This window comes from Anolis carolinensis, chromosome 4 (assembly GCF_035594765.1).
Source record: "Anolis carolinensis isolate JA03-04 chromosome 4, rAnoCar3.1.pri, whole genome shotgun sequence".
In the NCBI taxonomy this organism is placed as follows: Eukaryota; Metazoa; Chordata; class Lepidosauria; order Squamata; family Dactyloidae; genus Anolis; species Anolis carolinensis.
Genome location: NC_085844.1, coordinates 161,821,356 through 162,036,520, shown reverse-complemented (window position 1 = coordinate 162,036,520; position 215,165 = coordinate 161,821,356). Strand labels below are relative to the sequence as shown.

The 215,165-nt window shown below is 39.7% G+C and overlaps 2 protein-coding genes across 5 annotated transcripts; one reads left to right on the top strand and one right to left on the bottom strand.

Annotated features, from left to right (window-relative positions):
* The first annotated feature begins 221 nt into the window (after nucleotides 1-221).
* Nucleotides 222-125,428, top strand: ak5 (adenylate kinase 5). The gene is made up of 14 exons (XM_003223051.4): nucleotides 222-487; nucleotides 9,900-10,086; nucleotides 12,157-12,324; nucleotides 15,601-15,770; nucleotides 17,146-17,259; nucleotides 36,290-36,481; nucleotides 68,654-68,744; nucleotides 76,440-76,516; nucleotides 93,746-93,788; nucleotides 96,046-96,090; nucleotides 118,558-118,721; nucleotides 119,700-119,816; nucleotides 122,111-122,302; nucleotides 124,132-125,428. Exons 1-14 carry the CDS (start codon nucleotides 428-430, stop codon nucleotides 124,240-124,242), a joined length of 1,731 nt encoding a protein of 576 aa, XP_003223099.2. The 5' UTR covers nucleotides 222-427; the 3' UTR covers nucleotides 124,243-125,428.
* zzz3 (zinc finger ZZ-type containing 3) lies at nucleotides 123,482-214,772 on the bottom strand. 4 transcript variants are annotated; one of them, XM_008114120.3, is made up of 12 exons: nucleotides 214,608-214,772; nucleotides 171,327-172,879; nucleotides 157,551-157,689; nucleotides 155,899-156,046; nucleotides 155,705-155,820; nucleotides 151,926-152,000; nucleotides 151,676-151,777; nucleotides 150,541-150,636; nucleotides 138,726-138,878; nucleotides 134,190-134,324; nucleotides 131,956-132,056; nucleotides 123,482-129,706 (listed from the first exon to the last, which is right to left on the bottom strand). In XM_008114120.3, the coding sequence occupies exons 2-12, from the start codon at nucleotides 172,826-172,828 to the stop codon at nucleotides 129,562-129,564; spliced, it is 2,712 nt and encodes a 903-aa protein (XP_008112327.2). In that variant the 5' UTR covers nucleotides 172,829-172,879; nucleotides 214,608-214,772; the 3' UTR covers nucleotides 123,482-129,561. The 4 variants fall into 4 exon arrangements, with proteins under 4 accessions (XP_008112327.2, XP_008112325.2, XP_062835634.1 ...); XM_008114118.2 differs by lacking the exon at nucleotides 214,608-214,772 and adding an exon at nucleotides 214,116-214,248; XM_062979564.1 differs by lacking the exon at nucleotides 214,608-214,772 and adding an exon at nucleotides 191,204-191,346.
* Nucleotides 214,773-215,165: the final 393 nt, after the last annotated feature.

Genomic DNA, 215,165 nt, shown 5'->3' with positions numbered 1-215,165 from the left:
TACAAAGGCCAAGGCCTCAACACACAATATAACAATACAAAACAAAAGGCAAATTAAAACAATTAAAACAGTATAAACAACAAGCAATAAACTTGTTTATTGGAGTTGTCCCTGGCATTCGCTGCCCTCCCCCTTTTCCTTCCTTTCCTTTCCGTTCCCTGCCTTCTCCTTTCTGGAGCCTCCCACCTGCTCCCTCCCTCCGTCCCTCCTTCGTTTTCGGCTGCCTTCAGGTTGACTGGGCGGCTCGATGCGGCTCCGGCGGAGGGCGCACAGCTCTTCCTCCTCTCCTTGCCTCCCGGGAGGCGCCAGAGGCTAGAGCCAGAAGGAGAAGGCGAAGCAGCAGCAGCAGAGCGAGGAGCTGCTCCCAGCCCTTCCTCCTCCTCCTCCTCTTCCTCCTCCGCAGCCCCCTGTCCCCTTCTCCGGCGGGATGAGCACCTGTGACGCCAAGGAGTACCTGGCCAAGAGGGAGATCCCGCAGCTTTTCGAGGTAGGACACCCTCGCCGGGACGCCTCTCTCGGGCGGAGCAAGTTCGCCCAAAGTCTGCAGCCTGGGTGGGAAGGGAGCGCAGAGGCGAGGCTCTCTGGAAATGGGGCAAGGCGGGGAATTGGGGCGCTGCTTCCTTGTCCTGGCATCCAGGCGTCTCGGTTGGAGTCCGGCTCGGGGCGCATCTCATTCCACTGCCTTCAGTCGACAAGGCCAGCGTTTCAGGCGCCGCACGCCTCTCTCCTGTCTGGGGAGCCAGGTGTCGCCTTGCATCCCTCGCCCCTTTGACATTCATCCCCCGTTGGAGCCCCGCCCGGAGCCTGGATGCAGGCTGCCCTCTGCAGGCAGGACAGGGAATGGGGGCAGCGGGGACTGTCCTCCTGACACAGGCACTCCCCAAGTTAAGAACAAGATGGGCTTTCTAGGTTGGTTCATAAGTTGTGACTCCAGTCATAGAATCATAGAGTTGGAAGAAACCTAGTAGGCCATCCAGTCCAACCCCCTGCCAAGAAGCGGGAAAATCACATTCAAAGCACCCCCGACAGATGGCCACCCAGCCTCAGCCGCCAAAGAAAGAGCCTCCACCTCATATACAGTAGACTCTCACTTATCCAAGCTAAACGGGCCGGCAGAAGCTTGGATAAGCGAATATCTTGGATAATAAGGAGGGATTAAGGAAAAGCCTATTGAACATCAAATTAGGTTATGATTTTACAAACTAAGCACCAAAACATCATGTTATACAACAAATTTGACAGAAAAGGTAGTTCAATACGCAGTAATGTTATGTTGTAATTACTGTATTTACGAATTTAGCACCAAAATATCACGATATATTGAAAACATTGACTACAAAAATGGCTTGGATTATCCAGAGGCTTGGATAAGCGAGGCTTGGATAAGTGAGACTCTACTGTATACACACACACACACACACATATTATTTATATGGTACTGTTCCATTATCTAGGAGGAGTCCACTAGGAGGCGCTAGAGAAAGAAGGCAAGTTCATTTTATAGGGGTGGAGGATGGGTTGAAGGAGGAAAACCTTTTCCCTCAGTTTTCATGTTATTCCCTCCACCTCTGTCTCCCTCTTGGAAACAACACTCCTTTATGATATGGGAAGTTGGGGGAGGGGGAATAATGAGAGAAAACAAGGAAATTGTTTCCTTCCTTCAATTCCCCCCCCCCCCCAATAAAATGGGCTATCCTTCTCTGTCTAGGCCACTTTTTGGAGTCCGCTCAGATAATGGAACAGTACCATTTGGTGTCTATAAAGTCTCTTTACCATTTAAAGTCTCATTACCATTTAAAACTTTGTGGTTTTTTATACATTATAACTATTCTCAATTTGCTTCTGACACAATAAATAAATACAATTTAAATGGTAAAGAGGCTTTATGGACACCATATATACACATACATACACACACACACACACACACACACACACATATATATATATATAGGAGCCCCTATTGGTGCAGTGGGTTAAACCACTGAGCTGCTGAACTTGCTGACCAGAAGGTTGGCAGTTTGAATCCGGAAAGCAGGGTGACCTCCCACTGTTCGCCCCAGCTTCTGCCAACCAAGCAGTTTGAAAACAAGCAGATGTGAGTAGATCAATAGGAACCGCTTTGGTGGGAAAGTCATGTTTATATAGGGTTAATACCCTTGTGATGTGTCTTTTGGTGTCTGTGCCCCTGTTCAGAAGGTTTCACCTCACTTTCTATCCCTGTGAACATTGGATTTTGAAAAATGTGGCTTGTTGTGGAAACAAGGATTGGTGATAAAGGTTTCAGTGGAAACACCTTTTCCCCATGATAACTCATCCAGGAGTGAATTTCCTTTCCTAGGGGTCGATTTCTCTCACTTCCTGATGTCTCACCCCCGTTTGTAACCATGAGTCTTTGCAAGTCGGATGTTTGCAACTCGGGGGCTGCCTGTACTGTAGAATGAATGCCATTTGCCATTATTTTTACTGCCCTGGCTCAATGTTATGACATCAGGGGAGTTTTAATTGTACAAGATCTTTGGCTTTCTCTGCCAAACACTGTTGATGCCTCACCAAACTCCATAGGATTGAGCCACAGCGGTTAACAAAGCATCAAAATGCATTCGTTCTACAGCAGACATGGGCAAACTCCGGCCCTCCAGGTGTTTTGGACTTCAACTCCCACAATTCCCAACAGCCTACCGGCTGTTGTCCAAATCACCCAGAGGGCCGGAGTTTGCCCATGTCTGTTCTACAGTGTAGCACATCAGCTCACTTTAGCTACCCAAATCCAATACCTTTGCCCCAGGCGAACAGATGGCGTTTCCAGATGCTTTTGCTCCAGTCCTGCCTCTGCTTCTTTCCACTTCCCTTGGCTCTTGTGTGGAGCGTCAGACTCCAGGCTCTACTTTTAATAGGTCTGAGAATGCTCTTCTTTCCTCTGGTGCCTCTGTTTATTTTTTAACTCGGCATTTTCAGGCACCGCGACCTGGAGAATGTGTGTGGAATTGGTGATCAGAAGGGAAGGCACAGGCATGTGCCACTGCATGTGATACAACCTAAAAAAAAAAAATGAATATCCACACCTTTTGCTTCCATGGTGCCTGGGTTGGATAGAGATACTTTGTTATTATGTTCTAGGTTGCATTTCTCATGCATACAGTGGTGTTGAAAAGGGTATATGCCCTCTGGTTGTATTGGTTTCCAGTCGATCAGTGTTGTCTGTTACATTTTAGAGTGACAATGTGAAATCCACTGCTTAGGCTACTTGAAATGAAAAGGTGTTTGGACTGAAACCTGGTGGTCTGAAAGTACTACCTCACTTAAGATCACAGTGTCAATTCCTTTGGTTATTTTTACTGTACTTTGAGTGAAACTGTCGAATGAGGATTTAAAATATGAATTTGTTGTCGATGGCTTTCACGTCCGGAATCACAGAGTTGCTATGTGTTTTCCGGGCTGTATGGCCATGTTCCAGAAGCATTCTCTCTTGACGTTTTGCCCACATCTATGACAGGCATCCTCAGAGGTACCTCACAACCTCTGAAGATGCCTACCATAGATGTGGGCAAAATGTCAGGAGAGAATGCTTCTGGAACATGGCCATACAGCCCGGATAACACACAACAACCCTAAAATATGAATTCCCTGGTATCTTTTGATATTAATAGTATCTCTTGATATCCTTGTGAAACTGCTTTAAAGAGGAATTCCAAGTGACATAGTTTATTAAGTAAGTGCTTCAAAGATATGTTTATAAGGTGAAAGCTTCCTTATGATTTAATTTCTGAGGGAGTAATTGTTTCATTGTAAAATCTCAGGAAATGACAAAAGGTGTGTGAATAGTGCTAAGTATTAGACCAATGTAAGGTTTTACTGCTATTGTTGATGTGATCATAGACAAATATATATTATGTTGAATATATATTTGTCTATGATATATATTATGTTGAATACTGTATGTGTCAATTCTGAAGTAAACCATACTCAATTCATTGGAAGTACTCGGATAATGGTATCTGTGATTTGTAGCCTAATAGTGCAAAGCTAAGCTATACAGTCAACTCTTTGTATCCACGGATTCTGTATTCACAGATCAAACCAGCCAGTGCCATGGCTTGAAAATATTAACCAAACAAAAAACAAATGTTTGTTGTTGTTGTTGTTGTTGTTGTTGTTGTTGTTATTTCTACCCTGATTTAATTTCAAAAAGTGACCCAAAGCTGCTATCAATAAAATCAATACAATATATAATTTAAAACCGAATACAATATAACATTAAAGTAGAATTAAAAATAGATATAAATAAAAATAAAATACATAATTAAAAGCAATAAAACCATTAAACCAATTTGTTAAAATGCATGAAACACAAGACACACACCTTGATTTTGCCATTTTATATAAGGAATACCATTTTACTATGCCACTCTATATAATGGGACTTGGTATCAACATTCAGGAGTCCTGGAACTAAACTCCAGTGAATATCAAGAACCCACTTACAAGTCTCAGGGGGCCCTTCCACACAACCCTATATCCCAGAATAACATGGCAGAAAATCCCACAATATATGCTTTGAACTGGGTTATCTGAATCCACACTGCCATGTATTCCAGTTCAAAGCAGATATTATGGGACTTTCTGCCTTGATATTCTAGGATATAGGGCTGTGTGGAAGGGCTCAGGGACCTTCCACACAACCATATAACCCAGAATATCAAGGCAGAATAACCCACAATATCTGCTTTGAATTGGGTTATCTGCGTCCACACTACCATATATCCCAGTTCAAAGGAGATAATGTGGGATTTTTTTCAGCTGTGTGGAAGGGGCTTAAATAGGAGTTAATCCCAGTACCATATTTGTTTACCCGGGGATAGATCCTATTGAACTCTTTGAAGCTTTATTCTCAATAGACATATATAAGATTGCATCCTTCATAATATTTCAAGAAGTTTGTGATAGGATGCTCTGGTTCTTGTTTTAGGGATGGAAACATAAGGCAACTGGATTACATTAGGTGACGATGGCTTTTAGCAAATTATTTTCCAGAGCAACACAATGTTGGTGGTTTTGTCATTCAAACAAAAACTCTGCTGTGAATTTGAGCAAGATGAACAATTTGTGCAAGATGAACAAATGTATGTATCATTGCTCATTCTCCAAATACACGCTTACGATTTATCCCATTACTAGACATAGATCAGGAAGCCACACTCTTTCCTTTCCATCCTACTGCAACTCTATGAGTGACTTGCAATAAAACCAGGTTAAACAACTGAAAATCATTTACAATGTTCAGCTGTTCAAATGTACAAATTCTACAAGAATATTAGGCAATTTAACAATAATAAATCAATTTAAAACCGTGTGCAGATCTAGGTTTGGATGAAATCAGGAGGGCTCAAATATTGATATAAAAGGGCATGTTAGGGTTTCCCACAATCAGGGCACCATAACAGAGAAGAAGTTGTACATGTTATAAATCTTTATTAACAAATACATGGATTTTAAGCATTGTGATTTTTTCATAGAATCACAGAATACCATATATCTCTCATGAACTCCACTAAGGCCCCTTCCACACAGCTCTATAAAGTCCACATTGAACTGGATTATATGACTGTGTGGACTCAGATAACCTAGTTCAAAGCAGATATTGTGGATTATCTGCCTTGATATTCTGAGTTACATGGTGTAAAAGGGCCCTAAGAGTTACAATAAATGTTAGAAAGGCCTGATTTAATTATGTGAGAAGTTGTATTTCAGCAGCGCTCAGTTCCATCCAGAAAATATATTATTTGTTCTTCAGCATTAATCTGATATTTGAGCTTTGGCTGCCTTATGGTAGAAATCCTATGGCATATATATCATATGTATTTTAGAGAAATGTTAGAGGCAGTAGCAACAACTGAATAGACCAATCTGTGGGCCTAGAAAATCATGATGAATGTTACATGTTATATGTAATAAACATGGTATCTCATACTTTGATTATATTGTATTGGTTACAGGCAACGTTTTGTACACATGATTTTTCGAGGCAACAAAAACCTCTCTTTGAATCTTTCTAGAGAGACGTCTTTACCACATTGTGTATATATTATGCCAGTTCGAGCTTTGTGGGTGAAATAGAGACAAACTGCTAACGTTTTCAAGAGTCAAACAGCAATTATATAAAGTGGTTGTTGTACAAACATTTTCATATTAAAATAGGGCATTTTTCATCCCTTTGTACACAACGTGGATATGAACAGTACGAATTACTACTGTAAAATGCACTTGGATGTTTAAAGCAAGAGCCGATAAGCTCCATTCGTATGCAGTATTTTAAATACAATTTTTGTTGATATTCTCCACCCAAAAAGCAGCTAATAAACTTATTTGTTCACATCTTCATCTTAATTCATGGATTTTCAGTTGTGTTGTATTTAATATGGTCTTCTCAGCATATAATTCCACAGCATATCAAATTATCACGATGATAATGATGACTAAACAGGGTCACCTGTCTGCAAACCACTTGAACTGATCTATACAGGCACCTATTTGATCAGGGAAAACTGACATTGAATGAGAATGTGATATATGGAATGGTTTATGAAAATAGCTATTAATCAATTCTGACTAGGATACATATTAAAGTTTTATCTTCCAAAAACATGCATAGATTTTAATTTTATACAAACGGAACAAGCATTTGCACATCCAGAAAGAGCATGTCTATCTGACTTTCTAGCACTATATCATCTTGGCATGCAAGTGGGAAATCATGTTTTCAAAAGTGTCTGGTTTAGAGTTAAAAACATGCATCTGGGAAGTTTCTGGAGTTCCGTCCCTCTAGTAAACAGATAAAATGTGTGAGGTGTGCATGTCCTGATTTGAAGGAATGTAGTTATGTCCCTCACCCCATCCTGTAGCACAGTGGTTCCCAACCTTTTTTTGACCAGGGCCCACTTGACCAGGGCCCACTTTGACCGGGGACCACTTTGACCAGGGACCACTCTCCAACATTAGTACCAAAAGGGTTACGAATCAGTTTTTGGTCAACTTCAGATTTGGTTTGGTTATTTGGGGTGCTGATTCAGAAAATTGCATTGAATAGACCACATCAGCTCTAGTTTCTGATACAGAACATATGCCATCCAGTAGTTGCCATCTGCTCGCCCACAGAAAACCATATTTAATAATCTAGATCTGATGTCGTCTATCCAATGCAAGAGTCAGCTCTGTGGAAAGGAGCGGTAATAAAATTAATAGAATAATATAAATAAATAAAGAGGAAGGAGGTTCGCAGACCAGATTTTCATTCTCGCGGCCCACTGGTTGAAAACCACTGCTGTAGCAGGATAGGAATGTAAGAAACCGTCTCATGCTGAGTCAGATCGTTGGTCCATCTAGCCCAGTACTGTCAACTTATGGTTGCCAGTACTGGGTTGACAGTTTAGGGTTGCAGGCAAGTCTTTCCTAGCATGATCTGAATATCCATATTCATAGGCAATGTCTCATCCAAACATACCTATCCCGGCTTAGATTCCCAAACCAGATATACTGTATTAACTGGGGCATAAATACAGTAACAATTGCACTTCTGATGTGGCATTTGTGTCTTTGTGCATGTATGCCCAGCGGGTAGGGAAACTCATAGAAAGGGCTAAACTTGCTGGTTGAATTCAGATAGAGGAGGAGAGCTGAAGTTGAAGAGAAATTGAGTTAAGGAGTAGGCACTTTTCACTGTGAAGATGGTTGTGGCATTTTCAGTTGTGTATTTAGGAGAGACCACAAGGATAAATATTTTGTAGTGTAATTTCTATATTGCATTTGTTTCTATTTTGTTTTGTTTTTTAATAGAGAGCTTTTGAGATTATCATTCAAGTGTTGCAATACAAGCAAATGGTGCATGTATACTATAAAATGAATGCAGTTTGACACCACTACAGCTGGCATGGCTCAATGCCATGGAGTCATGGGCGTTGTAGCATTACAAAGCACAAGGTTGTTAGTCTTCTCTGCCAAAGAATACTCTTTGTCTTCTTAGTCTTCTCTTACCAAACAACAAACCCCAGGATTCCATGGCACTGAGCTGTGGCATTTAAAGTGGTGTCAAACTGTATTAAATCTACAATGTAGATGCATTCTAAGTAGCACAGGAAAACGGGTCCTGCAGTCAAATTCTGCAGTGGCACCTTATTGCATACTTTGAACTTTTGGACAGTGTACATGTGTCTAATGTCACATATAAGGAATTTTGGTATCTGCTGGGGTTTGGTTTCAGGACCTCATATGAATAATAAAAATCCATGGATTCTCAAGTTCCATTACATAGTGTAAAAATGGTGCTTAACATATAAAATGGCAAAAGCGTAGTATCCTTTTCAGATTCTTTTTTAAAAAAACAGGCCATTGATGGTTGAATCCCTGTGTACTACAAAGGAGCAACTGTTTAAGATATATATTGTGCTTGGAACTGAGATTGTGTATGCAGTATTTAATTATAGTTGACCCCACAGAACCCAGAAAGACGTACATGCACATATTGCAATCTTGATATATTGTCTGTGAAGAGAAGCTCTATACAATGTATAAATTGTGTCCTTGTTACAATAAAAATGAGCTAAGTTGCATTTTTAATTGATTTATTAAATATTCATGGTTCCAGGCAGGGTCGTTGTGAACTATTCATTAGTCTTTCCCATCTGTGGCTATAGATCAGGGAAGTTTATTTCCAAGTTGCTGCTTGAGACTTATAAAACAGTGAAAGTGAATAAATAAGTAATAAAGGGAAATCACTTAAAACCTGTTAGGTAACAGGAGAGAGGGAGAGATTAATATTTTGTCACCAGAAGGGGTCAACAACAGTAGTGCTTTCAGACCCGAGCGGGTCTGTTAATAACAGGGCCTGACAATTTCAAATGCATATGGTATATATTTTTCACCAGACAGAGATCTATTCTTTTCGTGATTGACGTGCACCAGGATCATGTTTCCAGATCACTTCCCATAACTACCTCCAGTTTGACAATCAGTAGCAGGACCTCTCTTGCAACTCCTTGTTGCAGGCTTAGATTGATGGTGAAAGAGCACTGGAAACATCATTCTCCTATACTTCATTTGCTATCACAACAAATTGAGTTGTTCTATGTTTCTGGAGTTCAGTCAAATGATGATATGTAATTACAGATTTGTAACTTTATCCATGATGTAAGACTTAGCCAGGATCTTTTGCAACTCCCATTTATAGGATCACCATCAAACTGAAGTCAAGCTGATGGCACGCATCAGCAACAAATAACTTAACAATGTTTGCACTGTTTCCCCCTTGCTTTTTATCACAACATACATCAACAATGTTACCAAATATAATATATAATCTGTGAGATATCATGAGTATTATTTGAAATGCAATAAAAGATTTATGTTAGCCCAATCCCAGTAGTTTGCGGTTTTTAAAAGTCCCACTTTTTAGGAAAAGCAGTTTGTTTGCCAAATGTTTGGTGTTATAAAATTCCAGTTGACTTGTTTGCTAAATTTATACACTTGGATTGGCAAGGCATTGGCAGCAATGCGTAGCTGAAGTGAACGCCTGTGAGTGAATGTGAACATGTGCCTGTTTTCATATTTCCTGTTTATTGTATGCCCTTAAGTCATTTCAGGCTTATTTCAACCCTAAAGAGAACTTCGCACATGGCTTTCTTGTCAAGATTTGTTCAACGGGGGGCTGCCTCTGCCTTTCTTGGAGGTTGAGAGTGTGATTTTCCCAAGGTCACGCAGTGCGTTTCCATGGCTAAACAGGGATCTGACCCACTTCCAGAGTTGTAGTCCAACACTCAAGCCACAATACACCCTTAGACTAGTCTAGTTTTCAACCCCAGTAGCCTGTATGTAACATAATATCACTTTTATGTGTTTTGTTTCAGAGTTTGCTGAATGGATTAATGTGCTACAAACCTGATGATCCAGTGGAGTATCTGGAAGGTTGTTTACAGAAAGTGAAGGAACTGGGAGGAGCAGAAAAGGTTAAATGGGACACTTTTGTTAGCCCAGAGAAAAGAACACTACCTCCACTTAATGGCAGCCAGTCAAGGAGAGCATTTTTCAGAAATGGTAAGCTGTATTAATGTTATCATTACATATTTCATTTGCGATTCAGAGGAGAATTGTTGAATGGGGAAGTTACTTCATGGGGTTTGGGAAGCCATGCTGTTTAATGCGGTGGTAGCAGATAGCAAATGTGTGCTGATAGCTAAGTGGCTTGTGGTAGCAATTGACAATGTCATTTAATAAATTTAACTGTATTTCTGTAAATCTTGCTTCAGCTGTTTGATAATTCACCCTGATTTTAAGTTTTATTTCAATTCAGATTTGGTTCTCAATAATGCGTACATGCATAAAACAGGAATTTTGTGCATATTAATTTGGGATTAAGCTCCATTGAACCCACAGGACTTATCTAAACGCAGCTTCAACCTATACAAAATTCACTATATAACATCAGCATCAATAAACACTTTAATTTGACTAAATAAAACTTGTTTTTGTTGTGAAGGAATGTTTCCTTCCCATTTAACAGCAGGAAATGGAGGTCAGCTCTGTATAATAAAGACACAGAGCGTGATCAAATTATTTTTAATTGATTGTCATTAAGCAACATATAGAGTTGTGATGTATTGTAAAGTTTGCCAGAGCTCTATAATAACTTATTTAGGATGGGCAAAAATACAGGGGTGGTAATGCTGTAAACACTAGAGTCAAACAGAATGAGAAATATATTTTCTTAGAAATACGCAGTGCTTAGTCTTTTTATATAATAACCTGATTGGCAGTGCCAGTATAATTAATGTAGATTTGTTAGAAGCCCCAGAAAGCAGTCTTTAATTTAGCTAGTGCTTTAAACCATGCCAAAAAGCTGGTGGCAGTGTACAGTATATGAGAAAAAAGAATACCTACAAGAAGTACCTATTCTTTTGCTATTGTCACTGGGGTTCTATGAAATTCTCAGGGTGTTTTTTCCCTTCTTAGCAATAGAAGTGTTTCATGCTTTCTATGTGCTTTTGGCAGTAATTAGATCTAAGCACACATCTACAGTCTCATAAAATAATTCTGAATGCTGCCTTAAAGCAAATTTAAAATCAAACTTGTAAATAACTGCAAGAAATCTGCTGCTTAGCAAGAGGTCTTAATTTGCTTGGCTGCCTGCATGTATTACATGTCATTCAACAAGTTGAATAATGGGTGAAGTAAATTGTTTGCTCAAGATAGTAACAAAGTTACAAAACTTAACTATGAAATGTTAAAAAAAATCTGTCTTGTCCTAGTGCACAAATAGGCTGGAGAAATGATTCCCATATATACTCATGTATAAGTTGACCTTGTGGATTTTGATGTGACTTCTGAATAAGTCAAGAGTTATTCCTTAGAGAGGGGAAAGTGCCAGTACTGCGTCACTGTTTTCCCACTTAAGAAAGAACAGAGGGAATTTGCACCATAAGGAAAGAATGGTCAATCTGTAACCCTCCAACTGTTGCTGGATTGCACCTCCCATTAGCTTAATGATATACTTTATTTATAGACCACAGAAATCAGAATAATAACATCAAAAACTAATGAAGAAATAAAAATTAGAAAATAATAAAATATAAAGATTTAAAGAAAACATAATTACATTAATATCACATTAATTATGCTAAAACATGTGCACTGTTGCCACTGGTAAGAAATTATGGCAGTTGAAATCCAAAAGCATGTGAACAACTGTCAGTTTCTCACATTTAGGCTTGTTTAAGGTACACCTGTATTGGAGAGGACTTCATTTTAAATGGTATGAAGTTCCTAATTCTCATTCCTAAAATTTATGGAAGCTTTTTTGTGCCTAGACAAAACTCTACCGTCCATTTCTATGGGATTTTTAAAGGGCCATTTTGATTAGCTTTGTTACAACCATAGTATTTGTCAAGTCAGGCAGTATTCCTTTGTCTTCTGGATTCACACAACACAACGAATTGTGTATTGGACTCATATAAACCTGTGCAATGCAGTCAAACTGCATTCTGAAACTGCATTATGTGGCAGTGTAGAAGGGGCCAGAATTTAATACCAATTGCCCTATGTTACTATATTTTATTACTTATGAATGTAAAAAGAGTGTTAGTTTTAATATTTCTTTTCTTACCACAGTGATGCCGGACAATCCCAATTTTCCTTACCGGCGATACGACCGACTTCCTCCAATCCACCAGTTCTCCATAGAAAGCGACACAGATCTCTCAGAAACAGCTGAACTGATTGAAGAATACGATGTGTTTGATCCTGCAAGACCACGGCCCAAAATCATCCTTGTCATAGGTAAGAAGAGAGAGCGGGTTGGTTCTAGCCAACAATAAATATGTTACGATTTTGCAATGTAGCAGTAACATCTTTGTTACTACAGTATTTCAGTTAAGGTTGTGTGAGGCCCCTTCCACACAGCTGTATAAAATCCACATTGTGCTGGCCCTGGAATATAACCTGAATTATGTGATTTTAATTCTTGTTTTAATGATTTAATTGGTTGGTTTTAATGTTGTTGTTTTTTGTTTTTTCATTGATATATGTATACATGCGGAATTGAATTGCTGCCTTTGTAAGGCCACTTTGAGTTGAGAAAGTTTTGGGTTACAAGTATGGCAAATAAATAAATAAATAAATAAAAACTGAAATATATTGCAGTGTGGACTCAGATAATCCAGTTCAAAGCAGATGTTGCGGATTATCTGCCTTGATATGCTGTGTTATATGGCTGTGTGGAAGGGCCATGACTAGTCCCCTTGCATTCTGTTGTTGGAAAAAGAGTGTATACCCCTCACCAAATTCTTGTAACATTGAAATGTGGTGTGTGTGTATGCAAAATGTTAATATTTTTATTTTTTTTACTATTTACAAAAGCAGCTGCTGTTAAAATGTTGTTATGAAACAGTTATGAAGCTATCCTTTTGGACCAAGGAATTGTATAATTAGGGTATTTCAGCAGATGTTAATTTTCACAAAAGCAGGTACCTAGCAACACCTGCTGAAATGGGCAAATGTGGTCCCTATCTTCAAGAAGGGAAAAAAGAACGACCCAAACAATTACCATCCGGTCAGCCTCACGTCGATACCAGGCAAGATTCTGGAAAAGATGATTAAGGAAGTGGTCTGCAAACACTTAGAAACAAATGCAGTTATTGCTAATAGTCAACATGGATTTACCAAAAACAAGTCATGCCAGACTAATCTGATCTCATTTTTCGATAGAGTTACGAGTTGGGTCGATACAGGAAATGCCGTGGATGTAGCCTACCTAGATTTCAGTAAGGCCTTCGACAAAGTCGAAGGGCTCCGTCCTGGGCCCGGTTCTGTTCAACATCTTTATTAATGACTTAGACAAAGGGTTAGAAGGCACGATCATCAAGTTTGCAGATGACACCAAACGGAGGGATAGCTAACACTCCAGAAGAAAGGAGCAGAATTCAAAACGATCTTAACAGACTAGAGAGATGGGCCAAAACTAACAACATGAAGTTCAACAGGGATAAATGCAAGATACTTCACTTCAGCAGAAAAAATGGAATGCAAAGATACAGAATGGGGAAGCCTGGCTAGACAGCAGTACATGTGAAAAAGATCTTGGAGTCCTTGTGGACAACAAGTTAAACATGAGCCAGCAATGTGATGGGCTGCTAAAAAAGCCAACGGGATTCTGGCCTGCATAAATAGGGGAATAGCGTCGAGATACAGGGAAGTCATGCTACCCTTCTATTCTGCCTTGGTCAGACCACACCTGGAGAACAAGCCCTATGAGGAGCGGCTTAAAGAACTGGGCATGTTTAGCCTGCAGAAGAGAAGGCTAAGAGGAGACATGATAGCCATGTACAAATATGTGAGGGGAAGTCATAGGGAGGAGGGAACAAGCTTGTTTTCTGCTGCCCTGCAGACTAGGACACGGAACAGTGGCTTCAAACTACAGGAAAGGAGATTCCACCTGAACATCAGGAAGAACTTCCTTATTGTGAGGGCTGTTCGGCAGTGGAACTCTCTGCCCCGGACTGTGGTGGAGGCTCCTTCTTTGGAGGCTTTTAAGCAGAGGCTGGATGACCATCTGTTGGGGGTGCTTTGAATGCGATTTCCTGCTATAGACAGAGTGCTGTAGGCAACTTAAGTGTGCTGGCTTCAAATCTATTGGCAGAACTCAGCAAGGGAAGAAAGACTCAGACTGCTAACATTGCCTTATCATCATTTTTCTATGCAACACTTGTTTTTTATGTATGTAGAGTGTTAGTTTGGCATTTTAGTAATGCAGAATCTCAATTTTAGCTTGGCTCTGCTTGCCAGACAATCTCTTATCCCTGCCTTTATATTAAACAAAGTGCGACACTGCTGTATTTGAGTAAATTCTTAATATACAGCAAAAATTCTTAAAACTGGATTAGGACAGTTATAGCTGCTAGAAGGATAGCTTACACAGGAACTGGAAAGGCAGCAACAATGGTTTCAGTGTTTAGCATTTAGAATCAAAAATACTATACTAGTTGAGATAGTGCTGGAACCTGCCCTTATGCTGTAGTCTGACAGCTCTCTTCGATTATTTCACAACATTTTTTTTACTATTTGACCATATACTGTGCTTTGGCCTTGATGGGTGTGAATCATTTGGGTTGTAATTCAAGAGATTTTGATACCAAATTAGGGATTTCTATGCTACAACATGGAATAAGGTTATTAGTGATTTGAACAAATTTTATTTATTTATATATTTATATACCGCCTTTCTCACCCGTGGGGGGACATCAAGGCGGTTTACAACATATTAATGGCAAGAATTTAATGCCAACATACACATAATAAAAATTATAATAACTAGACACTGACATATAACTATAAATTAAAATAATTAAAACCATTAAACATAGGCATATACAATATTTAAACACTAAGACAAAGCATTAAAAACATCCTAATATAAATATTAAAATCACATGATCCAAAAAATCGTGCACCATGGCCATTCTGATTGTCATTGCACATGTTTCCTAATTATTCTTTGCACTGTGTTACTGGCCAAATGCCTGGTCCCACAATCACATCTTTGTTTCTGTACTAAGGGCAGGTTTACAGGGAATGTACAGAGAGCATATGTTGTAGTTGGGTGTTCGTAATGCAGCCCAGAAACCAGCAGTGGAAGATCAGAAAATTTTTCAAAGGCAGTGGAATGTGAATGATGAAATCTAGACATCCCACAAACAAGACTGTGGTTTCATAGAAGTCCTCTGTCTTGTGTCATACTCCCAGGACATAGACATTTCTGGTCTACTAAATGTTGTTGGACTGCAGTTCCCACCAGACATAGGCAGCTTAGCCAGTTATGAGGTTTGATGGGAACTGAGTTGAATAATGTAAGATTTTCAGAGCTGCAAACTGTAACCAGATGCTAAATGATGACAGAAGATTTCCAGGAGACCCCCATGGATTTCAACACTCATATCATCATTGTGGCTCTTTCTTGCATAATTTGGGAAAGATTTTGGCATGTGATGGTGAATAATCATTAGTGAATCTTAGAAAAAGTAGGACCTTCATTTTTTTGTTCTTTTTCTTTCATACTAGGTGGTCCAGGGAGTGGAAAGGGAACTCAGAGTTTGAAAATAGCTGAACGCTATGGATTTGAATACATCTCTGTTGGGGAATTGCTAAGAAAAAAAATCCATAACACAAGTAGTAATAGAAAATGGAGCCTGATTGCAAAGATCATTACCACTGGAGAATTAGCCCCACAGGTAAAACATTTTTTCATTATCCTTAATATTATCATTATTTAAGGCATCCTTATACTGACCCTTGTCATAAGATCTCTATGCAGTTTAAGGTAAAACAATTCAGAACCAAAGAAAATACAAAAGAAATTAACATGAACATTTTAGCATATTCACATTGCCATCATTTATTAATATGGGTGTGGCGATTCGTGGTTGCTGGAAATTACACCCACTATATACAAATAAATTAGGGTACTGTTCTATTATCCAGGTGGAGGCCACAAGGGGGGTGCTAGAGAGAGAAGGATAGTCCATTTTACAGGGAGGGAGTTGAAGGAGGAAAGCCATTTCCCCCGTTTTTCCTGGTTATTCTGCCTCTCCACTTCCCATGTCATAAATGGATGTTGTTTCCACAGCGGTGACATGGGTGGGGGGGAATAACATGAAAATAGGGGGAAATGGTTTCCTGCTTCAACTTACCCTCCACCCCCATAAAATGAACTATCCTTCTATCTCTAGCACCCCCTTGAGGCCTCTGCCTGGATAATGAAACAGTACCTAAATTAGATAAGGTCATTATGATTTTAATAAAAAGATAATTTTTAAGTGGGTGCTGGAGTGAAGCCAGTGTAGGAGCAAATAAGATCCTCTCCCATATCCTCACAGAGTGGGACACAAAGGAGCACCATTCTAGCCAACATCAATCCTTAAGCAGGCATATAGTGAGAGAAAGATGCTTCTTCAATTATTGATGTCCCCAATCATTTAGGGCTTTAAATGTCATGATAGGTAGCTTGAATTCGAAATGGAAACATATTGGCAGCAAGTGCAATTCCTTTGGAACTGACAATATGGTTTATGTAAGCTTTTTCTGTCAGTAGTGTAGCTGTTGCATTTTGCACTAGCTGCAGCTTTTGAGTCAACTTCAAGGGCAACCCAACATAGATAGTACATTGCAGTAATCTAACTGAAACTTTCCCAGAGCGTGAATAGCTGTGGTCAGGTTGTTCCTGTCCAGGGAGACCCAAAACTAGAGGATCAGTAGAATATTGTCCCATATACTCCAAGTCAGAAAATGTCCACTTAGGTCTCCAGATCTAGGAGCACTCCCAAGGTATGAGGCTGTTCCTTTGCAAGGATTGCAACCCCATTTAAGGCAGATTGTTTTTCCAGTTTCAGGGTTCAAGACATTATTCTGCAGAGTCTCCATCTTATTATCATTCAGCTTTGGTTTATTGGGCTTCATTCAGTCCATTATAGCCTGCAATAATTGGTGTCCAAGCACTGGGAAAGGTTTGTTATCCTCCTGTCACCAGGAAAGTGTGAATATGCACTGTTAACATCTCCTGCACTACATAAATAGATCAATCTTATTGGAGTTTTTTATCTGTTCAAGGAAACAACTATTACTGAAATAAAGCAGAAATTAATGAAGATTCCTGATGAAGAGGGTATTGTTATTGACGGATTTCCAAGAGATGTTGCCCAAGCTATTTCCTTCGAAGACCAGGCAAGAGATTTTTATTTTTATTTAGAATCTTTCATTATCTTGAATTTGTTACCGTTTTAGTGATAAGAAGCTAAAGTCCAGAAAGAGTAAAGGTAATTGTTGTCTGATCAATGTACATTAACCCTAATGAAAATCAAGAGTAAAGCTTCGTTAGGCATTTATCTTAGTAAATACCTAATTATATATTGATGAAAGGTTTCTTGACATACATTTTGGGAATATAAGGCCTTCATGCTGTCAAAAGCCATTGTAATTTTGTCATGTAGCCAACAATGATAGTACTTACTTGCAAATGTAATTAAATCGCTCCAATGGGAAAGAAAAGATCCAATTTAACGAGTCATACATTGATGATTTTAAAAAAGAAGAGAAAAGGTTATTCCTTAATTGAACATTTTCAGTACTCATTAGGAAGAGCACCATTTCAGCAGCCTATTTTTTCATAATTAGAGAGGACTTCCACAGTTCTTGCAAATCTAGAATACAGCACCGAAACCTCACTTTTGTAAAATGCACAGAGTTGCTAGTGTTGTGCCAGAAAACCTAAAAACATCTCTTCCAAAGCAGTCGTGGCAGATGTCTTTGAACTCATTGACAGTTATTCCAAGCGATGAGAGGCCTTTTGCATCAGGGCCTGTGAAGTGAAATCAAAAATTCATTTGAAGTCCATGGCAGCCAACTTTGCAAGGCATTTTATGAATTATATTTTGTATACCTGTTTTGGCTTGGATTCTACAATGGTTCGAGAATGTTTTGATGTCCTTCTGGCAGCTCCTTGTCAAGTTATTATGGATACTCTTCAGTTTGTGAAGCCTGAGGATGTGGGAGGATAGTCATTTATGTGCTTGATCTTTACTATCCAGATAGATTTTTTTAAAGGAAATGTTTTTTCATGGGAAACCATGATGCTGATGAGTTTGATGGACATAATGGTAATGGTTTTTATTCCGAAAATCTCAATTGAGTTTCCCTTTTTGCATTAGCCCATTTTGAATACAGTGTTCCCTCACTACTTCGTGGTTCGCTTTTTGTGGATTCACTGTTTCACAGTTTTTCAATAAACTCTAAAAGAATATTATAAATCATAAAAAATTACAATTTACAGCCTAAGGAAGGGAGGAAGGAGAAGCCGAAGGAAGAGAAAAGGAGCCCAAGCGGCAACGGGAGGAGAAGGAGACGATTTATCAACACACGATTGGTTGATAAAGACTTAAAATAGTGTATAACTACTAAAATAATGTATAAATATATAGCTTCCGTACTTCACGGATATTCACTGATTGCGGGTGGTCCTGGAACCTAACCCCCGCAATAAGTGAGGGAACACTGTATTCTCTTTAGTGATAAAGTATTTTGAGTAGGTATTGGTGACTCAACTTCTGGCATTCTTAATAACGAATTCTTTCATGTGACTTCAACGCTTAATTGCTCTTATGGAAATATGTCAAAGGAAGCGCTTTAATGAGGCCTTTTGATTTTCTTCTGTAACAAGACTTGGCTTTTGGAAGCCCATTAAATGAAAGAAAATCCAGTTCAAAGAAGTCTATCCCTCCTAATTCTTTTTAGATAAACCTCTGTCTTTTAATGTTATTATATATCTATAACTATCTCTCTATATCTAGGATCCAGTTAGCAATCAATTAGACATGTACTTTAGTTTAATCTAAACATAAAAACATTGGAAATAAATGTAATAATTTTGAATTAACCTTAAGCCAGCTAAACAAAAAATTAGAATACAGATCCCAACGAGAACCATGTTATCCATAGAAGGCAACCTAAACAGTTCTGAAACAAGAGTTGAAATTTTAACCACAAAATAACTAAGTATGACTCAATTAAATTAAAAAAAATGCAGATAAAACATTAACATATTTTTATATCTGTAAAATGGGGGAAATGTTCCAGTATGCATCCAACAAATGTTCCAGTATGCATCCAGCAGTGGATGTGGTGAACGTACTACTCATGCTGCTCTGAAGTCTTTGCTGTATTTTCCAAATGTTGGTCTTCTTGGTGTTTTGGACTTCAGCTGCCAGAATTCCTGCTAATTGGCCAAAATAGCAGAGCCCAAAACATCTGGAGGACTAAAGTTTGGAAATCACTGGTCTAAGGGATTCTCTTTTCACACAATATGAATTGCGGTTTGAGATCCAGGAGGACAGATTTGACTCCCATAATTGTTTATGGTGGATACATTCCTCTTGCCACAACAATTTATTTTTCACATATTTATACTCTACCCTTTAGCAAAATGGCTTCTAGGGAAGTTTCATTCAGTTGGCAATTCCCTGCCTTCATGCTTATAGTCTAAATGACACAGAAGGAAAAGGTGATGGCAGTAGAGGAGCAGATTAAGTACAGGACACGGTGGCTGCTCTTCTCTCCCTCAAAAGCAGCAATGGCATTTGGATTGGAAGGAGGGCCTCTTACCAACTGCTGGGTCAAAGCATGATGGAAATGTTGGTCTGGCCGTTTTTCTCCTTTAAAAAAGGATAGATTTTCTTCTCAACTTCTTCATGAATGTTTGTTGGGTTTAGCATTGTTTTCATAGTTATTATGGATCATTAGAGAATGGTTCTCATGAACTTGGTTCTTTATGAACAAGATTAGCTTCCTCCTCAAATCTTCTTCACTATGTAAGAAATCCAAAGTTCTTCTTCATTTGGCATCATCTCACCTATACATTGAAAGCCCTCTATTCTGTCTCTTTATCTGGGCCTGATTATAGTGAAGAAAGCCCTAGTCCTAAATCCTATTGTTTGTCCCAATAAGAGTAGACCTCTTCATCCAATGATTACACAATATGCCAACATTTATATAAGTTCCATGGATTCAGTGGGCCTATGCTAATTAGGAATGATGGATTCAGCTATGGATTTTGAAGTTTGTATTGGAGACTAAGTCAATATTTTCCCTTAATTAGTTGACTTCTTTCTAGCACTATCCACCTGTTATTTAAACAAAGATGGCACATTCATCTTTTGCACTTGAGATAAATCTTTTATCTCATCTTCGTTACAGAGAAGTCTATTCTAGCATGGTTCTGAGGTTGCTTTGAACTGAATTATATAAGGCCCCATCTACACTGTCATACAAAATCCAGATTTTCTGCTTTGATGATCTGCATTATGTGGCAGTGTACAAGGGGCCTGAGTCTACACTGCCAGACAATCTTGGATAAGCAGATAATCTGGGATCAGATCCTGGGATATAGGGCAGTGTGGAAGGAGCCTGAGGACTCTTCTACCCAGGCCCTAAAATGTGGAAGAAACCAAAATAAAAGGAGTGGTGGTGACTAGACGTCATTTGCTGAAAATGCACACTGGATTGCATCAACAGCTGAAAAACATGTATTAAAAGAGTGCATTTAAAATCTGATTTCAGCCAAAAAAAAGATGCATATTCGCATCACTGTATATCTCTACAATCAAGGAAAACACATGCCTTCCTTGCTATGTGCTTGCTGTAGTGCATGTGCACAATTTAAAATCCTAAAACAGCTGATGAAGGCTGTAAACAAATGGAGCCACAGACACATAGGTGGCTAAATGGAAGCACAATTGGAAAGCAATTCCTACGAGAACTCTCTGCAAGCATTCCTTTGTTCTTATGCTTATGAAGTAGTGCTTGAATTTACACAGCAGGCACCAATATGGCAGGCAAATCTGTTACAACCAAATTTTTCAGGACATTGGGAGAGCATTTACCGGGACTGACAGCTCCATGTCTGAACTCTCCTTAAAGTCCCATGATTTTTAAACGCATTTCTCCCAGATTATGAGGCTGTCTGAGTAATTGAGTAGGGCAAGCCTTTTCAGAGGTAGTGGGTTTTTTTTTGTTTTTGTTTTTTTGCTGTTGCATTCTTATCCAGCTTTTAAACCAGTGGAACTTATAAATATTTGCTAATTAGAAATAACTGATTGCACATAAGATATTAAAACATAAAAGCTACACAGTTGCTTGCTATGCTCAGTATATCATAGGATCACAGTGCATCTATACTGCAGAATTAATGCAGTTTGCTACCACTTTAATTGCTGTGACCCAATGCTATGTAATCCTGGGAGTTGTAGTTTTACAAAAGCTTTATAACTGCCTGCCAAAGAGTGCTGGCCCCTCACCAAACTTCAACTCCCATGACTCCTTAGCATTGAATGATGTCAGTTAAAGTGATGTCAAACTACATTAATTCGAAAACATAGAGCCAGCATTAATTAGTCTCTAAAGTGCTATAAGATCCCTTTGCATATTGGTGGCTACTTCTTTGAATTCTAACAATTGCTCAGTGTTGATTAAATGAAGGTACTGATACACTTTAATATATTGGGTTTATGGTTCCCATCCCCTTGATCAGGTTGTGTAAGTGTTATTTATTGCTATACTAGCTTGGGGACCCGGCGGTGCCCGGGTCATTTGAGAATGGTATTATTTGTCTTTTAATGTTATGTATTCTGTTTGGAGTGGGTGAACTACAATTCCCAGAATTGTGGCTTAATCCTCCCCAAACCCTGCCAGTATGAAAAGTTGGCCATTTTGGGGCCTGTGTAGCAAGTGTGGTCCAGATCTGTCATTGGCTGGTCATCGCCTAGGTGCAGTACTGTCTGGATGGAGGTGAATGACTACAACTCCCAGAGTTCCGGGACAACTTCCCCAAAACATCTGTCAGTATCCACAGCAGGCAATGTTCAGTCTGTGAACTACAACTCCCAGAGCCAAAGGACAATCACCCTGAAGTTTGGTCTAGATCTGTCATTGGCTGGGTTCAGTAGTCTTAGTGTTGTCGACCGCGTTTTAGGGGATCGGGCCCTTAAAGAGAGACCCGACCCGGTCCTGAGGGAACGGACCTTGGCGAAGCCAAAAGGAGAATATAAGCCGCAATACAACCTGAAGCCTGAAATGAAGAAGGTCCGCCAAGGGTGAAGGAAAATCCGCCAAGGAGTCTTTATTGAGCAATTCAGCTGAAAAGGACGCTAATAGTGTGATGACCCATGGGCCTTGTAGTCCTGCTCAGGACATTGTAATTCCTGATGAAGAAGAAAACTTGGGTTTTTTACCTTCCCAGTCAGAACTGGTTTCCCCTCAGCCAGATCTTTCCCAGGCAGATCTGGGAACCTTGCACCTGCAAGAAAGTTGTCTCCCAGAAGTATGTCAAACAACCCCAGAGCCTACTTCTCCCGTGTTCTTGCGCCGGGAGTTTTGTAAACAACAGAGAAGTTTGGAATCAGCTTCGCGCAGGAGTGCGAGGATTGCAGCTAAGAATGTGGCCAATTAAGACTGCTTCTCGTGAGAATCTTTGGGGAGTCTCACATCTGGTCTCAGAGTTTAGCTTTCGGTTCTGATTCCCAGAGAACTGCTTCGGCGGGAAGGTTAGACTCTATTTAGGTGTTTTACCCGCGTAGTAACTTCGCGGAGTCAATTCGTCAGCCTACGGAGCGAGTTGTGTCTGGACAGCGCGCTCCGACTCAAGCCTCGCTCCTGCTCAAGCCTTGCCCTGCTTTCCAGTTTTCGCCTTGCTTCCCAGCCTTGTTTACCTACGGACTTTGCCTTGGTTCCCAGGACCAATCCATGCCTTGTTCCACGGATTTTATCAAGTTATTCCACGGACCTTGTTCTTGTTCCTAGTTACCTTGTTCCACGTTCAAGCCTTGTTTCAAGTATCAAGTTATTTCCTAGCCTCGCTCAAGTTATGGACTAAAGGACCTTGTCAATTCCCCTCACTTTGCTTGGCAAAGTGAGTGTTTCGGTTATTGGATTACAACTTTGGACCATAATATTTCTTATTGGACATTGCTTTTTTGGACTAATTCTGACCTTTCCTGAAAGGTCTGCTTTTGAACTAACTTTTACATTTGTTTTTATTAACTTTATATATTCCCTCAATAAAGATATTAGTTAGATTCTGGCCTCTGTGTTTGGTTATTGGTGCCTTTGCAACCTGGGTCGTGACAAATAGCGATCATTCAATCTACTAGCGTAACATATGTTTCAAATAAAGCCATATTTATACAATGTTTCGGTCTGACAGCCCTTTGAATTTCCCGCCCCGCTTCCCCGCCCATCTGATCGCGGATAGGCTGGGAGGTTGAACGAGGCGGGCTTTCGTTTCCGCCTTGCCTTGCTGGCCCAATGGGGAGCCGCTTTTTGTCCCCACCCGGGCCAATCAGAGAGGAGGAGGCGGGAGCTATTAAAACAATGAAGTGACCGGACAGGAAATATCAGATTAATCCTGGCCCGGCCGATTTCTAAAGGAATTAATGGCACCCATCAAGGATGTCCGGGGTCCTGTCACGTTCACAGATTTTAGATATGTCTTTGGGGTGTCAGACGGGAAGTAAAGAAGGGTGGTGATGAGCCGTCATTGACGGGCTCCACAGGGGTGCCTTCCTGAGGCGTCCTGGCCTGGGATATGACAATGTTTGCCTTGGGGGCGAGTCACCTTTAGGAATTTGGTGACTCAAGCCCTATATTGTCCATGCGATCGGAATGAGATTGGATTAAACGGTGGCAGATTATCCTTTTGTTTTTGGGAAGGGAGGTCTGGGTCATAGGGCTAGAGTTCACGTTGGGGTCATAATATTTCCCATTTGATTTCATGATTTGACAATTATATGGGATAGAATGAAAATTAAAATAAAGTTGGAACATAAACCCTGCTGGGAAAAAATACATATTTTCCGGGGATCCCAAAGAGTACAAATACATATAGGCAGATAGATAGATTTCAAGGAAATAAAGGAGAATCCATAAAGGTGGGTGACATTGCATAAAGGGGAATCATGAATGATATAAACAATAGAAAACATTTGATAAGAACGAAGTTTACAACATCTGGGGAACCCAATATAGAAGTGGAGTTCTAGCAGCATGATTTCACAATTCATGAAGTTAGCCCAACGATTAGAAGTTCATACAACAGTGAGTCATGAGAGTGTCCAAGTACATAGAATATGAAAATTCACAAATACATGAGGAAAAAGAGTTCATAAGGAATTCATAGAGATGGCATGGGGAAGGGGCACATGTGGGTTGTAGTCTTTGGAAGTATAAGATTTCATAAGTCCAGGCATAGGTCTGGGGAAGAGTGTTCTTCTCCTTCATAAAATTATGAAAGTATGAATGAAACGTGGAGGGCACCCGTCCGGGCACCCCCTGGCAGCTGTAGAGAGGGTAAGGGTTCTTGGAGAGCTATGTTTCCCCAGCGAGAGAGCGATCCCCCCATCCCCAGTTCACAGAAAGGGGCTAGGGATCTCTTAAAACCATTCCGCGGGCCGCAGGGAGAGGAAAGTCCGGGATAAGGCAGCAGTTTGGCTTGGAAGGAGCAGTCGGTCCCGTTTGACAGCTGTTGAGGTGCCGAAAACTGGACCGATTCCGGTTCCGCTGGTTGTCTTCGAGTCAGGAGCCTTAGAAAGGGTTAGGACTAAAAGAGGAGCGTTCTAGGGGTAATTTTGATAGAGATATGAGCCAATTTATATCGTCCGCCATGTTAATCTATGGCGGAGAAACCTCAGCCGGAGTTAAAGGGACGAGAGAGAGAGAGAAATTGCATGCAAAGGAAGGAGTCAGAGAAAGATACAAAATAACCAGATAGAGAGTGTTCTTGTTAAAATAAATGCTACTTTTATTGGGGGATTTTGTTACATAGTTCAGGGAAGGGGAAAGTGAAATAAAAAAGATCTCTTAATAATAGTCTGCTGCGGTCCCGTTCCGTTCCTTTGGTGAGCGATCCACGGAACTCTCCGCTGCGTTTTCAAATCAATTTGAAAGCTGGGGTGACGGTCATCATTAGGATGCAGGTGAACTACAACTCCCAAAATAAAGACCCATTCTCAAAAACACCTGCAGTATGTTCAGTTGGTCATGAGGATTCTCTGTGCGAAGTGTGGTCATGGTCCATTGTCAGTGGGGGTCATTGTTTCTCTGGATGCTGGTGAACTATAAGTCCCTTTTCCCCAAACTTGTCCAATATGTTCAATTGGTTATGGGGGTTCTGTGTGCCAAGTTTGGTCCCGGTCCATCATCGGTGCAGTGCTCATTCATTGCAGGAAAACTATAAATCCCAGTACCTACAACTTCCAAATGTCCAGGTCAATTGCCCTCCAAACCCCCCAGTATTGAAATGTGGGCATATCATGGCAAGTTTGGTCCAGACCCACCATTGTTTGGGTTCATAGTGTTCTGGGTGTAGGTGAGCTATAACTCCTTTAAATTCCCCAATAGGAGTCAGAGTGCTCTGACTTGGTGCAGGCTGAACTACAATTTCCACCATGTGGCGTCAATCCCCCAAACTCCTCCAGTAAATGTAGTTGCAGCTCAGTTCTGTTCTGTTTGTTATGCAGACAGATTTGAAAGGAAAGGGCAGTAGGCGGGGACATGCAAACTACACAGAAATGGAGAACCCTGGGATGCCTGCCTGTGGTGCAAGGGCAGTAGGCGGGGTCATGTAAATTTCATAGCAATGGAGAACCCTGGGGTGCCTGCCTGTGGTGGAAGAAAAAGCAAAATCTAGGATGAAACTGTCCCCAAATGAAAGCATTCCTTGCGTGGTGGTTCGTAGTGCTTGAGGAGGACATTGGCAGGGTTTGGGATGCATGTTCATGGTGCTCGCTGTAACCGCAATGTCAGTGCAAAGAAGTGACTTGCTGGTTTCTCCAGATTGAGAAGTATAGCCTGTTTGTGGAGGCCGGAGGCTGTCTGTGTGAGTGGACACCCGTGCCACATACACAGACGGGTTTTTGCTTTTATTATGGATTTAGATAATTGTATTATTTTAGCTTATTACTGTGTTATGTTGCTATGTAATGTATGTGTTATTTTTATGTTTGGAAACCGCCCTGAGTCCCATCCGGGAGATAGGGCGGTATATAAATAAAGTATTATTATTATTATTATTATTATTATTATTATTATTATTATTATTACTGACTGATCATAGCATAGGAGCTGTATTTGCACATAGCACTAAATCGTAGAGATCTAATGTTACTTTTGTAAGCTTTTGTAAGCTAGTATTTGAGCATCCCCTATCGTTTCCTTTTCTTGTTGTCCCTGTGTGGAAGAAATGAGATATTTCCATTTCTATGTCTGATTAACCACAGTTTAGTGTTAACCAGCCACCTGAATCAGAACTATAGTTAACCTGAATTAAGACAAATCAGATTCAGTACCAGATATTTCAAAACACAATTTGAAATTGTGGCTGTAATTCATTGTAGTAAATCAGAGTTAAGACAGTAAGGCCTGGCTTTGGATGTAATGCTGAGCTATGATTATTTTTAAAAAAGGTTTTTCCCCCCTGAAATTGAGCCATGTTGGATGAAAAGGAAAGAATCTTTGAGCTTGGAACATATAGGGATTGATTCTTGTAATGCAAAACAACATTTATAATTACAGTAGAGTCTTACTTATCCAACATTTGCTTATCCAACGTTCTGGATTATCCAACACAGTCTGCCTCCTGCCTGGATCCACAGGTAGCAAGAACTGAACTTTTTATGCATTTAATTTAAACAATGTTGTTACTGTAAGTTCATTTTATGCAATTGTATCTTTATTTGTAGTCAATTTGTTAGTAGCCAATGTTTTTGTAATCAATGTTTTCAATACATTGCCATGTTCTGATGCTAAATTCATAAATACAGTAATTACTACATAATGTTACCATGTATTGAACTGCTTTTTCTGTCGATTTGTTGTAAAACATAATGTTTTGGTGCTTATGTGTTGTTGAAGGCTTTCATGGCCGGGATCACAGGATTGTTGTATGTCTTTCGGGCTGTGTGGCTATGTTCCAGAATATGGCCACACAGCCCGAAAGACATGCAACAAACCTTTTGGTGCTTAATTTGTCAAATCATAATGTAATTTGACGTTTAATAGGCTTTTCCTTAATCCATCCTTATTATCCAACATTTTCACTTATCCAACATTCTGCCGACCCATTAATGTTGGATAAGTGAGACTCTACTGTGCATGTAAATGCAGCAATATGCATCATGATACAACTCTCTGCAGGAGCCTTCAGAGTTGTATCTGCTTATTGTTGGATTTCACTTTTGATGCTTATGTCCTCCTGGGGAAAAATAGCATTCATTTCAACACTGAAGACAGGAAGCTTATTTTAAAACCAGTGACTAAGGGTTTTTTAAAAAAAAGAAAAATAGGGGGTAAAGTGATTCAGTGGCATATTAAACGTTAACTGTGCTGTGTGGATACAAAGAAAATCTAATTTTTGCAGTAAGTCCATTAATGTCACTGTTATGGGTGGAATAGCAATATAAATAATTTGAGTTGTACTTGTTTAAAGAAATGTACCACAGTAGGTAGATTTGCGATTTCTTCTTCAGGAGTAGTCTCAGATGCTCAAGGCCACACATCTTTGGAGCAAGAGGACATAAATTCACTCTATATATAATGTGACCGTGAACAGTTCACTGGTGATATATTTACACAGCTATTTATGGACAATGTTCTGTTGTGTATTTTTGTTTATGTGACAATGTAAAGTGAAGGTGTGGAGCTGCAAGATTTTTTCTTTTCCCTCCCGATTGGCATTGCCTTTGAGCCATTTAAGGAGTGCGACTGCGTATTAAATTTAGCCTTGGCTTGATCCAGAAAGGCATCTTGGAATCATTTCTCTGCCAGCACTTGTTTACTATGTCTCAAGGGCTGGATCTTCACTGCCATGTAGTGCAGTTTGGAACTAAATTATATGATCAATGCAGACCCATAATGCAGTTTAACTGCATTGAACGGCATTATTTGCTTCTAAGACGACAATATAATGCAGTGCTTCTTAAACCATATGATATGGGGGCATGGCTAGGGCCCGGTACAGTATTTATGGGCATTGACTACAATTCTATGTTTGTTTCTTGCAAACTTCTCAGGTGCCAGCAGTTGGTGGCTCATGAATGGGCACCGGATCACAAATTACCAATTTAATTCGTCCCGTTGTAGGAAACTAGACTAGTGCGTTGAAGTGGACATTGACAACTGCATGGTTGTTCTAATTTGCAGTTGCGGCAAGTCTTTCCATTGCATGGTCCTGTGAAAAACAAAGAAAGAGCTGTAACACGGCTCATCTAACCTTATTTCTCAAGGTTTTTAACGATTGAGTGGAATACCATCCACTGGCAATAATTTTATTTGTGATTTTAAATTTGTTGCAATTGTGTATTTGTTGTTGTTGTTGACGTCTTTATTTTTATTATATACTTTATATTCTGCCCATTAACATAAAGATTTCCAGAACAACTAATTGCAACAACAGTGCAATTCTGTGATGTTTGACACGGAACCATTGGATATATCTGATTTCTCGCACCAATGGTAGAAAGTCAAATGCATCCATGGAAGAGGAAAACTGAAATAGGGTTTTCTTCTTCAATGACGATGAAACATCTTTGCCCTTTACCTCTCTCATAGGATTCTAGTGTAAAGGGAAGGGTAAGAATTTTGTTATTGGGAGATATATTTCTCTCTGAACAGAAGGACAAAAAAATGTTGGTTTCAAAACGTGCTTTATTCCACTATCCAGTAAACTGATTGATGGATAGTTTCTGAATAAGATGAGAAGGTAGGAGAAAGAGTCGAGCAGACATTTTTCTTTTGTTGTTTTGGTTTTTTTAAAAAAAAAAAAACTCTGATAAGAAAACAGTACATACTGGGATTTGAAATATATACAGTAGAGTCTCACTAATCCAAGCCTCGCTTATCCAAGCCTCTGGATAATCCAAGCAATTTTTGTAGTCAATGTTTTCAATACATCATGATATTTTGGTGCTAAATTCGTAAATACAGTAATTACAACATAACATTACTGCGTATTGAACTACTTTTTCTGTCAAATTTGTTGTATAACATGAAGTTTTGGTGCTTAATTTGTAAAATTATAACCTAATTTGATGTTTAATAGGCTTTTCCTTAATCCCTCCTTATTATCCATGTTATTCGCTTATCCAAGCTTCTGCCGGCCCGTTTAGCTTGGATAAGTGAGACTCTACTGTGTATATATCTATATATATATATATATATATATATATATATATATATATTCATTTTTAGCTAAATGATGTTGGCCATCTAATACGATTTTGGCTTAGCTGGCTTCTTTGTAATAACGGACAAGCAAACACACCACCCTTCATATTGTTTCCTTTGTGTTAATCTTGTACCCGGTGGCACAGCGGGTTAAACTTCTGAGCTGTTGAACTTGCTGACCGGAAGGTCAGTGGTTCAAATCCGGGTAGTGGGGTGAGTGCCCACTGTTAGCCCCAGCTTCTGCCAATGTAGTAGTTAGAAACCATGCAAATGTGAGTAGATCAATAAGTACTCCTCCATCAGAAGGTAATGGCACTCCATGCAGCCATTCCGGCCACATGAACTTGGAGGTGTCTACGGACAACGCTGACTCTTCAGCTTAGAAATGGAGATGAGCACCAACCCCCAGAGTTGGACATGACTAGACATAATGTCAGGGCAAAACCTTTCCTTTTACCTTAATCTTGTACTATGAATGGTTGGATTCATAAAACATTTTGTATTGCTTACTGATGAATGTCAATTGGTTCTAAAGGGGCTCTAATGTCTATCAGAAAGGCAGTATAACTGACATTGTGCTTCAGAACATATGAAACTGTCTTATATCAGTCAGACAATTGACCTACCTAGCTCAGTATTTGTACTGACAGGCAGAAGCTCTCCAATGAGGAGATTTTCAATGATAGGCCATCACAGTGAAGCTTGTTAGACCTGATTTAAATGGATTTCATGTTGTTCATGCTTTTAAAACAAGTCTTTCATTAAATGCCCTGTGCCGTCCGCCAGACAATAAAAAAAACTATAAAGCTGAAACGTGCCGTCCTTTATCCGGGCGAACTGCAAATCCCTATAAGCTGTCCTAAAATATTGAACGACTGAGTCTGGAGAACTTCAAAAAAGGATGTTTATTCATACAAGGTTGTAAACCTGGCACAGATCTTAAAGTTGCAGAAAATGAAACAAATTTCCATAGGTTTTAGTTGCAGAATTATCCCTGGTTCCAGAAGGCAAAGGTGATTATAAAACCACTATACCCTAATCACGCTGCCTATATTAGAAGGAGAAACTCTTTCCTTCCCTATCTTTACAGCAAAGATTAGTTCTAGAAGCGATGGAATAACCCTGCTCCTCTAACTAGATTTCCTATTCCAGATCAGTATAATTCAATACTTATCTAATTTGGATAGGCTTAGATTGGCCTGGTTTTGAGGATGATTTGTCCCAGTTAGCCTTGCACAGCTCCAGCACGTTGGAAGACTATAGCCAGAATGAAACTCTAAAATGGAGACTAGACCCTGGTAAAAAGGGCGGTCCTAAGATGTTGTACTCTTTGACCAATCATTGCAAAGAAAACTGCAGCCAGCTCTTGCAGACTTCAAGCCACCTTTCCTGGGCTTTTGCAGCCAGAGGCTGGAACAAAATGCAAAGGAGGGAAAACAAACAAACGACCAATAAGTAAGGCAAACCATCGTCCTGGGGGACGGAACATGCCCCCTTATTCCTTAAAAATTATGTTTACAACATTTAGTAGGATGGAAGATCCAGTTACAAATCTCTGTTGTGTCATCTAATTTGGCCCTGAGAGATTTTCAGTGGAAGGATAATAACAACAACAACAACAACAACAACAACAACAACATTTTTATACCCCGCCTCCATCTCCTCGAAGGGACTCAGGGTGACCAAGCCCATGTGGTTACAAACATAATAATAAAACACATCAATATAAAAACAGCTCATTAAACATTATAAGGATGCATTTTCTAAGATGAGATGCTTCTGAACCATTAGCTCATGCATGCATCCCATTAAAAGTGCTATCAACAAATATTAAGCCAGACAGAGAAGACACAGTCACAACGATGTGTCAAGAGAAGGAAGGAGAAAGTGTATGAGGTTTATTAATAACAAAACATCTTTTATTCATCTGAGCTAGTTAAGTCTGAAAATGGGCCACTGTGTTCTACATTCAGCTTTTAAAATAATGCTGGTATGAACCAAACCTAAGTTTCATATGTGTTACGGATATATCTTTAGTGTTTTGTATTTTATTTTTCATATATATTTATTACCTATCACGAGAGGGGAAAACATGGCATGTCTTTGATCGTTAATACTCAACAACTCAACATTTTGCTGCATTTTATGTTATTCTCTCTGCTTGTTTAGAGCAGTTTCCCAGCCTTTTTTTTGACTAGGGGACCACTCCCCCACATTAGTACTGAAAGGGTTACGAATCAGTTTTTGGTCAACTTTAGATTCGGTTTGGTTGTTTGGGGTGTTGATTCAGAAAATTGCATTGGATAAACCACATCAGTTCTATTTACTGATATAGAACATATGCCATCCAGTAGTTGCCATCTGCTCGCCCACAGAAAACCATATTTAATAATCTAGAGTTAATGCAGTCTATCCAATGCCATTTTCTAAATCAGCACCCCAAATAACCCCAGGAACACATCTAAAAACGAAGACACCAAGGCGCCCCCACTTCCGGGAGCCGCATGGAATGTCTCCACTCAGGGGAAGGGAGGAGGAGGAGGAGGCTTGTCGTCGCACCTTTCATGAGTAGTCAGCCTCTCCCCTCCCAACATCCCAATTGCTTCGGCATTATAAGAGGGTTTCACGAGATCAGTTTCTCTCATTGCAACGGTGTAGTAACAGCCAGGTCGCAGACCATATTTTAGTTCTTGGGGACCACTAGTGGTCCACAGACCACAGGTTGGGAACCACTGGTTTAGAGGATAGAGTTGTCAATCAATCAATCAAACTTTATTTATATCCCGTCCCATCTCCCCAACAAATAGCTGTGACTATTTGTTTTACGCAAGTCAAAGTAATTTAAACTCCACTATAATACAGCAGGAGGATTACAACCCATATTTATATTATCAAAATAACATTTAGCTTTACTGGAGAAAGGTTACTAAGAATTCTTACTGCTTTTGCCTACTAAACTGAGAACATAGGGCATGCTTTTAAATGTTATAAAAAGTAGGCAAATTAAATTAAAACAGTTCTTCTTAATGCCCTGTGAATGTTTTATGTGCAATAGAGAACAAATTGATGATACTTTGGAAATATCTAACAAATGTTAATGGATTGGGATGAATCATGAGTCTTGACAGTGTTCTTGCCTGGTTCCATAGGGAATTATTCTTGCTTTCTCAAATGAACAAAATGAAAAGGTGACACAGAATTCAGAGGATGAAAAAAACATGCTTTTGAATATGCTTAGAATTTGCCTTCCTGGGAGAATTAAACTCTCTTGAGCCCAGTCTGCAATTGAGAAGCAATGGGCACATTTGCCCACTATCTGAAGCAGAATTAAAATTGCAGTTATGATTATTTCATAGATATTTGCAGTAATGTCTCAGCACAGGATAGCCTACATTTAATTTTACTTGACAAGGTTCATATTATAAAACATATCCATCTGTGCATTTAGCTGGGTTCCCTTTGTTTCCAGGCAACCACCAGTAACAGTTCTGCTTCACTTATATATAAATGCACCTGAAGAAGAACCATCATAGAAAAATCATAATAATATTAGAACCATAGTATTAGAAGATATCAGGTATGCCATAAATTAAACTAATATATTCGGCTCCAACGGACATAGGCAACTGAGGGCCATCTTAGGCATGCCCCTTTTGCATTGTTCCAAAGCTTGAGTAGAAGTCAATGAGGAACCATTTCTGGCAAGCTCTGCTCCAGGATTGAAGGTCCATGAAAATTGGGCTACTAGGCAAAAGAAAAAGTCTGTGACTTTTCATACAAAGGGTAGCTTAATCTTGGCTGTTCTTCGCTTTGGCTTCCGATCTTTTGAGATTTAACATTTCCTTCTCCCAACCGGTCTCCTCTTTAAATTCTTATATATCCATAGTATATGTAAAAGAGCTGTATAAATTTATGTTACCAGTAGGAGTCTTATATATCAGTGATAGACGGGGGACTAACACTAGACAAGGAGGTAATGCAAATGCGATACCAGTGTCTCTCAGGATAATTGTGCACATTAGTTCTGAATGCACTCCATTTTATAATAAGTAACATTTCTCAGCATTTAATAAGCAGCCCATCCTAATTTTAAATACTTCCTTTCTGATTGCTAATGATATTGATGTTACTCTCCATAGGAGATGACTGTATTCCTTATATACACCTCTTGCCCCAGGAACAATTTGAGGTGAACAAAACATTTTTTCCAGTGCGTTTTAATTATGTAGTTAACTAGGTTGTTTTGTTTCTTTCATGTACGTGCTAATCATCAAACAAATTATTTATGACAACTTAATTTAGCTGCTACTTTAATATTTTCAAAGAATATAATTACTTTCATCACGGATTGTGAAAAGTTAATATCTCCATTAACGCTTTAACATAACAATTACTTTGGTAAAAAAAAGCTCAGATAAATTAGAATTACATATGTCTTCCATAAAAAGGTAAAGGTTTCCCCTGACGTTCAGTCGTGACCGACTCTGGGGGTTGGTGCTCATCTCCATTTCTAAGCCGAAGAGCCAGCGTTGTCCGTAGACCCCTCCAAGGTCATGTGGCCGGCATGACTGCATGGAGCGCCATTACCTTCCCGCCGGAGTGGTACCTATTGATCTACTCACATTGGCATGTTTTCGAACTGCTAGTTTGGCAGGAGCTGGAGCTAACAGCGGCTGCTCCCGCCGCTCCCAGGGTTTGAACCTGGGACCTTTCGGTCTCCAGCTCAGTGCTTTAACGCACTTCGCTACTGGGGCCCCAATAAAATAATCATAATGTCTTCCATACATTATTTTAAAAATCTCTTGTTATCATGTATACACAGTGACAAGGTTTCAGAGTTTCTTTCCACCTCTTCATAGGGTCCAGGACATAGTGAATAGGTCCCATGGCATATCTCTCTGTGCTGGTGGGGTTGCATGCTTCCGTGAAAGCAAGAAATTGTGCTGACAATAGCAGTGTTGCTGGTAGGGTCTTCCACATCAGACAGGCATTGAAATAGATGAGAAATGCATTAAAATATTTCAGGATTTTCCACAGCTTGGCTCACTCATTAATTAGAATGGAAGCTGTAATCAAGAAATCAAAAGACTTGGACCTGAAAGGCAAGGTGTGAAGGAACTAGACCAAACCTTGAAGTGTAAATATATATCATTGAATATTAATCATGCCATCAGATTTTCCATTTCCATGTATGGTTGCAAAAGGTGGACAGTGAAGAAAGATGATAGCAAGGAAATAATCATATTTGAAATGTGTTGTAGAAAGGTTTTACAGATAACACGTACTGCAAAAAAGATCAATAAATCAACCTTAGAGGAAATCAAACCTAAATTCCCCCTAGAAGCCACAATGACTAAACTGAGACTGTCATACTTTGCACGTATCATGAGCAGACATGACTCATTGGAAAACACAATAACACTTAGTAAAGTAGAAGGAGCAGGAAAAGAGGAAGGCAACATTTCAGATGGATTGATTCAATCAAGAAAGCTACAGTCCTGAGTTTGCAGATCTGAGTAGGGCTGTTGATGATAGGATGCTTTGTGACACATCTACACTGTGACACAATGGTTCTTACACATACCGCGAAGGTTGGTTCTGCAATTATCTATAACTTGACAGTGGTGGAGAATGCAATTTTTTTCAACTTTCCTCTGTGGAATGCACATGTAAGAGAGGAAAAAGCAGGATAAAAATAAATATTAATAATAATGCGCAGATCAGCAGAGCACTTTGGGTGTCTGCAAAGCGATTCACATTCTGTGGAGTTGCTTTTATTTTGCAATGTGGAGTATGCTGATGTGTATTAAGGGCTTTCTTTTGGACTTCTCCCTAACTTTGCTTGTCTTGGTTTTAAAGTTCTTCAAGTGTTCTGCAGCATGCTTTTGCAGTGTGTGTTGTAGAGCCACCACATGTCGAAGGTTCATTAAATAGTCATTGTAGATGGGGCCTTGGAGGCCTCTCATTCATAGGGTGACCAAAACTCAAAATCAATTAATGACAGTTAAAACAAATCTCATGCACACGTCTATTGTTCTTATTAATAGTTCATTAAATGCCATAGTTTAAAAATGGAATGGGATATCTGGCATTTCTTGCCAAAAATATAGCAGTTATATCAACTATAGATACAGTGTTCCCTCGTTACTTCGCAGTTCGCTTTTCGTGCCCTCGCTGTTTCGCTGGAGTTTTTTTGTGGTCCAAAGCACTCTCAGACCTTAATGCTATCCAATCAAAAGTGGTATCTATCTATCAAACTAACCAATTAAACAACACAAAGCAACTCATGGAGGACTAGGCTGCGGTGGCATCTGCCTTTTGCACATGTACTTTCGCCCCACTCCCTCTTCCGGGAAAGGCTTCACTGGCTCCCTGGGAGTTGCAGGTTTACAGCCTTCTCTCCCAAATTGATGCCCGCCTCACCAAACTAAAATAACTACAGAGCAAAACGGTCTTGCAAAGGAGAGAAAGGCCACCTAACAACTAAAATAAGCTATACATATAAAAATAAATATTATGTCCCTACTTTGCGGATTTTCACTTATTGCGGGTGGTACTGGAATGTAACCCCCGCGATAAGCCAGGGAACACTGTATTATGTTGTCCTCTGGACTACAGCTCCCATCATTTCTGATAATTGACCATAGCATAGATTCTGCTGCTTAAAACATCTTGGGCATACCAAGTTAGGAAAGGCTATGAACCCATAGCTGTGGAGAAAAAAGACTCATCTTACATTTGTTTGCCTGAATCTAACATCCATCATCATGCATTTATTAACGACCCTTGCATATTATAAATTCCTGAAGTGAAAAGCTAGACTTACAATATTACAAATATTTTCACTTGAGAAAAACTAATGGACTGTAATGTTCACAGCAAACTCTTAAAGGTTCTCGTTGTTCACAAAAGTACAAGCCAGTTCACTGTTATCAGAGATGAGTTAATCCACCAGTTGTAATTTTTTTGTGGTCTATCATCCTTGCAGATCTGTACACCCGATTTGGTGGTGTTTCTGTCTTGCTCAAATCAGCGGCTGAAAGAGCGGCTAATGAAGCGTGCCGAGCAGCAGGGGAGGCCTGATGATAATCTCAAAGCTACACAGAGACGCCTAACAAACTTCAAGCAAAATACTGTTCCACTGGTCAAATATTTCCAGGAAAAAGGACTGATCATGACAGTAAGTTTTCAGTCAGTGTATATGCTATATACAACTGTGGCTGAATTGTTTTACTTATAGATTTATGTTCTAAATCAAATAATATTATTCATACTTGCTTCTGGGCATGTGCACTCATATACATTTGTTTTATATGTAAAGATGAAAAACTGGGATAAGAGGCTTCCTTTTTATTTACCTAAAGAACCTACTGTTTTTCCATCCCATAGTCTGGATTTTGTGATATTCTGGCTATTCTTAATACCTAGTGGGACTCCATATAGTGTAAATTAATTGTGATATTCTGTCTCTTGATACTGATATTTTGTACCATATTGTGTATTATAAATATTATATACTAGACATTGTTCCAAGACAGTGGTTCTCAACCTGTGGGTCCCCAGATGTTTTGGCTTTCAACTTCCAGAAATTCTAACAGCTGGTAAACTGACTGAGATTTCTGGGAGTTGTAGGCCAAAACACCTGGGGACCCATAGGTTGAGAACCATTGTTCTAAGGAAATACTTTTGCAAATTGCTTGGAATTTTCTGTAAGGGACCTCTAATAATGCTGTCGCTCAGATAAACAGATTAAAGCTCTCTAACAGAGAATTCTAATAACCTCTTGACCAGCTGAGACTACAAATCCCAGGATTTCATAGAATAAAACCATTAGTATAATTATGTTATATAGCAATACTTCAGAACTACAAAGGCTGAAACCTGGATTGGGATATATTAGGCCAGGAAAAAAGCAAGAACATGGCAGAAATCTTATTTCACGATCTCTTCGTTTGTCGGGGGAGGCCCTTCTCTCGCTTCCACCTCCGTCACAAGCGCAGTTGGTGGGGACGAGGGAGAGGGCCTTCTCCATGGTGGCCCCTCGGCTCTGGAACGCACTCCCCAGGGAAATTAGACAAGCTGCCACCTTGGAAGTGTTCAGGAAGAGCCTGAAAACCTGGCTCTTCACACAGGCTTTTGAATAAGTACCGTCTATTGTACGCTAACCTTCATACTAGCGGTTACTTCTGATCAGTTGCACCTGTTTGGTTAATTCTTTTGAATATAGCCACAGGGTTCACCCCATTTTAAGGTTCTCTCCATGATCTTTAGCACTTTAACTTCCTTCATGTTTACAAGTCTCACTCAGTGCACTTTTCACCCAGTTCATTTTATGACCTTATCATTGCGTTTCAACTTGCGTTTTACTAATGATTGTGATTTTATTTTATGCCGTTTAATTTTTATTTGCGTATTTTTCGGTATTTGATGTTATTGTATGTTTGTTTTATATTTGTAAGCCGCCCCGAGTCCCTTTGGGGAGATGGAGGCGGGGTATAAAAATAAAATAATATAATTATTATTATTATTATTATTATTATTATTATTATTATTATTATTATTATTATTTGGCTAATTTTAATGGAAATACTTTGTCCAGTTCCAGGCACTGTAGTTCATTGACACGCTAGAACAGACATGGACAAACTTTTGAGCCTGCGGGCTGTGGGCAGAGGTGGACAGACCAAGCTGGCAGGGGCTGGGCAGGCCAGGTGGGAGGGACCGGGGGCGGGGGAAGGCACAATGGGGGGCAGGGCAGTTGGCTGAGATGGTGGGCAAGGGGGGGAGTGTTTAGTGTGCAGCTGGAGAAGAAAGGAAGGTGTGGGGCTGATAGAAGCCCTGCAAAGGGCTTCTATCAACTGCACACCTTCCTGACAAGCCAGGCCTGTCCTCTCCTCTTGGCACAGCAACTCAGCTGAATCGCTGTGCTGAGAGGGGAGGAGGCGCGCGATTGGTAGAAGCCCTATGCCTTTTCACCAGGCCTCACCTCTCTGCAGCCAGTTCCCTGTGCCGAGAGGAGAGGAGAGGAGAGGAGAGGAGAGGAGAGGAGAGGAGAGGAGAGGAAGGCATGTTTATCCCCGCCAAACAACTCCTGCCTCCCGAGTCCTTTTGGCACCCCGGCAGCTCACCATGGCCTTATGCGGAAAGGAGAGAGGGAGAGGGGCAGAGGAAAGCAGCAGCATCCAGCTCGTGGACTTTGGTTTGACCATCCCTGAGCTAGAACATGTCCCCAGAAGATCCACCAAAAAGATCAAAGATTTGGAGACCAAAGCCTTATCAGGAAGCTGGGTATGCTTAGCTTGGAGAAAAGAAGGCTGGTAGGGCAATGTTAGCCCTCCGTGTCCATCCCTATTTGAAAGGATGCCACATTGAGGAGGTAACAAGCCTGTTTTCTGCTGCTCTGGAGACTAGGATACTAGTGGATTCAAATTGCAGGAAAGGATTACATCTAGACATCAGGAAGAACTTCCAGCTAGTGAGAGCTATTTGACAGTAGAATATGCTATCCAGGAATTTAGTGGAATCTCTTTCTTTGGGGGGTTTTAAGCAGAGACTGGATGGCCCGCTGCCAAGGGTGCTTTGATTGTGTGTTTCTGAATGGCATGGGGTTGAAATGGATGGCCTTGTGGTCTTTTCCAACTATGATTCTAGAGTAGATCAACTGAATCAGTGGGATTTATCTCTGTGTTAGCTTACAGTTTAACACTTGATCCAGACGGGGTTGAGGTTGGATCAAGGATCTGCTTTCTGTTAGCAGAAGTGCTTCAAATGCCTGATTTTTGAAGAAATCTTCTTTCCACTACAGATTACAACTTAGTCCATTAAGTATAATCTTTACTTAACATTTCAGGGTCTTGGGGACTACTGTGGGAAAGAGGGGGCACAGAAGTTGCATCAGCCATCTCAGATGCATATATTTAAATATGTGGGCAACAACAACAGTACTTATTTTTCACTGTAACTTGAGTGACATATGTTTATTTAGTAAAGTTATTTGTGAATGGAAAATCAAGTGGTTCAAGAGAACTGACAGATCCATTTAACCTTTCTTTTCAATTTTCATTTCAAATCCCAGGCTGTACAATGTGAGCTTTGCAGCTAAGTCAGTAAGAGGTGGATAGAAGCATAGTGTCATTTATTTTAAAATTTGGGAAAGTAAGCCTTCCCATTATCATAACATCTTTCCATCCATAACAAGGCTAGTGATTCATTGATACCTGGTATAAGTCAAGAAAGCTTCTGTTGAGTCATTCATAATATGTTCAAGATTTCAGATGCTTCTGCCTCACAGTTCCAAAATATACCCACCTCTGAAGATACAAAGCCATCTGTGTACCTTTTTGGTGATTCAGAAATGGTGCAATACACACAGTTATGTGCATACATCCTATTTATTTTCAAAGGATGGCTCTTTTTCTCAATTATGTATGAAATATTTTATGTAAATGCCAGGCTTAATCAAACACCTTGAAAATGTCATGTGAGACCTTTTAGACTAACAAGATTGACCTGCAACAAATGAACATGGCTGTCCTTTTTGAAAATAAAGGTCTCTCTTACAAAGAACAGAAACAAAATTTTCAATCAGGAGAATTATGAGAATTAGATTTCAGTTATAGGCTCAATGTTGTAAGCACCAAAATATGCACACTTAACGTACGTGAGTTGTAGCACCTTCCAGAGCAATAGGTGAAATTCCCCTGAGAATTTCCTTGGAAATGGAGACCCTTCTGTGAAAAAAGAGTGTTTCTATTTCTAGAATGGCAACTCAGGATTTACTTGTATATACTCATATATACATCTAGAAAGTTTAGTAAAAAAATCAACCTGAAAACCTAAATCGACTTATCTATGGGGCAATGTGACTACCGTATCTTAAACTTATATAAAAAATGAAACATCTTTTTCTCTGTGGCAAAAGGCTAGAGCTTATATTATCCCAGGAGAACCTTCTGGGAAGCACTAAGTCCCTCACCTCTCTACATTATACAAGTATTTCTGCCTTTTTTGAATTCTTGGGTAGGGATGGTTGCCCCCTACCACCAGAAATTTTGGAGGGAGCAAAAATGGAGTGGAGAAGATTCCCTCAATTTTGGGGGGAAATAAAGAAAAGAAAGGAGAGTAAAGAAGAAAGAAAGAAGTGGCGGTAGTGGCAAGGCATTAATGGCAGTGGCGGCAAGTCTAAAGTTTAGAACAGGGAGCAGGTGAATCACTTTGGTTGGACAGAAATGGTTTGTGGGCTGTAGTTTGAGGACCCCTGATATAGATGAAGAACACTATGCTTTGGTCAGAAAATCTGGGTCTTGATGTTTGGAAGGACTTATTTCTAAAACTTCAAAATAGATTCAAAATGGAATGGAGACCTCTTTGAAATCAGGTTGAGATTGGGATATTGTTTGCCTGTGCAATGGGGTGAGGGTACTTTTGAGTCATGAGTTAAACCCTTGTGCCAGCTGTACTGCTGATTTAAAGGTTGGGTTGCTGACCTGAAGGTTGCCAGTTCAAATCTACAAGAGGGAGTGAGCACTCATCTGTCAACTCTAGTTTGTGGGGACATGAGAGAAGCCTCCCAGCTAACACATGCCAACGTCCCCTGGGTAACGTCTCTATAGATGGCCAATTCTCTCATACCAGAAGCGACTGGCAGCATGTTCTCAAGTTGCTTCTGACACGATTTAAAAAAGCTAAAAGCATAATAACCTTGGGTATATTATAGTATCCATATGATGTGCCAGACAAAGGAGTTCTACACCCACAAGGAGGTGCATGCTCACAAGACAGTGCTTTCTGACAATCTGGTATGTTCACTGGCCAGATTGTGATGCTGTACTTTCTTTAATGCTGCTCCATTGCAACTGCTATTACATCTTCCTTCTCTGGAAACAACAGGGGAAAAATATGTTTTGGATGTTGTGATTTCAAATACAGTTTTGGTGGCAGAATAGACTGGATTACACAGGTCCATTTTGCTAATTAGTCTGAATCATGTACTTGAAAGGACAACATATCTTATTTAGTAATGAAACTTTCAAACTCTGCTTGCCAAACCATACCTTTTCTGCATCAATTACAGTATTACCAAGTGCAGCCAGAAACCTCAAAAGCAAGCATCGGCAACTCTTGAAAAGAGAATGCCTCATTCTTGGCAGCTACAGCAACACAAACAATAGGGAGCATTGAGGCTTTAATGTGGTATTTGTTTAATTAGAATAATCTTGTGAGAAATAGGGGGGAAATCCATCTTTCTGGGACAGGAAGGTGATAATAATGTCAACTCCAGGTGTCAAAATGGACTAGATTTAAGATTAATGTTCTGACTGTTACTCAACAATGTTTATTTTTAACAGAGACTTCAGAAGTGTACAGCAAGCAAGCAAAGTGAGCTTGGTGAAAAATCATTGGAAAAATAAGCTGGAACCATGACAGGGAAAGAAAGATTTAAGCAAGAAAAATTATATTCTGGGAAAAAGTAAACCTAACATAGAAGATCTGTGGTCAGACTGTCATGAGGTTTAAAGAAATAGGAATAAAAGAAGCTGCTGGAGCCCCAAATTCAATTTGAGAAGACAGGCACAGTCCTTCCCATCTGCACACCTTTCCCAGTTGGATACCCTCCTCTTTGTTAGATGCTATTTGTCCTGCAGGAGTATATTTATAGGTTTTACAGTGTGACTGGCAAATAGACACCTAGGCATACGTAATAGGGTGCCCATGGGCAAATTTGTGGGTAATTTTAATTAGGAAAATAATGACAGTGCCACAAAAGGTTAAGATATCTCCTCCAGTCCCATGACCTTAATCTAATCTCTTCAGGATTCGCTGTATTACTAAAATCTTACATAGGAAATTTGTGCATAGGGTCTACTCCTCTCCCTGCACCCTCAGTACATTACAGTCTGGGAATGGAGACAGGATTAAGATTACTGCCATGTGTTTCTTTTCAAAGTGTGGGACTGGTTTTATTATCTACCCTAAGCATATAGAATATAGTTTTTTAAAGCCACCATAAAGCAACATAGCATGCATAGTTGTTATTTAAATGAGGACTATGGGGCAATAAAAAACCACAGCATTCTGAAAGCACCTAACACTTACCACTCCCCACCAGGATTGCAGTTGTGTACACTGAAGTTTGGATCATCCACATTTAGGTGTCTGTAATTGGGTTTGCAGAAGCAAAGCTTTTCAACCCTTTTCCTCAAAGTAGCTCCCCCAATTACTAACAGAACTATAGTGAACATCGAAGAAGTTCCCATTGGCTGTCCATTATGGGAAAAGAATGCTGGAGTTGGTGGTGCTTTAGTCTGATCTCGCAGCTCTGTTGGCCCTTCTTATGCTGATGGAAATGCTTATAAAAGTTTGTTTGTCTTGGCCTTCCTCTGAGGCTGAAAGAGTGTAATTCAGCCATGAGCACCCAATGGGTGAGGATTTAAACCTTGGTCTTCAGGGTTATAGTCCAATGTTCAAAGCACTCCATCTTGCTGACTCCCAAAACAAGGCAAAGGCAAACTCTTTTGCCAATAAAACCCTGTGAAAGGTTCACGTTAGGATTGCTATACGATGGAAATGACTTGAAGGCACACAACAGCAGTAAATGTTTGTTCACTAACATATTCTGGGCCAACCTCAGACATGCCTAGTTGCATTTGACATTTTACTCAGCGCTGTTGTTCTGTGCATGTTGTCTTTAACTTTTTTATTGTCCAGACTGTAAACTTCTTGGTCTCAGAATTAAATCAGAATGGACTGATTAAGACTTTTCCAGTTACATAAGAGAACTACGTAAAGTGGTGGATATCAACAGTGTCAGTGATTGAATTTTTGACTTCCATTAAGTTGTTTTGAGATTTAGTTTAAGACCAAAAGCTACAATTTCTAGCCTGGTATTCCCAGATGTTTTGGACTACAAACTCAATCAGCACAAGCAAGAGTGTTGAGAATTATATTCTAGATCAGTTGGTTCCCAACCTTTAGTCCTCCAGTTTTGGACATGAACTCCCAGAAATCCCAGCCATTTTACCAGCTGTTATGAATTATAAGAGATGTCCAAAACACCTGGACAACAAAAAATTGGGAACCACAGTTCTAGATCATTGCTTTTTAATTGTCTCCTGACCTTGAGTGGGGTCTCCTTAGCTCAGTTCTCAACCTGTGGATCCTCGGGTGTTTTGGCCTACAATTCCCAGAAATCCCAGCCAATTTACCAGCTGTTAGAATTTCTGGGAATTGAAGGCCAAAAACATCTGGGGACCCACAGGTTGAGAACCACTGCCTTAGCTCATTGTTGGGGTCCTGAAAATTTTGGCAACATTAGAAGTTTTCTGAGCATCACCTAATGGCTATTTTAGACATTTACATGAATCTGTTGTGCAATGTTTACAGTGGACTCTACAGAGAATGTTCAGCTGTGCTTTGTAAAAAGGAAAATGAACCTGTTTAGCACATCTTGCAAATGCTTAGGTATTATCAGTAAATGTTTGGTTTTGATACCTATTTTATATTACTATATACCTGGGGTCACACAAACCTTTCTCAGGCCAAAAGGGGTTGTGAGTGGAAACATTTAAGACGCTCTGTTCTAGATTATGTGGAGGGCATTGTAGTGGGTAGTCTCACAAAGTAACAGTTGTGCTATGTATTCCCCAGACAAGGTGGAAGATAATGAATAAGCTAAACTTTCTACAAAACTTTCAAAATGAATACTTACTGTATTTCATTTTATAGTAAATATACCAATTATACTTGCAAAAGCCAAAAACAACCATTAAATTGCAAAATAGTTTTGGTAGACATTACTTTTAAGAATCTATTTCTGGCAGATAAAACATTTCAGTATTGAAAGCTGGTGATGTTAGACTTCCCCAAGGATTTTCACTTTTCTCTACATTTTCTTTGTAAGCACCATTTGGAAAGATGAGAGAATTTAATGCCACTGAATAGGAATCTGTTTCGTGACTTCTTTGTAGCATATCAGGGTACACAAAAGGTTATTGAACTTCTGAAGTTTTATTCCATCTTTTAGAGATAAGTCTAAGAAAATTCTCCCTACCGGTTCTTTAATTAAATTCTACAAATGATTTCTGTTCTTTTGAAATTCAGTCTTTCAGCTTGGTGAATTTTTGGAACATTCTTGATCTCAACAATAAAGCCTATTATAGCGAACAAGAGTTCAAATCTTTGCTCAGCCATTGGAACCCACTGCCTGACTTTGAGCAAACTAATATGCTCTCAGCCTTAGAGAAAAGGCAATGACAAACCACCTTGGAATAAATCTTACCAAGAAAACCCTAAGATAGTGTTGCTGTAGCTCAGAGTCGACAGTGAAGCACGTAATGACAATAACAAATATACAATTCAAGAGAAGGAAACTTCAAATACGTAAAGGTTTTCTACTGACATTAAATCTAGTCGTGTCTGACTCTGGGGGTTGGTGCTCATTTCCATTTCTAAGCCAAAGAACCGGCATTGTCTGTAGACACCTCCAAGGTCATGTGGCCGGCATGACTGCATGGAGTGCCACTGCCTTCCCATTGGAGCGGTACCTATTGATCTACTCACATTTTGCATGTTTTCAAACTGCTAGGTTGGCAGAAGCTGGGGATAACAGCGAGAGCTCACCTTGCTCCTTGGATTCGAACCACCAACCATTCAGTTAACAAGTCAGCAGCTCAATGGTTTAATCCACTGTGCCATTGGGGCTCCAAACTTTATATACAAGTGTAAATAATATGTAATGTTATATTTGTTTCTATCCTCTGGCTATTAGTAAATAATAAGGTGATGAAGATGATGCATGATGAAAAGACAGGAGATGTGGCATCGAGCCTTTCTGTACTTGCTATCTGGCAAATTATGTCAGGCAAATATAATTCCTTCATCAATGGAAGAGCATAATTCCCCCTCCTCCAGTTTTGTCAAGGAGTAAGAGAAAATTAGCTTTTTTCCCTCTAGTGATTTTTCTTCTGTAAAGGAGAGGGTTGTAGGAGGGAAGCAGTGTGTAGTAATACTAATATCTCCCTGGAGATCATTGTACCATTGTGGTGCCAAACAAAGACAACCACAGCCCAGATTCTCAAATTTTCTTTCCTTGCTAAACATTTAGGTACAGGGGACAATCACATGCAAATCAAATAATTACATTCCAGCCCCAAAGTCTCCTCATTCTGGTGTTTTATAAAATTACTGTAGTATTTGAAATTCAAAGAGCTGGCGGGGGGACTGAAACTTTTTGAGCGGTGGTAGGAACAGCTTCATTGTCATTTTCTTCTCAAATTTTAGGTTTTTCAGAAAAGCAGAGAACTTTGAATAATATATATAAAAGAGAAAAAAAACCCTTGATTAATTCTTTATTCTTTCAGAATGCTTTCTTAGGATGTATCTACACTGTGAAATTAATATAGTTTGACACCATTTTAACTACCTTGACTCAATGCTATGGGATAGTGGAATTTGTAGTTTGATGAGGCAGAGTCAAATTGCATTAATTCTACAGTGTAGATGCACCCAAAGAGACTATTTTACTCAAAATTACTAGGGACTATGTAGTATGAAGATTTACATGTAAAACAGACCATACAATTAGAGAATTATTTGCATAGACTGGGTCGGGAAAAAGTCCCAATTTTAAATAATGTCTAAAAATCACATGATTTACTCTATTAAAACCCATAAAAGCATTGTTTCCTCCCTGCGACCTTCGACTCCATCCCTTCAAGAGGGAATGGGAGGGCAAAATTGGCTGCAAATAAAGATAAATAAGAAGTCATATTGACTAAAATTATTAGCGCTAAGATGGTATATAGCTAACTAACGGAGGTAGGTGTTCAGCAACTAGGCAGGTATAATTGTAATTAGTTTTGGCGATATCGTGTCTCCTTGATGCACTCCTTTGTTTATTCTGATATGACACACTTCTGACAACAGTTTTATATTCATTGTGCACCCTGTATTGATGCTTTTTATAATCACATACTCTGAACATACGCTTGGTGCAGAGCGTTAAGGGTATCATTTATCTTAACTGAGTCAGAGGCCTCATCAAAAGCAAGACAAAGTCAAATAAGTAAAATACAATTGTAAATTTAAATATTTTCAGCTTTGAGTTAAACTTTATATTCCAGTATGCAGCTAGTCTACTCCTCAAAACTGCTTGTGCATGAGACTACAGCATTTCAGTTTATTGCAATCTTTGGGGTTATTCTTTCTCAGATGTGTTTAGATGGGATAGAGTACAGTACAGCTGTTTACAGCTCTTTCTTTATCATGGGATATATAGACAATTTGCCTTGTACTGTCCCAAGGCTTTCATATTTAAAAATTGCAAAAATACTTCTCAGGTATTCAGTTAAGAAATATTTTATATTGCTTAATTAGTGACATAAGTTTAAATTTGATATTAAGTCTTGCAAATGTTTTGTTTTCTTCAGAATTTTGGGGGGCTTTTATTCCATAGTTTAAAATACCTGAAGTTTTACATCTCTAAGCAAGCCTGACTTTCTGTGATGATTTAAACTATGTGGCGAATATATATTTCTCCATTGAACAATAAGTAGATAGTGTATGAATAACTGTGCTGAAAAATTCTGGGTCAATTGAAAGATATTGTGAAGGTTAAAATAATCTTTCTGCAGTATGATAGTTTGCTTAAAGAGAGGAGATTTACCATTACCTTCAGAGAAACTGGATTGCTTTCAGGTATCTATTAAATATGATTCCTTGAAATGTAGTGTGAAAAGGATTTGTTCAAAGCCACTCTTTCATTGTTGAGCTATTGGCCTTATTCAATGAGAGGCGAAGAATTTCATTTTCTGCTCAAACCATGGAATCTTCAAATCATTTACATATGATCACGCCTTTTCTTCTTTTTGATTTGTTTATAAATGTTAATGTGGAAGCATGGTAACTAAGAGGTGCAGTGTATTTTAATAACTTAGAAAATGTCTTGATTTTAAAGTTTAATTTGTTAAGTGCGGGTTTGCCGCATATCTCCATTTTTCAAAAGGTCCTCATCTTTGTTTTGATAGATTGTTATACTATTCTTTGTGTTCAGGACTAGCTTCATAGGTTGATACAGTCAGGAATGTATCGGGCTCACAAAGCTGCCACCCCCTCCCCCCATCTTAATAGCACTATCACTTCCTTTTTACACAGAGGAGACAAGAAAGATCAAAGGAAACATAAGACACTTCTAACTTTGTACATCCTATCTCTTTAGGTTAGAGGGCAAAGCTAAAAAAACCCATTTCTTGAACTCTAATTCTTAGAATCCCCTTGTCAATGTAATCTAGAAAAGTGACATTTCTCATCTAGAGCGGTACTCAATGCTATGCCTAAGTATTCCTCACTTTGTATTTTAGTCTATGTCCACAAAAAAGCAATACAGAAAATTGCCTAAAATCACAAGAGGTGGGTGATCTCCGTGTACCTTTATCTGCCCTTGTTTTACATTCTGGCTATTCCATTTGGTTGCTCAGCAAAACGTATTTCTCTCCCTGGGTGTGACTTGAACCTTTATCCAAAGAGTTGTATTTTCTGTGGAAGACCTAGTATAATTTGCAGTATCTCCTTCTTGCCCTTTCTATTTGGGGCTGGCCTCTTGAATCTAGATATGAATTCCAGCTATTGTAGATAGCAATTGCAGCATTGTGTTTGAGCATTGGAATAGGACTCTGAAGACTGTGGTTCACAGCCCAACTCAGCCATGGAAAGTCACTGGGTGATCTTGGGCAAGTCACCCATTCTCATCCTAGGAGAAGACTAATAAATGATCTCCTCTAAACTAATCTTCCCAAGAAAACTCTATGAAAGGGTTGCCATATGTTGGAATTGATGTGAAAACATATAGCAGCAATGTGCAGTAGGCCCATTGGCACATTAATATTTACCAAAGTTCCATTTATTCAGAAGGTCTACTCTAGATGAGATGAGTGATTGGATGTAGACCTTGTGATCCAAAACTGTGACTATGAGGAGCACAAGGAGGCATGTTATACTGATTGTTGGAAGTTAATTAATTCCCATCATTACCTTGATAGAATTTGTGTGGATATTATCTCTCTATGACTTCCAACTCTCTTTTTAAAGGATTTCCTGACTATGTTTTTCTTCTTCTCTTGGGTGACAACCAGACACAGTTGTCTTTGTGGGACCTGTTTTCTCAATGCCTTTGATGGGCAAGATAGAAAGTGATCATAGGATTGGGCAAGATAGCAAAACCACCAGTGGTGCACTAGAAATTAAACATTTGTCTCACTGTACTAAAGGGGTTTTTAGCAAAAGAAGTAACTTTCGTAGATATCATCCCTAATTAGCATAGCACTCACTCATTATATCTGTCAACTTTCACAAGAGAATTACTGACAGAGCACAATTACGTAAGCTGTTTCGCTTTTGTGTTGTTTGAACAGGCTAGCACATTTTCTTGTAATATTGAGAAGTGTCAATTCCCTCTTCCTGGCTCTCTTAGGAGATGAGCAATAAACTCTCTAGAGGCTAAATTGTTCCAATTAATTAGCAGTGTTCTGTAGAAATCTGAATAGTCAGGTGAAAGTCAAGAACAATTTTGTCACTGAAGATACCACCTATTATTTATGGACCATTTATGCAATCACAAAAAAGAAAGTCTGTATGTTCACGACTTATTGCCCCAGTTAGATTAATTTCATGATTTCTCCTCAAAGAAAAATATAATATTTTCAATTTTTATCTGCTTTAGTCTTTCCTGTATACATATTTACTTCTAAAAGTAAAGGTAGAGAAATTCCATTTTTCCTCTTCCTCACCTAAGCTAGCAGTATACTTGAAGAGTCATCGACACATTGTAAAACAAGTGGTTTAGAAATGCAACGAGCAAGTACCAAAATTATCTTGGGACTAAAGATACATCTACACTGTAGAATTAATGCATTTTGAGTCCACTTTAAATGCTATGACTCAATTATATGGAATCCTGGGAGTTGTCATTTTACAAGATATGTTGCCTTCTCTGCCAAAAAGGGCTGGTGTCTCACCACACTTCAAATCCCAGGATCCCATAGCACTGGGCCATGGTAGTTAACGACATTGATCCTTCAGTGTAGATGCATGCTAAAACCAAACAGTGGAGTATGAATTTCTACATAATATCTACTTGTTTGACTGTACAGGTCACCAATCTGTGGTCACATGCACATAGCCTGCAAGTGTGCTCAATGTGAGCTTTTGGGAACTGCTTTCAGATTTCCCATAGTTCTGTTTGGATTGTTACAAAGAAAAATTAACATTTATTGAAAAGAACTCTTGCTATAGTTCAGATAACATCTGAGTTGTTTTATACATTAGGCACCCCATGTGAGATACATTGGAGACTCATTCAGAATAACAGACCCCACTTGTATTTCTTGTCACAGTATGTGGGTCCAGAAATGAAACAAAGGGAGATCATTGTTGTGACTAACAAGGCAGCTCTGTAATGTACTGTGGTTATAGATCTGAACCATATTACTACAGTGTCAATTTCTAGCTTTAAAAAAATTTCTATCACTAATTATGGTTTGCACAGGACTCAAAGCGAGATGTGTTTAAAAGCAGGGTGTCCTACAGAAGAAAATGCTATTAAAGTTGTGATATTGTCATCTGTTACAACAACTGTTCCTAAAAAAAACTTATGAATCAAGAACGTACATCATTAATATTGCAAGCAATTGTGCCATATCTTCCTGTCTTGGTGGAGATCCTTTTGTAGTTATGGAATGATGCATGTTTCTGTCTGAGACTTAGATGAATTTGGGTTATTTCTGCAATACTTGGAGTTTTTGCTTTCCTGACTGTCTGCATCCCAGTTGTTAAATTGCTTGTTAGCAGTCAACTTGTCAAGCAGGGTTTTAATTTCCTGTAGGCTTTGTTAATATCCTCCCTTCTGCAACTTCATTTTAGCAGGATGTGCTCAATCCTGAATGACTTCTGATGCTTATGCAAGGTTGCATTTAGTAGTAATATACTATTTTAAAAGTAGTAGTAATTTTTATTGTTCAGCCAATAGGTCATGACAAATATGAGATTACAACAGATCAATAGTATTTAATTCCAGATGCAAAGCAATCTGGTTTTTACAGGAATGTATAAGAAAGAAATGTCAACTCAAATTATGTCTGTAACCTGGCAGAAATACTTTCTTTATGGTCTTTTCCTGTTGTGAAGATAAGACAAACTACTTAGCATTATGTCTAGGCCAGTGTGTTACTCAAGAGAGAGAAATAATGTTTCTGCTAGAATGCCCATATCAATTATTTAAGAAAAGCTTAAGAAATTCTCTGCCGAGAAGATAGCTTAAAATGTAATGTAATGTAATTATCTTCCATTTTATTTTACCTAAATAAATTATATTCAATTGTTGCAATATTATCATGCCCAATCTGGATTGAGTTTTGCATTTCAAAGTGTACAATATTGTATATATTCACCTATAGCTTGACAAAAAAATCAGTGCAAAAACTCTGGGTCAATTTATACAGAAGTCAATGCTGGAATAAGGACCTAACGAAAAGGCAGCAATAAGACGCAAAGATGGGAAGCTCCCCATCCCATTACTCTACTCACTTACTAAAACCAGAAAAAGAAAGCTAATCCTCCATCCTTTCTCAACTTTTTTGCATTCTAGCACATTCATCAGCAACGTGGGGGATTTTGAAAAATGTGGTGCGCCCACCATTTGGGGGCACATCGACACAGACCACTTAGCACAAAGGACCAGCAAATCAGCTCTGTGGCAGCTAAATGTTGCATGGAGCTAATTCGGGGCCAAAGATGCTAATGTGGGCCAAAGCTGCTAAAGCAGCCTTGGACTGCATTAACTAAAGTCATGGGTTGCTATGAATTCTCCTCCCAAACCCAGAGCAGACCACAACTTTGGGCCCATGCAAATAGTTGGTCCAGTTCTGAGATGGAACTGGCCACAACTGTTTACATGTTCATCCTGTGTTCCCCAAGCTCCAGTGGCCCACAGACAGGGATGGCACTCACAATCTCCTCTTTCTAGTAACCAACATGGAACATGGGTCATGACAGTCACTTGTCACTTGGAATGATGCTGGGTAGAGCCACAAAGCGATTGGAGAAAGGAAGGGTGTTTCCTCCTCTCTCCCCTCCCATGTTGCTCTGGCACCTCAACCAACATCACTCCAGCCAAAAAGTGATCAATATGACCCATGTCGCACCCACTGGCCACTGGGACAAGGGAAATGGGAGGAAATGGTAACTGTGGCAGTCTGGATCTGTCCGAAGATTAGCTGTCAGTGTAGAAATTCCCTCAATTGCTTGATGCGGAGCAAAATGGTAGTAGACATCTATATATATAAAAGAGTGATGGAATCAGGGCACCGGACAAAACAACAAAACTACAGGCCCCCCAACCTCGAAATTTGACAACACAACCCATCATCCACGCCTCTAGGTTGATACAAGAAAAAGAAAAGAAAAATAAAGTCCTAATTAGAGGGAGAGCAATAATTGTTTTTATCCAATTGCTGCCAGTTTAGAGGGCTAATTGCTGTCAGTTTAGAGGGCTAATCTCTGCCCACTTGGTCTCCTAGCAATCAACTCAGCCAAGGGACAGCCAGGGTTCAGTTAGGGGACAGGCAGACTTAGGCCTCTTCCACAGATTATCTAATTTGCACTGGATTATATGGCAGTGTAGACTCAAGGCCCTTCCACACAGCTATATAACCCATTTATAATCTTATATTATCTGCTTTGCACTGAATTATCTTGACTCCACACTACCATATAATCCACTTCAGTGTGCATTTTATACAGCTGTGAGGAAGGGGCCTCATATAATCCAGTTCTAAGCAGATAATATAAGATTATCAATATACAGTAGAGCCTCACTTATCCAAGATAAACAGGCCGGCAGGATAAGTGAATATGTTGGATAATAAGAAGGGATTTAGGAAAAGCCGATTAAGCATCAAATTAGGTAATGATTATACAAATTAAGCACCAAAACCTCATATTATACAACAAATTTGACAGAAAAAGTAGTTCCATGCGCAGTAATGCTATGTAGTAATTACAGTAGAGTCTCACTTATCCAACACTCGCTTATCCAACGTTCTGGATTATCCAACACATTTTTGTAGTCAATGTTTTCAATATATCGTGATATTTTGGTGCTAAATTCATAAATACAGTAATTACTACATAGCATTACTGTGTATTGAACTACTTTTTCTACCAAATTTGTTGTCTAACATGATGTTTTGGTGCTTCATTTGTAAAATCATAACCTAATTTGATGTTTAATAGGCTTTTCCTTAATGCCTCCTTATTATCCAACATATTCGCTTATCCAACATTCTGCCGGCCCGTTTATGTTGGATAAGTGAGACTCTACTGTACTGTATTTACAAATTTACCACTAAAATATCACAATGAATTTAAAACACTGACTACAAAAACATTGATTATGAAAAGGCAGGCTGCGTTGGATAATCCAGAACACTGTATAAGCGAATGTTGGATAAGTGAGATTCTACTTTAATATGAAATAATTACTGGGATAGAATAATGCAGAACAATATAATCTCTAAAACCAGGACAGTACATAAAGACCAACAGTCTGAAAGCAGGGAAATTGGAAATTCCACAAAGGAAACAATCAGGGCCAGCTAACACCTCCCAAGAAAGGATTCTTCCAGAAAGGAAGCTGAGAAGGGAGTGAAGCACTGTGTATTACCAAAGTCATTATTATTACTATCATTATTATTATTATTATTATTATTATTATTATTATTATTATTATTGTGTTGCGGTCAACCGTGAAAATGAATACAATCTGGCTCCAAGTATTCAAAAACACTAAAATCAGAATATATAAAAATTAGTGTGGTGTAATAAAACAGAACAATACAATCTCTAAAATCAGAACACTAAATAAAGAACAACACTCTGAAAACAGGGGAATTCCACACAGGAAACAATCAGGGCCAGCTAACACCTCCCAACAAAGTATTCCCATCATCAAAGTCTGGCAAATCCTCTGTTTTCTCAGGGCCACAGACAGTAGAAGCACATAAAATATCACAAACAACAGCACTCTGAAAACAAGGGAATTCCAGACAGGAAACAATCAGGGCCAGCTAACACCTCCCAACAAAAAATTCACTCAGGGAGGAAACAGCCCAGCTTCTGCCAACCCAGAAGTTCAAAAACATACAAATGTGAATGCATCAATAGGTACTGGGAAGGTAACGCCACTCCATGCAGTCATCCCACATGACCTTGGAGGAGTCTACGGACAACGCCGGCTCTTCGGCTTAGAAATGGAGATGAGCACCCACCCCCAGAGTCAGGGGAAAACATTTACCCTTTACCTTAACTACCACCAATTCCTCAATACTTTATTTCCCATACCACCATACTTCGCCACAGCAACGCGTGGCCGGGCACAGCTAGTTTTTAATAAAAGCCTTCTACACAAGCCTCTCTTCAGAGAGACTGATGGCCATTTATAGTAAGTCCCTATTAAAAATGTCAACTACAGCCTCTCTGCAGATAAGCTTATTCAGTAGGCCCTTAGTAAAAGTTCCACTTCAAGTGCCCCAAATTGTGGCCATACTACATTCTTCAGGCTCCACATTGCCACTGAAATCCACATAGCTGGGTATCAAAGGTTAGAGAGATGCAATGGGGCATGAGCTTCTTGCCTCTGCCTCTTTTCATTGCTTTCATGCTGGGTCCCTAATAGGTTGTATTCCTTTCTCTGTGGTTCATCCCTGTTTTTCAGGCTGCATTTCATTGTTTTCCTATCTGTATTTGTAGTTTTAGACGTTTTAAGACCAGCAATGCAATTTGCACATTCACCCCATTGTAACTCCTCAAGTAAACAGAACCCCTTCTTCTCTTGAGCTCTCTCTCAGTATGTTGCCTCTGTGCCACCATTTGCATCATTATAGTTACTCTATTCCAAGTTTTCACAATCATGTAAACAACCATGAATACTACCAATTTAACTGGATGATTCACATGATAGTTTCTCAGTGTGGTTGTATTGTACCCAATACATCATAAATGCTGAAAATGGGCATTTGAGTCTATCATTACAAAAGCATTGTTGTGTAATGACAATGTAAATTCATATCTCAGTCTTATAGTTTCTTTTAATTGTGTCTTTGGCACTGTATTTATTGTTATTGCAATTCTGTATACACTTACCTGAGAAGATGCACTATGAGCTCTGTAGAAATTTCCTCTCAGTGTGAGCCTCCGGTGGCTCAGTGTGTTAAAGCGCTGAGCTGCTGAACTTGCAGACCGAAAGGTCCCAGGTTCAAATCCGCTGTTAGCTCCAGCTTCTGCCAACCTAGTAGTTCGAAAACATGCACATGTGAGTAGATCAATAGGTCCGGCGGGAAGGTAACGGTGTTCCATGCAGTCATGCCGGCCACATGACCTTGGAGGTGTTTACGGACAACACTGGCTCTTTGGCTTAGAAATTGAGATGAGCACCAACCCCCCAAGTTGGACACAACTGGACTTAACGTCAGGGGAAAACCTTTACCTTTTTACCTCTCTTTAATGGCATGTAGGGTCTGTCAGTACTTACATTCACTTTGCAACAATCACATCTGTAACAGTTTAACCTAACAGTTTAACTGGTTAACCTAATATGTGCTTTTTATCAGGATATTACTTCATTGTCTTCACATGGTGAAGTGCAATATTTTAACAATGCAATTGCACTAGAAATACTTATTGCAACCTGTAGAGATGCTGAGGGTGATGTGGCAGGGAATGGAATCCCTTTTAGAATCCCTCAGCTTTACCACCAATTATGTACAGAGGACTGAGGTGTCTGACAGGAATGTGTGATAGAAATGGAATCCTTTCAATCCCACACACACACACACAGATACCACCACTTAATAAAGATGTTTTATGAGAGATGATGTTAATTAATTATATGTTTGACTATCTTCTTCTTCGCTGCCACCAATAGAAGAGACGTCAGGCAGATGGTACTGGTTCTTTTAAGCTTTCTCTAGTTGTTCCACTTTAGATGTTGATGTTACTTAACTTAATATAAGAGTATGACAGAGGCTTGGTTAGAATAAAATCAAAACAAGTTTATTGCAGGTACAGAGCTTGATGGTTTCATATAACTTGTTAAAGGCACTTCGCTTAATGGTTACAAACGGTTATGAGGTGGTCAAACTTTCAAAATACTTCTTTCTCTGGATTACACTAAACCCTGATCCTCCTGGATCCCCTGGGATTAATATTCCCTAATCCACAGACTCTATAACTGACCCTAGACAAATCACCTAACTTGCCAGCCTGATTCTCCACACAAGAATCAGATCCTTCTCTGTGATTAGAAAATCACCAACTTTTGGGTTTTAAAATATTCCCCCTCTTCCTTTCCAGGCGGCGGTTGGCTCCACCCCTGTGGTAACCTGTTCTAGCACTCTAAGATGGCTACCTTCCCCCATACATATTGTCAATTCAAATACTCACCATTTTAAACATTAGCCAAACCTGACTGTTTAAACAAAAATCAAATACACATATCATCTATAAACAAAATATAATTATACACTTCTTTACACAACCGATTGCCAAATTTTGATAGCATTTAATCTTCCAGAAGCTCCAGCCAGCATGGCCTACAGTCAGGAATCTGGAGATTGTAGTTTATTTATTTCGTATCAAAAGTATTGCATAAATAGATAAGTTTAAAATGGATAAAATAAAGGGATCACAAACTGCGTAATAGATTTAGCCAGAAATAGGCAACAGTGACTGCATTGTCTGTAGCTTTAAACAGTTCTTCCTCTGTGCATGTGTCTGGGCATTGTGGGCAAGCATACAGATGCTGAGTTGTTTGTTCTGTTCCACAGTCGCACAAGGTGGAGGATTCTTCTAGGTACTGCCATTTTGCCAGGTTGTCTTTTGATCTGCCAACTCCGCTTCCGAGTCTATTCAGGGACTTCCAAGTTGCTCATTCTTGGTTTGCCCCTGGAGGAAGACCCTCTTGGGGGGCCATCTAGTTGGAATTGCCTGATTTTGCTGCCCACAGAGATATTCTTGCTGTTGCTGGAGGAACATTTAGAGGGGTGGTGGTTCTCATAAAACTTTTCCTTGATTTAAGTCTACTGGGAGGGGGCTGGTAACCATACACTGGGTGGCTTTCACAATGTTCAACCTTATTTCTCTCACAATTGGCAGTAACGTCTCGTCGCACATTTGGGGGGCAATGCCAGCTAGCTCATAGAGTCTGGAAACTGTAGTGAAGTGGAGATTGTAGTGAAGCATCTGAGGACCCATTTTTAGAAAATATACTTGAAAAGTGGTGGATCAGCATAGGACTAGGTATCCTGTGATCCTCCAGAAATGTTGGTGGACTACATGTCTGAGAAATCATTATCCGGGTTTGATAGTGTTTAGCACACTTAAAAGATCTTGTATAGATAGATAGATAGATTAGATAAATAGATATGTCCAGCATATCTAGTGCAGTGGAAAAATAAATGTGCCAAAGAGGTTTCTCCTTTAAATTGTATATTTTATATGCAATTTATAAATCATTTCTCAACAAACCTTCATTCTCACTCAGTTCCAATAAAAATACACGATTACATTGGCTTTGCCTTCTAAGTTTTATTAAGAACTATAACATTGTCTTGTGGGGTCCCGCAGGGCTCTGTGTTGTCCCCCATGTTGTTTAACATATACATGAAGCCACTGGGAGAGATCATCCGGAGTTTCGGGGTGCGGTGTCATCTGTACGTAGATGATCTTCAGCTCTGTTACTCCTTCCCACCTGTCACTAAGGAGGCTGTTTGGGTCCTGATTGCTGTGTTGGACTGGATGAGGGCAAACAAATTGAAATTGAATCTAGACAAGACAGAGGTCCTCTTGTTCAGTCATAGGGCCGAACAGGGAATAGGGTTACAGCCTGTGTTGGACGGGGTCGCACTCCCCCTGAAGACACAGGTTCGCAGTCTGGGGGTTCTCCTGGACTCATCACTGAGCCTGAATCTCCAGGTCTTGGCGGTGGCCAGGGGAGCTTTCGCACAACTAAGACTTGTGCGCCAGCTGCGCCCGTACCTTGGGAGGTCTGACTTGGCCACGGTGGTCCACGCTCTGGTTACATCCTGTTTGGACTACTGCACGGTCTCTACATGGGGTTGCCTTTGAAGACGGCCCGGAAGCTCCAACTAGTACAACGGACGGCAGCCAGATTAATAACTGGGGCGGCATACAGGGAGCGTACCACCCCTCTGCTAAGCCAGCTCCACTGGCTGCCGATATGCTGCCGAGCCCAATTCAAAGTGCTGGTCTTGACCTATAAAGCCCTAAACCAGGGGTCCTCAAACTGAGGCCCGGGGGCCGGATGCGGCCCTCCAAGGTCATTTACCTGGCCCCCACCCTCATTTATAATATAATATTTTTATATCAGTTTTAATAATATAATATATTGTATATACATATGATATTGATAATAATATTATCATTTTATACAATATAATACTAATAATAATACCATATAATAATATTAATTATATGTTATATATTACATATAATATTACAGTATAGTGGTATAGTTCAATATAGTAATATATAATGCTAATATTGTGCTATGCTAATAATATAATATATTGTATGTACATACAGCTGCTCTGAGTTCCCTTTGGAGTGAGAAGGGTGGGATATAAATGTATTAAATAAATGTAGTAAATGAATAAATAAATAATTTTGGACTTAGGCTTGCCCAAAGTCTGAAATGACTTGAAGACACACAACAACAACAATCCTAATTAACCTGACTATCTCATTGGCCAGAAGCAGGCTCACACTTCCTATTGAAATCCTGATAGGTTTGGGTTGGTTAAAATTATTTTCATTTTTAAATATTGTATTGGTCTTTCATTGTTATTGTTGTTGTTTTGCACTACAAATAAGATATGTGCAGTGTGCATAGGAATTTGTTCGGTTTTTTTTTTTCAAATGATAATTCGGCCCCTCAACAGTCTGAATGATTGTGGACCGGCCCTCTGCTTTAAAAGTTTGAGGACCCCTGCCCTAAACGGTTCTGGCCCAATTTATTTATCCGAACGTATCTCCTCATATGAGCCAGCTAGATCCCTAAGATCATCTGGAGAGCCCTGCTCTCGGTCCCACCTGCCTCGCAGGCGTGGCTGGTGGGAACGAGGGACAGGGCCTTCTTGGTGGTGGCTCCCCGGCTGTGGAACACCCTCCCCACAAATATCCGACAAGCCCCAACCCTTCTGGGTTTCAGAAAGGCTGTGAAAATATGGCTGTGTGCACAAGCTTTTAACGAGTAATACAATAACGTCGACATGGTCCGATTGAAGGCTGAAGTATGAGGTTTTTAGACAAACTGATCTAATTTACATATGTTTTAATTATTATAATGTATTTTAATGATGTATTTTTATAGTTTTAATTGATGATATGTACTGTTTTTGTTTTATTATTATGTTCTTGGCATTAAATGTTGCCAACTGTTGTAAGCCGCCCTGAGTCCCCCCGGGTGAGAAGGGCGGGGTATAAATGCTGGAAATAAATAAATAATTAAAATTGACTGTCAAGTTACTGTAAAATTATAGTTGTCCACCTCCACAGAAACAATTATAAGGAATGTAGTACGTAACTCAATGCAATCTCAGTACTCCTCTATTCAATACTTAACAATGTTATTTACATTTCTGTATCCTTCCCATGCTTTTTTGCACCCCAGGATGTTGTAAATTGCAGTTGTAAATGATATTTTGAGAGAGGAGTTGGCACCAGCCTCTGAACAAGAGGCAGTGATTGGATCACTTCTGGAAAGAAAAGAAAAAACAAAACTGGGCCCAGCAGTTGAAAATGATACTCTGATTGCTGACATTTCCATCTTGATCAAGGGGCAATTCCAAATCAGGATTTGACCAGAAACTACTTCCTATTTAAGAGAAAAAATCCCACCTCTGCCTCCAATTGGCCAGTTTCCCCCACCGTGGAGACATTCCTCAGTGATCCCTCGATAATGGTATCATTTAGTCATTTGAAAACAGTGCCAATAAAAGAAGCTATCTTGGTTAGCTTTTAGGGCAATGGTTCTCAACCTGTGGGTCCCCAGATGTTTTTGCCTTCAACTCCCAGAAATTCTAACAGCTGATAAATTGGCTGGGAATTCTGGGAATTGGAGGTCAAAACACCTGGGGACCCACAGATTGAGAATCACTGTTTTAGGGTGACCTATACTGATGGATAGAGATAAAAGCATTTTCCTGCAAGATGGCTTCTTAGATCCTTCTGCATAAGTTGCAACTCTCCAAATATTATTTCACAGACACAAATATACTTCCCTTCATGTCCTTCACACAAAAGTAGGAATGTGGTAATATACTAGCTATAATTCTAGTTGGATTGAGATAGCTATGCAGGTCTTATTTGCAATCTGTTTACCTCTCGTCTGAATTATTTCAAATTCATTTTATATGGCATGCCTTTGGAAATATCATCAAGAAATTTCAGCTATCCATGAACAGGCTGTGCAGTTTATTAATAGGAATTGGCCAATATTTTCACATTCCTTCATCTGCTTTGCCTGCTCAATTTCTAAGCTCAATTGAAAGTGTTAATTTTAACCCTTAAAGCCTTCTAGCTCTTCTAGATTACCCAAGTCTTATATTTCTGGTCTTTGATCCTAATCGGTCCAGAACTCGATATATTCCTGAAATATTTTGAAGCAAAGGGCTTCAAGAGAAAGCACCTTTTCAGAGTCAGTGCTCTATCGGCAGAACAGTCTCCCAAAAAGGCACATTTGGAACCTACATTGTGATCTTACAGTGGCCCCATCTATAAAAACTTCAAATTCAACAGAGGACAAGGATGAATAGTGGGAGCTATGTAAAGACTTTGTAAAAAAAAAAAAAAGAAGAAGAAGAAGAAGAAGAAGAAGAAGAAGAAGAAGAAGAAGAAGAAGAAGAAGAAGAAGAAGAAGAAGAAGCTTCTTTGTTACAGGCTTTTGTAACTAAGGCATGTCAGTATTATTGATTATAGTCAAGGTATCCCAGGATCTCTTGGTAAGACTGGGGCAAGAATAATGTGGAATAATGAGCATTTTCATTCATCACTAAATCCAGACTTCATGCCTCTTTTCAAGAAAGTAAAAATATATTGAAAGTTTCAATATAGTATTTTGTTTACTTTCCATAGGATTTAAGATAGTAGCACATTTTGCACATCTATTCAAGGTATAATATAAGGTGTTTGAAAAAGAACTCCCTAGTTTTAACTTAAAACACATTAAAATTAGGGAGTTCTTTTTCAAACACCCTGTTTTATTCTGTCTTAATGACTGTATATTTCCATAATATATGTGAAAAATTGGCCATTTTTCTCTTATGCAATTAGTTATAAAATATATCATCCCCCTTCCCTACAGCCTACGTATATTAAATTTAACAGTAGCAAGTAAGAGAATAATTATGATATTAGCAAGCTTTCCATAAGTAAGATCTTGCCAACAATTCATTTTTGAATCAGCAAGAGCAGTCTTCTTCATCTCAATGGTGCAATGAATCCATTCTAGGTTTTCTTCCAGGTGTTAGAGCTATCCAATGTGTTGAATATATTTTTGGGATAGAGTTCAACATGTTTAATAGCTCCTTTAAAATCTGGAATAAAACCCAAAGCAGACCAGCCACACCAATGACAGGGAAGCCCTCAATACTCCCAGTTTGTGAGCCTGATACTGTTTTGGAAGTCAAAGTAGTTGTGTGAACATCATTAAAGTCTGTACAGTGTATGTTGGCTTGTTTAATTAATATACAAAAAATACTTTGTACATCCTGGTTATGCCCAAGTATTTGGGAAAACAAAGCAATTAGATAATTGCTCTTTTTGTAGGCTATCACTCACCATACTTTTTAAAGTAAAGGTTTAGGGACCAAAAATTTAAATGGGATGGCTCATTAGGATACTTGCCTTTCAAGGAAGCTATCTTCACATAAAAACATTTTGAGTAAGTTTGCCCAAGATCCCTAAACTTCCGACAGAGTGCTAACCTAGATGTGCCATTTGTCTGGTTTAATTTCTTCAAGGTTGGAAAAGCTGCTTCAAGAATTCTGCAGAGAGAGTATGGGCAAGTCCTGCAATTTCCAATGCAAGTTTGCTTATTTATTTACTTATTGTCACAAACCTAGGATTCAGAATATCTAGAGAAACTGTGGCAAGTTTTACTACCTCTGCCATTATATTCCAATTGACATCCTTACCCATGAGATTTCCATATGTAATGTCCATGTCTATTATGGTTTCAGGTGACAAACAACTTCTGTATTGCAGGACTGGAAAAGAAATGCTTTTTTTTTAAAGTAGAACTTATTTGGCTATGAATTCATTCAGGTTGGAGAAAATGAGAGGAGTAAATAAATTTTGTCTGTCAAAGATGCTCAGCACAACTGTCATTAAATTCTGAAAGACAGTTAAAATGCCGTTATAAGCCAGATTGACATCCTGGCCCTCCTCCCTTATTTCAGCATCTCCTACTAAGTAATCGCCCACTCATCACAATGCAAACCTTCTCATTAGTCACATGTTAAGCCCATAGCAAGAGAGCTTCTAATTAAACATAGCAATTTCATTCTTTTATTTTTTTTTGTGGGGGGGGGGGGGTTACAAAGTAGATTTCACTTTGTGCTCATTTTGTAAAAAAAAAAAAAAAAGCATGGCAATGCATTTTATTTTCACTTTAATCAGTAGATTAATAAACTGATTTGAGAGAATACTTCTAGAACGTGGCCATACAGCCCAGAAAACATACAACAACCCTGATTTGAGACAGCTAAAATACAAAATCCAATGTAAGAGAAGGATGAGATATAAATAAAATGGAACTCCACATATGGAGAAAAGGATGATAGGAAAAGAAAAGAGGAAAGTACAAGAAAAAGCAAAAATTACAGGTAGTCCATTAAAATTATGCTAGGGATTTTTCTGGTGGTTAGTTTGTTTTTGTTTACCAAAAGTCCTTATCAGGCTAACTAATATATAACCGTAGAAGGCAGAGAAAGGAACAAACTAAGAGTGCATCTATATTGTAAAATGAATGCACTTGACACCACTTTAAATGTTTTGGCTCAATGTTATAGAATTGAGGAAGTTATATTTTTTGAAGATCTTTAGCCTTCTCTGCCAAAGAATGTTGGTGCCTCACCAAACAATAAATCCCAGAATTTCTTCCATAGCATTGAGCTAAGACACTTAATATGGTGTCAAACTGCATTTGTGTAGATCAGGCATGGGCAAACCCAGGCCCGCAGGCCGGATGCGGCCCTTTGGCCTCTTCCTTCTGGCCCCTGTCTGCCTGTGCCCTCCTCTCAGCATGCAGACGCAGCGGCCTGCCATGTCCCCAGGCTGCTGCTGAGCGCTCACCCATGGTGTGTGTCTCCTCCTCTGAGCTTGGAGAAGGCAATCCGCCTTCCCCAGACTCAGAGGAGAACTTGGAAAGAAACACAGCACTGGCAAGAAGGTTCTCACCAGCGCTATGTTTCTCCTCCTTCTCTGAGCCTGGAGAAAGCGGGCTGCCTTCCCCAGACTCAGAGGAGAACCGGGGAAGAAACATGGCACTGGTGAGAGGATTCTCACCAGCACTGTGTTTCTCCTCCTCATCTGAGCCTGGAGAAGACCAGCTGCCTTCCCCAGACTCAGAGGAGAATCGGAGAAGAAACACGCCACTGGCAAGGGGGTTCTCACCAGTGCTGTGTTTTTCCTCCTCCTCTGAGGCTGGGGAAGGCTGGCCGCCGGACAACCAGGGAAGAAACACAGCACTGACGAAAATGCTCTCACCAGCACTGTGTGTCTCCTCCTCTGCCCATCCCTGCTGCCCCAACTCTTCCAACGCTTCCAACCCCACCCCTTCCAAGCCCACAAGGCAGCCCCAGGGCTACAATATTATGATTACCGACCTGGAATTTAATCCTAGTAAACTCACTAGGAATTTATCTTTGATGAAACAAGCCAAAGGCACTGCTGTTAGGCTTCTCTTCTGCCATTTAATTTGACTTTCCTCTTCAAACAGAAGGACAAGAACACAGATCAGAAATTTGCAATAAAAAGCTATCCCCATTTCCTTAGTACCTTAGTCTGTTTCCTCCTTAAAAACAATTTGGATATTTTGCTTATATCTTGCCTTTGAAAGTGAGATGAGAAAATAATCTAATAATGTAAAGGAAAGGAGGAATAAAATGTAGCCACAGGATAAATGTCTCAGTCATGTGGAATTGGATAGGATATTCAGACAGTGGACAAAAAGAGAGAATTAGTGACCCATTGTCAGAACCCTGGCTGCTGGGCACCAATAACCTTACACGGAGGCCAATCTCTATCTAATATCTTTATTAAGGAAATATATAAAAGCAGTAGAAACAAGTGAAGAATATAGTTCAGAAGCAGACCTTTCAAATGAGGTCAAATATAGTCCAAAAATGTATTGTCCAATAGATGATATTAGAGTTCAAAGTTTTAATCCACTTGACCGAAACACACACTTTTGCCAAGCAATAGTGTGGGGAAATGACAGAGTCTTAGAATCCAATGAAGCTTGACAACAAGGCTGGAAATAAACTTGGTTCTTGGCTAGGTCCGTGATTAGAAACAAGGCAAAACATGAAACGTGGAGCAGGGTCCGTGGTTACACAGCAAGGCAAGGCAAAGGCTTGAAAGCTTGATCCGGAAAGCAAGGAACTGGGGTTACGAAGTCCACACACGATCTCTCTCCTGAAGCTGATCAATTGACTCCGCAAAGAATCTCCCGTGTCAAACACCTATATTGGGTCTCGTTTCCCTAGAGAACAAGAAACGAAACCCAACTCTGGATACAAGACTCCTTAGAATTTCCCAAGGGAAGCAGGCCTAATCAGCCTGTTGTTTGGTAGCGATCCGTAAACTCCTCCGTTGGGCTTCTCTGACTCCCCTGTCTCTAGAATAAGATTCCTTCCTGGGAAACGGAGGGGAGTCCTGCCCAAGGCCTGTTTTACTGAATTCTTGAGGGCAAACATCAACATCCGGCAGGTGAAGAGACTCCGGCTCTTGTTGAACCGGCGAAAACCCTGTGTCTTCATCTTCATCTGCCACAATAGTACTAGGAACAGGACTACAGGGCCCATGAGGCATCACACCCATTGACAAGAGACCAGTTAAGAGCACAGCTACTAGGAAGTGAGTCAGTATGAAAGTATAAAGACAGAGAGAAGCTGTTAGGTTTCTACATCACCTTAATCAACTTTGAAGGAATTAGTCAAGGTGCTAAAACAGTTTCCAAAATTAATTCAGCATTATGGAAAACCCCTCTGTAAAATAATATATGACCTATGGAAATTGACCATAGGCTATATCAGAATCCATAATTTGGGCCCCAAAACCTGCTCTTACTTATATATGAGATCAGCTTATACATGAGTATATACCGTAGGTGGTAGGGGATGTGGTTATTGTTGGAGTTAAAGGGTTCCCCACCTCCCCCCAAGGTGTCCACCCTGCATTAAAGGCTCAAAGAAGAGTTGATCCATACGGTCACCCTGTGCGTATGTAGATTTCAAAGGTCACGGAAGTTCTTGGGCACTGTGAATGGAATACTGCATTTTATAGTTTTTCTGTTTATGTTTACAGTTTGATTGCCCAAGCTGAGGAACTCGATGTGTCACATAAACAAAGCAGAATGATATTTTGCATGCACATCACAGATTTATTTATTTATTTATTTATTTGCGACATTTATATACCGCCCTTCTCACCCCGAAGGGGACTCAGGGCAGTTTACAAGTATATATACATACAATATATTATATTACATGTCCAAGTTCACATGTACAGATAACATATAGAATCTGTCCCTAAGTTTTTTGTGCTGTTAGCTAACTATCCAATTATTTAGCTGTCATGGTGATTTCAAATCAAAACATCTCCATGGGAACTATAGCAGACAGCTTTAACTCCAGAAGACAGTTATTAGCAGAAGCTATATACACTTTTATATTATCTCCATATAGGAAGGACATCAGGACAGAATGGATATTAAATTTGTATAATTTGTTGCTGGTGCAGAGATGGTTACTAATTGAAATGGATATAAAATAGGTTTTGAAACTATCATAGATTATTTGATTACTAGATATTAGTTATGATATCTATATAAATGTACTAGTTTAAAGGCAAAATGCAACTGAATATAACTGAAACTTAGAACAGTTACATGTTTTCATTCAAGAAGCAGTGACACATATATTCCTGACCTAGAGATATGTGGATCAGGAGTGAAGTCATGTGGCTCTCCAGGTTTTTCATGGACTTCACATCTGAACACTCTTGTAGTCAACATAGCCAATGGTGAGGAATGCTGAGAGTTACAGTTCAATAACATCTGGAAACCTGCATAATTTCCAAACTTGATTTAGAAACAGACTGTAATAGTGACCTCCAGATGACATACAGTTACTTACAGTCACTAAAACTGGAGCATTTTTGAAAAAGAATTGCTCATTGTTTTAGATTGAACACTCTGCTTTTTTTAAAATAACAAAGCCAGGATTCATGGGATAGATCAGACTTGGCCAAGTATTCTATGAAATGCTAAGAGATGAAACCTGCTAAAAGTCTGGATTTTGTGGAGCTTGCTCTTTGGATTAATATAGGAAGGAATATTAGTCCCAAATGAAGAATAATCCCAGTTTGTGAGATTTTCTGCCAAATCAAGTCAGCTTCCATTTAAGTTAGATAGAGGTCTTTTAAACAGACTTTGAAGAAGTTTTCATCATTGTTTAAAGACTGAGTCTATTTATTGCCCCACATAAGGAGGAGAAAACTATCAACAATGAACAATACAGTGCACTGTAAGCTTAGTAGCCCAGTCCTGTGCATAGTTGCAAGAATTTTCCTACTTTTTTTCCAATGAATGTGCTGCCAAATAAATACGCATATGATTATAGCTCTGGTTAGAAATATGAAGTTGGTCAAGGAGTAAGCAATAGCATATGTATCAGTCAGCTCCTTGTTCCTCTCCATTATGGAAAATTACTTGGGAATGTTGTATTCATTGCCAGACAGAAGGAAGGGGGTGGGAATAGAGCTGGATTCTCTCACTTTGAGTTAAAACTGCTATGCATACATTATTTTCAGAGTAATTCTTCCATTCATAATAGCTATTTAAAATGCTCTTAGTACTTTGAAAGGTTTGCTCTTTTCACACTGTGTTATCCAGCTGTGCGCCATTGCAGCCTCCTTACCTGTGTTCCAGATCAGCTCGGGAACACCTTTTAGGGGCTGGGGGTTCTCCAAACAAGCACCCTCCAGCAGGCATCCCCTTGACCACTCCCCTCCCCACGTTGCAACTAAATAAAGGCTTTCCACTAATCTAAGCTTGAGAATATTTTGTACGACCACAGCATTGAATATTTTATTTGCATCATATGGTAGCAACAACACTTCCACTGCATTTCTAGGCTGTTAACACAACAAAATGTGGAAAAGTCAAGGGGAGGGAGGATACTTTTACAAGGCATTGCAGTAGCCAAACTTAATTGGTTATGTTCAGGCTCTGAAGGTGAGAGCCACTAATCAGCATTTAACCTTGCCCTTGGTAAACAATTACAATAGACCTGCTTATTAGTTAGTGCAAAGGTTGGCAGCCAGATTACTAACTAGGGCAAGCTTTAGGGAGCATACCATGCCCCTTTTAAAGCAGTTCCACTGGCTTCCGAAAGGTTTCCAGGCCCAATTCAAAGTGCAGGTGATTACTTATAAAGCCCTATACGCTTCGGGTTCCACCTATCTTTGAGATCGCATCTCCTTCTATGAACCGGCACAGGTATTGAGATCTACCCGGGAGGCCCTTCTCTCAGTTCCACCATGCTTTCAAATACGGTTGGTGGGGATGAGAGAGAGGACCTTCTCAGTGGTGGCTCCCCGGCTTTGGAATACCCTCTGTAAAGAAATTAGACTAATCCCCACTCTTCAAGACTTTTGGGTGAGTTTAAAAACAAGGCCTTTGACCCTGAGTAATCTGGTCAGCTCAATGACTCACTGATTGCGCCACTCACACTTTGTTACTGCAGATAGCCAGCTTATTCGCAGGTTCTACTGCGTTTTAGGAAATTCTGTGATTCTTACAATTTTTACTAAGATTTTCTGTGTATTGTTGTTTTTTATACTTATATCATGTATTTACACTTGTGTATTGTTGTTCATATGCGGCACTTGCAGTGCTTCTGTGAGCCGCCCCGAGTCCCCTCCAGGAGATGGTAGTGGGGTACAAATAAAGATCGATGATGATGATGATGATGATGATGATTACTATTATTATTATTGTGCAAGCTTGCACTCAGTGTCATTTATACATGAAGAGCTCTGAATACCATAGAATTACTCTGGGGGACCTAAAAATGCTTAGAGAAATGCTCTCTCGGAGCTTTTGGAGTGATTCTATGGTCCTGAAGTTCCATCAGAATTTTCTAGGTCTTTTAGAGCAATTCTAAGTTATGCTTTAGTTGGAAGTACAAGATACTGCCCATTTCAAATAAGAAAAATAGGGTTCCAGATTATGCAAAAATCATATTACATAAAGGGTGCTGGAGCAGGTCCCTGGTATAAAATGTGGGCTTAGAGTATTTTAATTAGTTGTTTTAAAGCTCAAATGTAAATGTTTTGAATCTTTTATAAAATATCAATTGTGATGTAAAGACAAAGTAAGAATTTATTGCAGTTTAAAATGAGGAACTATCCAACACTTTATAGCAGGTCCCATTGTTGTCAGCTTCTATTATCTGTTAGAGTTGTTGTGAGAATAGGATAGTTGAGCCCCTGATGGCGCAGCAGGTGAAACTACTGAGCTGCTGAACTTGCTGACCAAAAGGTGGGAGGTTCAGATCTGGGGAGCTGGGTGAGCTCCCGCTGTTAGCCCTAGCTTCACCCTACCTAGCAGTTAAAAAACATTCAAATGCGAGTAGATCAATAGGTACCACTCTGGCGGGAAAGTAACAGTGCTCCATGCAGTCATGCCAGCCACATGATCACATGTCATGTCCACATGCCAGCCACATGGAGGTATCTATGGATAATGCCAGCTCTTTGGCTTAGAAATGGAGATGAGCACCAATCTTCAGGGTCAGACATGACTAGACTTAATGTCAAGGGAAAACCTTTACTTTTACTTTGTCATTGTGACTTATTGTGATCTGTAGGTAAGATGCATTATAAATGTAAATGCAGTAGTAACAATATTTGATCATTTGAAAAATAAATGTATTGATCATATCTATTGATGGTATTAGAATTATACCAGATATCTGATTATCCTCTGTTTTGTTATCAGTTTGATGCAGATAGAGATGAGGAAGAAGTATTTCATGACATAAGCATGGCAGTTGACAACAAATTGTTTCCTCTTCAAGAACCTGTAGCAGGTAAGATGGTGATGGTTTTTGTATTTTTTCCAAATAGATCCAGCTTTGTTTCCATAAAATTACATATTTTCAAGCTCTAAGAATGTTTTTTAAAAATCATTGTTGTTCTATGTACAATTAAAAATAATGAAAAGCAAGGCGTTTTTAAAAAAGTAAACAATGTGGTACCCTTTTAAAAGCCTTTTCTTTAAAAGGTACCTACTCGTATTGCATTTGGCAGAAGCTAGGGCTGACAATCGGGAGCTCACCCCAACTCGCCACTTTGAACTGCCAGCTCTCTGGTCGACAGATTTCCTGCAGCTACAGTGACCCCTGTAGATAATGACCACATATCAACAGAGCCGCCTACAACATATTTTATTCAAGGCAGTTACTTTGCTATACAAAGAAAGGGTGAAATGAGTTAGAGTAACATCATATTAAAATGCAATGATGCATAGGAAGTGGGGAAAACATTTAATGAAAAGCTGTGGTTGAAGGTGATCAACTATCATTTCTACCTCTATTGCCGTTTTATTTATGCTGCTGTGCATATAAATCAGGGGAAACTGATCAAAGATAAATATTTAATAATACTTCTTTTTTAAAATTTTAGAATGAGTAGAATTTGGAAAACTTGAATGAAAAGGTGTTTACTCAAAGACTTTGGTTAGCAGCATTTTAACTCAGATAATAATAATAATAATAATAATAATAATAATAATAACAACAACAACAACAACAACAACAACAACAACAACAACAACAATAATAATAATAATAATAATAATAATAATAATTTTATTCTTCTACTACACCATCTTCCCAAAGGAACTCGGGGTGGCTTACATAAGGGACAGAATATCCACAAGACATAAAAGCAAAATCCAGATAAAAACACAATTAAATAACATAAGAATATAAAACAACAGCACTGAAACTTCAAAACAATGCTTGACAAAAACCAATAACCAAAAATACTCAAAGGGCATGAACAGGGGCATAAGAAAAGGGGCCGGGCATGGGATAGAGCAAAGCAGCGTACCATAGGGCCGGGGAGTTGGATGAAGTATAGAGAAGGGAGTACTATCTGGCAATCTAGGGACTTGTGATGTCTCATGGGCCTTGTAGTCCCGTTCCTAGTGCTATTGTGGCAGACGAGGAGGAAAACATGGGATTTCCACCGGTTCAGTTTGAAACGGAGCCTCTCCACCTGGAGGATGTTTGTCCTCAGGAAGTTACCCAAACAAGCTTTGGGCAGAATTCTCCCCCGTTTTCCCGAAAGGACAATTATAATAGAGATAGAGGAGTCAGGGAGGCTAATCGCCGGAGTCTCAGAATCGCTGCCAAACAACTAGCTGATTAAGTCTGCTTCCCTTGGGAAATTCTAAGGAGTCATGCATCTGGACAGAGTTGGGTTTCGCTTCTTGTTCTCCAGGGAAAGTGTTCTGTTGGCGGGAAAACAAGACCCTATATAGGGGTTTTGCCGCAAGGGGAACCTTGCGGAGTCAATTGATCAGCTTGAGAGAGAGATCGTGTGTGGACTTCGTACTCCTTGTTCCCTGCTTCCCGGATCTAGTTTCAAGTCTTGCCTTGTCTCACGTTTTGCCACGGACCTTGTTTCATGCTTCAAGTTGCCACGTTTCAAGTCTTTGATCCAGCCAAGAATCAAGCTCATGATCCAGCCTTGTTGTCAAGCTTCAATGGACTAAAAGACCTTGTCATCTCCCCACACAATTGCTTGGCAAAGTGTGTGTTTCGGTTAATGGATTATAACTTTGAACTCTAATATCTTATATTGGACAATCTTTTCCTGGACTATATTTGGCCTTTCCTGAAAGGTCTGCTTCTGAACTATATTCTTCACTTGTTTTTATTGACTTTATATAAGTCTTTAATAAAGATATTAGATAAAATCTGGTCTCTGCGCATGGTTATTGGTGCTCTGCAGCCTGGGTCCTGACAGGACTGGGCCTATGTTACTAGGGACTAGTCGTTCTCAAATGCTTGTTGAAATATCCAGGTTTTCGCATCCAGGTTACTTCCACTGGCTATATAATTTCTCCTTTTGATATATCCAAACTTAAACTCCCAACTTTGTATATACATACACACCATGCCAGACTGACGTATTCCTGCAACATACAGTCCGGTAGTAGATAGATGGAAAAAGACATTTATAAAACAGAACTAGGTTTCCTGGGCAATAATATATTCTTATCCATTGTTGCTCCCTACCACGTAATAATAGGTCTGTTGCTAAGGGCAACACCTTGCCATGAAAGTTTGTACTTTAGGGATTCCGCTTTTTTTTTTTCCTATTAGCAATACCTGAGGAAGAAATGAAAGAGGTTGTTTTTTTTCATTCCAAACCTAATCCTTAATAATTTGTTTTCTTAAGAAGAAACTGTTTCACTTGAGCCTTAATTTCATACCTCTTTTCTAGCATGCTGTGCTCAAATAACACATGCCTTGTAAGCTTTCTATGGATCTTATCAGATCATATTTCATAACATGTAAAAGGCATATGAATAGACAGTCATGATCCCACAGATGATATTCCTTCAAACTTGCCATGGGCAAATTAGGTAGAGTTTAAAACATTGCTTCTGTTGAAAGAAGAGTGTAGACTACAAACACAAAAACTTGCTGTTGTTTTGTTGTTGTTTATTTGTTCAGTCGCTTCCGACTCTTTGTAATCTCATGGACCAGCCCACACCATAGCTCCCTGTCGGCTGTGGCCACCCCCAGCTTTTTCAAGGTCAAGCCAGTCACTTCAAGAACACCATCCATCCATCTGTCCATCTTGCCCTTGGTCAGACCCTCTTCCTTTTCCTTCCATTTTCCCCAGCATCATTGTCTTCTCCAAGCTTTCCTGACTTCTCATTATGTGGTCAAAGTATTTCATCTTTGCCTTTAATATCCATCCCTCCAGTGAGCAGTCAGGAATTATTTCCTGGAGTGTGGACTGGTTTGATCTTCTTGCGGTCCAAGGCACTCTCAGAATTTTCTTCCAACACCACAGTTCAAAAGCATCTATCTTCCTTTGCTCAGCTTTCCTTATGGTCCAGCTCTCGCATCCATAGGTTATTATGGGGAATAGTAAAAGGTAAAGTTAAAGGTTTCCCCTGACGTTAGTTCAGTCGTGTCCAATTCTGGGGGTTGGTGCTCATCTTCATTTCTAAACCAAAGAGCTGGCATTGTCCATAGACACCTCTAAGGTCACGTGGCTGGCATGACTGCATGGAGCACCGTTACCTTCCTGCCGGAGCAGTACTTATTGATCTACTCACATTTGCATGTTTTCAAACTGCTAGGTTGGCAGAAGCTGGAGCTAACAGTGGGCACTCACTCCGCTCCCCAGATTCAAACCTGCGATCTTTCGGTCTGCAAGTTCAGTAGCTCAGCGCTTTAACATGCTGTGCCACCGGGGGCTCTCTACTATGGGTAATACCATTACTTTAACTATGCGGACTGTGATGGCATGCCCGAGCCTATGGGAAAAACTATAGTGTCTGGCTTTCCTTGGGGGCTATCTGTATACCTTCTGTTAAGATCAAGACCCTTAACAGGCATTTTAGGTAAGGTGAAAAGATAACCAAAATGAGTTTACTGAAAACAAGATTAATAAAAGGTTAACTCCAACCAGACTATTATAAGATAGCTTAAAACAGTACATTACAAAATGAGATTTTGCTGGTTGCAGTCATCTCTCTGGAGTCATTGAAAGTCTTCTGCCTTTGATGCAAAGCGATGGTTTACAAGCTGGTGCTTATAAGCTGTCTCAGTCTTCTTTCTTGTGAAGCTTAAGCTGGTCAAAAGCTTCGGTTGTCTCTGGGACTGGTGGTATATGAATACTGGCTGAATACAGGTGCTAAGCATGCCTGTTTTGGATTGCTTGGGCCTAGGATTACCAGACAATGACTAAGCCTCTAGTCTCTGTAGCTCTGCTACAGAAAAAGGAGGAGTCTAGCAAGAGAGCTCTGTACAGGCAAATGGAATAGACCATCTAAGTCTGTCCCCAAGCGGGTTTTTATGCTCCATCGAAAAACTAATACAAAGGAAGGTATCTACACTATTGGGAAAACATAGAAACAGGCGGAACTAAAGCAAAGGAAATGAAAAGGCAGACCCAAGACTTCACATGGATCTTGCCAGTGTGATTTCTCTACTCTTCACTATTTTACCAAGATTGGTCATTGCTTTCCTCCGAAGAAGTAAATGTCTTCTGATTTCCTGGCTGCAGTCTTCGTCTGCAGTAATCTTTGCGCCTAGAAATGCAAAGTCTGTCACTGCCTCCATGTTTTCTCCCTCTATTTGCTAGTTATCAATGAGTCTGGTTGCCATAATCTTGGTTTTTTTTTTAATATATTTAACTGCAACCCAGCTTTTGCACTTTCTTCTTTCACCTTGGTTATAAGACTCCTCAGCTCTCCTCGCTTTCAGCCATCAAAGTGGTATCATCTGCATATCTAAGGTTGTTAATGTTTCTTCCAGCAATTTTAACTCCAGCCTTGGATTCATCAAGCCCTACACATCACATGATGTGTTCTGCATACAAATTGAATAGGTAGGGTGAGAGTATACAACCCTGCCATACTCCTTTCATATTCTTGAACCAGTCTGGTTTAGGAGGAAATAATTAAGCTCTTTCTACTGTGGACATAATGTCAGCAAGTGTTGTGTTTCCCTGTATTTTCCAAGGTGAATCTGGAAGGACATTCAGAGAAGGATGAACCTGAAAGAGGGCTACTTCCTATTTCTGTTCATGCCTGCTGATTTCCATCCTGCAAATCCACCTTTCCCTGAGGCTGGCTGTTTGTGTGTTTTTTCTCCCAGGTGGGCTTTTTTTAGAGCCAAGTTGCAGAAAGAGGAAGAGCAGAGAAAAAACTGGGTGGCTTTCTGTCAGCTTGACCTACTGCACAGTGTTGTTCTAAGAATAAAACAGAGAGGAGGAGAGCCATATACACTCCCTTAATGGAACAAGAGGAAAAGCAGTATGTACAGGCACTGAATGATTATCATATAATGAAAGAACAACAGAAGCATTCACAAGCAGGCAGGCAGGGGGAAAGCACACGTCTTGCACAAAGCATTCTTCTTGAAATTGCCTCTCTTCATTCCTTATTCTTTTATTTCAAAGAAAAAAATTAAACCAATAATACTAATTGTTGTGCCGGACTTTGATTTTTTTCATGGTGTTTTAATTTTGATGGTCTGTTGTATCATTTGTTTTAATGATACTCATTAGCTATCTTGTCCTTTAGTTTTAGTGGAAAGTCGGGATGAAAACAATAAAATGTGAATTATAAGAGCAAAAATAGGTAAAGGTAAAGGTTTTCCCCTGACATTAAGTCTAGTCCTGTCTGCCCCTGGGGGTTGGTGCTCATCACCATTTCTAAGCCAAAGAGCCGGCGTTGTCCGTAGACACCTCCCAAGTTCATGTGGCCGGCAGGACTGCGAGCTCCTTTACCTTCCCGCCGGAGCGGTACCTATTGATCTACTCACATTTTTATGTTGGCAGAAGCTAGGGCTAACATTGGGAGCTCACACCACTCCCCAGATTCAAACCTGTGACCTTTTGGTCAGCAAGTTCAACAGCTCAGCGGTTTAATCCGCTGCACCACCGAGGGCTACATAAGAGCAAGAAGAAATATATAAATTTGCTGTGTCATTGTAGAAATGCATACATGTACACTCACTCTTTCCTTATGACCTATGCTTCAGTCGTCATCTTATTTGACAGGGGCATCATCCAAACATATTTGAATATATATTTTAGCTCTTTACAACACACAACACATCTTGAATATTATAGAAAAGTACAGAAACATCTGATGTCTTCAAAACTGTGTAAACGTTCTTAAATCCAAAATTATATTCCTCTCTCCACTTTTCTGTCCTATACCTTAAAAAACTATTATTTTGTTCTAAACAAGGCTGATAATGAGCACAGTCAGATGTAATAGCATGACAGCATTCAACTCTGGGATCATTTATCACATGTTTGTCAGCCGAGATGACGGTATAGTAACATACATTTCAAAGGTCTGAGAATGGTCCTTGTTAGCCATACAGAGTGTCAATCCAGTATAATCTGAAAACACATTTTGTGTTTACAACAGGGTTCAGAATTAATAAGATCTTAACAGAGGTGCCAGGGGGCTAAATCCAGTGTTAGTGCTGCCTAATATTGAAATGAATTGCATGATTCATCACCATTTGCCTGCGTACATACTATTGATTTCAACAGATTTTCTCTTGTTGAAGTTAACATCGGATTTATCCCAAACCTATGGGATAATCTATTCTACATTCAGATGTCTAATACTCTTCTAGTAAAGCCGCTTTTTAACCCACATATCATCACCCCAATAGTGGGATAGAGTACATTCCCACCATAATGGGCAAATTAAAAAGTGTGCTAGCTATGCAAGTGTATAGAAAACTGGCAAAATATTCAAACTCCCACCATAATGGGCAAATTAAAAAATATGCTAGCTATGCAAGTGTATAGAAAACTGGCAAAATATTCAAACTCCCACCATAATGGGCAAATTAAAAAATATGCTAGCTATGCAAGCGTATAGAAAACTGGTGACATTACTTAAACTACTGAATCTAGATAGTTTGGTAATTTTCCACCTATCTTTAAATAAAAATGCACTGTAACAGTTCATTCAAACCAGAGTTATTGCAATTATGCCTTTGAAATATCAGAAGCCCAAGGGGGTGAAGTAATCTGGGAAAGAGCAATCCCATTTCCTTTTATTGCTAAATAAATGGCTGAAACTCAGTTCAAACTAAAAATGCAATGTCTTTGTTGTTGGATATTTGGTCAGATTGGACAGCCTGCTCAAACGTCAGGCATTAGAGTACTTTGTGTTGTACAGATTGAGTTTCCCTTCTTTAAAATGGTGGGGACTACAAGTGTTTTGGATTTTGAATTTATTTATTTATTAGTTTTTGAATACTTCTGTTTGAATATATGTTTATAATGAACGATCTTGGGGATGGAACCATATTTATTTATTGTGTCAAAAGCAAACCGAGGGTACGAGTTGTAATGTTTTTGAAAACACAAAGTTTTAAAAAACTTGACATTATACTAAATGTCCTTTGACCAGTAGCTGGCCACTTGGAGTGCCTCTGGTGTTGCTATAAGAAAGTCTTCCATTGTGCATGTGGCAGGGCTCATGGGACCCAAGTCTAGACATGAAATTCACTTATGTTTCATATACACCTTATACACTCATTGAATACAGACCCAAGAGTAGAAATACATATTTTTCTGGTCTAATTTTCTTCAGGTACAGTTGCACAAACTCTCCTTTATATTGATATAGCAATGCAGCCTTCACAGTGTTAGCTTTCATTAGAATTCATAACTTAAGGGCTATTTTGAATATGACTCAGCTCTTCTTTAAGATTAGGTTTTTTTTGTCACATAGGAATATCTACAACTATTCAGTAGTTATGGAAACACTCGCTTTCTTCCTCTCAGCAGGTTTCTATATCTTTAGGATTCAATCATTTTGAAATTTTGAGATGACTGTTAACCTGCAAGAATGAACAGAACTGCGCTCTTCATTTTTCTAAAGTGGTCCTCTGGGGAATATGTAGGCAAAAATGCTTCCCTTGCAATTGGTGCATAGAAACAGGCATATAGAGTGAGAACTATCACATTTATTTCTAGTATTCCTTTTCTTCTTTCAGGGCCATGTGAACTTGACCTTAATCTCATTGTGGACACTGGAAACCTTGCTGATAATGATTTTGACTTTGAAGACCAGGTAATGGTTTCAACAGAGTACAAGAAAATTTATTCTGCCTTTTAAGTTCATTTTGTTTCTTCTTTTCCTTAGGATCCTCAATATACATGTGCGTTTCTGTGTCTCTTGATATAATTTTTTTCTGTGTCAGGAGTGACTTGAGAAACTGCAAGTCACTTCTGGCGTGAGAGAATTGGCCGTCTGCAAGGACGTTGCCCAGGAGAGGCTCGGATGTTTTATGATTAAATGATTTATCAGACTACTTCATATTATGGGATTTTCTTGGTCAGTATTTGTTACAACAGGCAATTCTTTTTAATGAAACATTGCAAATCAAGGGCTGAAAGCAAGTAGTTCCGAGTCTGGTGAAAATATCTTGGATGCACACATGCTCTGCCGGAAAACAAATGCACGGAAACACAGAAGATGTGTGTTCAGAGTGCTTCCATCATATGGTACATGTTTCTCACTACCTCTTGATTTGATCTATTCAAGACATCACTAAATATCTTTGTTGTAGAATTACAGAAGATATTCCAAGTGTCCTTGAAGTCTAACCCCTATCATTGCAGGAATTCCCAACCAAAGCATCTCTGACAGATATGTATCTAATTTCTATTTGAAAAGACAATTCCATGACCTTCCAATGCATATTCCAGTGTCAAACAGCTCTTACCATCGGAATGATGTTCTTAATGTTTAGCTGAAATCACTTTTCTAGTAATTTGAATCCATTGATTTGGGCCCTCTCCTCTGGAGCAGCAGAAAATAAGCATAATATTCGGCATAATATTCATTCAGTTGGGTTGCTGTAAGTTTTCCGGGCTGTATGGCCATGTTCCAGAAACATTCTCTCCTGACGTTTCACCTGCATCTATGGCAGGCATCCTCAGAAGTTGTGAGGTCTTTTGGAAACTAGGCAAGTGAGGTTTATATATCCGTGGAATGTCCCCGGTGGGGGAAAGAACTCTTGTTTGTTTGAGGCAAGTGTGAATGTTGCAATTGGCCACCTTGATTAGCATTGAATAGCCTCAGATCTTCAAAGCCTGGCTGTTTCCTGCCTGGGGGAAATCCTTTGTTGGGAGGTGTTAGCTGGCTCTTATTGTTTCTTGTCTGGAATTCTCCTGTCTTCTGAGTGTTGTTCTTTATTTACTGTCCTGATTTTAGAGTTTTTTGAAGGAAGGCTATGAAGCTCCAAGGCTATTCAATGCCAATCAAGGTGGCCAATTGCAACATTCACGCATGCCTCAAACAGACAAGAGTTCTTTCTCCCACCCTGGACATTCCACAAATATATAAACTTCACTTTCTTAGTTTCCAACATACCTCACAACCTCTGAGGATGCCTGCCATAGATGTGGGCAAAACGTCAGGAGAAAATGCTTCTGGAACATGGGCATACAGCCTGGAAAACTCACAGCAACCCAGTGGTTTCAGCCATGAAGGCCTTCAACAACAACACATTCATTCAGTTATTTAAAGATGGCTGTGCCCCTTCTACATTTTTCTTTCTCTGAACTAAACATTCCTTTGGTTCTAAGTGCATAATTTCAGCATCCCCTTAAGAAGCAGTGGCCATAATAATATTTTTTAAAATGGTGGGAAGTCCATTAAGAGCAATTTTGAAGTGCTCCCAAAGACTATTGCAACTAAAGTAAATTAAATTGAAGCAATCTCTTTCGTTTGTTAAGACTGCTGTTATATTTCCCTTGAACATCCCCTTTGAAGCCTGCTTTCATCCTTAATTCTTGCATTTTAACCCCTGTATGCTCTCATATTCCGCTTTTGGATAACATTATTCGGGAACAGTAACAAGAAACAGATTTTTCTAGTCATCCAGCAAATGAGTTAACATCAAACAAAAGCATGTTCCTTCAGACTGTAATTTTAGTTTTGCACACTCCAAAGTCAACAATCAGTGTGTGAGAACATGAAATTACCAGAGCTGCGCCCAATTATTGGCTACAAAGCATAAGGAGCTTTATTAAAGGTGCAAAACCTGTTAAAGTCTCAAAACCTAATTTTTGATCAGTTGTTTTGTTGGCATTCAGCTTTTGCATTGGACTTTACCTTCCTTAAGAACTGCTAAGATTTAAGGATAGTGTAAGTATATTTGGGAAACATTTCTCAAGAATGGGCATATATATCTGTTTGTCATTATCCTTCAGGGTATTCCGAAAATCTGTTTACTATGTCTCTTTTTAATGAGAGTGGAGTACAACATTCTTCATTTCGAGTGGGATGAGCCATTTTTGAGAGTCTGTCTCATTGCCTTGTACAACTTCTTGATATTTCCCAGGAAGAGATTATTAGTTTAATTCAGACCTGCATAACTCAGCAGTAGAAAGGGCCAAAATTAAAATAGGCTAAATTTCTTCAGGCCATGGATAGGTGTTTAGCACCTCTGAAAACTACAAATCCCAGAATTCCAGGTTATTTTGCCATGGCAGTTAAAATGATGTCAAACTGCATTAATTCTACAATGCAGAATCTACTGTTGTGGAATCCTGGGAGTGTACTTTGATGAGGTTCTAAAAACCTATCTACAGCCTAAAGTTTAGCTTAAAGAGACGCTAAAAACCTGTCTGTAGGTGCACTGTAGACGAACCCTCCATATTCCCTAGTATACTGGTCAGCTCTTTTACCATCTCTGACACCTCCAGGTTTTGTGATGGACTTCTCCAGACTACAAACTGTGTGTGCAAGTAAAATAATGCCCAGTAGCTGGCAGCATCCTGCACTTTCAAGCCACGGCAGGGGTATTGGTGGCAGGGGAACCAGTGAGAGTGGCAGCCTCTTCTGGCCACCCAGAATCCTTTGGCAGGCTATGAGTGGCCTGTAGGCCGTATGTTGTCCAGGTCTGGTTTAATTGTTGCATTTGCTCCAGGTTCCTTCTAAACCACTTTTGAAGGGGAAACTGTGGCTTGGAGTCTGTCCTTCTATAGTCCCTTCCACAACCTCCAATGTCTCCATTGGTGGCTAGGGTCTACTAAGGACTGGACATGTTCGTGAGACACCCCTGCTCCAAGCTGGATGTGCTCAGAAACCCCAAGAGAGAATAGAGAGCAGTGAAAGGGGCATTTCAGATAAGGATATACTGAAAATCTTCAGCATCTATACAGGACCTTTTTTTATGAAACAAGCCCATTGAGCTTGCCCATAACCCATATGTGTCAAACTCAAGCCTTGTGGTCTGAATCCAGCCTGTCATGTCAGTTTATGTCACCCTCCAGATGCTGGACTCCAACTCTTGGATTCTTCATCATTAGAAATCATGACTATAGCTGATGGGAGTTGTGATACATCTGGAAGACTGCACTTAGTGAGATTGACTTTAGATCAAACACTTGTGGATACATGGTTTGGGTCCAGATTACCCACAACAGTGGTTCTCAACCTGTAGGTCCCAGATGTTTTGGCCTTCAATTCCCAGAAATCCTAACAGCTGATAAACTGGCTGGGATTTCTGGGAGTTGTAGGCCAAAACACCTGGGGACCCACAGGTTGAGAACCACTGACCTACAGGTTCGCCATCTCCATACAATCCTTCCCAAACACTTAGGTCCTCTGGGGGGTTACTACTCCAGCCTGCCAGAACCCGACTGGCAACCATCACCCAGAGGACCTTTTCATTGGCCACTCCAGGACTCTGAAACAACCTGCCAGAAAATCTCCAACAACTAGATCAGCTGTCAGAGTTTAAACTACATTTGAAGACCTGTCTCTTTCAGCAGGCCTACCCAACTAGTTTTAATCATAAATTTTAAATTCTTGTCTTGTGTCCACTATATTTTAATCATTGTTCTGTGTATTTTAATACCGTGTATGTATTTTGCAGAAATATGTTTTAATATGTGTATTTTGTATAATGATTATGTATTTTAGCTATGTTGTAACCCATCTCAAGCCATGAGGAAAAGTGGGTAAGAAATAAAATAATAATATGATGTCTGATATTAAAATTTCCTTTACAATTTCCCCAACCTCAGAGCCACAAGTGCTAGTGGGTTGCCATTCCCATTATCCCCAAATCAAAAGTGATGGGAGTTCTTGGCTCTCCCTATCCATGCATTCTCCATCCATAGATTCAGTGGCCGTTTTACCCTACACCAGTCTTGACAAAACTTAAAACACATCCACATCCATTCCTGCACTGGTTGCCCTGTATTGCGGACCACAAGAAAGCCAGCTGCAGTGTTCACGATCTTAATATACTGAGAGATAAGAGAGAGAAATTTGTTAGTAGTAGCTAGATTTGATGGGAAGGTTTTGTTTATGTGCATTCTTTGTAGAATGAGTTGATTTATGTACATTTTGTGTATATCTTCTGTAGGAGATGAGCATGTGTATTGGGTTGTGTACAAAGGGCAGCTGCCTTTATGGAAAAGGGGCTTTCTGACTGCGTGATATGCAGATCTCTTTTAGGAATAAATTGATTTTTGCCTTCGGAATTGGTGAGTGAATGTTGAGTGAATGGATTTCTGTTCAAAGTGAGTGGATTTTCCTTCATGCATAGAAAAAGTCTTGCACTATGAACTTAAGACCAGTTGATTCAGTTTCTTTAAACTGAGCAATGTTGAATTGTTTGGAGCACTTAATACAGACCTCAAGGGAGTGCTTTCTACTACCATAATGAGTGTTATAAGCAATGGCAATAGATCGGTGCTCTCTATGCTGTTTCTCCACAGTAGTTCTACTTCTGAATAAATATGCATATGTGGGATTTTTGCACTGTGTTGCTTCTTACTTTTATGTCTGAGGAAATATTCTCAAAAAGTGTGATTTAAGGAGCCTTTTTAGATTCTCTCAGAAGCTACTCTGGTGTTTCAAAGACTTCTTCTCTGTGTGGCTCTAAGGGTATCATCAATTTCACATTTCTACACACTTGGTTTTTCTGGAATACTTTTCTGCCTTTTTTTAATAATGGGATGCAATAGATGTTTTTGTTATCTACATTTCATGTATTATTTAACTGAGTAAAAATGCATGGGGTTGAGCTGTTAGTCTTCCAGAAATTACAGGACTAAAAATAGACTCCTATATTTGGAACTTTTTGTTATGGTTTGTGCTTTAATTTCCATGCCAGAACTCCTAGAATAACTTGCACGTGCACAAAGGCGGAGTTATATTAAGGACTCTCCCAGGTCCCAATCATTTTAATCCAACAATTCTTCCACCTCAACATCCCCAGATAAACTCTGTGGCTCGGATTGCTTGGACCCAGCATTGTTGGTCCACCAATTACAGTTACAGTCCTGCACAGGGATAACCTAGCCTCAGCAATCCATGCATTGATAATTTTCTGTTTAGGTTACTTCAAGGCACTCTATATGGGATTGCCTTTGGAGATTATTCAGAAACTGTCGCTAGTGCAAAATGCAACAGCTGGACTGATCACTGGAATTCCATTCAGATATCGTATAACACAGGCATGGGCAAACTTTGGCCCTCCAGGCTGTAGGCTGTTAGGAATTGTGGGAGTTGAAGTCCAAAACACGTGGATCACCAAAATTTACCCATGCCTGATATAACACCAGTTCCGAAGGAATTAGACTAGATGCCAATACATTTCAGTTCTGCAGTGGTGCCCTAGTCGGGGAATTCCTTTTCTTCGGAGGCCTGATTGGTGCTATCATTAGAGTGACAACTAAAACCTGGCTTTTTATTAAATCCATCAGTCCAAACTGATTTTGTCCAGGCTCCACCATAATTACATCATTCAAGATTGTTTTGACTAAACATCCTCCACTTCGGAAAAAAAAGGGCGTGGTCTTATACATAAATCATAAATTAAATCCAGAATTAGCATTTAAAGATGATGATGGAAGAATGGTAGGAGCAAAAATAAGGGTGGGCAACCAGGCAATATTAATTTGCAACATCTACGCACCAAATGGGTCAAAAATAGCTTTTTTAGAAAAATTAAAAGGTAAAATAGCGGAACACGAATTTGATGAATTGATGATTATGGGCACCTTAAATGGAGTTCTTGATCCAGAGTGGGATAAGAAAGGAAATAGAACCACAAAAAAAAATTCACAATTAGGTAAACTGCCAGTAAATTTTTTTTAAAACCTTACAAGACTGGGAACTCAGAGATGCCAGAGAGGTCCAAACAAAGGGGTGCATTTGAAATCTTGGGGTTTTATGCAGCTCACAAGCCACAATTTGGCTACTCCTGATTTAAATATGGCTTTACTATGTGCTGTTGTTTATGAAGCAAATCTAGTCTGTTTCTATTGTTAGTCACAGCACTCAATACAGAGAAAGTTTCTTAGGTGACAGGGATGTGTTGTAAATATATAATACATTCTAGGTCCAATAAAATTAACTTTCCATCAAATAATACAATTCCCCAAAGCAAACATTTTTTGATTGACCAAAACGGCACAAAAGCCAAGATGTGTTAGATCTCTTATTATGCTTCCTTCCACAGAAAAATAACGGGCTGTGAACTGATGTGTAGTAACCTATATTGAAGAAAAATAGCTTGCATGTGCATGTTTGTGTGCATAGCAGAAACCACCCAAAGGGAAATATCTATCTTCTGAGGCAGATTGCAGCCTCTGCATACTCAATTTTCACAAAATAAACTATTATTCTTCCTAGAAAATATGTCCTAGTTTTGCAAATTCAAAACTATCTTGCGGAAAATGGCCTCTCACTTATCTTGGCATTCTTCTTTCTTATTAAAGGCTTATATTTTGGAAAGAGTGTCACAGGAGAAGCTCATGATGGGTATTTTAAAAGACAAAACAATAACCGTGACTGTAAATTCAAGAAGTACTGGCATTTATTTTTAAGGTTTTAGTCCATTACGACAGTTCCAAATTCTTATCTTTTTTCCAGATTAAATGACCCAGAAATATGTAGTTGGTTACATCTGACTGTTATTCCTATACAGAGCAGAAAATTGCTAGGTTGGCAGTAATGAGATTTTTCTGTCCACATGAGGAAGCAGAAGCTTGACAGAGTAGAAGCATCTGTTCCAGTTTTATGAAGCTTACAGGTTAAAAGAATTATAAACTTCTGAAAACTAATAGAATCTCTAAGAGTTCTGATCCAGAGAAGATGTTTTTCATTTTGATATTTTACAACAAGATTGTTCTGCTTTCCTAATTAGGGAAGACGTTGCCTCATGGAATTGTCTCCACATGACTTCCATCATTCATACGCAACATTCTCCAACCCTTTTGTGTGGTGTTTTCCAGGCCTTAAATTGGAGACTGACCTGGAGAAAAGGAAACAGGCATATGCTTCCTGCTGCACAGTTGAACATACATATATCTAGATCACACTTGTCAAACTCAAGGCCCGCAAATCTGGCTACCATGTCACTTTCTGTGGCCCTCCATATGCTGTACTGCTACTCCTGTATTCCTCATCATTAGACATAATGACTGGAGCTGATGGGAGTTGTGATACAGTAACATCTGGAAGACTGCCGTTTGTTCTATTTAGTAACGAGAGTGGGGTTTGAATTTAGATACAAGCCTTATGAATATGATGTATGACTTTAAAATGCCCTCCACCCTTTCTCCAACCTCATCGCAAGCTGCAATTGATGATGGGTTGTTGTCATTCAATAACATCTGGGAACCCAAATTGAGTAAAAATCAAAGAGCATAGATCACTAAGTAGCCATAAAGCTGATTTGGCCAGCAATTAAAATGAGTTTGACATCCCTGATCTAGATCCTTCCCACTATACCTACAAGATTATTTATTTCAGTTATTCCCAAACAAAGGAAATGACTACTTTTTTAACAGTGATTATTGCACAGATGGGAAAATTGTACTTTTCAAGGTCATTTTGTATTTCTTTTATCCAACCTACCCAGCCACTCCAAGTAACCTCTCAGTGGATGGCGAAAAGTTTTGTTATGTTTGGAGGGCACTGTGCCATCCTCGCTGGGGAGGTTTGCAATCCCTGACAGTTCCTCACCCCAAACTTTCTGGCTAGGCCCCATCTATACTGCCATATAATACAGTTTTAACTGCATTGAACTGAAGCTAAACTGCATTATATATGTGTAGATGAGGCCTGAGGTAAAGTAGATTAGGACAAAATTGGATAGTAAAAACTGAAAGATGATCATCTGGGACAGTCATACACAATGTCTAAACTAAACTTGTCTTTCATGTTTTGCCCAATAACACCTAGAATAAACTCAAAACTTCCCTGAGACTATGAGCAAAATGGAAAAAGCTTGCCTAAAATACCTAAGAATATTTTGAAGGTGGCAAAATTGTAATGCTTTGTTGACTTTTTCTTTCCAGTTGCATGCAGTTTTCAGACTGTGCACTGTCCCAAGCACTCCCCTGCCGAGAATATCAAGTAAGGGGAAGATGTGCATCTAGGTATCAGTGAATCTGTCATATATAAGTGTCTGTCAGAGAGATGGGGCTAGGAGGGTTAGGTTTCCAAGCAACCATATGCAGCTAGGAAACAAAAGGTAGCACATACTTTGCTGAACATTTCAAGAGACCACTGAAGCTAGAGATATCCAAGGGATGTTTTGAAAGATCAGTGAAGTGACTGAAGGTCAGATGCGTCTAGCCTAAGAGTGTTCTTCTTAAACTGTAGCATGGATCCCAGAACAGAGTGATGGTTGGCTTCCCCCTAAGGCTGGATAGGAGAGTCTGTCTAAAATGATCAGGCACCCGGAATCAGAAACAGAAAGATACCTGGGCAGTTGAGTTTCCTAATATACAGCCATCATTGCATTCACTTAATACAGTTTTCTATGTTTTCTCCTTTTCTTGAAGAATTAATATTATGCTTGAACAGTTTTATAATGTTTTGTTTATTGCCATAGCCTTCATGGCATTTGCATCATTAACTGCTTTAGTTGTTGACATTATTATGATTCATTGTGTTCTGTATTTTGTAAAAGCATGCATACAAATATACAAAATTCAAAATGACCTGCCTGCCAGTGTTGAACCCCTCCTCACCTTAAAAATGGCCTCATAATCCCTGACTGCAATGTAGCCCACTGTTTTGGAGCTGCTCACAGTATAATAAGTGTCCTTATTGAAAGGCCATGGGCTTAACGTTTTGAAAGAGATATGAATTAAATGCATCCACAAATTGTGCTACTGGTTGAAGTAACATCTAAAGAGTGCCGATGCCTCACCAAAGTACAACTCCCAGGATTCCATAGCATTGAGCCATGGTAGTCAAAAATGATTCAGCTCTTTCTATTGAAACCCTTTTCTTTAGAAATCTTCAGATGACCTCAGCCTATTAAAATAGAGAAGTGCATACCAATAGAAGTAAAATAAGTGGGGTAAGAGGTTAGTCTAACCTCACAAGGAGGGGGATTCTTCAGCTTGGGAGCAGCCACCAAGCAGTCCTCCTCCAATTTTTCCACCAAGCATGTATGTGAACTGGTGAGACCAAGAGAGCAATCTCAGGGGTTGAAGAGACTCATACGGGGAGACATGGTCCTTCAGCTAATCTCAACAAAGCCATACAGGGCTTTATGGGTCATCAACAATAATTTTTAATTCTATCCAGAAACAGATCAGTAATCAACACAGTTGTAACAAGGAAATCCCTTCACCAAGTCCTTTACAGTCTGTGTAAAAGACACCACAGAAGGTTCCTTCTCTCACTTCAAATCAGGCTTATATGAGTTACTTTTGTTGCTTTCCTTACCCCCATTAGTAAAAGCAGAGAAAAGGGAAGGAATTGGGGGAAAAAGTAATGGCATTTTTTCTGTTCTCCAGAACTCAGTACTAAGTGCTTGCAATTCCACAGAGGACTGTTTGCAGTCTGATGTCTTTGTTCTTGGCTTTGCAGAAAGCATGTGACATTTGGCTTTGTAGAACACAAGTTAGGAGATATTACATCTTTTAATTTTCATTCAGTTTTTGGAATTTTCATACACGTTTGGTTTTTTCCAAGTTCTGACTATGAGACACAAAGTCTCAGTTTATCAAAAACATTAAGAAATTATTTTCATTTGGACTAGAGATGACAAACATTCCAGGAGTATCTTCGATGAGATTGAAAGCATTTTTCCACATTGAGCTACCTAACTTGAGTATCCTGCCCATTGTACTACTAGTTATTGGTTTTGCTGAGCATGGTTTGGATTGAGTCCCAATGCTGCTGTTTAATATTGATGCTTTATTTTAATTGTGTTTTTATCTGGATTGTTATATTTTACAATGTTTTTTATTTTATCTGTGTCTTGCTTTAATGGATGTTTGTATTTTTGTCTTGGCATTTTGGCCCATATGTAAGCCACCCCGAGTCCCTTCGGGGAGATGGTGGCAGGGTATAAGAATAACATTATCATCATCATAATCATCATCATCATCATCGTAAACATTAGAATAAATACAGCCAGTCACTCTGATCCATCAAAATAGATGGAGACATATATATGTCTGCATTGCTGTACGCATGTCACCTGCCAGATCAAGCATCAAAGGAACAAATGGATGTGTCTCATAACGTGCCCTGACATGCACATTCAAGTGTTGATGTAGTTTGTTCACTCTGCATTGATTTCAAAAGGATTGTTTTTGAATGCATATATCATCCCCAACCCAAATCCACTTTTTGACAGATCTAATCATGTGATAATCCCTCTGCATGACTGATACTGTATCATGGTTCTCATTTTTAGAAATACATCTGTAGTTTGGGAGAAGGGCAGGACTCCAGTGTGTGGAACAGGTTTAAAAGCAATAATATCGTAGAACATTTTTTTTCTAAAGCAGAGGCATTACATATCTTGATTTTATACATAAATACCATATATACTCAAGTATAAGCTTATATATATATATATATATATACACACACACACACACACACACACACACACACACACACATATACATATATATGAATTTAATTAAAGAAAACATAAGTGTTGAAATTATTGAGGAATGTCCAAAGTTACATTTTTAAAAGGCAACACATAAAAGAAAAGATTAAAAAGGAGAAATGAAGGATTCCCGCTGAGAATTTCACACTGTTAGGCAGAAGAATTAAATTGTTGATTAAAATTTATTACCCTCAGAAACATGCTTCAAAGAAACCATTTCTGCATTTTGTCTACCAATAGAACGAATGCATGACCATTTTGTTTTTTTAGGAAAAAGCAATGCATAGACAGATATATTAATATCAAAGTACATTTAGTGAGAAGTAGATTACTCAAGAATAAAGATGAGACTTCAAGATGAGAGCACTTCCTTTACACTCTAGAAGCATAACTATTTTTCTGAATATAGTAAAAGTACAGACATGAAGCCATGAAGGCCATGAAGCAGAAAAAACATCATTGAAATCAAAATAATGTTGATATGAATTTTATCTAAGTATAAATTATTTCTTGACCTACAGTCTGTGAATGCTGTACAATTAAATTTTTAAAAAGAATTAAAGCAGGAAGAAACAAAACACAGAACCATATAACATAATAAGGAAAAAGTTCACTTAAGGCAGTGATTCTCAACCTGCGGGTCCCCAGGTGTTTTGGCCTACAATTCCCAGAATTTCTGGGAGTTGAAGGCCAAAACATCTGGGGACCTACAGGTTGAGAACAACTGATTCAAGGCTTAAATAGGATCCTGTTATGTCATGAGCCATTTCTCTTGGCTTAGCCCCGGGATGGGCTGTAGCTGGGATCTAGATCAAGTGTAGATCAGAAAGTGAATAGCACATTGTCCAAGACAAGCTAAATCAGGCATCAATTCTCTCAGATTACCAAGAGGTAGCCAGAGAAAAGCAAGGCCAGGTTCCAAAGATCAGTGATGGGGTCTGAAAAGATCAGAAGCAAATGTAAGATCAAAAGCAGGCTGAGATAACTGTCCAAAGCAGCTTTCCAGAATATGCAGATTAAGAAATAGTTCTCTTGTAGTCAAGACACGGTGCTCAGACTAATAAACTGCCTTGGCTGCAAAAATGTTTGGACTGGTGTGGATAATTAGTCAATTGTTTTCAGGCTAGGAGTAAGTCAACACTTTTGCATCTTAGAAAGCTTCTTTTATCCTACACCAGTGGTTCTCAACCTGTGGGTCCCCAGATGTTTTGGCATTTAACAGCTGGCAAACTGGCTAGGATTTCTGGGAGTTGTAGACCACAACACCTGGGGACCCACGGGTTGAGAACCACTGTCCTACACTCTACTACTAAACCCAAACCTAAGCTTTACTACCTATCTACACTGATCATTTAATGCAGCAGCCAGAAAACAAATTCCCACAAACGGATGCGAAAGAAAGCCCTTAATGTGCATTGGTGCTCTGTGTTTTATGTAATCACCATCCAGACTTCAAACTGGATCCAGGATTTCCTACGTAATAATCTGCACAGTGAAACCACTTTCTCCAGTAATGATTTGAAATTACATTATATGGTCAGCATAGATGGGGCCCTAGTGTGCTTGGTCTTCTGAGGATCCAGGATTAGATTACAATAGGAAATAAGGTGCTCGGAACTGGAGCCTGCGGCTCAAGATAAAGTTCCTCACCATCTTAAAAAACAAATGGATGTCAGTATTCTGTGAAAAACATGACCTGGTAAACATATACTGTATGACAAATCTCTAATACTTAGAGACACACATTCTAGATTCTGAGAACTCAAAAGCTCAGTCGTGTATCCAAATAAATGTTTCTGTGTCCAGATTCAGACTGCCTTTCAGAATACATTTCCTCGGCATGTACTGGATGCCTTTCTCAACATCATCCCAAATGTCAAGCGAAGTACTTGGAACCTCATGTGTACAAAGGAGTCCATTGCACAGTCTTTTAGCCTGTAGCCAAACAAATGATCTTCCAAGCCTGGTTGGTTACTCTCCATTGCAGTTGCAGTGATTATAGGCATATGTAAAGTTATAGCCCTCTAAATTTCACAAGTGCTTATATTTTTTTACAGATTAAATATTTATAAGAGAGCTATATCCTCAGGGACAGTCAAGATGAAATAATGTTATAAATATATCATAAAGCTTTTTTTAAACAGTCTGTGTCCTGGAATGTTAAAAGATGGTTAACAGAAATCTTTTCAAGCCTGCGAACAATCTGTTCATCTTAAGTTACCATGGGAACTGGTATATTAGAGGCTAAAAAAACCCAGTTGTAGATGCAAAGATCTGTAGTTTGCCCTGAAGAAAATGTTGCCTTTAATGTTGTTGAGATAGTTTGGTGGATTTGCAGAGAGTGCTTTTGATGTGTTTGAATTTTGTTTTGCTTTTAGGTTGTTGTGGCAGTTTGTGTATGGGAGGGAGTGCTTGCTGTTGGTCGCGTTCAGAATGGAGCATGTATACATGTAAAATGATCTTTTGTAATGGAATTTGAGGTTGTCTCTTTAGAGTGTTCTTATTATTTTACCTCCCCTGAATGTCTTTCCCATATTGCTCCCTCCTACACCCCATTGGTGAAGTGATATAATTGGCTTTGATCATGTAGAGGAGAGCACTTCCATAGTGTTGCATCATTTGCCTCAAAGAGTGGCAACAGAATCAATGTGATCCAGGCAATCTCACATTCTAATATTTATATGTGTCTGATGTGATATAGAAGATGTGGGGGGGGGGGGGAGCAACTCTGCCATATCAGTAATGCTGCAGAGTGTACTTATGAAAAATAATGGTTGCTGAATGAAAGCTGCTACTCCATATTATTTCTAGACTGGAGGCGAGAGATTTTGAAGAACAGTAGGAGTCAAGCAGATGGAAGACAGTGAAATGAAGAGCAGAAAGCTGCACAAACAATGGACTATCATTTTGCTGTTTGACTCATTTTCTTGATATTTGGTCTGCTTACTCTTCCAGGATTTTTCTCTTCTGAAAAGGCCAAATAGGCAAATAAACAATGAGGTAGCAAGACAAAACTGTAGTTGTTCTAACTCAAAACTATCTGGAGGATGAGAGACAGGTGTTAGGCATTTGGCACAAATTTTAAAGTATCTTCCAAGTTGTGTAATTCTCCTCAAAGAAGGATAACATTTCTTTCGCTGGAAGCAGATCTGTAATAATTATTAGATTCAAGCTCAAACAAATGTTTACTGACTTGAGGTCAAATGCAGGTAGCTCTAAGGCTATACTAGGTTTATTGGAATGCATAAGACACAGTAAGGCCATGCTGAGTAGAAATCTGTAGCTAGATGACTTTTTAAAAATTGTTTCAGAAGCGAGCAAGTTGCTTCTGGTGTGAGAGAATCGGAGCAATATGTTATATGTTATGGGAGCAATATGTTTCCTATTTAAATGCATTTGGAAAATTATGGGTGATTTAGCCACAAAATCAACCCAAAAATAATTTTTACAATTGGGGGTGTATGTCTAGGAGCTTTGATGGAGTGCACTTAAAAGATCCCAAGAGTATTCTGAGCATTTATAAGTTTATATAAAGATACTGCATATTGGATCTTGTTGTCTGTCTGGTTTCTTTCTCTTTAATAACACTCACAATTTTGGTTAATTTTACCACTCATATAGATAAATTCAGTATTTCCTGTTTTCTCTCCCTATCTGATTCCTTTAAACTAGAGTTTGGACAGATTCCTCTTTGCTTGTTAACTTTCTTGATCTCTTAACCACAAACTGCCAAGTTTGACTTCCCTGCTACATAATCCCAGTGCTAAACCCAGTTTTGATAATTATTTTATTTCTTTCAGTACTGCTCACTTTCTCCCTCCTCAATTTTATTCTTCAATTCCTTTAACCAGTTGGCTTTCTAAGAAATTTTGTCCCCTTATCTATGGCTTCATTTGTTATATTCTTGCAATTTGTACCTTCATATCATCCCTATCCTCTGCTCTTGACGTATTAAGCATAACATTCACTTAGTTTAGTATCTTTGATTGTCCTTTAGTTAAACTGAATGCCTGTTGCCTTAACAACTGCAGTCTTTTCTCACACAATCTCACCTTGATGTGTTCATGCCAGTCCAGCACTCTCTTGATAAAGGAAATACACTTAGTCTATGAAAACTTCTGCTACCAACTTGGTTCTCTAAATTAAGTCTCCAAGGTGCTACAAGATCCTTTTGCATACTGATATTCCAGACTGACACAGCTGTGTCTTTGTATTCTGTTGACAAAGTTGTTCATCCCTCTTACAGCCCAACCGTTTGACTCCCTGCTAAATCTCTAGACTAGCATTTTGGCCTTTCCTGAATCTTTTGCAAATTCCCCACTCTAGCTTCAGAAGCCACTAGATTACAATTATGCAGTCAGAAGAGTTGCTTTTAGATACACACTTGTACTATAACAACACATGCATGGATATGGAACAGCATAGAGGTAAAAATAGCACAATGACTAAGCCAGAACAGGTACTTTTTAAAAGTGCTACTCCAGTCAAGAATTTTGAAATATTTGGTTTGTTATGGAAACAAGGATGGGTGAAAAAACTTCAATAGATACACCTTTTCCCCATGATAACTCTTTCAGGAGTGAATTGCCCTTCTGTTGTAGTTCAGCCTTTGATTGTGCCTGCACCTAAGGCCGGTGGATTCTGTACCTGCAAGTCAGCCTAATGTTACTGGGGATTCTGGGCCTGCAGACCAGCAGGAGAGTCAGTAAGAGATTTTAAGCCCTGAAATTGAGCAGTCTCTGTTTGAAGGCCACATTCCAGAAAAACAGTTTGCTAGGGAAGCAAGGTCAGAAACAGAGATGAGCTCAGAGGAGGAGATTCCAGGTGCCCCATCTAATGAGCAGTTAGATAGGAGATTTACATTTCAGCAACACAGGGAAGCTCAGAAGAGTTTGCGAAGGTCAAGACGCTTGTTAGCTAAAAAGTCCTTATCAGTTTCTCAGGGGAGAAGGCATGATATTTTGTCTGTATTAGCAAGACCAAAAGGCTTTTTCACCAGTCTGGTCAACGTTGGTTTTTGAGGATACATCTCTTGCCAAGTCAAGCCTGCTAAGGGATTTTTAGTTCCATGTTTCCTGTTGCTCATGTTCCATGCTTTCAAGTTTAAAGGATTGTTCCTGAATCTCATGTTTTGGATTTATTCCTGATTTTTGATGCTATTCTTGTACTTTGAATTCTGTGAATTATTTCTGACATTTTGACTTTGGTTTTTATTCTGTTTTGCTGAACTGCTTTTCATATGTATTCTTCAATAAACTGCTTTGCTTGGACTGGAATGTGGTGTGAAGTACAGAGGTGCTTCCCAGCCTTGGAGTGCAATACCTTCCTAGGGATAGAGTTCACTCCCTGTTGTCTCACCCCTGTTCTTAACTATGAGTCAGATGTTTGTAACTCGGGGACTGCCTGTATTCATAAACAAATGTAACATTCTAAGTGATATTCAATAACATTGTTTAAAAGGATGAAATGAAAAACAATAAAAATATGGGGGGAATTAATGGGGTTAAAATAGAAAATACCTGGATAAACAGATAATCAGCATCAAATTATTTGTAATTAAAATTTGAGAGTTTCTGATTTTTCCAAAGTTTTGAAATAAATTTGTTTATATAGCTGAATCCAGAAATAAGACAAATTCACTTCCATATTTTACCGTTACATTGCCTGTTATTTAAAAGTGTTTTTAAGATGTTGTTATTCTGCTTTCTGATGCCATGATTATCATCAATACCTACCTATCGCCTTGGATTAGTATTGCAGTGTTATCTTCATTGACATAGGCTACATACAGTATTCTATTGCAATCTGTTGAATTTTGTGTTAGACTTCAGGAAACCTATTTATGGCTCGTTGGGGTTTTCTTTCCCTGTTGTGATTATCAAGAGCAGGCTTTTAAAAAAAATAGTCTCGGCTTCAGTTGCAAAAGGGACAAAAGGTCAATACCAGTCTTGTGAACTTTTGTGAAAGCTTTCCATTTCATGACACATGTCTTGCTCTTCCTTATAGCACAGTTGACCTGGAAACAGTTTTTTTCCAAACATTTTCAGGTGGGCTTTCTCATTATTTACACTGACTGCCACAGTGCCAGTTGGCTACACTTTAATTGGTTAGCTGGGATTTCCAACACAAGACACACAGCTTTTATTACTCTGCAGAAACCTTTGAATATACTCTGTCAGTCTGAGTACATTTGAAGGAGCTTCCCAAGTGCGCTCAGGTAGCACTCTCCACAAAAATAAACAAAAATCAAGACTTATGAGACAGTCCTACGAGATTAGAATGGTGAACAGAATTTTTAATGTGTCTGTTTTTCACATTGACAACAGTAATATCTATAAGAATATGAAATGTACCAAACTGTTAATAATACTTTCTCCAAAACATGTTGCTTGCTTTGTTGACAGGGATATGACCCATCATGTCTTTGTAGACCTGAGAATGTAGAAGGTGAGTTTTTTGTTTGGTTTGTTTATTTCTAGCATGTATCCTCTTTTCATTTTGAAAATTGCCAGATGTAAAAATTGTCTAGATATAAAAGAAGAAACATTTGAAAGCAACTAATAACCTTCTGAGATAATGAGAGCATAATGATAATCCTTTAGCACAACAATATAAAAACAATTAATATTTTAGTGGAATGAGCAGCATGGAATGTTTAGAATATTTTTTTTGTATTTTAACTATATCTTAACTGGGTTGTTGTGAGGTTTATGGGGTGTTTGGCCATGTTCCAGTAGCATTATCTCTTGACTTTTCACCTGCATCTCTGGCTGCCATCTTCACTCACAGCAATCCAGTGATTCTGGCCATGGAAGCCTTCAACAACATATGTATTAACTATGTCAAGTACAGCATTCTGTGTTATGTATGCTTAATTAAGATCCAAAATGTTATTCCAAAAGTATACTTACGCAAGTAACCTCTTCTTTCCCAATTCCTCCAATCAACCTGATGGAAATGAAATTGATCCATTCACCAAACACCAACCGAATGGACCTCCCTCCCATGGATCACAATAGTGCTAATCGTGTCACAGTTGTGGCTAAATTGCAATCATGAATATGAAACAGTTATCTGGATTTACTCATTCTTAATTGCGCCATATTCATAATCACTGTGTAGTCACAATTCTGACACTATTGCCACAATTGCAACTCCTCCTCCAACCTACTTTATCAAGCATGGGTAGAGGAAGGTGCATTCTGCTGGTCATTGGAACATGAGTTCGGGAAAGCTTACTCACTTATCCTTTAGCAAACCATGAGAAGAGAGCCTGAGAAATATGTAGTTATGGAGCCAGCATTCACAGAGTTCAAAATATTATACAAGCATCAGTCAATACATTAAGTAATGGAGCAGTAAAATATGAATTGAATCCTCTAAGAAAATGTTCCAGTGTGGCTAAAGAGTCTAGAGCCCCTTTCATAAATGGTTCCAATTTAGCTGTCATGGAAGCATTTTATGGAATATGGGATTGCCTGTTTAAAGAGGGATATTTGGGGTTCTCAGCCAGGGAACTCTAGTGTCTCACCAAAAAAGCCAAACACCAGGATTCCATAGGACAATGCCATGGCAGTTAAGGAGGAGTCATAAAGTTACAATATTTTAGGGAAATTTGTGGCTCCATTCAGCATTCAAGTTTTCATTAAAATCACTATGTTAAAGAATACCCTACTTCATGACCTTTGGTCTCCAAATGTTCTGGTTTACAACACCCACAAGCATTATCTTATGTTGTATAGGAGTGATATGGGTTTTAGGCCAAAACATCTGGACGGCCAAAAAGTTGTCCACTCCTGTGTTAAGGCTCCCCCCGACCAGCCATGGATAGGTTTGTTTTCAGTGGGACTTGGTTTTTTTCTCTACTAAACAGCTGCTGCTCCTGTTTTGGTTGAGTGAAGGATTTCCTGCTTAGGAAAACAAATCCCGGTTGTGTCTAGGTCATTACCCTACACTGCTGTTGAGTGCAGGGATTGACTAATGGAACTTAATTCAAAATATGCACACACCATACATGTAAATAGGATTACAACTGCTGCTGTCTGGGCGGGGGGATCAGAACAAGAATTATGACATAGCACTGTAACTGTGATGCTGATGCATTCATAACTGCCAGGCAGGATTCCTGACATTGTTTATTATAGGTTTGTTATAGGTACATTAACAGCTATACATTTCACAGGTACCTTGTGTATGGATGCTGTATAACAAAAGAATGTTTCAATAGAAGACTCAAGGGAGGTTCTTTTTAATGGTTTAGATGTAATCTTGAATGTCCACTTTGTGGAATAAATTGAATGTTGTGGGGTTTATTGCTTGGGAGTACTATGATCAGTATGTATAGGATCATTTTTGTGTGTGTCAGGAGCGACTCGAGAAACTGCAAGTTGCTTCTGGTGTGAGAGAATTGGCTTTCTTCAAGGATGTTGCCCAGGGGACGCCCAGATGTTTGATGTTTTACCGTCCTATGGGAGGCTTTTCTCATGGGGAGCTAGAGCTGAGAAATGGAAGCTCACTCTGCTCCCTGGATTCGAACTGTCAACCTTTCGGTCAGCAGTCCTGCTGGTACAAGGGTTTAACCCATGCCACTGGGGTTTCCTATAGTACCATACATTATTATATAGTAGTAGAGTTCATGGTGTTATGTAAGTATTGAAAATTATTACTAATCATTTTTTAAAAAAATATTTTATATTCAATATAGATTTTGTAGAGGATCTGAAGAAATCACACATCATTTTTGTAATTGGTAAGTAAGAATTACAGTCAGCTTTAGCTGGCATTTTTCTATTATTTCATTGTGGGAAAAATTGTGTTAAACTTCACCAGTAGTATGTAAAACATGTAAAAAAATGTTTCCTGATAGCACCTTCAGAATTATGCAAAGGTTCGCCTTGAACAAACCTTGACCTTGTGAAAATTGTCAGGCAAAATGTAGCCATATTGTTTTAAATTGTAGAGAGAAATGATTGGTGTGAAAGAAGGAGTCTAGTAAAATTTAGAATAGATTTCTCTTATTTTAAAGAACTCTCAATATCTGAAAAATAAAATAGAGAGTGTTGCTCAGCACACTATTTCTGTAGCATTAAAGCAGATTTGCACAACCTGTGGCCCTCCAAGTGTTTGGGACTCCAATTCCCAGAAGCCCTAGCCAGCTTGTCAGATGATCGGGAATTCTGGGAGATGATGTCCAAAACATTTGGAGGGCCATGCGTTGTGCAGGCCTGTTTTAAAGAACGGTTGCAATAAATTTGCCTATGAATAAGAGATAATAAAATACATATAACTGTGCAAGAGGTAAAGGAGAGAGGAGAAAAGGACAGTTCACTTCAAACCATACTATTACATAAGAACGAAGTCTATTGTTTCTGTATATAGAGGACAATAAATTTTAAACTGAAGCCAAAGAGTAGTAAGAGGACAGTTTTGTTATAAGTAACTTTGTTATGTCAGACTTTCAGAATGAAGTTCCAATCATAGATGCATGTATAACACATAGTTCTTCAAGATCTCTGTGACTCACATATGTGGTACATTCAGCTCCTGCACAGACATCTTTAGAAGCTTCCAGAGCTGTGTTTTGGTGGACATCATGCCTTCTGGTCCATACACATAACCTTTCTTCAATGAAGAAGCATTGTGAATATAGGGCAAAGATTTCTTTTTCTGATACATACTATCTCCTCTTCTTGGGTAAAGAGCACGTGGTCAACTCTTCTTTTGCCAGACTTCCTGTCTTAAAAAAGGACCCTCCAAACTGCAATCCCTTGCAGCCCAAAATAAACTGCTTCACGTGGCTTCAGTCAATGCTTGCATCCATCTTCACCCCAGGAACAACAGTTGATGTTCTTAGTGAGCTAAACTCCTGTGAGAATGAATTGGGCCCATTGGTTCCAACACAGGAGAAAGCTCTTAAGCTCCCCTGACACTGGGCAAGTTCTTAGAGAAACAACAGTAAAGAGAGAAATGTCTATCCTTTTTTACTTTGGTAGAAGATGGGAAAGAAAACCTCTGACTCCCTCCCTAACAAAGTTTGGTTTCATTTGGTCCTTCCATTCAAAGTTGCACACATCCTGTTCTTCCATTCTCATACACAGTCCAATGAAGTTCCGGCTGTTGGTTTCTACTTGGAATGGGAGACCCATATTTTTTTAGGACTGATTGTATACTGTATTCAAACGTGATGCATACTGACCCCATCACACCTGATTCATACATTTTGAAAATACTGCTCTTTGACTCATCGCACCATGGAAGACTGGCTCCTCCTGACCCATTCAAATGCCTCCTTACATCACTTTTATTCATTTGTTTTTCTGATATTGAACAGTGATGTAGCCTGGAAGATTCAAACTACTGTTCTCACAAGATTTTAGCTGATGGAATGCATACTGATTTCGTGATTATGTGTAAAACAAGCGCTTCTGAACCATATTAAATAAAAACCGATTAGAATTCCATGTACAATTACTCCCTTTCTGTGATATTTTGCAGACCGATTCCAACGGATTACTGGTGGAATGGGACAAGGATCATGTGATAGAACCAGTTCAGAATTGTGTCTCAGAAATGGAGTATATCTCAATGTCCTAGTTTTATTTGCCACAAGGTTGGACATTGAGAGCATTGGTTCTTGAAGTGTGGGAGCCTAAAACCCTGCTCCGTGTCAATGCCAGAGTAGGTCTTGGTACTATGAAGATTCCCAATCTCAGTATCAATATTATTCTCCCTGTTATAGAGATTCAAGACATCATCATTATTGGGGGGCGTTATGTTATTCACTATATTGTTCAGATAGATATAGCCTCGCAATTATATCTGGGATTTGTATTACGATTATTAAAAGAGACCATCAGTCCCCACCTCAATCCATTACTTGCTGCTATACATGTGAGTTGAGATTTATTTATTTTTTTCGTGTCAGGAGCAACCGGAGTTGCTTCTGGAGTGAGAGAATTGGCCATCTGCAAGGATGTTGCCCAGGGGACGCCCAGATGTTTTGATGTTTTACCATCCTTGTGGGAGGCTTCTCTCATGTCCCCGCATGGAGCTGGAGCTGATAGAGGGAGCTCATCCACGCTCTCCCCGGGTGGGATTCGAACCTGGCAGCCTTCAGGTCAGCAACCCAACCTTCAAGTCACAAGGCTTTTATCCCCTAGGCCACTGGAGGTTCCTGTGAGTTGAGATAACAAGATGCTACAATTTTTTGACCTCCACTTCCAAGTGCAGTCTCCTGTGCCAGCTAGGGAGTCTACTGCCAGGTCTCACTGCATCATTAAGATCCTATTTCAAGGTTGCTTCTGTTCAGTGTCCTGCTACACTCCACCTCAGCCTGCTAGAGGGATCAATAGGAACCTCCTCTGAGTCATCCTCAGAATCTGGTTGTTAGTTTCTAGAGGACAACTGAATTGGCAGATGACTGCTATTTTAGTGCTAATGAAGATGTCACATCCTTTACCACAGCAATAGCTGTAATGAAGTGTAGGGGGTTATTGTGGCTGTGTGACATACATAATTCTGCTTTGCAGTGAAGAGGACAGTTAGGAATCTATGTTCCTTCGTAACAACATCTGCTGCCTATAGTAAATGGCCCGTGTCAAAGGTCGGAGCATGTCTATCCTTGCCCTATAACATCAATAGCTGGCTGAATATTGGCACTGCCACCTTGGGGTAGTCTTTCTCTTCCAATACTTATTTTCATCTGTGAACTATCACAGGGTTTCAGGATAAAACCTTTGTACCTCTCTGTCTCATTCTTAAGCTGTGTGATATCATTATGTTCCAAAAACATCAAGTGTCATCAGTGGTGGAGCTCCCCAAACTTTCAGTCTTTTCGTCTTCACAAAATAATGAGATATTGTTCTATGTAATACTTTGGTGCAGATGAAATCCTGAAAGGATAATGAAGTCTCGCAACGTATCAGATCCTTGATGCGGTGAGAGCAACTACCTGTGCCATGGATCCTTGCCCTTCTTGGCTAATTAAATCGGCCGGGGGGGGGGGGGGGGTGTGTGTGCGAGAATGGTTTGTGAGGATAATCAATTCCTCTTTGGATTAAGGTAAATTTCCATCTTCCCTTAAACAGGCCATAGTGAAGCCAATTCTGAAGAATTCGACCATTTTAAACAACTACAGACCTATCTCAAACCTCCCTTTCTTGGGCAAGGTCCTGGAGTGGGTGGTTGCCTCGAGCTCCAGGGTTTCCTGGATTACACTGATTTTCTAGACCCATCGCAGTCTGGCTTTAGACCCGGTCATAGTACTGAGACGGCTTTGGTCGCCTTGGTGGATTACCTCCGCAGGGAACTGGACAGGGGGAGTGTGACCCTGTTGGTTCTCTTGGACATCTCAGCGGCTTTCGATTCCATCGACCATGGTATCCTTCTGGTACGGCTCTCCAGGATGGGTCTTGGGGGTACTGCCCTGCAGTGGCTCCAGTCCTTCCTGGAGGGCCATTCCCAGTTGGTGAAGCTGGGGGACACCTGCTCGGACCCCTGGCCATTGACCTGTGGGGTCCCGCAAGGTTCCATTCTGTCCCCCATGCTTTTTAACATCTACATGAAACCGCTGGGCGAGGTCATCCGGAGTTTTGGAGTGCGGTGCGATCTCTACGCAGATGACACCCAACTCTACTACTCTTTTCCACCAAATTCCAAGGAAGCCCCCCAGATACTGGATCAGTGCTTGGCAGCTGTGATGGGCTGGATGAGGGTGAATAAGCTGAAGCTTAATCCTGACAAGACAGAGGTTCTCCAGGTCAGTGGTATGTCTGATCGGGGTATTGGGTGGCAACCTGTGCTTGACGGCGTCGCACTCCCCCTGAAGGCGCAGGTCCGCAGCTTTGGGGTCCTCCTGGACTGATCACTGACACTTGATGCTCAGGTGTCGGCGGTGGCCAGGAGGGCCTTTGCACAACTAAAACTTGTGCGCCAGCTGCGACCATACCTCGTGAAGTCTGACTTGGCCATGGTGGTTCACGTCTTAGTTACCTCTAGATTGGATTATTGCAGTGCGCTCTATGTGGGGCTGCCTTTGAAGATGGCCCGGAAACTTATCATAGAATCATAGAATCATAGAATAGTAGAGTTGGAAGAGACCACATGGGCCATCTAGTCCAACCCCCTGCTAAGAAGCAGGAAATCGCATTCAAAGCACCCCCGACAGATGGCCATCCAGCCTCTGCTTAAAAGCCTCCAAGGAAGGAGCCTCCACCACGGCCCCGGGGAGAGAGTTCCACTGTCGAACAGCTCTCACAGTGAGGAAGCTCTTCCTGATGTTCAAGTGGAATCTCCTTTCCTGTAGTTTGAAGCCATTGTTCCGTGTCCTAGTCTGCAGGGCAGCAGAAAACAAGCTTGCTCCCTCTTCCCTATGACTTCCCTTCACGTATTTGTACATGGCTATCATGTCTCCTCTCAGCCTTCTCTTCTGCAGGCTAAACATGCCCAGCTCTTTAAGCCGCTCCTCATAGGGCTTGTTCTCCAGACCCTTAATCATTTTAGTCGCCCTCCTCTGGACGCTTTCCAGTTTGTCAACCTCTCCCTTCAACTGTGGTGCCCAAAATTGGACACAGTATTCCAGGTGTGGTCTGACCAAGGCAGAATAGAGGGGGAGCATAACTTCCCTGGATCTAGACGCTATTCCCCTATTGATGCAGGCCAGAATCCCATTGGCTTTTTTAGCAGCCGCATCACATTGTTGGCTCATGTTTAACTTGTTGTCCACGAGGACTCCAAGATCTTTTTCGCACACACTGCTGTCAAGCCAGGCGTCCCCCATTCTGTATCTTTGATTTCCATTTTTTCTGCCGAAGTGAAGTATCTTGCATTTGTCCCTGTTTAACTTCATTTTGTTAGTTTTGGCCCATCTCTCTAGTCTGTCAAGATCTTTTTGAATTCTGCTCCTGTCTTCTGGAGTGTTAGCTATCCCTCCCAGTTTTGTGTCGTCTGCAAACTTGATGATCGTGCCTTCTAACCCTTCGTCTAAGTCGTTAATAAAGATGTTGAACAGAACCGGGCCCAGGACGGAGCCCTGCGGCACTCCACTTGTCACTTCTTTCCATGATGAAGACGACGCATTGGTGAGCACCCTTTGGGTTCGTTCGCTTAGCCAATTACAGATCCACCTAACCGTAGTTTTGTCTAGCCCACATTTTACTAGTTTGTTTGCCAGAAGGTCGTGGGGGACTTTGTCGAAGGCCTTACTGAAATCCAGGTACGCTACATCCACAGCATTCCCTGTATCGACCCAACTCGTAACTCTATCGAAAAAAGAGATCAGATTAGTCTGGCATGACTTGTTTTTGGTAAATCCGTGTTGACTATTAGCAATGACCGCATTTGTTTCTAAGTGTTCGCAGACCACTTCCTTAATGATCTTTTCCAGAATTTTGCCTGGTATTGATGTGAGGCTGACCGGACGGTAATTGTTTGGGTCGTTCTTTTTTCCCTTCTTGAAGATAGGGACCACATTCGCCCTCCTCCAATCTGCTGGGACTTCTCCCGTTCTCCAAGAACTCTCGAAGATAATTGCCAGTGGTTCTGAAATAACTTCCGCTAGTTCCTTCAGTACTCTTGGGTGTAGCTGATCTGGCCCTGGGGACTTGAATTCGTTTAGAGAGGCCAGGTGTTCCTGGACAACGTGTCTCCCTATTTGGGGTTGGATTTCCCCCAATCCTTCGTCCATTCCGTGTTGCTGAGGTTGAAGATGGCTTTCTTTTTCTGAGAAGACCGAGGCAAAGAAGGTATTGAGCAGTTCTGCCTTTTCCCTGTCCCCTGTCGCCATCACCCCATCTTCTCCTTGCAATGGCCCTATCGCCTCCTTTTTCTTCCTTTTTCTACCAACGTAAGCAAAAAAGCCTTTTTTGTTGTTTTTTATGTCCCTGGCAAGCCTGAGCTCATTTTGCGCTTTAGCCTTGCGAACCTTTTCCCTACAGGTGTTGGCTATACGTTTGAATTCTTCTTTGGTGATTTCTCCCCTTTTCCACTTCTTGTGCATGTCACTTTTGAGCTTTAGCTCAGTTAGAAGTTCTTTGGACATCCATTCTGGCTTCTTTGCACTTGTCTTATTTTTCTTCTTTGTTGGCACTGTTTGCATTTGCGCCGTGAGTATTTCACTTTTGAAAAACTCCCATCCATCCTTAACTCCCTTGTTTTTTAATATCGGCGTCCATGGAATGCCGCTCAGTAATTCCTTCATTTTTTGGAAGTCAGCTCTCTTAAAGTCCAGAAAGCGTGTTTGACTTGTCTTAGTTTCAGCATTCCTTTGTATTGCAAACTGCAGGAGCACATGGTCACTTGCCCCTAAGGATCCAACCACTTCAACTGTATTGATCAGGTCTTCCACATTTGTTAAGATTAGATCAAGAGTTGCTGATCCCCTTGTTGCCTCTTCTACCTTCTGGACCATAAAATTATCTGCAAGGCAAGTGAGGAATTTGTTGGACTTTGTACTCTTGGCTGAGTTTGTTTTCCAGCAGATATCGGGATAATTGAAATCGCCCATGACTACTATATCTCTTCTTTGTGCCTGTTTGGTCAGCTGTTGACAGAAGGCTTCATCAAGTCCTTCATCCTGACTCGGAGGTCTGTAGTAGACACCCACGACAAGATCTTTTTGAGTCCCGGTTCCCTTGATTCTTATCCAGATGCTTTCAAGCTGGTTTCCCGGATTATAGTCTTGCATTTCTTCTGCAACGTAACTGTTTTTGACATATAAAGCTACTCCCCCTCCTCTCCCCTTTGTTCTATTTCTGTGAAAGAGGTTATAGCCCTCAATGGTTAAATTCCAGTGATGGGAGTCATCCCACCAGGTTTCAGTGATGCCTATGACATCGTATGTGTGGTGCTGTGCTAGGAGTTGGAGTTCGTCTTGCTTATTTCCCATGCTCTGAGCATTAGTGTAAAGACATGTAAGCCCCTGTGACCTCCTCTCGAACTGTTTATTTGGGATTATTGTGCTCTCTGTACTTGGTCCTTGCTGTGTTTGTGCAGCCCTCCGTTTAGCCTTTCGGTGGTTCCCTGTGGTCGTGGGTAATATAGTGTTCGCCAGGCTGTTGTTCCCCTCCCCCAGTGGATCTAGTTTAAAGTGCGCCTGATGAGGTTTGTGAGTCTGTGTGCAAAAAGATGTTTTCCTACTTGTGTGAGATGCACCCCATCGCTTGCCAGTAGACCATGGTCAAGGAAGCCAAAATGCTCCTCTTGACACCATTTTCTGAGCCAGTTATTGACCTGTACTATTTTTCCGGCCCTTGTAGAGCCGTGTCCTACAACAGGGAGGAGGGATGAAAAGATCACATGTACATTATACAGTTTTAGCTTTGTTCCCGGAGCTCGAAAATCATTTGTGATCTTTTGAAAAGTATGCCTAGCAGTGTCATTGGTACCTACATGTATCAACATAAGGTGGGGAGGGTGATGGGGCTTTAGGAGCCTGCTGAGCCTCTGAGTGATATGGTGTATTTTTGCCCCCGGGAGGCAGCATGTTTCTCGAGCCATCCCATCCGGTCTGGAAATGATGGCTTCCGTTCCTCTAAGGAGGGAGTCACCTACTACCAAGACCTGTTTCCTTTGAGGATTGACAGGGTCCCTTTTGTGCAAGACAGTGTGTATGTCCCCTGAAGAGTGTTCCTGTTGAAGTGAATCATGTAGGTGTAAAGTGTTGTCCTCCTCCTCAACATCCCCAGTGCATTCATCAATGACAATCCATTGAGATACATCCAAGAGCCCATTACTCTCCCAAGGATGTTCCTGTTGCTCCTGGTCTATGATTGGGGATGGAGCATTTGCATGATTACATAAGTGTGACTGTGGTGATGCACTGTCCCCGTCAGGGCTATCCCCTGCGCATTGATCCAGGGTGGTCCACTGAGTGGTATCTAAGAAACTGTGGTCCTCCACAAGATGTGTTTCCTGATTGTATGTTAATGATGTAAGAATTTCAAATCTGTTGTGTAAATGCAGCTGAGCAGAGGAGTTCTGCGGAGGCTGCCTGGTCCTGCGTCTCCTTCTATGGGTGACCTCCTTCCAAGCCTGAGGGTTGTCTACCTTTGAGTTGATCTCCCCATAAGGTTCCTGATCATGGTCTTGGTGGTGTTGGTGTGATGCAGGCTGCTGATCTACAGCAGCATGTTGTGCAGTGTCCAAGAAGAGCTCGAGTGCCTGAATGTCCTTAAGGGTCTTAATACGGTGCTCGAGCTGTTGGATCCTCTGCTCCATCAGAGTCATCTGTTTGCATTTGGAGCAGATGTAGTTGTCTAGTTTTTGTGTGAAAAAGCGGAACATGCCACAGCTGGTGCATGTGATGGGAATGTTTTGCTTTTGTTGCATCTCTTGGTGAGCGTGGTGGCCAAGTGGGATCTTTGTACAGTTAAGTAATATGCACGCACTTTATGTGCAAACTGCAACAAACCACCTCTTTGTGTATTTGTTTATGTTGCTTTGTTTCCTGTATGTACTGCAAAGGATAGTTAGTAAAGGTGCCTTTTAGCCAAATCCTACCTGAAGCCAGGGAGCAAAAATGTCCTCCTGCTGCCTCTGCTTCTGCGAGAACCAACTGCCCTTCTGGGATCAGGCTCTGGCAGAAACTCACACTGGCAAATAAAGCTTTCCCAGAAACTCAATTAACAGGGGACAATGCCTGCTGTCAATCAACTTAAGTACCTGGCTCTCTTTCAACACAACAGTCACACAACAGTTAGACTTTGACCACAGGAGCCAAGCCCACACTCAGTTTAAAATCTTAGCCAAATCTTATCCAAATCCTACCTGAAGCCAGGGAGCAAAAATGTCCTCCTGCTGCCTCTGCTTCTGCGAGAACCAACTGCCCTTCTGGGATCAGGCTCTGGCAGAAACTCACACTGGCAAATAAAGCTTTCCCAGAAACTCAATTAACAGGGGACAATGCCTGCTGTCAATCAACTTAAGTACCTGGCTCTCTTTCAACACAACAGTCACACAACAGTTAGACTTTGACCACAGGAGCCAAGCCCACACTCAGTTTAAAATCTTAGCCAAATCTTATCCAAATCCTACCTGAAGCCAGGGAGCAAAAATGTCCTCCTGCTGCCTCTGCTTCTGCGAGAACCAACTGCCCTTCTGGGATCAGGCTCTGGCAGAAACTCACACTGGCAAATAAAGCTTTCCCTAACTTCAATTAGTTCAACGCTCGGCAGCCTTGGTTCTGACGGGAGCCCAATACAGGGAGTGGTCAACACTCCTGTTTAAGGAGCTCCACTGGCTGCCATTCATTTTCCGGACCCAATTCAAAATGCTGGTGATTACCTATAAAGCTCTGAACGGTTTGGGACCCATCTACCTTCGGGATTGTCTCTCCCCCTATGAACCTGTACAGTCTCTTCGGTCATCGGGGGAGGCTCTCCTCTCGCTTCTGCCAGCATCCCAAGCACGGTTGGTGGGGACGAGAGAGAGGGCCTTCTCTGTAGTGGCCCCCTGGCTCTGGAACTCGCTGCCTAGGGAGATCAGGCAAGCCCCCACATTGATGGCGTTTCGGAAGAGCCTGAAAACCTGGCTTTTCACCCAGGCCTTTGGGTAAGATCACCCATCCCCATCATAATTACAATTATGCTCCTCGACCTTTTGTACTGGTCGCTCTTTTCCTGATTACTTGATATTGATTCAGGGCTCCTCCCTACCTAATGTGACCTTAAATGAATCTATTGCACTTTGTCTTTTTACGAATTTGTTACTCATAATGTGCACCTTGCTTATCCATTATTGCAACCTCATTGTTTTTAACTCAATGTTTTAATACTGCGTTGTGTTTTTTGGTTATTGTGTATATTTTGTTATTGGTTTTGTTATTGTTCTTTGATGTTTCATATTTTATCATTGCTTTGTATTTGATTTTGCTGTAAGCCGCCCTGAGTCCCCTTCGGGGGAGATGGAGGCGGGATATAAATAAACTTATTATTATTATTATATCATAAAAGTGTGGTTTGGGACTTAAAAAAATTAACTCCCAACACATCATGTTAAATATTAATCAAAGGCAACACCATTTATTTCATAGAATAGTTACTTCTTTTAAACTTCATGTCCAACCATAAACCCTTAACAATAAAGTTGGACAAATGCACACATGTTCAGTAATAAGCAAATATGCCCATGGTGTTATTGATGAAGTGCTAATCCACCCACACTACCTTTTTTTAAAAAAGTTACTTTTTAGTACCCAGCTGCACTGTTAATTCTGTGAATAATTCTAGCACGCTTCTCTCCTTAAATAACAGTTATTAACATATTGAGACTTTTAAATATTAATAGTTTTGCAAACACTCTGGACCAGGAGGAAGCAATCTGTGCCTCGTGGATATTTTGGATTCCTACTCCCTCTAAACATAAGCTGTATAGGTTAGGAAACTAAAATAAAATCATATGAAAAACTTCCAGTTGTCTTCCTCTGCTCTAAGCACTAAAATACAGAGCTGCCTCTTTAGCAGTCTTGGCTCACGGGTAATTTAGATTTTGAGATTCAATCTTTTTGGTGAAGACTAGAGTGTTTTTAAATCATATGAATGAAATTTACAGATGTTTTTTGGTTGTCATGAGAATGTTGACAACATATGTTTTTATATCCATTCACCAGCTACTGGGTTAAGCTCACATTCCCGGGATGCTCAAAAGTGTCTGATAATTATTGCTTTCTGTGAGTTCTGCTTTCTGGCTTGCATGTTCAGTCTGCACTACCACTTTGGACAGAAAATCACAGCTGGAAAGAAGTTGCTTCCAGTTGCAACTTATTTGTTCATCTAGTGCACTGAGTTTGCAGTTTCGGTGACATTTTTAAAAAAGTCTCCTAGTCTTATTTTCCATAAGATGTGAAGGCTTTGATTAGAGCAGTGGTTCTCAACATGTGGGTCCACAGGTGTTTTGGCCTACAACTCCCAGAAATCCCAGCCAGTTTACCAGCTGTTAGGATTTCTTGGAGTTGAAGGCCAAAACATCTGGGGACCCATAGGTTGAGAATCACTGGATAAGAGTCAAAGCCCCAATTGGATTAGAGTCAAAGCCCCCAGTGGTGCAGCAGATTAAACTGCTGACCTGCTGAACTTGCTGACCAAAAGGTCGATGGTTCGAATTTGGGGAGCAGGGTGAGCTCCCGCTGTTAGCCCCAGCTTATGCCAACCTAGCAGTTCGAAAACATGCAGATGTGAGTAGATCAATAGGCACCACTCCAGCGAGAAGATAACAATGCTCCATGCAGTCATGCCGGCCACATGACCTTGGAAGCATCTACAGACAATGCCGACTCTTCGGCTTAGAAATCAAGATGAGCAATCACTCCCAGAGTCTGACATGATTAGACTTAATGTCAGGGGAAAACCTTTACCTTTACCTATGTCTCCAAAGCCCCAATTTCCCTACAGCTGCCTAAGAGAGTAAAAAATATACTAAAATCATCTTGGATCAGATGCCTGCTAAGTGGCAAATCCTCTTGAATAACTTTAGGGCAATACTACTTCTTGGCTAACTACCATTACAGATTATAAAAATGAAAGGGAGAGAATGTATTTGCTTCTTTTGGACAATAAGTAGTTATGAGAAAGATTCTCAGCAAATTCACCTGAACAGGAATATCCCTTCTGAACTTTTTGTTCAACCTGAGGAAGTCAGGACAGAGCTTTGTTGGTGTTACTATTGTATGCCTTCAAGTCATTTTCAACCTGAGGTGACTCGATCACAGAGTTTTCTGGGGCCTATTCCACTCTACTCCTGCTTCTTCTTCACAAAATAATACCAACTTGTGCTGTACATATAAATGTTTTATCTGAATGTTTAAAGTATCTCTGGTTTTTAAGTGTATTTCTGAGTAGCACTTTATTTAATTAAGATGTCATTGAATCAAATATGAGATTAGTGTGCAGTACATCACTTTCGAGGAGATGCCATGATTCTTTAGAAACAACCTTAAAAAGCAGAGCTTGAAAAAACTAGCCTTTGGGACTGTTCTAGGTATTGTTACTCTAGATATTGTAAACACAAAACTAACTTTTCCACGCTCTGTTGCAAAGTCATTTGAAGTATCCTTGTTAAAAATTGTGCTGGGCAATCTGTCAAGACTGGCTTTTTGTTTCAGAGAACAGGCTGTTTTTGAGATGAGTTTGTTCAGAAAACATGCCGTCTGCTGTTGCCGTTGCCTCTGCTGCTCCTCCATCTCTAAGTGATCAGGAGCTGAATCAAGCAGTCAGGAGTGACTCACTGTCAGCTGTTTGGCTTGTTAAGAAGTCCATTAAGGATAAGTTCAGCATATTACAAAGTATGACATACAGATTTCTGACACTTTGTGTATTTATGCAGAAAAGGCGCTTTGCCAAGGAGAGGGGATGGAAAACACATGCAAACATCTGTGTCTTTACATCAGAGCTAGGAAGAGATACTTATCTGGATTGAAACGCTCCCAGACAGCATGGGTAGTGGTCATTCTTGGTGATGAAGAATACAGTATTTACTCAAGTCTAATGCACCATCAAATCTTAATGCACACCTCAATTTTCAAAACCCCGAAACCAAAAGTATTTGCTGTTGAATGTAATATGCAGATGCAAAAAGCGTACTTTGTGATTAGACCAAAAAGTGTTCATTACAGTTGCTTGGGGTGCATCTATGCTGGAGAAGGAATCAACTTTGCCTTGGTTCCATGCTATAGAATCATGTAGCTTTACAAGGTCTTGAGCCTTCTCTCCCAAAGAAGAATAAGAAGACTAGTAATAATTAATTGCTCCATCAAACTACAAATTCCAGGATTACATAGCACTGAGCCATAGCAATTAAGTTAGAAATGACGTCCCTCAAATAGGAGCCCCAGATGCTCCTGAAGCAGCTTCCCGCTTTGCTTTGGCTCAGAACTAAGGTTACCATACGACGTGAATCTAATGCACATCTTAATTTTCAGAATGGCATTCAATTGGAGTAAATAGGGTATTGGAAAGAATATTAGTTATCACAACTACTCTAACAATATTAGTATCACAGAGCAAAGGGATAACTACCCTTTAAAGCAAAAGCATGCTGGCCTAGTAGTGATGGGCCATTTCATTGTTTGTAACAGATATGGGCAACTCACTAGGGCAGAGGCGGTTTTGAGCCAATCCAAACAACTGGAGCTGTGGTACTACTGTCACCAGTAATATTTGATGGAGAGCCAGTGTGATGTAGTGGTTTGACTGTTGGACTATGACTGGAGATCAGGGTTCAAATCCTCACTCAGTCATGGAAACTCACTTGGGTGACCTTGGGCAAGTCACCCTTTCTCAACCTCAGAGGAGGGCAAAGGCAAAATATGAATCTTTTTCCAAGAAACCTCCATGATAGATTTGCCTTAGTGTCTCCACAAGTAGTAAACAACTTGAAGGCACACAAAAGCAAACAGAGTTTATTGTAGCCTCATCGTGTGTGATTTCTGTTATATGGGAGTGTGTCAGACAATACTATAACGAAGACCTGGTGAGTTTTCTTGACACTATGCAGGTATTTAGTGTCAAGAACTCCAGGTTGCTTGTCAATGATACAAGAATCTGGCAGGATGGTGATGAGTTTAAAATAAAAGTTTTACATAACTCCTCAGTAGATAGATTAAATTGAATTCAGAAGCAATCAGATGGCTAGTTTGGATCCTTGAACATCAGGGCTGTGTTTCCAGAAAGCATATCACTATAAAGAGACTGACCATTTTATTATGGATTAGAGGAAATATTGTTTATATTTGTAGATAAAAGATTCCCATTCAGTTCCATCCTCTGGACATTGAAATTACAGTTTAAAATATTTAAAGCAACTCCAGGCTCCAAACATGGGAGGCTAGAGATGAGTGAACCAAACAGTCCATAATCTCATGCCTGAGACTCCAAACATAGAACTATATTTATCCATATCAACAAACTAATTCTAACCATTTTCATTTCCACCAGAGGTGGTATTTTGTAAAGCTAGTGGGTCTTAGCTGTCCATTTACAACCAAGTCATTCCCAAATCTTTGGGAACTGGGAGAGCTCAGAAAATATGTTGTTGCTGTGAATGTTTATTTTGTCCAAGCTAAACTAAGATCTGGGAAATCTGGGGGCTGAACAGATAGTGTCTCATCTAGCCCTAGCCTTTTGACCCTGTGAGCTCTGGCTTCAGTGCATGATTGACCATTGCCTCCGGTCATGCGCATTGGCATTTGAGTTGCAGTGAATATCATTAATTTATCTGCAAAGCAGTTTCTAGATAGAGATATTATTTTGGACAGCATCTACAACACCTTTCTCCAAACTACTGGTCTCTAGTTGCTTGGACTGCATTTGCCATCATTCCTGCCAAGATGTATTCCATCTAAAGCAGTGGTTTAGATCTTTTGGCCTTCAACTCCCAGAAATACTAACAGCTGGTAAATTGGCTGGGATTTCTGGGAGTTGTAGGCCAAAATACCTGGGGACCCACAGGTTGAGAACCACTGAGCTAGAGAGTTTCACAATGGGAAAAGTTGATGTTGAACCTCTTCTTGATGGTACCTTCAAAGGTGTGAATGTTTCTAATACCCATCACTTCATAGGTTGTTGCTAATAAGTTGATATTTCTAAAAAGTAGTCTGAAGCTTGAATCCCCTCGCCATCCCGCCTTAAATTACAAATGCTAGGACATCATAAGACAAATCCACTGATAGTCTGTTGCTTTTGGTGCCAAAAACAAGGCTTGCATGTTATGCACTATGGAGACACATTCATTGCAATGTCTCCTTCCTTATGCGAAAGGAGACTCTGATTTTGAGCACAGATGGATGATGAATAAATAGACCATGTAGTTAACTGAGTTACAGGAAAGCTGTCCCTATTTGCAATGCTGAGATATATTCCTAGGAGCATATTTTCATGTTTGCTTTATTGATCGCATGCATATGTTTTGAAGGATATCTTTGGGTTTAAATCAGCACAGGATTCGGACTTAGACTGTGGACTGTTTTTTTGCTCATGGAGAACTGATTGAGAGTAGAATTAGACATTATATGCAAACACGTTTTAGAAATTCCTGACAACCCCTTTTCCACTAAAAAGTCAGCCAGAGAGAGGGTTGCCGGGTGAAACAAGGGACGGAGTTCCTTCCGATCCCTTTAATTGTTGTGTAGAAGAAGGGATTTTGGTGGCTGTTCCTTGTAAGTATCATTAAGGTGATTTGAAGCAGAAGTGTCAGAGGTGAGGGAATGTATGTTCCTCCTTCCCATTTCCACTTCTTCATTCCAGATATCTGTCTCTCATCCAAACTCCAGTTTCTTTTTCCACACTGAAGGGCATGCTTGCCCTTCATCTCTTCTTTTGGTGTTGCGTTTATGCTGTCGAGAGGGGGAGAAGTGTTATATATATTTGCCAGTCGTGCTGCTTTCAGTCATAAGGATGACCTTACAAGGGATTAAGTATTGCATCTTGTCAATCACAAGAGCCTAAAAGGAAGTGATTTCTGAAGTTCCACATGAATTACATTTTAAGACCCAGTTTTTCAATCCATCTCATTGACCTCTTTTTTTCCTATCTCAAGGATTGTAGTTGGACACTGGATTTCTAGTACATTTTAAAGGATTTTCAGAAATATATCTGCAAATTCCACCTTTTCAGCTCACATTCTTCTAGAAGCAGTGGTAGTCTTTGCCTATGTTCCTATATTCAGACTTCGCCTCCATGGTAGCACACCATAAGGGGTATCACTTAATCACCCAGTCAATAGATCTATCCTTCCACTTAATCACGCCATTAATAAAACCAATGGTGACACAAGCAGAGGTACATCAGATCATTTGCAGCTTAATAAGGGCCAAAGTTCAATCTAGTTGCCATGGAAGACAACATAAATGGAGTTTTAAAAGCAGAAGTGGGCAAATACGGTTTTTCAGATGTTAAATGTCAACACTGAACATGAGTCGTGGTGAGAGTTGGTTGCTATTCAGCAACATTGGGAAGGCCACAAGTTGCCAACTCCGGCTTCATGTTCTTCACTCCTGCCAAAGGCACAATCATCTTTTTAAACAACACCTCTTCATGTATCTACAGACTGGCTTTTGTCCAAAGTTGAAAGTAGAGATTGAAAGCTGATTAAAAGCATGTTTATGCTGACAGTTGGCCTGAAAGGTTGCATACAAGAGCAACTAAAAACATAGATCAATCAAAACACCAACACAATAATATTAAAATGTACAAAACACATAGCATAGTATGACAGGAAACAGCATAAATCATATTAAACACAGAGCTGAATTTGATATCACATATATAATTTTCTGTTGTTGAGTCCTTGTCGCCCAGTTCACAAAAGATTAATGCAAGCATCATTTCCCATTCAGAGGTTTTGGATTAGGTGGGATGATCCAGCAATATTTGTCTTTCCCTCGTTGTTTAACAAAGAACATACCTCGTTCCTTCATGTAGATTTAAATGCCACAATCTTTCAGTCGAGTCAAACCTTCGGAACAGATGCATGATATTTATTCAGACTTTAGGAGCAGTTGGAGCCTATGCTGTCCCAGGCTTAGAGAAAATAATTTTATTTTCTGAAGAGTTGAATTGCAGACAAGAGGTAGCCCTCTTCATAGTTCAGGACTTGGCTCGCAGCGTCAGCATTGCTAGAATGAGATTATATAATGCCTCCATTAACTTGTTGTTCCTGCATAAGCTACTACATTTAGCATTATTATTAGTTGAGGCTAAAACTTGCAAAGAAAACAAGGTTTCATGAGATTTCTCACATCTTGCAGCTATCGGATATATGCCAAACATTATAGTCAGTTTTACATTTTTTACATTTAGAAACATTTCATACGCCCTATTGAAATACAAGCTATTTTTAGACAGGATTGTTACAATCCAGCAAGTACATTTGCATGCAAGTGAACATTGCATGTAACATTTTCTGTTGCATCCCTATACAACAACAGTTTTAGATACTGGATTGAGAACCATGTATAAACAGTGAGCAGAGGAACATAGAAAGCTATGTTATGCCACCTGAGACCATTGGTTTATCTGGGCCAGTGTGATTTATTCTGGCTGGCAGCAGTGGATCTCCAGAGTTTTAGGCACAGAATTATTTCTCTTGCTGTATCTGAAGATGACTTGTTTTCCCTGAAGAAGGCTGGTTTTTGCCCATCCTAGTACCAAAAAAGCCCAACTTTGCTTAGCTTCCAAACAGAATTATTTATTAGTTTTATCAAGGATGGTTTCCCTTGTTGGAAAGGAGGAGCAACGAATGTGCTGTATGCTTTTTTTCTGTGGATCACAATCCACATGGGAAGCGTAATGATATTGAAATATTTCTCCCTCTTCCCTGAGAGCATTAAAAATGAAGACAAAATACACATCAGCATTCCTGATCATAGGGCCTTAGCTTCCTGTTTCTTGGCTTTGTGAAGCTTGTATGATATATACATAACTTTACAGGTTTTCAGTAGAGGGTAAATGTTGTCTTTGAGTATGAGTTAGCATGGTGTAGTGGTTTGAACATTGGATTATGAGAAGCCATCATGACTTGGGAACCCATTGGGTCTCTCTCAGCCACAGAGGAAGGCAGTAGCAAACCCCCTATGAACAAATCTCCCCTGCTCCCAAAAGCAATAGGGTTGCCATAAGTTGGAAATGACTTAAAGTCACACAAGAAGAAGAAGTCATGATTGGGGTATCATAAATCAGAAACAACTTGAAGGCATACAAGTATATTGAATATATACTTATCTTATGGACATACTATTTCAACTCTGGTATCCTCCACCATACCTAGGGCAGCAGACTTATGTAGAAGATCCAGGACAAATTAGATGGCATTCTGAGTCCTGTTCAACTGCAGAGAAGATCCAAAGAATTGAGGAGAAACATCCAGGTGGCTTGGGTAGCAGCTATGTCCCCTCCCAAGCATCTGTTGCCTGAAGCATCTCATTCCATCTAAATGTATGAGTGGCTCTGAATCAGAATATTCGCTTGGTTTTATTCTATATGTCTCTTACCATTTGATAAAGTTTTAATTCTTTAATCTGGATTTTTTTTATTGTGTCAGAAGCGACTTGAAAACATACCGAAAGTCACTTCTGGTGTGAGAGAATTGGCCGTCTACAGAGACGTTGCCCAGGAGACGCCTGGATGTTTTACCATCCTGCTGGCTTCTCTTATGTCCCTGCAAGCTAAAGCTGACGGGCGGGAGCTCACCTTGTCTCAGAGATTCGAACTGGCAACCTTCAGGTCAGCAGTTTAGCCAGTACAAGGGTTTCACCCATTGTGCCATCGCGGCTCCATGGATCACTATCATTATAAACATTAATACCGAATCCACTCTTCCAAGAGCCTGTCTTTGTGTAGCAAAAATGCCACTGTCCATGCAGATGGCAAAAGTGCCTACACACTTGGAGGGATTACATGTTTGCAGAAATACAGAAAGTTTAGAAAAATCTGAAGTGTGTCTCTCTGAAGAAAACTCAACAACTACCTAATGAGAATGAAACTCACAGTGGAAAAAACAAGGAATTAAAATGAATAAGAATGGGAGTGGAGTGTAATGAAATGAACTGGAAATTTGGACTGGAAATTTCCAGACTGCATTATTTTGTTACAGGTCCCATTTCTATGTAATCATTTGAAATTTCAGTAGTGCAAACAAAATGGTTCTATACATACAGCAATGTTAATCTCATATTCAAAGTACAATGAAGACTGCCTTGTGATTGTCCAGATTGCATTGGGGACATACTCAGCAGCCAACTCCTGGCATGAAAATCTAGCCTCATACATCCAGTAGCAGGTTTACATTTATCAGTACAGTAAACCACTGTACTTGGAAGGGTTTCATATCCATGAGATTGGCCATTTGGTTCCATATTGACATTTTGGCATGTACCCAATCTGTAGAAAACATTTTAAAATTAGTTTAGATTCCCTTTAATTTGGTGGAAAGCCCAGTTTTCTTAATGAAATCTATTTTCTTGCTTATACTTCAGTCTAATAAATGAGTGCTTAAAAGCAGGTCATGCTGAGTGTCATATGAAGAATGACAACCTTGATTGTATTCAAATTTTATTCCAAATTAAGATGATCCCAGGTGCAAGAGTAAGAAAGGATGCTCCAGGATGCCCTATCGATCCCTTATCCATAATTTGCAGCAGAGCAAAGCTGCAAATTATGATTATAGTTGATGGGATTTATAGTTTACCTATGCTTAAAGAGCACTCTGAACTCCATCAACAATGGAATTGAGCCAATTTTGGCACACAGAACCAAGGCATTGACTTTGGGTTTAGGAGTGGTATTTCACCTACATCCACAGAGCTCTGCGGACTCAAACAATGTTAGATCTGGACCAAGTTTGGCACGAATACTCAATATGCCCAAATGTAAACACTGGTGGTGTTTAGGGAAAATAGACCTTGATATTTGTGAGTTGTAGTTGCTGGGATTTATAGTTCACCTATAATCAAAGAGCCCCTTGAACCCCATCAACGATAGAATTGGGCCAAACTGGCGGAGAGATCTTCAGCGTTCTCTGCCAAAGGGGATATGTGTGTTTTCTGATGATCTTTGGCCACCTCCCTCGCAACCCCTCCAGGGGTCCCGACCCCCAGGTTGAGAAACAGTCCCTTAAAGAATGCAGAGTTCAACAGCTTGAAATTGTTTACATAATCAAACATGGAAATCGTTTGGGTTTCTTCTTCTCAAAACAATGGAAAATTGATTCTCTAACTGAAAAGTTATATTGAGGAATAAGAAAAGAATTACTAGGAAAGGACAATTCAACAGCACTGATGGGGCTTTTGAGCTTATTTTATCACTCAGCAAAAATATTTTATTCCTTCTTTTTGTAAAATGCAGGTTGTCATTATTGTGAAGAAACTGTCAAAAGAACAAAACAAAATCCTTCTATTAGATCTTGCTTTTTTGATTAGCGGGTTTCTTATTTTCTATAAGAGAAGAGGCAAGTTTTCACAGTCATTTTTTATACAAAGACAAGCAGTGGGTGGCAATTAGTAATCTCCTCTCCCTTGGTCTCCAGTTCTTGTTTAGTGCTTGCAGTTTATGGCTTTCTATTACAATCTAAGTGTCCAAAACAGGAAAGGGACATTATCAGCCACCTCAACCCATCAACATACAGCCATTTCTCAGAAAGTGTTTGGTAGTGTGTATGCTATTGTTCTCACATAAATGCATGAAAGATCTTAATCTTGCCCCTTGCTAGCCATCATATGAAATAATTGACTTCAGAATAAACTCTTTCTTCAGAAATGAGTTTGGCAGCTATTATAGTTTTACAAACCCAATGGACTAGTGGCTTTGTTAGTTTGAAAGGTGCTATAATGAACTACTATTTCCAGCTGGGAAGAATTCAATGGAGCTCTAGATGTTGTTGAATTCCACCTTCCAGCATTCCTTGCTATTAGCTAGGATGGCTAGCACTGCTGGAAGTTTTAAACCAATAACATCTGTAAGGTCTCATCATTCTCACCCAATTCATCCAAGTGCCATCAATTCAGTTTATTGAATTGAACTCTATTCTGTCCCAAATGCTTGCTACAAAACCACTTATCCCTCTCTCACTGTTCCTGCCTCTGAACAGTCTGCCAGCAGTGGACTCTTGAGACACATTTATAGCAGTGCAAGTTGAACTCAGTGATTAATCGTTACTCATGGCAGTTTATACAGCCATGTTCCAATGCCAAATATGCTTAAGAGGGTTCTGAGCCAGCCTTCACATGTATACCAGAGTCAGCCACTCTGGGATTAGTTTAGGCAATGGTTTTCAACCTGTGGGTCCCCAGATGTTTTGGCCTTCAACTCCCAGAAATCCTAGCCAGTTTATCAGCTGTTAGGCCAAAACATCTGGGGACCCACAGGTTGAGAACCAATGCACTAGACTCTAGTGGTTAATCCTAACCAGAATATATCCACTAAATCAGTGGAACTTGATACTGTAAGTCACCACTGGTATACGTTCTGTTGCTGCAATTGATTCAGTCCTTGGAAGGCACAGACATCTGGCGTTGGGAAGATGGGAACAAACAGGTAAAAAGATAATGTACTCATAGTTATCTAATTTATAAAACTGTTTGCTTGGAAATAGGTCTTGTTTGCCTTAAGTAAGTGGCTACAGGCAGTCCCCAGGTTACAAACAAGATAGACTGTTTGGACCAGCTCACGGCAGAGCTCTGTTGGCCGTCGCCACCCCCAGCTCCTTCAAGGTCAAGCCAATTACTTCAAGGATAACATCCATCCATCTTGTCCTTGGTCAACCCCTCTTCCTTTTTCCTTCCATTTCCCCCAGCATCTTTGTCTTTTCCAAGCTTTCCTGTCTTCCCATTATGTGGCCAAAGTACTTCATCTTTGTGTCTAATATCCTTCTCTCCAGTGAGCAGTCGGGCTTTATTTCCTGGAGTATGGACTGGCCCTCTCAGAATCATTCTCCAACACCATCGTTCAAAAGCGTCTATCTTCACTCAACCTTCCTGATGGTCCAGCTCTCGCATCCATAGGTTACTATGAGGAATACCATTGCTTTAACTATGCGGACCTTCATTGCCAGTGTGATGTCTCTACTGTTTTCACTATTTTATTGAAATTGGCCATTGCTCTCCTCCCAAGAAGCAAATGTCTTCTGATTTTCTGGCTACAGTCTGTGTCTCCAGTAATCTTTGTGCCTAGAAATACAAAGTCTGTCACTGCCTCCACATTTTCTGTAGGTTGTTCTTAAATTGAATGTATATGTAAGTTGGAAACTCCACCCATTTTAGTGTAACTCCACCTATTTTAAAAAAAATGGGATAGCATAGGGAAGGATGAGCACTTCTGTGGTGTTTGTTTTGCTGCTTGTGTCCCTGTTCAGAAGATTTCACTTCACTTTCTGTCCCTATGACAATTGGATTTTGAAAAATTTGGATTGTTATGGAAACAAGGATTGGTGATAAAGCTTCAGTGGAGACCCCTTTTCCCACAATAACTCTTACAGGAGTCAATTTCCCTTTATAGAGTAGATTTCCTCTAATTTCCTGTTGTCATTCCCCCATTTGTAACTAGGAGTCGCAACTAAGTCAGATGTTTGTAACTCAGGGACTGCCTGCATTCAGAAGCTCATGTCAAAGTCTATTGATTTGGGAACAAAGAAGAGCTCCCTTGCCCTCTAATAATCAATTTCACCAATTTTCATGCTATTGTTTGCTCATATGTTGAACTGGTTGATCTGATTCTATTTGTTCTTAACTCTGAAGGTGGCCCAGGCTCTGGCAAAGGAACACAGTGTGAGAAATTAGCACAGAAATACGGATTCACACATCTGTCCACAGACGAGCTGATCCAGCGTGAAATGTCATCGATAGCAGAAAGGAGTAAGATCCTCAAAGATGCCATGGAAACTGGCAAGCTGGTACCAGGGGTAAGTGGTGGTTCCAGAGATTAGATAGTTGTGATATTTTGTCATGAACCAAGACAAGAGGAACAGTGTATTGGTTAAAGCAGTGGTTCTCAACCTGTGGGTCCCCAGATTTTTGGCCTTCAACTCCCAGAAATCCTAACAGCTGGTAAACTGGCTGGGATTTCTGGGAGTTGTAGGCCAAAACACCTGGGGACCCACAGGTTGAGAACCACTGTATAAGCTCACATTGCTGTGAATTGATGGGCTTTACAGCATATGTGCAAGTCTGTTTCTCTGCTATTCCCTGAAAAATTGCCAATGAAAATATTCTTGGGGTTGTTGTGTTTTCCGGACTGTATGGCCATGTTGCAGAAGTTCTCTCCTGACGTTTCACCAACATCTATGACAGGCATCCTCAGAGGTTGGGAGGTACATAGATGTGGGCAAAACTTCAGGAGAGAATACTTCGGGAATATGGCCATATATCCTGGAAAACACAAAACAACCCTGTGATTCTGGCCATGAAAGCCTTTGACAACACAAAAATATTCTTGTTAATAACCAACAATGGTGTGATCATGAAGGTTGCAACTGCAGAATTACTAAACGAAGATAACAGATCTACTGGGAATTATTGTAGCTAATATATTTGAATCAGCAAAATCTCTTTTTTAGCCTGAAGTAGGACCGTAAATGGGCGCTCTGAATAGACACGTGACTCTATTTGTCCGAGATGAAAATTTCTAAACGAGCAATAGTTTTCTAGCTGACATTAAGATTGTCAGCTTTTAATATTTTTTTATATGTAAAAATGTTTGGGTTGAGGAGCCACAGTTTGAGGATCTTTGGAGCAACTTCAGAAGACAAAAACACCGTGGATGTGTTCAAAGACATGTCACGGTGCATTTATGTGTGTAGATGAGGCTGTGTGATCTATTTCTATTTCTAAAGCACATGTTTCAGAGAGATCGCTAAAGAAAACTATATGTTTTATTTAAGGATATTATTCTGGAGCTCCTAAAGGAAGCTGTCCTTGCTAATATGGGAGACACAATAGGATTTCTGATTGATGGCTTTCCCCAGGAGATGAAGCAAGCAGAAGAGTTTGAGAGCCAGGTAAGCATGAGCATAATGGAGAAAGAAGAGCTTAACCTTTATTTTACCTGGAAGAGATTACAGGTTTGATTCTTTGCCTTCTCTACCAAGAGCTCAAAAAGTTTGAAACTCTGTAGTGATTGCCCATCAACCCAATGCTGTTCAAATGTTTTGAACCACAAAATCCATCAATCCCGACCTTTGGCCATGCTGGTGGCGTTATGGAAGTTGTATTATAAAACATTCAAAAGGCGCGGGTTTGACTGCCTGTGATACAGATTATTCTAAACAAGGTAGAACAGTGGTCTAACACAATTATGACAGCTTCAATTTGTCAGTTTACATTAGAATATCCTCTATTCATGGGCTCACTATCAGGGGATTCAACTACTATTGATTCAAATGTACACAATACTGAACATTTGAATCTTCAGTGGAGAGCACTAGATACCTGCTTCTGCCTTCAGGATGGCTGGGTTCTTTTGCAAGGCAAAAATGGTTGGCTGGTGAGGCTTGCCCCCACCACTGCTGCACTTTGCCATTTTTAAATAAGGGCCTACTTCATAAGCCTTGCTTTGTGATGTGACGTTTATATTGTTTAAAATGCCATAGAGCAGCAGTGGAGGTGGCAGCAAGCTCCAACTACCAATACGGCATGTTCTTGATGCCCGATACCAGGAACCCGCCATCCTTCTGCTACTGCCTTGTGTCTCAAAGGTTTTTTTTGGTATCTGCAGAGTCCTGTATAGTGTTTTCCACCCATGCCTTTAATAACTGCATGCAAAATAGAGATTAATAAAGTGATGCTTTTCTCAGCATGCACAGGGGAGCTATAGGAGATAAGCAGTTTAAACACATAAATATCAATTTAAAAACGCATAAACTGTTGGAATAAAGGGCAAGTCTATAAATATTTTACTTTTAAAATGAACAGAACAAATGCTTATGTGGCTGGATATAATTCAAAAGTTCCATGACAAAGTCTGCTTTTGGAATGTAATTCAATTATATCTGCTGTTTGGTTTTAATTTAGGCTAAATTATATTCCTTTTTGTGCAACAGTGGCCTTTTTCACGGAGGTCTCCATTTATTGTGCCCACAGCAGAAATAAAAAATCATTGTGCAGATTTAGGTTTTGTTCTCCCCTTTTCTACAATTCTAGTGTTCCTTTCTCAAGACAATTTTCAAAAATGACCACATTTTTATTCAGTCTGACATTTGTGAGACCATTCCACATATAATGTCAGTTGCCTTCTGGTTAAGAACCTTCCTTAAGTGGTTTTGAATAAAAAATACATCATGTTTCATTCTTGTCTGTGGCTTCATCAAAATTTAGGATAGTGTGTTTTAAAAATGAAGTTTTGAAAGTCAGCTTGACATAGAGTGCATTACAGTAGGCCAATTAGATGAAAGCCAAAGCTTTCATTTTTGTTCTCCAAAAATGGTTAAATGGCACTGTGTCTGACTATGGAAGGATATATCTGTATATCCAAGCTCAGGGCTGAGTTGAGGAGTATATACCCAGGCCACAGACTTATGCCTTCAAGAGGAATGCACAGGCTGAATCCTTATTCTCTGATCTGCCTTTTGAATTACAAAGATAACTCGCAGCTATCCCCCCCCCCCCCCAAACAGAATTTCGTTGTCAAATTGAAGCAGTGCCACCTATGGTTACAATTGAGTAATGGTATACCTTTTCTCCTCTTAATCTATTTAAAAATTAGGGAAGGTTTTAACAAAATTAACAGCTTTCTTCATTTGAGAGCTGTAACATGCTAGCTTTGCCTCAGGATGACTTAGTAGGCGATGCCAACAAAGCATGAACATCTAGAACCATTTTTGATTATCTTTTAAAGACTGTGGTTAAACTAACCGGAAATGAGAAATCTCTTGTGCAAATCACATTACCATCAAAGGTCACAGCTACACAAAGGGAGATATGTACACTCAAGATATTAAAATCTGTGACAGCAAAGAGTTTGGGAAATTCAGTTTATGTCCCTGCAGAACTATGAAGCTCATTGGATTGATCTTGATCCAAACACCATCAGCCTGATCTACTTCAGTGTCATTGTGAAAATAAAATGTGGAGAAAGGGATGAGATTATTTGAGGGTGAAGATGACTACACTACCACCCTCTTGGGACCAAAAAACCCAAACTCACCTTCTGGGAAGAGATTTTCACACAAGATCAGGTAGCAAACTAGTACAAAATGAATCCCATAAAAAACAAATACTGCATTTTAATCAGCAAAATAGAGGCATTCATCTTGAATCCTTTCTCACTGACACAAACCTGTTTTGATTTCTACAGGTTGGGGAACCATCCCTAATGTTGTGCATGGACTGTTCATCTAAAACTATGAGCAGTCGCCTTCTGAAAAGAAGTCAAAGTAGCCAGTGCCTTGATGATAATGCTGAAGCCATTGTGAAGCTCATTGAAACGTACTACCAGTCAGCTGAGCCACTGATCATGTATTATGAAAACAGAATTCCACTGTTTAAGGTAAGATGTTCCAAGCTTTGAAACTGGACCAGAAGTTCTTTCCTTCCCTCGCTTAAAATATATTCCAGAAATTGAAAGATAGTGCAGGTACGCTATAAACCTTTTAATGTGTCGGGTTTTCTCATGAATTTCTTCCAGCATGAATTTGATATTACTTAGCTGAAAGCTAACATAAGGCAGTAAACCACAAATGTCCAAAAGCTGGAACATTGAGGAGGTTTGATCTTAGTTAGAAACAGGTAACATTCATGTTATGCAAAATATGGCTGTCACCCAATTGAAGACCTCTTAATCAGATGTATTATAATTAATCAAATTACAGCTATATGAGATTGTTTTGAGGAAAAACAAACCTGGGAAGAAAAAAGGGTAGATTTCTACATTTACAGAGAAAACGCAATTTTACAGTTCATATTAACTTCCCCAGAAGGGATGTTCAATGCCAATGGAAAGGTGGTATTAGGGCCATCCATATCAGATTGCTAATTACTATTTTTGTGAGCATAAATCTGCTGCCAGGATAAGAAGCCAAAGTCCAAGGACTATCTAACTAAAGTACTACACCTAAGCCTAGCAGTGCTATTGAGCAAACTTTTTTTTTTGCTACTGAGGTGGAAAGAAAAGAACTGAGGCAATGGCGGTGCTCACCCATTATATACCATTGGCATGGTGGGTGGAGCTACCGCCAAAAAGTACATTTTAGAGCTCTAGAAGTTTCCAAATTACACTGCACAGGTGCAGTTAACCAACTGGTGTGCATTCACAGAGACCACAAAGAAGAAATTGTCTTTTATCAATACTGTGTGCACATTGAGATTTCTAACCTCTTTCCCATTTCCCAGTACTGTGTTCACATTGATTAATTAATTTTATTGAACTGTAAAAATGTTATATTGGGAGAAAGCTTTTCTGATCAACAGGCCTTAACAGCCTGTTGCATTTCCTAAAGTCATGTTCCGAAAAATGTGAGGGAGGGGATCATATCCAGAATCTATAAGCCCCCATAGTAGGTAAGATACTTATGTCTGGCAAGAAATGCTCAAACTTACTAGATTTCTAAGCTCATTGCCATCATCAGGTGGTTAGGCTGGAAGGCCATTGTGGTCTCTTCCAACATCATCATAATAATAACAACAACAACAACAACAACAACAATAATAATAATAATAATAATAATAATAATAATAATAATAATCTTTATTTATATACTGCCCTATCTCGAGGGACTCAGAGCGGTTTCCAATACAACAAGAAACATACAACAAATTAAAACATTAACCATGTATAAATACATCAGACATATAGTCATATAACAGAATTTAACATTAACAACTATGATGTTCTACACTCAAAAGATTGATTCATTAATGGTGTCTTCAGTTTCTTGCCAGTTTAGACTACTCAAATCAAATTCACTTTACCTAAAGTTCGTCTACTCTGTGGCCTACAAGAAAACATGAATTGTATTGTCTTTGTAAAAAGAATGCTTCATTCTATTCTTGGTGCCCCATTCCTCCAATTTTTGTTTTTTGTCAATACATCCAATTACTACTGAGTATGTTTAGTCTTAATTGTACTGTTTTATCCCTTTTGTAAACTTTGAGGGGTTCCTAATGAATGTTCAGTGGCTGTTTGGACTTGAGTCCTGTATGTCAATGTTTTCCCCAACTTGGTACGCTCCAATAGTCCAAAACGAATTTTCACTTGGTATGGCCATTGGCTAGAGTGCTGCTGTAGGCACTTGGGTTTACAGTGAAGAAGGGATTGCTGGATTATAAGGTTTCCCTATTAATGTTGCTAGTGATACAACATCTCTTTCCTTAAAACAGATAAATGCAGAAGGAACACCAGAAGAAGTTTTTCTTGAAGTATGTACTTCAATTGATGCTTTTCTGAAAAAAGAAGGATTGGCACCCCCCCTTTCAGTGGACACTGTGTAATTGTAATCCTCACCCCGAGATGTGCACTCCCAGTGGTCCTGCTATTTGAAGCAATAGCTGCTGCCTTGAAAGATCAGTGCATGTTGTAAACATTGCAAAAATCTCCATAACTTGTACGGTACAGTAATGGCACACTTGTACTGTAGATTGTCTATCATACCGTTTGCACTTCACGGGTTAAGATGCAGCATGATAAACAGCAGCTCCGATTTATATAAATCATGCCTTGCACTAAACTATTACTTGATATATTATACTGTCAAGCATTGAGATCCTGGTCAAGAGAACTGACATAACAATGTATTTACTTGTTTCGTAAAGAGTTCGGTTTTAAGGTTACTAAAGCTTGTTCTTTCTTTAGTGTTTTAAAATTATGGGTTTTTGCCATCTTATTGGTGTAACATACCAGCACTGGAATTGCAGCTGATTATAGTGGAAATTTGAAAATGCTCAGAAAATGTAGTGTAAATACTTTATAAAATAAAGTTAAATGTGAACTAGTTAACTAATGTGTTTATGGGATCAGTTTTTTGACAAGGTGTGTTCTAATGGTTTCTGTACTAATGCAAAGGATGATTTTTAAAACATCTGCAATTAAAATATATTAATACTGTCTGCTAAAAATATCCAGTGCCAAATATTGCTGGTATACTTAAGATGTATAAACACTTAAGTTAATTATAACAGTATTTATTATGATAGTAAAATTATGTATGGTGAGAAACTAAGAAATGAGCACTCGGAAGGGCAGGAGGCGACCCTCCATTTATATGGTTATTATATATCCAACATAAACAGGGCAATTGTAAATTTCAATTTTTAATTCTAAATTAACTTACATTATTTGAATGTAAGTTAGGATAAAGTTATGCTAGGATAAAGTGTATGGAGCTATCACTCACACAGCTTGTTACTTGTCAATATTCTCACTTTGTACAAAATGACAGTACAGATTTCACACATCAATTAAAAGACTTGGGATTTTCTGTATGATGATGATTAGCAGGTTTAAAGAATATTGTATCCATAGGAAGGAGCTGCATTTCTTCTGGATCATCCACTATTTCTGCTTGCATGATTGATCCTTCTGTCAGTTGCATCATTAATGAGTACTTCAAGCAGATTTGTATTTTTCAAGTTATTTTTCTTGTAATGAAAATGTAATACAAATAAAATGTATAACAGACATGAAGAGTCTTTTTTTCTCCACAGCTTTGGTCTCAAGCCTAATAAAATAATTTAAACAATAAGATTTTTAAAATGTGACATCCTCACCAGGATATTTGTCTTACATGGAGTTTCATAGAGTAATAAGAGTTGAAAGAGACCACATGGGCTAACTAGTCCAATCCCCTGCATGCAGGAAAAGCACATTCAAAGTACGCCTGACAGATTTCCATCCAGCCTCTGTTTAAAAGCCTCCAAGGAAGGAGCTTTCACCACACTTGTACAACCAGGAAGTTCATAATGTTCAATTAGAATCTCCCTTGCTGTAATTTGAACCCATTCCTCCGAGTTCTAGTCTCCAGGGCAGCAGAAAACGAACCTGCTCTCTCTTCCTGTGATTTTATCTGTTTATGATTTGTTTAATTGTGGAGATGTATATTGTTTGTTGCCTGGGCATGGTCCCATGTAAGCCGCCCTGAGTCCCCTCGTGGAGATGGGGCAGGGTATAAGAATAAAATTATTATTATTATTCCTTATGACATCCTTTCAAATATTTAAACATGGTGATCATGTCTTCTCTCAGCCTTCTCTTCTGCAGGCTAAACATCCCCAGGTCCTCATAGGGGCATTGTCTCCAGACCTCCAGACCGTTTTAGTTGCCATCCTCTGGACACCTTCCAGCTTGTTAATATCCCTTTTAAACTATGGTGCCTAGAATTGGACACAGCATTACAGGTGGGGTCTGGCCAAAGCAGAATGCTATTTCTTTTAAAAATAGCATTTCCTACTGTAAAATGAGATTTGATCTGTGAGGACCTATGGAGTTCTAATTGTTTCAAGTTCTTTCAGTTTGGATATTGACTATACTTTTACTTCTGAAACATAACGGCCTCATAAACAGATCAGGAACATCTATGGGTTCATCCAGGCATCTTAAAAAACAAGTCACTACAAAATACTGAGAGTATTAACTGAAGAATTCCTTATTAAAAACTTTGGTTTGCACTCTGCTCTAAAGCTGACAATTGTTCTGCTAAATGCTTGGATACAGTATCAAAATATATCGCAATCTAATGATAAACACGCAAGGACAGTGTAAACATATGTGTAGTTTGTTACTTCTAGATAGCATAAGATGTGCAATCTGTACCACAGCACTTAAAATCTGGTTTCCAAATTTCTGTAGAGATCCACACAGTACATGGTAGATGCTGCTGCCCATTTTCACAAATTAAAAGATACACATACCTGGGGGCTTGAAGCATGCACTGGATTCCTTTGCAAGGAATAGAGCAAACTGTTCAATACGAGGTGAAACTAGACGATTTTCCTTATAATGGGATGGGCTCCTTGTATTTGTCCCAATAAAATATCAATGAGAGGTGACAATATTAGCGTAGGCCCAACATCTAACTGGATATCTTGTTTATGGAGCTACCTGCACAAATCTAGAAACATACAAATCCAGTTCCTCCCCTCAATGCTACAATAATTCCAGCAAGGAATTGAGACACTGCCCACATGAGAAACAAAAATGATTACACTATATAACATGATTTTTGTTCCTGGGTTATAAATGTCATTTCCTAATTGGTTCTCTCACAAAAACATGGAAAACATTTATTAAACTGCAAAAAAAAATTTGTTGCAGTCTGCATCTTGAAAGGTTGAAAACTGCATATTTTCATTAAGGAAAATTACAAAGTGCCTAGACTGAAAGAAATAGTACTACCCTCAGCCACATAGGTTTCTGGAATATAACAACCACTTTCAAAGGAAGTACTACACAATCAAACAGGAAATAACACTTTAAAACCAGGAACAGAATTTTTTTTTCAAATTGTTACATAGTGTTATTAAATGTATGTAGAAAAAAACCGAGGCACAGTGGAACTGAAAAGTTATTAATATAAAAATGAACATTCTCTTATATTTGCAAGAGTACTTTTTCCCCCTCATCCTCAATTAAGGAGAAAATTGAAATACATCAGGTGTGTTCTTGAGCATTATATATATTTTGGTTTATTAGATTTCTCAAAGAATGAGATATGCTTACAGACGATGTATTATACTGCTCAGTCAATTAGAAACGGTACTGCATCATCTACCCAATATATTAAAAAAATGCTGAAACTTCTTTAAACAAAGTGATTACACCTAAACAAATACTGTGAAAATTAACACTGTGATTAAACTGAAATTAATGCTGCTATCATATGCACCAGCCAATTCTTTGTTATTTAATTACTGCCAAAAATTTAAGTTAAACACATATTCTAAGTCACTATGAAAATTCAAGTTTTTTCCCCAGTTTCAGCAAGTGGAAATCCATTACAATTAAAATAATCAGCATTTTTAAATCACAGGTTATACATGTCAAAATGATATATCAGCTAAAAATATATAGCAGGTATTACAAAGCTTTTTCAATCATTGTTCTTTTTAGACTAAGAAAATGTACCAAATATCTTTCTTTTTTATGGGAAAAAGACTGTAAAAAATGGGTTTTTTTACAGCCATCTTGGCCATAAAGAGGTTACATTAAAATCTTACTTGATATCCTCAACGTAACTGCTCTGATCCAGTGGTTTCTTAAAGATCTGGACACTCAGATGTGGAGCCCCATTCACTTCAAAGGAGTAAGGCTTTCTGGGTGAGCATTCTCCTAGCTGGGCAAATTTGCTTCCTCCATCAAATTGAATAAAATAGTAGATGTACACACGATCTCTCTACAAGTTAAGACTGAACACAGGATTCTGAACTGGGTGGCTGTGTTAATATAATAATGTTGGGGCATTATCCTGGAAGAGGCTGAGTAAGACAACTGGATAATGACTACTAGAATACCCTGAAACCTCTTAAGAGGATCAAATATCCTTTTCATACAGGAGCTAAATGGTCTCCTCAACTTTTAACGCTGCTTCAAACATCAAACCTCCTCTGAAAAAAGTCACAGTAAGCATTCTATATATAAACAGACTGTATCCACGTAGTTTATTTCTCACAGTTCTCCTGACAAATGAACATTATTTAAGAACATACTGTATACACAGATAAGAAGAAACATACAAAATGTTTTAAATGATGCACAACAAAATCTAGCAGTATAAAAGAATGCATGTGAACCCTTGCTCACTGCTCAGGCAAACTTTAATTACTTGTTTAAATAGTAATAAAAATACAATCTTTCATGGATCTTGTGCATACTACAAAAGAGGAAAAATTATTACCATATATGATTTATATTAGGCAGTTTTCTTTGATGAGTTGCAATAACAACTCCAAATACAGAGGCAGAAGGCTGTGTATTTTACTTTATAGGAGTTAATGTTGGGTGTTAGAGACTTTACACAGTTACTACCACTGGCACTTTTCACCATATTTTTGTACACATCACATGGTCATCTTATATAACATTACATTTAAAAATATATCTGCGTGACAATTTTATAATATTCACACACCATGAGCTGGTTAAGGAAGCAATGCCACAATTGCCTCCTGTAGTGCTTCACTGTTGGTAAATAAAGATTTGTTGTGGTAAAAAAGAGTAAAAGAAAGAATAAGGTAAAGAAACATCAACCGGATCAAGCAGCTCCAAGGCCTATGAGTGACCATCACAGGGACAGTGATTGTTTTGAAAGTATATTCTAGAAGCAAACACTGTCATGGGTTAAAACTTTGCCTGAAGAAGTCAAGTTTCTGTACTGAAAACTATTTCACAACAAAACTGCAACTACTAAACTGTCTTTAAGGTAAGTACTTCATCGCCTCCACATTTCATAATAGCCAAGCTCTTTTTGCCTTTGGAATCAACTATCTTTAATGTGTGCTTTCACTTCTGGCCACACTTTTGCAACTCCTCTCTAGATTCACCATCTCAAAAACAGTATAACCAACATGGTGAAAATGAAATCTTTCCAATAAAGCTTCCTGCACACTAGGAATGTTCAACCTCTGTCCAGTGATCTCATATCATAGTACGTCAGAGAGCGACAGGGTGATGAGGGCACCTAGGAAGCTCTCATGCTGCGGATGACATTCCTGGGAAAGTCAATGTCATTCCAATGTGGGCGCAAACCAATGACCATGTCACCACGCTTGGATTTTTCAGAGGATACTAAGCTTCAGGCTGCAAGTTGCCTTTCCATGTCATCTATTTGCAGGGAAGTAGTTGGGATCAAGATAATTATAACTCGGGCCTTGGGACATGCAATAGTCTCTATCTAAGAACATCTCTGCTCTGTACACAGGCTCCAAATGGTGGTTCTCCTTGTGGATTTCTGTTTCGTGCAGACTGAAAGACATGGAAAAAGCATGACACTCTTTATAAACAAGTCAATATCTCAAACTGATAGTTAAAAAAATAAAATCAATTCCATATGTTAAAAACTGTTAAATACTGACATCTGTTTCCCAAACACTCATTTCTCAACCATGTCTTCTTTCAGACACAGAGGCCTGAAGTTCTTGGTAACATGCTGGCACAACCATGTATGGTTTCTGGTAATTCCTTGCACATGGCCACTCACTATACAAAGCTCTAATTTTTTTTATTGGGTGAAATTAACAGGATACAAAATAAAAAAGAAGAAACATCTAGAGATAATCAAATACAGTAGAGTCTCACTTATCCAACACTCGCTTATCCAACATTCTGGATTATCCAACACATTTTTGTAGTCAATGTTTTCAATACATCATGATATTTTGGTGCTAAATTCGTAAATGCAGTAATTACTACATAGCATTGCTACGTATTGAATTACTTTTTCTGTCATATTTGTTGTATAACGTGATGTTTTGGTGCTTAATTTGTAAAATCATAACCTAATTTGATGTTTAACAGGCTTTTCCTTAATCCCTCCTTATTATCCAACATATTTGCTTATCCAACATTCTGCCGGCCCATTTATGTTGGATAAGTGAGACTCTACTGTACATCTAATACAGGTATGCCGTTCCCCCAGATATATTACAATATTCTGTCCATTCTTTCCCCTCTTGCCCCCCACCCGTGAACCCACTCATGACCTTCGACATTACACACTGTGAGTCCTATATCTAATAAAATCTACCTTTATGCCTACTTTAATAAATTCCTCTTGTGACAATTTTAAAGTCCAGATCTGTCTTCCTTTCCAAATATTCAAATGCTAGCCTCTATTTTTTAACAAAGTCTTCATTATTTTCTCCCCGGATACCATTAGATAACTTGGCCACTTGAATACATTCTAATAACTTATAAATATTAATAAAAGGCACATTTATGGATTTTAAACCTTATTAGTAGTCATTTTGTTTTCTTAATCACCTTTTCCCAAACATCTTGGGCCATCCTACAGGTCCACCAAATGTGGAAGAAGGTGTTTTTATGCATCTTGAACCTCCAGCATTCCCCTTGATGGATTTTATCTATTTTGGCTATTATCTCTGGCGTTCTATACAACATCTTATAATATTTTCTCTGCTGGAGTCACAGCAATTGAGAATTTAAAACCATGTTTCCAAAGATGCTCCCAATTCTCCTGATCAATATTTTTCTCTAGGTCTTTAGTCCAAGAGATCATAGCGATTTTTATTTGGTTGTCCTCTAGATTGTATTCTAATATATATTTATATAATCTAGAAACTAAGCTCTTGTTCCCCTTCTCAAGAATACATTCTAGTGTTAGTTTTCTGTTAGCCAACCCTGCTTTAACATCTTTCCTAAATCGATCATATAATTCAGGGTAACAGAACCAGTCACTTATGCCTATCTCTTATCTCAGTTTTAATTTCAATTGATCTTTTTCTTTAGTTAGATACTCCCTAAAAGTTCTTATTTCCTCACTGGATGTTGGCCTAAGTACTGCTTCCAACAGACACAGCCACAGTGAGGTTTTTAATTCCATCTCTTCCTTATATCTCCTCCAAATTATTAGAAGGCTGGATCTTACTGGATGTCTATTAAATTCTTTGTTCGCCTTATCTTTTCCATACCATAAATAAGCATGCCATTCATATCTTAAGTTATAGCCCTTCAAGTTAAGTAAGGCGAGGCCCTCAAGTCTAATCAATTTCTTTAACCAACTAAATCTTGCCACTTCATAGTAGTATCTAAAACCACTCGCCATGCAATGCTGACAGTAATGAGGTGCACCCCGTGGCCAATGTGTGGTCAGGGGAGATCCAGGCACCATCTGACTGCATTTCTGCAGCTGAGAAGGAAAAAGGGCTATCTTAACTTCCAGCATACTCATTGGAGAACCAGGAGGACTATGCTTCTTTATTTTTTCCAGCTCCAGCTCCTGATTGGCATCCAGGCTGTGCTTCAGTACTAGCAGCTGGAATTGCAAGTAGAAGTGGAATGCACTTCCCAGTGAAAGAATACTAGTGGCAATGTCCACTTCGAGCCAGGGATTATATAAGGATTTAGCCAGAATTAAGTAACCTTTCAATAAATGTTTCAAATTTTAAGTTGAATGTTTGCAAAGAAATTCACCTATAGCTTAATTCTTCAGTACACACACACACACATACACACAGAACAAACTGGCTGCTTACCAGTCAGAACAAGAATCACAGAAATCCAAAGACATTTCTGGAGGACAATCTTGACAATGCCATCGAATGCCTTGAATGGGATCAGTTCCACAGTTATCACACTGAAAATGAATCAGGAAAAAGCACCACAAAGTTAAGTCATTCTGGTTGAAGGAATTTTCATTCCTCACTCTAAACAGTGAAAACAGACAGGGCCATGTTATTGGGGGCTGTGGGAGGAGAGAGATGGGGGGGGGGGGGAAAGGTTGTCTAAGTCCAAGAACATGGCACCGTTTCTCTTCAACCAGTCTTTCTTAACATCTCCGTGACTATCGGCAATCATTCCATTTTTTGTTTTCCTAAAGAGTCTTCCCACACAGACGTCAAAATCGAATTAGAGTAGGCCAACTAAATCAGTGGAATGGACTAGTGTTGGCAACATATTACCAGTGAATCAATGGGTCTACTCTAGCTGAGACTAACAACTGAATTCAGGCTGAAGCTTAATTATGTTTGTTTCTATCTCTAATCTCATAGAAACCATGTTTTCCTTGCTTCAGTGGCATGCACATACTATAGCAGGGGTGTGCAACTGTAGCCCTCCAGACGTTGCTGTAACTGCCAGCATCCATTACAGCTAAGTCTGTGGATTGGGAATAACAGGGGCTGTTATGTAACACTACACAGAGAGTCACCATTGTCTACTTCTGCCCTATCACATTTCTTCACATTACAACTGTAATGTTTTTCCTCCACTTCACCTGTATTTTCATGCTCTATTTTCTTCTCCATTAGTTGGTGACTGAAGAGAAAAGGAATAAGGAAGTCTATTATCTTGTCACCTATCCTGAAATTCTTATGAGTTATATGTGGTTTTAGGTCAAAGTATAGTCATCCTTGTGTTACAAACAAAGGGGCAAGCACTTGTGTATCATTCCCCACTCTGCACCATTTTCTCAACACAGATATCACTCAGGGAGGAAAGCAAAGCTTTTATTAGTAGTAGTGATCATTAAAATGCTCAAAGCAGCCTTTCCAAGCCCGGCACCCTTAACATAATTTGGATTACTATATTCTTCAGTTCCAGGAAGTGTAGCCAAGGACCAGAGGTGATGAGAGATAGTTCAATATATCTATAGGGCACCAGGTAGGTCTCACAGGGGGGTCAAACTCATTTTCATCTAGGGCCACATCAGGCTTATGGTTGCTTTCAAAGGATCACTGAATCCGTGGAAGAAGAATTTCTGGATACAGAGAGCCGTAGTGGTTAGCGCTCTTTAGTTTTTACCTAATTTAAGTTCCCATATGTTGAATGACAATTCTCATCATTTATCTGCCATGCAAACTAGGTATAATGGGAATTGTGCCCCAAAAGCACTTACGGCTCTGAGATTGGGGAAAGGTTAAAGAACATTTCAAAGTCAGACATCATACCAGTCTTGTATCTAAATTCAAACTAAAACAAGGCAAACTGCAGCCTTTCAGGTGTTACTGTATCACAACTACCATGAGCTCTAGTCATGATGTCTAATGATGAATACAAGAGTTGAAGTCCAACCTCTGGAGGGCCACATAAAATGACATTGCAGGCTGGTTTCAGCCTACAGGACTTGTTTGACACGTGAGATAGGAGAAAGCCGATTCCAAGTTTGCAATATGAGTCAACTAGCTGTTTTTAAGGCTAACATTGGTTTCTTTGCACTGACTCTCAGATCTAACACATGTTTTCCCATTTTAGAAATAGGTTCCAGTGCAATTTTCATCATAATTAGCACCTGTAGAAATTGCTTACAATAATCTACTAACATAATTTCTTATAATTATCAAGAGAATACACTGCTCCAATTCTTTTCGAGTTTTCTTGTTTAGAAGCATCACTAATGGTAGAATCCTACACATGAATACTAAAAATAAGGCCCACAAAATTTCATGCTATTTGAATAGGAATAGGACTGCAATCTGAATGTGTACAAACAAAATTTTATACACTATATTAAAGAAACAATTTCTGTTTGTTTGAAAATCCTTGGAGTTTAAAATGCTATATGTTCTCTCAACTTCTTTTGCCATATAGCAGAAGTACTCCTGGAAATGGAAGCCTGATCAATTGGCGAAAGGGTACAATGTTTTTGCTTTCGTATGTTTATTTCTGTTGCTTGGGAAACTCTGAGGTATACCTATTGCCAATGACCTATGCTTCCAATGAAATCATCAGCTTGCTGACACAAGACATGGTTTGCTGTTTCTTTACTAACCTTAAAGCCTATGTGCTGTACAAAGCCACTTTCTGCATGTATTTGCCGCAACTTCTGCTTTTTCAGCTTTTTAAGTGTGAGCAGCTCTTTATATTCTGGTAATTCTCGATATGCTACAGGAATACTTTCTTCATCCTGTTAAGAAAGAGACAGGGAAAGAATTCTCACTCTGAAAGTTACTGAAAATAATACAAGGAAAAAGCCGAAGTATGTAAACAGGTCCACAAACTGCACACAACATCTGCTTTTTTTTTTTTTTTTGGCGTGTCAGGAGCGACTTGAGAAACTGCAAGTCGCTTCTGGTGTGAGAGAATTGACCGTCTGCAAGGACGTTGCCCAGGGGACGGCCAGATGTTTTGATGTTTTTACCATCCTTGTGGGAGGCTTCTCTCATGTCCCAACATCTGCTATTGAAGTTTGGTATTGTAGAGTGAACGTTAGCCTCAAAACAGCACTGAAAAATCTAAGTATCCATTTGGTCCTGTTAGGTGATACCAATGTGTACAGAAATATAGGAGGGTATTACTTGGCTAAACAGCCTTTCTACTTAAAACATCTGGTTCATTAATTATACAATGAGTGGAATTCAACAAGTTTGCCCATCGCTACCTATAGTATATGGCGAACCAATGAGCTTACAGGATTTTAATTGTTAGTGGATATACAAACCAATTATAATCCTCTCCATACATCTTCCATAAAAGGAGCACTGATATTCACTGTTCTTTCTATATTTTTTTACTTTTCATGTTCCACTTCATTGTTTGCAAAATCAACAGAAAATATGAGAAACCCATATAACACAGAGTTGCAGACATGCTGAAATATATATATCTCTTCACATTTTCCATGTAGCTATTTTGGGAGAGATTTCTCTTGGTTTGCTGCCGAGTATCCTTTCTCAGCTTCCCTCCCTTTGGAGTTTCTTTGAATGTAAACAAGAGAGAAGCCTCGGTCTGCCATATGCAACTAAAGAAAAACCAGCAGGTCCTGTGTCACTTTAACGACTTGTGTTTTTCATCTAATGAAGGGCATCTGGCACAATAGTAATTGTCAGGTCAATGAGAGGATGTCCTGGGAGACAAAGGTGTTCTCAGTGCCTCACATCACCTTGGCTATATTAGTTTTTCAGTTCCATAATGGCGACGAGTACCATGTCTGACCACTAAATCTAATCTAAAACGTCATAGCTAGGAATACGAAGGGAACATGGTGAGAAAGGGGAGAAGAATTACTGAGAAATGAAAAAGGGAACTCACCCTGAAGGCAAAGATTCAACCAAGACAAAATGAAAAACTCTTAACAGGAGAGTGCATGACTTGTAGCATAATCTGTAGTAAGCGACCTTATCTGATCTTTAGAATGTGACAAAATGCAGACCTGTTTTCAGGGAGATACCTCCTTCAACATGTAGAAAACAAAATCCTTCAATATATTTTCACAATCTGATGTACAGAATAAGAAAACTCTTTAGTTTCATTCTAATGGGCAGACAACTATGTCTATATATGAGGAACATGGATTGAAGTTTCTAACATGGATTCGTTATAATATGAACTTACTTCCTTACCAATTAAATGGAACAAACCTACCTCAAAAGTAATTTTATGGACAAATCTGAGAGATTATAAAGACCTTCTGCACATCTAAAATGCTAAAGAAAAATCACGTCACAAATATAATACCCCTGTGTTGTGAATGAGTCTTCCGAGGCTGTTAGTGACAATAGTAGGATCAGGAGGGGTAGGAAGACTCCTTGCGAGGAGGGCTCGTTGGAAGACTTACACAGGAAAAGGGTCAGGGAGTTACTTGAGGAATCCTCATATGAGGATTCATATGGGGATTTGGAAGGGGATCCTGAGGTGGAAATGACTGCTGAGGATCCGGTGGTGGCGGAAGGAGTTGGCATAGACTGGGCACGGGCTCCGGAGGATCTTGGGGAGGAAACTGGGCCCATGGATGCTGAGGACGTAGGAGAAGCTTGGGTTTCTGCAGAAGCAGACCCCACATTTATTTATTTATTTTATTTACAGCATTTATATTCCGCCCTTCTCACCCCGAAGGGGACTCAGGGCGGATCACATTACACATATAGGCAAACATTCAATGCCTTTTTAACATAGAACAAAGACAAACAAACATAGGCTCCGAGTGGGCCTCAAACTCATGACCTCCTGGTCAGAGTGATTCATTGCAGTTAATTGCAGCTGGCTTGCTCTCCCGCCTGCGCCACAGCCCGGGCCTGTGGCGTTGGCTGTTTGGAGCTCGGACTCTGATGAGGAGCTTGGGACACCTGATCCTAAGGCGTTGGTTGTTTGGATGCCCAAGGAAACCTAAATAAATGGAGGATTTTTGGCCATTGTTCTTTGCGTGTGGCAAGGTGTTGTTGGGCGCCATTGGGTTTCCTGTACATAACTCCGAAGACTGGCTTGGGACTTTGCAACCAATGTAAGTTTGATCTGGGTTATTCTATGATGGAGGGCTGGAACTATGTGGGTTTTCTCTTTGAACTGCATTGTTATTACTATTTTGCATTAGCTGCCGCTCGCCTCCATCATTTTGGCTCTTTGTGTTATCCCATGACGTGGACCTTGCTGTGACAACTTCACCCTTTGGAACTTGGACCGGTATTTGACTTGGCATATCTCTTCGCTCTCAAACTCGGCTTGGCATCATTCCCATCTCCGTGGCTGACTTCCGTTGCTGACCGCTGGCTTCATCCTCGACTCTGACGCTGTTTTCCAACCCTGACTCCGGACCGGCTTGACTTCGCTATGACACTTCGTTCTCTTGACATCTGGCTTGGCTTTTGACTCCGCAGCGACTTGTCGCTATTGCTTCAGCGTTTTCCAGCTTTGTTTACCTGCGCCGCTTTTGGTGAAGAACTTTAGCCCGGTTTGGGCTTTCTCTTTAGTTTTGGGCTTTTGGCCGTACTTTTGAGTTTCCGGAAAGTTTTGAGCCTTTGGAACTATTTGCCCTTGTTGGTTTTGCTGTTTTGAGTCTGCCTTGCAATTTTGAGCTGAATTCAAGCACCTTGGTTTTAATCCGGATTATATCTCCGGATAATCCGGATTATATTCCGGTTTGTTCTTTTGGCGTTTTCCTTGTTTTGACTGCTTATTTACACTGAAGTTTAAGCTTTATAAGCTCTTTGGACAGTTTGCTGAGTTTATTTGAGTTGTTTGTTAAATAAACTGCACTTAGCTCTCAGTTGGCGTCTGACTCTTGACACCCTGGTTGTAAGATTTAATATTTATTACTGTTTTGATAATTGCAACAATAATTACATTACATTACTGTTTTGATAATTGCAACAATAATTACATTATTGTAATTTCATATTTGACTCCACCACAATTTAAATATTGTCTAGTTCAGGAAGCTTTCACCATGAGAGAATTCAGTATCCCACAGACAATGAATTTACTTCAAGCATTAGCAAGTAGATATAGAATTATTCAAAAGTCTCTAACATAACAAATATCTTTTTTCTCCGGTTAAGGTAGGAGTACTACAATTATGTCATTTGGACTGAGCTGCTCTACTGAAACTCATCCAGCAATACTTTGATCTGGTAATACTTTTAGTCTGAAAAAAGCCAATGGTTTTACTACAGGCAGTCCCTGAGTTACAACATCCGACTTACGACGACTCATAGTTAAGAACTGGGGTGAGACAAGAGGAAGTGAGAGAAATCTACCTCTTAGAAGGGAAATTCACTCCTGAAAGAGTTATCATAAGGAAAAGGTATCTCCACTAAGGCTTTCTCACCAATCCTTGTTTCCACAACAAGTCAGTTTTTTTCAAAATTTTGCAACAAGGACAGAAAGTGAGGTGAAATCTTCTGAACAGGGACACAGACAGCAAAACAAACACCACAGGGATGTTAACCCTTTCCTATGTTATCCAAAGCATGCATGCATGCATATATACATATAGTTGTAGTTACACTTACAAATGTACCTGTTCAAAGTTATGTACAAATTCAACTGAAAAACAAACCTACAGAACCTGTTCTTTTTAACCACCTCCAGATTTAATTCTATTTTAGTGTGTATATGCTTTAGGTTTTAACTGCATATGGTACTGATTTTAGTACTGTTCACCACTCTGAGTCATGCCAAGAGATAAAAATATAATAATAATAATAATAATAATAATAATAATAATAATAATAATGCTACTACCTTCCTAGATATAACAATTGTGATTCAAACCCCAGCAACTTGCTGTGCTGGTAACACACGGCAGCCCTGAAGTTACATGAAGTCGACTTACAACAGAATTGTTCATTGGCTAATCTAGCTGTCTCCTCCACTTTATACAGATGTCTCTTTAAAATCTTCTCCCAGTCAGTTGGTCTCTTGAAGCAGAGAATCCAATCCAAAAAAAAAATTGATGCACCAAGTGAGCTCTGGGAACAAAACATTACATCCCAAAACTTTCTTTCTGGGATGTAATGTTACATCCTTTACTACTTTTCAGCATCACAATATGTAACTTATTTTCAACATCTAGTTGGAAATAAAAGCCTACCGACGGTTCCTCCTCTGCTGCATTGGCCATGTGACTGTGAAAACTGGATCTGTCATCATCTTCATCCATAAATACAGGAGGTTCATGTGATGTCATGAAAGTTGAAGGCTTGAAGAGATGCTTATTCAGGGGGTGTTGCCGCCTATTTGAGGACTTTAATACAAGAAAAGAAACCATCAGTGAAATGCTATCAATGAAAAGTCAGTGCCATTTGAATTTTATATCACCCCATGTGAAATCATATATGTTTTAATGGCTATATATATTGTAAGTCAATTTTATACACAAAGTATAAGATTCTAAGATATTTAGTTTTATAAAGAAAAAAAATATTTTCCTTTTTCATCAAGAAACCTGATTGACAAAAACTGGAACATGGGGCATGTACTGCAAATATTCTTTCTGGTTTGAAATGATAATCAATAACCTCCTCCTACCACCAAGAAAAGCTGAATGTCATACGGTCTAGATTTTCCGAAGCAGGTGCATTTTGTGGCCATAATATCAAGACTGAGTGTAAACTGGGAGTAGATTCCTTGTCTAATACCCCACACAGGAAACAGTACTTTCTGAAATATGATAGATCCTCATAGACTAGAACCTCAAAGTGGACCACGTGTATATCAGCCAATGGGACTGCTAGGGTCTGGCTTGGATTCCTCTAGGACATCAAACTAGAAGGGTTATCTTTAAGAGGGCTATTTCTTCTCACACATCAAGAAAGACAACTATGCAAATTAGTAACTAAATTTCCCTTCAGTTTGCATACAACTTATTACCAGGCCCGGGCTGTGGCGCAAGCTGGTGAGAAGCCAGCTGAGACCAATCACTCTGACCAAGAGGTCATGAGTTCGAGGCCAGCTCGGAGCCTGCATTTGTCTTGTCTTTGTTCTATGTCAAGGCATTGAATGTTTGCCTATTTGTGTAATGTGATCTGCCCTGAGTCCCCTTCGGGGTGAGAAGGGCGGAATATAAATGCTGTAAATAAATATTACCAAACATTAAGAACTCTGAGCCAATTTAAACCATCATTACCCATCTCAAACTGAGTTGTAACTCGTGTATGTGAAAGAATCCTCTCCTTGTCCTATTGAAAAAAATGTCACCAAAGTGCCAGTTCCTATCTGAACTCAAAAACTAAGGAGGATCGATCCCTGTGACTACTTGGAAGAGAGGCTTCCAGGGAATACCAAGTATTCATCTAAGAATTTGAGCTAATCATTTTCCTTCCCCAAGTTATTAAAATGGTATGTAGACAGGCAAGCACAGGTGGATGTTAAAAGTCTGTATGGGATCGTGGCACAATACTATCTTCCTGTCTTTCCCATAGCATTGATGATGAAGGGGTATCTTAGGGCTGCTTAGCTGAAGCCTTGAATTATATTCTGTTTCCCTCTGTTGGAAGGGAAAAGTTGTAAAAAGTCAGAAAATAGCACTCTCATTCTGCTCCATTTATGAGAATGCCTGACTGCAAGAACCAATCAGTAGGACTGATGACATCTTACAGGATTTTCTACATATACATATCCTCCAAAATAACTGAAGAGATGCCAATTTGCCAGCCTCCAAATAATGAAAACTTGACTGCTATTAGAAATGTCTGTCTTTTGGAGATGCTTTCAAAAGGTCAGCAGTGAATTCTCTGATTTGCATTGCCATCTGGTGGATAAAACCAGGAAAGCACTATTTATTTATTGTGTCAGAAGCGCATTGAGAATACAGTTATAATGTATAAAAAAATCCACAAAGTTAAAAACTTGGCATTATACTAAATTTCCTTTTACCAGAAGCTGGCTGCTTTGAGTGCCTCTGGTGTCGCTGTAAAGCACTGAGTGTCATCTTTCCTTACATAGGAATAAAGAATCAAGGGATTAGATCAGGAAGAAAGAATAAATTAACGAGGAGCAATGAGAGGAATCAAAGTGCTATAAGGCACAAGTTGAAACAGCAAGTTCTGCTCTGGATGAACCAACAGAAAGAAACAAGAAAAATGTGTACTACTAAAACTTGTACTGAATATCTAGGTCACAAAATTGCAATCTTTCAAGATTTATTTGCAGAGAGAAAAAAACTAGAATAACAAGATACTAAACAAAGAGGGGGATTTGCCCTCCCAAACTAAGGACAGGTTGCTTACCTGTAACCATGTTTCTTCGAGTGTACTCTGTGAATTCACACTAATGGAGAAGGCTGCGCCTGCGCAGGCTCCAACGGATACTCTTCCAAGCTAAAGTTTGAAATTTGGCGGTAACCCCGCCCCTCTTCCCGGAGGGTATAAAGGGCGCCCTCCGCGCCCGCTCTCCAGTTCCTACGCCGCAAAGGCAGCGAGAAAGGGAGAGGTTTGCATGTGGGGAAGGAAGGGCGGGATTGTGTGAATTCACAGAGTACACTCGAAGAAACATGGTTACAGGTAAGCAACCTGTCCTTTTTCTTCGTGTACTCTGTGAATGCACACTAATGGAGACTAGCAAGCTGAGGTGTAGGTAGGTGGGATAGCAAACCCGATAACCAGTCTAGTGTCCAAACAACACATTTATTGAGCACAAGGTTCAAAACAAGCAAGTGCAACGGTGAAAGAAGCGATGCAATCGCATATAGTGCAAAAAAACCGATCCTTGATGTTAGGATCCAGAACATAATCACAACATTGTAAGTGAGCAATAGTCTGTAAGAAAATACAGAGGTAGGCATAAACTCAGTCTCTGAAAACAGAGGGAGAAGTATTTAAACAAAAAATACATTTCAGTGCAGTGGGTAAGTACAGTTCAGAAGCACTACATTAAAGAATCCCTGAGCACATCTATTACAAACGGGGTGGATGACAACGGTCAGCCTGTAAGAAGGATAAACCCGAAAACTGGTTTTGAGTAAGGCAACAACCTTAGGTAAGGCAGGAGGAAAGGACGGACCTGGCAAAGGCCGAGTCCTTGAGGTTCTTTGAGTCCATCCTGTAGTGTGAAACAAAGGTGGATGGAGTGGACCAGATAGCCGCTCAACAGATGGAGTCGAGAGGGAAGGCCGTAGAGGTGGAAAGGCCCCTCGTAGATCTAGGGCGGATCGAAGAGGGGGGTTGGCGTTTGGCCAGCTGATAAGCGAGCTCGATGGTCTGAGCAATCCAGTGTGAGAGTCTTTGGGAAGAAAGTGGTTCGCCCAGTTTATGGGTAGCGTAAGCCACAAACAGTCTAGGTGACTTACGTATGTCCTTAGTCCTGTCCTTGTAGAAAAGGAGGGCTCTCCTGACATCGAGGAGATGGAGTTTCCGTTCCAGAGAAGAAGAAGGATTAGGGAAGAAAGCAGGAAGTATTATGTCCTGGTTCAGGTGAAAAGCAGAGACCACCTTAGGTAGGAAGGTGATGTCCGGGCGAAGGACAGCCCTGTCGTGGTGGAAACGGAGATAGGGTTCGTCCACCCGGAGAGCAGCCAATTCCGAAGGCCTGCGCGCAGAGGTGATAGCGATAAGGAAGGCAGTCTTCCAAGAGAGAAGATGAAGGTCTGCAGAGGCCATAGGTTCGAAGGGAGCTGAAGCTAGTTGAGAAAGGACGAGTTCGAGGCTCCATCCGGCTGTCGGAGGTTGAACTGGAGGGTGCAAGTTGTTGTAACCTCGAAGGAAGGTCTTAATGAGGTTGTTAGAAAAGAGAGAAGGTTTTCCCTGACGTTGGAAATGCCAGGAGAGAGCAGCGAGATAGGATTTTATCGAGGCCAGAGAAAGTTGACGATCCGCAAGGGAAAGTAGGAAGTCCATGACCAGCGGGATCGAAGTAGAGGCGGGATCGACGCGTCGGTCCCGAAGGAAAGTTTGGAATTTTGCCAGCTTGTAAGCATAGGCCTTCGATGTGGCCGGTTTGTGAGCGGCGCGAAGGATCGCCTGCAGGTCTGGGTGGAGAGAATTTAAGGAAGTATCCTCCAGGCAGTCAGGTGCAGGGACGGGACGTCGGGGTGGAGGACCTGTCCCTTCTGTGAAGATAGTAGATGAGGGAGAGTTGGGAGAGTGCGGGGAGGATGCGCACACATCCGGAGTAGCGTGGGATACCACGGCTGGCGTGGCCATGCAGGGGCGATCAGGTTGGCCGATGTCGGTGTTAGATAGAGTCTCTCTATTACTCTCGAGATGAGAGGGAAGGGAGGAAATAGATAGACGGGTTCGAGAGTCCAGTCTAGGAGAAACGCGTCTCCGAGACAGCCCGGAGTCGAGTTTGGAGGGAGCCTCGCTCCGAAGCGAGGAAGTTGAGCGTTCGAGGGGGAGGCAAAAAGGTCCAGAGCTGGCCAGCCCCAATCGTCGAAGACGGATTTCAGGATCTCGGGATCGAGACGCCACTCGTGGGGGGAGGTCGTTATTCTGCTTAGAGAGTCTGCTAGAGTGTTTTGAGCCCCCGGAAGGTGAACTGCCGACAGAGTTATGTGTCTCGCTATGCACCATAGCCAAATGTCCGTCGAGAGAGCCATGAGTTTTCTCGAGCCCGTACCCCCTTGTTTGTTGATGTAGTACATGGCTACTACGTTGTCCGTTTGGATTAGAACAGACTTGTGGGGAAGAAAGCGAGCAAACGCTCGGAGGGCTTTGAAGATTGATAACAGTTCTAGAAAGTTTATGTGGTGAGACCTTTCTTGGGTGGACCACAGGTCCCTGACGGTGAGGTACGCCATGTGGGCTCCCCACGCAAAATTGGAGGCGTCGGTCGTGATGGTGACTGACGGTAGAGAGGGATGGAAGGGAAGCCCCACACAAACGTTCGCTGGGTCCTGCCACCAACGAAGGGAGAGGCGAACGTGGTTCGGTACCGTGAGAAACATTGAGCTCGGATGCCGATGGGGTTTGAAAGAGTCTATAAACCATCTCTGGAGAGGTCTGAGACGTAATCTGGCGAAAGGGGTAACCATGACCGTGGAGGCCATATGACCCAGAAGAACTTGGACCGCGTGGGCTCGGATCCTGCGGTTGCGGAGGAGGAGAGAAAGGTGCTGTTGAAGGGCTAGGAACCTGTCCTTCGGCAGGGAGGCGGTTTCCGTGATGGAGTTGAAGAGAGCTCCAATGAAGCGGATCTCTATGGTTGGGAGGAGTTGAGACTTTGAGACATTCAACTGAAGGCCCAGCCGTTGCAGGAGAGAAAGAGTCTGTGAGACGTGGTTTTGAAGGGATGAGGGGTCGGACGCGACAATCATCCAATCGTCCAGATAAGGAAAGACCATAATGCCCTGTTTCCTGAGGTGCGCTGCCACCACGGCGACCACCTTTGTAAAGACCCTTGGGGCCGTGACGAGGCCGAAAGGGAGAACTGTGAACTGGTAAGAGTGTCCCAGGAGCTTGAAGGAAAGGAAGCGTCTGTGGGATCGACGCACCGAGACGTGGAAATACACGTCGCGTAAGTCTATAGAGGCGAAGTAGTCTCCGTGTCGGAGCATCGGGAGGATGGAGGCCACTGAAACCATTCGAAATTTTGAAGGCAGAATGAAGAGGTTTAGAGCTCGTAGGTCGAGGATAGGCCGAAGACCTCCGCCCCGCTTGGGAACCGTAAAGTATCTCGAGAAGAAACCTCGAGTGTCCTGCTCGGAAGGAGAAGGCTGGATTGCGCCCTTCGCCAGAAGGGAGTCGACCTCGGCGCATATTTCCGGTGAAGGGTCGGTGTGGAGGATGTGACCCGTGGGTGGAAAAGTTTCGAATTCCAAGGCATAGCCGTCTCTGACAATGCGAAGAACCCAGGCATCTGAGGTGATAGACTCCCATTCGCGGTAGAAAAGAGCTAGGCGGTCGAGAAAAGAACAGAGAGGAAGGATCTGGTCGGGGCCTAGGAACGGCAGTAGTGGAGATAGAAAGATCCCCGAGAGAGTGGGCGTCAGGCCCGTCGTTGGGGTTGTGGCATGGCTGCAGGACCTTTGCCCCGACCTTTCGGGACCTGGTGCTGGCGGCGAGGTTGTTGCTGATGACTGTGGTGACTCGAGCTCGACGAGCGTCGAAACGGCTGGTGACGAAAAGGCTGAGGGTAGCGTCGGTACCGTTGCGGGAACCATCGGGTCCGCTGAGCCTGAGGTTGATCGGTCCCGCACTTTGTTGCGAGAATCTTGAAGTCGTGATTGGACTTAAGTTTGTCATCAGTGCCAGAATTGAAAAGGCCTTGGGTGTCGAAAGGAAGGTCTTCGATCACTTGCCGAGAGGAAGAAAAGAGTCCTGAGGACCGAAGCCATGCATGCCGTCTAATCGCGACCGCGTGGGCAATCATTTTTCCGGCGGTATCACCGGTATGCTTAGCCATTTGAATTTGGTGGTGTGCGAGAGAGTCCGCCTCCTGCTGGAGGGTCGAGAGGACTGACCGGTCTTCGTCAGAAAGCTTGGCGAAGAAGGGTTGGGCTTTCTCCCAGAGAATCTGTTGATAAGCGCCCATGCAGGCCCCGTAGTTTGCCATACGGCAAAGGAGGAGAGCACCGGAGTACAGCTTGCGGCCTACCGCATCGAAGCGTTTGCCCTCTCTGTCGGCCGGGGAGTTGGAGTGTCGACCCGACGATTGGGAGGCCTTTACCACCATGGAGTTTGGGTCAGGGTGATGCTTGAGCCATTCCAAGGCTTCGTCATCGGTTCGGTACCAGGCCTCTATTTTCTTAGAGGTTGGAGGTATCGAAGACGGAGTCTTCCAAGATGCCTGGATGACGTCCAGGAGGTATGGAAGAAAAGGCAGCAAGGTGGCTGGCGGGGCTTGGGCTTGAACCCTCTTGAAAACGGGGTCGGTAACGGCCTTTGAAGTTTGTTTAATTTCCATCCCCAGAGCGTCTGCCATTCTGACCATCTGGTCGGAGAAAGCCCGAATATTATCCGTCGGGGAAGGTGGGTCGACCTCGTAGGCGTCGTGAGGCGGGGAGAGGTCGAGGCCGAGAGAGACAACGGAGGCGGAGAGTATCGACTCGGGGCGCTCGATATCGGGGTCATCCTCCTCGGGCCCTTGAGGGGACCGGGGAGGAGAAACAAGCATAGAGTCATGGTGAGGTATTACCTCAGGAGCAGGGAGAGCCGGCTGTGGAGGAACGCCCTTGGACGCGGAGGCCTGGGCGGCGCGGGCTAAGCGCGTCATCTGTCTACCCCTCTCAGGTGTTTGAGCCGGGGGAAAAAGTTCTTGTCGAGCCGGAAGACGAGATGGTGCCGGCTGGGGAGCCTTAATAACTGTCCTGACCGACCGGTCGGGGGAGGCCTGAGCGTCCGCATCCGAGGACTGACCATGAGGAGAGGAAGAGGAGCGGAGGCGTTGTGCTGGTTGGATAGGAGAGGATCTCCTAGAGGAGGCCACAGAGGAGGGGACGTCCTTCTTCGAAGACGCTGAGGAGGACGACCTCTGGATCATTCGTTTCTTTGCTGGAGGTTGCTTCGACGCGACCCTCAGCGATTTTCCCGGCGTCGGGGGAATCGGGCACACAGCTGCTGAGTCAGATTGAGCCCGTCTGGATTCCTCCTGAGCCCGCTTGAAGGCAATCTTCATGGCGGAAGAAGATGGCGGCGAAGCCAGGCGGGATCGAGTGGAAATGGCCGAAGCCACCGAACTCGAAGTTGATGAAGGGCCCATCTTGCCCGACCGGGTGGATACCGTAGCGGTGGTCACCGTGCAGGGCGGTTTGGTCGGTCGCGGTCTCGAGGTTTTCGAGGTTTTAGATGATACCGACGGAGCAGGCCTGGACGCCATCGAGGCCGAGGTGGAAGTGGAAGCCTCAGGAGCAAGAGTTTTTTCGTAAAGAGCTGCACGGAGTCTTGCAGCTCTATTCCTTCTGGCCTGAGCTGTAAAGGCCAGGCAAAAACGGCAGGTACCGACGACGTGGCTTTCGCCAAGGCAGAAAAGGCACTTAGCGTGGCCGTCGGAATCTGGAATCTTAGCGGCACACTGAGTGCACCGTTTAAAACGCGTGGTTGACATAAGAACGAAGAGTCCGAAGTGAGCTTTGCGGCGGAAAAAAAGGAACTGGAGAGCGGGCGCGGAGGGCGCCCTTTATACCCTCCGGGAAGAGGGGCGGGGTTACCGCCAAATTTCAAACTTTAGCTTGGAAGAGTATCCGTTGGAGCCTGCGCAGGCGCAGCCTTCTCCATTAGTGTGCATTCACAGAGTACACGAAGAAAAAAAACTATACCAAGAAGCAGCTATACTGAATTGGTTAAAAGAATTTATCCATCTTGATAATCAAAGCCTCATAGTTCTTGAAGAAGCAGATTAAAATTTGGCTTGCATATATATCTAATTTATCGGAAAGTGGCAAAAGACCAAAACTTTAATAAACACCCAATTAGGAAATTTTTGATGAGAACTTGGAAAAACCACAATAAAATTATACAAAAATACCAGAATGGACTTCTATTCAGGAAGCCTTTAAGTAAAGTGGGGAAAAAACAACCAGAAGATGGTTACCTACATAGATATGCTCAAGAAGATACGAGGCAATCTCCAACTAAAAACAAGAAAGGAAATAAACCAACAAGGCTACAACCTGAAGTGGTTCAAATTTACACAAATACACCATCATTATCAAAAGGATCTGAGGAAGAAAAGACCAATTTCAACGAAATATTACAAGTAAGAGACAAACAACTGTCCAAAATCTCGCTCTGCTGATAAAACTACACAGAGAAGATAAATATATCAAAGAATATATGCTAAAATGGGCCAAAATACTGGCCGTATGATTAGCCTAAATAAATGGTAATGACTCTGGAAAATAAAAATAAGAATATTCAGAAATTATTCACTGTTGGAAGACTTTTTAAAAATGTTCTATCAATATTACATGACACCAGTAAAAATAGCCAAAATACAGCCACAACTGAAAAATAAACCTGTTGGAAATATAAACAAGAAATGGGATCATTTTTTCATATGTGGTGGTCCTGAAAGAAGGCAAAAAACTTTCGGACTGAGAACCATAAAATTATAGAAAAAGCATTAAAACTAAAAAATACCCATGCATCCAGAGACATTCTTACTAGACATAACAAATAGATCACTTTTGAAGATGTATGACAGACTTTTCATTCTGATGACAACTGCAGCAAGAATTGTGTGTGCACAGATGTAGAAACTAGAAGAAACACCAAAAATGGAAGAACTGATAGTAAAAGCAGCTGAAATTGCAGAAATAGACATTTTGACAAGATATCTTCAGATAAAAGACCCTCCAATATTCAAGAAAGATTGGAAACCCAAAGATTGGAAATGTTAAACTATTACATTATATTTTACACAATGAACTAGATAATATGGAAATAACAAAAATTATGTATATGAAAGAAGGATATGTAAAAATTTGATTATATATTTCAATAAAAATTTAAAATAAAATAAATTGCTGTCTTTCGTGGATAGAGGTAAGAAGCAATCCTCTATTGCAGACCTGTACAACATACGGCCCGGGAGCCGGATGCAGCTCTCACAAGGATTTAGTGCGGCACAAAGAGGCCCTGAGCCTACGCCTTAGAGAGGGAGGTCATATGCAGCTCTACAGCAAACTAGTACTGTAATCAGAACCCACTATTCCTCTCTCCAAGTGTTTCACCTCTACACGTTTCTTTTCTGTAAGAACCAAATTTACCAAACTAATCTGTGACAAAAGAGGCATCACCAATAAATCCAGTGAAAATGCTGGAAGTCCTGGTCTCACTTGGAAATGAGGTTGTTGGACTCAGGTTGGAGTAGTGGAGATGAAATTTTAAGGGGTATCAGGAAGATTGGAATCATGGGCTCCAGATTACATTAAAATTTACCATTACATCGACCGTTTTAAAGGGGGAATTAGGCAGTAAAGAAGAAGGGTTCCCAATCTTGCATCTGCCGCTCTTCATTTTTCTTTGCCTCTGTCGTCTCCTTATCATCCGGCATAAAACCGCCAATTCCGCACCATTTTGTGAGGGAGAAATGTGGCTATGCCGCTCTTTCTTTTTTGTTGCCTCTGGGTTGCCTCTATTATCTCCTCCTTCAGTGGGAAACACCACCAACTCGCTGCCATTCATCTCCCTCACTTGTGTGAGAGAAAAGTAGCTTCACCATGAAGCTGTTGTGTGGTCTTCATAGCGAAGCAAAGTTTCTCCCTCATAAATGAAGAAAATGAACGGTGCAGACTTGGCGGTTTTTCCCTCCATAGGAGAAGATGACAGAGGCAACCCAGAGGCAAAGAGAAAGGAGCAGTGGTGGCAAGAGTTGAGGCACTAGTTCTTTTCCTCAGAAAAGGACTGCAACCTACCACCATGATGAGAAGAGATGGGGAAATGGAGGCGAATCTGTTTTGCTGCTTGCTCTGAGGGAAAGGCATCCTCTCATGGAGCGAGGCGCAGCAAACCTATCTGCTGCCCAAAGAGGTTTAGCCTGTTTAATTTCGACCTCTTACTACTGCCAAGTTGAGCAAGCCTACCCTACCGGATGCTTTCTCCAAAGAATCAACCAACCAACCACTTTTCTCATTTATATTTGTAAAAGCTCAGAAGTCAAACATGCAACCCTCAAGAAGTATGACAAAATGTGAGGTGATTTAAATCAAAGTAAAAAAGAGATAAATCATGATTTAACTGTCAGCGGGGATGATGGGTAGCAGAGTGAAATCCAAAAATTCACCATCCCGGTTCACCTCCTTCTCTCCAGACTGTTTCCCCGTGTGGAAAACAGCACTGGATAAACTCACTCCAGCAGACGAAGTCCAACTGTTGATTAAACTTTATTTACATAATCTATATACAAATAGAGTCAATTCAGTCCTTTCCTCCATGAGTGCTTGCCGAAAGCACCCATGCACACACACAGCACATTGCTCATCGCTGTTCTTCGCTCTAGACAGGAAAAACCAACTCCCTCGCATTCCACAGGAATTCCACAGGAACAAGATAGTACGTCCCGGTCAAAACACATTTGACCCCATTGGTCCTGTGATACATCAATCATAGCAGACTCTCATTAACTCCATAATTGCTGTATCCAGATTGATTTTAACATTTCACAATACACAATACCCTGACATTAACTAATCAATAAAAGGTACCAGCTGACATCAAGTATCAAAGCTCAGGGCAGAAGAGATGAAGCAGAGGTAATAGAGGGGGAGCAGAAAATAGGGCACATAGGACCTGTAACAAGGATGAAGAACAGGATCTGTTTTTCTTCCTTGTTCTTGGTCTCTTTGTAATAATATAAATTTCTTCTTGGAAGTTACAGGAAGATTGGGTTGCTTATGAACTATCTGGTACATAGAAAGATAGAAAGTTTACCCTTTTGTTAAACAAGGCCAGCAAACTAGTATGTGTGTGTGTGTGTGAATGGACCTTTGCATTAACCAGTTACTTGTGGAAAATATATTTCATCCTCGCAGGTGTGTGACTAGGTGTCCCCGTCACAGCAGTCACTTTGTAAATGGGTACCCCTTCCATCACTAAGAAGAGAGATGCTTTAGCCTTTTCCTAAAACAAATCCCTATCTGGATCACTGCTTCTTCACTGACATTTGTGGTTAGTAAACCAGCAAACAGTTAGTTTCTAGGTACTGAAAGAGATGAGGAAATTTAGAAACTGATTTTTTCCCTTATAAGCTAGAACTTTGACTCAGATTCACAAAGTATATATCACTATCAGTGAAGTTTTTTCAGTTAAGTTGTTTTGAGTATATGAATTAAGAAATTTAATTATTTTGTTTTGGTAAAAACACAAACAAATAAATTCTCCTTTAACTATCCAATGTCACGTTAGCAAGGTTGGCGCAGACAACACAAATAAACACATGACTTAATAGAACACTATTGGATCACTATTCACATTTTTCATAGATTATGTCTGTACTTAAGTGCCAAGAAAAAATGTAGTCTTGCAATTTACCTTTTTGGAGTATAAATACAAGTTTGGAGTTCTGCCTGGAACAGGAATACCAGCTTTAGTCAGTTTTATGAAATATTTCTGCACTCTGCTGGCAACCTAGAGAGAAAAAAAAAGCATATATAATTTCTAAATGCTAAAAAAGCAATCTATAAGCTATGTTCTACATTAGAAAGGCACACATATGTGAGGATGACATTTGATAATGTTACATTAAACTACAATATATATTTAACAGATGTTATTTACTCTCTTCTGTTAATGATAACATTTTACTCTATTTAAATCCTGTACTATCACCAACTTCAGTACAAATGCCTTTCATAAGGTGCACTATTAGTCTAGTTGTCAGTCTGTGACTATTTATCCCCCATCCCATTTAATTACAGTAGAGTCTCACTTATCCAAGCTAAACGGGCCGGCAGAAGCTTGGATAAGCGAATATCTTGGATAATAAGGAGGGATTAAGAAAAAGCCTATTAAACATCAAATTAGGTTATGATTTTACAAATTAAGCACCAAAACATCATGCTATACAACAAATTTGACAGAAAAAGTAGTTCAATACGCAGTAATGTTATGTTGTAATTACTGTATTTACGAATTTAGCACCAAAATATCATGATATATTGAAAACATTGACTACAAAAATGCCTTGGATAATCCAGAACCTTGGATAACCAAGGCTTGGATAAGTAAGACTCTACTGTACTTCATTACACTATGGCTTGCTGGCGAGAAGAGGCTGAATGCATCAGATTTCAATATCACCAAACTACAGAACTCCATTGTTTGATTTGGCTCCCTAATTCTAAAGTGGATGTGTGTGTGTGTGTGGGGGGGGGGGGGGTGTCAGGGGGCAGATTGGGAGTCAAATCATAGCTGTATCATCATAGCTACATCTACTGCAGGATCTCAGCCTATATTTTGTTTGTGATTTAAAATAAAGATTAAGAGCCTCAAAACATCTGAACTCCTATCTAACTACTAGCCCATTCCCTTTTCCAGAAGGAAGAAATATGAATCGATAATTACACTACCAGTTCTCTAGCTAGAATGTTCCAAGCCTTATTAAACTGGAGCAGAACTCATCTGCTGGACTGTTCAAGAAACCAGCAGAACACAGTTAACCTTCTACCTGCTTTGCAGTTCTGTTTCCGAGTTCATCAGCAATTTTCTGCCATCGCCGTGATTCTATTTCTTCCGGTGGATACTTCAAAAGCAATAGTTCAAGTTTTTTCTAAAAACAAAGAAGTCAGAAATGCAATTCATTTATCTTAGTTTTAATTTGCCAAAAGCCAAACAATCATTGTAGAACTGTATTGTGATTTTGGATTTTTTTGCATTTTAAATCACCATATATACTATTTGTCTAGCTCTGCCATTACCTGTTCTTCTACAGTCCACAGCTGGTTAAAAGATTCAGGTTTGGTCTCATCACAAAGTCGCCCTCTTATCATCTGCTTGAATATAACATAGTATAAAAGTTTAGATACACTGATAGTTCATGGCTATCATTCAAATAAATGTTAAGATCAACTATGTTTTACAACATTTGTACAAAGTAAATATAAGGAAAATCACATGACATCCTATCATACTTCATCTATACCAATACTGTATATACTAATAGAGGGGTATTTATAAACTGCAATGTTTCATCTTTGACTCAAATGAACTAATCTCAGGTGCCTTGTAATTCTCTTTGCCACATACATACCTACAACTATGAGCTTGTTCACTTCTCCTGTGCCACTGTCACCAGTGTAGTCAGCAAAAACGCTTGTGCATATGAACCAACTAAGGACTATAAAATTGAGGGTCATAAAACCCTTTTTTTAAAAATTGTTTTATAAAAAATTGGGTTTAAAATCACATTTGCTCCGTAACTGTTTTTTCACAGCATGATTTCATGTTTTTATATTGTAATATGCGACTTAATGAAATATGCTATCAACAGGAATATCTGCTTTTTGCAGGGGCCTTGTGTGAGTGAAGCAACAGGAACTAGAGACTTTCCCCTTCCCTCTCTCCCCATCAAATGTCTGGCAGTGGTGGAGCAAGGGCTTTTTGAGGAAAAGATGAATGAGAACCTTCCCCGAAGGTGGAAGTGGGCAACTAGCAGCAAAACAACGTGGTTTCTGGAGAATCAGGGAGGGTCAATCTCTACAAGAGTAAGTATCATTGCTATAATCTATATATATAAATGAGTGATGGCATCACGGCGATCAACAAAACAACAAAACTACAGGCCCCCCAACCTCGAAATTTGACAACACAACCCATCATCCACGCCTCTAGGTTGATACAACAACCTAGAAAGGGAGGGAAAGGAATAATTGTTGTTATCCAATTGCTGCCAGTTTAGAGGGCTAATCTCTGCCCACTTGGTCTCCTAGCAACCAACTCAGCCCAGGGGACAGGCAGACTTAGGCCTCACTTAAGGCTCTTCCACAGATTATCTAATTTGCACTGGATTATATGGCAGTGTAGACTCAAGGCCCTTCCACACAGCTATATAACCCATTTATAATCTTATATTATCTGCTTTGAACTGGATTATCTTGACTGCACACTGCCCTATAATCCACTTCAGTGTGCATTTTATACAGCTGTGAAGAAGGGGCCTCATATAATCCAGTTCTAAGCAGATAATATAAGATTATCAATATACAGTAGAGTCTCATTTATCCAACATGAACAGGCCGGCAGGATAAGTGAATATGTTGGATAATAAGAAAGGATTCAGGAAAAGCCAATTAAACATCAAATTAGGTAATCGTTATACAAATTAAGCACCAAAACATCATATTATACAACAAATTTGACAGAAAAAGTAGTTCCATGCGCAGTAATGCTATGTAGTAATTACAGTAGAGTCTCACTTATCCAACACTCGCTTATCCAACATTCTGGATTATCCAACGCATTTTTGTAAATGTTTTCAATATATCGTGATATTTTGGTGCTAAATTCATACATACAGTAATTACTACATAGCATTACTGTGTATTGAACTACTTTTTCTGCCAAATTTGTTGTCTAACATGTTTTGGTGCTTCATTTGTAAAATCATAACCTAATTTGATGTTTAATAGGCTTTTCCTTAATGCCTCCTTATTATCCAACATATTCGCTTATCCAACATTCTGCTGGCCCGTTTATGTTGGACAAGTGAGACTCTACTGTACTGTATTTACAAATTTACCACTAAAATATCACAATGAATTTAAAACACTGACTACAAAAACATTGATTACGAAAAGGCAGACTGCGTTGGATAATCCAGAACATTGTATAAGCGAATGTTGGATAAGTGAGATTCTACTTTAATATGAAATAATTACTGGGATAGAATAACGCAGAATATAATCTCTAAAACCAGGACAGTAAATAAAGACCAACACTCTGGAAGCAGGGAAATTGGAAATTCCACAAAGGAAACAATCAGGGCCAGCTAACACCTCCCAAGAAAGGATTCTTCCAGAAAGCCAGCTGAGAAGGGAGTGAAGCACTGTGAATTACCAAAGTCATTATTATTACTATCATTACTATTATTATTATTATTATTATTATTATTATTATTATTGTTGTTGTTGTTGTTGTTGTTGTGGTGTTGCGGTCAACCGTGAAAATGAATACAATCTGGCTCCAAGTATTCAAAAACACTAAAATCAGAATATATAAAAATTAATGTGGTGTAATAAAACAGAACAATACAATCTCTAAAATCAGAACACTAAATAAAGAACAACACTCTGAAAACAGGGGAATTCCACAAAGGAAACAATCAGGGCCAGCTTAAACCTCCGAACAAAGTATTCCCATCATCAAAGTCCGGCAAATCCTCTGTTTTCTCAGGGCCACAGACAACAGAAGCACATAAAATATCGCAAAATACACCACTCTGAAAACAAGGGAATTCCAGACAGGAAACAATCCGGGCCAGCTAACACGCTCAGGGAGGAAACAGCCAGGCTTTAAAGCTTCAAGGCCATTACATCCTAATCATTTTCCCTACTTGCAGCATTCATACTTGCCTCCAACAGACAAAAAACAATCAGAAATATTGTATATTCACAACCTTTAGGAAATAATATCCCCTGATGGCACAGCGTGTTAAAGCGCTGAGCTGCTGAACTTCTGGACCGAAAGGCCGCAGGTTTGAATTGGGGGAGCGGAGAGAGCCCCCACTGTTAGCCCCAGCTTCTGCCAACCCAGAAGTTCAAAAACATGCAAATGTGAGTGCATCAATAGGTACTGCTCTGGCGGGAAGGTAACGCCGCTCCATGCAGTCATGCCACATGACCTTGGAGTCGTCTATGGACAACGCCTCTCTTCAGCTTAGAAATGGAGATGAGCACCAACCCCCAGAGTCAGACATGACTGGACTTAATGTAAGGGGAAAACGTTTACCCTTTACCTTAACTACCACCAATTCCTCAATACTTTATTTCCCATACCACCATACTTGGCCACAGCAACGCGTGGCCGGGCACAGCTAGTTAACAGTATATAATATTTTGAAGTCTGTATAAATATTACTTTGTGTATTTTTGGTCATTACTGCTAAATGTTGTATGATGTTATATGAGAGTATATTAGGTAATTTAAAGTATGTCATCTGTCTCCAAAGGGACAAAGTGTTGGATGATGATTGGCTGAAGTTGGAAAGAATGCTTACAGCTCTTGAATGACAACTGAAACTCAGTTCGTTGTAGTTGGTGTGTGGTTGTTAGGATTGAAGATTAGATGTGTTTGTGTCTGCATTGTTTACTGTCTTAGAAGTTGAACATGTATTTACTTCTAACAATGCAATATGGAATTTGGAGCATTCTTGTAACTTACTGGAGATGATTAACAATAACAGAATGCATATGCCAGTATATAAAATTATCTTTTTAGGGAAAGGGGACTTTTTAAAGTATCATAATGAGTCTCAGGTTCTTGGATAGAATAATTAGTGAGAAGTAAAATACAAAAGACTGAACACCATTGGGTTAAGGAACCAAGGGCTGTTGGCTGCAGGGTGTGTATGTGTATTCAGCCATCTTGAGGATCCTGAGGTCAAAGAGATATGATATAAACCTTTTTAAGGCATACATTTCTATCTTCATTGTGATGGTTTCCTAATTATGGTTTTAGTTTTGCATCTAATAACATTTACCTGTGGACGGTTATTTGCTGATGCTTCTAGACAATCACTAAAAGGCAACACAGAGTAAGAAGTAGGTTCTCCATCCTTTCTGGGATCCAATGGGCTTTTTGGTCTTGTAGGTAAACCTATTAAGAGTAATGGAAAATAATTACAGAAATGCAGTTGACTAGTTTTCCTCACAACCAATTTATTCACTTACTTACCTTTATCAAAAATAAGCTTAGCTCGTCTGCTGTTACGTTTTCGGTTTTTGAATTCTCTTTCAAAATTTCCAAGACTTGTTGTATAATGGTCCCACGATATTTCTGGCAGCTTGACAACTCTCTGTGGATTTGGTAGCCCTACATCAACCTGGAAGAATCAGAATTAAGAAAAATTAACATACACTATTTCAAACGACATTACATCCCATAACCTTGAACTCCTTGAAGGTATTCTCAAGTTATGTCTCAGTATAATGTCTCCGCATTTTTAAGGAACTCACCCAAGAGTAATACACAGCAGAGCATATAAATTATGTAAAAGAACAGTGAATGATTCCTTACTGAAGGTAAGCTGTGGCCAGATTTTCACAATGTCATGTCCTCCCGCCACCTTTTGTTAACTATTTTAAAGCAACATTTTTTCATCAAACATAGGTCTATGACAAGCATGTCATAATAAAGGAAACTAGGAGGACACCAGGAAATAAGAATTACAGAACACAGCATAGCTGGATACAAACTTATTCAACTCAAGGAATGATCAGAATGTGTAGTTATCCTTCAAAAACCTAATGGATCTCCCTTAATAATACATTCTATAAGCACATCTATGGACAGACTGTTGCTGCTGTTTCCCCATGATTGGGTAGCAAACTCAATTGCTAGTTCTCGATGCAGCACTCAATTTTTTTTAAAAAAAACTTTACTCTCAGCGACCTCTAATATTACAGACCAGTTCATACCTTCTGTTGGAATGACACTGAAGCAAATGGTAAAACATCTGCATGTGCACGTTCTCCATTTCCGATTGACAGAGAGCTGCCAGCAAGTATCAGTGCTTCTGTGTGAACACCTGATACCATGGAGTTTGTTTTTGTTTCTCACTAGGAATTTGTAACCTAATTCTCTATGATCAAGTTTTCACAGGAAGGACCCAGTTCACAATACGAGCTACCAACAGGGCATGTTGGTACCTAAGAGATGTAAATATAAGACTAAGTATACACTTACACTAATCTTGCACATTTTTTCAGTGTCATTCCAGGTGAATATATGAACATGGATATGGGTTTTCAAGGATCAGTGTTTCCTTTCAGAACATTGGCTGTGTACTGTGTGAATATATCACCAATGAAAGCAACCAATGAAGATAGTGATGAATGGAGTAGGCTAATATCTTCAAAATTGGCTTGCTTTGTTCCTCACTCATATAGTGATGCTTCCACAGCCACCATGGACTTTCACTAATAACAGAAGCCAATTGAATTGTCAAATTAAGATTACGGCATGGTCTGGAAACTCACTCCAGCTCTTTATTATCTAGGAATACAGGATAAAGTAAGTTATGTTATGAAAACCAGACCCAAATGAGGACATGGAGAAAGGAAGTGGATTTTTGTACCTACCATTAACCCATAAGACTCAAAGGCAATTAGCTCTATAAAAAACACTTTATAAACAAGATTAAAACAAAAATACATTTGAAAAATAAGATGACAAGATGACAGACTTAAACAGCTCTAGTAGCTTTGATCCCATATAAAGATCTCTTGCTCCCCTAATTCTACCATCTACACTCATTTTTTGTAGGAGATGAATTTATTAATTATCATACATCTCTCAGGAGTGCTTAAGAATTTCTACTGGGATACCTTCTTTTGAAGACTTTCCACAAATCCAATGGGATCTTTCAGTGCTTCTCTCTGGTGTCTGCCTAAACTCTCAAGATCTTGCACTGCTTGAGTACGCTGAGCCTCGAGTACCGCAATCGTCTGTAACAGTCTCTGATAACTACAGAGACAAAGGGAAATAACTCACTATAGTTTTCTATTCACAGTAACCAATATAAACAAAATAAAACCTTAGCATCCAGTACACTGCTCTGAAAAAGTCAAGCAAAGCATTTCATTTCAACAGGAATGTATGTAAAAAATAATTTTAAATCAACAATGTAACATGTGCCCAAGATTCTTTTCATCTTAACTGACAGTTGCACTAACTGCTATTTTAGAAACTTGACAATTTAAAAATAGCATTCTAAAAAACTGGATGCTATATAAGCCACAAAGTCATGACTTTTGTTCTTTCTGCCATATATGTTTCCATCCACCTGCCACATTTAATATAGTTCGAACATACTGGACCAGTATCTCTATGACAACTGGATATATGAAAATGTACCAAGCTACCTGAAATGATGAAAATGAAGAAAGCTGCTCCCTTTTCCTACACATTCTATTCCTATGATACGTGCCTAACAAAACTGTTATCTCTTTAAATTGGACAAAGTGGATTGGTGGGGGGGATTTACCCACACTCACTAGAGACATTCTATTTGTGGTCAAAATCAGAACTGAAAGTGACATCTGGTAGCAACTTCCATAGTTTTTTAGCCATTTAGATCAGTCAATGTTTTAAATGAATCAATTGTTCCTGGAGGAGTCCAGGAACAACAACTGATCTTTTTTGAAGCATTTTTGTCTGAAACTTTAAGGGGAAGCTCTGAATGGAACAGGATTATATGTGGCCTACAGGCTACAATTATATGTGGCCTACAGGTTAGTTTCCTCACACACTTTAAGTTCACCATGAGTGTAAATGTTCTCACGTGTACAAATGTAGATACTGTCATTTATAATATTCTAATTTGTATTAAGAAAAAGCTTAATTTTTTACTGCAAGCATAACTAAATTCAGAACATGTTCTTGTCCTTTGACAATGGCAAACAGAACAAAATGTACCTTTCTTCAAAGATCTCTAGCATGTTTTAAAGATCTGAAGTATTTTTCATGTTTAGATCTCAAGCATGTTTTAAAAATCTGAACTATTCCCCAGTATTTGTCTGTATTTGGTTTTCTTGAATTGTTAACTTAAACTGATTTTAGTATTATAGAAGAAGACATTCTTCTTGATCACTTGGCAAGCCTAGTCAAGGTATTGCAGGGGAACATGTGATGTGGTTGAAGGAAACATATTTGACACCATAATTTTATGCCTACACAAGGATTTATTTTGTCTCCTCTCTTATGATTCATTTCCATGAAAAGAACCAGAAGAAGCTATTTGGAGTATGGGGATTAAGTGCTATCAAATTCCCCTAACAGTTAATATATCTGCTCCCTGTCATTTAACACAAAGGATGTAATCAATGGCCTTGAATACTGCACAGTTTCAATAATGGTTGAATGAATGTGAACAACCTGAAAGTAAATCCCAGCCAAAAATAATGTGCTCAGAGGTTGAATGCCACCCACTGTGGGTGGGATTATATTCCTAATGCTGAAAAGTGCAGGATTAGCCACATTATGTGCTTCAGCAAAAACTGTAACCCTGAGTCAATGTAGTAAGTCTCAAGAGGTTTTCCATAATATGTTAAAAAGCATGCCACACACATTCTCATAACCCTGAAACAGTAGAATAAACTCAAATGTGCAGCTCTACTAGTCACCCTGCCAGCTCTTCACAGTAGGATAATACAATCTCAACAGATATTAAATATCAATGAAAACTATTACCTATTGAAGCTACTAATTAAAAATTAAATATTTAAGTACATCACTGGAAAAATACTCATTTTCTTTTCTAACTAGAGACATGAAGTACTTACAGCTTAAAATAGTTGAAGGAATTTTTTTTCAATCTCATGCTGGATGTGGGTGAGATACAGTGATAAACTACATGTTTTCCTGAGGAAAGATATCAGTAGAGTCTCTGTACAATCTTCCTGACGGGAGCCCAAGAGAACTAATGGCAGGAATCATCATGCCACTACAATGCTACTGCTCTTCTTTTTTGGTGGTAATCTTTACAGAAGAAGAGAAGCAGTGACAGTTGCTTATATCTCCTAATAGTATTAATCAGTCTGAAGTCTCCAACAACATATACAGCCTAGTATAAAACTGTTTTTAAAGAATAAAAAAACAGTTCCTCTCCACAGTACTGCATAGTTTGCCAGTTGAGATCATTCAACAGGAATTTCTAGTCATCACAGTAAATCACAAATTATAGGTTGAATTAAATAAACAGATTCAAGAAAGAAATAATGCAATGGTGGAGTAAAACTTCCTTATGTTTCCTTTTGTGGTTCAGTGAGATTTCTGTGACATGAAATACAATGCTAATATTGAGCATCCACAATCCACAATTATCTAGACTATTTCTGCTACCACTGCAGAATTGTCATTTTAAATTGGAATATCTTTTCACATACTATTAAAATGAATTCATTAATTTCTGTCAAAAAATGGCTTGGGTCAACATGTACTATCTAATATCTACTGCAAGCCATAAGATCTATGGAAAGGGTTGTGATGTAAGATTGTAAATTGCAAAAAAAAGAGGTCTAGGATCAGGTGGAAGTCAAAAGCCCCATTTAGCTAACTTCCTAGAGTTGATAAACTTCATGATACATTCAAGCCATGCCACATCAACCTCTTTCCAAAAACATGTAACAAGCTATAAACTAGAGAAGGTGTTATTTATTTTATCTTTTGTAAACTGACTTTTGTTTCGGTTCTCAACCGATGGCATACTGACTGGATTGCAACTGTGAAATAGTAATTTCTTTTTTTAACAACCATTTGCTTCATATCACAATCCTGATCTAAAACAGTGACTTGTGTTCTTTCAATTAGAAGCTTTCCTCACACTAGAAAAGCGTAAGTCAGATAAAAATGGTAGCATTAAGAATAGATTACTGCCCTCAAATCCTGGTTGTGCCCTGGGACTTCCACTATAAAGACCTCTGTCAGGACTAAAACATTCATACATCCATGTCCAATTTGGCCATAAACCCATGTTAAACTCCCTACTTGTACAATCACTGCTCTCCAATGTGAGGGGAGCAGCCCAGAAGATTGGAAAATGTGACTACTTCAATTTTTGATTGAACGGCAATTCTGAGAATCATGAAGAACTTGGGAAGAAAGACTGGACAGGAACACAAGCCCACTATTCTATGGCATAGCTAATAACAAAAGTGGCATACTAATTTTTACATAAATGACTCTGAGTACATAAACTGTTAAAAGCCATCTCTTGAATAAATTGTATTTTGTCAGAGTAATTCTTATTAATATTAAACCTTGCTCTGGAGATGTGCATGATGCATGAAAAATGATCTGACATGCTTTTTGATTTATGGGTTTTTACCTTCCTTAAAATTCAGATTATGTAATCTCTGCTTTATATCCTAATTTTCTCAGTGGTTTGCAAAATAACAATTAGAAAATAATTTCTCCTGCCATCATGTAGTATTCCAATAATCTCTGCTACACTATTATAGTTTTAATGTTTCATCGTTCAACTTTGTTTCTTACAACAGCAATCTGTCTGAAAACAAACACCTGGAAATAAATACAGTATAAACTTTCTTCATTGTAATAAGAATTTCATATTGCCCCAAAGACCAATAAATCATTTTCAGCACTGCAGATACCAATGACTATCCTTCTCTACTCTAAAGCACAATGTCACGTAATAAGCAGGAATGCACATATATATTATTGAACAGAGGAAACTGATTTATACAACTTGCTTTTAGGTTGATGGAAGAATAATAGCTTCACAATAAAAGAACACTCCAAATTCTCTAATTACTATGAAATAATTCTGCTGATTTCATTAGTACAGATTGAGTGGCCCTTATCCAAAATGTCTGAGACCAGAATTGTTTTAGATTTCTTTGGGTTTTTTTTTGGGGGGGGGGATGAGAATACCTGAATGATTTGTATATGTACATAATAAGGGATCCAGGACTAATCAATAACATTTATTATTATTAATAAAGATTCCAACTCTAAGCACAACATTCATTGATGTTTCATATATACTTTATACATATAGCCTGAAGGTAATTTTATACAATATCTGCAATAATTTTCAAAGTTTCTGCACACTGAACTATAATAAAACAAAGATGTCACTATGTCAGCCACTCATGTAGACAATTTTGGATTTTGGAATTCCGGATAAGAGGTGCTCAGCCTGTATTTTGATGAATGACTTCTATAACCAATGATTCAGAACAACTGTTTTGTTCCAAAAGAACTCACAAGGTAATATGTACAAATTTATAGAAATTATCTTCCTCCTCATACCTGCAGAATTTATCAAATATTACCACCTTCACCTCCAAAGAATACCTTTAGTATATATAACAGGTACAAGTAGTGAATTTGCATTTTATGGAAAATGAAACCGAGTCCGACATTTGGTTCACATTTATGCGACTAGCTTTCAAAAAGTTGAATTCCTGAATGCATCACCAGAAGTGAGGCATACATGGGTAACATTTCAGGCCACCTCGCCTTCATTTGGCATGCCTCATTGTGCTTCTCTGGCACTCCAGAAAGGTTTTCAGTTCACTCCCAATTTCATTTTTTGTCACTCAAGGGATGGGTGAAGCTTCCTCATCTTTACTTTAAAGCTTACATTAAATTATTCTCCAGTTTCTGTTTGTTCACTAACATGACAGTCCTTTGTAGACAGACTCTCTGGACTTTTATAAAACAGTTGTTTTTAACAGGAAAGCCTTATTCTATGCTTCTCTGTGCCCCTAGAACGCTGCAGGACTGACAGCATTAAAGAGAATGAAAAATCTGCCTCCTCCAAAAACCCTAACCTTGAGTTGCATTTAGCAGCTTTAATTTCAGACTATCACCGAGGCCCTACTATTGATCATGGGTTGCATATGCATATCCCTGAATAATTTGTGTTCTCCCAGCAAAAGGCCAGTAGATAAAGAAACCAAAATATGTCGCAACAAAATAAGGACAGTTTAGATGCAGTGTAGACAAAATATCAGTTGTAAAGTGATAATTTTAGCAACTGCTACAGTAATCCCCCAGTAATCCCCCATCTTAATGTTTAAAACGTTTTGATCTACTGAGGTGAAATATGGATTTTTAAAAAATAGTCATATCTATAAAAGGATAATAAATAAACTTCATTTGTGGGTTTCAAGATAGCTTGCATTCAATATTTATCAAAATATTGCCACCTCACTTGATATTCAAATATCTCAGAGCCATGTACAATAAAATCACCTTGGGCCAGCCATAAATCAGAAATTACTTGAAGGCATAAAGTGAAAATGTGTATCAAAAAGGCCACATTTCTGCTTAAAGTGAACTATAACCCCAAAAGAATTCAGGACCATATCTAGACCAGAGACTTTACTGGAATAAATGAATCATACAGTACTTTAATGCTCTGTCTGAAGATGAAAACTGAAGATTTAACCACCAGTTTGTTATCTATTATATTTTTATCCCAACTTTTCACTACAAAAGGTTCAAAGGCAACTAAGAAACTTCACTAAAAATACGATTTTAAAACAATAAAGCCATTAAGATGATTTTGGTAACCAAGACAATTTTAAAAAACAAATTAAGAAAGGTGTGTCTTTACACAATTCATAAAAACAGTTAAAATGGAAACTGACAGCAATTAAAAAGAGTGCATTTTTTGTATTTCCACTGGAGCCATTACAAATATGGCGAAGATATAATTACCTTATTTTTTTTCAAGTAGCAAGGTCTTTGCTATCACTTTCTTCTTCTACATTTAACAAATTATTAGTAGTGTATACTAAAATCTTTTTCTCATTAATTTTATCAGTCTCAGAATTATCACCAATGATCTCAGCTTTACAACACTAGCTGTTATTACAATATTTTCAGCAGACAGAATAAAACCACTATCTAGTACAAAAACACAAATAATGCTTGAAACTGGTTCATAAGGTGAAAAGCAGATCCTGCATATCATATACCACATCAGAGTCCTACAATAAAGAACCCTGTAGCTATTTTAATGTATTTTGGGATGCTGAATTCAAAAAAGTAATAAAAATATTGTACCACACACAAATTATAAAATACACAGAGGCACAAACATACACAGTGTTCCCTCACTACTTTGCGGTTCACTTTTTGCGGATTTGCTGTTTTTCAATAAACTCTAAAATAATATTATAAATCATAAAAAATTACAATTTACAGCCTAAGGAAGGGAGGAAGGAGAAGCCGAATGGAGAGAAAAGGAGCCCAAGCGGCAACGGAAGGAGAAGGAGGCAATTTATCAATACATGATTGGTTGATAAAGACTTAAAATAGTGTGTAACTACTAAAATAATGTATAAATATTAAAATAAATATAGTATCCCTACTTTGCGGATTTTCACTATTGCGGGTGGTCCTGAAACATAATCCCAGCGATAAGTGAGGGAACACTGTATCTGGAAAAGCTAATTGGATTTATAGAACAGATTAAGGAAATCGCATTTCTGGTGACTTGGTACAATTACTGCATACATAGGTAAGCAACAGGTGCTACCAGAAAAACTAAAACAGACCTTAAATGAACCAGTCAAAATTGTTATTTTAAAAATTTAAAAAACCCACAAATCACTGCATTCAAGACAATTTGAGCAGCTCTGCAAAGATATGGACAGATTATAGTGTGAAGTTCACTGGCTATCTCGGCATGATGTTTTGTCTTGTTTTGCAGAATTCAGATTATTCCACCTGGAGCAGCAATTTCATGTCAGTGATTATTTAACAGATTTTTACCAGTTAATAAAATTAGGAATATCTGACATATCTTCATCAATTTAAATATACCCAACCTAAATCTTCAAGAGGAAAATTATTGTTTTTCCATGTTGAACACAATACTGATGCAATGATGAAAAAGTTGCAATTGTAGCATAGTTTTGAACCAAAACTATGTGACATCTCCAAACCTCCCAAATTTTCTGTCTGAGGACACATAACTTATCAAATGACACTTGAAAGATTAGAAGCATAGTTTCTCTTATTATTTTCCTGTTTCTGATGCAAGCAAAGACTGGATTAGAGATCTATTTTCAGTTAATATGTACTAGAGATGTTCACATCAGCAGAGGAAGACAAAATCATAATTAGCTACAGATGTATTCTAAAACTCCAGTTCAAGGAACATTCCCTTCCCAAATGTCTGGGTTTACTTACAAGATGATATTCCAGAACTATCAAACAGGATTATAAAAGTATTGATGCCTTTCATGACATACTTGTATTAAAATCATTCACTTCTGAATTGTTTTTTTAAAATTATAGAAACCACTTGAAAAAAGTAGTCAGAACTCAGAACACAACTTTCAGCTATTAAGCCTGACACAACTAGGCCTTTAAGTGAATGCAGCAGTAGCCTTCTCACTGATCAAGTAATACATTATATTTAACAACTCCAGTGTTCAAACATTATGATGACTTTGAATTTGTATGGAATCATTACAACAAAAGCATTATGAGTGTGGGCATTTACTTTTTTCTCCCTTCTCTCCCAATTTGAAGATGCTTGATGAGCAGATTTAAATAAACATTTGATGCGCTTTCAGGTTTTAAATTCTGAGTTAAATCTTGGTGGCCTGGGGCAACAAAAATATTAAGGACGTGTGTGGCAAAGAAACGGTTCAGAATTGCTACACAAAGCCATCTTCAACACTTTTCAAATAGCAGTCTCTGCCTAGAAATAACTCATTTAAGGTAAAGAAGAATTTTCCTAATCAGCTTTATCTATAATGCAATCAGAGTTGACATTGTGTGTCATGGGACCATTGGCATTATGGTTGACTGACATTCTGAGCTGAAAATGAGTAAATCCTTTGTCACTGTCTTACAGGTTGATAAGTGCTATGACTAGGTCCTTTCTCTTAAGTAAGCTACTCCGTATCAAAAGATGGATCCAAAATGGACATCAAAATTTGAATACAATCTTTCAAAGGTCATCTTTAAAAGTTTGAAAGTTTTTTGACATTACTCAATAAATAGACCTTCAAGAATCATGACCAGAGGAAATATTTTCTTCACCTTCAATATGATCAACTCTCTTCTTACTGGACACTGACAACAGTGAAATTCCTTTATTTGTCTGATTGAAAAGAGTATAAGCCATGACCCAAGACACACTTACCTGGGAGTAAGACTGTGAGATATGCTTTCAAATCAAATGTGCATTATCTAAAAGGGCGTTAACCAGTCTTCTATGCTTGGCTTTTATTTCTTGAGTTGGTGGGGAGATCCATGGTGGTGAAAGCTCATGCTGTCACCATTTCCACAACATTATTTTCTATATACAACAACAACTTATTGATTCTATATACAGAAGACCAAGCATCCTTAAACTGCGATCTTCCAACTGTATGGGCCTTCAACTCCCATAATTCCTGACCATTGAACAAGCTGGCTAAGGCTTCTGGGAGTTGGAGGCCAAAACAGCTGGAGGACCACAGTTTAAGGATGACTGCAGTAGACTCTCAGTTAACTGGCACCCATGAAGACTGGTAGATGCAGGAAAAATATAGTTTTCTGGTTCCATGACAGTTACTATTAAAAAGCCTCACTAATACTATACCCCATACAATGCCATACCATACACTCTGTATTGACTTTATATTAATAATGAAATACAGTAATTAAAAACAAATAAAGGAAAACATGACTTAAACTTACATTTCTGCAAACAGCAGTGTTATAGCATCTTGGGCTGTCAACAGTTTTCATACTCCTCCACAGATTGGCAGAGCAGCATTTATTAATGAAGATACTAAATCATTTTGGTAACATCTAGTTGCCAAATAATATTTTGTGGAATTTCATTAACAGCTTAAATCATTTGGATACACCTGATTTGACCAGACAATTATAGTACATAACGTTTTAAGCAAAATGATCTGTAATAGTATCAATAGCTTTTCCTGAACCTTTTGTTTGACAATAATAATTTTATTAGCTGGGGAATATAATGATGAGTGGTTGAAAACGCTATTATTGCTTGTTTTCATTTACTACAACATTTACAATTTACAATATTATATTTCAAATAGTCCTATCCATGTCAAAAAAAGAGCTCTCCCAGAGAGCCAAAGTGTGGTGTAACAGCCACCCAACTAGAGGTGTGCAAAACGGCAGAAATCCGTTCTGTTTTCATTTTGAATTTTGGGAGCCCCACCCACCCCCACCCCAGTTATGTTTTTGGGAAAATTCTTCCTGAAACGGAAATGGCACTCCGGGTCCCAAATTACGATTCTGAATGGCCCCCCCTTCTAATCTACTGGAATCTTCGCAAAAACAGAACCGGGGGGGGGGGGGGAATTTGTCAGAACAAAATTGTAACAGATGTCTGCCATTTCGCTCACTGCTACTCCCAACAGGAACTGAGGGTTTAGGAACATAATCAATACCCTTCTTCCTATAAAAGGAATGTCACTAATTTAAAGCAGTATCAACAAAGTAGTACCTACACTGTGCATACAATATTTATTTTATAAATATATGTACATACCAGTTTTTTTCACACAATTACAGGTTATCAAATATATACACTCCAAATTGCTCAGAATACTAATTGTGAAAGCAGACTAAACTTTTTAGCATTTTTAGCAAATTTTTAGATACATAATAATTATTCTGGTCAAAGTTTTACAAACATTTATGGAAGGCACCTAGACTGAGTTCACATTAAAAAAAGGTAAAGGTTTCCCCTGACGTTAAGTCCAGTCATGTCTGACTCTGGGGGTTGGTGCTCATCTCCATTTCTAAGCCGAAGAGCCGGCGTTGTCCTTAGACACCTCCAAGGTCATGTGGCCAGCATGACTGCATGGAGCGCCGTTACCTTCCCGCTGGAGCAGTACCTATTGATCTACTCACATTGGCATGTTTTCGAACTGTTAGGTTGGCAGGAGCTGGAGCTAACAGCGGCCGCTCCCGCCGCTCCTGAGGTTTGAACCTGGGACCTTTCAGTCTCCAGCTCAGTGCTTTAACGCACTTCGCCACCGGGGCTGCGTTACCAAACATGATTTTAGCAGACAACTGCCTATGAAATGTACTGACTTCTTGCTGGCAATTTGGAGTTGAATTCTTTTTACCAGTTTTATTCATTTTCATCTCTTCTATTCTCTTTCGCCCATCATTTGATTTCCCTATATGGTAAGGAGGTTAACGAAAGGGCTACTGACATTTTAAAAAGCTGGAGTACTCCATCTCATATAACAGCAAGCTGTTATTCCAATCTATTAATATACAAGCTTTATTCAACATTGTATTACTATAAGAATCAAGTCAATGATATCAGTAATTACTGTAATTAATTAAAATATAGCATTTTGAGAAATAAACAGCCAAGTGTTACAGAGGTGTCACTGGCATGCTTTGTTTTCAGCTTTTGTTGAGTATCACCTATTTATGTAGCTTTGAAAAGCTTATTCAGATGCTGTTTTAATCAAGAGCACATCAATATGTTGAAATAACAGCCAATTTTAGGTCCCATCTACACTGCCATTATAATATAGATTGAACATATGTTTTAATGGTTTTTAACTGTGAATTTTTAATGCTGTTTATATTTAATTCTGTCTTAATGTTTGCATATTTGTATTTTTAACTGTATGCTAATGTTTTTATGTTGAGCTGCTTTAGAGTCTCCCTTGAAAGAGATAAAGCAGGTATAATAATAACACTCATATAATAGTTTAGATGCACAGAATTGGATTGTATCAGCCTACACTGACCATTTAATTCAGTTCAATCTGCATTATAATGGCACTATAGATAGAATCTTAGACACACATTTATCTACTGTGCTGTTTATCACTGTAGACAGCTACAACATTCATACCATATTGCATTGTTGTATAAGATTCAGTACAGAAACCCCCAACTTTTGGGGTTCACTGAAGTGATGTATATGAAAGCTTTTGAAAGGAAACATCTACAGGGTGGGCCAAAAGTCACAAAAGGGACTGATGTTTTAATAACTTTTTGAAAATGAAAAGGTTTTACATATTCTGCAATGTAATGTAATTTTATTTCTCATATGTATATAATGCTATGGTAATGTAAATTAAAAACAAATAAATGAGTAAGTAAATACAAAATATGAAACACTTTGTGATTTTGGCCCACTTTGTATATATTAAAGATGGTGCATGCAGTTTATCAGCAACTGTTCCCTATTTCTAAAAGCCCTAACACAGTAAATAAAGCTTTGACTGCAAGTGGCAACAGCATGGTTTCTTTGGTTGATATCTGACTAAATATGGTAAATTTGAATTTCAAACATTTCTAAATATTAACACAGACACTGACCATAAGTACAGAAAACTGCACAAACATACAGAATACACGTAAACACAAAATGGAATGTTAATTACACCTGATCTCAGCCGAAAGGCCAAGAGAAAATGAAAATGTTAATAACTATAAGCTAGCTGGGGACATGCTTAGGAGGAAAATTTAAAAAAACCACAATCAGTTATTGTTACTATATTATGCAATATGATTTTCCTAAGTGTATTAATCTGTGGGAAAACACTAAGCTAAGCTAAAACTGATTTTATGTAAAACTAGTAAATTCCATGGAAATGATGTGGTTTCAACAAAATGTTAAAATCAGTGTTCAAGGAGACTGGTCTCTAGCTTTTGCTTCATAATACTACAGGAATTCAATGAGTCAAAAGTTCTTCTGGACTCTTGGACAAATTATTAAACACGCTTCTGAAATGAGCTTCGTGTATTCCAAATAGACTAGAACGTACTTAGTCCTAATATTTTTTATACAGGTTTTAAACCATTTCATTCAATGTGTTGCAATTGCACATTCCTGAATTAGTTTAGTGTTTACACATTATTTTATTTTTTGGTTATTTAATATTTAATGTTTATTTTACTTAAGTGATATTTGTCTTTACTGTTCTAATGTAGCACAAATCCTATGTAAAATCATACTATGTATCTTTGACATTAGTATTGAAATTTGAAATTTCAACAGAAATACTGCGTATTACCAGTACTCCTGTTGAAATATACTGACATGTGTAAAATTTCTGTTGAAATTTTATCCTATGTCTATTGTAAGAACACTAAACTTCTTCCTACTTTCCAGGCAAAGCTGAATTCTCCATATTTCTACTGTTCATGTAAATCACAGAACCTACCATCTCTAGCTAAAGTCGTCCCTCTACATTAGTGGGTATAGCATTTATAAGTTTGATTACTAGTAGATTATTTGCTGCTCTTGCTCTTGCTCTGCCCTACATCACTTTTAATAATGATTTCAATAACCCTGTAGTCCACATTGTGCTGTGTTCAGTTAAATCAGACTTAGTCAGCAGTAAAAAATATTTGGCCCCAGGAAGAAATCAATCTGGCATGCTGGCTGAGCCTTGTGTGTGTGTGTGTGTGTGTGTGTATATATATATATATATATGCATGTCTCCTCACTGCCCCCATACACTCACTTGGGCGGGTGGGATGGGAAGGAAATGGGATGGGGGAACATGGGAAGGAGTCACATGTGCATTCCCTCACACAATTGTTTGGGCGTGAAAGCAAACGGGATGAATGAGGAAAGCGTAGAAAGGGAGAGTGCACGTTTTCTCTTGTGCACTCACTTCTTTGGGCGGGGGAAAAGTGATGGGACTGGAAAGTGAGAGAAGTGCACAAGTATATGTTTCCTCATGTCTGTACTTTCCTCCTACAGTTTGAGTGAGTGAGCAAGTGAGGGAAGAAATTCACAAACAGCTAGGGAGATCTTCCCAGCCTTTTGTGTGTGAAACACAGTTGGGAGAGGGCTAGAGCTATTTGTGGTTTTTTCACTTTTCCAGGGGTTCTGTGCCTCTAACCCCTACAAAAGTGGTGGGTCAACTGTACTTCATTATCATCCTATTTTGTGTACAGGTTTAAATGTAGGAAGGCGATGACACAGGATGATGGGAATACAATTTCTGCTACCTAATCATTATAGTCTCATGACAAAGAAATAATTATGAAAATGGATGGTCTACTGCAGCCCAGCTTCTGTCTCTTAAAATGACATGTATTACAGCTGTATAGTTAAAATACAAATGAACACTTTATGACCAGTAAGTTTTTTGGCATTCAAGTAATGTTACAAAATGAGTTAAAGATGACAAATTTAGAACAAGTTCAAAATTTAGTAACATAGACCCCATTAACTGGAAAGATATATTCATTAATCTCTTTTGCAATAGTACACAGCTGCCATAATAACAGTTTATACACTCTGCTATGTACACTGCTATTTCAATGTAACAGAACACATTTAAGATTCAATGCAACAGAACACAATTCTCACGAAAACACAAATATGAAAACTAGATTGTGAAAATTCTACTTCAGAGGTAGTTTCCAAAACAGAAACAGAATCCAAAGTATTCAAAGTAAACTTAATTAATCTTCTCTAATTGTAACATATGAAAATATATAAGTGTCAACTTTTCAAGAAAAAAATTAATGAAAAGCTTTTCCTAAAAAGACAATATTTAAATTGGATTATGCTACAACAGAAAATAGAATTGTGGAAATATCAAAAATTTGATTAACAAACAAAAAGCAGAATCCATGGTTACCATATTTACACATACTCTTTGTTGTGTTTCAATGCCATATGATCTGATTCAAAGAAATACACATCAGGTTCTTCCTCCTCATCCTCTACAGCATGAAGATTGGCACTCTCTTTGGCAGATGGTAGCGATCCAGTAACAAATCTAGCCTCTGAGGGTGGTCTATTTAAGCCTTCATCTATATTGTCCCCAGAATCACAACCTCTCTCTTTTTCATTTGGAATTATTTCGGTGTTTGTGGTAGATCTATTAATATCAGTAATACTTGATTCTACATTCTTTTCAGGGGCATTATGATTGTTCTCTTCAATATGTCCATTTTCTCTACATGGAGAGTTATGTTTAATAGGGCTACCTTTTGCAGGACATACTCTCCATGGTGATGTTCTTAGTGTATATCTGTGTTCTTGAGATTCTGATGCTGATGAAATCTGGGGTGTAACACAGTCTAAAACTGGTGGTTCAGGCTCACCTGAGACTGATGCACTGTCATGACAACTGTCCAGGTTGTGGTTGGTATTTTCAGATTGTTCCTTTGAGGCACTGCAATCCCCTACCACATCTACTTCTTCCTCAGAATCCCTTAATAGAGATGACTGGATTTCAGAAAAGGACCCTATACCCGTACCTGACTCATGTGCCCGATTAGCAATTTCCCCAGGCAAACGGTTGTTTAATTTGTTGTGGTCCTCCAATGTTACCTGCTCTTGTGAATTTGTGCAAGGCACACTGTGGTCTACAAAACTGTCCTCTTTACTTCTGTTGAAAAAAAGTGATGAATGAGCCAATGTGTTTCCATTTTCTGTTACACTTTTTTCCTTTGATGAACAGGTGTCAGTACTTTTCTGTGTAGTACCCCCATCAGGTTGACAGTCATCACACTTCACAGCATCTGAATCTCTCCCATCAACCCCATTGACAGACTGGTAACCTGAGAATTCTTCTGATAGGGAGGAACTGTTAAATCGTTCTGCACAAGAATTCACCTTTTTAACTTCCCTTTTATCACTATCATCCAATATAAGACATCGACAAGATCGTTTAGGCCCTGGACTGACGACAACATTTTCTGAAACTGAGCTTTTGCGTTCCAATCGCTCTTTCCCAGTTTTAGAGGGCAGCACATCCAAACTATTTTGTGTCTCTGAACGCAGGCAACGCTTAATTCTCTTTAAAACTGGTGAGACAGATTCCACTTGTTTCTTTTCACAACTTTCCAGAGTTTGTTTCTCAACAACATCCTTTTCTGAAGTTGAAAGTCCTCTCTTTCTAGGGCTTACCCATGATTCTCTAGAATTTTGCTGCTTCACATCATTTGTTCGCCCACTGTTGTTTCCTTTCTGTGTCTGCAGCGACTCTGGTTTCTTCTTTGGTGATCTTGATCTTACTTGTGGGAGAGAAGAAACTTCCTCTGGATGAGCGATGCTACGATTTCTTAAAGTTCGGCCACAAAAATTTTCATCCAAACCATTTAAACCCACTGTTGATCTTGTGACACGAGTAGATCGAGAAGCAGCCATACTATGGCAAGTCCCTAAAGTATGTTCCTCATGATCCACTCATTCGGAAACCTTCAAAAAAAGGTAAACAAAACAATGAGAAAAAGCATGGCCTATGGTATCAATTAAGCTAACAATTTAATTATACTACTTATCAAAAATTTCAACTACTGTAGATTCCTTGTTCTGATAAGGCAATTGCCTAAGTATTCTTCCCATATGTTTATAGAACTATATGCTTTAACATTTTTAGCATTGCTTACATACACATCAGAAGATTAGAATACACACTAAAACGAACTCAGAAATCTAAAATAAGTCATTTTAACAGTTAAGCCAAGGGTTTTCTGAAATATTTACATAGTTACTACTACCATTGAAAATAACAAAATTCCAAGTGACTTTTCACTCTATTTTTAACTTAGAACTTAACTTCTGTAGAGAAAAATGAAGCAATATGAGCAACTTTTACCACCGTAGTTTCCAGACTTGGGTCTAAGATGTTGGCCTATAATTCCCACAATTTCTGACTGTTGGTCATACTGGTTGTAGTGTCTGTGATTTACAATCTAGCAACATCTGATGATTCATACTGCCAAAAACATGGTAGTCTAAGAGTAAAGCAGAGATCCATATTTTCCCCACCCTGAAGGAACTGGCAAATGATAATTTCTGTATACCCCAAAAGATTTATTATTCCCTACTTGACATAACTTGTTCATCTAAAGCAAGTAACACAGTATGCTCACAACTCTTATTATCTGGCAATGGAAAATGCAAAGAATGAGCAAAACTTTTTTTTAAAAAAATGGCTCAGCAGAAATTCAGATGGAGATGTAAAGGAAATAAGAATCTGGAAATAGTTTACATGGCACCTTGTAGTCACTGGCAATTTTGATTCACAGCTAATGGTAGGCTTCTGCAGACATACCTTACATATATTTGTGTAGAATTATGAAGGTAACATCTTGACACTGAACCTCACAGTCAACTCTCTTTAATCTGAATTTTTATATTCTCAGTGGTCCAGGGATTACAGCAATTTTGCTCTTTCTTAAACCACCAGGATATCATGAGAAAAAGATGACCATATGAGGGACTACTGCCCACATCTCTTGTCAAGAACCTTTGGAAAATTTAATTGATACTGGTATTAAAAGGGAGTTGTAGATACAAAGTTGTCTTTGAAAATTCTAACTTCCAAAGACAATGGGATTTTGGCCTGCATAAATAGGGGTATAGCATCTAGATCCAGGGAGATGTTGACAAACTAGAAAGCGTCCAGAGAAGGCCGACTAAAATGATCAAGGGTCTGGAGAACAAGCCCTATGAGGAGCGGCTTAAAGAGCTGGGCATGTTTAGCCTGCAGAAGAGAAGGCTGAGAGGAGACATGATGAGGGCCATGTATAAATATGTGAGGGGAAGTCAGGGAGGAGGGAGCAAGCTTGTTTGCTGCTGTCCTGCAGACTTGGATGCGGAACAATGGCTTCAAACTGCAGGAAAGGAGATTCCGCCTGAACATCAGGAAGAACTTCCTAACTGTGAGAGCTGTTCGGAAGTGGAACTCTCTCCCCAGGACAGTGGTGGAGGCTCCTTCTTTGGAGGCTTTTAAGCAGAGGCCGGATGGCCATCTGTCGGGGGTGCTTTGAATGAGGTTTTCCTGTTTCTTGCAGGGGGTTAGACTGGATGGCCCGTGAGGTCTCTTCCAACGCTACGATTCTATGATTCTATGAAATATATCATATTGTAAATAAAAGATTGGTGATTTGGAATACTTTTCTTTATTTTTCTTTGCACAAAGTTACAATAGTATTTTTTTAAAACAAACAAAAATGCATTTAGACAAAAAAAGCCATATCCTTTGTTCAGACATTAAAATGCCTTAGAGAACAGAATGCAAATCTCTACTTAAAGTTTACAGGATAAAGTATTCTTAGCAACATGCCAGACTGCCATCAAAGTGAACACTAGAAATTGGTAAGGCAGCAGCACCCTTTGGCTGAGAATACTGAAAACCTTTTAAAATTACAGCCCCCAGGATTCCATAGCATTGAGCCAGGGCTCAGTAAAAGTAGTATCAAGCTGCATTAATCTATCTACAACATAGATTCACCCAAAGAAGCTAAGGTGGGACAAACAGGAGAGGCTCCTTGAGGGAAGGGTTGCCTGTTTCTCTGGCTTTACTTTCCATTGCTGGAAGCTTTGATGTTCTAACAACTTTTGTTTTTAAAAGAGAAATCCTAAGCACACAACTGTAATGCACACTTTTTTGGAACAAATTACAGAGAGTGCACTTTTTGCCACTGCACATTACATTAGCCAGCAAATATTTCTTTTGGTTCCTGGGTTTTGATAATTGAGGTGCACATTACATTTGATGGCACATTAGATTCGTATAAATAGGGGTATTAAATTGAATGGAAATTAGCTATTTTCCCTCCCCCTCTATGGTGGGAAGAATCAGGGAGAAGTGATTTTTTCTGTATTTATGGATCCATTATAAAGATGTGCACAATAACTGGTAATGAAATCAGAAAAATATTGCTTATTACTAAGCAAACTATACATTTCGTTGCAAATTTTTATTACTCTCTACTTGCTGTGGATAAAAAAACAAAGAAAACAAAGAAAAAAAACCTGTTGCAGCAGCCTTTGCAGATATCTATTGTAATAGGGAAGATTTTAAAAACTTAAAACATGCATAGCTGACAGGAAAAAATACCAATTTAACTGAGAAGTTGACTAATGTGTTCAAAGCTTTGCAGGATATTGGAGACAAACAAATCTTTGGGACAAACGATTCCCAAATATGGATAAGCTGAAGGTCCACCAGATTCACATTCCCTATTCCAGAAAGGTATCTGCTGAAAATAGGCAAGTCCCAGAGTTGCCATAACCCATTTTATAATAACAGATTTTTCATAGTGTTGGACCTTTTCTTTCTTTAATTACATGTTTTGTTATCTTACACGATTTTTAAAAACCCTACATGGGACCTATGTAAACTTTACAGTGCTGCTGCAGATTCCTAATGTATGAAAATGTATGACTACTGCAGCTATGCATTTAATAAATATGTGGGGTTGCAGAGAGAATGAAGAAGAGAACTTTTAACTGGCAAAAATATTTTAACATAATTTCAGGAAGTGATGTTTATAACATCTTAAGACATTATGAAAACAGCCACCTTGAAAGTGATTAGTGCTGAACCAATCTCCTGGACACTGAAGCAAAAGAAAAAAGATGGCAAGACACTGCAAAATGTTTTGACAATTATCAACCTGGATGATATTTCAAAGAGTAGAAGAGATCACAATTACTGGTCTTTCTAGGCTACAAAGAACGACCTGGAATGGAATTGTCTCATTTTGAGATGGCAGAGGATTATAATCAATCTCTCAAGAAAGATTAAGTATTTTGTCTCAAACTTTGTGGTGGACATGATGGAATGAAGGAACCTAGAGGTCCAGGAATATTAAACTCTATTCCATAGCTACGATGGATTATAGAATTAATTTCTATGATGTTATGGATTTCCACTGATGAAAATGAGGACAAAGTCAAAAGACGGACCAATGAAAATTAGAGGGCACCAAAAAGAACAGCTGACACCTCCTTTTGAAATTGCTGGAGATTTCAGGATAAAAACAGTATTTGCAGCTGCCCTGGATCTAGGATCATCAAATTTATGACAATACTTAAGATGAAGAATGAGAGGACCTATAACAAGTAGACTTAAATTAATGTCCAGACTACTCAAAATGATTCCACTTCTGCTCAAGCCAATATTCAAACACAAGTTAGACACTAAGTCACTTGGCTCAAGTATAAAATTGTCAAGAGGATCTAAATTATTCTCTGTTTTGACAATGAATACAGTCCCCTCATCAAAAAACATTTTTCCATAGTAAAGCGTATGTCAGATGACAACCCACATAAACATAACTAGGCATTTTGCCTCCAGGTTACTGTTCCTGCCATAAACTTAGTTTCACAGTAAGTCAAAATACAAGCTGTGATAATTTCCATCCGCTTGAGAAATCAAGGCCAACTATTTTTAATTTGGAGAAAGGCTGTTTAAAAAAGGTACAATCGTCTCTCCAAGTCACTTTAGTAAACATCTAACAGAGGTCTGATACTTTTAAAATCTCAATGATAAAGTCATTATGAAATAAAACATATGCATTTAGAATCTTGAAAAACCTGAGTGGACTGCAACTCCTATTAGCAATGTAGGCATTGAGAACTACTATAATAATCAATTCAGAGAAAGAGAACGCAACAAAAAGGTAGAACAGACTCCTTTCACAACATCTGAGAAATAAAAGGGAAATTTAAGATATGCGGATGACACCAAACAATTAGAAAATAAAGACTTGGAATGGTGATTGAAAATAATCAAATAAGACAGTACAAAGGCAAGGATATGACTGAATATTAAGAAAACAAAAATAATGGTCAATGATGATCTGGATAACCTTAAAGTACACAATCAAGACACTTGGAAAAATTCAAAAGATTTTCCACACATTGGTTTAGGGATTAATCAGAATGGAGATGCAATCAAAAAATCAGAAGATTATGGAGGGATGAGACAAGACTGTGAATGTAAAGATACAGTAGAGTCTCAGTTAACCAGCACCCATGGGGATGCCAATAACTGTAGTTTCTGATTGCTTGAGAGTTATTATTAAAAATAGGTCTAATATTCTACCCCATACTATATCATACCATAACCTCTGTAATGACTTGACATTAAGACAAAAACAAACAATTTTATACAACACCATTTTACTATATTGTACATGCATTTTAATTTTGTAAATATTATTCTTCTATTTTTGACCAATTCCAGCAGCTTAATACAGTAGACTCTCCAGTTAAGTGAGAGTCTGCTGTATTACACTGAATACCAAAACCAGCTTCATCCAAGTCCTCATTATTTCTATTTGTGAAAGGTTGTGAAGAAAGTTCACATGAAGGGAATCAACATATTTGAAATGTGGTGCTGAAAGGCAGTTCTACGGATACTACAGAATGCTAAAGAACAGGTCTGAGACCAGTTCAAGCCTGAATTCTTCCTGGAAGATGGATAAGCTGGAACCATTGTACTTTGAGCATATCATGAGAAGACATGGCTCATTAGAAAAGACAATAATACTTGGTAAGGTGGGAGGGCAGTAGGAAAAGAGGAAGACACCATCACAGGTAAACAGACCATAGCCCTGATCCAAGCAGGGCTTTTTATAACAGGTGACTTGGTACCCTCTCGTTCATAAGGTTGCCTGTAAGTCAGTTCGATTGTAGAAAATAAAAATTAAGCATTCAATTATTCCCCTTTCTTGACAGAAATAGCTATTCCCTGATCTATATCTACATTGACAGTATTCAGTGGGGGGGCCTGGAATAGAAAAGCAGTCTTCATCTTGTATCCTTTTCCTCTATGCAAGAGGAATGGCTGAAGGTGTTTTTAATTATGTCTGCACCCTACGCAATAGTGATAGTACTAATAAGATTTTGATATCTCCAGTGATGTACCCATTCTAATTAAATGGACTACAAATGGCTTTACATCATTTGACAACAAACAAGGATCACTATCAATTATTAATGTATTATTTGATGAAGCCAAATAATCTGAAAATAAGCACTGGAGTTGGCGAAGTCGTCACAAGTAGAAAATTCAAACCAATACTTTCATCAATACATGATCCCTTACCTTCTAAAGCATCTTTTAAAGAGAAGAGCACTAATAATATCAAAATTGGAAGTATTGATACCAACAAAGTTATCACTAACATGATCAAGATTGGTAGAAGTAATTTAACTGTAGTGGCACATGTATCATGGTAAGGTAGTAGCTAGGAGCCCACAGATGGCGTAGTGACTTGAAGGTTGGGTTGCTGACCTGAAAGCTGCCAGGTTCGAATCCCACCTGGGGAGATGTGGATGAGCTCCCTCTATCAGCTCCAGCTCCATGCGGGGACATGAGAGAAGCCTCCCACAAGGATGGTAAAAAACATCAAAACATCCGGGCGTCCCCTGGGCAACGTCCTTGCAGACGGCCAATTCTCTCACTCCAGAAGCAACTCCGGTTGCTCCTGACACGAAAAAAAAGGTAGTAGCTGAACATGTTGTGACTGACTGAAGCTACATCAAGAATACAGTAATAGCTGGAGTAGTAAATAGTTGCCAATTCATGAGTGGTGTAGGGATATGGATGATAACATGGTTTAGTAGCAGCAAATCCAAGTTAAATTTGAGGGGGGTGGACTGAGCAGCTTGTGAACAAATATGATGTAAATATAGGCACATTTCACAACTGTGCTTGGACCATGTACACAAATCAAGAGTACAGGGATTAAAATCTCGTTATGTTTTTTTCGTACTGACGTATATGATTTCATTATGGCTTTTGTGATGTAACCCTGATTTGTTTAATTAATGTTCTAAACAAACCAATAAGGTTGATACACTTAGTCAATGTCCACTACCAAGAATCAGCAACTTCAAAATAAGACCTCTTTCAATGGAACCTCTTCACAAACACAGGCAAGGGATAGTCTCCCAATAATAATCTATATATATAAAATGATAAAGTTGTTTGCGCAGTGACTATAACAACAAAACTAAACATCCCAGAAAAGGCTTGCCTCCCGGTTACAACAACACAACCACACCACAAAACCACAATCCGGACCCACAAAACTCACAACAACGCATCATGCGATAACAACACAACTAAACGCCCCAGAAATACAAAACTTGGCAACACAATGCAAAAACCTTGCCTCCCAGTTGTAACAACACAACCACACCACAAAACCACACAGGACCCACAAAACTCACAACAACGCATTGTGACTATAACAACACAACTAAACGCCCCAGAAATACGAAACTTGGCAACACAACGCAAAAGCCTTCCCTCCAGGTTGTAACAACACAACCACACCACAAAACCACAATCCGGACCCATAAAACTCACAACAACGCATCATGCGATAACAACACAACTAAACGCCCCAGAAATACAAAACTTGGCAACACAATGCAAAAACCTTGCCTCCCAGTTGTAACAACACAACCACACCACAAAACCACACAGGACCCACAAAACTCACAACAACGCATTGTGACTATAACAACACAACTAAACGCCCCAGAAATACGAAACTTGGCAACACAACGCAAAAGCCTTCCCTCCAGGTTGTAACAACACAACCACACCACAAAACCACAATCCGGACCCATAAAACTCACAACAACGCATCATGCGATAACAACACAACTAAACGCCCCAGAAATACAAAACTTGGCAACACAATGCAAAAACCTTGCCTCCCAGTTGTAACAACACAACCACACCACAAAACCACACAGGACCCACAAAACTCACAACAACGCATTGTGACTATAACAACACAACTAAACGCCCCAGAAATACGAAACTTGGCAACACAACGCAAAAGCCTTCCCTCCAGGTTGTAACAACACAACCACACCACAAAACCACAATCCGGACCCATAAAACTCACAACAACGCATCGTGACTATAACAACACAACTAAACGCCCCAGAAATACGAAACTTGGCACACAACTAAACACCCCAGAAATATAAAACTTGACAACACAACGTAAAAGCCTTGCCTCCCGGTTGTAACAACACAACCACACCACAAAACCACAATCCGGACCCACAAAACTCACAACAATGCATCGTGACTATAACAACACAACTAAACGCCCCAGAAATACGAAACGGTGCACAACTAAACGCCCCAGAAATACAAAACTTGACAACACAACACAAAAGCCTTTTCTCCCAGTTGTAACAACACAACTACACCACAAAACCACAATCCAGACCCACAAAACTCACAACAACGCATTGTGACTATAACAAATACCAAATTTGACAACACAACTCATCCACCTCCCCAATCCCTACATTCACACTTGGCCTCCAAAAAAACAATTACAATAATAACAATAACAACAACAACAATAAGAATCAACACCAGCACAGGCAAGAAACAGCCAGGCACTGAGGCTGAGAGGCCAGTCAGTGCTACACTGGGCCTCCAAAAAACAATACAGTAGCATCTAACTTATCCAACCTTCATGACCACAACAACAACAATAATAATAAACACCTACACAGGCAAAACAAAAAAAGGACTATTGTACCACAATAAAAATATAAACCGCACTCAGCAGAATCAGACATTACAACTAACAACAAACCAAAGACAACAGGGATCTCAAGCAATTATCAATCAACACAAAAATTGAAGAAGGTAACAGACTTCAAATACTACTACTAATGTGAGTATAAAGAAGGTGGAGGTCACAGCATAAATACAACCTAATGTAGACTGACCAACACCACCAGACTAAGCCACAGCAACGCGTGGCCGGGCACAGCTAGTAATAATAATAATAATAATGAGGAGGAGGAGGAGGAGACGATGACGTCGTCGTAGATGACTTTATTTGTATTCCACACTATCTCCCCTAGGCAACTCAGGGCGGATTCCAACAAACAAAAAACAACAGAGGCAAACATTCAATGCCTCAAGACAGGTATAAACATAATTACATTAATGACCCACCCAATTCCAAAGCGAACTGATATCAAAAAACTAATTATAACATAAGACTTAAAATTACACAAAGTTAAACTGTAAAATTATATCTAATCATAAAAACATAAACCTCAATTTACAAAGCTCCCAAAGGTTCATTAAAAATTTTAAATTAACTACAATTACAATAATGTCCATTGGGCCGGCCGACTCACCCGGGCCAGAGTGCAATGATAATATATGGTCGGAAGTGTATTGGCTGACTGTTATTCTCTAGTCCTCCTCCTTCACATATGCTAGAAAGCACAAGTGGCTTTTTAATAGTTTTTTGAAAGAGAAGAAGCCGTTTTTATTTCTTTAGGGAGGACGTTCCAAAGAAAGCCCTCTTTCTCTCATTCCCATCAGCCGTACTTGAGACAGCGGTGGGACCGAGAGTAGGACCTCCTCTGACAGCAATGTCCAAGTTGGTTTATATGAGGAGATGCAGTTTTTCATATAGCCTGGACCCAAACCAGTTTGGGCTTTAAAGGTAATGACCAGTACTTTGTTATCTACCCCCAAAACAGACCGGCAGCCAGTGGAGCTTCCGCAACTTGGGAGTGGATCTCTCCCTGTACGGAGCTCCTGTTAGTAATCTAGCTGCTGATCTCTATACCAACTGAAGCTTCCAAACCGTCTTCAAAGGCAGTCCCATGTTGACAGGCCCATAGCCAGGATTTTGTTTCGGAAGGGACTGGGATTTTGGTTCGCGGGGGGGGGGGGGGCTGAGTCTGAGTGGGAGAGGGTCTACCCTAGCAAATCTTTTATATCGTTATCCCAATACCCTCATGCATATGGGATATATTGAGCATGGTATGATATGAATAAACGTAACAGTTTAAATAATAAATGTATTTATTTATGAAGCCCCTCAAGCCCCCCCCCCCCGCTACACGCGTGCATGTTGAGAAACTTGCAGTAGTCCAAATCAGATGTGATCAAGGCATAGAGTACCATGGCCAAGTCTGCCATCTCAAGGTACAGGTGCAGCTGGCGCACAAGTTTTAACTGTGTGAAGGAGCTCCTGGCCACCACGGACACCTGGAGCTCCAGGGTCAGTGATGAATCCAGGATAACCCCCAAGCTGTGAACCTGTGTCTTTAGGGGGAGTGCAACCCCATCCAATACTGGTTGTAACTCTATACCCTGTTCTGCTCTACGACTGACCAGGAGTACCTCTGTCTTGTCTGGATTTAATTTCAACTTGTTTGACCTCATCCAGTCTATTACTGATGACAGGCACCAGATTAGGGTCAAAATGGCATCCCTGGCTTTAGGTTGGAAGGAGTAATAGAGTGGGATGTCATCTGCGTAAGTTTGACACAGAACTCCAAAACTCTGGATGATCTCATCCAGCAGTTTCATGTAAATGTTAAACAGCATAGGAGTCAGAATTGAACCCTGAGGGACCCCCCAGGGCACTGGCCAGTGAGTCAAACAGGAATCCTCCAGCACCACCATCTGAGTTCCGCCCTCCAGGAAGTATCAGAGCTACTGCAAAACAGTGCTCCCAAGCCCCATCCCAGCAAGCCATCTCAGAAGGATACCATGGTCATTGTTATCAAAAGCCACTGAGAAGTCCAGGAAAACTAATATCTTCATTACCCAGAGTATTCACAGGAGGGGCGGGCCAGGGGCCGCGGGAATTCTCCCACAAACCCTGGCCAGCTTCCTTCTCCTGCATCTCCTATGGCTCAGATGCACAGGAATGGAAGACCACAGGGTAAAGGAATTAGTTAATGACCAGCAGTGTCGAAGCTCGGATAATGTGTTGAAGAAGGTCTGGGGCTTGGAAACAGTCCTTGAAAAAGCACAAATGGAATGGAAAAGTGAGCCAGGAGAAATGCATGGAGAACATGGTGGGCAAAAATGCTGATAAAAACACTGGGAGTGAAGAACCCTTTCCAGGAACTCTTAAGCCTCTTCCACACTGCCCCTATATGCCAGGATCTGATTTCGGATTATCTGTTTATCCTACGTTATCTAGCAGTGGAGACTCATATAATCCAGTTTAAAACAGATAATCTGGGATAAGATCCTCGGGTATAGGACAGTGTGGAAGGGGTCTTAGTTTCCATAAGAAGAAGCCGGAGAGTGGATTACACACTAGCACCATCTAGTGTTTTCATATATTACTGTTGCATCATTATTTTGATATTATAAGAATAGAAGGTGGAAAAGTCATCTGCCTGTTCTTGAAACATGGTTAATTTAGGAGAGCTTTTGTTACCTACTCCCTTTGTGAAACATGCAAGTCAGTGTTTTCAATGCTCAACTCACTAAGGAAGATGAACAAAGTGCAACACCACCTTTTGCAGATTTATCTCTTTTATTGCATTTTGATCTATATATATCATGACTAGCTATGACCGGCCATGCGTTGCTGTGGCGTTGGTGAGAACTTGTTGAGGTAGTGGTGGTATTGAATGTCTGTTGTATGGTTGTCTTTATGTTTAGTATGCATTTGGTTGTTTGTGTACTGTGAAAGTGATGAGGGTAGAAGGGGTCTATGTCCCTGTGTAGTATTGTATAGTATTTATACATTGTCCATGTGTTGGGAATGCTTGGATTGTGTCCTGCTGCATAGTAGAAAGGGTTGGGCTGGATGGCCCTTAGGGGTCTCTCCAAACTCTTGTGCCTGTCCCCTGGGCTGAGTGCGTTGCTAGGAGACCAAGTGGGCAGAGCCTAGCCCTCTAACTGGCAGCAATTGGATAAAAACAATTATTCCTCTCCCTCTAATTAGGACTTTATTTTTCTTTTCTTTTTGTTGTATCAACCTAAAGCCGTGGATGATGGGTTGTGTTGTCACATTTCGAGGTTGGGGGGCCTGTAGTTTTGTTGTTTTGTCCGCTGCCCTGATGCCATCACTCTTTTATATATATAGATTTGCTAATTAACTGCAGTTATTTACAGGGACAATGTTTTGGCTCAGATACTTCTGAAGCTAAAGATCCTTGATTTAACATGATGCTGGGAATCCTACAGAGAATAGCTAGAAGCCATCTCAGACATACGAATGGAATTATGTAATTGGGTAAAAAGATACAAGATTTACCCAATAGCTGAGTTTATGTGCAAAGAGGCTTTTGATAGAAAGAAGTTGAAAATCAGGAGTTGATTTTGATCAAATGTTTCAGAGAGAAAGATCAAATTACTACAAATTTGCATGAGAAATTTAGTCACTTGGTTCTTTCTATTCTATGGTGTAAAGGCTTCTTATCTGAAGCTTACATAAATACAATATTTAGAATCAGTCAGAACTACTTTAGTTCTGCAGTCAAAATATTTCTTAAAACCTTTGAGATCATTAATGCCATGTGGACTGGATGAAACAACTCTGTGAAGGTAAAAACACAAAGGAGAAAGAAAACAACAAACACTCACAGCTATAAACCTCTCTCCTTTAAAAATATCAAAAGAAAATAAGGAACACACAGGAAAGCAACAGAATGTTTCTAAAATAGTCAGCCTTTATCATTCATGGGTTTCCCTTTTGTGGGTCTGATTATTCACAAACTTGCAACTACTGTTGAACTAGCTCATCTCCTTGCTTCCCCCACCTCCCGATACCCTGTCCTACCAACATCCTCAGCATCTAATTCCCTTTTCCATCTTGGCACCACCATGCCTGTTAATTTTTGTGATGCACAGCCTCTCTGCAGAGACTGAGGTGGCCATTTAATAGAGGCTTACTGAATAAGCCTCAAAATATTTCCCAGTTATTCTGCAGAGAAGCTTATACAGTAATGCCCTACTAAAAATGACCACTGCTGCTCTGCCTCACGAGCCCAAAATGGCACAATCTTCTCCATCACATTGCTGCTGAAGGCCACTTGGGTTAAAAAAGAAAGTGCAGAAGGAGGGATGGATGGATGGAGAGCTACCTGTCTTTTTCTGGTTTAGGCAAGAAAAAGGTAATGGAGTGGGAACACTGTTTCATACCCTGCCATGCCTTCCATCTCTGCCTCTTGAAACTGTCTTCATTCTAGGTCACAAATAGAGGCCAGTTGTTTTCCTTGCTCATCCCTTCACATTTTTCCAGGCCACATTCATGCCAGGCAGAGCTCATTAAATCACCTATATCCAGCATTGACCCATGGATAAGTTGACCCAGGTATTTCAGGTCATTTTTTGTAACAAGTACATAAGATATTTATAAAAATATTACCAACATATCTATTTTTGTTTATTATCTTTATTTATACCCCGACTTTTTCCTTGTGGGGACTCAAGGCGGTTCATACACTTTTAAGAGTTAGCAGCTGTATAAAAAATTATTCAGTGTGAGAACACTGACTCAGTGAAGCACACAAGAATGAACACAGCAATAATCAAAAGGCTTGCAAAGAAATGTTTGCAAACACACAGCGGTTAAGGAAGATCTAAACTATTCATATCTGGTCACTTTTGATGATTCAAGGCAAGAAATCTGACAGGGCTTCAGGCAGGAAATGTATGTTAACAGGAGAATATACCAAAACAAAACAAGCTGTACTAAACTAAAGTATTATTTTGCTATATTCTTTGGGAAATTGCTATGCTAGTCTAAAGTGGCAAAAGCAATTTCCAGCCAGGTGAACATAGTACTCACAACAATGAATATCAGGTGAACAGGAGAATGCACTTACTATGCACTTTCTTCACTTAGAACCATTGAAGCTATCGTAGTCATGGAGAAGTAAGAATCATGCATAACTATATACAGTAGAGTCTCACTTATCCAACATTTCCTTATCCAAAATTCTGGATTATCCAACGCAGTCTGCCTTTTAGTAGTCAATGTTTTATAGTCAATGGGATGTTTGGGTGCTAAATCAATAAAGCATGTTATTTATTTATGAGCCAATTACATTTACCACTAGAGGCGAAAACCTGAGAATCTGTTCTGCATACAGAGAAGCTTTATATTTTCCTTTAATATACAGTTGACACAGAAAATGTACATGCAGCAAACTCTTTCTATGCTCACATTATTTTACAGATAGTTTTACTGCATACTCTTCCGCTGCATAATTGTTTAGATTAGAAGTTACACATCTGTGCACTAAAAAGCAAATGCAGTTATTGTCTGGCATGCACACAGAAAAAAAACAGTTATGTGGCTAACAAGCTAACTCCTTATTACCAAAGACAAAAATCAAAAAAGTGTGACACAATAATGCTGAAAAAGCAGCAGGCACCACTTCCAACAATTCCCAGTTTCCAGGAGCATCATCAGCTTCACCCAGCCAATGCTACCTTTCAGAATTATAAAGTACAGTACAGTCAACTGTACAAATTGGAACTTGTTTTTAAAGCCCAAAGGTATATAGAATCTTATGAAATTATAAAGAATGAATTATATGCATTCCTTTTCATTCTAATCACTAGCTTAACAAGAGAGGCAAAAAAGCTACTTTCTAAAGAGTGATTATTTTAAACTTAATTAAGCATGCAGTGTTCTAATTTAAAGCTTTGAAGATCTGGAAACAGAGGCAAAACTGATTATGACGTCTCAGATAAAATAAACCTTACATAGTGAGTAAGTATCATACATAGGCCATGTGATTATAGAAGTTTGATACCACTTTAACTACTATGGTTCCAGAAATCTAGGAATTTGTTGTTTCATGAAAAATGTCTAATTCTTAGCTAGAGAATTCTAATTTTTCACAAAATTATAAATCCCAGGATTCACTAAGATGCAGCCAGGGCAGTTAAAAGTAACATCAAAATTGTTATAACAGTATACTGTGAAGAGGGCCAAAGACAGAGAGTAAAGATGAAGGGTAATTTAGAGAGATTCTACTTTCATTCAGAAATGAGAAAGCATGAGTTCAGGCAGAGCACTCCACTATTACACATTTGTCAACTAATCATAGTCTGTAGTTTGTGAGCATACTGAATTCTATGGCAAATTAGCATGCTCATCATCAAATTTCAAAACACATGTTGGAAAGAACACAAAATAGTAAAAAGGTTTTATGCATAACAATATGGAGCAAAAGAAAAACACCAACTATTATATGTGTACATCTTCCCTGAATGAAGTCTAAATAGAAGAAGATAAACAATGAGATTGCTTAGAATAAACGTACTACAAGATTCAAAGGTTGGCTAGAAAGGGAAAAATTTGATCCAGTGATGGATGCCCTCCAACTTAAGCTATATTTAATTCTATTTGCTCTTTAACTCTCTGTTCGGAGAAAATTTGAAGAACACAATGAACATAGCTTAACAGAAGAGTACACAGAAACAAGAATGACAAACTATGGCTGCATTCCCATTGGGCATAACTGTGAACTTTGTCCCGTCCCCCCCCCCCAAATCAGAGGGGGGAGACGGATCAATCACATCAGGGTATTTTCTCTCCACTGCAGTAAAGTTGGGAGTATATCACTATGTAAGTATAATTCCATATAATATGTCATTATCAGAAGCATTAAAGCAGGCATGGGCAAAAATCAGCCCTCCAGGTGTTTTGGACTTCAACTCCTAGAAATCACAGCTATCTTGCCAGATGTTAGGAATTGTGGGAATTGAAGTCCATTCATGCACAGGGCAATGGCATCAGCAAGTCCAAAATATAAGAGGCATGTTTTTGTCAGTTGCATTATATGGTGAACATACATCCTAGAGGACTAATGTACCACATTAATTGCACACTCCTCCATACAAATAGCTTGCATTCCTGCTATCTGCTAATAAGAGCACCCATTATCAATCCATGTGGACAGTACACACCTGATCCTTAACCTCCCAACCCCTTTAAAAAAGCGATCCAAGTCCAAAATTATTATTTGCAGACCAAATGCTAAATGCCAGCTGCCCACCAAAGAGTTCAAATTTACAAAACATGCCAAGTATACTATTCTTTAATAAGAAAAAAAATAAGACCATCAACTCCCTTGTTACTATTCCAAGACTGGAAAATCTATGTCTATTGTCAGCTTAGACAAATTGTTTATCTAACAGCAAACTCAGGCAAAATAACTTTTCCACTTATCAAGCCAAGGAACTATAGGAAATTACTTCACTTTTCCAACAATAATCAGCACTCACAAATACATCACTGACACCTGTGTTTGTCAACCATTTGAATGCTTTGTATCATATGATCAATTTCAACTGGTAATGCTTTGCAATTGGTGAGTTATACTGATTAAAATTAGAGGGATTTATTTTCACATAAACATGTTTAGGATTGTAGTACTTCTATAACTATAGTATTACTGTTATGGTTGAGCCTCATGGCTCTACTACTGGGAGACGTGGGCGTAAGACTCCTCGAGAGTCAGATACTCTCGAGGAGCGAGAAAGGAAGCGGCTGCGAGATATCTTTGCAGAACCATCTGACGAGGATTCTTTTGAGGGGTTTACTGAGAGAATGGAGGAAGAGATGGTTAGCTCGGAAGAGGATGACATGGAATGGACTCGTGTAAGGGAGGATTTGGGTGCCACTGGCAATGATAGTATGGAAGGCGATTGGGGACCTTCAGGATTAGACCCGTGGACAAGCTGGAGGGATGGGACGGGATCCACAGCTGGGGATGCTGTGGGGCGTAGTCAAAGGTGTTCCAGTTCTGATGAGGAAAGTGATGAGGAAACGCCCGGGCTAAGGAGAACAGCTGATAGCGATGAGGACTTGTAACTGGCATAAAATGGGGTTTGGGAGCAATAGCAAATTGCGTTGGGCAAGGTAATCTGGACGAACGCTTGGGATCTGTGTGGGAAGTTTTCCTGAAGACGGGTGTGATTCGTTTGCTGACTACGTAAGTTATCCTGGACATTGGGCTCAGACGGCGGGAGGAATTGTGTGGGGTTTTGTTGTGCAACCTCTGCTTAATCTTAATAGCTTTGACCTTCCGTCGTCTTCTTGACGGACGCCATCTGCTTACTCTGGACTTACGGACTGAACTGACTACGGCCTACCTGTGTCTATCGTTGGAACTGGTGAACTACAAACGTCTGCATCTGCCTTACGACCTTCGGAACGGATTGGGACTTCGCTGACTGCTTCTGCCCTCGTCTGCTGTGTTTGTATCGGGAAATTGCCTGCTGTGTGGAGGAGTAACCTCTAAGTTACTCAAACATAGCTCTTGGCAGCAGAGAAGCATCTGCTGCCAATTAGTTGCATTCCTTTGAACTTTTTGTTCACCAGCTTCTGTTTGTTTATTCCCAGGCTGAAGCAAGCTGTTTTGATTTAACCCGGATTAAACTCCGGTTTAATCCGGTTTATCTTTTGAACGTTTTTCTTGTCTCTTTTTACTTTTAAGGCCAGTGTTTGCCTAGCCCTTGTCTTTTACGGGCATTTTTGGTTCTGTAACTCCAATAAACTTTGTTATCTTTTATCTTGTGGCGTTCTGTCTTTGACAATTACACTGTAGTATTAACAATCTTCTAAAATAATTTTATTAGAAATTATTTTATATAGGTTAAATTGTTTATGAATAAGTAAATACTATGATAGTCTACACTTTCTGTGCTAATTTGTTTCGCAGTGTTTATAGCAGTGCTTCATCTAAGCATCAAAACCTTAGGCTAGGTGACTTAAAAGAAAAAAAAAGAAATTATCACAGGACACACCTACGTGAGGATGATCCAATGAGTTGGTGACTCACTGGAGCCAACTTATTGGATCATCCTCACTTAGATGTGTCCTTTGATAGAATAATCGAACAGCAGAGTTAGAAGAGACCTCATGGGCCATCCAGTCCAACCCCCTGCCAAGAAGCAGGAAATTGCATTCAAAGCACCCCTGACAGATGGCCATCCAGCCTCTGCTTAAAGGCCTCCAAAGAAGGAGCCTCCACCACACTCCGGGGGAAAGAGTTCCACTGCTGAACAGCTCTCACAGTGAGGAAGTTCTTCCTAATGTTCAGGCGAAATCTCCTTTCCTGTAGTTTGAAGCCATTGCTCCATTGCGTCCTAGTCTCCAGGGTAGCAGAAAACAAGCTTGCTCCCTCCTCCCTATGACTACCCCTCACGTATTTATACATCATGTCTCCACTCAGCCTTCTCTTCTGCAGGCTAAACATGCCCAGTTTTTTAAGCCACTCCTCATAGGGCTTGTTCTAATTTCTCTCTTTTCTTTAAATCAACTAGCCAAAGGTATTGGTGCTTAGATAACTTTTGGAAATATGGGGCACTGCTATGAACCAAATAAAGAGCTAACTAGGATACTATCTTAAGTAGAAAGAACATAATGGATTCAGCAAATGTGTAGGTTCATATGAAAGCACTGGTATAGGTGAGCTGAAAAAACTTTACTTAGTCTCAGTTAACAGCAAATAGTCTGATCTCTCACTAACTACTTTTTCTATATATCTCTGCATATGTATGGGCTGTTTAATTTAATTCTTCTTAAATAAAAGCCAACCTTTCAAACACAGAGTTTATGATATCACAGGATAGGCACAGTCCCTCAAGACATACATGCATGCACTTTCTCTCATTCACTCATACATATGTGTCAATGCACAACATTCTTAATAACTTACAGGTGCTGTAGTGTTTATTATTTGAAATTTCTTGGGTTAGAACTAAAGATCAAGGTAAAATCACAATCTATATAGATTTTCTAGATTATGTATAATTTACTTACTATGGTCCCTAATGGATTTTCTTTTTTTTTTTTTACAAAATATCAAATATCCATTCAATTGTGATTAAAGACATTCCATAACACAGGTGAATAATTTGGGTCTTAAAATGGCCCTTAAACTCATATTTTTAATTCTAAAAAGATATGAAACAAGAAATATTGTGTTATTTTAAATAGTTCCTACCATTGCAAAAATGAACAGAATATCCATTTCTTGAATCTGAGATATTTCCATGTGGTTCCACTAATATCAGTCACCATTTCTAATGTCCATGATGCAGTCCAGACATCTTGTTTCAGTAATTTAAATTTCTTTTAACAAGGAAACTAAACAAAAGATAGAAAAATATAAATATAAAAGTTAGTTTATTTACTGTGTGACACATATACCCTATACTGTATATGCACATTTATAAGTCTAGAATATTTAGTAAAAAAAAAATGACCCAATAAACATGGGTCAACCTATCCACAGCTCAATGTGAGTACTGTATCTTAACTCCTTATTAAAAAAGAAACCATCCCTTTCTCTGAGCATAGGGCGAAATACAAGAGCTTTGTCTGGTCCAGGGAGAACATAAAAGAAGTATCCCCCCTGCTGCCATGGTGCCACTTCTGGTCTTTATGAATGCCTGGGCAGCAAAGTGATTAAAGGGGCTTCCAGGGGCACATGGCCCTGAGGTGGTGCTAAATTTGTAAATACAGTAATTACTACATAGCATTACTGTGTATTGAACTACTTTTTCTGTCAAATTTATTGTCTAACATGATGTTTTGGTGCTTAATTTGTAAAATCATAACCTAATTTGATGTTTAATAGGCTTTTCCTTAATCCCTCCTTATTATCCAACATATTCACTTATCCAACGTTCTGCCGGCCCGTTTATGTTGGATAAGTGAGACTCTACTGTACTTTGCAAACAAGGGTGGCAATGATTATTCTAAATGGAACGAACTTATTTAACATAAACATTGAATACTTATAGTATCTCTTTAAAAATTAACGCATTTAAGAGAATGAATAAACAAATGGAAACCAATTCTTACAAGTCAATCATGTCTATTATTGAACTAATTACATTACATGCTTTTTTAATAAAAATAACTCCTGAACCATTCTCAAATTTACAAGTTCAGTCTTAAATTTTTATAAATAAATTTGCTTATTAAGCCTGAAGACACAGAGTAAACATACTGGATGTGTGCCTCAAGTAAAACTCTACATATATACTATCTGACCAGAGGTTTGGGATTATGTTTGTTAATGAAAAGGCTCTATATAATTTAATGTTAGATGTGTTGCCTGTGAAGCTATGAAGACTCCATCTCTTATAATCCTCTAGCATATTGGTCAATCATATGGGATGATGAAATCTTACCAGGTCTTCTCAAAACAGCTGTTTGCAAATGTTAAAAACCAGGTACCATGCATGATTGGGAAAAGACTGAATTGTGTTCGACTGCCACTGACAGAACAGCTAAATTCTCACAGGGACAGAAAGTGAGGTGAAATCTTCTGAACAGGGACACAGGAAGCAAAACAAACTCCACAGGGGTGCAAACCCTTCCCTATGCTATCTTATCTATCTATATGGAGTTACTTTAAATATGTACCCGTTCCGACTTACAAGCAAATTCAATTTAAGAACAAACCTATAGAACCTATCTTGTTGATAACCTGGGGACTACCTGTATATGTATAGGTGTCAGCTCACCACAGCCGCTCCTGAATGAACACACGAGACTCTCTGTGATATCACCAGAAACTTTTACTGTAGGAAACATGAACATCAAAAAAGCCAAGAATGGGAGGCTCCGGCCAACCATCCTTTATATACCCTCCCCCTCATTTGAAAAGTCTCTTCCCGCTCAGTAAAACCCCGCGCAAATTCCCCGCCAAGTCCAGCAGCCGTTTCTTCTCCGAGTCCTGAGCCGCAGGTGTCTTATCAATGTCAGTGACCCTGAAACTCAGAGCCACATCCAGGCTCTAGTAGCAGGGTTCTGACATGGCGTCCTCCTCCCCTTCGTCCTGGAAGGAAAAGATTAAACACAACTATTGTTCTCCGCTGTCCAGAGTTCCTTTATACTTTTTTAACAGGCTGCAATGGAATACCGGGTGTACCTTTCCTAGGTCCTTAGGTAGCCTCAGCTCATAGGTCACTTCGTTTATTCTTTTTGCTACCCTGAACGGCCCTATATAGCGTGGAGCCAATTTTTTAGATGGGAACCCCAATTTCAGGTTTTTTGTGCTCAGCCAAACCAGATCCCCTTCGCCCAATTTGTCCCCCTCTCGGCGCCTACGATCTGCAAAGAGCTTGTATTTCTTTTGTGTTTCCCGCAATGCCTCCACCACGTTCTGCCACCCTTGCTTAATTTTGGCCGGCCATTCCTTGTCGGTCTGGCCCTCTCCTTCCTTCCACTCGGGTAGCCTGGGGAAAGGTGCCACCTCCTGTCCGTATACTATTTCGAATGGGGCACGACCTGTGGCCGAATGTACGGCCCCGTTAAAAGCCATCTCAGCAAACGGTAGAAGGTCCGCCCAATCATCCTGTCTATAATTGGTGTACATCCTCAAGAATTGGCACAGTGTTTGTTGGGTGCGTTCGACTCCCCCGTTGGTTGCGGGATGAAAAGCCGAGCTCAGGTTCCTTTCTGCTCCTAACAGCTGTAAGAATTTTCCCCAAAATTTTGCAGTAAATTGGACTCCCCGGTCGCTAATTATTTTGTCGGGACACCCATGTAGGCGATATACATGCTTCACATACAAATCAGCAAGTTTTTCAGCTGAGGGGAGTTTTGGCAGGGCCACAAAGTGTGCCTGTTTTGAGAATAGGTCCAATATTGTCCAAATGTATCTGTGGCCTCTGCTGGGGGGTAGTTCGCCTACAAAATCCATGGCCACGCATTCCCATGGCCTCATGGGCTCCACCACCTTCTGCAATAGCCCCTGGGGCTTCCCCGGTGGTGTTTTTCCCTCTGCACATAATTCACACTGCGTGACGTACCCCCTGGCGTCTTTCCTCATTCCGGGCCACCAGCATTGTTTGGCCAACAGTTTAATAGTCCTGGTGGGGCCTAGATGACCCGCACCCTTGTTATCGTGGCACTTCCTTAACATTTCTCGTCTTAAACATTCAGGAATATACAATTTCTTATTTACAAACACCAAATCCCCACACAATTCTCCCTTTTCTTTGTTAGTTTGTAACCATTTGTCCATTCCATACGCTCGCTTCAACTCTTCCTCCCATATTTCTCCTCCCCCCGTGGAAATGGCAGTACGTTTGTTTTCTTTGGCCGCTTGTGCTCGAGTTAGTACTGCCAGGCCCCACTGCTTATCTAGGAACAGGCTCCCTTCAGATTCCTGAATTCCTCCCCCGTGCTGAGGCATCCGAGAGAGAGCGTCAGCGAGTATGTTATGTTTCCCCTGGAAGAATCTGAGTCTGAAATCAAAACGGCTGAAATATTGGGCCCATCTAATTTGCTTCGCTGATAGTTTACGAGGGGATCTTAGATACTGTAAATTTCTATGATCAGTCCACACCTCAAACGGTGTTCCACTTCCTTCCAGAAAGTGTCTCCAGCACTCTAGTGCTTTTAGAATCGCTAAGGCTTCTCTCTCCCAAATCGGCCAGTTTTTTTCTGTATCGCTAAACTTTTTTGACAGATAGCCACATGGCTTCAGGTTCCCCCCCTCGTCTTTCTGCAGCAGAACTGCCCCATATGCCCGGTCTGACGCATCGCAATGTAATACAAAGGCCTTAGACATATCAGGGTGCTGTAGGACAGGTTCCTCAGTAAAACGCTTTTTAAGGGCTTCGAAAGCTTCCTGGCATTCTATTGTCCATGTCAGTTTGGCCCCTGGGGCCTTCACTTTGGCTGTTTCTCCCCTGCCTTTAGTTTTTAACAAATCCGTTAATGGCAAAGTGAGGCGCGCAAAGTCCTTGATAAATGTTCTATAGAAGTTTGCGAACCCTAGGAAGGATTGCAGCTGCTTCCGTGTTTTGGGGGCTTCCCACCCCCTCACGTCTTCCACCTTCGCAGGGTCCATCGCCACTCCCTGGGAGGAAATCCTATACCCCAGAAAGTCTATCTGGTCTTTATTGAACTCGCACTTGGCAAGCTTCGCATACAGTTTCGCTTCCCTCAACTTTTGTAGGACTTCCCTGACTAGTTCTACGTGTTGCTCCTTAGTCCGAGACATTATCAATATGTCATCTAAAAAAATAAAGACTCCCTTGTACAACAATGGATGCAATACTTCGTTGATTAATTGCATGAACGCGGCCCCTCCCCCGCACAAACCGAAGGGGAGCACACGATAATTGAATAATCCGAATGCGCAGGAGAAGGCCGTCTTCCACCTGTCCTCTGGTTTGATCTGCAATTTATGGTAGGCCTCAATTAAGTCCAATTTAGTGAATATCTGTCCTTCCGATAACTGGGCGATCAAGTCCTTCACTAAGGGTAGGGGGTATTTATTTACAGTACTGATTGCATTTAGGCCCCTGTAGTCAATGCAGAGCCTCAGCGTTTGGTCCTTTTTCCGCCTGAACAACACAGGCGCCCCTAAAGGGGAATTTGAAGGCTCTATGAAACCCCTCGCTAGGTTTTTATCAATGTATTTTCTCAGTTCCTCCTTTTCCCTAGCTGACATCGGGTATATTTTTGCCTTGGGAAGCTCTGCTCCTGGGACTAGCTCTATTTTCACTTCAACTCTCCGCTTCGGTGGGAAATTGTCTGCTTCCTTCTCATCAAACACGTCCACAAAATCCCGATACTCTGGGGGTAATTTATCTGCCAGTTCTGCTATTCTGATAGAGTCTTCCTCCCCCCTTTTCCCTGGCTCCCTCTCCCCTTCCTGGCTCCCTTCTTCCAAATTCATCCTGAAGATCATGCTCTTATCCTCCCAGTTGATTTGCGGGTTGGCCTGCCCCAGCCACGGCATGCCTAGTATAACATTATAGCTGGCTATTTGTGATATCACAAATGACACCTTTCCTTCCGAACTCCCTATCTTACACTTTACATCTTCGGCACTGTACTTAGCTAACGATCCCGATGCTGTGGATCCGTCCAACTGCGAAAAAGCTATTGGGGATTCTAGGTTCGTTCTTTCGCATCCCAATCCCTCGGCTAATTCAGGGGAGATGATGTTCCTGGAACATCCACAATCCACAAATGCTTTGCAGGTTGCTTGTTTGCTGCCATTTTCAAGCTGAATGGGGACCACTATCATAGCTTTGTCCTGACTTACCAACCCCCCCGAGTGGTGCCTCATCGGTGGTTCTTCCTCGGCGCGTTTCCCTGCCACGGCTCTTGGTTTGGGCGGGCCTCCGCCTTCCCCTTTTCTCTGCCAGCACTCGGCAGCCCTGTGGCCCAACCGGCCGCACACGAAGCAGCCACTCCTGCTGGCGCTCACGTTCCCTGTCGGCTCCGTTCTCCTCCCGGCTGGGGTTGATCCCTCCTTCCGGCTCCCCTCTTTCATCTGCGGCCGCTGCTGTAGCCCTCCTCGGTGCCTCCTCGCCTGGGCCAGCGATGTCTCGACGCGCCCCGCCAGCTGAATCCATCCACGCAGTGTGTCAGGCTCATCACGATGCACCGCCCAGGAGAGGATCTCCCGCCTGAGACCCTCTTTGAAGAGTTCTATCTTTGTTACTGCAGACCATTCCGGCACCTTTTCGGCGAGGCATTGGAACTCCTCCGCATACTCAGATACCGACCTCTGCCCCTGGGAGACGGTCTTCAACTTCTCCCTCGCCCGGATCTGCTCCAGTGGATCTCGGAAACGGGTCTCCAGGGCCCCCATAAAGCGTCGGAGTGACCCCAGACATGGGTCGCGCCGCGCGTGCAGCTGAACGTACCAGCTGGCCGCTCCCCTCTTCAACACTGCACCAATGGCCCGTATCCGGCTGGATTCCGTTCTAAAAGTGTGAGCATTGTCCTCCATATAGCCCCTCACCGTGGTCAGGAAAAAATCCAGTTCAGAGGACTCTCCCCCAAACTCGATCCTTAGTTCCTCTCGTCTTGGTAGGGGTCCCTGTGGTGGCAATCCCCAATTCTCCGCCCGTCGCAAGCCCCCTTGCGGACCAGTGGGCCCCGCTGCTGCTTCTCTTGGCCCTGTGCCACGCCCGGCATTCGCCAGGGGCACCAGGGTCTCAGCTGGGAGCGTAGCTGGGATTCTCGGAGGTTTTTCCCCTTCGTCGTCACTCTCCTCCACCCGCGTCAGGCTTGTTTGGGTCTTGGGCCGGGCGCCGGGCTCCTTTCGCATTTCCCTTCCCTTCGGTGCTGGGAGGTCTGCAAAGCCCTGGCTGCTTCCCACGCTCACGTCCCACATTGAGCCAGCCCGAAGTTCCCTTCCTCTCTCTGGCTCCGCCAAAAACGCCAGGCGCTCCATCGCCCTCGACATCACTGCCAGGGTGGTCTCCATCGCCGACATCCTCTCCTCCAGAAACACCATCCTTTGTGGGCCTGGGGAAGGTGAACCTTCCTCTCCTCCGGTGCTGTCTCCCCGCACCACTCCACGCCTCTGGGTTACCCCATTTGGCTGGGCATAAGCGGTGGATGACGCCAGGGCCGCCAGCTGGTGGAACTCAGCGTCCGGCTCGGGAGTGGCCCTTTCCGACCTTCCTCCTCCTGCGCCCAAGAGCTCTTCATCCTCCACTTGCATGTTACACCTCACCGCTACAGCGGGATGGTGTCCGTATTCTTGGCTTAGTGTCAGCTCACCACAGCCGCTCCTGAATGAACACACGAGACTCTCTGTGATATCACCAGAAACTTTTACTGTAGGAAACATGAACATCAAAAAAGCCAAGAATGGGAGGCTCCGGCCAACCATCCTTTATATACCCTCCCCCTCATTTGAAAAGTCTCTTCCCGCTCAGTAAAACCCCGCGCAAATTCCCCGCCAAGTCCAGCAGCCGTTTCTTCTCCGAGTCCTGAGCCGCAGGTGTCTTATCAATGTCAGTGACCCTGAAACTCAGAGCCACATCCAGGCTCTAGTAGCAGGGTTCTGACATATAGGTATGTATGAATGCTTTTTTCTTGATTATTTATATCAGTCATCCTAATTACGAGTATCCTGTCCAACTACTATGAAATTTTAACAGTATTCAGTTTCTAAACTGAATAGAATATGGAATGAACCTCTGCTTGCTTTTCACAAAGAAAAAGCACCCCAGCAATGGTGTGATAATATAAGCTTCTTGTAGTTTAAGTACAATATAAAAATACAGTAAAACATTGTCTAGTGTGCGCCATAAGCACAAACAGGGTATTTAGCTATCTACTTTCTTTTGTCATGCTACAAAGATGAATATGAAAGCTTTTCCTTCTATTTTCAGTGTTCGTTGAATTTAATACAATGGAACTGTTATTCGGAATAACTATGGTAAGTCTTTTAAAAGTCAACTTCAGATATGAACTTGCTTTAAAACTAACTCTAGATAACATAAACTACAGTTTCTTACTCCATGTGACATAAACTATGTCTTAATAGAATTACAGTAGAGTCTCACTTATCCAACACTCGCTTATCCAATGTTCTGGATTATCCAACGCATTTTTGTAGGCAATGTTTTCAATACATCGTGATATTTTGGTGCTAAATTTGTAAATACAGCAATTACTGCATAGCATTACTGCATATTGAACCACATTTTCTGTCAAATTTGTTGTATAACATGATGTTTTGGTGCTTAATTTGTAAAATCATAACCTAATTTGATGTTTAATAGGCTTTTCCTTAATCTCTCCTTATTATCCAACATATTTGCATATCCAACGTTCTGCCGGCCCGTTTACATTGGATAAGCGAGACTCTACTGTAAATGCTTTTTCATCCCAGCAGTTAAGGAGAGAGAATGCTAATTCCAACTCATTGTTTTTGTGCAAAACCATGCCATAATCAGCATGCTGGCTGAGCTTATGGATGCTGTTTTCCAAAACATACAGATGGCACCATCTTGAGAAAGGTTGATTTAGCATGAGATGTAAAAGCAGTCACAGCACACAATTTCAGATTTCATTCTTCCACAAGGCTTTGTATTACGCACAATAAAACATGCTTTGAATATGAAACGGTAGTATGTGCCTGAGATTTAAAACAGAAATTCAAAAGAAAAAAAATGGAAAAACCTCAGTATCACTATACCCATGAAAAATTTGAAAAATAGTTTAAGAACATGAAGCTGCTTCCTTATACAATAGCAAAAAACCAAAGGACTAACTAATCAGGACCTCTGCACCATCTTCCAAAGTTTAAAGAAAGTGAAACAAAACAAGATAACTACTGAATATTCCCTGTTAAACACAAGATAAAGACAACTAAATCTGCACTGTTCTTCCAAATATATTTCACAGAAACCTTATTTAGAAACAGGGTGTTAGAGAAAATAAAACTCTCCTGTCAAGGCTAGACACAGCCCAGTCAACCTAATTGGGGTTGGATTGTGTCATAAATAGAAGTCAAAAGACCATGCAAATTCATAAGCACTCTTTCATTTTTCATTGTAGAACAGGTCATTGGATCTGAATGTATTCTTGGTGTTCATTCAGGTAGTTCCAGGGCCCTCTATAGATATCCCTATTGGTTCTCAAGTTCCTTTATATGCTATGTCCTAGGAAAATAGATGCCAATAGATACCAATAAAATTACATTAATTGAAGTATCAGTAGGTTAAATGTTTTTGAATATTTTCAGTATTTCTAAGAAAAACCGTAAACTAGCTCTGTAAGTAGAAAAGTAGGGTCAACAAAAACCATATGGTATCAACAATACATTTATAAACTACTAATAATAATTAAACTGCATTTGTATCCTGCCCTATCTCCCCATGGGGACTCAGGCCAGGTTCCAACATAGTAACAGGCAAACATTCAATGCCTATATAAACAATGCAGAGCTACAGATATATAATTATCTTCCTCTGAAACATTTGCAAATCCTCTCTTTATATATGTGCATTTCCCTCCTGCAATATTTGCATACCCTATATATCTATGTTTATATCTATCCGAACATCTCTCTCTATATATGTATTTGTGTGTGTGTGCATTTCCCCTGCAATATTCGCTAGCCCCATATATCTAGACATGTCCATATATATGTGTGTGTGTGTGCGCACACGCGTGTTTCCCCCCTGTAATATTTGCAAGGCCTATATATATTCATAGCTATCTAGACATCTCTCTCTATATAGATATATCTATATAGGATTTGCAGAGACACTCAAACATGTGAAGGGAAAATTAATATATAAAATAATGTATACATATACAGATATACAAGTACATGGAAATCTCTAGATACCGATATGTATATAGGATTTGCAAAGAACTACAAACATATGACAGGAAAATTCATATATAAAATTAATTTATATAAATAGATACAGATATAGAGGGACATAGGGCTTGCAGGGGGAGATGCCTATATATATCTGTAGGAGAGATTAACCAATATTCTTCTTCCTGACTTGCAAGGGCTTCTCTCCCCCTCCTTTCCCTTTTCAAAACATTCCCTAGGTTTAGAGCGAAGGAGGCTTTGCAAAAGAAAACACACTGATAAGGGAGGATAAGAAGAAAGGGAAATATATCATATATTGCAAGCAATGGCCTCCAGGCTCCGCTCCCCAGCCTTGACCCCATTATAAGCTAAGGGAGGCTTATCTATGAGTATATATGGTATTTTTAAAGCTTTTGGGGAAAGAGGAAGATATTTTCAAGCCATGAATGAATGACTTTGTGGATATGGAGGAGTATATAAGTCTCCAAGATGAATATAGTTATAAATATTGAAACATTAATGACAAAGATTTTTTCTTACCCATTTCTTTGAGTTTTTATCAAGTCTTATTTGTATCATCTACACTCAAATAAATTTAGGACTAAATTATTACAAAATTGAAAACCTGTCTAAATACCAATTTCCTTTTATTTTGCAGTGACTGAAAAACATTTCCCTTTACTATATGTGAAAAATAATCAGAAAACAAACATTTATTATGTTAGATAGAAGTTCTCAAACTTTGTCCCAAGTTGGATTTTACCTTTGCTCCACTTTCATCCAGTATATCTATTTTTTGAGGGTCATGGGTATTTCTGAAATTTCTTGTGCAATTTAAAACTTATTTGTATATTTTGTTCAAGTGTGAATAAAATACTTCCATATTCTCCTGGCCCTCAAAGTGATGGACAAATAATATTTTTAAAAATACACAATACACAAAACATTAGCAGATGAAAATCATAGCGGTTTTTTAAAAAAAACAACAACACTAAAATCCCATAATGGGCCTAATACAGTGGTTCTCATAGTGTGCTCTGCACTTCCCTCCTCCCCCCTCCTCCAAGCCCCATGGGGGAGTAGCCTAAGGCCAGTCGCAGGGCCCTTTCCGGGGGTAGCAGTTACTTACCCTCCAACAACTTAATGGAGAAGCTCTGCTTGGACCCCAGGCCCGAAGGGCTTCCTTTCCTTCCTGTTCCTTCCCTTCCTCGCCTTGCAGACCCTTTCCCCCACATCAGCTTTAGGAGAGACCCCTAAAGGCCATCCAGTCCAACCCAACTCTGCCATTGGACGATACAATCCAAGCACTCCCAACAGATGGCCAGCCAGCCTCTCAATAATAATAATAAGAAGAAGAAGAAGAATATCATACAATCCTAGGGTTAGCAGATACCCCAAAGGATCATCCAGTTCAACTTCCTTATATCATGCAGGAGGACACAATCCAACCACTCCTGACAGATGGCCATCCAATATCTGCACAATATTCATAGCATCAGACAGTTAAGAGACACCCTTAAAGGCTATCCAGTCCAACCTAATTCTGCTATGCAGGACACAATTCAAGCACTCCCAACAGATGGCCACCCAGCCTCTCAACAATAATAATAATAATAACAACAACAATAATAACAACAACAACAACAACAACATACAATCCTAAGGTTTGGAGTGACCCCTAAGGATCATCCAGATCAACTTCCTTCTACCATGCAGGAGGACACAATCCAAACACTCCTGACAGATGGCCATCCAGCCTCTACATAATAATAATGATGATGATGATGATAATAGAAGCATAGACTCCAAGAGTTTGGAGACCCCTAAGGGCCATCCAGCCCAATCCTTTCTACTATGCAGCAGGACACAATCCAAGCCTTCACAACACATGGACAACGTATAAATACTATACAATACTACACAGGGACATAGACCCCCTCTATCCTCACCACTTTCACAGTACACAAACAACCAAATGCATACTAAACATAAAGACAACCATACAACACACATTCAATACCACCACTACCTCAACAATTTCTCACCAACACCACCAGACAACGCCACAGCAACGCATGGCTGGGCACAGCTAGTAGGTTTATAAAGGATGAATAATAAAGAGGAACTAGGTAAGAGTTCTCATAAAAACTGAACCTTGCTTCATCCAACCTAATCAAATGATGGGGATTCAGGAATTGCAGAACATGATCTTCAAAGAGTACATAGTTGAAACTATGGAATTTGCTACCATAGTGATGGTTCCCAGAATCAATGGCTTTAAACGAGCATAAGGCATTCATGAAGAATTCATATTAATGTGATTACAGTCTGTTTTATGTCCTTCCCTTAGAGGCGTTTAACCAGCAGGAGAGCATCATACTGAATTTTCATTTTCTTAGGAGCTTGTTATCGTATATAAATGGACTATCTCTACTTGTTTGCTGTCACAACAGTCCTATGGGATGAAAGAGATTGATCTGATGAGAGAGGTTGATCTGTCTGAGGCAACTTGGTAAAGTTCTTGGATCTGATGAAATTTCCAGTGCCAAAATCTCCCTCAGGTTTCATGAGACTTACATTATCACCATCTGGTCACCTTTAATTCACTCAATTAAAAAGGTATGACTGGACCTAAAGAATGATTCACACAGCCAGTGCAGAAAAAACCCCAAGGGAAATCTGGAGGGAAAAACATACAAATCGGGCTGAGGGAGAAACAAAATCCAACACTGAACATGAGGCTGCTGCCCAGAAGAGGAAATGAAAAATCCCATCCCATGTGAAAGGAGGAGTATGAATCCAATGAACAAACAAATTTCACTGTGGAACTAACAAGTTTAGGGCAATATTGACAACCGTTAATAATGATGCTATTCAAATAATTAATGCATTTACATACGGATATCAATTAGATTCTATTGATATTAGTGTGTAAATGCATTATTAATTTATTAATCTCATCGCAAAAACTACACGTGATACAGAAAAAAAATAAAAACATTTGAATTCAGAGCAAAAAAGTCTATAAGGATGACCTAAAGTTATATCTGATGAAAAATACTTGTTGGCTTGTGGTTAATTGGATTCTATTGATATCTGTGTGTAAATATTTGATTAGCCTCATTGCAAAAACTACATGTGACAGAGAAAAAATAAACACAAATCTGAATTCAGCGCAAAAAAACTCTATAAGAATGACCAAAATTATATCTGATGAAAGTACTTGTTGGCTTGTGTTACATGAATATGATGTGAAATGTGTAGACTTCACAGTATTCCTCTGTAATGTACCATTCATCGTATTTTTGAAAGTTGAGGTGATGTGCTACTCTCATTTCTGATTATTACAAAAAGTTTGATTTTGTTGGGTTGTGTAATTGGCCCTCCACATTCACAGGAGTTAAGAAAAGCCTGAATAAGTGTACCACACATAAACACACACATACAAAACATACACTACAGATTCTGACAGGCCTTATGACACAACAATCTGAATTTAAAAGACTTCTCTGCCCATCTATTGCTTCCCCATTCACTTCTTTTCTTCCCCCAGTTCTCATCTCCCCTCCTGCCCAGTAGGACAACTTGGACTCCACTGCCTGTCATTGTACCACACACCTTAACATGACTATATGTTGGTGATGAGGAGTTAAAGGACTTAGCAGGGAAAGAGGTGGATCAGTGGGCTAAAGCTTAAAATTTAGGCAGAGGTTTGTGGTGAAAAGAGTGATTGATTTCAATGATGATATGGCACTGTTGGAATGACAGCAGAGGAGAAGCAAAAAGGTTTGGTGTCAGGAAGTGAAGCTAATTAACCAGTTAAAAGTGAAACCGACAAACGTGGAAGACTCACTGTAGTTTTGACTCTCAATCTCCTTTCAGAGGCTATTTAAATGTATGACTTACATACTCACAAAAATGTACAAGAAATTAGTGGCTAACCGGAGATGTTTGTCCTTGTAGCGTCCTCTCCCTTCCAATCTCTGACACTATTTTCCAGGATAAGTCACATTCTCCTGAAGTGGTGCTAGGGATATTTTTTAAATGTTACTTCTATGGAGAAATTTATCAGAATTGTCTCCAAAAATCAACTCTATATGAAACTAAAAGTCAAACTAGCAGCACATTGAACATCCATAACTTGTTTCAAGACTGTTACAAAAATCAATTGCCCATTTTACACACTTTGAAAGGACAAACCAAAGCTGAACTAATTCTGGACCATTCAGCTAAGATGAAGTAACAATGTAGGCACATAAAAATATACAGTCACATTTTAAATTCTTCACTCACGCTTCCATACAATATTCAGCCAAAAGTTATAGATTTCCAAAATCATATTTCAGAATTTGACAATATACAGAGTTATCATTATAATAAATTAGCTATTCTTGGGAGTTTTTTCCAAGCACAAATGTATACATCATACAACCATTAGCAATACTTTCACATGTCTCACTCACAAACACAATAAACCCTTTATTCCATATCATGAATCCTGTAACCTTTACATATTTGAACAAGCAAAGAAGTTCATTCTGAGTTCACACAGGATCATAAACATGCAGAAGGGGGAAGGGTGGGAAATAACTTCATTGGAAACTGAAAGGGCATATGGTGCTTTGTTTATAGAGAACCCATATGCAACTGCATTCTGCTTTGGAAAGTAATGATCAGATAAAGTATTTATTTGGTGATCTTCTATTCTTCAAAATAGTTGGAATGTTTCACAATTCATTTGAATCCAGGAACTACTGGACTTTAAACAGGCTGGTCACTGTTAACTTCAAGGATGAATTACTACAATATCTCTTACATGGGGCTGCCAAATATGTTTAAAAACTAGTTTGACCAAAAATATGTAAAAATCTCTGCCTCTTTTTCTGTAAGATTTTCCAAAACCTGATTGCATTTTCTTCTGAATTTTTATTAATTCACATTGTTTTCTTCCCACACTGAAATTTGAGCAGATTAAATGTACTTTTTTCAATCTGTGTGCTTATTTACAAAAGTAACTCTTACAATTTCTGCCTATTCAAACTTTTTAAAACTTTTCTCCAATTATACCCAATCAAGACATTCAGTTTAAAATATGCAGTTTATGAGCAGTTTTTTCTATAGAAATATCCTGTAAACTTCACAAATGTTTACATGCTCAAAATAAACTATACACTTTCTAACAACAAAACAATTGAATAGAATAATTATCACATCCTACCTGTACTAAAACTCTTGGTTTCCAAGAAGCTTAAGACTCAAACAATTACTCAACATATGAACAATCCTGATCAGTATCTTGCAGGAATCCAGGCAACCATTTTGATTACCAACTGAGCACTTCTCCATGGGCCTTCATCTACTAGGCTAGGAATGGGGGCGGGGGGGGGGGGCATACCCCTGAAAATTTGAAAATTGTTTTGAAAGTTGTGGTTAACAAAAATTTGTGTGGAGGTGCAGGATGTAAGTAACTAAAATAATATATCAAAGATGGAAGTAATCTCTATATATTCTGAAGTAAACAATTAACCCGTACCCAACTTATCATGTTATAAAGTTTACTTTTCCCCACTCTTACACGTTGTGGTACTGGGTCAAGCACATCAGAAATGTTTACTGCATGTGAATTTGGATTGCCTGCTCTGAGTCCCCTCAGAGAAAGAGGGTGGTCTATAAAGTATGTATTATTTATTATTAGACAGCTGTAACCATTACGGAAAGGATCTCTAGGTGATACAGCATTGACACATGCTCAATAAATCTGGAAACATCATCTCTGGGAATAGTTCTAGAAGCAATGGAAATGAAGTACACATACTAAATTATCTGGGGTTATATACGAGTATCACTGCTCAACTTCTATCCCTCAGGATTAACTTCAAATTGTGAAAAACCCACAAAAATATTTTGTAGATCATAATTTCATAACCATATTTCAACATATCTAACATTATCAATACAAGTTGCTCCAACAATGCAACCATAAAGGAGAAGTACTTTGCCAAGTTATTCTTATGATAAACATTTTTGCCAATATACCACTCTGGAAAATATTCCCTCTAATCAGACATTGCCTCAAATTAGAATTCTATTCCTTTCTGGCTTGATGTGGATGAACAGCAATTCGGGTGCATGCTGGCTAACACAAGTTCAAGGAAAAATATTGGCTGCAACTCTAGTTTCTGAATTTGATTCAATTACAAGAAAATGTGCAATGGAGCTTATTAAAATTAATGTATTTAGCACATTTCAAGTGTTTGTTACTAAATCTGATTGGGGAGTTGAGAAAAACAGGGTTTTTATACTGTAGTAAAATACAGCGGGGCAAACGCTTGGAAATTTTTAGTGGACTGAGAATCTTACTTTTTCAACAAGTTCTAGAGTTCACACATGCCAAAAGAAAAAAAGTGAAATGTTTTGTACTAAATCAAAATTTGGAAGACACTTGAGATTATATTTATGAGATTTTCCCCATTTTTTGAAGTCTTGTGTTTTTTCAACATTAAGAGTCCCTCCAATTTTTTTCAAAGCACAAGGAATTTGAATTTAAGAATGAAAGACTGTATTAAACATATATAAATTACTTATATGAAAAAATATTGCTAAATAAATAGAATGTTGTCACACATAGTGGAAATAACAAGTGATTGGAAGCACGATAAATCAGTGTGCGCACAAACTAGAGAAAGCTGTTTCTGGGACTATGTCTCTTGTGAAAGGAAATATTTGCTACTGAAATTAGGAACTGAAGACATGATGAAGGCTTTCAACAGCACCCTAGGATTTACAAAAATAGGATCTAATAAGAAAATTAAAGCATGATATGATGCTCAAGTGGCACTTTCAGCCCAGTGATTGTTTCACAAAGTTTTCTGTTAAAAATGCATGTAAGAATAAAAACAAGTGTATATGATCATGCAGATCTAATATTACCCATATATATGACCAAACTTCTTACCACAGATTAAGAAGCTAGTCTTATCTGTGTAATTAAAACCAGACTCAAAGGGAAGTCTTAATAGTTGCTTGTTTCTCTCGGAGGATGGTCATATGCACACTCTGGAGAAGGTCCTTTAAACAGATGACTTGCAGTACACTATTTGGAATTTAAGAGAGATATCTAAATCTCCCTTTGGCAGATTTTAATGTTTAAAACACTGGCACAAATTCTCCATCATACCAAATTCCCACCATCAGCTTCAACATATTGCAATATCTATTTTCTGAATATTACTAGTAGAAACTCTGGTGGCCTGATGGTTATATAAGGTCAATTAGAAGGAAGGCTTTTAATTTTAAGCATAGTGATGTAAGAACCTTCAAGTTGCCTACTGACTTATGTCAACCTCTTTAATTTCGTAGGATTTTCTTAGTCAAGGAATATTCAAGTGGTTCTGCCAGTTTATTACTCTGAAATATAGTCTAACAAAACATGGTATTAATTGGCATTCTCCCATCCAAGTACTACATAGAACTGACCCTGCTTAACTTCCAAGGTCAAACAGTATCTGGTGACCATTAGGGTATTTAGTAAGGAAACACCAAGCTGTAAAACATGGCTGAAAAAGAAATACAACAGCAACCCAATTCTAGTGTGACACCAGCAAATAATTACTTAGATTGGACATAGTAACCGCTTTCTCAGCACTTTAGCACACAGCATAATTTGACTAGTGCTGTAGTAACATGACACTGCCCCCCTAGTTTAAAAGTGTATAATAATGCTTCACTTAAAAATAACACTAAAAAACTTTATTAACACAACACAATTCAGTTGCACTTAAAAGATTACACAAATAATTTTGCACAATCAGAAAAAAAAATCCTTTTTTTTTTCAAATGAAAGCCCTGGAACTCTTTGGGGCCAGGTTTGGGAGATACTGTTTAAAGTGTTTGCTAGGTTTCAAATCCCTAAAACCAGAATTTTATTATATTTCAATGAGCAGTTGGTCTATCTCTTGAACAATTGCCACAACAATATTTATCACACATGATTTAATACAACCAGATATGCTATAATTATTCTTTCAAATAACATTTAGAATCGGGTGCTCATACATAACACATCAGTGACAATAACTCCTATCGAATTCAAAGGAACTTCTCTTGGAATTAATGAACATGACTGTTTTGAAATATAAAACTTTCTAAAAAAAGTGTGATCTACAAACTCAAGTTGAACAATCAAATTCAGATTGTTGAAATTAAGTCTAAAAATAAACCATGTACAACTAACATGCAGTATGTTTAATCTTTTTTTATGGTGCCACAGAATTTTACTGGTTTTGCTACAACTGACTAATACAGAATCTACCCAATACAAAAATGTAAAAGAAAAGGCATTATTTCATATTTCCTGCTATGCTAGCTATATTTCCTTCAGCAATTCATTTCTGACAGCTAAACCTCCACAGTGAAATAAATGATAACAGTGATTCTGTTGATACATATGTAAGAGGAGTTCTTGCAATGTAATCACATTTGCTGGGTGGTTGTGGCAAAAGGAACAAGATAAATTCAAACAGTTCAGGACAAACAAGTTTATAGAAAAATATTGCAGTACATTATGTACTGCACTATGCCAAAATCATCTAAAATAGTGTATCTCTAGCTATCAAATGTGGAGGACTAGCAATTTCTTTTTGTTCCAGGGATTTGTACAATATTTGTATGCATTGACAACATCTTTTTCCTTGGAAACTTAATAGCAACCAGTAACCAATGGCTTGACCAGCAACAGCCCATTGTCAACCACTTACAGTAACGTCTAAGATTTAAATTTCCATGCAATTCTGCTTTTAGCTTTACATGAGGCATACAGAGAAAATCCTTGAATCATGATATGTTGGTAAGTGTCATCAAGTCGACTTCAACTGATGACGACTAATGAATAAGAGATCTCCAAGTCACCACATCCTCAATGACTTTGCCTAGGTCTTGCAATGGAAGGGACACAGCTTCCTTAATTGAGTCTATCCATCTGGAATTTGGTCTTTCTCTTTTCCTATTACCTTCTGGCATACCAAACATTATGGTATTTTCAAGTGAGTTATGCCTTCTCATGATATGCCCATCCAGTATGATCGTCTCAATTTAGCCCTCTTGTGCTCTAGGGAAAATTCAGGCTTAATTTGCTCTAGGACTCATTTAGTTGTCATTTTAATAGTCCATGGTATCCAGCTCTACATTTCAAATAAGTTGGTTATCTTTCTATCAGCATTCTTCATTGTCCAGCTTTCATGAGCATACACAGCAAAATTACTACATACCGTGTTTCCCCGAAAATAAGACCTCCCCAAAGAATAAGACCTAGCAGGGTTTTGGGGGAATTGCCAAATATAAGGCCTCCCCTGAAAGTAAGACCTAGCAACTAAGGCTGTAGCAGAGTTCCATTGGGAAGCATGGCTGCAGGGCAGAACCAGCACTCATTCATACACCGGAGGGAGGGAGGGAGGGAAAGTGCTTGCTTTCTGTGCCTCCCTCCCTCCCTGCCTTTCCTTGCCTGTCCCCCAGCCGTGGCTTGAAAAACCTTCCGTGGCTGCTGCCTGCGCTGCCGTTTCTTCCTTCTCCGTCCTGGCCATGCTGGCCATGCTCTCTTCTTCCCAGAGGCTTCTGATTGGCTCCTGGAGCCCGGGCAAGGGAGGGTGGGAGGGAGGGAAGGAAGAGGGCTTTCGTCCTGCTGCTTCTGCCCTTAAAGGTACAGGACGCATTGGGATTCTCCTCTCATCTTCCTATCCTATGCCATGAAACTGATTATTTTATACTATTATTCTATTGCCATATTATTATCATCATATTCTGTTACTATTATTATATCCCATTATTATATTATCCTATTAATATATTTTAAATCATTATATTATATTTTTCTATTATTATTATTATATCATTATATTATTATTCTATTATATTTTCATATTATTATATTATTATTCTGTTATTATTAAATTCCATTTTATATTACCCTATTAATATATTTTATATCATTATATTCTATACTATTATTCTATTATATTATCATATTATTATTTTATTATTATTAGCATATTCTGTTATTATTATTATATTCCATTTTATATTATCCTATTAATATATTTTATATCATTCTATTCCATTCTATTATTCTATTATCCTATTATTATTATATTATTATGCTATTCTGTTATTATATCCCATTATTATATTATCCTATTAATACCATATTATTATCATTTTCTGTTATTATTATATCCTATATTATATTATCTCATTAACATATTGTATATCATTATATTATTATTATATTATCATATTATTATTATAGTATATTATATTATTCATCGTTCATAACTACATTGAAACTAGAATAGAGTGAAATCAGCGTGGAAACCTTGTGAAACCTAAATTGCAAGAGGTACCATAGATTGTTGTACATGTAAATAATGGTAGTAACAAGAAATTCTTGATAGGATTCATAGTTTGTCTGGTTATGCTGGTTTGTGATGACAACTACTTTACAGTATATAATAAATGTTCATTTTGTTGTTATATATGTGAGCTCTTCTTCATGGAAAAATAAGACATCCCCTGAAAATAAGACCTAGTGCATCTTTGGGAGCAAAAATTAATATAAGACCCTGTCTTATTTTCGGGGAAACAGGGTAATAATACCTGCTGTAAGGAAAAAAAACCTTTTACAATTGAGAATACATGGTTTAAAAATGGCTAAAATAATTACAAGTTCTGCCAACAATATGAGTTTGCAGAACTGAGGTAAAATTATACATTTGCCTTGGCTTCTTCTATTCAGCTAAACTATTTTGAGGACATCTGTATGTCGACTACCTCTTATCCAAAATGATTGGAAAGTAGAAGTGTTTGGGATTTTGGATTATTTATCATTCTGGAATATTTGGATATGCATTCACAATAAGAAATCTCGGAGAGGGGACACAAGTATAGACCTTATACACACAGCCTTAAAGTAAGCTAGCACAATATTTTTATAACTTTAAGAAAGCAAAGGTGTCACTATTTCAACCACCCCTGTGCACAATTTTGGAATTCAAGCAGTCCCCAGGTTACAAACAACGCAAGTTCTGTAGGTTTATTCTTAAGTGGAGTTTGTATGTAAGTCAGAACAGGTACATTTCATAAGTGTAACTCCAGCCAAATATACACATATTTTAGCTTTGAAGAGCACAAAAAAGGGTGAACACCTCTGTGGTTTTGTTCTACTGTGAGTGTCCCTGTTCAGATGATTTTACCTCCTATTCCGTCCCTGTGATAATTGGGTTTTGAAAAAAATGGCTTGTTGTGGAAACAAGGATTGGAAATCTTCAGTGGAGACACCTTTTCCCCATGAAAACTCTTCCAAGAGTAAATTTCCTTTCTGAGGGGTAGATTTTTCTCAGGCCCCTTCCACACAGCTGTATAAAATCCCACATTGTCTGCTTTAAACTGGGTTATATGGCAGTGTGAACTCAGGGCCCTTCCACACTGCACTTAATCCCAGAATATCTGCTTTGAACTGGGTTGTCTAAGTCCACACTCAGATAATGTGGGATTTTCTGCCTTGATATTCTGGGATAAAGGGCTGTGTGGAAGGGCCCTCAGGACCCTTCCAAACACTCATATAACCCAGAATATCAAGGCAGAATAACCCACAATATCTGCTTTGAATTGGAATATGAGTCCACACTGCCAAATATCCCAGTCCAAAGCAGACAATGTGGGATTTTATTCAGCTATGTGGAAGGGGCCTCAGATAACTCAGTTCAAAACAGATATTGACTTGGCTTCCAACAAGTTTCCGGGTTCAATTCAACGTACAGGTTATTACCTATAAAGCCCTATACGCTTTGGGCCTAACCTATCTTTGAGACCACATCTCTTTCTATGAACCAGTGTGGGTTTCAAGATCGGCAGGGGAGGCCCTTCTCTCGGTTCCACCACCACCCCAAGCACCATCTCTCTGTGGTGGCTCCCCGGCTCTGAAATATCCTCCCAAAGAAAAGATTAGCCCCCATCCTTCAATCCTTCCGATTGAAGCTTTTGAGGTTGACAATTTGGCACTTTAGTTATGAATTGATAACAGCTAGTTATCCTTAGATGTTCTGTGTTTTTAAATTGTGCTATTTTGATTTATGTTATAGGTTGATTGTGGTTGTTATTATAATTTTTAATTAATATTTTATAAGATTTTTTATATTCATGTACCATTTTATATTGTACTAGCTGTGCCCGGCCACGCGTTGCTGTGGCGTTATCTGGTGGTGTTGGTGAGAAATTGTTGAGGTAGTGGTGGTATTGAATGTCTGTTGTATGGCTGTCTTTATGTTTAGTATGCACACTGAAGTGGATTATATGGCAGTGTGGAGTCAAGATAATCCAGTTCAAAGCAGATAATATAAGATTCTAAATGGGTTATATAGATGTGGAAGGGCCTTGAGTCTACACTGCCATATAATCCAGTTAAAATCTGATAATCTGTGGAAGAGGCCTGTCCCTTGGGCTGTCCCCTGGGCTGAGTAGGTTTGCTAGGAGACCAAGTGGGTGGAGCTTAGCCTTCTAACTGGCAGCAATTGGATAAAAACAATTATTCCTCTCCCTGTAATTAGGACTTTATTTTTCTTTTCTTTTTGTTGTATCAACCTAGAGCCGTGAATGATGGGTTGTGTTGTCAAATTTCGAGGTTGGGGGGCCTTTAGTTTTGTTGTTTTGTCCACTGCCCTGATGCCATCACTCTTTTATATATATAGATAGATAGAAGAAGATGATGCATCTTGTGGTGCTTTTGTGGCGCCCCTTTGGGGTGATGGGATATAAATAAGGTTTATTATTATTATTATTATTAGTATTATTATTATTATCTGCCTTGATATTCTGGGTTATAAGGGCACTCACTTCCTGTTGTCTCACCCTTGGTCTTAACCAGGAGTCATTTGTAAGTCAAATGTTTGTAACTCTGGCTCTGCCTGTATTTTGGATTTGGGAATAAGAGATATTCAGTATGTACTGAAAAGGTTATACTTTGGAAGAAAGAGCTAGCAAGACATCTTTGGTTATTCCCTGGCTTAAAAAACCCTTTAAATGCATGGGGTTGAAAGAAATATAAACATACAAGCAAAGTAAAAAGTAGTGAAGAGCAGTGGGCGCATTTGGTACATAAGAGCAAAAAGCAATAGAAGGCTAACTTCACCAGAATTCTCAATTATGGTTCTGCAGGCCAAACTGAATTCGACCCGAACGAAAGCAAGAAACAAACCAGTAAACATGTGAGGAAATAACACTGTAGCCCGGGCGTGGGCAAACCTGGGCCTTAAGCGGCTGAGGTGGAAAAGGGGCCTGAAGCTGTTAGGAATTGTGGGAGTTGAAGTCCAAAACACCCGGAAAGCCCAAGTTTGCCCATGCCTGCTGTAGCCTCTTCCCCTCCCTCCTTCACGGTGCTAAGTAAATACTTCCCGCCACAGGTGGCCGTTTTGGGGCAGAAGTCTGAGGGAAGCGATTTCTGGGGGCTAAGGCAGGCCATCAACCATTGGGTTGCATCTCGGGGAATATAATGCCCGCCATGGCGCCGAAGGGCCAACAGGGGGCGCCTCGGAGCCGTGAGGGAAGAAAAGGGGGGGAAGGCCGGAGGGAAGGCGAGCGGGCCAAGCGGGGAAGAGAGGAAGAGAAAGAGGCGCTCGGCCGCAGCGCTTCCTCCGTCTCCCGCTCTCTCTCCGCGGGGCCGAAAAAGCCCCGCCCCTCCTCACGCGTCAACGGGCTCGGAAGTTGGCCGCCCGCTCCTTCTTTCCCTCCCTCCCTCCCGGTTGCCCGTTACCATTATTACCCATCACTCTCAGCGCAGCGCCGCCGCCATCCCTGCTTCTGGCCAGCTCCCACGGGAACAAGGGCTGACCTCGCGAGAACTCCCCCTTTCAACCTTCCCCTCCTCCTCCTCCCTCTGAGAACCAACATGGTGGAAGAGGCGCGCACGTGTCCAAGATAGGAAAACCAATCTGACGTGCGCGCACGCGTTCACTGAGGCAACTCGAGGAAGGGGAGGGACGACGGAGGTGAGCGTGCGCAGGCGCACAAACATCCCCCTTTCACTCCCTCTCTGTTTCTCCCCCACCCTTCCCCACAAGGTTCATTTTAGCGGGTGGGATTCGAACAGGGCGCGTGAGCCTCCTCCTCCCTCCTCCCCTCCGCACGCGCCGATCACATGAGGATTATAACGCCACCTCCTCCTTTTTCCATCAGTATTTCCCCCCTCCCAACACACCATCCGGGTGCCTTCGCCTTAACCCCCCCCCATTCGTTTCTGAGCGGGGGAGCTGACCTGGTTGCTGAGAGACGGAAAGCTCAGCCCGCCGGAGCCGAGGCGCTCCTTCCTTGTTCTCTCTCGGAGCCAAGCCTCAACGTCAGCGCCATCCCCCCTCCCCTCCAGTAAACAGCGCCTCGCGGCGGCAGGCGGCGCGCCTTCCGCTTCCTCCCCTTCCCCATATTCCCTGCGCCGCCCGCGAGGGAGGGAGTGGGGCCCGCGCGCGTCCTGCAGCTCCGCCTGCCGGCTGAGGCGAAGAGGAAGAAGGCCTCCCGGGAGGAGCGGGGCGGGGGGCGGCCTCTTTCCAATCTTTCCCCCAGATTCATCAGCCATTAAAGGGGGTATACATTTGGGGGAGGGGGCACTCCGTGGATACATACATATACTGTCCAGTTTTGGGCACCGCAATTTAAGGAAGATACTCACAAGCTGGAAGGTGTCCAGAGAAGGGCGACTGAAATGGAGAGCAAGCCCCATGAGGAGCGGCTTAAAGAGATGGGCATGTTTAGCCTGCAGAAGAGAAGGTTGATGGGAGACATGAGGGCCATGTATAAATATGTGAGGGGAAGTCATAGG

Excerpts from the sequence above, each read along its gene's own strand:
- zzz3 (XM_008114120.3), bottom strand. The coding sequence starts at position 172,828 with ATGGCTGCTTCTCGATCTACTCGTGTCACAAGATCAACAGTGGGTTTA. Across the intron at positions 157,690-171,326 it reads GCATTGAAACACAACAAAGA|TTATCAGAGACTGTTACAGA; the intron begins GTATGTGTAAAT and ends TTGTCTCTGTAG. Across the intron at positions 152,001-155,704 it reads CAGCAAATAACCGTCCACAG|CAGATGATAAGAGGGCGACT; the intron begins GTAAATGTTATT and ends GTTATATTCAAG.
- ak5 (XM_003223051.4), top strand. The coding sequence starts at position 428 with ATGAGCACCTGTGACGCCAAGGAGTACCTGGCCAAGAGGGAGATCCCG. Across the intron at positions 93,789-96,045 it reads TAGACCTGAGAATGTAGAAG|ATTTTGTAGAGGATCTGAAG; the intron begins GTGAGTTTTTTG and ends TATTCAATATAG. Across the intron at positions 122,303-124,131 it reads ACAGAATTCCACTGTTTAAG|ATAAATGCAGAAGGAACACC; the intron begins GTAAGATGTTCC and ends TCCTTAAAACAG.